At 35.7% G+C, this 236,189-nt stretch overlaps 3 protein-coding genes and 2 long non-coding RNA genes across 9 annotated transcripts; 2 read left to right on the forward strand and 3 right to left on the reverse strand.

Moving 5' to 3' along the window:
- Positions 1-6,509: 6,509 nt before the first annotated feature.
- LOC141391190 (uncharacterized) lies at positions 6,510-7,206 on the reverse strand. Its single transcript, XM_073964102.1, has 2 exons — positions 6,817-7,206; positions 6,510-6,751 (listed from the first exon to the last, which is right to left on the reverse strand). The coding sequence occupies exons 1-2, from the start codon at positions 7,195-7,197 to the stop codon at positions 6,557-6,559; spliced, it is 576 nt and encodes a 191-aa protein (XP_073820203.1). The 5' UTR covers positions 7,198-7,206; the 3' UTR covers positions 6,510-6,556.
- A 6,592-nt stretch (positions 7,207-13,798) lies between these two features.
- On the forward strand, positions 13,799-14,987 carry LOC141391191 (uncharacterized). The gene is made up of 2 exons (XM_073964103.1): positions 13,799-14,274; positions 14,356-14,987. Exons 1-2 carry the CDS (start codon positions 13,900-13,902, stop codon positions 14,674-14,676), a joined length of 696 nt encoding a protein of 231 aa, XP_073820204.1. The 5' UTR covers positions 13,799-13,899; the 3' UTR covers positions 14,677-14,987.
- Positions 14,988-16,493: 1,506 nt separating this feature from the next.
- LOC141389341 (uncharacterized) lies at positions 16,494-86,112 on the forward strand. Its single transcript, XR_012409025.1, has 2 exons — positions 16,494-16,530; positions 85,600-86,112. It is a non-coding gene; the product is annotated as an uncharacterized lncRNA (long non-coding RNA).
- LOC141391192 (uncharacterized) lies at positions 30,850-31,339 on the reverse strand. Its single transcript, XR_012409584.1, has 2 exons — positions 31,147-31,339; positions 30,850-31,085 (listed from the first exon to the last, which is right to left on the reverse strand). It is a non-coding gene; the product is annotated as an uncharacterized lncRNA (long non-coding RNA).
- Positions 79,712-202,168, reverse strand: LOC141389338 (acyl-CoA Delta-9 desaturase). Of its 5 annotated transcripts, none has more exons than XM_073960702.1 (5): positions 202,039-202,168; positions 120,164-120,622; positions 88,484-88,614; positions 80,772-81,163; positions 79,712-80,700 (listed from the first exon to the last, which is right to left on the reverse strand). In XM_073960702.1, exons 2-5 carry the CDS (start codon positions 120,552-120,554, stop codon positions 80,304-80,306), a joined length of 1,311 nt encoding a protein of 436 aa, XP_073816803.1. In that variant the 5' UTR covers positions 120,555-120,622; positions 202,039-202,168; the 3' UTR covers positions 79,712-80,303. The 5 variants fall into 5 exon arrangements, with proteins under 5 accessions (XP_073816803.1, XP_073816805.1, XP_073816806.1 ...); XM_073960704.1 differs by having other exon boundaries at positions 202,084-202,159; XM_073960705.1 differs by lacking the exon at positions 202,039-202,168 and adding an exon at positions 181,317-181,384.
- Positions 202,169-236,189: the final 34,021 nt, after the last annotated feature.

Below are 236,189 nucleotides of genomic sequence, written 5' to 3' on the forward strand. Positions count from 1 at the left end.
TTAGTATTTAGACTTCGTTGGGGGTACTCAAACTTCCCCATTAAATTTGTCGGTATAGGTCCACGCCTTCATATAGCCCCCATGGAAAAGTACCTCCCGATTTTTCGTATTTTGAAGGTTGTGTCTTCAATATTCCACCAAAATGGCTGAAATTTGGTATTTAGTCTTCAATGTGATATAAAACTGTTCGCTAGAAATATGTCTGTACAGGTCCATGCTTTCATATTGCCCCATTTCTGACTAAAATTCGTCGGTATAGGTCCATGTTTCGATATAGCCCCCAAAGAACGGTACCTCCGGATTTTCGTAATACTGAAGATTGTGACGTCAATATCCAAACGATATGGCTGAAATTCGTTATTTCGTCTTCCAAGAGTTATAAAATATTCCAGAAGAGTATTATCAGTATAGGTCCACGTCTTCCTATATCCCCATAGAAGCTTACTTCTTGATTTTCGGTATTTTTTTAGTTTTAGCCACATTCTCTTACCGAAATATAGGAAATTTGGTATTTAGTCTTCTTTGAGCCTAAAAACTTTCCGTCAGAAATTTGTCGGTACAGATAGACGTTTTGAAACAGAATGGTGCCTCACATTGTTTTACCAAAATTGCTGAAATTTAGTATTAAGTCTTCTTCATACACGAAAGGAAACTATTTATTCCATTTTACTTCAATACAACTTGTGGTAGAGGGTATAACAAGTTCGGCCCGGCCGAACTTAACGCCGTTCTTACTTGTTTTTCTATATACTCGATGAGAGCTTTACATGTAGACATTCAAATAACCGGATTTGTCCGCCAGGAACAGATATAGTTCATGTGTATCCGAGTTTTCTACACAATCACATACGAAATTCAATGAAAAAGGATCGGGTAAAAGTGGTAAAGAAGTGAAAACATGGCAATATCGATTTCCTGTCCTAGTGGACCTACCCTACATACAATTTTCCTAGCAACATTTTTGTAGAATATTTTCATGCACGAAATCTCATCGTGTGCTAATTTTTCAGTTCCCGAAAACTTCCATCTGCCTACGTGCTGGGTAGAATACACACTATTGCTCTGTTCCAGAACTAAAAACTTTTTACAATTTTTACCACTTTTACACATTTCGCGTTCCCGTACACAAAATTTATATGAAAATTGTTTACGACTTTTACAACTTTTACGACTTTTACCACTTTATGAAGTACGGGAACAGGTCATATATCTCAAATATTTCCACACCAATGTTCAAAATGTGTATAAATTTCAGAAAAAAGTAGAATGTATAAATATCATAGAATAAGTAGTCAAATTTTTAAGTAGATCGGAACAATATTGCCTTAGTGTGAGCGTTGGATTGGAACAATTTATTTTATTTTGTTTGCAGCATAAACTGCGTTTTTTTTCGAAATCGGCCACAAAAATATATGACAATTGTTGTATTAGTTGTTTAGCATGTAGTCCTTATGATTTGTATTGCTCCTTCATTTTCACATATTTTGAAAGCTTAACGATTTTCTCACGCGGAAGAATTCCGTCCAGAATATACTCGTGCAAAAAAGGAAAACCGACAAAAACGTTCTAACTTTGATATTTTTCAATGTAAGATTCGGCAGAAACAATATTGATATGTTCGAATGTATTCGAACGAATGTCCTTTCTAATGAATATGTAAGGAAAAACTAACACATAGGTCAAAATATAGGAAAAAGTTAACAATTTGTGCAAATTTTATTCATTGTTGTTTTTTTCACTTTTTTTTCTCCCATCGGACGCCTCCCCAGGTGGTGGATAGGGGAACGCCCATCAAATATGACTGGTACCGCAGAAATAAAATATGCGGGGCGAACCAAAAGAAAAAAAAATGGAAAACGGCAGCGTCTGACCAAAGGATTGGCGGCAGCAAACAGCGTCTGAACTTCAGGAGGTGCGACTGAATACGGAGACTCCTCGAAGGAAATAAGATGCCGAATAGAGTTGGCGAGAGATGCATTTTTGAAATACAAGCGAGTTTTTACCAGCCATGACGTCAATCTTGAAACGAAGACTCGATTTGTCAAAGCATATGTGTGGTCAGTCCTACTGTACGCAATGGAGGTGTGGACAGTGAAATCTGCCGATATTAAAAAGTTAGAAGCCTTTGAAATATGGATATATCGGCAAATATTAAAAATTCCTTGGACTGCTCATGTTTCAAATGCCGAAGTATTGAGGAAAATGCATTGCGAAAGAGAACTCATCACAGCCATAAAGAGAAGAAAAACTGTTTATTTGGGACATATTATGAGGAAACAAAAATATAAATTACTAGCAAAATACCCGCTACTTTGTATGCGGAAAAGGAATAATATACAAATAAACAACATTTAATATGGAGAACACTGAGAATTTTGATGTACTAATACCTATTTGAATTGATATTTAATTTCCTTCAAGTACTGCTCGTACAAGTTTTGTTCGAATTTAAAAAAAACGACCTCTATACTTCAACACCGACCTACATTTTAAATTCCAGTCCATGCTTTATTAGAACGGTATGGGTATTTTAAAAATTTAATCCACATTTTCCAACCCAATTTTGGAATTTGTGATATAAAAATGTAGAATACCATTATTCAGAAAATGTTACCCTAACAGTTAATTTTTGAGATATTTTATTTTAGGCCTTTTTTCTCAGGATGTAAAAACATTCAGTACTTTATTTAGAAACCGAATTCGTTTTAACTTAGAAACAATACTACATTATTCAGTACAATTTTTAAAATCCAGGACCTTAGCTCAAACGTTCCAGTTTTAGCTCTACTTGTTCACCCAATGTCAATGGTATTACATGTAGAAACCTTTCATACATTTAAAGGCTGATTTAAATAAATTTTCTGATCCAATCTCAACGGTGATCCTCATAACAAATTTTATTTATCGATTCACCCAATACCAGTGCCTCAATATTTAGTATTATTTAATACTTCTAGTACACTTATTGTACGACCACCTCTACCAATGAACCTGACAAATCAATAATATATCAGAATTTCACTTCTATTCCTTAACCCAATACCAAATTTATTGCAATTTTGTACTTTTCACGCACTAATGATATACTTCCATCTTCATTGCTACACCCAACGTCAAATTTAATAGCATTTAGTATATTTCGTATTTCTCTAATTTTAGAATGGGTATCTATTTCAAAAAATCCGTATCTAAACACCAACACAATCCCTCATACAACAATTCCACCTATGTATATCCCTTCATGCAACACCAAACTGGTAACAAATTTAGTACTTATAGTATGTATAAGTTTCAAAAATTACCTACTTTTATCCAAAACTATATCCCAACGCGATTTTGTATTTTTCGTATACATTAGTACGCATTTCCAAAACTTCCTCTCTATCTCCACTCTAAACGTCAACTGCTATGCTAATACCAAATTTCACAATTTCAGCTCTACGCCTTAGCACAATAACAATTTGGACCAAATTCTGTGCCACTTAGTAGTTTTGGTACACTTATTGTACGTATATCCACAACCACATCCATATCTCAACCCTACATACCAACAGCGGCTATAATACCAAATTTCCGAATTCTACCTCTATTCATAACACCATTAATACTTTTAGTATGAAAGTACGACTTTCAATAACTATCTCCAATAGTAATTGCGAATTTCAGGATTCCACCTCTATCCGTTCTCCCAAATCCAAATTGTACCAAATTTAGTACCATTTAGTACTTTTCGTACACATAAGTACGAATTTCCAAAACTACCTCAATACTATACTGCAACAATAAACATAACTCCACAATTCAGGATTCCAGCTCTATCCGTGCAACCAAATCCAAATTGTACCAAATTTAGTACTTTTCGTACACATAAGTACGAATTTCCAAAACTACCCCATATATCAATCCTACACTTCAATAGTAATTTCAATTCCAAATTTCAGGTTTCCAGCTCTATCTCTTCACCCAAATACAAAGTGTACCAAATTTAGTACCATTTATTACTTTTCGTTCTCATAAATACGAATTTCTAAAACTACCTCAGTCCTATATTCCAACAGTAATCATAACTCCAAACTTCAGGATTCCAGCTCTATCCGTTCTCCCAAGTCCAAATTGTACCAAATTTAGTACCATTTAGTACTTTTCGTACACATAAGTACGAATTTCCAAACCTACCTCAATCCTATACTCCAACAGTAACCGTAACTCGAAATTTCAGGATTCCAGCTGTTTCTGTTCACCCAAATATAAATTGTGCCAAATTTAGTACCATTTATTATTTTCCGTACCCATAAGTACGAGTTTCCAAAACTATCTCAATCCTACACTCCATAAGTAATCTTAATTATAAATTTAAGGATTCCAGCTCTATCTGTTCACCCAAATCCAAAATGTACCAAACTTAGTACCATTTAGTACTTTCCGTACCCATAAATACGAATTTCCGAAACTACCTCAATCCTACACTCCATATGTAATTTTAATTCCAAATTTCAGGATTACAACTCTATCCGACCACCTAAATTTAAATTGTACCAAATTTAGTACCATTTAGTACTTTCCGTACCCATAAGTACGAATTTCCAAGACTAACTCAATCTTACACTCCAAAAGTAATTAAATTCCAAATTGAAGGATTCCAGCACTATCCGTTCATCCAAATCCAATTTGTACCAAATTTAGTACCGTTTACTACTTTTCGTACCCATAAGTAAGAATTTCCAAAACTACCCCCATATCTCAATCGTACACTTCGTTAATCTAAATTCCAAATTTTAGGTTTTCAGCTCTATCCGTTCACCCAAATCCAAAATGTTCCAAATTTAGTACCATTTAGTACTTCTCGTACACATAAGTACGAACTTCCAAAATCATTTCCTTATATCAACTCCACTTCCCAACCTTCATTCCCACACCAAATATGAAGATTGTAGCTATATCTGCTCAAAATATGCAATTGGTACCAAATTTAGTAACTTTTCGTACACTTATAGGTCGAATTTCCAAAAACCCTTTGGTACATATTTCTAACTCTCCATCAGTTACCCTCATTCCAAATATCAGAATTCTAGCTCTTCCCGTTTGCCTAATACAAAGGGTACCATATTTAGTACCTTTTAGTACTTTTCGTACCCTTCTAGGTCGAATTTCCAAAAACCCAGCCTTATCTCACCCCTACACACCGACAGCAACCCACAGTCAAAATTTCAGCTTTCTAGCTTCAGCGGTTTCGTCTGGGCGATGATATGTCAGTCACTCAGTAACTCAGTCACTCAGTCACTCACTCACTCACTAAGCTCTTTTATATATAAAGATTACAAAAAATATAACCCGCATAAAAATTGAAGAAAAACCCATTAGAGGAACAAAAGAGTTAACATGGCTTGATAACATCACGGAATGGACTGGTATTCGAGATGGCACAAATCTATTAAGCATGGCGAGAGACAGAGAGGGATTTGCAGATTTGATAAATAATGTATGAAAACAAATAATGTATATATGATAATTGTAATTAAATTATATTTGTCACTAATATTCGGAAAACGAATGTGCAAATAAAGAAGAAGAAGTGGTATAGGATTTTACTCTCGGAGTCGAACAGGAGTCGGAGCCGGAGTCGTGAAAAAACCTCGTCTGGAGTCGGAGTCGAGCAAAAGTACCTCGACTCCGAAACCCTGGACGATCCGATAGCCTTCTTTCCTCCCTTGATCTTTTTCCAAATTAGTTTTTTGCCCATTCCGATCCCTAAATATTATCCGACCAAATCAATAAGCTTCTTCCTCTCCGGGACCCCGATCAAAAATGCGACCTGTAGCGTGATTACAAGGTGTAGATGGACAGACGGACGGACGGACACACATCGACCAGATCGACTCAGCTCGTCGAGACATTCATTTTGGTATATGTATATACATAAGTATGGGTATACGACCGATGCGTTACAAACTGTTTGGTCAAAACCAACTTATAATACCCTCCCCACATATTGTTGTAGGGTATAAAGACATCGCTAATTGCCTTAATCTTTTGCTCTTGAATATTTTGATTTGAATTTGTATTTTAAATTCTAATCGCCCAGATTATAAAAATCAATTTGTATTGAAAACAATACTTTAAATTCAGGCATATATTTCAAATCAATCATCGATAGAAATCTTCATTGATTGATAATCAATCTTGCCAATTCAAACTTTAAAGAGGTGTAAATTATATACTTAAATAAATTTATTTATTTTTTTGAAGCGCGATTAAATAGAAATGGAAAAAGGTCAACAATGGCTACAGATGGGACACATGAAACTAAATATGATTTTAATGTGGGTTTGTGATTAGCTGGATTATAGAGGATCCTATTTGCAGATAAACTTAAAGGACGGATAGCTAGCTAATAAATCGATTTGTTACCTATAGTGTGATAGCAAGGTTTAGATTCTTTTAAATACATATTTATTTGCGCCCTGTTATATTTTATTAAATTATAGTAACAAAATAAAACTTTTTGGGAATATTTGTTTATTATATTTTGTTTTATTTCGGGAGTCGAACTAATCAATTAAGAAGATAACTCAGCCAAACACTTATCCAATTCAGCATAAGTCTTGGCAGTTTCTTCAACATAGGTATTCTTGCAGGAATCAGTGCAAACGGTTTCGTCGTACTGAATGGTTTGATAACGCAATTGAATGTATTGGGCTCGGCTCTTCGATGTGGTTTGGATGGAATAGGAGTTGGTAATGGCATCATCGGTCTATAATGGAAGAAAATATGATTTAATATGGATAATTGGAAAACTGTTTTTTCAAAGTTACTTACCGCATTGAAATAACATTCGAAAAAGTCAGCTGATGAAACAACCGACGAACACTTGGTATATGCCTGACACACATCATCAGCTAGAGCTTGAACATTACTACGATCTTTGGCTACTTCCAATTCCACACGTTCTTTGGAATTGGCTGTGGCATTCATACACTGTCCATAGGCTTGTTCATATTCTTCGGTTAATTGATTCAATTTTGGCAAATATTCTTGGAAACAAACAATGTTACGTGGGGTATTTCTGGCGACAGCTTGCATTAGATAGTTAGACAATCTCTGCTCAGCCAATGGCAATATGCTAGGCTGGCTGGCTGCTTGGCATCCGGCAACAGCTACAGCGACAATCAATAAACCGAATCCAAATAATTTCGACATTTCAATAGTTTCGTTACTTTGGCGAATATGACAGACGATATTTTCCAACAGACCATTTTATATTTTCGCTAAATTAAATCAACGGTGATGTTATCAATATTTGATATGGAATCATGTTTTTGGCTCCACGGAATGAAGATAAAGCCGCATGTTATCAAGAAAACGGAAAGTAAAAGCTAAATTTAATTTAAAATCCTTAATTATTAATATTCTGCAGAGAAGTTTTTATTGACTTTTGCACACCAATGCAAACGTTTAATAACTCAATTCAAAACAAAACAAATCGCTTGCATTTATAATACAGATTATTCATATTTGAGTCATTCAAAATATTTTAAATTCTTTCAGACATAAACAAAAAAAGTAATCAGCGAATAAAGAAAGTTTCTAAGACATAAAGGTCTCAGCAAAAACTCCAATTACACTATGCAACACTGAAAATGCAAACAACTTCTAGTTTTTTTTTGAAAGTACATATTTAGACTACAAAAACCCTAGTAGGTTTTTGTCCTGTCAGATCCAGTTCGGATTTTATGGCCTCATCTAAACCGGGCTAAATCTACACTTTTTTGTATTTATCAGGCCTTTATCTCAGAAACGAATAGGAATTTGGCCTTGCTGTCTTTAGCAACATTGTAGCCCTATACTAGTAGAATTTATCTTCTGAAAAAACCACATAAGAAAAACTTCATCTAGGGTATCAAAATCTGTAAAATATAGAAAATTGTACATAATTGCTGAAATTCTGGTCAGTATCGGCTAAACTATTGGGAGTTGAACCAAGTAACCTTTGCAAAAATCATCCAAATGAAGTTCTTAACAATTGTTTAGAACATTCTGAAACTCTAAAATTCTTACTTCATGTTGCTTCAGCGGTATTTTGCATCATATCTTTTACAACACGTATTTCAAACACAGTTCACACCAAGAGTTTATTCTCGCACTTCGGATTTCACTACATTATTGAAATTTTTATTAAATCGTCGTTGAAAAATGTACTGAAAACAACGGGATAGAGGCACTTTACAAGAATGACATGTTCTGAAGAGTTGTGTATTACATTCCAGGGAATATTTTTGCAATAGAAAATATTCAGAAAAAATTAACGGTTTTCGAAATACGGTGCGAAATGTATAAAAATTGTGAAATTTTTGCATATATTTTGAAAGTTGAGGCAATAAATGTTGTTTTTCGAGTTCATTATTTCTCCAAATATTTTATTCTTGTCCTTATCTACAAATTTGCTTCAGAGGTCAGAAGAAGAATTCGCATTGATTTCAGAGATATAGCGCCGAATTTCTTTAAATTATTTAACCATGTTTACATGGGACCATAAAATCCGAGCTGGATCTGACACAACAAAACCAACTAGGGTTTCTGGTCGGTTGGATGTGTACTTTCAAAAAATCATCAGTTCGAATTGTTTGCACAAGATCACCTCAAAAAAATATTGCACAGTGTTATCAGTTGAGGTCTGTTAACTTACCCTTAAACTGGAGATGTATGTTGACTTTATTCTTTGACTGTATGTCTGTCTGACTGTGGCAATACATTTGCCAATAGTAAACTTCTGGCTAACTTATATAAAATTAAATGATGGTCTGATACCTTGTATAAAACAGCTGAACTCAGTTGATGTTTTTTTATAGCATAGATGACCTCAGTTGGGCCTCCTATAGACTATTTCTGGACCTCAGTGAAATTCTTCTATAGAATTTTGGACCTCAGGGCAAGGTCTTCTATGGAACAGATGAACTATAACATGGATGACCACAGTTGAGGCCTTCTATAGAACAGATGACCTCAGTTGAGGTCTTCTATAGAATAGATGACCTCAGTTGAGGTCTTCTATAGAATAGATGACCTCAGTTGAGGTCTTCTATAGAATAGATGACCTCAGTTGAGGTCTTCTATAGAATAGATGACCTCAGTTGAGGTCTTCTATAGAATAGATGACCTCAGTTGAGGTCTTCTTTAGAATTGATTACCCCAGTTGAGGTCTTCTATAGAATAGATGACCTCAGTTAGGGTCTTCTATAGAATAGATGACCTCAGTTGAGGTCTTCTATAGAATAGATGACCTCAGTTGAGGTCTTCTGTAGAATAGATGACCTCAATTGAGGTCTTCTATAGAATAGATGACCTCAGTTGAGGTCTTCTATAGAATAGATGACCTCAGTTGAGGTCTTCTGTAGAATAGATGACCTCAGTTGAGGTCTTCTATAGAATAGATGACCTCAGTTGAGGTCTTCTATAGAATAGATGACCTCAGTTGAGGTCTTCTATAGAATAGATGACCTCAGTCAGGGTCTTCTATAGAATAGATGACCTCAGTCAGGGTCTTCTATAGAATAGATGACCTCAGTTGAGGTCTTCTATAGAATAGATGACCTCAGTTGAGGTCTTCTGTAGAATAGATGACCTCAATTGAGGTCTTCTATAGAATAGATGACCTCAGTTGAGGTCTTCTATAGAATAGATGACCTCAGTTGAGGTCTTCTGTAGAATAGATGACCTCAGTTGAGGTCTTCTATAGAGTAGATGACCTCAGTTGAGGTCTTCTATAGAATAGATGACCTCAGTTGAGGTCTTCTATAGAATAGATGACCTCAGTTAGGGTCTTCTATAGAATAGATGACCTCAGTTGAGGTCTTCTATAGAATAGATGACCTCAGTTGAGGTCTTCTATAGAATAGATGACCTCAGTTGAGGTCTTCTGTAGAATAGATGACCTCAATTGAGGTCTTCTATAGAATAGATGACCTCAGTTGAGGTCTTCTGTAGAATAGATGACCTCAGTTGAGGTCTTCTTTAGAATTGATTACCCCAGTTGAGGTCTTCTATAGAATAGATGACCTCAGTTGAGGTCTTCTATAGAATAGATGACCTCAGTTGAGGTCTTCTATAGAATAGATGACCTCAGTTGAGGTCTTCTATAGAATAGATGACCTCAGTTGAGGTCTTCTATAGAATAGATGACCTCAGTTGAGGTCTTCTATAGAATAGATGACCTCAGTTGAGGTCTTCTATAGAATAGATGACCTCAGTTGAGGTCTTCTATAGAATAGATGACCTCAGTTGAGGTCTTCTATAGAATAGATGACTTCAGTTAGGGTCTTCTATAGAATAGATGACCTCAGTTGAGGTCTTCTATAGAATAGATGACCTCAGTTGAGGTCTTCTGTAGAATAGATGACCTCAATTGAGGTCTTCTATAGAATAGATGACCTCAGTTGAGGTCTTCTATAGAATAGATGACCTCAGTTGAGGTCTTCTGTAGAATAGATGACCTCAGTTGAGGTCTTCTATAGAATAGATGACCTCAGTTGAGGTCTTCTATAGAATAGATGACCTCAGTTGAGGTCTTCTATAGAATAGATGACCTCAGTTGAGGTCTTCTGTAGAATAGATGACCTCAGTAGAGGTCTTCTATAGAATAGATTACCTCAGTTGAGGTCTTCTATAGAATAGATGACCTCAACTGAGGTCTTCTATAGAATAGATGACCTCAGTTGAGGTCTTCTGTAGAATAGATGACATCAGTTGAGGTCTTCTATAGAATAGATGACCTCAGCTGAGGTCTTCTACAAAATAGATGATAGAATAGATGACCTCAGTTGAGGTCTTCTACAGAATAGATGATAGAATAGATAACCTTAGTTGATGTCTTCTACAGTATAGATGACCTCAGTTGAGGTCTTCTATAGAATAGATGACCTCAGTTGAGGTCTTCTATAGAATAGATGACCCCAGTTGAGGTCTTCTATAGAATAGATGACCTCAGTTGATGTCTTCTATAGAATAGATGACCTCAGTTGAGGTCTTCTATAGAATAGATGACCTCAGCTGAGGTCTTCTACAAAATATATGATAGAATAGATCACCTCAGTTGAGGTCTTCTACAGAATAGATGATAGAATAGATGACCTTAGTTGATGTCTTCTACAGAATAGATGATAGAATAGATGACCTCAGTTGAGGTCTTCTATAGAATAGATGACCTCAGTTGAGGTCTTCTATAGAATAGATGACCTCTGATGGGGTCTTCTATAGAATAGATGACCTCAGTTGAGGTCTTCTATAGAATAGATGAACTCAGCTGAGGTCTTCTACAAAATAGATGATAGAATAGATGACCTCAGTTGAGGTCTTCTACAGAATAGATGATAGAATAGACGACCTTAGTTGATGTCTTCTACAGAATAGATGATAGAATAGATGACCTCAGTTGAGGTCTTCTATAGAATAGATGACCTCAGTTGAGGTCTTCTATAGAATAGATGACCTCAGTTGAGGTCTTCTATAGAATAGATGACCTCAGTTGAGGTCTTCTATAGAATAGATGACCTCAGTTGAGGTCTTCTATAGAATAGATGACCTCAGTTGAGGTCTTCTATAGAATAGATGACCTCAGTTGAGGTCTTCTATAGAATAGATGACCTCAGTTGAGGTCTTCTATAGAATAGATGACCTCAGTTGAGGTCTTCTATAGAATAGATGACCTCAGTTGAGGTCTTCTATAGAATAGATGACCTCAGTTGAGGTCTTCTATAAAATAGATGACCTCAGTTGAGGTCTTCTATAGAATAGATGACCTCAGTTGAGGTCTTCTATAGAATAGATGACCTCAGTTGAGGTCGTCTATAGAATAGATGACCTCAGTTGAGGCCTTCAATAGAATAGATGACCTCAGTTGAGGTCTTCTGTAGAATAGATGACCTCAGTTGAGGTCTTCTATAGAATAGATGACCTCAGTTGAGGTCTTCTTTAGAATAGATTACACCAGTTGAGGTCTTCTATAGAATAGATGACCTCAGTTGAGGTCTTCTATAGAATAGATGACCTCAGTTGAGGTCTTCTATAGAATAGATGACCTCAGTTGAGGTCTTCTATAGAATAGATGACCTCAGTTGAGGTCTTCTATAGAATAGATGACCTCAGTTGAGGTCTTCTATAGAATAGATGACCTCAGTTGAGGTCTTCTATAGAATAGATGACCTCAGTTGAGGTCTTCTATAGAATAGATTACCTCAGTTGAGGTCTTCTATAGAATAGATGACCTCAGTTGAGATGACCTCAGTTGAGGTCTTCTACAAAATAGATGATAGAATAGATGACCTCAGTTGAGGTCTTCTACAGAATAGATGACCTTAGTTGATGTCTTCTACAGAATAGATGACCTCAGTTGAGGTCTTCTATAGAATAGATGACCTCAGATGGGGTTTTCTATAGAATAGATGACCTCAGTTGAGGTCTTCTATAGAATAGATGACCTCAGTTGAGGTCTTCTATAGAATAGATGACCTCAGTTGAGGTCTTCTATAGAATAGATGACCTCAGCTGAGGTCTTCTACAAAATAGATGATAGAATAGATGACCTCAGTTGAGGTCTTCTACAGAATAGATGACCTTAGTTGATGTCTTCTACAGAATAGATGATAGAATAGATGACCTTAGTTGATGTCTTCTATAGAATAGATGACCTCAGTTGAGGTCTTCTATAGAATAGATGACCTCAGTTGAGGTCTTCTATAGAATAGATGACCTCAGTTGAGGTCTTCTATAGAATAGATGACCTCAGTTGAGGTCTTCTATAGAATAGATGACCTCAGTTGAGGTCTTCTATAGAATAGATGACCTCAGTTGAGGTCTTCTATAGAATAGATGACCTCAGTTGAGGTCTTCTATAGAATTGATGACCTCAGTTGAGGTCTTCTATAGAATAGATGACCTCAGTTGAGGTCTTCTATAGAATAGATGACCTCAGTTGAGGTCTTCTATAGAATAGATGACCTCAGTTGAGGTCTTCTATAGAATAGATGACCTCAGTTGAGGTCTTCTATAGAATAGATGACATCAGTTGTAGTCTAATCCCGAAGAGCAAATTATATAGAACAATACCAATCGTGTTCGTAGAAATCAAACAATATTTCATATGAAATTTGTATTTTCTAAAAGTCTTAATTGGCTCTGCGATAAATATTTATATGTACAGTCGAACTTCTTTATGACGAACTTCTCTGTAATGAATACTTCTCCATAACGAAGTTCCTTTTAAGACACAAATGGGCATTCTCTTCGTGCTTCGTTACAGAGAAGTTCGACTGTACGAGTATGTAGTCTATGCAATCTTAATAATTGAATGCAAAGCACCAATAACCTAGTTAACGATTTTATTTTAAAAAAGGGGCTTTTCATGTCATTCTTTTTCTTAAAAATCACTTTTTACTGCAATGTTTGTAGAAGAGGTGTAAACAAATCAATAAATATTCCAACAACAATACAAACCAACCAATAGTAAGTCCATACAGTTTAGAATATGACAAGGAATTTTTTCGACAAATCTTGTATTGATTGATAATGGAATGGTAATATTTTATATGTATATTTATCGGCTTATGCCATCATAAACATAATTCCATGGAAAAATGATAGCGGATTGCGGTGCTTTGTTGTTGTCCAACACGATTTTGGGTCTTAGACAAAAATTTTGGTGTATTATTTTGCACCAAGCAAAAGTATTATTTGTGAAATCTCTATTGATAAGGAAATGTGCCAATATATTGCTATCTTATTGGAGCGATTGCGATGGTTTGTCAAGAAGAAAGCCATTTTGTATAAAACCAATGTGACTTGATTCAAACAGTTCAGTAGTAGTACGACTATCATTTCAACGAACCACCAACCAACATTCCCAACAACATGTGGATAATAAGTGTTTTACTTTTGGCTCTTGCCTCCAGGGAGGCTTTCTCCTTTAATGTTATACCAATGGTTGAAAGGAATTTGGCCAATACCATTTTGAAATCGAGTCGTTCTATGGAAACTGGTTCTTCGGCACGTAATATGGAGTGTTTTTCGGTTTATTTGCCACTAATCAACGAGGCCACCAATAGATACGAAGCTGCGTATGGCCTATGTTTGGATACTGCCGACACTGCCACCAAGGCTGTTGAAGCTGAAGTAGCTAGCGATCGTGCCACAGTTACCTATGAAGCTGAAGGAATTTGTACCCTATACCAAGAATGTTCCCAAAAGGAATCTTCTCTTGATTTCTTTGAGTGTTTCAATGAATCGGTAAGTTGAGAAGAGGGTAAAATAGATTTTGGAGTTTATTTATTATCATCGACATGTGTTATTTTTTTTCTACCCCACCAGGCTGGTTCCGCCATCAGCTCATCCTATGACATCCAGACATTGTCGAAAACTAAATGGCAATATGTCAATAACAGATATCAGGCCATTGCCTTCGAACAAAAGTCCTGTACTGATACCTGTGCCGATAATTATGTCAAGGAATCAACTGCCCTCTATGCTGCTTTGGATGCCTGTTTGAATGGTGGTAGCTTTACTACACCCTCTACTACTGCTGAACCTGTAGTAACCGAAACTACTGCTCCTTATACAACTACTACTGTTGAAGCAGAGACACCAACAGTTACACCAACTATTCCCACTCCTCCTCCAGCCGAAATCTAAATTTCAGTGTTTAAAACAAACTAAAATGTTATGAAAAATATTGTTAATAATAAAATAAAAAAATTAATTGTACAGTTCCGCAAAATTATACTGAATTCTATGTTATAAAAAATTGATTAATTGCAATTGGCAATAAATAAAATTAAACGGAATCTCAATATCGAACTCCAAAATTTTCCAACCCAATTACATAAGTAACATATTTTAATGACTTAGAAGTGTGACCAATGCACAGTGGATGCGCCCAACAACAAAAATAAAAAATTTCATGTTATCATTTTAAGAATTTAAAGATGCAAATCGTTTCTAAACATTCCAATTTTTTTTTTCGAAACTCAACTTGTTTTTTTTGCCATTTTTTGTGGTTCCTAACATTACTAATTTTAAAGAAATAAGTATTTAAAAATGAAAAAAAAAAAATATATATTATAAGCGAGTTTCTGAAACAAAGGACTACTATTCACGCCCTATCTTAAGTTGAAGCATTTAGTAAATTTTCTAAGCTTCATGTTCCTACTTACGGCAGTTCCTCTAATTTGCAATGGTTGCCAGATATTTTAGTCATAATATTGGTCAAAATGAAAATATTTAACAAGTAAAAAAGTGTCAGTCGGCATTGCCGACCGATATGTACCCTCAGCCAATGTGAAGTGAAATTTTCACCTACGGACAGATCGAATGTATCTTCAAAATTGTGTGGCCCTTTTTGGGCATTTGAACTTGCCGACAAAAATTTGGATTAGGAATTAACTGCACTAAGACACAAATGTTGAACCTTTATCGGGGAGGTACCCTTAGGGAGGAACGATATTTTAGAAGTTAAACTAAATTTTGACAAAATATTTGGAGATCCAAAGTTTGGACCAAGTTGGTTGCCCATTCAAGTGTTATCGTCCTAGCATTTTAGTGACATTTTTCAAATATTGGGGAGAAGTACCGGAAGTTGTGGTCCGGTATTGCCCCATGAAACTAGGTTGGGATAAAATATGACGAAGACCAAATGTTGCACCAAATCGGTAGAACAGTTCGAGAGTTATCGTGCTCTCCGACCGCCACATATGGTGACATAGGGGTTATTTACACCTTTTTGTTTTCCCAAGAAATATGGACTTGCCCCTGAAAAACTTTTACCGTCGTAATAGAGGTAGAGAATGCAAATCGCTTCAACAAAAATCAAAATGATTCGAGAGCAGGTCTTAAAGTGAACTTATCCGAAATTTTGTGTGAGAGGTAATAGAAGGAGTAGACAAATATAGTCCATATTCGAACCTGATCTATATCTGGTAGATAAATTAAGATGTGCGAAGTATGGATTACATCGGTCACTCCCTTCAAGATTTATCGTGCGCACAATTTTTCCGAACATTTTTGAACTTTTGTGGGGGAGGTACCTGATGGAGTGCACCAATATGGCTTATCTTCGAATTTAAACTATGTTTGGACAAAATATTACAAAGGCAAAATTTTGGACCGAATCGGCAGATCCGTTCGAGAGTTATCTTGCGCTCCAACCTCTACATACGGTGTCATAGGGGCCTTTTGCAACTTTCGGGCTATTTTCTCAGGAAGTATGGACTTGCCCCTGATGAAACTTGTACCGTCGTATAGGGGACAGTGAATACAAGATGTTACAGGAAAAACCAAGGCGATTCGAGAGCAGGTCCTAAACTGAACTTTTCCGAAATTTTGTGTGGGAGGTACTGGAAGGAGTTTACCGATTGAGTCCATATTGGAACCTCTTCTAAGTCTGGTAGAAATTTCGTAATGTGCACAGTATGGACCAAATCGGTCACTACCTTCAAGAGTTATCGTACGCACAAATTTTCCGAACATTTTCGAACTTTTGTGGGGGAGGTACCGGAAGGAGTGGACCGATACAATTCATCTTTGAACTTGAACTAAGTTTGGACAAAATATTACGAAAGCCAAATTTTGGTCCGAATCGGCAGATCCGTTCTAGAGTTATCTTGCGCTTCAACCACTACACACGGTGTCATAGGGTTTTTTATAACTTTCAGGCTATTTTTTCAGGAAGTATGGACTTGCCCCTAATGAAACTTACAGCGTCGTAAAGAGGGCAGCGAATACAATTTGCGTAAACAAAAATCAAAGCGATCCGAGACCAGGTCCTAAACTGAACTTTTCCGAAATTTTGTGTGGGAGGTACCCGAAGGTGAGGACCGATTGAGTCCATATTGGAACTTCATCTAAGTTTGGTAGAAATTACACGACGTTCAAAGTATGGACCAAATCGGTTATTTCCTACAAGAGTTATCGTGCGCACAAGTTTTGCGACAATTTTTGAACATTTGTGGGGGAGGTACCTGAAGGAGTGGACCTATATGGCCCATCTTCGAACTTAAATCGAATCTGGACAAGATATTTCGATACCCAAAATTTGAACCGAATCGATTGATCCGTTCGAGAGTTATCGTGCGCACCAGCCAGCCAGACAGACAGACAGACAGACGGACGGACATTGCTAGATTTACTCAAAATTGTCTGAAACGGATATCGTACAAACATACTTGGGGTCTAAAATCATTATTTCGATGAGGCACATTTTTGGTCGTATCAAAGTGTAAATACCCTCTTTAGCCTAAAGGCTGAGGGTATAATAAAGATGCATGGATTTCCTTAAACTGTTTAGACTTTTTGCGGATATTTACGGTTTGGACAGATATGACTAAAATGTTAACTCTAAAGATGTATGGATTTCCTTAAAGTTTCATTACTTTCGAAGTATCTGCAAAAATCGCCACTAGTACTAAGTTGAAGCCAAGGCCTGTAGATTTCAAAACTGTTTAAACTTTTTGCGGATATTTACGGTTTGGACAGATATGACCAAAATGTTAACTCGGTTTTTAGGTGCTGAATTTTTACTTTGTATACCCTCAGCATTTATGCTAACGAGGCTGCCTCTTCGAAATAATGGTTTTAGACCCCAAGTATGTTTGGACGAAATCCGTTTAAGACAATTTAGAGTCGATTTAGCAATGTCCGTCTGTCTGGCTGCCTGGTGCGCACGATAACTCTCGAACGGATGGACCTATTTGAATCAAAATTTGACCTTCGTAATATTTTGTCAAACTTAGTTTACCTTCGGGTACCTCCCCCACAAAGGTTCGAAAATGTTCGGAAAAATTGGTCCATACTTTACACGTCGTGAAATTTGAACCAGACATAGATGAGGTTCCAATATGGAATCGATCGGTCCACTCCTTTGGGTACCTCCCACCAGGGACGTACGCAGGGGGGGGGGCACGGGGGGCTCGGGCCCCCCCCGAAATGGTTTGGTCGAACAAAATTTATTAAGCTACTGTAACCAATTATTAAATTTTTTCTTTGTCATAAACATTTTTTATGTTAGGAAATTTCAAATGAAAACTTATATATCTATCTTATATATATGAAGTTTCTGTACAGAAAATGTACAGTCAAGTTATGTACATATGTTTTTTTTCAAATTTTTTGTTTGTATACTCCTTTTGGGAGAAACTTCCAATGAAATCTGAATTACGTCTTCATGCCACATCATTCCACTATTAAATACGAATTCCGCAATGAATATACTCCATATTTGTTATGTCTTATTCAAGCTATATTGAGGTCTCGAGGCTTTACACTTATCCTGAATCCAAAATAATTCAGTATTGTGGGAATGGAAGTGCAAGAAAAATTTCTATTGGACAAAATGTATGAAGCGTTCTTCGTGGACTATATATTGAAAGCCAATTAGAAATTTGTTTCGCTGTCTTCACCAACATTTGTTTTACTTGTTGCTAAACAAGAGGAGAAAATTATGAAGAAAAATGAATTTGTGTTCGTCAAAAACTGCTAAAATCTGCTATATGTAGCATACTCACTTGCATTTTTCCCTATAATAGCACATATCGCTCATTTGTATTTCAAAAAATCAAGTTTCGAGAAAAACGCGTTTTAAGTTGCGGGATAAAATTTGACTTCCCAACTTAAAAAGGTTAATACACAAAAAATAAAATAACTATTGGGATCATCTTTTGTACAGATCTTGCCAGATATTCGTGCTAAATTTCTGTGCAAGATCAAGCATGATTCGAATTGTTTTAGTGCTTTAAAACCTCAAAAAACCTTTTTGTTGATTTATGCCAAACTCCTAGAAAACAAGCTGCAACTCGTTGATTTTTAGAGATATCAACATAAAAATTTGACACAAGATAAAATAGAAGTCGTAGAAAAAATAGAAATTGCTAACTCAAAAAACGGCTACTCTTTGAGTAAATGAGCGATATGTTTTGACGGACAGCCCGTCCGTCTGTATCTCAGTTGTCTGGCAGGCTGGAGCGCATAATAACTTTCGAACGGATCAACCGACTTGGTCAAAGTTTTGGATCTCGTAAAGAAAAAATGTTGCTAAAATGGTAGTAATCGATTCGATCTGAACTTTGCACATCGCAGTATTTCTGTCAGAAATATATCGAACCCAAAATTGATTATATCGGTCCAGTTCTTCAAATTATTTTTTTTTTTCCAAATGTACAACAAGTTCCAAGAGAATATGTGTGGCCAACATCTTCATGGACGTCCCTCTCAAAATTAAACATAAGTGCAGCTTAAGACTGATCCTTTAGACTTTTTTGACATTTGTAGTCTTGTTTACTGCGATATCAAATTATGAGGGGGAAAGTCCATGCTTTAAAGCTCTAAATACTAAGAAGACCAACTAAAATGGCTTGTGAGCGCAGTAACTATTCATAGATGAGAAAAAAAGAAACAAAAAAAAAAGTCGCCGGAGGAATTTTCAAATAAATCGCGATCAAAGTTCACATTTTTTGATTATTTTAGGTTTTTACGATTTTGCGTGGGAACGACAAGTCCTATCGAAATGGGACTAAAGAAAATGTTAAAGAGGATTTTCACTGCTACAACATTTTCCTTAGTTGCCTTTCGATAGGACTTGCCGCTTCCAGCAAAATCCTGAAAATCTCAAATAAACCTAAAAATGTGAACTTTGACCGCGATTTATTTAAAAATCCCTCCATCTATTTTCCCAGGTATAAGCCGTTTTCAACTAAATTTAGTTAAGGACACCATACATGACATTGTTTTATAAGGAGGCGATACAGTCAGTACATTGTCCCAATTTGAACTTCTATATCTCAAAAATGGTAAAACTTAGGAAAAAGTAGTAAAGGCCAATCTTGTAGAGAATTTTTACAGCTACAAAATTTTTTAGTCCCATTACGATAGGACTTGAAATTTCCAAGCAAAACCGTGAAAACCTAAAAGACACCTAAAGATGTGAACTTTGACCGCGATTTATTAAAAATCCATCCAGCGATTTTTTTCTTGTTTTTGGATTTTTCTCATCTATGAACATTGCAGTTTCAGAAACTGCAAAAACTTCCCAAGTGTAAGCACCTTTCAATTAAAGTTTGTTAAGGCGTTCTTTAACATTATACCAAAAGTAAAGAATGCAGCCGGAACAACAATCATGAAAATTTTCGACTTATATTATTTTGCCACGACTTAGCTAGAGTTTGCCAATTGGTTTCAGAGATATTTGATCGACCAAACCGTACTCTGAGAAGGATTTGGAGTCTATGAATCGTAGTCTGTATCGTCCGTTTTTAAATTTCTAAAGTTTTTAATTAATCACATTTGGCGTTTTTATGGCATTAACGAATAGTTTATTCTTAGGTTATCGACACAATAGCTAGATATAGAAGTCCAATCTGTGTTCGCAGATTCGTGTTATTCTTCTTTTTAAAGGTAATTAATTTATAGAAGTCGTATGGGTATTTCGATATGTAATTAAAAAAATGAGGCATTATATTCGGGTCGAACTATACCCCTATACCCTATAACTCCTGTATAACTCAATTCGTCCTACTCAAGTAGGGATTGGATTAAAACGTGGATATATTTTAACCACTTTCTGCATGGAGGCTCTTTCAGAAAAAGGAATTCCAAAATCCGTATTACAGCTGATATTCTAAAAATAAAAATTAGATTAAGAGCTTTGAAATACTGAAAATCTTGCGATAGCAGAAGTAATGGCAATTCTCTGTACCTTTAAAATTTTGGGATATACCATAACGTTGACCTATATTTTTTAATCATATAGGTCCAAAATACTGAAAACGGGACGCAACTTTTATATGGCGACTATACCAAACGTGGTTTCAATATATTTATTACTCTGTAAAAAGTTAAAATTGTATCCTAAATATTGTGATCTTTCTCTACTGAATTTTTATACTTTGTGTCAATATTTCATATAAAATCGACAGCAAAACCTTAAAAAAGCTGTACGTAACCCTACACACTATTTTCAATTTTCATGGTTTTTGGTCAAGTTGGGCCCCCCCCCGAAATGAAATCCTGCGTACGTCCCTGCCTCCCACACAACATTTCGGAAAATTCAGTTTAGGACCTGCTCTTGAATCGCTTTGATTTTTGTTGTAACAACTTGTATTTGCTGCCCCCATTACGGCATTACAAGTTTTATCAGGGGTAAGTGCATACTTCCTGAGAAAATAGCAGTAAAAACGTTCGATATTATGTTTTTCGTGGTCAAGTCCATGCTTTCAGACCAACTGATATGACTGGTGGGCGCAATATCTATCAAAAGGAATGACTCGCATTCCTTTCCATTCCTTCAAGCACATCCTCCGCAACACTTTTGAGCGTCAAACCAAATATATGTTTTTGTAGGCAAATCTCAAAAAGGACACAAAATCCGCAATACGTCGATTCGATATTTTCAATAGATGGACGTTCCAATTCACAGAGGCTGTCGACAAAGCCGACTGATACATTTTTGCTTGTTGGAATATCTTTAAGTAATTTTATTATCCTTTTTTATATGTATGTTCAGTCGGTAATGCATCCCATTTTTCCACTTTTGGTAGTCATGCTACAGGTTGCAATTTTGGTAGGATCGTCGCGAAATGTTGGTGGTTAATACGACTCCAAGATAGGAAGAAGCATATTAAGTTTGGCGATGGTCCGATAATATTCAAAAGTCGGAATGGGCAAAAAAATTATGTGGACAAAAATTCAAAGTTTTATTCTAATGCGAATATCGTATTCCAATAGGAAAGCCCGTCAATGGATGAGAAAAAATCACCTTTATTATGATGCAAAATGGGTTTGCGCAAGTCCCACTTTCCCTTTTTTTTGAATTGTACTGACGTGTATATCTGCTTTGCTGTAGATATCACTTGTTTAATTTTTGAGTTTTTTATACCCTCCACCATATGGAGGGTATAATTAAATTTGTCATTCCGTTTGTAACACATCGAAATATTCGTCGGAGACCCTATAAAGTATATATATTACTGATCAGCATAAAATTCTATGTCGATTTGACCATGTCCGTCTGTCCGTCCGTCCGTCTGTCTGTCTGTTGAAATCAAGATACAGCTCGCAATTTTAAAGATAGAGAGCCAAAATTTGGTACAGAAGTTTTTATTACTTGCAGGATGGTTGGTATTGAAAATGGGATATATCGGTCTACGTTTTGATATAGCCCCATAGGACGGTACCTCCCGATTTTCGGTATTTTGAAGGTTTTAGCTTCATTATCCTACCAAAATGGCTGAAATTTGGTACGTAGTCTTCTTTAGGGGTATAAAACTTTCCCTTAGAATGTTGTCGGTATCGGTCCACACCTTCATATAGCCCCCATAGAACGGTACCTCCCGATTTTCGGTATTTTTAAGGTTTTAGCTTCATTATCCTACCAAAATGGCTGAAATTTGGTACGTAGTCTTCTTTAGGGATACAAAACTTTCCCATAGAATTTTATCGGTATCGGTCCACACCTTCATATAGCCCCCATAGAACGGTACCTCCCGATTTTCGGTATTTTGAAGGTTTTAGCTTCATTATCACACCGAAATGGCTGAAATTTGGTACTTAGTCTACGTTGGTGGTATAAAACTTTCCCCAGAACTTTGTCGGTATCGGTCCAAACTTCCCTTTTAAATTTGTCGGTATAGGTCCACGCCTTCATATAGCCCCCATGGAAAAGTACCTCCCGATTTTTCGTATTTTGAAGGTTGTGTCTTCAATATTCCACCAAAATGGCTGAAATTTGGTATTTAGTCTTCAATGTGATATAAAACTGTTCGCCAGAAATTTGTCTGTACAGGTCCACGCTTTCATATTGCCCCATTTCTGACTAAAATTCGTCCGTATAGGTCCACGTTTCGATATAGCCCCCATAGAACGGTACCTCCGGATTATCGTAATAATGAAGATTGTGACGTCAATATCCAACCCAAATGGCTGAAATTCGTTATTTCGTCTTCCAAAAGTTATAAAATATTCCACAAGAGTATTATCAGTATAGGTCCACGTCTTCCTATATCCCCATAGAAGCTTACTTCTTGATTTTCGGTATTTTTTTAGTTTTAGCCACATTCTCTTACCGAAACATAGGAAATTTGTATTTTGTCTTCTTTGAGCCTAAAAACTTTCCGTCAGAAATTTGTCGGTATAGATCGACGTTTTGAAATAGCCCCCATAGAATGCCTCACATTGTTTTACCGAAATTGCTGAAATTTAGAAAGAAGACTTACTTCATACACGAAAGGAAACTAATTTTTCCATTTTACTTCAATACAACTTGTGGTGGAGGGTATAACAAGTTCGGCCCGGCCGAACTAAACGCCGTTCTTACTTGTTTTTATAAGAGTTATATGAGTTTTATGAAACCCCAAGAAGAGTGTTTTAATTTTGGAAAAAAAAATTTTGTGAAAAAAAATTAAAAAAAGTCAAAATAAATTTTTTTTTCAAACAACATTTTTAAAAAGTTTTATTTATTTTTTTTTAATTTTTCCCATTTTTTTAATTTTTTGTATTTTTATGGTTTGTTTACACTGTGCAACATTTTCAAAGTAATTTCGTGCAAACAATTTCTAATGCGGTTTTCCTGAAAGTACATATCCTCTAGACAAAACCACTGTTTGGGTTTTGTTTTGTTAGATCGGGTTCGGATTTTATGGCCCTATCTAAATATGGTTAAATATTGACTTTTTAAAGCAAATCAGGGCTATATCTCGGAAACCAATAGGAATTTTTCCATGACCTCTGCAGCGAACTTGTAGATAAGGACAAGAAAAAAATATTTTTGAGGAATAATGAACTCGAATAACTGCATTTATTGCCACAAATTTAATAATATATCTAAAAATGCCATAATTTATATATATTTCGCACCATATCTCCTAAACCGCTAAATTTTTCGTAGTGTTATCTTTAAGAAAAAATATTCGCTGTAAAGTAGTACACAACTCTTAGGAACATTCCTTTGTTGTAAAATGTCTATATCGCTTTATTTCTAGGATATATTTCAACGACAATTTGATAAATATATTAACAATTCATTCAAATCTCGAATATGAGAATAAACAGCCTATGTGAACATTGTTTTGTAGAAAGTACGATATGAAATGCCGCCTTAACAACATGAAATAAGAATTTTACAGATTCAGAATATACTGAAGAATTGCTGAGCTTATTATTTGGACAAATTTTGCGAAAGGTTACTTGGCTCAACTCTCAATAGTTTAGCTTTTACTGACCATAATTCCAGAAATTATGTAAACTTTTCAATTTTTTTTAAAAAATTTTGATGCGCTAGATGCAGTTTTTCCCGTTTATGTACACTTAAGTTTTACTACTTTAGGGCTATAGTATTGCTGAACACCGCAAAGCCAAAATCTTATTAGTTTCTGAAACAAAGCTCGGATCAATGGAAAAAACGTCGTTTTAGACCGGTTTAAATGAGTCCATAAAATCCTAACCGATCTAAAACCCAAATATGGGTTTTGTAGTCTCAATATGTACTTTCAGAAAATGCTCACTAGAAGTTGTTTGTATTTTCGGTGTTGCACAGTGTTATTGGTGTTTGACCTTTTTAAAGTTGTTAGAACATGTGAAAAACTCAAAAAACCCAAATTTTTGACTTTAACCTTGAAATCCTTTGCAAATACCAAACCAAATTTGAATGTTTATCTGTCGAACAAACAAAAAAAATTATGAAAATATCTCTATCCGTTCAAAGGTTACAGAGTTTTGACCAGGAAAAAAATATTCTGAACCACTGACAAAAGTAGGGGTTGACCTAGATTGCTGAATTTTTACACAAGTACTTATGATGGCATAGGAATGAAAAATTTCAACTTTGGTCCATATCGTTTCAGATTTGGACATAGCCCCTGTTTACGCCGGATTTCTCCAATTGGCAACCCTATTTATATTTTTCTTGGTTCCGAAATATTCGCCTTCGGCATCCCTAGTTCTGCTCAGAATTGTACCTGTATGCTCTCATTTGCTCTCTCTCTCTCTCTGAACTTTCTTATTAAACTTACATTGTAATTTTCTTCATAATAAACACTTGTTAACTAAGCATCAACCAATACTGTTGTCCTTGGTAAGCGGTCGTTCCTGTTCAACGAATTCAATAAAGAACCATTATTGTTCTATTCCAAAGTTCTAACACATTGCATTTTTCTTTCCGTTTTTCCATTTCCATATTTCCTTGTGGATGAATCTTGAGGAAAATATTTCCACTATTGAAATATTTTCGAGGCTCACAGCAGAAAACCAACCGCCCTCCATTCTAGTGAGAACACCCACAATTGGCGTTTTCAGCCCCCATATATATCTTTCCCCGATTTTGCTATAAATCGGTCAATTTTTATCGAACAGCCTTTAAATTTACAATGTGAGCAGCTTTACCGATTTTCAAAAAAATAGGTTCAGATTTGGATATAGTCCCCATTTATATATATACGTATTTCACCGATATAGGTATAAATCATGCATTTTATGTCCGAACCGATTGATCAAGTGCCTAGGGCAATATCGCTTTTTTTTGAAAGCTATTCAATTAAAATTGACCGAGTTATAGAAAAATATACATTGGGGCTATATCCAAGTCTAAACCGATATGGACCAACGTTTTTCATTCCTATGCCATCATAAGTACTTGTACAAAAATTCATCAACCCAGGGGCTGGATTCTTGTTCTATGAAAATTTGAAATGAAAAATATTTTCTTTATAATATTTTTCATTTGACAGTTTTCTCCTTTTTAAAAGTTTTCATTTCACATTTTCATAGAAACAGAATTGAGCACCAGGTCAACTACTATTTGAAAGGGAAGCGGCAACACTATCATAAAGTAAGGGGAAAGATATTTGGTCTGTTCCAGTACTGCAAGAATCTAATAATGTTTACTATTTCTTTCGATAACATAAAGGAAAAAATGTTATCGTAGTAAAAAGTAGTAGTTTCTTGCAGGTTCTGGAACAGAGTAATAGTTTTTCATTAATATAAAATTGACTATTCATTAAAATATTTATATATCTCAGAAGGTTGCAGGCAGGGTTTAAAAGCCAGCATCCAAAAACAACTGCTACAAAATATTGATACACACGGCTAAATAAGCAACCGAACGCATATTTATTTTTGTACATTTTTGCTTATTTCGTTTTTTACGCCTAATATGTATTTTTTTCGTTAGGCATAATCGACAACCACGCTACATATTTAGCTGTCGGCTGCCCATTCGTCGCAGCGAATTAGCCAAAGAGGGTGTTTTTTGTCATTAGATTTGCCAACGCAGTAATACAAAAGATGTCATTTAATGTCAAAATGCTCCCATCATATGGTAGAACCTAAAGAATACTAATTATTATTGTTTAAAAATAAAAAAAAATATATATTTTGAACGGCTTTACCGAAAATTCACATGTCCTTTGAACGAAAAGGTGGAATAATTATATCGTGATTTTTAATGCATTACACTGGTAACCCTGATCTCAAAAACAATTGTTTGCTGAAAACATGGCTAAGCCGTTGAAACTTTGTTGCTTATTCTCTTTTCTGATATGTGTTGATCATGTGTGCTGCAAAATATGAGTATGCGTGCCCGATGCTATTTATTAAAGCGACAATATCAACAGCATCGCTAGCAATATTTTTGTGAACTTTGTTGCTACATGTTGCCGTTGTTCATTATTGCTAAACATATTTCGAAGAAATTTTAGCAGGCAAAGCTACAAATATTCGGTGCTTTTGCTAATATGGCGTTAGCATTTTAAACCCTGGTTGCAGGTTGCACATTTCGCTTCGGAAGAGATGTCCAATTAACGGAAACCAAGAGCAAAGTTGGCAATAGTTGACAATCAAAAGATCTACTTTAGGAAATATTAAGATTATATAATTTTTTTTTATCAAAATTATTATTATTATAACTAAAATTTTAAATTTATATTTATAGAATTTATATATTTGTTATCAAATTTAAATTTCTAATTCTTGATAACGGCACTTTGCTCATGTACAGTTGATGTCAGCTTATTATAACTAAAATTTTATATGTATAGCCTATTATCAACAATATTTTCGGAAATAGTTATTTTAATGGTCGTCAAATTTTCATATGATTATCGCTTCCCAGCAAAATTTGACGGAAGGGGTTCTTTGCGATGACGTGATTTCATGTCATCTTTTGCATTGGTTCAAAGGAAGTCGTGAAAGATCCGATCTTTTCATTAGGATTTGAACCAATGCAAAGGAAGTCGTGAAAGATCCGATCTTTTCATCAGCATTTGTACCCATTCCATCGATCCAATAGAGATGATGTTTGTGTTTTTATTTACACACCTGTTTATTTTCAACTTGGTATGTTCCAGTACTGCAAAAATCTACTAATTTTTACTATTTTTTCCGATAACATAAAGGAAAAATTGTTATCGTAGTAAAAATAAGTAGATTCTTGCAGTTTCGGGAACAGACCAAAGTTGTTAGAACTGTCGTCGTGATGTTGTCTTACATTTCCTGCATATCAAACAACTAAAACTTCTAAACAATTGGTATTATATGAAGTCCCAACCATCGAGCTAAAAATAGAATCGGACTGCACACATTGCTATTTTAAAAGTTCCCTTGTCTGTTCTAAATCTGACATAGAATGAAATCAATCAAATCTCGCTTCTTGGAATTTGAAAAAAAAGTCCGAAACGAAAAGGAACAAGAATCTGAAAATAAAGAAGAAACTACTTTTGGAAAGAAACAATTAAAAATAAATTAATTAAGCATAAATGGTATTTTCCATAAAAAGTCTCTCCTCCCCGTTCATTACATTTTGTTCTTAGAGATCCCTAAAGCAAGCCGGGTTGTAGATCCCTACATATTTCCGTCACTAAACAAAAGTGTATAAATTACCAAAATGTTGTTTTAAAATAACAAAATTATAAAATAAAAGTAATTTACGAAATAAAAATACTTAAAGGAGTGCATTTGGAGTCCATGTTGAAATCTGAACTGGTGATGGGAAGATAATAGAAAAAACCTTTTGTAAGATGAAAGAATATCAGTTGCGGAGAACGGAGGAAGTAATCTTTTGCGTTGCAGCGGTGGTGATTACATTGCAATTTTGGATGTAAACTTTTGAAGAACTAAACTGATAAATTAATTGTAGCTATTTCATGAATTCGTTTGAATTAATAAAGAGTTTTGTTTTTCATGAAAACCATATTTCAATACAGCATTTCCATTTTCCAAACAAGACATGAAAATTTGATGCCAAGGGGTTGGTGAAAATTACATGCCAAAGCATTGGTTAAAATGACATGTCAAAGCATGGGTTAAAATGACGTGACAAAGCATTGGTGAAAATGACATGTCAAATCATTGGTGGAAATGACATGCCAAAGCATTGGTGGAAATGACATGTCAACGCATTGGTTAAAATGACATGCTTAGGATCCAGAAAAGAACGTCATCTTTTGGGGTCCACGCTCATATAAAATTCATCGATGAAGATGCTAAAAAGATGACATGCTAGATCACTTGCACCCATGATTGAATGTCATCTTTGGCATCGAACATTTTGCTGGGTTTAGATTGCCTGGGAAATAATTTTCATATTTAAAAAGCTATAGGGTAAGTGCACCTAATGTCGGCATGTACCAGTAGTCGGCACCTTTTGAATTTGAACTCAAATAACTAAAAATTAAGAAAACAAAATAGGAAAATATTCTTAAAACTGCTTCAACAATATTGTCAGCTAACTTTATATAAAATTTCATTGAGCTAGGGCCAATTATTATATCGAAATTTAAGTTTTTGTCAGTGCGGGTTTTTCACCACAACCGAAAATGCATGTTTCTTAAGAAAAAAATTGTGGAGATGTTAACCTTATAAGCTCTGTAATTATTTTAAAATGAAGAAATTTTCCACAACATTTTTGTTATGTAGGTAGAGAACAGTTAAAAGAACACTTTAGAAAAAGAAATTTTTAAAAAATATTTATAATTGTGCAATTTTTGCTGATGCCGACTTTAGGGACAAAAAAATATAAAATTTGCCTGAAGTCGGCATGGGGTTATAAACATTGATTTTTATCGATTACTTTTAGCTATAAATTATAAAAAATACTAAAGAAATACTTTAAAGGCTAATTAATATAAAAATAGTTTCAATTTGAAAGGAACTTTAGCGATTTTAAGCAATATTAGCCATGATTTGAAGTGCGTACGCTGTGGGGCGCCGACAACTGGGTAATAGATGCCTACTATTGGGTACGAACTAATTTATTTAAACAATATGTTAAAATGTCCTTATTTTTTGAATTAAAATCAATAGAAATGTATATAATAAACTAGAAATGTATAAATACCGAATGTTTAAGCTATTGTTCTTTCAAATATTTAAGAAAAAATTTAAACTATGCATTTTTTCTTTATTTAAATATAACATGCCGACTACTGGGTCATATCATGCCGACTATTGGGGAATGGTGCCGACTACTGGTGAAAAAGCAGTATTTCACTAAAATTGTATTTTTTGCATGTTGAACAGAAATAATCAAAAAAATTGTTTATATAATCTAAAACTACACAAAATAACGAATCATAACAACTTAAATTTAATTTGATTGGATATTTAGACTCGGAATGACATACGGCTGAAGATGCGAGAATCCTTAAAGTGCCGACTACTGGTGCACTTACCCTAACTTCATTATGGATGCACATATCGACAAAATTCTGTCAGTTTCGCCTTATCTGATGTATGTATATACTGCAGTACACATGTGAGAAGGAAACGTAAACATATACATATAAAAGTTTTTTACTTAGATGGCCCAGTACAGAGCATTTGTTCCATAGACCGAACTAAGAAAAGATCTCCAATTCTCTCTGTTTAGTGCTTCGCTTTCTGGAATACCGCGCCTTGTCATCTCTTCATCCACTTGTTTGCGCCATCTATTCTTTGGCCTGCCAATTCTGCGTGCACCGCCAAGCGGCCCGAATTTATACGCCTTTTTAGCGGGTTCACCATCGCTCATTCTTATTATATGGCCTAGCCAACGCAATCGCTGCATCTCGATACGTTTATCTATATAAAAGTTAACATCTCAATCTTCGAGTTTTGTCCTCTGCGGCAACACTGCGCGGCGTGAGATTGGTGGTGCGAAGTTATTTGTCTCTTCGGACATTTGCGGCAATCGAACTACAACGTCTATCATTTAGTACACTTGTATCGACAACAATCATCACAATTGATACCAACAGGTTTAACACAGGTTTGCCGCTGGATTAACCAATTTTTGGCGTAAAAGTTTTGTTCGTCACTTCGAACCGTAAATGCCAAATTATACCTAATTCGGTCTGAAAATATAGCTAAAAACGTCAATATACTTGAAATCGGATAGATTCTGAAATGGGGCTAACCACTCCTGGGAGTTGGATAGACTGGTTCAAATAATTCTCTTAAGACAGGAGCTGTTATTATGTTGGGAATTCTTTTTTGAAGGCTAGCTAAGTTCTGCACGGAGAAAACAAAATGCAGAAAACAAATAATATGTTTGGGTGCAACCAAATAATATGTTTGGATCCACATATGTTACGATAGGGACTGTTGCAAACAAATAATATGTTTGGATCCAAACATGTTATTTGTTTGCACCAAAACATATTATTTGTTTGCTGTATTTTTTTATCCGTGTGGTGGACAATACTCCGTGATGCTGTTTCGCTGCAGAATGCCGAATACGTCATGTTACCGATTATCTTCATCCGATCGCCAAATACGCCGTGTTCCCAATCACTTTCATCTACAACAAAATCCACCATAAAAAGACCAATTATTAACTCAAAATACTCAAAGAATAATTAATTGTTTGAGTTTATTAATCCGGGATTTCCACTCAATCACAATTCACTTTACTATTATTAATCTTCACTAGGACTTTGGAACTCAGCAACGGTTGATGGCACATTTGTCTCGGCATTAGGTACTCTTCCAAAACTTAAACGTTGTCTCTCTATGAGATTATCACTCAAACGTCGAATTGTTGATATGAAATTTCCAAATTGATCCGTTGAAATTGATGAACCATCAAACTGGAAATGAATTTGTTTTCTGATGTTATTCTCTTCGATATGACGTGTAACAATACCTTACCATAAAAATACTCCATAGCCGAATGCAAAACTCATTAGAAGGACAATGGAAAATTTAAACAATTGCAAAATAATACCAAAAGCTCCATTCCATATTAACGAAACAAAAATTTGGACAAAAACGCCGAGGACATTACACACAATACAAATTAAAGACATTTTATGCTGGAAATTTAGTTGCTTCAATATGTAAATATTAAGGTTTTCGTATGTTGACAATTAAAAATTAAAAAATTGGTCTGTTCCAGTGCTGCAAGATTCTACTAATTTTTACTATTTTTTCCGATAACATAAAGAAAAAATGTTCTCGTAGTAAAAAATAGTAGCTTCTTGCAGGTTCTGGAACAGAGCAAATGTGCTTTTTTTCATATTTGGTCTGTTCCAGAACCTGCAAGAAGCTACTACTTTTTACTACGATAACTAGTGCTCTGTTCCAGAACCTGCAAGAAGCTACTATTTTCTACTACGATAACATTTTTTCCTTTATGTTATCGAAAAATATAGTAAATATTAGTAGATCCTTGCAATACTCGAACAGACCAATTTTTTCCTTTATGTTATCGACAAAATAGTAAAAATTAGTAGATTTTTGCAGTACTGGAACAGACCAATTAAGTCCATATTTACATTAGGCAATTTTCCTTGCGGCAATTGTCAGTTTGTCGGTGAGAGAGGGTGGTGAGATGCAAAGGGTTACCAGATGCCTCACCTCTCTTTCCATCAAACTGACAATTGCCGCAAGGAAAATTGCCTAAAGGCCCCCATTCATTTACCAGTCTGTGCCTTCAGTCCGATAAACCCTTTCTGTATGTGTGACTGACAAGTGTGTAGCACGAACCATCAGTCAAGTCTAAAAATCTTGAGTTTCTCCTCCAAAAATGAATGAATTCTACGTTATTTGCGTTCCTACACCAACTTTATTTTCTGTTTTCAAAATTGTTTATTGACAATTTGAAAATAAACACAATTCACCCAGACTGATGAGGGTTCATTTTGAAATCAAAACTATTTTGATTTTCATCAGTCTTCTAAAACTCACACATACATTCTCAAATTTTGGAATATTTACACATACTATCACAAATGCTGTCGGGTAGACTGATACGTGAGTGCCCTGTTTAATATAGATATGGACTAAGCAAAGACATAAATGGTCTGTTCCAGAACTGCAAGAATCTACTAATTTGTATATTTTTTTTTCGATAACATAAAGGAAATGGGTGACGTAGGGGATGGAAGATACCAAGCAACGGCCCTGACCGGTTTAAACATGGCAAAGCCCAGGATTTATATTGGTCCCTCTTTCATCCCAAGTGGACACTGACCTCCCCATGGTGTCACCTGGGGAACTGCCTTTAACACCCGTTAAAGGTAGTGAGCTAACATGTGCCGCGCGTTCACCCATAAGAACGTTAAAAACTTGGGTTTGGGCGTCGGGTTAGTAACCCTCCCCTAGAAAAAACAGCCTACTATGAAAAAACGAAAGAAAAGAAAAACAAACCCCTCTAAATTGACGAACCCCGCAAACGTTTTAAGGACCATGATCTGCGAATCTGCACATGGAATGTTCGCACTCTTTATAGAGAATGTGCAGTCTTCGCATTGGCAGACGTACTTGAAAAGTACTGCCATACAGGAAATACGATGAATTGGGAAAGGCGTCACAACAACACCTAAAGGTGACGCACTGTATTATAGTTGCCATGACGTAAAGCATGAGTTTGGTAGCGGATTTGTAGTTAGTCGGAGACTAAAACATCTGGTATCCAGCTTCACCCCATTGCATGAAAGACTTGCTGCAATTCGAATAAAAGCTAAATTCTTCAACATCAGCTTTATTTGCGCTCATGCCCCCACTGAAGAAAATGACGAACAGACCAAAGATATATTTTACGAGCGCTTAGAAGAAACATATGGCCGTTGCCCTGCCCATGACATTAAAATCATTCTAAGCGATTTTAATGCCAAAATTGGAAAGGAAAATATCTTTGGCCCAACAGTCGGGAAATTCAGTCTCCACAGTGAAACATCTGACAATGGTATGAGGCTGATAGACTTTGCAGCTGCAAAAAACATGGTAGTTAGCAGTACCAGATTTAATCATCTCGATATTCATAAGGGCACCTGGCTGTCTCCAGATCAGAAAACAAGAAACCAAATTGATCATGTTGTGATAGATGGAAGACATTCATCGAGCGTGTTGGATGTACGATCGTTCCGAGGCGCAAACATTGATTCGGACCACTATCTTGTTGCAGCAAATGTACGCACCCGCTTAAACGTAGCAAACAAAGTACGAACAGACACAACACGAAAGTTAGACATCGGTAAGCTGCAATCACAACAGATAGCCACAGCATATTCCACTCAACTAGCCCAATTGCTTAATCAAAGCACTCCTCATCCCGATAACATATCAGCGCAATGGCAAAGTATTGCCCACTTAATGCAAACAGCCGAAAAATCCATACTTGGATACCATAGACCTCCACCAAGGAATCCATGGTATGATCAGGAGTGTCGTGCTGCCACCGAAGAGAAAAATGCGGCATATAGGGCTACTTTACAATCCGTAGCAACGCGTAGCGCACGAGAGAGATACAGGGAGAAAAAGGGAGGAGAGGAGAAACCTCTTTTCCTCAGGAAAAAGAGAGAGATGGAAAAGCGGGAGTGTGAAAAAATCGAGATGTACAGGAGCCAGAATGAAGTCCGGAAATTCTACCAAAGAGTCAAGTATCAAACTGTTGGCTTTGGTACAGGCACATCCTCCTATAGAGACCAGCAATGTAATTTGGTAACTGATACAGATAGTGTACTCAGGATATGGAAAGAAAATTTTTCAAATCTGTTGGTATCCAATAGCAGCGAAGACGACGAAGATACCACAGTCCCAATCCCAGAAGATGGTATTGAATGTATACCGCCCAGTCAAGATGAGGTAAAGACAGCAATAAATCGGCTGAAGAATAATAAGGCAGCAGGGGCCGATGGCTTACCAGCCGAGCTGTTCAAAACCGGAGGCGACACGCTGATAAGGTGTATTCATCAGCTAGTTAGCACCATCTGGCAGGAAGAACGAGTACCCGACGATTGGAACCTGAGTATCCTGTGGCCCGTCCACAAGAAAGGAGATAAGACTGTATGCTCTAACTATAGGGGCATAAGTCTACTACCTATTGCGACTAAAGCCTATGGTCAACGAGATAATTGGACCATACCAATGCGGCTTTAGACCTGGCAAGTCCACCATTGACCAGATATTTACCCTGCGGCAAATCCTGGAGAAGACCCAAGAGATGCAGATCGACACCTACCACCTTTTTGTCGATTATAAAGCAGCCTTCGACAGCCCGCTGCGTTCAAAGGTATTCCAAGCCATGTCTAAATTTGGTATCCCCGCAAAGCTCATCCGGCTTTGTAAAATGACTTTAACTGACACGAGGTCCTCGGTTAAAATAGGAAAGAACCTCTCCGAAGAGTTTGGTACCAAAAGAGGTTTCAGACAAGGAGACAGCCTTTCGTGTGACCTCTTCAACATCCTGCTAGAAAAGGTTATACGAGAGAAGTGGCACAATCTACACCAATAGTCACATGTTACTTGCTTATGCTGATGATATAGACATCATAGGCCGATCAGTAAAAGAAGTAACTGATACCTTTATGAAGGTCGAAGGAGAATCTGCTAAAGTGGGTCTGGCGGTAAACGGTGAGAAGACCAAGTTGATGGTGTCGACGCGCAATGCGTCCATTGAGCTCGGACCGACTGTGGAAGTTGGTTCCTATAATATTGAGGTAGTAAAAGACTTCGTCTACCTCGGCACCTCCGTAAACACAACAAACGACATCAGTTGTGAAATAAAAAGAAGAATTGTATTGGCCAACAGATGCTACTTTGGTTTAAGTTAGCAGTTTAAAAACAAAGCCACATCTCGTCAAACAAAAATAACGCTGTACAAAACACTGATACTATCAGTGCTGATGTATGGCTCCGAAGCCTGGGTACTTGCGCAAGCAGACATGGCAGTGCTTTGTGTTTGAGAGAAAAATTCTTCGAAAGATCTACGGACCAATCTGCGTTGACGGTGAATATCGACGTCGCATGAACCACGAGCTGTATCTGCTATACAACGACATCAATATTGTTAAACGTATCGAGATGCAGCGATTGCGTTGGCTAGGCCATATCATAAGAATGAGCGATGATGAACCCGGTAAAAAGGCGTATAAATACGGACCGCTTGGCGGTGCACGCAGAATTGACAGGCCAAGGAATAGATGGCGGAAACAAGTGGATGATGAGATGAAAAGGCGCGGTATTCCAGAGTGGGAAGCAACAAATAGAGAGGAATGGAGATCTCTTCTTAGTTCAGCCTATAGAACAAATGTTCTGTAATGGGCCAGCTAAGTAAGTAAGTAACATAAAGGAAAAATGTTATAGTAGTAAAAAATAGTAGGTTCTTGCAGATTCTGGAACTGAGCAAATGTGCTATCTTTGCAAAGAAAAAGTAAGTCCATATTTACATTAGGCAATTTTCCTTGCGGCAACTGTCAGTTTGATGGAGAGAGAGGTGAGGCAAATGGAACTCTTCGCCTCTCAACCCCCCTCTCATCGACAAACAGACAATTGCCTCAAGGAAAAGTGCCTAATGTAAATATGGACTTAATAAAAAAATTTTCATATACTTTTAGTTCTGTTCCAGAACTGCAAGAATCTACAAATATTTACTATTTTTTCCGATAACATAAAGGAAAAAATGCTATCGTAGTAAAAAATAATAGCTTCTTGCAGGTTATGGAGCAGAGCATTTGTAAATATTTACACTATCAAATTGAACCCCTTGATGAATTGATGAACCCCTTCTGTACGTGTGTGCTTGATAAGTGTGTAGCAAAGCATTCAATCAGCCTGCAACCGAAATCTTCATATTTTCCCCTAAAAATGAATGAACTTAATTTTTTTCTTTTCTTTTGACAACTTTGAAAACAAACCATATTCAAATCAAAACTAGTTTGATTTTGCTCAATCCATAAAATTCCCACACACATTCTCATATTTTGAAAAATGTTGACATCAAAATATGGTAGTGTATGTCTAGTGTACAGCGACACACACTCCCTTTCGCTGGAGCAAATATTTGCCTATGACTATGTGTATGGCTATCTCAAAATATGACCAACTTTACTAGTAAATAACAAGATGCGGGATATATCACCTTCTTGACTTCATTTCGACTCCTCTACATTTCAATTTGTTCACATTCTCCAGGTCTCTGCCTTTCTCAACTTTAACATTTATGTAACCTCTTTCTGTATAAAAAATGGGTTATAGGGTTATACCCTACATTTTTTCTAATCAACGTCCAGCAATATATAAGTTTTCGTTTTGGGAATTCCCTGATTCAAAAAATTTATTAACACAATCAATTAATTAGAGTACATTTCTATGATTCTTTCATTATTTTTTGGGAATTTTTAATATACAACCCTATATACCCAAAAAAGTGAAGATTACGATTATGTCTGTCATTATTCATCGTAACAATAAAATACCACTCTTTTATTTTAGTTTTTATGGTCTTTAAATCAAACTTTGGGATGATAAGAATTATCGCCTTTTAGAATAATAGCAAAATACATATTTCAATCGATGACATTATGTTTATCAGTTTAAACAGTTTATCAGGATGCCAACAAAATCAAAGACAAGCAACATTTGAATGAGTGGACATTCCCGTCATTAGTGTCCGAAACAAAATGTTGAAAACACTAATTTTAATCGGTTTAATTTCGCAGTCAATAGCTCTTGGTCATTCACGGACGGGTTATGATGCCGAAACGAATTTGGCAGATGTTATTTTGAAATCAACGCCATTTGTTGATGGATCCCAAGAATGTTTTGCTACGTATTTGCCAAAAATTAATGAAGTTACTAATAAATATGAAATCGGGTACTCTCAATGTTTGGAAATAGCTGAGAATGCTAGGCAAGCTGTAGAAGATGAAGTGCAGGTCGATCGTAATCAGATTTTAAGTGATACCAACGAAGTTTGTAATTTATATGGATCCTGCAAAGTTAAGGAATTAGCTACTGAATTCTTTGAATGCTATACAAATGTGGTAAGTATGGCAAGTTCATTTGTTTTCTTTTGTTTATTGATATTTTTGTTTCCATTCCATAGTCTTCTGAAGTTCAAACAATAGCCAATGCCATAAAGGAGCTATCCACCAGCAAACTGCAATACTTAAAGCCAAAATATCAAATGATTTTGTATGATCAAAATATGTGTACGGATTCATGTTCGAATGCATATGTTCAGGAATCAACTGGCCTATATGCTGCTTTGCAGCACTGCCTATCTGGTGAAGCACATTCACAGGAGTCGTCAACGACGACAGAAAATACTACTCAACCATTGACAGAGGAAACCACTCTCACAACAGAAATTAATACAACTGTGATTACATATTCTACACCTCAAAGTCCTCCGGTTCCCCCAACGTTACATCCTGCTAGCACAGCACCAGATACAATTACACCATTTGAACCAGAAATAGTAACGCCGGACCCACCTTCGACACCTCCAACGCCCTCAACACCAACTAGTACCGAATCGGATTTTCCAACACCACCAAACGTATGAAAAATATTAAATTATTTAGGGAAATAATTTTTGGAGATATCGAAAGTTTGAAAAATAAATTGCAAAAAAAAAAACTAAGCCTCCATATGTACATTAGGGTTATGATTGTTCTTCTATTTTCCCAAGTAGAAATCAAAGTTCATTCATTTCTGCTAGAGAAAATAAGAACAAGTAAAAACAAGTGAGCAAAGGCTATAGTCGGGACGGGGCCGACCATGTGATACCCTACACCTCTACCCCTGTGCATAAGCTTTTCACTGGTAAACATTTCTTTAAGGGAATATAATCCGACTACCACCAAAAATAATATGCCTCTTCTCTCTGGGACTCCCATAAGCAACCACAATTTTGTGAACATCCGATCAAAATTACGACCTGTCGCTTGATTGCAAAAAATGGAAGAGTTGGATGCATTACCAACTATTGTGGTATCTCCCTAGTTTGACCACCTTCTCCAACCTGCTTTACACCAATGTAAAGGCAATATTTTCTTCTTCCATTGACAGGCTTTGCCGTTGGAATACCCTACTAGAAGCCGATATATTCACAGAGAATAAAACATTGAATTTGTCTCCAAATGAGTTTTTCGCCATTCCGACCCCTAAATATTATCCGTCTATCACCAAAATCAATAGGCTTCTTCTTGTGTGGGGCCCCCATCTACCCCCAAAATTTCGTCACTATCCGATCAAAATTCCAACTTGTAGCGTGATTACAAAAAATGGAAAAATTGGGTATATTATTGAATTTTGCAATATCTCGGCTTGCGCACTTACGCCAACATACTTTGCATCAATATAAACGAGATCTTTTCTTCTTCCATTGACGGATATTCCTTTTGGAATACTCCAACCAGAAGCGGATATATTCGCATAAAAAAAAAACGTTGGATTTTCTCCACATAAGCTTTTCGCTTATTCCGACTCCTGAATATTATCCGACCATCACCAAACTAAATAGGCTTCTTCCTCTGTGGGACCCGCATCGACTCCCAAAAAAATTCGTGACGATCCGATCAAAATTGCGACCTGTAGCGTGATTACAAACAAATTGGAAAATGGGATGCATTACCGACTATTGCGATATCAGCTACGACAACCTACTTTACATCGTTGTAAAGGTGATATTTTCTACTTTCCTTGCCAGGTTTCGCTTTAGATATATCTCTTAAAGAAACAGAGATATTGGTTTTGAAATAAAATGTTGTCTTTTCTCCAAATAAGTGTTTGCCCATTCCGACCCCTGAATATTATCCGTCCATCTACCGGACCGTGCGCACCGATTGAGCCAATCTTCAAACTTAAACTTAGTTTGGCTACATATTACGAAGGCCACATTTTGGACCGAATCGGCTGATCCGTTCGAGGGCTATGGTACGCATAGTCCCATATGTATTTTTGCAGTTTTCGGGCTATTTTCTCTTGAAGCATGGACCTGCCCTTAAAAAACTTGCACCGTCGTAATGGGGGCAGCGAAAACAAGTTGTTAAAACAAAGATAAATGCGATTAGAAAGCAGGCCTTAAACTGCCTGAAGGAGGTGACATATATAGTCCATATCCGAGCATGATCTTTATCTCGTAGAAATATTACGATGTGCAAAGTATGGACCAAATCCGTTACTGCCTTCAGGAGTAATGGTGGGCACAAATTTTCCGAATATTTTCGAACTTTTGTGGGAGAGTTACTTAAAATAATGGACCGACATGGCTAATCTTCGAACTTAAACTAAGTTCAGACAAAATAGGGCGAATCGGCAGATCCGTTCGAGAGTTATTGTGCTCTCGAACCACTACACATTGTACCATGGGGGATTCTTACAACTTTCTAGATTTTTTCTTAGGAAGTATGGACTTGTCCCAAATAAAACTTGTACCTTCGTAATGGGGGCCAGCGAATACAAGTTGCTACAACAAAAATCAAAACGATCCGAAATTTTGTGTTAGAGGTACCCGAAGGAGTGGACTGATAAAGGCCATATTGGAAACTCTTCTTTGTCTGGTAGAAATTTCACGATGTGCGAAGTATGGACCAAAATCGTTACTCCCTTCAAGAGTTATCGTGCGCACAAATTGTCCGAGAAGGTACCGGAAGGAGTAGACCGATATGTACCATCTTCGAACTTAAACTAAGTTTGGACAAAATATTACGAAAGCCAAATTTTGGATCAAATTGGCTCATCCGTTCGATAGTTGTCGTGCGCACCAGCCAGACAGACAGACGGACGGATTTTGAAGCTTTTGGGCCATTATGTCAGGAAGTATTGACTTATTTCAGAAAAAATTGTACCGTTGTAAATGATGCCGATAGAACAACCTACTAAAAAAAGAATCAAGACGATGCGAGAGGAGCTTTTAAACTTCACTTTTTCCCAATTTTGTGTGGGAGGTACCTGAAGGAGAGGACCGATATAGTCCATATTCTAACCTGATACATGACTGGAGGAAATAATACGATGTGCAAAGTCTGTACCAATCAGAAACTCCCTGCGAAAATTGTCTTGCAGATTTGCAATTTTGGTTGGTGCCGTCAGGATTTCATGGAGCTTTTAGGCTAATATCTCAAGAAGTATGGGCTTGAGCAAGAACAAATTGTACCATCATAAAGGGAGCCGCAAGTACAACATACTGAAAACACGATCCGAGATGTGCTCTTAAAATTCACTTTATCCGAATTTTGTGTGGGAGTTACCCGAAGAAGTGGATCGATATAGTCCATATTCGAGTTCGATATATATCTAGAAGGAATAATATGACGTGTAAAGTTTGGACCAAATTAATTGTTATCGCCACACCATTTTAAAGAAACATTTTGAACTTTTGTGGGGGAGGTACCCGAAGGAGGGTACCGATATGGCCCATCTTCAAACTAAAACCAAGTTTGGACAAAATATTACGATAATCAAAATGTGGTTCGAATCGGCTGATCCAATTGAGAGTTATCGTGCGCACCAGCCAGCCAGACAGACAGACGTGGCTAAATCGATTTCAAAGAGTCTGAAACGAATTTCGTCCAAACATACTATGGGTCTAAAACCGTTATTTCGATGAGATACGTTTTTGGTCGTATCAAAGTGTATATACCCTTTCTAGCCTAAAGGCTGAGGGTATAAATATTGCCCAAAAATGTTAAAGTCCTCACCTTCTAAGTGTATATCTTTATCGGTAAAACATTTTTATACCTTCCGTCATAAAAATGGAGGATAACGTTGTCATTCCGTTTGTAATACATCGAAATATTCGTCCGCTGTCTGTTGAAATCAAGATACAGGTCGCAGTATAAAAGAGAGAGTTTTATAATTTAGTATAGAAGTTTTTTATTATTCCTAACAGTACCTCCTGATTTTCGGTATTTTGAACATTATCCAACCGAAATGGTTAAAATTTAGCATAAAGTCTCTGTCGGTTCTCAAATTTAGTGTTATTCGTACTTCTTCTCTACTACTAATAGGGTACAGTAGAGGAGTAGGCTTAGAGGGGAGTCTTAAGGGGTTATCCCTAGTTGTGCAGACCGAAAAAAAACTCATTTTTCATGATTTTTTTTTAAAGAATAATTTTGAGTAGACATTTTTTCTACCTGAAAGAGCACATATTAAAATACTTCTGGAATTTTTGCTCTTGATAAATATTGCATAGTTTTGTGGTAAATTGCTACCTGCGAAACCCTTTTTTGTAAAAGATTTTGCAGTGTCCACGATAGCGCAAAAACGGATGTGCCGACCTTCGTATATTTTTGTGGACGTTTCAAGAACCTAATAATCTTGTCTTTAAGCGAAACCGAATTTAAAAAATCCATTTTTATACCCTCAGCATTTATGCTAACGATGGTATATACACTTTCATACGGGCAAAAAGTGCCTCAGAGAAATAATGGTTTTGGACCCCAATTATGTTTGGACGAAATCCGTTTCAGACAATTTGGAGTTGATTTAGCAATGTCCATCTGTCTGTCTGGCTGCCTGGCCGATTCGGTCCAAAATTTGGCTTTCGTTATATTTTGCCCAAACTTAGTTTAAGTGCGAAGATGGGCTATATCTGTCCACTCCTTCTGGTACCTCCTTCACAAAAGTTCGAATATGTTGGGAGAATTTGTGCACAGATTAGGACCTGCTCTCGAATCGCTTTGATTTTTGTTGTGACAACTTGTATTCACTGCCAGCCATATGACGGTACAAGTTTCATCAGGGGCAAGTTCATACTTCCTGAGAAAATAGCCTGATAGGTACAAAAAGCCCTATGACACCGTGTGCAGTGGTTGGAGCGCAATATTACTCTCGAACGGATCTGCCGATTTGGTCCAAAATTTGGGCTTCGTAATATTTTGCCCAAACATAGTTTATATTTGAAGATAAGCCATATCGGTCCACTCCTTCAGGTACCTCCCCACAAAATTTCAAAAATGTTCGGAAAAATTGTGCGCACAATAACTCTTAAAGGGAGTGACAGATGTAATCCATATTTATCACATCCTAATATATCTGCCAGATATAGATCAGGTTCGAATATGGACTATACTTGTCTACTCCTTCTGGTACCTCTCACACAAAATTTCCGATAAGTTCACTTTAAGATCTGCTCTCGAATCACTTTGATTTTTATTGAAGCGATTTGCATTCGCTACCTACATTACGTCGGTAAAAGTTTTTTCAGGGGCAAGTTCATATTTCTTAGGAAAACAGCCCGAAAGGTGTGAGCAACCTCTATGTAACCATATGTGACGGTCGGAGAGCACTATAACTCTCGAACTGTTCATTTGATTTGGTCCAACATTGGTCTTCGTCCGATTATATTCAAACTTAGTTTCATGGGGCAATACCGGTCCACAACTTCCGGTACTTCTTGCCAATATTTTAAAAATGTCACTAAAATGCTAGGACGATATCAATTGAATAGGGCAACAAATTTGGTCCAAACTTTGGATTTCCTAATATTTTGTCAAAATTTAGTTTAACTTCTAAAATGGGCCATATCGGTCCACCCTAATGGTACCTCCCTCACAAAAGTTCATCATTTATGTCTTAGTGCAAGTTACTCCTTATCCTCATTTTTGTCGGCAAGATTAAATGTCCAAAAAGGGCCACAAAATTCTGAAGAGACCTTAAATGCAATCGATCTGTCCGTAGGTGAATGTTTCACTTCACATATTTCATTAACAACCGATTTCGCCACAGGGGGGAAATCTACTATTGGCAATTCAAGATAGTTTATGATACTTTTTTACTTGTAAAAGAAATTGTGAGCTGTCAACGTCAAAATTTAAATTTTAATGAAAAAATGGACCGCTTTTGTCAAAAAATCCGACAAAAAAAAATTAAAAAAATCTGCCACGCTTAAAGACAAGCTTTTTGTGTATTTAATATGCACACCAAACCATATGAAGATCGGTTCATTCGTTTTCGAGCTATCGTTGGCACCAACTTCAAAAATGCCATTTCGAGAAACACGCGTTTAAGCTGAAAACACATCCAACGTTTGATTAAAGTTTTGTATTGGGCGTTGAGAAAAAAAAAACAACAACAGGGCGACGCCGACACCAAAGTCCAGCGTTGATATGTTTGCCGGCATATATTTCAAATGAATTTGAATTTTTCGGCATCATGCCAAACAGTGTAAAAACGGCCAAAACGACACAAAACACAAAGACATAAATACAACAAGATAAGACATTTTTGTTGCTATCATTCTTCAGTGAATGGCTTTTGAATTTAACATAATGTTATATCACGATATGGTGATATAACATTTTTTTCTTTTATGCATTTTTACGTATTTAACCGAATTTACCGATCCAATTGACATGAAATTATTCTTGAATAGATCCTTGAATTCATAAATTTCGTTTCTGATACCATTACATGAACTGTTCCTCCTTGATTGCGATTTTGAATTAACTGCAACCTGTTAAGGGTAATGTTTCTATACAAAGTTTCGGAAACATTTTTTTGTTGCATGCATTTTGTCTAGTCTTAGTTGTATTTATGTCTTTGCAAAACATTACCCAAACGTTGTATGTGTTTTCAGCTTTAAAGTTTCTATGCTACATACAAATCACAATAAATTGTTCCTTTGCAATGCTCATATCTCAGTCAATTTTGCTCCGATCAACTTGAAATTTTCTGCGGCATACTCTATATTACCTGTATTTAAAAATAAGCCAATCAATTTTTTCGACATGTTAAACTAGAGCTTTTGTCGGTTTAAACTGCTTTATGAGGATGTATTTGACGTACATACATTTATGCATTAGAATTGGCAAATAAAATTGGTGTAAGAATTTGGGGTTGGGTGACGTAGGGGATGAATGATACCAAGCAACGGTCTTGACCGGCTTTAACATGGCAAAGCCCAGGATTTATCTTGGTCCCTCTTTCATCTCAAGTGGACACGGACCTCCCCGTGGTGTAACCTGGGGAACTGCCTTTAACACCCGTTAAAGGTAGTGAGCTAACATGTGCCGCGCGTTCACCCATAAGAACGTTAAAAACTTGGGTTTGGGCGTCGGGTTAGTAACCCTCTCTAGAAAAAACAGCCTACTATGAAAAAAAAAACGAAAGAAAAGAAAAACAAACCCCTCTAAAGTTGACGAACCCCGCAAACGTTTTAAGGACCATGATCTGCGAATCTGCACCTGGAATGTTCGCACTCTTTATAGAGAAGGTGCAGTCTTCGCATTGGCAGACGTACTTGAAAAGTACAAGGCCGATATTACTGCCATACAGGAAATACGATGGATTGGGAAAGGCGTCACAACAACACCTAAAGGTGACGCACTGTATTATAGCTGCCATGACGTAAAGCATGAATTTGGTTGCGGATTCGTAGTTAGTCGGAGACTAAAACATCTGGTATACAGCTTCACCCCAGTGAATGAAAGACTTGCTGCAATTCGAATAAAAGCTAAATTCTTCAACATCAGCTTTATTTGTGCTCATGCTCCCACTGAAGAAAAGGACGAACAGATCAAAGATATATTTTAAGAGCGCTTAGAAGAAACATATGACCGTTGCCCTGCCCATGACATTAAAATCATTCTAGGCGATTTCAATGTCAAAATTGGAAAGGAGAATATCTTTGGCCCAACAGTCGGGAATTCAGTCTCCACAGTGAAACATCTGACAATGGAATGAGACTGATAGACTTTGCAGCTGCAAAAAACATGGTAGTTAGCAGTACCAGATTTAATCATCTCGATATTCATAAGGGCACCTGGCTGTCTCTAGATCAAAGAACAAGTAATCAAATTGATCATGTTGTAATAGATGGAAGACATTCATCCAGCGTGTTGGATGTTCGATCGTTCCGAGGCGCAAACATTGATTCGGACCACTACCTTGTTGCAGCAAAGGTACGTACCCGTCTAAACGTTGCAAATAAAGCACGAACAGACTCAACGCGGAAGTTGGACATCGATAGGCTGCAAACACAACAGATAGCCACAGCATATTCCACTCAACTAGCCCAATTGCTTAACGCGAGCACTCCTTGTCCCGATAACATAACAACACAATGGCAACATATTGCCCACTCCATGCAAACAGCCGCAAAGCCATACTTGGATTCCAGAGACCTCCACAAAGGAATTCATGGTATGACCAGGAGTGTCGTGCTACTACCGAAGAGAAAAATGCGGCATATAGGGCTACTCTACAATCAGTAGCAACGCGTAGCGCACGAGAGAGATATCGGGAGAAAAGGAGAGAAGAGAAACGGCTTTTCCGCAAGAAAAAGAGAGAAATGGAAAACCGGGAGTGTGAAAAAATCGAGATGTACAGGAGACAGAATGAAGTCCGAAAATTCTACCAAAGAGTGAAACATCAAACAGATGGCTTTGGTACAGGCACATCCTCCTGTAGAGACCAGCAAGGTAATCTGGTAACAGATACAGATAGCGTGCTCAGGATATAGAAGGAACATTTCTCCAATCTGCTGGTATCCAATAGTAGCGAAGACGATGATACCACAGATCCAATCCCAGAAGATGGTATAGAATGTATACCGCCCGGCCAAGATGAGGTAAAAACAGCAATCAACCGGCTGAAGAATAATAAAGCAGCAGGAGCCGATGGCTTACCAGCCGAGCTGTTTAAAACCGGAGGCGACGCGCTGATAAGGTGTATGCATCAGCTAGTTAGCACCACCTGGCAGGAAGAACGCGTACCCGACGATTGGAACCTGAGCATCCTATGTCCCGTCCACAAGAAAGGAGATAAGACTGTATGCTCAAACTATAGGGGCATAAGTCTTCTCCCTATTGCCTATAAGATAGTGTCAGGGATATTGTGCGAACGACTAAAGCCAATGGTCAACGAAATAATTGGACCATACCAATGTGGCTTTCGACCTGGCAAGTCAACCATTGACCAGATATTTACCCTGCGGCAAATCCTAGAGAAGACCCAAGAGATGCAGATCGACATATTTCACCTTTTTGTCGATTATAAAGCAGCATTCGACAGTCCCCTCCGATCAAAGGTATTCCACGCAATGTCTGAATTTGGTATCCCCGCAAAGCTCATCAGGCTTTGTAAGATGACTTTAACTGATACTAGGTCCTCAGTTAAAATTGGAAAGAAGCTCTCCGAAGAATTTTGTACCAAAAGAGGTTTCAGACAAGGAGACAGCCTTTCGTGTGGCCTATTCAACATTTTGCTGGAAAAGGTAATACGAGATGCAAATGTCAAAAGAAATGGAACAATTTACACCAATAGCCACATGTTACTTGCCTATGCTGATGACATAGACATCATGGGACGATCAGTAAAGGAAGTAACTGATACCTTTAGGAAGGTCGAAGCAGAATCTGCGAAAGTGGGTCTGGCGGTAAACGGCGAAAAGATCAAATTGATGGTGTCGACGCGCAAAGCGTCCATAGAGCTCGGACCAACTGTGGAAGTTGGTACCTATAATTTTGAGGTAGTTAAAGACTTCATCTACCTCGGCACTGCCATAAACACAACAAACAACATCAGTTGTGAAATAAGAAGAAGAATTGTATTGGCCAACAGATGCTACTATGGTCTAAGTAAGCAATTTAAAAACAAAGCCACATCTCGTCAAACAAAAATAACACTATACAAAACGCTGATACTACCCGTGCTAATGTATGGCTCCGAAGCATGGGTACTTGCGCAAGCAGATAAGGCAGTGCTTGGTGTGTTTGAGAGGAAAATTCTTCGAAAGATCTACGGGACGATTTGCGTTGACGGTGAATATCGACGTCGTATGAACCACGAGCTATATAAGCTATACAAAGACATGAATATAGTTAAACGTATCGAGATGCAACGATTGCGTTGGCTAGGCCATATCATGAGAATGAGCGATGATGAACCCGCTAAAAAGGCGTATGAATACATGCCACATGGCGGTGCACGCAGAATCGGCAGGCCTAAACTTCGATGGAGCAAACAAGTGGATGAAGAAATGGAAAGGCGCGGTATTCCAAAAAGTCAAGCGAAAAACAGAGAGGAATGGAGATCTTTTCTTAGTTCGGTCTATGGAACAAATGTTCTGTAATGGGCCAACTAAGTAAGTAAGTAAGTAAGAATTTGGGGTAGCGCGACGATACAGTCAATGCATTGTCGCAATTTGAACTTCAATATCTCAAAAAAACGGTAAAACCTACGAAAATATCATAAAGGTCAATCTGGTTAAGGCACACCGTGTACATTTTTGATGTGCTTGTTATCCTTGAATGCAGTATTTAATAATTATATACAGCGAATACTTACTTACTTACTTAGCTGGCCCATTACAGAAAATTTGTTCCATAGGCCGAACTAAGACGAGATCTCCATTCCTCTCTATTTGTTGCTTCGCACTCTGGAATACCGCGTCTTTTCATCTCATCATCCACTTGTTTGCGCCATCTATTCCTTGGCCTGCCAATTCTGCGTGCACCGCCAAGCGGTCCGTATTTATATGCCTTTTTAGCGGGTTCATCATCGCTCATTCTTATGACATGGCCTAGCCAACGCAATCGCTGCATCTCGATACGTTTAACAATATTGATGTCGTTGTATAGCAGATACAGATCGTGGTTCATTCGACGTCGATATTCACCGTCAACGCAGATTGGTCCGTAGATCTTTCGAAGAATTTTTCTCTCAAACACACCAAGCACTGCCATGTCTGCTTGCGCAAGTACCCAGGCTTCGGAGCCATACATCAGCACGGGTATTATCAGTGTTTTGTAGAGCGTTATTTTTGTTTGACGAGATGTGGCTTTGTTTTTAAACTGCTTATTTAAACCAAAGTAGCATCTCTTGGCCCATTCTTCTTTTTATTTCACAACTGATGTCGTTTGTTGTGTTCACGGAGGTGCCGAGGTAGACGAAGTCTTTTACTACCTCAATATTATAGGAACCAACTTCCACAGTCGGTCCGAGCTCAGTGGACGCCATCAACTTGGTCTTCTCACCGTTTACTGCCAGACCCACTTTCGCAGATTCTCCTTCGACCTTTATAAAAGTATCAGTTACTTCTTTTACTGATCGTCCCATGATGTCTTTATCATCAGCATAAGCAAGTAACATGTGACTATTGATGTAGATTGTGCCACTTCTTTTGACGTTTGCCTCTCGTATAACCTTTTCCAGCAGGATATTGAAGAGATCACACGAAAGGCTGTCTCCTTGTCTGAAACCTCTTTTGGTACCAAACTGTTCGGAGAGGTTCTTTTATATTTTAACTGAGGATCTCGTGTCAGTTAAAGTCATTTTACAAAGCCGGATGAGCTTTGCGGGGATACCAAATTCAGACATGGCTTGGAATACCTTTGAATCCAGCGGGCTGTCGAAGGCTGCTTTATAATCGACAAAAAGGTGACAGGGTAAATATCTAGTCAATGGTGGACTTGCCAGGTTTAAAGCCGCATTGGTATGGTCCAATTATCTCGATGACCATAGGCTTTAGTCGTTCGCGCGATATCCCTGACACGATCTTGTAGGCAATAGGGAGTAGACTTATGCCCCTATAGTTAGAGCATACAGTCTTATCTCCCTTCTTGTGGACGGGGCACAGGATACTCAGGTTCCAATCGTTGGGTACTCGTTCCTCCTGCCAGATGGTGCTAACTAGCTGATGAATACACCTTATCAGCGTGTCGCCTCCGGTTTTGAACAGCTCGGGTGGTAAGCCATCGGCCCCTGCTGCCTTATTATTCTTCAGCCGATTTATTGCTGTCCTTACCTCATCTTGGCTGGGCGGTATACATTCAATACCATCTACTGGGATTGGGACTGTGGTATCTTCGTCGTCTTCGCTGCTATTGGATACCAACAGATTTGAAAAATGTTCTTTCCATATCCTGATTACACTATATGTATCAGTTACCAAATTACCTTGCAGGTCTCTACAGGAGGATGTGCCTGTACCAAAGCCATCAGTTTGATGCTTGACTCTTTGGTAGAATTTTCGGACTTCATTCTGGCTCCTGTACATCTCGATTTTTTCACACTCCCGCTTTTCCATTTCTCTCTTTTTCCTGCGGAAAAGACGTTTCTCCTCTCTCCTTTTCTCCCTGTATCTCTCTCGTGCGCTACGCGTTGCTACGGATTGTAAAGTAGCCCTATATGGCGCATTTTTTTCTTTGGTGGCAGCACGACACTCCTGATCATACCATGGATTCCTTGGTGGAGGCCTCTGGTATCCAAGTATGGATTTTGCGGCTGTTTGCATGGAGTGGGCAATGCTTTGCCATTGCGCTGATATGTTATCGGGATGAGGAGTGCTTTGATTAAGCAATTGGGCTAGTTGAGTGGAATATGCTGTGGCTATCTGTTGTGATTGTAGTTTACCGATGTCTAACTTTCGTGTTGTGTCTGTTCGTACTTTGTTTGCTACGTTTAAGCGGGGGCGTACCTTTGCTGCAACAAGGTAGTGGTCCGAATCAATGTTTGCGCCTCGGAACGATCGTACATCCAACACGCTCGATGAATGTCTTCCATCTATCACAACATGATCAATTTGGTTTCTTGTTTTCTGATCTGGAGACAGCCAGGTGCCCTTATGAATATCGAGATGATTAAATCTGGTACTGCTAACTACCATGTTTTTTGCAGCTGCAAAGTCTATCAGCCTCATACCATTGTCAGATGTTTCACTGTGGAGACTGAATTTCCCGACTGTTGGGCCAAAGATATTCTCCTTTCCAATTTTGGCATTAAAATCGCCTACAATGATTTTAATGTCATGGGCAGGGCAACTGTCATATGTTTCTTCTAAGCGCTCGTAAAATATATCTTTGGTCTGTTCGTCTTTTTCTTCAGTGGGGGCATGAGCGCAAATAAAGCTGTTGTTGAAGAATTTAGCTTTTATTCGAATTGCAGCAAGTCTTTCATTCACTGGGGTGAAGCTTGATACCAGATGTTTTAGCTTCCGAATAACTACGAATCCGCAACCAAACTCATGCTTTACGTCATGGCAGCTATAATACAGTGCGTCACCTTTAGGTGTTGGTGTGACGCCTTTCCCAATCCATCGTATTTCCTGTGTGGCAGTAATATCAGCCTTGTACTTTTCAAGTACGTCTGCCAATGCGAAGACTGCACCTTCTCTATAAAGAGTGCGAACATTCCAGGTCTGCACCTGGACCAGATCATGGTCCTTAAAACGTTTGCGGGGTTTGTCAACTTTAGAGGGGTTTGTTTTTCTTTTCTTTCGTTTTTTCATAGTAGGCTGTTTTTTCTAGGGGAGGGTTACTAACCCGACGCCCAAACCCAAGTTTTTAACGTTCTTATGGGTGAACGCGCGGCACATGTTAGCTCACTACCTTTAACGGGTGTTAAATGCAGTTCCCCAGGTGACACCACGGGGAGGTCAGTGTCCACTAGGTATGAAAGAGGGACCAAGATAAATCCTGGGCTTTGCCATGTTAAAACCGGTCAGGAACGTTGCTTGGTATCTTCTATTCCCTACGTCACCCATATACAGCGAATACTCTCCTTTTTAATATTACACCGACCCAAGCATCGTGCGAGATTTTTTTTTCTTTTTTTGAAAAATGTTGTCCTTTGAATGGTCGCCAGGATGAGAAAACGAAAACAAAAATGCCAATTTACTCCATTTTTCCTATAGTTTCAGATGTACATACATATATACTCCGGCACATGTGTAATATTGGATGTCGAACGGTGTTTTAGACACCTAAGTACGTAATCGAATGAAATTGCCGTGTTGTGGTGGAAATCAGAAATATTTTCCCACATTTAATAAATATTTTGTTTCGCACGTACATACATATTTACATATGCATGAGTGTAATATTCATTTTTACATACAAAAATTATTCTCGCCTAATATGCTTTTGGGATTCTCAAAACAATAATATATGTATTTGTTGTCTGTCTTTCAACATGGAACACTGTGTCAACATCCGTTCAATTATGACATGTCTTCAGCTTCAGAGTATTAAACAAACAAATATAAATTTGTATGTACACACATATTTACGGATGATATTTCATTAAAATTTATTTAGTTAACGTAATGCTTTTGAGACTAAATTATGCAATCCATTTCAAACATCCGAAATATAGGCAAATACACCTCGTCTTAATAGATATTGTCATTTTAAAGTTGACAATAATAGGTTTGGTATTTGTTGGCTTGTCGCGTATTGAAATAGGCCGTTATCTTAAGTTGTTGTTGTTGTTTTCTAATGCGCTTACTTATTCGAGACTTATTTTGCCTTGAAATGTATACACTCCCAACGAAATGTCAATCAAAACTTAGGTACCATGTCAAAAGAAATCTGTTTGAGATATTTAAACTAAGTGGATGTTGATAGGTTTGACTTCTGAATGTAAACCACAGCAAGAAATACTTTCAGAAAAACATTTTGTAAAAATATACATTTATGTACATACAAGATGCCAAAAATACAAGATCAATTGTTAACAAAAACTCCGAATATTAATAGAAAACTATTGGGTCTTGGTTATAAGATAGCCATGTAAAATTTGGACGAAACTAGGTTGACAAGATTATTTCCAAGACAAGATTACTTTCATGTGTAATCAAGTCACCTGGTCAGGGTGGAATAACTGCGGAGGTCGTAATGGTTATAGTAATATAATACGTGCTTAACCGAGGATATCTTCCCAGATATGTATATGGAAAATATTGGCTATTCAAGATATTCATTTGTCCACCAGCATACGTTCGAAATTGCAAGAACACCTGGCCGTCAAAAAGTTTTTATACCCTTAGTCTTTAGACTACCGAAATTATAACATACACTTTCATACGGCAAAAATGAGCCTGATCGAAATAATGGTTTTAGGTAGACCCCAAGTACGTTTGCACGATATATCGATATAGAAAACTGTCTATCGATATTAAATTAAAAAAAGAATCGATACTATCGATAGTGTCATCGAGTTTTTGCTGTTATACCAAAACATGGAACTATGTCGGCAATGTTTGTAGAAGATGTTTTGTGACTACTGGGAAACTCAAATGTCAAAATACCGAAACGGGGAACTTCAAATTAGTTCGGTTAAAATTTGTAGCTACAATGCTCCAAATACCGAAAATCGGGAGACACCGTTATATAGGGGCAATACCAAAACATGGTTCTATGTTGACAGTTTTTCGTGGAGATATTTTTTATCAATAGGAACCTCAAATGTCAAATTACATGTAGCTCGGTTGAAAATTGTAGCTAAAATCTGCAAAATACCGAAAATCGGGAGGTACCGTTAAATAGGGAGGTTATACAAAAACATGGACATATGTTGACAGTTTTCGGCGGAGATGTTTTGCGGCCACTGGGAACTTAAAGACAAAAATGAAGATTAGGGTTAAAGTTGTACTTGAAGGAATGAACCGACATAGTCCATTATGAAAGTGGATCTTATTTTGGGAGTCATATCTTTTCGATAGATATCGCACCCACTAGTCATTTCAGTGGGTCATCGTATAACATTTGGACCAGTATGCCAGGAAGCATGAACTTGTCCCCGGAAAATATTATATCGCTCTAAATAGGTCCACAGCCAATAGCATCGGTATACATTTCCAAAGGATCTTCGAACAGACCCTAAACTGCACAACAATTTTGAAGTTTTGCGGGGGAGGTACCTTAAGGAGAGGAGCAATATGGACTATTTTAGAAGTTGAACTAAATTCGGATAATATATTAGAAGATTCAAAGTTTGGACCAAATTGGTTACCCTGTTCAAGAAAGTGTATCGTGCAGTGAAATTTTTTAAATTTGGGGGTGAAGTACTGGAATTTGTGGACCGGTATTGTCGATCTTCGAACTGAAACTAATTTTGGACAAAACATGGTGAACGCCAACTTTCGGACCAAATCTGTTGACAAGTTCGAGTGCCATGGTGCGCTCCAGCCACTACACAGGTGCCATAAAAATTTTAACAACTTTCGGGCTATTTTAACAGAAAGTATTTACTAGCCCCTGAAAAAAACTTGTACCATCGTAAAGAGGGTCAGCGAATGCAATTTCCTTCAACAAAAATCAATCAATGGATGCGTGGGACTTCGGTAGACTCCTAATTTTTCAATGTATCTCTAAAGGCCTAACAGCTCAACTCGAAAGAGAATTAATTAAATATCACTATAAATGGCCTTCGCCTTAATAAGGCAAAAATAAAAAATAATTTCAGCATGAGCCAGGCTGGGATTCGAACCTGGGTCTCCGACAACTGAGTGTCAAGGTTGCCGGCGTCTTAGCGTTCTAAGCCACCATCAACTTGTCAAAACTTTAGTAGACAATAATTGATGATCAAAAAATAAAAAATCTTCTGATATAGAAGAGCAATTACTAATGATGTAGGAATAAAACTTACCATAGTATTTGTGAACATTGAAAAATGGGATTACCAAAGCAGGACTATAGGAAAAGTTTGGAGTTTCAATTGAGCCGCTCAGTGCACACTTCGACTAACTCCACTTTTTGAAAAATTTGAGATTTTAGTGTCAAAGCCTTTGATATCGCCATATCTATTTATGATAATAATATCTTTCCTGAATAATAAAGATGAGCACCTTTAAATAACAAGTTTTTATTGACCACTGAATAATATGCAATTTTTTTCAGTGCACACTTCGATTAACTCCACATTCAAATGTAGCTCTGCTCCCAACGTGCACATGCAATACTCATTCGGCTTTTGTTGAAACCATAGATGGCCTTTAGAAAATTATGACGTATATAACATACATTTTTGACGTATATTACATACGTCGAAAACGTCGTAAACCTAGCCATGAAGAATGACGCTAACATAAAGCTAACATGAATTAATTACAAATATTGTTTTATAACCGAACTAGCAACATTAATTTTTATGTGAAACCTTTAATATATGTGTATAAAACTAAGTTTTTCGTTAAAAAAAAATTCAAAACCTAACTTTATTACTTTTTTCAGTGCACACTTCGATTATCTCCACCATTACCACAACATTACTAACGATTGTTTGTTGAGTATTGTTTTTATTTTATTTTATATACCGTTAGATGAAAGCTATACCTGCTATTATGCATACTACTTTATATATTTGAATCCATATTATCAGGGGAATTTTTAAAAACAATATACATTTCATCATTGCTTTTCTCAACTTTTTGTTTTATGGAGTTAGTCGAAGTGTGCTCTGAACGCTTCAATTAACTGACATAATTTCGCATATACATTTATCTAATGAAGTTCGATATATATACCAGTTACCAAGCTTTGCCTTCGTCTGCCACAAAAACAACATCCTAATACACCTGAAGATCGGATTTACCACCCGTGAAACGTAGTGTAATGGTTGGATGCGTGGGACTTCGGTAGACTCTTAATTTTTCTCTAAAGGCCTAACAGCTCAACTCGAAAGAGAATTAATTAAAAAATCAAAGTGATTCGAGAGCAGGTCTTAAACTGAACTTTTCCGAAATTTTGTGTGGGAGGTACCCGAAGGACAAGATCGATTGAGTCCACATTGGATCCTAATCTAAGTCTGGTAGAAATTTCAGGATGGGCAAAGTATGGACTAAATCGGTTACTCCCTTTAATAGTTATCGTACGCACTTTTGTGGGGGAGGTACCCGAAGGAGTGAACCGATATAGCCCATCTTCGAACTTAAACTAAGTTTAGGCAAAATATTACGATATTTAAAATTTGGTTCGAATCGGTTGATCCGTTCGAGAGTTATTGTGCGCACCAGCCAGCCATACAGACAGACAGAAAGACAGAAGGTCGGATATTCCTAAATCGGCTCCAAATTGTCTGAAACGGATTTCGTCCAAACATACTTAGGGCCTAAAACCATTATTTCGATGAGGCACATTTTGCCCGTATGAAAGTGTATATACCCTCGTTAGCATATATGCTGAGGGTATAAAAAACGTATGTATTTAGGGGGGTTCCAGAATTTTGGGCATATGAACGTGCCGACAAAAATATGGGTTTGGATTAATGCACGAAGGTTTTGCGGGGGAAGTACCTAAAGGAATGGATTTTGGGAGTCATTCTTCTCTATAAAAATCGCACCCACCAGTCATTTCAGTTGGTCAACATATAACGAAAAATATATTATGGCTGTAAACAGGGTAACCGGATCCATAGGATCCTCGAACAGACCCTTAAACAAAAATGTTGAACATTTGTGTGGGTGGCGGTGGTCCGAAAGGTCCCACTTTTGAACATAAATTAAGTTAGGACACAATATTTCGAGATCCAAAGTTTGGACCAGGCACTACACTTGCTGCTGGGTTTTTTTTTATCGATTTCAGGTCATTTTCTGAAGAAGTGCCGACTTACCACTCAAAAAACTAGTACAATCTTAATAGGGACCTTGAGTGCAACCTGTTGCAAGAAAAATCTGTACGATTCGAGAGGAGGTCCTAAAATGCATTTTTCCGAAATTTTGTAAGAGAGGTACACGAACGAGTTGACATACATAGTCCAACTTACAACCTGATTTATGTCTCATAAAAATATCACGGTGTGCAAAGAATGGACCAAATCGATTACTGCCTTCGACAGTTATAGTGCACACCACTTTAGCGAAAATCTTGAATGGGGATGTACCCAAAGGAGTAGAGCTGGCAAACCATCGATATTCCCAACATTAGATATTTTCGATATAATGTTTTAAAATATCGATTGCTATCGATATTATCGTTAAGTTGTCATCACCATTAATTTGGAAATGAAAATGGCGGAAATGTCAATGATTTTCTTGAAATTTTGCACAAGTAGTTCTCAGAAATGTGAGGGAGAATAAACAATTGCCTTTATTTTATAAAAAATAAAAAAATACATTTTACTTTACAGAAAAATGTGTACGTGTGACTACGGGCTTACTTTCTCACACACACATAACCGAAAAGTAGCGAAATTTCTATATATTTCAATGAATTTCAGGTTAGGGATTTTTATTCCGATAATATCGATAGGTAAAACTATCTAGCGATATTGATTTTTTAAATAACAATCGATATTATCGATAGTGCCATCGATTTTTTGCCAGCTCTACAAAGGAGTGGACCCATATGGTCCATTATAGAACATGATTTAAGTCTGCACAAAATATTATGACTGCCAAATTTTGGATCGAATTGGTTTATTCGTTGGAGAGTTATCGTGCGTTGCAACCACTACACATAGTGCCTTAGCGGGTTTTTACAGCTTTTGGGCCAATTTTTCAGGAAGTATGGACTTGCCCCTGAAAAAACATGTACCGTCGTGATGGGGGCAGGAAATACAAGTTGTTACAACAAATATCAAAGTGAACTTTTCCGAAATTTTGTGTGGGAGGTACCCGAAGGAGTGACTGAGTCCATATGTGAACCTCACCTATTTCAGGTAGGAATTTCACAATGTCTAAAGTATGGACCAGATCGGTTACTACCTTTAAGACGTATCGTTCGCACAATTTTTCCGAACATTTTCGAACTTTTGTGGGGGAGGTGCCTGAAGGAGTGGACCGTCTCCGAACTTAAATTCAAGAGTTATCGTGCGCACCAGCCAGACAGACAGACGGATGGACATTGCTAAATCGACTCAAATTGTCTAAAACCATTATTTCGATGAGGTACATTTTGCCCGTATGAAAGTGTATATACCCTCGTTAGCATAAATTCTAAGGGTATAATTATCAAAATCGGTCCAGCCATTTCAGACGATTTCTATTTCGAACATCGTCCTAGATTTGAATAATGTTTTATATATATGTAGCTATATATACCTGAACCGATCAGAACCAAATTTTCTGGACGTGGTTCTAAATTGACCATTGTGCGGCTTAAATATAAATTCGGATAAAATCGGATGAAACATATACATATATGAAAGCTATATATATCTGAACCGATTTCTACTAAATTTTGCAGATATATTTGTATGCTTATTATAAGCATTGGAACGAAATCTGAAAGGTCCAGCTGCTTGCAGTGACTTGTTGCCTTAAAACCCTGTCATTGGGCCCATAATAGAATGTTAGAATCGAAGTGGAAAAGGTGTTTCAAGAATTGGTTTGAGCGCATGAACAAGTGTATAAATCATGCTGGAGACGACTTAAGAAAACAATAAAACTCTTTTTGATGGTAAATATTCGCGTTTTCATTGTTAGGCCAGAATCTTTTCTAGTTCCCCTCGAATCATACACGTAATAAAATGGCATGCCGGTACGTCTTAAAACATGGCATATCATAAGTTCCTTAAGACCTTCAACTTACAAAAATTTTAAATTTCTACTTCCTCAATCGAATATGAAACAAAAACTCCATAAATCATTTATAGAAATTCACATTTTATTTATTTACATATGCCCACGCTGCCGCCGGTGTTATTTGCCGAAGAAAACAAGAAAAATAAATAACTTTACCAAAAAAGGAAATCACATGTTGACCAATTTTATTAAATCTCCAAAATAATCGACTTGTACTTAAGACCATCGCATAAATCAATTATTTTCGCGTGTTCAATATTTTGTTAATGCGCATAAATTATTATGTGCGGCAAGTGTGCGCATGGCAATAACCATCCTCTTCTGATTACAGGGCCGCTATTTAATGCTGAGAATTTTTTGTATTTGTATTTTTTTTTGGAACAAAGAAAAGACAAGGATAATGAAAACATAAAATTGTATCTTCTTTTGCAACATGCCTACGTGCATTATTACACATTTTAAGGCAGAACAAAGAACAATAAAGGTTCTTAAACTTTTGCATGGGTGTTCTAAGAAATACTACATTCATCTCAAGGCTTTTTTGGTACCTTATTGAAGGCTGAATTCTTGCTGTAACTTTGTCTAGTTGTTGGCTAACAAATAATTTCTTTCTTTATACCTAGTTGGCATACGTGCCAACTGCACGTAGGCCACTGGATTGACAACATCTTAGCCTAGCTCCGTAGCATAAGACAAATATTTTTGTTGTACTGTACACAAATAATTAGATCTGTTTGGCCACCATGGAAAAATGATCAACACCAGTTCCGCAAGTTTTTCTATTTGACTGGATTCGGCTGGATTGATGCAGATGACATTGATTTTACAACCTTATTCTTCTTTAAGTTTTCATCCACCTATCAATGTAAACCAGTGGCAGATGCTTCAATGAAATAAGTTATTTAACATAAATTGTATTAATGTAGGTCTATTATGTAGGATTTTCGTTTTTACAATTTACAAATTTGAATTAAATATTCAGATGCATTGGACTATGCATGTTTGTAAATTAACTTTCACACAGTGGGAGCTTTCGGTTCAATGCAAAGCTATATGTATAGTGTTTTTTTAATATATTACATTTATGAAGTGGCGAAAAGGAAGATTTCAAAAAGCATGTGTTTCCATATAGTAAAAACCAGGGTTTCGGAGTCGAAGTTTTGGAAATATTGTGAAGCCGATCCGAAAAAATTCTTTAAAACAGTTAAAGGCTCATAATTAAAACACAACCCTTTTAATATATATATATTGATTACAAAATGCATATAGGAAACTTTTTTGGGTCAACTGATTGTTTATAATACAAATTGGAATCATGGTCTCATATTCCTTATATTCTTGGGGAAGATCTTCCAGAAGATTTACTGGTAGGGTTTTGGGTTTTCCCGATTTTTAACATTCCCGGGAAACGGGAATAATAAAATCGTCATTCCCGGGAAATTTAAAAATAAGAGATTGGATCAACACAACAATACTTCTGACGTTTCTGGGGGTTTTTTGAGTTTTTGAGCTAATTTCTTAGGAAGTATGAATTTGCAACTAAAAATTTATACCGTTTTAACTAGGGTCGCACACAATACATGTTGCCAAACATTTAAAAGAGAGAGTAGATAAAAGTTATTTCCAAATGTTTTGTAATTTATTGATTCTGTAAAATCTAATCGAATTCTTATTCTATGATATAGAAGTGACAGGCATAGTTTAGTCATTCATTCAATATTAGTTGCGATAAATGTAAAAAGATATTTCCCGATTTTCCGGGAAATATGATTTTGTTTCCCGGGAAAATCCCGTAACCATAAAACCGAGAATTCCCGGTGCGGGATTTCCCTACCAAAACCCCTATTTACTGGTCATCTCATAGGAGACTCCCTGGTCTTCTCCTCTTATTTTCTAATAGAAATCATTAATGTCTTCTGTGAAAGGACCTGTTGGACTTCTTAGAAAGATCTTGTGGTACTTTACGAGAAATCGTACTAACGACTAAATGGACATTTATAGAAGTGATTTAAGATGATTTTCCTGCATTTTTTAATTACGGGTATTTTTATGGGCTTTTGAAGAACCAAGCGTCTTTAATGAGGAAGTCGTTTCTTTATAACAGAAGAGCATCTGGTCATCTGTATGAAAACCTACTTGACCTTTTCTCTCTAAGCAAGGCCCTACACGGAGGAAAAGAGGCCTGTCTAATATATGTCCCAAACATATTTTGCAACAAACATATACTATATGTTTGCAACAGACCCTAACATAATAAATATTTGGGTCCTGCAAACAAATGCATGTTTGGGTGCAGACAAATATTTTTTGGATGAAATATAAATATAAACCCAAAAGCCACAAAAAACAGACACATTTATAAATGGTGGGGTTGCTTCTTTTATTGAAATGCATAGAAATGCCAAACACAAAAGCAACAACAGAGGCATAGGTACCCAGCAAACCAATCGTACCGACATCGTAACGAAATTTGAAAGAAATTCGGACGCTACGTCCGAGTCGGATCCGAAATCGTAACGATATTTCAACGAAAATTGTATGAAGTGGTTGACATAATTTCGAAACGAAATATCGGATTGAAATCAGATGGATTTCGGTCAGATTTCGGAACGAGATCGGAAGTAAATCGGAATAAAAAACATAACAAAGAAAAATTGATCAATAAAAAACACGTCAGAGAAAAATTTTTTCCTTCGAAATTCATACGACATTATTCCGAAATCGTTCAGAAATCTGTACGAAAATTCGGAAGAAAAAATTCGCTTTCCGAATAAAATTCGCTTTCGGAAAGCGAATTTTTTCTTCTTTGTTATGTTTTTATTGGAAGAATGTAATTCCATACGTTTCTAATGATTTTCACCGTTGTTATTATTTTGTAGTTATAGTAGAATAATGTTAACATTATTTACGAATATGTTGGTCTATGAGCACTAGCTTGAACTATTATATGTTGCATTTATATTAAAAATATTTAAAAATTGTATATGCGAATTTTATAAACAACCACTTTGTTTTTGACAACAAAATAAAATGAGGGTTTGATGGATTTTATGTGTTCAGAATTAGTTCTTTAAGACAGAAGCTACAACTTTTCCTCCGAGAGCAAATTAAAATTCGTAGCGTTTTAGAAGAAATGATACTGGCAAAATGATCCCTTTTAACAACAAGGCCTCAAACTTTTGGGGCCCATGACCGCGAAAAATGAAGTGATGGGGAAAAACGCCGGGACACGTGTCTTCTTATATTTGGTCTTCTATCATGCTGCGGTATCAGAATACCGTTTGTTCGTGATTTTATTATACCCTCCACCATAGGATGGGGGGTATATTATGTTTGTCATTCCGTTTGTAACTACCCGAAATAATCATTGTAGACCCCAAACTATATATGGGGAATTTCAAGTGAAATCCGACAGTTCGAAGAAAAGTAATTTTTGATTTCAATTGTTTTTAGTTCAATTTATGTTCCTAGCCAACAGTAGTGCGATTCAGTAACTTTTTTAAATAACGAACCGACATCGGTAGTTAACAAAAATATTCGGTTGAGTTAACGAATGTGCTATTCTGTAACTTTATGTTTACCGATTGTAAAAATCGTTAACTCATACCGACGAATATCGATGGAATGAAAAATGTCAATTGTTAGATTTTAATATTTATAAATTGAAATCTGTATTTCTTTGCTACTTTAAAACAAAAAGCGCTTAAAGGAGGAACAAATGACTGCTTTTTGACGGAATGTGCCTTAGATAAGAGTCTGCAAGTATCAAGGATATGGTCAATCCCTAAAGCGTCAAGTATGTACATATGTGTGTATTTCTAAGCGACAAATGTCCAATGTATAGTTTTTGGTTGTTTTGTTTCAGGATATATGTACATATGTTATTACATTCCACGGAATATCGCTGCAACGCAAAATACCCAGCAACATGTTTGTGGCCAGAACATTAGTTGAATCGTGAGGGATGGTGCCGCGAAGTTTTCTCTAAAGATGTCAGTAAAGAAGATTTTCTTAAGATGGTTTCAGTATTTTTAAGCAATAAAAGCGAATATTCTAGGATAAAAAGAAAAAATAATCATTCCGGATCATTGGTCAGAGGGTCACTCCTTATTGTGCGTGTGATTTAAAAATAATAAAATAAAAAGGGTGAAATATTATTGGTATTTAAATCGCAGTTTTTTAATTACAAAGTTAAGGTCATATTTTGGGGTATGTCAGGAAATTGGAACAGCGAAAAAAAGAAGAGCTAGTTTCACCACATGAAGATTGAGCTTTGAAATTTTACATGACTTAAGCTCCTTCAGTGATGTTCGTGGATCCACGTTACCGTCATTTGACTTTACACGTTTTGTCCTCAATACGGCAATAATATCAACGGAAGTCTTCTAGAAAGCAGTATGCAATTCTTTGAGTAGGTCCTTTATAACAGTCCCACCCTTGAGTCCTTTTGAAGCTTTAGCTAATGTTTTTCTTCTTTAAGAAAACTGTGTATTCTTTAGGGTAGCCTTCAGAAAAAAATTGTCCTGAATAAGCGGAGTTTACCTTCTATACCGCCATATTAACATCAATCAGCTAAGAAATCTGCTAAATATTGCCATAAGAGACTGTCGTTAAGTCTTAACGACTACATTTTTTTGGTTGTTAACTTAACAACAATTTTCGGTAATTAACGACATATTTTACCGACAAAAATCGATAATATTGGTATACAGAATAGCACTTACCGACAACTATCGTTAACTACCGACATTCGTCGTTAATTCTATCGTTAAGGAGTTACGGAATCGCACTACAGAACATTTTAGTATATTTTAAAATTATTTTTTGACCAACGGTACAGACATATCGCCTATTGAAATTATCGCATTTTTAAAGAACTATGTTCAAATAAATACTCATAACTTCTTTAATATTGGTCCAAATGGGACCATCTTTTTTTTGATTTGTTTTTTTTTATCAGCTATCGAAAGAAATTTTTAAAAGAAAAATATACAGTGGGCTTCAATGCAAATTTTCGGGATTTAATATTTAAAATCAATTTTTAAACATGATTGCACCCTTCGATTTTTTCAAAAAAATTTTATGTTAAACTACGTTCAATTACAAAAATTTTAAGCTATATGTGGTAATGGGATTCGGACGATTACTATTTTTTCTGAAAAAAATTTTGTCAATACAATTTTTCCTTAATACCTTTGTCCAAAATTTGTATTTCCTGTATTTTTGAAGCTAAGAGTACATATTTATCATTATATGTTATATATTTATCATAAAAAATAGAGAAAAAATCCACAGTGAACTTTAATGGAATTTTCGCTGATGCATTTTCAAAATCGAAAAATGACGCAGTTTTTAAGATGTTTGAGATAAATTCATAAATATAAAATCAAAACAAATATTTATAAATGAAACTTTTAATTTTTTTAATAAAATAATAAATTTTGGACAAAGGTATAAAGGAAAAATTGTATTGACAAATTTTAAAAAATTCAGAAAAAAATAGTTATCGTCCGAATCCCATTACCACATAGGGCTTAAAATTTTTGTAATTGAACGTAGTTTAATACAAAAAAATTAAAGAAAATCGAAGGGGTCGAACATCTTTAAAAATTGATTTTAAATATTAGATCGCGAAAATAGCATCCAAGCCCACTGTGCAATTTTTTTTGCTACTTTTTATTTAATAGCTGATAAAACAACAAAACATACAAAAAACGATTTTTTCAATTGGGACCAATATTAAAGAAGTTATGAGTATTTCTTTGCATGTAGTTTTTACAGAATTTGACTTTTTCAAGGCGCGATATCTCTGGAACCGTTAGTCAAAAATATCTGAAAATATACTAAAATGTTTCGTTAATCAGCAGCATCACCACAGCAAAATATAAAGGAAATCAAAAACCTCATCTTGAAAAAGTGTCCGATTTCACTCAGAAATCCCCATATGTACAGTTGCTCCAAGCGAAAGTTGTACACCTAATGAATTTTTTTTAATTGACTTATATCTCCGGCACAAAAAGGGATATAAAGAAAGTATTTACGCGGCCTTTTAGTGCATTTAGTCGACAATTTAGAAACACGATATAATAAAATAATCAATCCTTTTACATTGTTGAAAAATTAAATTAGCTAAAATACTAAGAATTTTAGCACCAAGCGAAAGTCGTGCAGCAATTATAAAGACAACGTATTTGTTAATACAATAAATTCTAGTACATAATCCTGTTTTTTGTTAAATCCTACGATCGATTTAGTGTAACATCTGTGCTTCTTTACAATTGAGAGGGTCAATTCTGGAAACTTGTGTAAGGTTAAATGGGAAAGAAGCGTAAAAATGAAACAAAAATTATTTGTATGAAACAACATGAGAAAATGATTTATTCAACTTTACAAAATCAATTTTTTTAGACTCAGCAGATATCGAAAATTAAAACTGCAAAGCTATTCAATACCTTGATATCTACTAATAAGAAAAATACACATATGAAATATTTAAAATAACTCAAACATTAAAAAAATAATATTTTCTTTTGGATAGTTTAATACACGAAGTGCAAAATGAGTTGATTTTTAGTGTCCAGACACTCTAATCGATTGAGAAAAATATTTGGAAGCTTATTTTTCCAATGTGCAGTCAAATTTTTACAACATAAATACCTTGTCAATTGGTGATAAAAAAAAGGCGTAAAAAAGCTATACATAAATTTATCCAAGAGCGATGTTTAGAATATCAAAACAATAGCGATGAATGCATAAATTTTCTTAAAAGAGTGTAATTTTCATATATCCAACAAGTTCTGTGCGAAACCTGGCATTACATTGCGAAAAATCCCACAAATTGCTTCATGCCTACTACACGAATAATAGAACATAACGCATCAGTGTATTTGTGAGTGTGTGGGGCTTATCTTTCAGATTTGAATCTTTGTTTTATAATTTTTTTGAAGTCATTGGGAATCAAACTGTGAGATTTTACAATTAAAATGAGTTCTCACTACCTGGCGAATAATGTATTGGTCAAGGTAAGCGTTGTTCTTTCTGCCAAAACTCTGACTTCAAGCATAAAAGCTTATTATTTGCGACCACTGGTATTATATAATTGTTGCAATAACATGGGTTGGCTGGACTGTAGTCCAAGCTTGAACAATAAATCGTATATAGTGGTTCTATAAATGGAAAATGTCTCCAGAAGACTTATACTTCCAGACATCCTTATAGGAGAGATTTTCAAAACAAACATCAACATATTTTAAACTTCAGCTGTTCAAAACTGGTCAAAAATATTCTAAATCGATTGCAGAATTTAATTGAAACCAGAAATATGCCGAAGGACGATTTATATTAATAAATATTTTGTCTTCATAATTGCTGTACGACTTTCGCTTGGTGCTAAAATTCTTAGTATTTTAGATATTTTAATTTTATAACAATGTAAACGGGTTGATTATTTTATTATATCGTGTTTCTAAATTGTCGACTAAATGCACTATAAAGCTGCGTAAATACTTTCTTCATATCCCTTTTTGTATCGGAGATATGTATATGGTAATATTCAAAATTGTTTTACAATCGTTGAAGTTGAGGTTCACCATTTAATAAGTCGCGAACTGTTAATATATTTTATAAAATATGAATATATTTATATTAACTGAAGTGTTTTAGCCACGATCTCATAATATGGACCATAACAAATAATTTTCGTGGAAGCTGCGTTGGTGGTAATATAAAAAAATGGATAAAAATGTGTTGAAGTCAGCAAGCTTTTTTGTGTTTTTTCTTGATTTCTGGTCAAACCAGGGAAAATTCAGACCTGAGCTCAAAGAAAGAATTGAAGAATACCCCTTGGGCAACATGATTCTAATGTGTGACTTCTCGATATATACAGTGCATCCCCCTAAAATCGATGCTGACATTTTGAAGTTTTGAAATCGGGGTTTTTTGAATTTTTCTTATAATTGGAGGGCGCAACCAGATAATGACCTAATCTGTTTATTGGATTGTAGAACTCGTGATTCCACGTCGTTTGATGTATATCTCATGAGTGTGCTCCCCACAGCTCCCTAGTAATAGGAGTCCAAAGTCGAATTTTTGGTGCGTAATTTTTCTTTAAAAACCTATTTTTTGGCTTAAAAATGTACAACTGTGACTCAGGTACCCTTGAACACCGCGTGATTTTGGTTTTTTCCGCGCCGGATTCAATGAGCCCTACCGCGATCGAATCCATCCACTAAAACCGCTGATATAGATACACTGAAAATAGGAAAATAAGCAAAATTTTATTTTGACTAATCCGCATACTTAACCGCGATTGCCCTTAAATTTTTTTACATAAATGGAATCCTTTATACACGATTATAATATTTGTCAAAAAGGTGTGTCATGAATTTCAGAGATTCGGGAGTAGTATTCGTATTTAACCAAAAATAGAACCAGGTAGCACATCCGCGGTTCTTGACGAATCTGTATAAAATTTGTCTTATTGACGTATTTTTAACAGGGGGTCACTGAAATCGGATGCGCCTTGTAATCATATGAACATCGCGTTATTTTTACCCACATGAAGCATTTTGGTGTAGTAAGATGCAACTGATGGCACACTTTGGCGGTTAAATGAAACATGGAAAAATGCAAACATATTGACAGAGATGCACTCGCTCTATGCGAAAAGCACATGCGCCTCAACTGATTTTAACTATTTCGCGCGTTATACGGTTTTTAACTTTTATGTTTTTTCTTTGATTGTAATATCTATATCACTCTTTATTTTCTAATTCTATTGCTTATCACACTATGCAAATATACTTTCACGATGATAAACTATTTTCCTTGAAGAGGTTTTAGCAAAATAATTCAGGTTTTGTTAGGAAATTTAGCGAAATAGTAGAATAACTCCAAAAAATGTTCTCAAATTTTTCGTATTAAACCAAAAAATATATTCTTGAAATAATGTTCCAACAATAAACTTTTGTCTTTTGTTGTAGCTGCAATATGCAATTTAAAATCCTAATCAATAAAATTTTGGTATCACATTTTTCTGCACATTGTCTAGATTCTGTACGTATTTTTAATTTATTTTTTAGAGATTTTTATGGACTCTGAGTAAGAATAAATAAAATTTACTCCAATATTCCTTCATTATTTTTTGATTTTCCGCGAAAATGAAAATAAATTTAGCTAATATTTAGGCGTCTACGAATAGATATTAAATGTTGTTACCGATTTATATATACATTTTGGTATTACAACACAAAGGGCATTTTTAAATATTTTTTCTTTATAAGGGAATAAAACCCCCCATAACTTTTGGGCGCAGCATCCAATTTTGTGAACGCGAACATATTTGAAACCACGATTTTTTTCTGAACCCATGTAACAAAAATCGTGAATGTGCTTGTCAAAATTTTTTTAAATTTTTTCTCTATGGAATTGTAAAGGAAATTTGAATTTTACCATATGTCAATTAAAAAAATTTCATTAGGTGTACGACTTTCGCTTGGAGCCACTGTATATTCTTGATCAGCGTGCAATTCTACATCGATATAGCCATGTCCGTCCGTCTGTCCGTCTGTGGAATTCACTCTAGCTTCCGAACGGATTAAAGTAGGTGGATGAAATTTTGGTCAAATCTATTACATGTATGTAGGACTTATTGAAAGCGGACTATGGTATTGAAAGCGGGCTATGTAGTTCCACGTTTTCGTATAGCCCCCATACAAAGTGACGCGTGACGCGTCGTCGTTTTAAGGAAGCTTTAGAATATTTGTCCCATTTGACCACCGAATTGGTTGTAATTTGGCATTTTGTGTTTCCAGTGGCTAAAAATACTTCTACCAAATTTTGTTTATATAGGTCCACGTTTTGATATAGCCTCCATATAAGGCCCCATGTATAGTACGCGTCGTTTTAATATATTTTGAATGTATTAGTCCCATTTGACCACAGAATCGGTTGTAACTTTGCATTTTGTGTTTCAAGAGGCTAAGAAACATATCTACCATAAAATGTTTACATAGGTTCACGTTTTGGTATAGCCCCCATATAACGCCCCATATATAGTACGCGTCATTTTAAGATATTTTGAATGTATTAGTCGCATTTGAGCACCGAATTTGTGGTAATTTGGTATTTTGTGTCTCTAGAGGCTAAAAACATTTCTACTAAAGTTTGTTTATATAGGTCCACGTTTTAGTAGAGCCCCCATATAACGCCCCATATATAGTATGCGTCACTTTAAGATATTTTGAATGGATTAGTCCCATTTGACCACCGAATCGGTTGTAAGTTTGTATTTTGTGTTTCCACAGGCTAAGAAATATTTATACCATAATATGTTTATATAGGTAAAGGTTTTGATATAGACCCCATAGGACCATATCTCCCGATTTTCGGTATTTGAAGGTTTTAGCCTCATTATCCTACTCCTGCAATAAAAGGAAGAGTTTAGTACGTTCATAAACGAAATAAGACTAATTGTTGTTATTCACTTCAATACAGTTCGTGGTGGAGGGTATAAAAAGTTCGGCCTTTCTTACTTGTTTTTTTTTTTTTTTTAAATTTTGTACGTGTCACACATTGATATAAAATAAAATGTTTTGTTTTTCTATGAAGAATTTCATGTAAATATAAATTAAAAAATAACTTACAAAGCTAGGATATTGAAATTTCGGGAAGTGTTGCACTACATAAAGGATATTAACAAATATTTTTGTGAAACAAATTGCAGGATGTTTTCAAAGTATTTTTAGCACTTAATTTTTCAAGGACATTTTTGATGAGTACAAGTTTTTAAAATATTTTTTTGAAAAATGTTGTCCTTTGAAATTTGAATGTCCTTTAAAAGGTCAACAGGATGAGAAAATGAAAAATTTTAAGGGTCATTTTACTCAATTTTTCTTATAGTTTCAGACGTATATAGCCTGGTTCAGGTGTAACGCAATTATTTGGAAATTGTCGCACGGTGTAATACTCCCTTCGAAAGAGCTCATATGATGCGTCATAGTAGTTCTTTCCAAAACATGGATCAATATTTACAATTCTCCGAATTGAGCTTTTGAGCCCCTGGCAACACACAATATTAAATTACAGCAATCTCGTTTCGAAAATTTGACAAAAAACCCTTGAAATATATAAAATTGGGCAATACCAGTATTTTTTCTATCTTCCGGGAACACAAAAATCCAATTAACGACCAATTGGGTAGAAAAATATGTCTAAGATCTTCAAAAAACCTTAAATGGTGATTACGCTGATATGTGGGGCTATACGAAACGTGAACCTATACTGTCTGATTTTTTGTAGGGGATGTTTTGTACCTCTATGTATCCCCTTTAGCGAAGACAAGGTGGCATATTTCAGTTATTCCGTTTGAATAATGGGGCTAAAACTTACCGTTCAATGGGGGCTATATGAAGATGAGAAAACTGTTATGTCCCCAATGAAGACTAAATCCCAAATTTAAATCGTTTCGGTGGGATATTGGAGCCAAAATCTTCAAAATACCGAAAATTTGTAAATGCTATATGAAATTTGGAATCTTGTATTTGGGTGGGAAGACTAAATACCAAATTTCAGCCTTTTCGGTGGGATATTGAGGTAACAATCTTCAAAATACATACCGAAAATGGGGGCTATATGAAGATTAGTGCCTATACCGACAAATTTCAGGTGGAAAGTTTTATACCGCCAACGAAGACTAAATATCAAATTTCAGCTATTTCGGTGCTTTAATGAGACAAAAACCTTCAGAATACCGAAAATCGGGGGTACCGTTCTTTGGGCGCTATACGAAGGCGTGGACCCATACCGACAACTTTCAAGTTTAAAGTTTTATACCCCCAACAAAAATTAAATACCAAATTTAAGTCATTTCGGTGGGATATTGAGGACACAACTTTAAAAATACCAAACATCGGTGTTACCGTTCTATGGACCTATACAGATAAATTTCAGTAAATATTAAAAAAAAAAAATAGCTGATGGCCATTGTAGCCAATTCTATGTCTAATTAACATTGTTTTTACTACAAGTTAATATAATAAATAAAATAAAACATTTTTAGTGGGGAAATTTATTTTCGGAGTCGACTACGGAGTTGAGTCATAAAAAAATTGGACTGGAGTTGAAGTCTGACCTAAAATGGCTCCATTCCAAAGCTCTGGTCAAAACAAAAACATATTTTATAAAAAAACTCGATAATGATTTACTTTTCACCCACTGTGCTCTCCATTGCTGCACATATGAATGCAAGACGGATGCAGTATCATCGTTAAATTTGAATAGCTCGTTTTCCGGTCAATTGTTTCTTGATAACACAAAATAGAAAATACACATTTTTATCATATATATAACGTAGTCGGCTTTAGATACATACTAATTATGTAATATGTAAATAATAGAATGGTCAAACAAAATTATAAATATTTACATATGTAACTGGAATTTCTTCTGACATTGACATCAAATTCAAGTTTAGGTGTTATGTTGTTAATCTAGTCACCAAATAGGTCACAAAAATCGTTATGGTATATTATTAAAACTGCTTGAAATGTTCTCTTTTTCTCGAACAATGTTAGTTTAGTTAATCATCAATACGATTAACTAAACTAAAATTGTTCGAGAAAAAGAGAACATTCCAAGTAAATTTAATAATATTCCGTAACGATTTTTGTGACCTATTTTGTGACTTGATTAACAACAGATCACCTAAACTTGAATTTGATGTCAATGTTTAAATTATAATGTAATATTTCCATATAATTTGAAAATTTTCATTTTAATATTTATTCGAAGTAAAGTGATTCATTTGTTATCAGAAAGTGTATTATTTACTTACTTAGGTGGCCCATAACATAACATTTGTTCCATAAGACGAACTAAGAAAAAATCTCCATTTCTCTCTGTTTGTAGCTTTATTTTTCCAATCTGAGATATAGATTTTTCTGATGTCTCGTTTCACTTGTTCGCTCCAACGAAGCCTTGGCCTTCCAGTACTGTATGAACCGCCTTGTGCGGGCCGTATTTATACGCCTTTTTAGCGGGTTCATTATCGCTCATTCTTATGACATGGACTAGACAACGCAATCGTTGTATCTACATTCGTTCAACAACACTGATATCGTTGTATAGTTCATATAGCTCATTTTTCATACGACGTCGATATTCACCGTCAACGAAGATTGGCTCGTAGATCTTTTGAAGAATTTTTCCCTCGGACACACCAAACACTGCCTTATCTGCTTGCGTAAGTATCCATGGTTCGGAACCATACATTAGAACGGGTAGTATCAGTGCACAGTAGTGGCACTTACAAGGGAAGGTGTGACAAAAATTTTTATCAATGGGTCCTAGTGACCTGAAAATACCCTAACAAAAATATTGCAGTCCTAGGTCTAAGTTTCCGCGTGGTTTCCATATAACGAATCATCCTGCATTGTGGTATTTTACTGTTACCAACATATTGTTCAAACGAATTTGTTGTAATGCAAGAGTTCATATTGCATAGTAAACTTATGAGGGCAAGCGCTTTTTCTTGTTCTGAAATTCACTTTCAATAAAAAACTATATTTTTATATTCACAAAAAAGATACAATTCAGGAACTTTATTATTTCAAGTTAATATATAGACTGTACCAAAAAGACTGAATGTTTCTTAGAAAAAAAAACAAAAAATGGATTTTGTATACGAGACAAGTTTAATGTTTTATTAACGGTACACGGTGCGCCTTAACTAATTTTAAATGGAAGGTGCTTACACCTGGGCAGTTTTTGCAGATTCTGAATCTAGAATGCTCATAGATGAGAAATATCGAGAAACAAAAAAATCGCCGGAGGGATTATCAAATAAATCGCGATTTAAGTTCACATTTTAAGGGTTCTTTAGGTTTTCACGATTTCGCTGTGAAAATTCTCCACAAGATTGACCTTTATGATATTTTCGTAGGCTTTACCGATTTTGAGATATAGAGGTTCAAATTGAGACAATGCACTGACTGTATCGCCTCCTTATAAAACAATGTCATAACTGCAATTTCCCAAATTAAACGTATATATCTGGAAAATGGTACAACCTAGTAAAAAATAAATCCCATCCCATTTTGTAGAGAATTTTCAGAGCTTCAACATTTTCTTTAGTCCCATTTTGATAGGACTTGCGGTTTCCAAGCAAAATCTTGAAGACTTAAGATAAAAACATAAAAATTCAAACTGAACCTCTATATCTCAAAAATGATAAAACCTACGAAAAAAACCTAAATGCCAGTCTTATAGAGAATTTTCACAGCTACAACATTTTCTTTAGACTCATTTCGATACGACTTGCGGTTTTAAAGCAAAATCGTGAAAACCTAAAAAACACATAAAATTGTGAATTTTGATCGTGATTTATTTAAAAATTCTTCCGTCGATTTTTTTCTGATTTTTTTTATTTTTCTTATCTATGAACATTGCTGTTTCAGAATCAGCGAAATCTTCCCATGTGTAAGCGATTTTCATCAAAAATTAGTTAAGGCGCACTGAGCATGATATTGTTTTATAAGGAGGCGATACAGTCACAGCATTGTCTGAATTTGAACTTCTATATCACAAAAACGGTAAAACCTATGAAAATATCATAAAGGTCAATCTTGTGGAGAATTTTCACAGCTACAACATTTTCCTTATGTCCATTTACTCGCGGTTTCCAAGCAAAATCGTGAAAACCTAAAGAACCCCTAAAAATGTGAACTTAAATCGCGATTTATTTGAAAATCCCTGCGGCGATTTTTTTTGTTTCTTGAGATTTCTCATCTATGAGCCTTGTAGTTTCAGAATCTGCAAAAACTTCCCAGGTGTAAGCACCTTCCATTTAAATTTGGTTAAGGCACACCGTGGGTACCAAAGAACTAAAATTCCTTGTGTTCAGACCAATCAGATCGTGGGTGATTGTTACGCCTACGACATTGTATGTTTGTTTTGGCATGTTCGATGTTTTGTTGGTATGATAATTCAACTGCAGCAAAATTACCCAGTGGCAAATTTGGCATGGGACTCAACAGTAAACCTCCCGCAGCTTTTCTGCCGAATTCCTTGTAATAATGTATTTTGGTTCTCAGTGTAAAAATTGTTTAATAGATCTATGATTCTGAGTGGTCCAACATTAGGGTGTCCCAAAAAAACTTTTTTATTAAAGAGAAAACCACCAAGATATTTTCCAACGCGAGTTTTCAGAGATGTTCCATGTTACCATGATAAATGAAATCTCTAATAGGATCAATAAAAATGATTACAAGCGGAAACCAACATTTTAATGAACGTACATACGAACAAGTATCAGTCGGCTTTGCCGACAGAGATATAGCCTTAGCCTATGTGAATTGAAACTTTCATGTACGGACATCGATCGAACCGTCTTTTCTGAATTTTGTCTATTTTGGACCAGTATGCCAGGAAGCATACTTGTCCACGAAAACGTAATATCCCTGTAAACAGGACCACAACGAACAGCATCGGTATACATTTCCAAAGGATCTTCGAACAGACCCTAAACTGCACTTAGACACAAAGGAGAGGACCGATACGGGCCGAGATAAACTAAATTTGGTGAACATATAAGGAAATCCAAAGTTTGGACCAAATTGGTTGCCTCGTTCAAGGATATCGTGCATACAATTTTAGTGACATTTTTTAAATATTGGGGGATGTACCGGAAGGTGTGGGCCGGTGTTGCCCATCTTAGAACTGAAACTAAGTTTGGACAAAATATGACGAAGGCAAAGTATGGACCAAATCGATTGATCAGTTCGAGAGTTATCGTGCTCTCCATCCACTACATATGGTGCCATAGGGGATTTTTACCCCTTTCGGGCTGTATGAAGCTGCGAATGCGAGTTGCTTCAATAAAAATCAAAGATATTCGAGAGCACGCCTTAAAGTGAACTTATCCGAAATTTTGTGTGGGAGGTACATGAAAGAGTATACAAATATAGACCATATTTGAAGCTGATCTATACCTGGTAGATATATTAGAATGTGTATAGTATGGACCAAATAGATCACTCCTTTCAAGAGTTATAGCGCACACAATTTTTCCGAACGTTTTTTAACTTTTGTTGTGTAGGTACCTGAAGCGCTTATCTTCGAACTGAAACTAAGTTTGAACAAAATATTACGAAGGCCAAATTTTGGACCGAATTGGCAGATCCGTTCGAGAGTTATCTTGCGATCCAACCACTATACACGGTGTCATAGGTTTTTTTGCACATGTCAGTCTATTTTCTCAGGAAGTATAGACTTGCTCCTGATTAAACTCGTACCGACGTATGGGGGGCAGTGAATACAAGTTGATTCAACAAAAATCAAAGCGATTCGAGAGCAGGTCCTAAACTAAACTTATCCGAAATTTTGTGTGGGAGGTACCCGAAAGAGTGGGCCCTATTGGAACCTCATCTAAGTCTGGTAGGCATTTCACCATGTGCAAAGTATGGACCAAATCGGTTACTCCTTTCAAGAATTAACTCCCTTCAAGAATTATCGTACGCACAAATTTTCCGAACATTTTCGAACTTTTATGGGGGAGGTACCGGAAGGAGTGGGCCGATGTAACCCATCATCGAACTTAAATTAAGTTTGGACAAAATATTACGAAAACCAAATTTTGGACCAAATCGGTTGATCCGTTAGAGAGTTATCTTGCGCTCCAGCCAGACAGACAGACGGACGGACATGGCTAAATCAACTCCAAATTGTCTGAAACGGATTTCGTCCAAACATTCATGGAGGCACATTTTTCCCGTATGAAAGTGTATATGGTAATAATCAAAAAAGTTTTACAATCGTTGAAGTTGAGGTTCACCATTTAATAAGTCGCGAACTGATAATATATTTTATATAATATGAATATATTTATATTAATTGAAGTGTTTTAGCCACGATCTCCTAGTATGGGCCATAACAAATAATTTTCGTGGAAGCTGCGTTGGTGGTAATATAAAAAAATGGGAAAAATGTGTTGAAGTAAACAAGTTTTTTGTGTTCTTTCTTGATTTCTGGCCAAACCACGCAAAATTCAAACCTGTGTTCAAGGAAAGAACTAAAGAATACCCCTTGTGCAACATGGTTCTAGTGTATACACTGCATCCCCCTAAAATCGATGCTGACATTTTTAAGTTTTGATTTCAGTGTTTTTCGAATTTTTCTTATAATTAGAGGGTGCAACTAGATAATAATCCAAACTAGTTAATAGGATTGTAGAACTCACGATTCCACGTCGTTCGATGTATGTCTCATGAGTGTGCTCCGTACAGCTTCCTAGTAATAGGAGTCCAAAGGCGAAAATTTGGTGCGTAAATTTTCTGAAAAACCCCTATTTTGTGGCTTTAAATTTACAACTGTCGTACAGGTACCCCTGAAACCCGCGTGATTTTAGTTTTTTTACGTGCCGGACCTAATAGGCCTTTCCGCGATCGAATCCATCCACTAAAACGCCGAATATAGATACCTTGAAAGTAGGAAAATCTGCAAAAATATATTTTGACAATTCCGCGAATTGAACCGCGATTTTCTTTGATTATTTTTACATAAATGTAATCCTTTATACGTGATTATAATATTTGCCAAAAAGAAGTGTCACAAATTACAAAGATTCGGGAGTAATATCCCTATTTATCCCAAAATAGAATGTGGTGGCACATCCGCAGTTCTTGTTTTTAATAGGCGGCCATTGAAATCGGATGCACCTTATAATCATATGCACATCGCGTAATTTTTGCCCACTTGAAGGTTTTTTTGAATAGTAAGATGCAACTGATGGCACACTTTGGCCGCTGAACGAAATATGGGAAAATCCATGCATATTGATAGACATGGACTCCCTGTATCCGAAGAGCACATGCACCTTAACTGATTTAAACGGATTGGCGAATTACGCGCTTTTTAACTTTGTTGATTTTCCGCGAAAATAAAAACAAATTTAGAAATATTTTAACATCAGCGGATAGATATAACACTCTGTTAACGATTTATACATATATTTTCTTATTAAAACCCAAAGGGAATTTTTAAATATTTTTTCTTTATAAGCGAACAAAATCCCCTATAACTTTTGGGTGCAGCATCCAATTTTGTGAACGCGAACATATTTGAAACCACAATTTTTTTCTCAACCTAAGTACAATAATCGCAGATGTGCTCGCAAAAAAATTTATTTTTATACCCTCAGCCTTTAGGCTAAGGAGGGTATATACACTTTGATACGATGAAAATGTGCCTCATCGAAATAATGGTTTTAGACCCCAAGTATGTTTGGACGAAATGTGTTTCAGACAATTTGGAGCCAATCTAGCCATGTCCGTCCGTCTGTCTGTCTGTCCTGCTGGCTGGAGCGCACGATAACTCTCGAACGGATGAACCAATTCGGTTCAAATTTTGACTTTAGTAATATTTTGCCCAAACTTAGTTTAAGTTCGAAGATGAGCTACATCAGTCCACTCCTTCCTGTACCTCCCCCACAAAAGTTCGAAGATGAAATGAAGAGATGCTTTTTTTGATTTTTGTCGTTGGACGCATCCACTGTGCAGTGTTTTGTAAAGTGTTACATGTGTTTGACGAGATGTGGCTTTGTTTTTAAACTGCTAAGCCAAAATAGCTGATGTTGTTTGTTGTTTTTAGGCGGTTCCGAGGTAGACGAAGTCTTAAACTACCTCAAAATTATAGGAACCAACGTCGACAATTGGTCCGATGGACGCATTGCGCTTCGACACCATCAAGTTGGACTTATCGCCGTTTAACACCAGACCCATTATAGCAGATTCTACTTAAACTTTCTTAAAGGTATCAGTCCTGTCTATATGATCAGCATAAGCAAGTAACATGTGACTATTGGTGTAAATTGTGTCATTTCTTTTAACATCTGCATTTCGTATAACCTTTTCCAGCAATATGTTGAATAAGTCACACGAAAGGCTGTCTCCCTGTTTGAAACCTCTTTTGGTACTAAACTCATCGGATAGGTTCTTTCCAATTTCAACTGAGGACCGGTTATCAGTTAAAGTCCTGTTACAAATCAGACATGGCTTGGACTACCTTTGAGCGTAGGGGACTGTCGAAAACTGCTTTATATGTAATCGACAAAAAGGTAGTAGGTGTCGATCTGCATCTTTTGGGTCTTCTCCAGTATTTACCGCAGGGTAAATATCTGGTCTGCGGACTAAAGCCGCATTGGTATGGCCTAATTATATCGTTCACCATAGTCTATAGTATTTCGCATAATATCCATAACACTATCTTGTAGGCAATAGGGAGAAGATTTATCACCCTGTTCTTAGAGCATACTGTCTTATCTCCTTTCTTGTGGACGGGCACAGGATGCTCAAGTTCTAATCACCGGGTACGCGTTCTTCCTACCACTAACTAGCGAATACATATACCTTATCAGCGTGTCGTCTCCGGTTTTGTATACCTCGATGGTAGGTAATCGTCTCCTGCTGCCTTATTATTCTTCAGCCGGTTTATTGCTGTTTTTACCTCATCTTGGCCGGACGGTACATATTCAATACCACCTTCTAGAAGATACCGCATCTTCGTCGTCTTCGCTAGTATTGGATACCAACAGTTTGGAAAAATGCTCTTTCCATATCCCGAGCACACTATCTGTATCAGTTACCAAATTACCTAGTGGAGGCCAACACTACAGGAGGATCTGCCTGTACCAAAGCCATCAGTTTGATGTTTCACTCTTTGGTAGAATTTTTGGACTTTATTCTGGCTCCTTTATATACCGATTTTTTCACACTACTGCTCTTCAATTTTTCAATTTTTCCGGCGAAAAAGACGTTTCTCCTCTCTCTTTTTTCCGGATACCTCTCTCGTGCGCTACGCTGTGCTACTAATCACCGGGTACGCGTTCTTCCTACCACTAACTAGCGAATACATATACCTTATCAGCGTGTCGTCTCCGGTTTTGTATACCTCGCTGGTAGGTAATCGTCTCCTGCTGCCTTATTATTCTTCAGCCGGTTTATTGCTGTTTTTACCTCATCTTGGCCGGACGGTACATATTCAATACCACCTTCTAGAAGATACCGCATCTTCGTCGTCTTCGCTAGTATTGGATACCAACAGTTTGGAAAAATGCTCTTTCCATATCCCGAGCACACTATCTGTATCAGTTACCAAATTACCTAGTGGAGGCCAACACTACAGGAGGATCTGCCTGTACCAAAGCCATCAGTTTGATGTTTCACTCTTTGGTAGAATTTTTGGACTTTATTCTGGCTCCTTTATATACCGATTTTTTCACACTACTGCTCTTCAATTTTTCAATTTTTCCGGCGAAAAAGACGTTTGTCCTCTCTCTTTTTTCCGGATACCTCTCTCGTGCGCTACGCTGTGCTACTGATTGTAGAGTAGCCTTGTATGCTGCATTTTTCTCTTCGGTAGCAGAAAGACTACCCTGGTCATACCATGGATTCCTTAGAGGATGTCTCTGGTATCCATGTATGGATTTTGAGGCTGTTTGCATGGCCTGGGTTAGAAATTAAAAAATCCACTTTTATGGACCACAATTTGGGTTTGAAAATCGTCTTTAAAAATGCAGGTATATGGATCACAGTTTGGGCTTGACAATTGTCTTTCAAAATCCACGTTTTTGGATCACAGTTTGGGCTTGAAAATTGCCTCTAAAAAATCAACTTTTATGGATCAAATTTGGGCTTAAGAATTGCCTTTAAAATCCTGGTTTAATTAGCACCATTTGGGCTTGAAAATGAACTTAAAAAATCCAGGTTTATGGACCACAATTTAGGCTTGAAAATTTACTTTAAAAATCCAGGTTTATGGACCACAGTTTGGGCTTGAAGATTGTCTTTAAAAATCCACGTTTATGGACCACAATTTGGGCTTGAAAATAATCTTTAAAAACCAATTTTTTTATGGACCACAATTTGGGCTTGAAAATCATCTTTAAAAATCCACAGTTTGGGCTTGAAAATCGTCCTTAATCAACGTTTTTCGTTCGCAGTGTGGGCATGAAAATTGTCTTTAAATCCATGTTTATATACGACAGTATGTGCTTGAAAATGGACTTTAAAAATCCAGGTTTGTGAACCACCATTTGGGCTTGAAAATTGCCTTTAAAAATCCAACTTTTGGATCACAGTTTGGGCTTGAAATTGTCTCTAAAAATCCACGTTTATGGATCACAATCCGGACTTGAAAATTCTCTTTAAAAATCAATTTTTATGGATCACAGTTTGGGCTTAACAATTGTATTTAAAATAAAGTTTTTGGGCTTAAAAAATCCAGGTTTATGGACCACAATTTGGGCTTGGAAATAGGCTTGAAAATGGACTTTAAAAATCCATGTTTATGGACTACTGTTTGGGCTTGACAATTGTCTTTCAAAATCCACGTTTTTGGATCACAGTTTGGGCTTGAACTTGTCTCTAAAATGAAAATTCACGTTTATACAGCACAGTTTGAGCTTGAAATGGTCTATAAAATCCACGTTTATGAACCACAGTTTGAGCTTGAAAATTGTCTATAAAATCAACTTTTTTTTAAAAATCCAGGTTTATGGACCACAGTTTGGGCTTGAAAATTGTCTGAAAAGATCCACCTTTATGGACCAGATAATGGGCTTGAAAATTGTATTTTAAAATCCACGTTTATGGATCACAGTTTGGGCATGAAAATTGTTTTTAAAAATCCACGTTAATCGACCATAGTTTGTTGTTCAAAATTGGCTTTAAAAATCGACTTTTATGACCCATGTTTTGGACTTGACATTTGTCTTTAAAAATCAACTTCGGTGGAGCACAGTTTTACGATACCCCGCAAACGCCTACTAAATTTCACTGAAAATGTCTGTCTCTTCATAGAAAATGTAATTAAGTTTTTGGCACAGCAATATCCTCACTATGAGTGCTAGTCAAAAAATTCAAGGTTGAATATTGTCCGTATACCAAACTGCGGGCCATAACATGCTTTCGATACATTTGGGGTTGTTTGAAAGAATTCTGCGGAATCTAGCCAAACAAAAGTTTTTAATAAAACAAAATTTTGTTTTTTTTTTTGTCACTTTCACAGTTTTCTTTCTTGATCGATTTTAACAAGGTTACATACATTCGTACATAGGTATCTTCTTCGATACTTCCCATTTCATTATTAATCCTATATTTCGGTGGATGTTTGTGTTGAAGATAATAAATATTAAGTGCTCTGCAGCTACAATATCCCATGTATGAAAAATAATAATAACACGAAATGAAATATAATCTTAAAATATATTTTGTTTTATTATCGGTATTTGGGGCTACTAGCGCCCCCATCACTAAACCTATTACAAATGTGTACAGCTAATTACATAGGCACGTACTTAAATTAGTGCACAACAATACAAATATTAATATATTCATAATATAAGGTAAATAAAATAATGAGAGAAAATTATTTTTGTATTTTAAGCGTTTCACTTTTGTTGTTTTTTTTTTGTTTTCAAAGAAAAAGTGCTCACCACTAAAACTAAAAACGTTTTTTTTATTTTTTTGTCTCATATGTTTATGTTGGTTTGTATTCGTGTGTTTGTGTGTGTATTGCATCATTGTACCCCTGCTTATAAATTAATTAAAGTTTTTTTTTTGTTTTGTTGGTTTGTTGTTTCGTGTTGATGTAAATAATGATCAAAACCCGTATTTCTAAAGAAATTTCAGCAGCCGAGGCTTTGCTATGATGATGAAATTTTGTGTTGTCGTTACGGCCAATATGTTTTAAATAAATGTTAAAATATATATATAAATAAGTGTACATATGTATGTGTGTGTTGGCCCCATAATATGAAAACAATCCACCACGGATATGTTGCTTAAGCTAAAACCGATTTCTTTGATAGATTGTCGTTTTCATCCAGTTTTGTGCTTTCGGTACTTGACGATTCGGCATCATCATCACAATCATATTCGGGATCAGGAACTTCGGGTAAATGTTCATGGTGATGATGATCTTTGTCTTCAGGGGCTGAGGGATGGGTGCCATCACCGTATTTGTCTAAGGTACGTTTAACCAAATCCTTGGAGGGTTCTTTCCTATCCCAGCACCAACCAATCTTGGCAAAGCCATCCAAAATCATTGTGGTCAAATTCAAAGAATATTTGCCCAATTCAGCTGCCTTGTAATCCCAGGGGAAGACATGGTGGTAGTTGTGCCAGCCCTCACCCATGGCAACAAATGAAACCAAAACATTTTCCCGGGGGTTAATGCGTCTGAAAAGAAAGACAAGAAACAACAAATTAATCTCGAGCCATTTTCCTCTGTTCCTCATGTAACAACTTACTTATCATAGGGACGTGTACCCCACAAATGAGCAGCACTATTCACCGACCAGGTAAAGTTCAAGGAATACACATAACGGAATACACACTGCATTATGAAACTAATATACCATTCTTCACCCCACAAGTAAACGGGAATAGCAGTGGGAATAATGAAACAGCAAAGCATTTTCAATGGAATAAAATATTTCTCATGGAAACGTACGACAGGATCAGCCAAAATATCACTCATATCCAATTGACGACCACGTCGCAATACTTCAGGATGTTTGTGCATCATCAGCCAGCCAACGTGGGCAAAGAAAAAGCCACGATTCGAATTGTGTGGATCAGCATCGGTTTCCGAATACTTGTGATGTACTCTGTGATCTCGCACCCAATCGTAAAGACTATTCTGTGGGTTATAAAGAAGAAACGTGAAAAAGTTATTAGAGGATGTATAATATTCGGTCCATACTGTTTGTGTGCTTCACAATGAAAAGAACATAAAACCTTGCAAATATGTCAAATCGAGCTGTGTCGTAAAAAGATGAGTAAAATGTGTGATTGTATGTTGAATGATAAGATTAAAAACGAAATATACATCTGCAAAGCACTCGTAGTTTATAAGCGAAATTATAAAAAATTGAAGAGGTAAATGTACAATTTCCAGAATGAGAATGGTAGTTGATGGTATTGACAATGTTTTTATTAAAAAAAACATTTTCATAATTCGTTTTCTAACTTCCATAAAACTAAATTCTTTGTAAATTACTTTTTCTGGTATTTTTAATACCAATACTATTATTTTATGTTGAGTTTTACTAAAGTTGTGAGTATTTGTGAGTCTCGATATCTATTTTACGATGAAAACATTCCACTGTCCCCATCCGCCACACGGTAAGTTATTCCGCTTATACCACACCTGTAAAATCGTCAAAATTCGGAAAAACTGGAAGGTACGTTTATATAGGAGCTACACCTTAACTTGGACCTACATATATTGAACATTTTTTGCAAGGAGGTATTTTATTCACTAAGAACTCAAAATGCAAAATTATAGCCAAATCGGTTGGAAAAGTTGGTCGAAATCGTGAAAATACCGAAAATCGGGAAGTGCCTCTATATGGGGGCTATACCTAAACGTTCATCTATATTGAACATTTTTCCGAGGAGGTAGTTTGATCACTCAGAACTCAAAATGCAAAATTTCAACCAAATCGGTTCGAAAATTTGTATAAATTCCTAAAAATTCCAAAAATCGGGCGGTACCTTTTCTCTCTCTTTTTGTCTCGTTATAAACCTTCCGAGGCGGTAGCTCGATTAGTAATTTGTCCATATTTACATTTGCCAATTTTCCTTGCGGCAATTGTCAGTTTGTCGGTGAGAGAGGGTGCTGAGAGGCAAAGGGTTACCATATGCCCCTCCTCTCTCTCCTTCAAATTGACAATTGCCGCAAGGAAAATTGCCTATTTTTGGCACTCCTTTCTATACAAGTTGGACCTCTGTACCACCCTGCCTAAATTAGGTCAGACGATGTACCTAAAATATCTTCAATCGGACGGCACATTTATATGGGGGCTATATCAAAGTGTGGACCTGTGTTGACAACTTTTGATGGAGAAGTTTTGTTACCACCTCAAAATTACCAAAACTATTGATAGTTTGGTCAACAAATGTAGATAAATTCCTCAAAACAAATAAAGCCGAAGGTATCGTTATAAACACAATAACAGGAGTAGTGGAGCGACCTATAATTCAATTCCAATAGCAGCGAAGACGACGAAGATACCACAGACCCAATCCCAGAAGGTGGTATTGAATGTATATCGCCCAGAAAAGATTAAGTAAAGACAGCAATAAATCGGCTGAAGAATAATAAAGAACCGAAGGCTTATCAACTGAGCTGTTCAAAACCGGAGGCGACACGCTGATAAGGTGTATTCATCAGCTAGTTAGCACCATCTGGAAGGAAGAACGAGGAGCCGACGATTGAAACCTGAGTATTCTGTGCCCCGTCCACACGAAAGGAGATAAGATAAGATAAGATAAGATAAGATAAGAAAGGAGATAAGGAGATAAGATTATAGGGGCATAAGTCTACTCCCTATTGCCTACAAGGTCGTGTCAAGCATATTGTGCGAACGACTAAAGCCAATGGTCAACGAGATAATTGGACCATACCAATGCGGCTTCAGACCTGGCAAGTCAATCATTGACCAGATATTTACCCTGCGGCAAATCCTGGAGAAGACCCAAGAGATGCAGATGGACACGTACCATATTTTTGTCGATTATAAAGCAGCCTTCGACAGCCAGCTGCGTTCAAAGGTATTCCAAACCATGTCTGAATTTGGTATCCCTGCAAAGCTCATCCGGCTTTGTAAAATGACTTTGACTCTACGAAGAATTTTATACCAAAAGATATTTCAGACAAGGAGACAGCCTTTCGTGTGATCTGTTCAACATCCTGCTGGAAAAGGTTATACGAGAGGCAAACGTCAAAAGAAGTGGCACAATCTACGCCAATAGCCACATGTTACTTGCTTATGCTGATGATATAGACATCATGGGACGATCAATAAAGGAAGTAACTGATACCATTATGAAGGTCGAATGAGAATCTGCTAAAGTGGGTCTGGCGATAAACGGTGAGAAGATGAAGTTGATGGTGTCGACGCGCAATGCGTCCATTGGGCTCGAACCAACTGTGGAAGTTGGTTCCTATAATTTTGAGGTAGAAAAAGACTTCGTCTACCTCGGCACCGCCTTAAACACAGCAAACGACATCAGTTGTGAAATAAAAAGAAGAATTGTTGATGTATGGCTCCGAATCCTGGGTACTTGCGCAAACAGACATGGCAGTGCTTGGTGTGTTTGAGAGAAAAATTCTTCGAAAGATCTACGGACCAATCTGCGTTGACGGTGAATATCGACGTCGCATGAACCACGAGCTGTATCTGCTATACAACGACATCAATGTAGTTAAACGTATCGAGATGCAGCGATTGCGTTGGCTAGGCCATATCATAAGAATGGGCGAATATGAACCCGCTTAAAAGGCGTATAAATACGAACCGCTTGGCGGTGCACGCAGAATTGGCAAACCAAGGAATAGATGTCGCAAACAAGTGGATGAAGAGATGAAAAGGCGCGGTATTCCAGAGTGCGAAGCAACAAATAGAGAGAATTGCAGATTAGGGATAGGTAATGGAAAGCAATAATCGATTTTTCGACTATTCGATTATGGTCTAAATCTTAAAATGCGATTTTTCGGTCTTCCGATTATTTCAGTTGTCTTAAAACTCGACTTTCGACTTTTTCATAACCGCAGAAAATCGATTATAATCGACTATTCGTCGATTTCCGAGTTTTCTTTTGAAACTGTAAAACCGCCAAAAGTGTAAAACCGCCAAGTCAACAATCTATGGTCAAACTCGAAAATCGATCACAAGGTAATCGATTATGCGATTTTTCTTCCAGACAAAAGTCGACTACGATTTTTAGATTTTTGACTGCAAAAAATCGATTGATCGATTAACCGAAAGTTGACTTACTTATCCCTATTGCAGATCTTTTCTTATTTCGGCCTACAGAACAATGTTCTGTAATGGGCCATCTAAGTAAGTAAGTAGCCCTTGTCGGCATAGTATACAGAAATAAAGCCCATTATCCATCATATACAAGGACGTGGCCATAAATGCATATCGACACCATTAAGGGGAACTCGGCGGACACAATTTGAACATTTGCAAGTAAAATGTGTAAAAAACAAGTTAAAAAGTGTCAGTCGGCTTTGCCGACAGATATATACCCTCAGCCAATGTGAAGTGAAACTTTCACCTACGGACAGACCGAATGTATACAAGGTCTCTTCAGAATTTTGTGGCCCTTTTTAAACATTTGAACTTGCCGACAAAAAATGTGGATTAGGAATTAACTGCACTAAGACACAAATGTTGAACCTTTGTGCGGGAGGTACCCTTAGGGAGGACCGATATGGGCCATTTACGAAGTAAAACTAAATTTTGAAAACATTTTTTGGAGATCCAAAGTTTGGACCAAATTGGTTGCCCCATTCAAGTGATATCGCCAAAGCATTTTAGTGGCATTTTTTAAATATTGGGGAGAAGTACCGGAAGTTGTGAACCGGTATTGCCCCATGAAACTAAGTTTGGATATAATATGACGAAGACCAAATGTTGGACCAAATCGGTTGAAAATTTCGAGAGTTATCGTGCACTCCGACAGCCACATATGGTGACATAGGGATTTTTTTACACCTTTCGGGCTGTTTTCCAAAGAAATATGGACTTGCCCCTGAATGCGAATGCAAATCGCTTCAACAAAAATCAAAGTGATTCGAGAGCAGGTCTTAAAGTGAACATCTCCGAAAATTTGTGTGAGATGTACCAGAAGGAGTAGACAAATATAGTGCATATTCGAACCTGATCTATATCTGGTAGATATATTAGGATGTGCAAAGTATGGATTACATCGATCACTCCCTTCAAGAGTTATCGTGCGCACAATTTTTCCGAACATATTTGAACTTTTGTGGAGTAGGTACCTGAAGGAGTGGACCGATATGGCTTTTCTTCGAATTTAAACTATGTTTGGACAAAATATTACGAAGGCCAAATTTTGGAACGAATCTGCAGATCCGTTCGAGATCATAGATCATAGAGGCTCTTTGCAACTTTTAGGCTATTTTCTCAGGAAGTATGGACTTACCCTTGATGAAACTTGTACCGCCGTATGGGGGGCAGTGAATGCAAGTTGTTGCAACAAAAATCAAAGCGATTCGAGAGCAGGTCCTAAACTGAACTTTTCCGAAATTTTGTGTGGGAGGTACCCGAAGGAGTGGACCGATTGAGTCCATATTGGAACCTCATCTCAGTTAGGTAGAAATATCACGATGTGCTAAGTACGGACCAAGTCGGTTATTCCCTTCAAGAGTTATCGTGTGCACAAATTTTCCGAACATTTTCGAACTTTTGTGGGGGAGGTACCGGTAGGAGTGGACCGATATAACCCATCTTCGAACTTGAACTAAGTTTGGACAAAATATTGCGAAAGCCAACTTTTGGACCAAATTGGTTCATCCGTTCGAGAGTTATCGTGCGCACCAGCCAGCCAGACAGACAGACGGACGGACATTGCTCAATCGACTCCAAATTGTCTGAAACACATTTCGTCCAAACATACTTGTCTAAAACCATTATTTCGATGAGGCACATTTTGCCCGTATGACAGTGTATATTCCCTCGTTAGCATAAATGCTGAGGGTATAATTATAGCGTTGTATCCGATACCAAAAGGCACAAGGGAGACTTCTGTCATATCAATGAATACACATTTTAAGCTTTGTTTTCCTGGACATGAACTTTTTATCCAAACAACTTGCAGTCGCCCCAATGCAATTTTTGTTCCAAAATTTCATAAATTTTGAGCAAAAATGACGTCGCATGTAAATCGTTCAGGAGCTATCGAACATTGTCAACGATTATCCACATTATCGCAAAATGTGAAGGTTTTGCTCACTTCGACTGCAATGGCGTGGCACATCATGAATTCTTGCCACAAGGTCGTACGGTCAATAAGGAATACTACCTTGCACGAAGCAATCCGTCAGAAACGCACAGAATTTTGAAAACGGTAATAAAGGATTTTGCACTATGATAACGCACAAGCTCACACATTGATGCTTTTGCGAGAGTTTTTGAACAAAAACAAAACCGTTATCCTGCCTCAACCATCGGATTCACCGGACTTGGCCCCGCTGACTTTTTCCTCTATCCAAAACTGAAGATACCGATGAAAGGAACGCGTTTTGCCACCATTGAGAAGATAAAAGACAAATCGAAACACGAGCTGATGGCTATACCAAAAGCGAATTTCAGAAGTGCTTTGAGGATTGGAAAAAAACGCAGACATAAGTGTTTTATATCTCAGAGGGATTACTTTGAAAGGGACAAAACATCAGATCAGACCTTGTATTGGGAGAGGCAGACATTCACATGTAGATCATCCTCATCATCAATGTCTTTGACTTATCGTGGGTATTTGTGTATTTTTGTGAGAGCAGATTTCACTTAGTATTTCACCCAGTGGATTTATTCCTAGTTCACTGTACTAGTTCCAAATCGTATGAATAATGTCATAAAATCTAACGTGTGATGTTACGTATACGCAGTTTTTCATAAAAATGATAGAACTGCATAGTGATCTAGATAGCATCACATAGTTCAATTTCGAACAGTGCAGTGTGGACGTCATTTCAGCATTTCGGTCTCATCAATTTTGGCGGCGGCCTATACACTATCTCATCCTGATTCTTTGTTACTTTTTAGTTGTTTTATTGCTTATTTTATTTCATTCTAGCTGATTTCAGACATGCTTGAAATTTTGTGAGTGTGTGCGGGGAGGGGGATGGGGAGGTTGGTACCTAAAGGGGTGCACCGATATGACTTATCTTCGAACATAAATTTAGTTTGGAGAAAATGTTGGACCGAATCGGCAGATCCCCTTGAGAGTTATCTTGAGATCCGAACAATGCACACTGTGTCATAAAGGGTTTTTGCACCTTTCAGGCTATATTCTCAGGAAGTATGGACTTGCCCCAGATGAAATTTGTACCGTTGTATGGGGGGCAGTGAATGCAAGTTGTTACAACAAAAATCAAAGCGATTCGAGAGCAGGTCGTAAATTAAACTTTTTCGAAATTTTCTGTGGGAGGTACCCGAAGGAGTGGACCGATTAAGTCCATATTCTAATTTCTAAGAGTGGTAGAAATTTCACCATGTGCAAAGTATGGACCAAGAGTTATCGTGCGCACAAATTTTCCGAACATTTTCGAACTTTTGTGGGAGAGGTAGCGAAACAAGTAGACCGATATTACCCATCTTCAAACTTAAACTAAGTTTGAACAAAATATTAGGAAAGCCAAGTTTTGGACCGCATCGGTTGATCCGTTCGAGAGTTATCGTGCGCTCCAGCCAGAGATACAGACGGACGGACATGGCTAAATCAACCCCAAATTTTCTGAAACGGATTTCGTCCAAACGTACTTGGGGTCTAAAACCATTATGTCGATGAGGCACATTTTGCCCGTATGAAAGTGTATATACCCTCGTTAGCATAAATGCTGAGGGTATAAAAAATTGTGGGTATTTCAGCTGCACATAATTGGCATCTATCAGCAAGTGGCTATATGGCTAATTCTTTTAACGATAAAACGGCCTTGTTTGCTAAAAATGGTAATCTCTGTCCCGTTTACAGAGTTTTGTCATAAAAATATAACTCTGATAGACATTGTTGTCAAATTTATTACCCATTTCGTATTTAAACACTACTTCGCAGAATCATAATCCGCATCATGACGGGTGCTTATTAAAATTTTATGTATGCAGTTATTAAAATTATCGGCATTGCAATAAATGTTAATGTTAGTTTTTATTGCTGCTTTTAGCTGCTGTATTAAGGTAGATGTACAGTATTAAGTCATACTTGAAAGAATATCTGCATTATTACCTTTTTCCAAATTAACTATATCTTACTTTAGCAATTTCTATAAACCACGCCAAGCAACTCAAAATATTTTCAATTTTTGAAAAGGTGTGCTAATAAAAAATTATACATTAGCCCTTAAGGCCTAATGAAACTTCTTCTCGTTTTCAAGAGTACTACAACATATACAGACGTTGTTTTTTTCGATAATAAGTTTAACACTTACCTGACCAGCTGAAGTATAGCATAACATTAAAATAATACGCATTGGCAAATTCGCCTTAAATGAACGATGTGTCCAATAACGATGGGCACCACCGGTAACACCAAAGCCAACAACAGCACCCATAATATAGGCTGTAAAAAAAACAAAAACAAATTAATTTTAATGTTATTCGAAATTCCTATTTTAAAAATAACATTTAAAATAGCATATGTAATCTTTGCTACAATTTTTATAATTATTTAAAATTAAATTTTAACCTTCACCAACAGCTTTCAGAGACTATCAACTAACAAACAAATCTACATATGTATATGTTACGTCAACAAACAAACAGGAATTGTATCAAACAAACATTTTATAAATATTTTTGGATTTGTATTTTATAAATATGTTTGAAATGTTTGCCTTTGATTATCTGTTAATTGGCTTTGTTGGCGTTTGTTTTAATGAAGTTAGTCTGTTATTTAATGAAACATTGTGAATTTATTTGGAAAATAGCAAAACTTAAAAACACGTGGAGAATAATTGTAGAATTTATGAAACACCTCTTTGTGAGAATATTGTTAAGGGGCTATGGCCACTTGTCGATCGGACAAGAATTGGCTGAGATATGAACGTTAGAAAGGAAAAAATCATTGTGAAAGCGGTGCCTACTGTAGCTCGAAAACGGATGATCCGATCTTCATATGTCCTAAAGAAAGTGACTTTTTTAATTTTTAGGGCAAAAAAAAAAACGATCATTTTTTGTTAAAAACGAATTTTTGATTAGGAATATCGATAGTTTGCCAGCTCTAGGTCGTGTTCCGATCAAACAAAGAAGAATATTGCAATTCGACAAGATGATCAGATAATATTTGTGTGAAAACTGCTAAAATTGTCCTTATTCATGGAAGATATCTTCCACCCACAACCTTTCCATTGATGCTAATTATAGCTTTGTTCCTTTACTTTTTTAATGGTAAACGTGGTAAAAGAGAAAAGTGTCAAAATTGCTCAAATGCCAAAAAGAAACATAAAAAATCAATTTTCTTCTTTTATTTCACAGTTTTTAATTTTGTTTTGTCAGCGTTCGACTTTTTCTTCTGTTTTCGTTCATTTTTTTCTTCACTGTGAAATAATCGTCAAACAAATGTCGAAAATGTGTCTGCTAGCCTGTGGTAGAAGAGAAAGGCTTATGTGCTCTCTCTCACTTCTCACTCTCTTAACAATTGCTGCCAGTTTTATCACTTTTTGGGGTTAAGGAACGCTTTGCAGGTTAAAAATGGTAACAAATGTTGATGTACATGGTCAGATAACGGACTTAGAGCTTAGTATGTACATAGATCCCACAGTTGTAATTGTGTGTAGTGTAACCACAATCAAGCTAGAGGTCGCAGCTATAGTTCAATACTGACATAATTTTTTTGCGTGATATAAGAAAAAATTCCAATAATTTTGGATAATGATCGAATAGTGTTTAGCGGGTGAAATTTATCATATATTTTATGGGAAAAATATACATATTTAGTTTTTGGCCCATATTTTAACAATATTTCGACAAATTACGAAAACGAAATTTGAAAAAGTAACTCTTGTTCTCTGCCTTGATGCAAATTATCGCATTGTAGCGGTTAGATATCGGAACTACAGTCTAACATATAAGTGGATTCATTTATTGTTTTGATTTGTTTGTAAAGAACTACATTTACCTTTCACGCTACAAAATGGATCAATTATGATCGAACAGTTTTCAAATCATGATAGATAAATTCCCAGTTTTTTTAGTGGAAGTTTTAATGACACCTTGGTTTAATAGTAATGTAGTACATCGAAATATTGGTCTTATTTCATTGATCGATTCGGTAAAAGTCGCCCATTATTTTTCAGCCCACAAGTAATGCAGAAAGTAGCTTGTTTACATTACTTTGTAATGAGTTATTCATCTCATTTGACTCTCCCATTATTTCACAGCATACAGGTAATGCAGTAAGTAGCTTCTTTACTAGGTAGTGTTAGTATGCATGACACGATGTGTGTGTGTTGTATTTAGTTATTAAGAGTCAGAATGAAGTCCGAAAATTTTACCAGCGAAGATGATGAAGGGGACCTGGTACAGATAGCGTACTGAGGTTCTGGAAGGTTCGTTTATGGGCCATGATGAGGATACCCCAGATCCAATCCGACGGCATTGAGTGTTAACCAACTAGCCAAAGTGAAGTCATGACAGCAATTAATCGACTAAAGAACAATAAGGCAGCAGGAGCTGATGGGATGCTTGCCAAACTGTTCAAGAACGGTGGCGACATACTGATAAGGAGTATGAACCCGTTTATTAGCCAAATTTTGCTGGAGGAATGTATACCCAACAATTGGAACCTCAGGCTGCTATGTCTCGTGTTTAATAAAGGAGACAAGACGGTCAAAACAAAAGACACCCAGTAGACTAGGACCAACTATGGACGTTGAGACTTACAATTTTGATGTTGTTAATGACGTTATTTACCTCGGTATCGCCACTTAGTGGTTCAGAATCGTTTTCAAAAACTCTGTAACTTTTGAATGGATAGAGATATGTGCATAATTTTTCGTTTGCAAGATATCAAAATCCGCTTTCCGAGGCATTAAAAACATTCGAATTCGGTCTAGCAGTTGGAGAGGAATTCAAGGACAAAGGTAACAATTTTGAGTTTTTTTCATATTTGCACAAAAAGATGAGTGTTTTTGAGTTTTTCATAAGTTCTAACCCATGGTAGAAGAAACAAGGCAAAGTAAATACTACAACAAATACAAGTACACAACAACCACATAGAAATTTGTTTTTGTTTGTAATGGTAGTGTCATCGGTAAACGTAAACAAAATAAGGAAATGTCTATAAATTATTGGAATTAAAAAACTAATATTTTTCACATTTGATTGAATATTTTGGAAAACATGAATGAAAACTCGTTAGATTTTCAATTTTAATGTTTCCATATCATTACACTAAAAGCATAATTTCTCGCAAGAAGTAGAATTCTTGCAAATAGGTCGCTGGAAATTCATTGATAAAAGAGAAGCTGTTTCAATCTTTTGTTTTTGAAATAAAAAAACAAATGTTTATTAGGGCTTTACTTTTTTAAACTTATTAAAATACCACACCATTTTAACAAATGATGTACCGCCTTTATAAGCGGTGTTTTAGTGTGGGACACGTCGTTCGGACTTGGAGGAGGTAACATGTCATTGATATGAAGAAGACTTTATAGGAAATAGTTATTTTTTCTGATGAATATATTTTTTCTTCAAAAATATATATCCCTAATATACATCGAACATTGAAATAAATATATAAAATGTCGTATGGAATTTGACCCTAACATTACAACCCAGTTCAGTCAGCTGGGTATTGCTGTTACCTATTATTGTTCTATCGTACCATTTAAAAAAGTCAAACACCAATAAACAAACCATACAAATACAAAAAATAAAAAAATTCAATTTTGTTTTTTCAAAAAATTATTTTTTTTTCCAAAATTAAAAAAACTCCTTGGGTTTTCATAAAATTCATATAACTCTTTTAAAAATTCATATATTAAAAATGTCTATTTGTGTAAAAAATCTATAGTTCATATGGAAAACGGTATGGAAAAAACACACATTTTAACCCATGTAATTACAAAAAAAATGTTAAACGGACGGAACGGGACGGGTACAAAAGTATATATGGGCTGAAAGAGCACACTCTGTGGTATCATCCTGTGAAAACAGAACTTTGTTCCAAGCTGTTCCCTACAAGTTCTAATCCACTAAAGTTTGAATTTCATTAAAATTTAGTACCTGATAAAAAATAAAATAGCTCACTTCGTGTAAACGCTACGGTTATTTATTGAAAAGGTTTTTTATGACACCAATCCTACCCACCTAACAAAAAACAATGAACACATTATCCGAGAAAGAGGTATTTATTTCTAGAGAAATTTGCAAAAATGACGCGTTTTCCTAAATTGCCTTCCAACATTTCCAACATGACCTACTTTTTTGGTTTCTTTACTTTCAATATGTTTACTATCGAATTCCATATAGAAATTAACAATCGGTGACCACAAAATAGTGCGGTTTTTGGCCAGGAAAATCGATTTCTGAACCACTGTGCGCCATAAGTAAAACACACAATATCAGTTTTAAAACAAAAAGAAGAAGACTATTGGCCAACAAATGCTAATTTGGTCTAAGTAAAGAAATTAAAAGGAAAACTGTTTTTCGTCAAACCAAAATTATCCTGATACCACCCGTATTTATATACGGATCCGAAGCATTGGTACTTGCGAAAGCAGATGAGACAGAACTTGGTGTGCTTATTAGAAAAATTCTTCGAAAGATTTATGGACCAATGTGCGTTGACGCTAAATTCCGGCGTTCACTAAGGTGGATAAAGATGCCTCTGCCAGAAAGCAATATGAATTCGAGCCAAAAAACATGTCATCCAAAATTATAAAAGTAAATAGAAACTCGGTGCGTTTGGAAATCTACTCTAAGTTCGGCTTATGAAACATAAGCCGTTTAGAATAAAACCCTAGATGGTGAGTAGGTAAAGCTTAGGCCAAATGCAATACTCAATTTGTATGCTATTGTGCTTATCAGTCTCTTTAGTTGTTGGAGGCAGGTTTTTTGGAGCTTTAATATATCTCAAAAAGTATGGACCGCTACGAAAAAAATGTACTTTCGTAATAGCGACGGCGAGGACAAACTGATATTTTGAGTGCAGTGTAGGAGGTACCCGTTATAGTCCATATTACAAACTTATCTATGCCTCCAATCGCTTTTTCATTTCTAGAAAATGCGGACATTTCTAGAACATACGGACTGACAGGGCTTAATCTACTTCAAATTGACTGAAAATGATTTCGAACAAACATATTTGGGGTCCTAAAGCTTTTTTTTTTATTAGGCACATGTTTGATCGTATCAAAGTGTATGCCAAAGGCATATATGTATAACGAGCTAACTAAGAAATAAATATTAATTCTATATTTATGTTAGAAAAGAAGTACTAAAATTTTTATTACCAGTTATTGGAATTGTTTAATGTTTCTGAGGTATTTAAATACGCTTTTTAGTTTTGTTTTATATTTGAGTTACACTTCTACAAAATAATTTCCGTTCAGATCAATTCAAATTATACCATAGACAACTAATACCCAATTTTAGACATATACTTATACTCAATTCATCAATTTGTCTTTATTTCGTTTCCTATGTCCAAACCGCTGTAACTGGTTTATTTGGAATTTAGAAAAATAACTAAACGAAAACTGAAGGCTGTTGTAATGCGGAAACAAAAAACATAACAATAGTAAAAAAAACTCAACACTTAATACATCGCAGAGAACTGATGTTGAAAACGAATTGAAAATTAAAAATGCTATTAAAAAACAATCAAAATGTCTAATAAATGAAAAAAATTCCATAAATCTTTTTTTTTCAAATATTTCATTAGTTAAATTGAAGACTATTACATGACTTTGAAAAAACAAATTAGTAACTAAAAGCTGCTTGCATTTATTCATTTTACATTGTAAGTTTAGACAAAAAAAGGTTTTCACAGTTCCTTGATAACTTAGACATAAAATAATTGCAATAGATTTATTGTAAGTAGACATTATAAAATCATCAAAAATGTATTCACCTATAGCGCCTACATGTCTCAAAATAGTAATGTCGCATATTTTATGTCTAGACATTTTTACAACAAAACCAAACATACAAGACCCCGTTATAAAAATAAACTTTTCTAGGGCATACCTTAGCTTATTATAAAGTATAATACAAAAGTTTTCAATATCAGAATGCTGACAATAATTTCTCTGCAAAACCCATATTTTGTATTGGGCCTGTCACTATTGTTTTTGTTTTTAATATAAAACAAAGTCCACATTTAAGTAATAAAACTCTTGACTTTTTCCGTCAACTCATCAACAAATTAAAGATGTTTTGAGGTGTGAAGAAAAAATTAAATCAACAAAATTTGTATAAAAAATAAATTAAAAACACCTTGAAACTAAATTAAAAAGTGCCTACATTTTATGCTGTAAAAGCAACATCTAAAAATGTCAATATAAAGTGTTTCCTTTTTTGTTGTTGAGCATGGGAATATAAACATCTATTTTTTTATTTATTTATCTTTTTTTATTTTAATTATTGCAACAATTTTAGGCATTTTATGGTGATTTTGTAACACATATTGAAGACGCACACCCAGCACGTAGTCATAACAAATTAAATGACCGGTAATTAACAAATTTTGTTGGTGGCAAGTTTTTTCCCCCCTTTCAAGCCATTTAGCACATTTGATTAAGCGTGTATGCCAATAGAGCACAGACAACAGACGTTGTCTATTGTCATTCCAAAAAATGAATGAACAATAAATGTTTTGTAGTCTTTTTAACACTTCTTTTAAACTATTTTATAGAGTGCCTTTGAGTTGTTTTTGTTTTGTTGATGACTTTAATAACTTTTTTTGTTGGGAATTTTTTTCTCTCTATGAAGGTGATAAATGAGTTGTAACATTATTTATGTTGACATAATTTATTAACAGTTATTAAATAAAGTAAATGGAAAACAAAATAATGTTAAGAGCACCTCAGCGACTTCAGCCATCTTAAGTTTAACAGTTATTTGTAGAGGTATATTTAGGTTCAAGAAATTTTTGTTTCACAGGAAATAAATCTTGGAATAGGCTTTTGGCCATTATTCGCCGAAATAAGCATATTCGAATACAGTTTTCTTCTGAATTAAATCTAAATAATGGTCTTAATCCGTATAATAAACACTAGTATAAATGCCGTTTATAGTTTATATATTTTAGGAACACAAAAAGAGTTATTCTATTGGATATACCGAATATCTTTAAATTAAATATTCAATTTACACTTATTCCGGATAATTAGCACTAGTGTAAATGTCATTTTATAGTTTATATGTTTTAGAAATTTCGAAACATGTTACTTGACGAGTAAATGAAATATCTAATTAATGGAGAAAATCGCGTACATAGATCTAATATCAATTGACAAAATAGTATTAATCATTCTTCATATATTGGCATTTATATATTTTTTTGTTAGAAAATGTGCTAATTTTTGTTTTTATATTGCATAATATTTTGTCAAGGCTGTTCATAAAATTTGCATAATATTTCCAACATTGGATTATAATTGAAATAAAGGGTGATCCAACAAGATGTACCTTTTTTGACTGATCACGTATGAATCATGTCATGGTTATTTTTGTTTTGTATTGTTTGGCATTTTATCGTGGAAAGACTTACGGTTGAACAATGTTTGCAAATTGTTCAACTTTATTACGAAAATTCGCTTTCTTTGAGGAATGTGTTTCGAGCCAAATTTTTTCAGAGCTGAGGCACATTTCTGATTTAATAGGTATGTAAACAAGGAAAGTATCCGCATTTAGGTTAAGAACTAGCTAAAGAGATTCAAGAGGTGTCACTTCATCCAGAAAAAACAACGGTTCGTGTGGTTAGTCCGCTGGGAGAACCATCAGCCCATATTTCTTCAAAAATGATGTCGGTGACAACGTGAATATTTGATGCTTGAAAATTAAGCTCGTGATCTCGGCTACATTTTTTTCCAACAAGACGACGCTTTTTCCCCAGATGACCTCAATCAATGGATTTATTAAGAGAACACTTCGATGAGCAGACAATTTCAGGGTTTTTGAAGGTCGATTGGCCACCAAAATCGTGTGATATCACACCGTTAAACTTTTTCCTGTGGAGATATGTAAAGTCTGAAGTGTATGCGGTCAATCGAGCTTCAACTCAGGCCTTGGTGGTACAACCTGGAAAAAATTATGAAAGCCAATCTTGTAGAAAATTTTAACAGCTATAAGATTTTCTCTAGTCCTATTCCGATAAGACTTACCGTTTTCAAGCAAATCGTGAAAACCTAACGACAAAACCTAAAAATATGACCTGAACTTCTATATCTCAAAAATGGTAAAACCTACGAAAATAGCATGAAGGACAATCTTGTAGAAAATGTTCACTGCTATAAAATGTTCTTTACTTCCAGTTTGATAGGACTTGCGGTTTCCCAGGAAAATCGTGAAAACCTAAAAAACCCTAAAAATTTGAACTTTGACCGCAAGTTATGTAAAAAGCGCTCCTCCGATTTTTTCTTGTTTTTGGATTTTTCTCATCTATGAACATTGCTGTTTCAGAATCCCCAAAAATTTTCAGGTGTAAGCGATACAGTCTGTGCATTGTCCCAATTTGATCTTCTATATGTCAAAAATGGTAAAATCTACGAAAATATCATAAAATTCAATCTGGTAGAGAATTTTCACAGCTACAATATTTTCTATAATCCCATTTCGATAGGACTTGCGGTTTCCAAGGCTAACACTATGCCTAAACACCTAAAAATATTAACTTTGATTTTTCTCATCATTTGTTTTTATTTTTCTCAGCTATGAACATTGTAGTTTCAGAATCCGCAAAAACTTCCAAGGTCTAAACCCCTTTCATTTAAAGTAGGATGAAGAGCACCGTGAATTTGCATTATACATACGTTTAAATGTTATCGTCTTCTATACTCCTGCATTTACAGACCTCAGTACAAGGCGCCTTTACATACGCCTTAAAAGTGTATTAAGGCCTCTGTGATTGAAAAGACGGCTTACAGGTCGAATATACAGGCGCTTCAACAGTGTATATGTACGCCATAACCGCCTTAACAGTCGTCTATACAGTCGTCTATAAATAGACGCTTTTATTGTCGTCTACACATAGACGTCTTTACATAGATGCCTTAACAGATGAAAAAATCGTGGTATTGCTGAACATCGGTATGGTGTACCTACATATGGTCACACATACGAGTAAGTACATATCTTGTACCACCCAATGAATGCACCACTTCATTAATTTTAGCATTGTAATTTTACACCCATAAATTTTTCATTCTGTTTATAGGCTTACATTAAAAAAAGCGATTTTTTAATCACAATAATTTGCAATAAAATTTTCTCGCATAATTAAAGTAGACAAGTTTTTCGTAAAAAAAAAAACAAAATCAGAAATACCCTCCCCAGTCTTGTTATAAAAAAAACTTATAATACTATATTGACCTTTTTTCTTGACAATGGACAATTTGTCGTCTTTAATATTTATGAGCATTTTGCAGACAGACAGCATTGAAATGTGCAAATTGAACAAAAAATATTGCATTATGGGCATTTTTCGACGTTGGACGTATTAAAAATAGAACCAAGCAAAAAATGCCAACTAAACGAAAAAACCAAAACACTTGAGAATTATTCAAAAACTATGATGATATAGGGGAAAAAAATCAACAATACATTTTGATTATCGGTTAGTCGGTTGGTATTTCCCCCATCCCCATTGTGGTTTATGGTAACGTCGTGCTGGCATCAACTTCTTGATCACTCTCTCGTAAGCACACAGCGCCGTACTTTATCGCAGAAGCTCACCAATAAAAGGTGGAATAAACACAACAGCAAAAAACTGATTACTTGATGAAACATTTATGGCGTATGGGTTTTGGTAGAAGTTGCGGCGGCAGATATCAAGAAGTACGGTCGGTCGGTCGGTCGAGGTTGTGAACAAGTTATTGTCTACGCATTGCGTTTTTGTATCGTTTTCTTTTTTGATCTTATTCAGCAGATTCTTATCTTATTTGTTGTTGTTTTTTTTAGTTTGAAAAACACGTGAATAAATGAATATTCTTGGGTTGTAGACGAATCCCATTTACCCTCTTTAGGTTATCTTGTTTAGTGTTATAAGCAAATAAACAAACAAACATAAATACACCAGTAATAAGGTCACTTGTATGATCTGAGCCTAAAACATTGTTTAAAGATGTTTACATCCGGTATTCGGTGTTCATTTTATATTGCTTTGTTACCAACCCGATAACGTGTCCACAAAGTTCACTACATGAAGTATAGTTCCTTATTGATGAGTATGTTTTGTGTTGCTTTGTAAATCGTTGTCTTTCAATGTCATGTGTCTGTTTGCCGGGCATCTTACCGCATCTTCATACGAGTGACGCAATATCAACAATAAATTTACCCAACAACCTCAATCAGGTTTGTTTAAGTAATTTCCCTTTTTTCACGATTTCAGGAAGTTTTTGATTTTTTGGGTTGGGGGAGGTACAGCAAAGAAAGCTATTTTAGGACAGAAAGTAAAAGTTTTCTTTTTCTGTTAACAAAGCTTTTAAAAAGAGAGGTTTACGATTGTTCAGCAGGTATTTCTTAACGGTCCTCTATAATAATGGAGATTTAAAGACATAATTTAATTAGAAGTCTTCAAAGGTAGTAAAAGTAGTAGGACGACTTAACGACGAATCTTAAAAAACGACTGTTCAGGAGATTTTGTAGACGATTGTTAAATATATAGATCTACGCCAATGGTGTACAAAACAGAGTTTGACGAATACCATTTTTAAAGATTTTCCTTTATTATTTACTGTTTTAAAAACAGAAACCCAATCCAAAATATTCCATTAAATAACAAATAAACGTAAAAAAAATAAAAACATCTATATGTTGTAGAATTAACAAAAATTTAGAGTATATTGCAGCATACATACATTGATGATGATTAAACTAACAATTTATCATGATGTTATGTCAATTTTTGAAAATATGTAACGAATCTTAAAATTTGTAAAAAATGCACCTAAACATTATTATTTTTTCCGATTATTTCCCAATCAGCTTCTAAGCTAATACTATAGACAAATTGTCGCAAAATCGAGGCATAACTTACCATGGATGTCATGGAGGTATGCAAAATGATCTCTTCTATGTTTTTATTGGGGTTCATATGCCTTTGTTATGGTTTTTGTTCTGAATTCGTTATAAATAAATATGAATAAAGTTAACGGTATTTCTAGTTGTTGTACACGCAGAGAAAAAAATATGTTTGATCCAACAATATTCCAAGAGCAAAATATGTATTGTTAACATATTGTTGGATTCCTTATGTAGTATTGTGAATCCAACAATCGTTTTTGTTAAATCCAAAAATAGTTTGTGTCAACTGAACAATATTTCTCTCTTTTCTTCGAAAATTTTTTTCTCTTCTCTCGCTATTCGATGCCGTGTTGAAAAAACAATTTTGGTGAGTTGTGGAGTTTGTATGGCACATGCTGCCTTCATCTTTATTTTTGTGTGTATGTATACCACCAATGAGACTCTTGTTTTTATTTGTTTCTGTTTTGTTTCATTCTTCTTCTTTATTTCATTCTTCTTTCCTTTTCATGTTTGTTATGGTGTTTAATTATTCCTTATGTTGTGGTGGCTGCTTGTGGCTTTTTGTTTGTCTTTGTTGTCAGCTAAAGTAGCAAACCATGTATTGCGTTCATGAATGCTCGTAATATTATACGCGATATTTATATCAAAGTTGTGTGGAAAGTGTATATGAGAAGTATATACACTCAAATCAAAAAAATTAGTATCAGGTTTTCAGGGCTGACAATATGTTTTGTAAAAAATTTAGATTATGATTGTTCCTACAATCGGTATTATTAACGATTTTTACAATATTGCGGAAATTCGAAAGTTGTTTTTGTTTTCTATGTTCGGAACAAAATATGGTATTTTTGGATTTGGATTACAATGTTTGTACAAATCAAACACATTTTTGGAACCAAAATAGATATTTTTGTTCCAACAAAACCGAAAAATATTTGTCCTCTGCGTGTACGTATGTATGTATACATAATTTATTAAGGCGTCTATATAGACGACTGTTAAGGCGTCTGTATAGACGACTGTTAAGGCGTCTGTATAGACGACTGCTAAGACGTCTGTATAGACGACTGTTAAGGCGTCTGTATTGACGATTGTTAAGGTGTATGCATAGACTAATAAATTTATAGACAGAGAAATTGTAATGTGCTTGCTTTTTCTAGGTGTGATCCTTAAGGAAAGTGCCAGCGTTTTCACTCAATTGCACAATGTTTTGGGTTAAATTGCAATATTTTGTTGAATATTTTTATGTGAGGATGTAGCTGCGGCTATGATTACCCCCTATTTTTTACCAGATTAAATAGTTTAAAAATGTATAGTTATTGCTATTTAAAACATTGAGTGCATATAAAACTGCCTGAATTCACACTCAGTGAGAGGATTTCTGTTAAGGCGTCTGTATATATAACTGTTACACCGTCTGTATGGACGACTGTTAAGGCCTTAGGGCGTCTGTATAGACGACTGTTAAGGCCTTAGGGCGTCTGTATAGACGACTGTTAAGGCATCTGTATAGACGACTGTTAAGGCGTCTGTATAGACGACTGTTAAGGCGTCTGTATAGACGACTGTTAAGGCGTCTGTATAGACGACTGTTAAGGCGTCTGTATAGACGACTGTTAAGGCGTCTGTATAGACGACTGTTAAGGCGTCTGTATAGACGACTGTTAAGGCGTCTGTATAGACGACTGTTAAGGCGTCTGTATAGACGACTGTTAAGGCGTCTGTATAGACGACTGTTAAGGCGTCTGTATAGACGACTGTTAAGGCGTCTGTATAGACGACTGTTAAGGCGTCTGTATAGACGACTGTTAAGGCGTCTGTATAGACGACTGTTAAGGCGTCTGTATAGACGACTGTTAAGGCGTCTGTATAGACGACTGTTAAGGCGTCTGTATAGACGACTGTTAAGGCGTCTGTATAGACGACTGTTAAGGCGTCTGTATAGACGACTGTTAAGGCGTCTGTATAGACGACTGTTAAGGCGTCTGTATAGACGACTGTTAAGGCGTCTGTATAGACGACTGTTAAGGCGTCTGTATAGACGACTGTTAAGGCGTCTGTATAGACGACTGTTAAGGCATCTGTATAGATGAATATTCCGGCATTTGTATAATATTTTGGTTCCTTCAAATAAGTTCAAATATAGAACCTGGAGAAGGTTATTTTTTAAATAATATTTAATTATGCCCTTGTTTCCAATATTGAATATTGTGGATACTGTAGGTGTATGCTGTTGCAAAGTGTCCATTGTTCAAATTAACAAATCATGCCATTATGGAGGTCAATCCAATACGAGTAAATATCTCTAATTGATACAAACCAATTTTTCGAATGGCAAAGATTGCCAATAAATCTCTCATATTTGTCAAAAATACGGCATGCATATATGTATACATACATATGTATATACACAATAATGTATGGGTGTGTGTGTTATTTTGGAGGTTTCATTTGATGTGTAACACACTATTAAATAATTAATTAATGGAGTATTGGAACACCTTATGTGACCGTTAGTAATGGCAACAAACATCAAAAAAAGCAAAGCAGAAAATTAGCTAATAATGAAGACAGAAAATAATTTCTCTTTCATGTCGATAACTACAACTGGTGTTTTAAATCAAAATCGATTTTGAAATGTGAACCTTTTTATACGAAGTTTACTATCACATCTTTCATTTCATATAAACACTCACACACATTCACTCATCTTAAGATGACTTGGTATGTGATTTGTGCCATATCATGGACCAAACAAAACAAACCAAAAGACCTCACTCACTCTGCATGCATCATAGCAAACCCAAATAAATTCAAATATTCAGTGTCTTACATAACATGTGGAAAAGTGTGTAAAGAGGAGCTTAAAAGCTGTTTCCAACGTCATTCTTTTTTATTTCGGATAGTCATGCAAATACGAAACTCGAAAACTCATAACCCTTTATCGTCACGCAGCCAGCCAACCAGCCATCCATCTAAATAACCTCTGTACTAAACTAAAACAAAATTTTGTTTGTCGTAAAAAAGGTTGTTGAAACGTTTATTTTTGCTGTTTTTTTTATTTTTTTGGAAATATTTTGTAAGAGTAGTTTTACACCTTTGCAGGGTCTCTTAGGTGCTGATATACTCTCCACACAACAAACACATCATCACGTTATCATCTTTTGTACCACAAACAAAAAAAACGAACTAATGAACAAAAACCCACGAATGAAAAAAAAAAAAAACTAAGAAATCATTGTCACCGCAATAATTACGCTTTTAAGTTTGGTAATTACACAGATGCTTGCTTGAGAAATTCACGCATTACGAGTACTGTACCAATGTTGGTTGCCGCTGATGGCTGTGTGCTGAAGCGAATCCATTTAATCCCTCCTCTACTCACACTACTTTGGCAAATATATATATATATTTTTTTTGGAGTTTTGTGAATCACCTTTAATTGACAATCATAAAAAGTAGCGCACCTTAATTTGCACTGCACTTAAGTTGAAAGCTGTTGTCATTTGTCCCTCAATCTGAGCATGAGCTGTTATGCCATTGGTAGGTGATTTCACGACGTGATGATTTTGTTTTAATTTTTTTTATGAAGTGACCTTCATAGCTCATGCGTTAATTATTTGAATGCATGTATGTTGTTTTTGGGTGAAATTTTTTGACTTCTAATTAGGTTTTATTATGCGATAAGTGCTGTATCTTGATTATTATATTTATGGAGTTATGTTGCAATATTTTAGACATGGATGTACATATCTGGTTTCGAAGGAATTTCTTTTAAAATTGCAACATATGAAATAAGAAACAAAAAATAGGAGCACGTTTATATTAACCCTTATTATCATGATTTATCTTGATTTGATTGAGAGATACTTTCATACAGTTTACTTAAAATTAAATCAAGATTGCTCCATTATCATATTAACAAGACACCTCTACAATCCTTGAGAGTCGTCTACACGTACTCCCTAACAGTGGTTTATACACACTTCTTAACATTCGTCTATACAGACATCTTTACAGTTGTCTATACAGGCGCCTTTAAACACGACTATACCAGACATCTTTACAACGACCCTGGGATTAAGCCTGACTATTTTGAAAAAAAAAAAAAAAAAACAATTAAGAACGGCCGGGCCTTTACCCTCCCTCATTGAAGTAAAATGGAACAATTGGTATGTATCGCTTGTGAAAGTACTAAACACTTCCGCCACGATAACTGAATAATCTCAGCAAAACAAATGTCGGATCCCAGCAAAAAAAGTCCTCCCAAAATCATGGGTTTCGTAATGGATTTTTGGCAGCCGTAACTACTCTCAAATCCCCTTTCTTCCCCATTATTTTTTCAAGGGCACTTATTTTCTAGTTATTTTATGACCACTAGAATAACTAGTTATTCTGTGACCACTAGAAGTTGAAAAGTAAGGTGAAAAAATTCTATTTTTAGAACAGTTGATGTAGAGAATTTGTTTTTTAATTTCATCACACTTCTTACTTTTATTTTATTTCGCTGTCTGCCCGAGTTGAACCCACGAACCCTCTGATTTCTAGCAAAAGACACAACACAATGTGCCAAGCACACGAATATTAAGGGTTGCTTAAGAACTTAAATGTGCAGTGCACATATGCACCACGAACTGTAATTATTTAATTAACAAAAACTCGAGTGCCGACGGTGAGCGTTGAACACACAACCCTAGGATTTATAGTCGGACACACACACACACACACTGTACCACCGTACTCATTACTTAGTGAGAAGTAAAGTAAGTAGGTTTGCTTGTAAATTTTTTAAGAAGTAATTCATTACTTTTCATATTACTTGTAATGCGAAAAGAAGCTTGTTTACATTACTTTGTAATGGGTTACGTAATGACTAACGGATACGAATTTTTGCTTGGATGTCCTACACAAGTGAACAATTTCGAAAGCAAAATCGTTCAGATTTCGTTCCGATTTCTATACGATATTTTGTAGGGGAATTCGTTCAGATATCGTTCCGATTACGGAGAGAATGTGGGAAGTAAATTTCCCTTGGAATATATCAATGTTTTTCTTGCGTTTTCGGTACGAATTCGGAGCGAAATGTCGGAAACAAATTTCCCTTCGCACAACAACTACCTTTTGTATGTATCTAACAGCAAGGGGTTGGTTTAATTTTAGTTTGTTGTCAAAAAACAAAGTGGTTGTTTATAAAATTCGCATATACAAATTTTAAATATTTTAAATATAAATGTAACATATAATAATTCAAGCTAGTGCTGATAGACTCAACATATTCGAACACAAAGTTTACATTGTTCTACTATAACTAAAAAATAATAACAATAGTGAAAATCAATAGAAAAACGATATTCCAATAAAAAAAGAAAAAAAATTAAAAAAGTGTCAGTCGATTTTGCCGAATGAGATAATACCCTGAATTGAAACATTCATCTACGGACAGATCGAATGCATTTACGGTCTCTTCAGAATTTTGTGGCCCTTTGTGGACTAGGAATTAACAGCACTAAGACACAGGTGTTGAACTTTTGTGGGGGAGGTACCCTTAGGGAGGACCGATATGGGCGATTTTAGAAGTAAAACTAAATTTTGACAAAATATTAGGAGATCGAAAGTTTGGACCAAATTGGTCAAGAGATGTCGTCCTACCATTTTAGTGAATTTTTTAACTATTGGGGAGAAGGACCGGAATTTGTGAAACTAAGTTTGTACAAAATATGACGAAGGCCAAATTTTTTCCGGTCGCCAAATACACACAGAGAAGAGATATTGTTGGAGCAACCATATATTTTGTGTCAGGAACCATAATGATACAATATATATTGTTGGAACAACAATATATATTTTCAAATTTTTAAAATACACTATTTTGTTCAAAGAATATGATTGCTCCTACAATATCTCTTTTCTGCGTGTATGGTGACATAGGGGTTTTTTATTCCTTTCGGGCCGTTTTCGCAAGAAATATGGACTTGCGCCTAAAAAACTTTTACCGTCGTAATGGAGGTAGCGAATGCAAGTCGCTTCAACAAAAATCAAAGCGATTCGAGAGGAGGTCTTAAAGTGAACTTATCCGAAATTTTGTGTGGGAGGTACCCGAAGGTGTCGACAAATATAGTCCATATTAGAACCTGATCTATATCTGGTAGATATATTAGGATGTGCAAAGTGTGGACCACATCGGTCACTCCCTTCAAGAGTTATCGTGCGCACAGTTTTTTTTGTGGGGGAGGTACCTGAGGGAGTGGACCGATATGGCTTATCTTCGAACTTAAACTAAGTTTGCACAAAATAATACGAAGGCCACATTTTGGACAGAATCGGCAGATCCGTTCGAGAGTTAACTTGCGCTCCAACCACTACACACGGTGTCATAAGGGTTTATTGTAACTTTCAGGCTATTTTCTCAGGAACTATGGACTTGCCCCTAATGAAACTAATAGTGTCGTATGGGGGCAGTGAATACAAGTTGCTACAACAAAAGCAAAGCGATTAGAGAGCAGGTCCTAAACTGAACTTTTCCGAAATTTTGTGTGGGAGATGCCCGAAGGAGTTCACCGATTGAGTCCATAATGGAACCTTATCTAAGTCTGGTAAAAAATTCACGATGTGCAAAGTATGGACCAAATCGGGTACTCCCTTCAAGAGTTATCGTGCGCACAAATGTTTTGAACATTTTCGAACTTTTGTGGAGGAACTGAAACTAAGTTTGGTCAAAATATTACGAAAGTCAAATTTTGGACCGAATCGGTTGATCCGTTCGAGAGTTATCGTGTGCTCCAGCCAGCCAGACAGACGTACAGATGGACGGACATGGCTAAATCAACTCCAAATTGTCTGAAACGGATTTCGTCCAAAAATACTTGGGGTTTAAAACCATTATTTCGATGAGGCACATTTTGCCCGTATGAGAGTGTATATACCCTCAATAGCATAAGTGCTGATTGTATAAAAAAAAACATAAGAAAGAAAATTTGATCAACAAAAAAGCGTCAGAAAAAATTTTTTCCTTCGATATTCATACGACATTATTCCGAAATCGTTCAGAAATCGTTACGAAGATTCGGAAGGTACTTCCAATTTTCGTACGACATTATTCTGAAGTCGTTCAGAACTCTGTACGAAAATTCGGAAGAAAAAATTCGCATTCTGAATTTCCGAAGGATTTTCTACCGATTTCGTTCCGAAATCTGACCCAAATCGATCCGATTTAGATCCGAAATTTCGCTCCGAAATTATGTCAACCACAACTTTCATACAACTTTCGTTGAGATATCGTTACGATTTCTGATCCGACATCGGACGTTTCCAAATTTCGTTACGATGTCTGTAAGATTGGTTTGCTGGTTATTTTACCAATGATCGATGTTTTCTACCAATTCAACATCCGAAATACCACGTTACAGTCATTCCATTTGGATCAGCGTTAGGCAAGAGAGCACAAACGTGCTCTAAGTGAACGTCTCTCTCCACGCACACAATTTAACTAATTGAAAAAGCATGCACTGACACAATGACACCCCGTAAAGTATGCAATAGAAAACCAGTAAGGAAAGGATCAGAGTCGGGCGGGGCCGACTATATAATACCCTACACCACTGTGAATATGTTAAATATATATGGGAGCTAAATCCAAATCAGAACAGATTTCGATATAATTTTCACATTTATTTGTAGACCAAATTCCGTCACATAGTCCAAATACGTGCATCAAATACCTCAAAGCGGTCGAAAATATATATGGGAGCTATATCCAAATTTGAACCGATTTTTATATAATTTGGCACACTTATTTCGAGACTAAATACCGTCTCACATTCTAAATTTAATTGAAATTGGACATATATAGCGTGTTTCCTGCACCAAATGCCTTAAATCGGGCGAAAATATATATGGGGGCTATATCCAAATCTGAACCGATTTCTATATAATTTGGCATACTTTTTTCTAGACTAAATTCCGTCGCACATTCCAAATTTGATTGAAATCGGACATATATTGCGTGTTTCGTGCACCAAATGCCTTAAATCGGGCGAAGATATATATGCGGGCTATATCCAATTCCGAACCGATTTTTACCAAAATAAATAGCGTTCGTCCTTTGGCCAAAAAAACTATCTTCCTCAATTTTCATGCTAATCGGACAATAAATGCGACCTGTACTTTGTTTACAAAAATACATGGACAGACGGACAGACAGACGGACATGCGTAAATCGACTCAGAAAGTGATTCTATGTATATACCTAAAAGGAACTATCGGTCTATCTCGTTTCCTCTCTCGTTACAAACTAATGCACAAAGACATAATAACCCTTACCACAAGGTGGTGTAGGGTATAAATATGGTGCCTATCGCTGATTTCGATTATGCGTGTACATTGTACAACCTTCAAAATACATACATACGTAAAATCTGAAGGTACTTCCCAGCTGAAAAAAAAACGATTTTGTTGCCGAATTCGGTACGAAAGTTCTATGGACAAAAATATTACTGTTCGCGACGGAGGTAAATTCTTGGAAAGTTCAGAGAAAAATCAGATTTTCTAACAGAATTCAGTCCGAATTCGGAAATAAATTCTGGAAAATTCGGACGAAATTTAGATTTCCTTAAGAAGAGCGGTCTGAATTTGGAATGAAATTCTGAAAAAATTGGAAGAAAAATTTAGATTTTCTGAAAATATTCTTGGGCGCTGACGCCTTTGATATTGACACAACACACAACAAACCCCACTCAGAGACAAATTTCTTTTAATACGCTATTTACGAAAAATTAAAAATGTCAAACGTTCTAATGACTTTTCCTGTTATCATTTGGTGATTAATAGTAGAACAATGTGCACGTTTAACTTGAAGCTATCAACACTAGCTTCAATTATTATATGTTGCATTTATATTTAAAAAAAACTAAAAATTGTATATGCGAATTTCATAAACAATAAATTAGTTTTTCGATAACTACCAAACAAAAGCATCCCTTAGAAAATCGATTAGAAATCGGAACGAAGAATCTTAAGATACTTCAGAAAATGTGCAGAGATTCTTAAAAAAAACTTTTAGAAAATCGTTAAAATTTCTAAGAAAAAAATAGAGAAATCGGCAAATTTCTAAAAAAAATATTAAGAAAATCTCAGAAAAAATCGGAAATCAGAGCAATCGGAAAAAATTGTTAGCTCGGTTCATATTGGAAATAAACCAAACTATGAACTTATACTGATCATTTTCTACGTGAAGATTTTCTAACCATTGAGAATCCGAAATACCACTTTACAGTCACTACAGTAGATTAATCCTTTAAAAGACTTCAAATGGAGTGGTATCCTAGTACTACCAATCTGAGAACCCGCAATACCAAGGATTATGGGGACTATTTGAAAACGCGCATCTATACGCACAATTCTCTGTAGCCACGTTTTATACCCATAAACATAAAAAATTAGTCATTTCGGTAGGATAATGTGGCTGAAACCTTAAAAATAACGAAAATCGGGAGATACCGTTCTATGGGGGCTATATAAAAACGTAGACCGATATAGACTATTTTCAATACTAAACATAGTTGGAGTCACGGAAACTTCTGTACCAAATTATAAGCCTCTATCTTAAATATTGCGAGATGTATCTTGATTTCAACAGACGGACGGACGGACATGGTTGTATCGACTTAGGGTTTTATACTGATCAGATATACATATATGCAAACAAAATGACAATGTTAATTATACCCTTTTTTCCTTCAAGTCGCTCCAGTGTCTGGCAGATGATTTTTTTCTGTACTCAGGTATATAAGGAATTATTTTTTCTCCATCAGTTGTAGTTTATAAGATTGATATGTCGGTAGTGGCTTAGAACACTAAGACGTAGGCTACACCTTGTGTTGGCTGGCGAGTACCTAGTATCGAACCACATGTGCATTATGGTTATGACTTTTTGACATTTTTTCTCAAAAATTATTTCCTGTAGTGAGAATGAATAAACTTCGCCCTATGAATGGCTAAAATAACATTCATTCCAGTTTATTATAAAAAAGATTCCGAACAAATCACTTTGAAAATGAAGTGAAAAAAATGTCTCAAAAAATTATTTTCTGTTGCACGAATGAATGGCTTTTGCTAATAATGACTAAAATAACTTTTATTCCATTTAAATTTTAAAAAAGGTCCCGCACAAACCACATTTAATTTTTATGATATATGAAATAAAGTTATATAATATTAAATGATATATATGTTAAAATAGGATGATAAAATTAGTGAGAACCAAACAATTTTGTGTGCTCCCATACCTTGTTTACAGTGAAATATCTGCTTATAGTGACTTCAAAAAATTATTAAAAGTTCTGAAAAATAAAAACTTTTTGGTGCGGAAGCTTTTTTATTGAATCACTTTAAAATTAAGATTTTATGCAATCTTAGGTAAAAACTCATCAAAATATCATACAGGGATACGAGGTTGTAAAAAAATCATAACCCTAATGTGCATACACGAGTAAGCCAAAACTACTGTACTCACAACTGCCTTTATTTTGCCCTGCAATAATGTTGTTGGGTTTAATAAAACTAAAAGTCTTCAATACTACAATTAAATCGTGACAATATAAACTTCTTAAGCTTGACAAAGTTGCACCACTATATTCCCTTCCCACTTCTCTTGCTCCAAAGTGTTATCAAAATACTTCAATGATGCTAAGTAAATCGCAATGACAAACAGTTTTCGTTTTTCAAAGAATATTAAAATGATAATGTATAGAAAATAATATTTAATTTGCAAATTTAATATCCACTTCCTTAATAACAAACAAAAATTAGACAGCAATAACTTTTTTTGGCAATTAAATTTTTTTTCTTCACCCAAAATTAATTGACGGAATGAATGACGTAGTTGGGTATCGAACAGATAATTTGAGGTATTTGCTTATTGTTTTCATTGAAGTCGATAAGAAAAAGATTACATCACAATTATGAATGAAACCGGTATAATAAGGTTAATAATTTTTGAGTGATAAAATTTATTTTTTAGGCACATCGCGTATCATTTCAAACCAGTCATCTGCAGGCAAATGAAGGACGTCATAAACAATTGTTGAAAGTGAAATATTTGATAATAAATAGTATTATATAGGAACAATGGAATTTTGAGGGGGGAAAATTCCCTATTTGAGAAACATATGGGGATTTCTAAGTCAAATCGGACATTTTTGCAAAAGATGGTTTTTGATTTCCTTTATTATACAGTACACCCCATTGTGGTAAGGGGTATTATGTATTTGTGCATTTGTATGTAACATAAAAAAGGAAACGAAATAGACCCATAGTTCCTTTTGGGGATATACATATAATCACTTTCTGAGTCAAATTATGTATATCCGTCCGTCTGTCTGTCTGTCTGTCCGTCTGTCCATGTATTTTTGTTCGCAACGTACAGGTCGCATTTTTTGTCCGATTCAGCTGAAAATTGGGGACTACACCTTTTTTAGCCATAGGAAGAACGCTATTGCTTTTGGTGAAAATCGGTTCAGATTTGGATATAGCTCTCATATATATTTTCGGCCGACTTGACGTATATGCTGCACCAAACACGCTATGATTTTTATGAAATTTAGAATATGTGACTGAATTCGGTCTGAAAATAAATGTGCCAAATTACATCGAAATTGGTTCAGATTTGGATATAGCTCCCATGTATATTTTCGGCCGATTTGACGTATTTGCGGCACCAAACACGCTAAAAACGTCCGAAATCGGCTCAGATTTGGATATATCGAAATCGGCTCATATTTGGATATATCGAAATCGGCTCAGATTTGGATATAGCTCTTATATATATTTTCGTCCGATTTTTGCTGCACCAAACACCCTTTATATGTTTGCTTTCGATGAAATATGGAATGTGTGACTGAGTGCAGTCTAAAAATAAATGTGCCAAAGTATATCGAAATCGGTTCAGATTTGGATATAGCTCCCATATATGTATATGTTCGGCCGATTTGACGTAAATGCTGCACCAAACACGCTATATACGTCTAATATTGATGAAATTTGGATTGTGTGACTGAACTCGGTCTAGAAATTAGTGTGCCAAATTATATTGAAATCGGGTCAGATTTGGATATAGCTCCCATATATATTTTCGACCGATTTTAAGTATTTGCTGCACCAAACACGCTATATACGTCGGATTTTGATGAAATTTGGAATGTGTGACTGAACTCTGTCTAGAAATAAGTATGCCAAATTATATCAAAACCGGTTTAGATTTAAGTATATTGGTACCCAGTATAAACATACTGATACATTTTGCCATTTCTTTAATATACTTTTTAATACTTTGTTCACTTTTATTATAAAATTGTTAAGAAAGCGCAAAGAAAAAAATTCGAAATTCGTATACGAAAATTTTGCAAATATGCCCTCTTTTTAGTTATTAATTATTTATGCTAATAATTCGATATCATTTCGTTTTCACATAAATTTCATATATTTTGCTTTCTATCAGAACAACAAGACATTAATGTTCCTCGAAATTGATGTTAATGATAAAAATATGAAAAAATAACCGTTGTGGGTTCAAGAGAAGAAAACATAAAAAAACCCGGATACATAATGAATTATTATTCTAAGGGAACTACCGAAGAGAAACTATGCAAAAGAACTACAATGGGATATGAGTAAAGATAAGGTAACGTCAGGCAAATATTGGATATTGGAATATTGGAAGATAAGGTCACGTTATACAAATATTGGATTGAAATTTGTTTTCTCATATTTGCCTTTCGCCTTTGAAGAATACTTGCTGGCAAGTTACATTTATAGAAGGTAGAAGTGTATTTGTATTTTTACTTTTTTTGTAAATTTGGTTTTCAAAATGTAATGGGGTCTACTCATGAAATTTGAAACTTCGATATTTGCTACCATAAAATACTTCTTGTCATCCTAAAAGTGTAATAAAAAGTACCTAAGACAGTTCTGAATTCTTTATATTTACATTTTGATTCAAATTTGTTCTATTTTAGAGGATTATCAAAATGTATTTATGTTTTTCCTGAGAACATTTTAATAACGACCCTATTATTCAATGTTTTCTTTGACATTTAATTTTCAATAACAACAATGCTGTTTTTGTAAATTTGTTAGTTGTTGTAATTCATGCATCTACCTCCTATAAATTTGCCTTGACACTTTTTTGGCATATATTTGCTAAATGTGACCGTACATTAATCTCATTTTAAAAAAATACAAGAGTGGACATTATATTCCAAAGAACGAAATTTTAAAGATCAAAATATTAAACAAATTATGCTGTGATTTCAAAATTATTGATCATATATTACCATATATGCCTTTCCTGCATTTTTTTAAATTATTAATATTTCGTAACCTCTTAGAAAAAACACGACATAATTTCGAAATTCAGTCATAGACTAACCCCCAGTTTTTGTAACTAATTTTTGTTCGTTCGTCTATATTCGTAATAATTTAGCCATCTATAGCTCTGCCCCCAGATGACATACAGACCTAATTTTTCGTAGACGCGTTCCATGTTTAGTAAAGAATTCCTCATATAAAAATCAGCGCTCTACATTTGCGCTAATGCGAGTAAATCGATCTACAATTTTTGACAATTCGTGTGAGAAGAAAAAAATTGTTTACAAAAACTGGGGGTAATTTTATATTGAATTTATAGACGACGCACAGTGCGAAATTTGGGAAGTTTAGTGGAACTTTAAGGGATTTTCAAAGTACATGAAATTAATTAAACTTTTATTGAATTCGTTAGCTAAGTACTCCACTGCAAATGGTCCATACTCAGTTTGCCGATTTACTCCACGAAACGACTTAAAAATTCACTTAAAGTTGCACTTTTGTTTAATATTTTTTTTTTAAGAAATGAATTTTTGTTTCATAAAAAAAATGGAGGTGGCGCGGACAAATGGTAAGTCAGTATGCCATGATTTATTTTTCTTAATATTTTACAAAACAATTATGATATTTTACACTTTAAAAAACGCAGAAAACCCTTATCGTGCAATTTTAGTCGGAAAGAAGTGATTTTTTGAAGTTTTCAAAATTATAATTTTTTATTTTCCGTGGACATTTCAAAAGTGAGTTCCGTACATTCATGTGTTAAGATATGTATATATAATCTGAAAGATTGTATTCTCCTCTGTTCGCAAAGCTATAAAACTGCTGCGGTATCTCGCAGTCTTTGAAGATATTCAAGATTTTCTAAATTTTCTCTAAATTTTTTATAGTTTTGACATCTAAATGTTGGTGATTTACATATAGTGCAACATTTTTAGATGCTGCGGTGCAAATACCAAAATACGTTAAAAATTGTAATGCAGTGCAGACCTGAACTTGATCTGAAAGACATTATTAACAAAATTCATGGTACAGACCTGCTGAATGGACCAATAAACATTATAGACACAAATGAAAACAAAAAATATTGGCATTTTACTCCTTAATAGATGTGTAGGGTTGTGGGGCTTCATCCAGAAGTGGACCTATGTTGACAGCTTTTGTGTGAGGAGGTTTTTGTATTCGCTAACATATTATAATTTACATTTGCATCGAAATCGGCTGCAATTTTTGTCTTTAACCTTTAAAATACCCAATATGAGGAAACCCGGCATGTGGGGGCTATTCCAAAACGCGAACCTATATTGAAAATATTTTGTACATAAGTTTTCTATCCGCTGAAAACTCAATATATCAATTTGCATCAAAATCGATTGAAAAATGAATGTAAAACGTAAAAACGGCAGCCACCTTTACATGAGCGCTACAGGAAACCGCGGGTCTATGTGGCCCAATTTGAGCCCCACACTGTAAACTAATATAATAAACATTTGTGCAAAATTTTAGGAATCTACACCTTTTCCTTTAAAAGTTATTAGTAAACTTCCGCTAAAGTGCTCATATTTTGCACTGTGCGACGGAATGTTTTCACCGAGTATGTTCGAATTGAGTGTGGTAACCAAGAAACTCAATATAAAATGTTAAAAAAAATACAAGTTAATAAATAGTTTGTTCTGGTAAAGACTACATGGGGTTAAGGTAAGGTCACATTAGGCAAATATTTGCTCCAGCGATCGGCAATGTGCGCTTTATGAGAGCAAGTGAGCGTAAATAATACATTGAAATTTATGCTCACATGCTCTCAGTAAGCGCACAGTGCCGGTCGCTGGAGCAAATATTTGCCTAATGTGACCTTACCTTTTGTCTTTGATTGGATATATGTTTTCAGATAAATATATCGAAGAAAATATTGCCATGTTCCCCAGAAATCGTCTTCGAACTTTTTTGAGTTTTCGGGTTTGAGTTGAGCGGAAAAATTGAATAATCTGTATCTTCGTTAGTCTATGGTTCAATGTCTCTGTGGACCATAGCACAATAACAAAAGAATAGTTTAAGAACCTTTAACAATCGGCGGCTATTTTCTAAATATATTTCTACGACTATGTCTGCAATTTATAAGCCATTGAGGAAATGTAAAAATATTCCAAAACAATAATCAAATAAATTAAAATTTAAATATTATAAATTCAAGAAAAAAGCAAACATGCTTGCAAAAAACATATTTGAATTTCACAACAAACTATAATATATTAATGAGAATCAGAAAACAGGTATGAATTTTAAAACAAAACAACATAACTCGCTGGTCACATGGTTTTATATTTACATATGTATTTCATAAGCAAATTTTTTGAGTTTTAGGGAAAACGTTCATTCTAAAGGCCTCGACTCATAAGAAGCATGGCATTCTTGCTGAAGTCATATCTGATAAAAGACTAAAGACCAAGTTCGACCTAATAAAATGATTTCAGAATCACATTTGAATTAGGTCGAACTTGGTCTTTAGTCATTTGCCAGATATGACTTAAGCAAGAATACCATGCTTCTTATGTGTCGAGGCCTTAACATTAATTCAAAAGTTGTTCATGGTATAGTTAACTATACCCAGCAAAAATACTCATTACAATACCCCTTACTAACCCATTATTTTAACAAGGGTATGTCGCGCGAATTTAAAGTTGTTTGTGCGTGAACTTTTTCAATATTTAAATGGAATTAAAGTTATTATAATCAATAATAGGCAAAATGTCACTAATTCGTGCAACAGGAACTAATTGTCGAACTTCTCTACAACGAACTTTCCTATATTCCCTACATATTTTCTCTATAACAAAATTCTATTAAGAATTTTTTCCTATAACAAATAAAGCTTGAAACACACAACTTTTTCCCACACATTTCACCTCTCTATAGCGAATACTTCTCTATAAGGAAGCTTTTTAATGCACTCAAACTGATCAACCGATTTGGTCCAAAATGTGATTCTAGTAATATTTTGTTGAAACTTAAATCAAGTTCGAAAAGATGAACCATATCAGTCAGCCTACTCGTTTGAATACTTCTGCCACAAAAGTTCAAATTCTTTCTTTGCATATCGTAATATTTCGAAAATAGTGTTTATCGGTACACTTCTTCTAGTACCTACCCCAAAAAAGTTCAAAAATTGTCGCTAAAATGGTAGTGGATATCTCTTAAACGAAGCTACCGATTTGGTCCAAATTTGGCATCTCGTAATAGTTCGCCCAATCTTAGTTTACGTTCGAAAATTGCCCATATCGGTCACCTCCTCACAAAAACTCAACATGTCCGTAAATCCTTTTGAAATTATTTAATGATATTTTTTTGTTCGTGGGCAAGTCCATCTTTTCTGATATAATGGTTCAAAATCTCTAAATTATATGGTGACCAACTGAAATGAATCGTGGTGCTGTATCTATTGAGAATCGGGCGGTATCGTTCTATACACAAAGGTTACTAAGGTGGTTTTAACACAAAGGAAACAAATCAATGTCGGATTTTTTTAGGCGGCACCCTTCTAAAGTTTTTAGTATTGTTAGATTTTAAGATTGCCATAGTAATTTGCATGGAGCCAAAGGTGAACTTTCCCGAAATGGCACTACAGTTCTTTGTTGTGGCCAAAACATTAATCCTACAAAAAATTTTGAACATCGGCTCGGATTTTAATATTAGCTATATGTACATATATAGGGCCCATGGAAACTTTGAGGCCCCAGTGGCACGTGTTAACATATTCCGATTGTGCTCAAACTCTAGCAGTCTAAAAACCGAACAAAATTAAACACTTTATGAGGTTGCCGCCTAAAAAATCCGACATCGATTTTTTAAAACCACCCTAATGTATACCGACAATTCTGTGCAGATATATGTTAAAGCTCCAACGGAGACTAAATAATGTGGGTGAGAATGTGGCTAAAACCTTCACAATATTGAAAATAGGGAGGTACTGTTCTATGAGAGGTACATATCAAAGCGTGGAGCTGTGCCAATCATTCTCTGTGGGAATGATTTAATCCCTCAACGAAATTTCAGCTATTTCTGTTGGATACTAATTCCCAAAATCAAGTGGTACCGTCCTATGGGGACTATATAAAAACGTGGGCCTATACCTACAATTCTCTGCAGAAATGTTGTTTACCCACAATCAAGAATAAATACCAAATATCAGCTATTGCAGTTAGATCATGCAGTTAAAGCCTTAAAATTTCCCAAATTCGGAAAGTACAGTTCACTTGGGGGTAAAATCAAAACGCCGACCTTCATTGACATTTTTCTGGTGACAAATTTTGTAGTACCAACGAAGATGACATACCAAATTTCAGCCAAAGGAGCTAAAAGCTTAAAAATACCGAAAATCGGAAGGTATTGTACTATGGGGGCTGCTATATCAAAACGTTGATCTATGTTCACATGGAGAAGTTTTTAACCACAGAGGAGAACGGCGCACAATGGTTCAGAAATTGATTTTATTGGCCAAAATCCCAATCACCGATTATTAATTTTTATATAGGATAGGGTGCCACCGTGGTGCAATGGTATGCACACCCGCCTTGCACGCTGAAGGTCGTGGGTTCGATTCCCCGGCCAAGCAACATCAAATAATTTTCAACAATGGCAAAATACCCCTCAGTAATGTTGGCGACTTTTCCTGAGTATTTCAGCCATGTACAACTTCTCTACAAAAGTGGTGTCTTAGACACGCCGTTCGGACTCGGCGATAAACTGTAGGTCCCATATCATTGAGCTAATATGAATCGGGGTGCACTCATTGATACGAGAGAAGTCTCCCTTGTCCCTTATGGGATGTTGTGGAACAATTATTATAGGATTCGAAACTAAGGAAACCAACAAAAAATTAAGTCAATATATTGGAATTTGTGGCCGTGAAGTGCTCCTAAAGACGACAGTCTTTCCCAATTTCGGAAAATATGTCATTTTTGCAAATATCTGGTCAAAGTAATAGTCATTTTTCGGAAACCATAACAGATTTGTATTCATTGTTAGATAGGTGTTAATAAATTACCAAAGCTTTTACACAAAAAAAAGCTATTTTACTTTTCTTCAGGTACTAAATTCCAACTTTAGTTGACTAGAAGTTTTAGGGAACAGCATGGGACAAGGTTTCGTTTTCGCAAAAAGATGCCTGGTAGTGTCCTCTTTCAGTCAATAGGTATGTATTTTATACCCGTTCCGCTCCATCCATTCCATTTAACACTTTTTATACCCTACACCACACTATGGTAAGGGGTATTTTGTGTTAGTGCATTTGTATGTAACATGTATAAGGAAAAGAGATAGAGATAGACCCATAGTTCCTTCTAGGGATATGCATAGAATCACTTTCTGAGTCGCAACGTACAGGTCGCATTTATTGCCCCATTGGGCTGAAAATTGGGGAAGATTTGGATATAGCTCCCACATATATTTTCCTCCGATTTGAGGTATTTGATGCATCCAATACGCTATATCTGTCCAATTTTGATGAAATTTGGAATATATGACGGAATTAGGTATATAATAAATGTGCCAAATTATATCGAAATTGGCTTTGGATATAGCTACCATACCTATATCTGTCCAATTTTGATGCAATTTGGAACGTATGCCGGAATTTGATATATAAATAAATTTGCCAAATTATATCGAAATCGATTCAGATTTGGATATAGCTCACATATATATTTTCGGCCGATTTGAGGTATTTAATGCATCAAACAGCTATACCTGTCTAATTTTGATGAAATTTGGAATATATGACGGAATTAGGTCTATATATAAGTGTGCCAAATTATATCGAAATCGATTCAGATTTGGATATAGCTCCCATATATATTTTCGACCGATTTTAGGAATTTGGTGCAACAATCTCGCCATGTATGTCCAATTTTGATGAAATTTTAAATGTGTGACCCTAAAAAATTGCGTTATAGTTGGGACACCCTCTATTTTATACCCGTCCAGCTCAGTCAGTTTAATTCTTTTTGTGCATTTGTGTGTAACATGCATAAGGAAAAGAGATATACCCATAGTTCCTTCTAGGCATATGCATGGAATCACTTTCTTTCGCATTTATTGTCCGATTTGGGGAAGATCATTTTTTTAGCCGTCGGAAGAAAGCTATTGCTTTTGGTGAAATTCGGTTCAGATTTGGATATAGCTCCCACATATATTTTCGGCCGATTTGAGGTATTTGATGCACCAAAAACGCTAAATCTGTCCAATTTTGATGTAATTTGGAACATGTGATGGAATAAGGTCCATAGATAAATGTGCCAAATTATGTCGAAATCGGTTTGGATTTGGATATAGCTCCTATATATATTTTCGGCCGATTTGAGGTATTTGAGGCATCAAACACGCTATATCAGTCCAATTTTGATGATGGAATATATGACGGAATTAGGTCTATGGATAAATGTGCCAAATTATATCGAAATCAGTTAAGATTTGGATATAGCTCCCATATATACATATTTTTTTAAATGTGTGACGGAATTTGGACTAGAAATAAGTTCGCCAAAATATTTTGAAAACGGTTCAGGTTTGCATATAGCTCCCATATATGTTTGCCCGATTTCTTGGAGTTGACACACCAAATACAAAATTGGATATACATTCTGATGAAAGTTGGAAAATGCGACTCAATGTGGTCTAGAAAAAATTGGCCAAATTATTTTTAAGGCATGGTGTTGTAGGGAATCATATATTTGCAAACACGTTCGTCGGGGTTGTGTGAGGTTGCCAAAGAAAAACTTCTCATTGAACAAGAAACAAGGTAACTGACGAGATCCTGTAGCGAGGATCGACACTAGTCTTCCCTGCCGTACCCCTTTGTGAACAATGTCAAACTTTCTCCACTAATAAATTAGTTGTTTTAAAATATTAAAACAACAACAATGGGATTAAGCCAGACTATTAAAAAAAACTGATGCAAAATATTTAAAGAAAACTCAAAATTTTAATTTTGACCTTGAATTCCTCTGCAAATACTAGACCGAATTTGATAGTTTCTGATTCACCGGAGAGCTGGTTGTGTTATCTTTCGAACAGAAAGTTACAGAATTTTGACCAGAAAAAAACACGATTCTAAACCACTGTGCAGTGTACAAATAAAAAGACCTCATGAAATAACAGCACAAATCGAAAATTAAAATATGTCCCAAACAGGAAAATATATGGAAAACAACAACAAAAACTACTGGGGACTGTTTTCGTATTTTTGGGGATATTTTTATACCTTCAAAAAACGCAATTTTTTACAACGTCCGATGTACGACTCATATATTTCCCCCGTATAATCTCATATTTAAAAATATTTTACGTATAAGGGGTTTGGAAGGTCAAAACATTCCTCAATAAATTGACATTTATAGTTTGTCAATGAGTTTATACCTTGCCCATATGTATATTTAACAAATATAATTTTTTTAATTCAATATTTCTCTTTTCACTCTGCGAAACCTATTCCCTAACTCAGAAAAGTTTCCTTTATCTCTTTCAATAATTTTAATTACAATAACTTACAACCAAACATTAAAACTTACCATATAAAACAGATAAAAATCTCAGCTTTTCCAGTGGGAATGTCAAATAGGAATAGACGAAGAATAAATGCAACATGGAAATCATAATGATATTTCCCCATTTTAATGGCGCCTTAAATTGAATGCCAAAAACTCGGTCACCCTTGAATTTTTTGGTGTATTCTTCCAAATCGACTTGATGTTTTCTTTCGATATTTTTCACCTCACCATCGACGGCCGAAACTAGTGGCTGGCCATTCTTGGCGGGGAATCCTCCATTGGCAGCAGCTGAACTTTTGCCATTCGTTGTTACACGATGTTTTAATTCGCTCTGTTGTTGTTGTTTTTGTGCAGACATTGAAGTTTCAATGCTGGTGGTACTGCTGCGTTCCGACATTGCTAAATGACCCATGTTTTGTTGTTGGTGATGCTGTTGATGTTGTTGTGGGTAAAGATTTTGTTTGGATTGGCAGTAGATTGCTGTTTTGAAAAATTAACACTAATTTTTTAGAAAATCGAAGTTTTAAATATGTTTTGTTTAACAATTGTTGTTGTTGTTTTTTTGTTTTTGGTACAAAATTTTCAAGTGTTGGTGCTGTACCAAAATTGAAAGTTACAAAATGCAATAGGGTTTTTATGGTGATTGACTAACATTGGTTAAGGTACTCTTATGTTGAACGTTAGATTTGAACTTTTCACTTTCTTCGTTGTTAAAAGTAATTTAGCAGGAAATGCGTCTAATTTATTTTTCTTGTTTTACTTTTCACTTTATCTCTACACTTGAGATTGTAACTTTTTTTCGGGTTGTTATTTTATTTTTAGTAAAAATATTTCATTACTTTTTTTTCTTTTTTAACTTTGGTACATTTGTGTATGTGCGTACATACACGTTGTGTGTAAATTTCTTATATAAAAAACCAAAACGTTTTGGTTTTTTCTTCTTCTTTAACAATTTAAGTTTAACATCCGCTTAGGGCTTATCTAACGACCGTTACACTTAGACGTTTCGTTTACAAATGACCAATGCTGAAGATGTTAAAAATCATTTCTATCGGCCGAGAAAAGCCACAAGATCGATTATAATGCCACTGTCATGCCACAGATACAACGACAAAGGCGACGACGACAACACACAGTTAGTTGTTCAGTTCACAGAAACCGAAACCACAACGAAAGCTTAGCAGCGGCCGACCCTAAGCTATTCTTTTGTGTATGAAGAATTTCAGTTTTAAGCGTTTGCGAGCACCTATGTAAGTGTGTTGGTATGAGTGCCTGCCTGGCTGCGTGCATGTTAGCCCATTCATATGGTAACGCGTTAATGTACGATGAACATGTCACTCATACAATTACAGTTGGTCGGGTTAAGCCACAACTTCATTTTAAGCCAGAGTTGCCATTTTTATTTGTGAAAAATGCAAATGAAAATAAAACACGTCGTATTGTGGTTAATTTGGGGTTTTTACACGACGTACTGGAATCATATTTGTACTTATAATAACATTGATTTTTGGGGTTTTTACACGACGTACTTATGTACTTATAAATACGTCAATTTGTTTGTAATGACGTTATTAGCGGTATTCCGATTTCTCAGTGAACTGGTGGTCATACTAATTCTGTGATTGTTACAAACAAACCTTTGGAAATGCGTTGACTCTGAACTTGAATGTATAATGTATGGCTTATTAGTTTTGTTATGTTGTTATTTCAGACCTAGGGAAATTGTTTATTCCTCATATTGATTTATTAAAATTCATAATTATTAAAAGCTACTAATTAATTTTGAAACAAACTAAGACCTACATTTAAAGACTAAGACCCCGTTAATGGTAGTCAGCTAACATGAGTCGCCCTATTTATTCACCCATAAGAACTATCAATTCACCCTCAGGAAAAATTATGAATCTCAATTATCCGCTAATCGATTATCCGTAAGCCACCATTATACGGGAAAGGAAAACTCAGAAATTTTCTGTTCATTTTATACCGATAAACAGCGAAAATCTTTATGATTCGGGATAATAATTCATTCGACCAAATTTAGTGGACCAAAGCAATGCACAAATGAATTATTTTAAAATAGTTTTAATCTTTTAAACTCCACGTTAAGTTCATAATTGCTTTTATTTGCAAATATTAACAAGGACGCATGTATTTTGATTAAAAATATATGAAAACATTGTTACTCCATTATCCGGGAAAATAGATTATCCGTAATAATTCCGGTCCAGACTATTACGGAAAATCGAGGTTCGACTGTACGTAAAAAGTGCGAATAACTGAAAAGTAGAAATGGTAAGACTTCGTCTTATTGTGTCTTGCGCTGAGATATTGAGGTAAGTCCGATAAGGGAGTTGCATTAAATAATGGGACGACTTACAAAGACGACAACATAGTAAATGATACTATTTTGCAATATATACATACATATATACACGAAAAAATTCATACAAAATGAGATGACATTCCACAACGTATGGTATGGAGAAAAACTACGTTATATGTATATGGAAAGGAGTTATTATCAAACTATCACTCAATTCAACCAGTGCACGATGGGGCCAATAGCAGGTTTTCGAGGCAAAAAGTCAATTTTTAAAGTGAACAATTTGAAAAAAATAATAACGGATTTCGATTGCCAACACTCTGAATCACTAAAAATAAAAAAATAAATCAATCTGGTAACATCACATAGCGACATACTGATCTGGCAATGGTGACATATTTTCTTATGCATCATTTTCTGACATTCATTATAAATAAGTAGTGAAAGCATTTTAGGCGCCAAAAAGAACATTTCAACATTTTTATATTTTTTTAAAATGGAAAGCTCTTCAATGGGTATGTAAAATAAGATAGTGTTAACAAATAATAAAAATGTTATGTGTGGGAAATGTATTTTTGAGTTAAGATGTTATGTCTTTTTTGGAGTATTTTGCTTTGTTATCCATGTGTTCTCTGGAGTATAACTTTTGAGATCTAGGTAGATCTAGGATATTATATATATGTGGTGAAAGGTATTAATGTGTACTATCATTTTGTGAAAAAATTAGCTGCGCCTATCTGCGCCTTTTCATAAAAATCTGATTTCAGATGTCGTAATACTTAAAAATATGGACATTTTTATGTTTTGGTTGACGAATAATCGGAAACCCATTAATGTTACCAATTGGAATTCGGAAAAATTTAATAGACGTATATAATAATAATAATATATAATTTCAAAGATATCGCAAACTTCGGCTTTTGTGGCGGAATCTTAGCCGATTTTTATTAAAAATTGGAACCTTTTTTTATTAACTTATAACAAACCACAGACAAAACCATGAAATTTGAACAAATGTATATAGGGGAGCTATTTCTATATCTGAACCGATTTCAATATAACTTGACAAACTTATTTGTAGTCCGAATTCCGTAACATTTTCCAAATTTTATTGTAATTTGATGGAATTTGCATGCTTGGTCAATCATTTTCCTGAAATCGGGCGAACATATATATGGGAGCTATATCCAATTCTGAACCGATTTCAATATGATTTGCCAAAAATGTTTCTAGACCAAAATCCGTCACACATTTCAAATTTCATCAAGATTGGACATACATAGCGGGATTGGTGCACCAAATACCTAAAATCGGGCGAAAATATATATGGGAGCAATATCAAAATCTGAACCGATTTCAATATAACTTGGAAAACTTATTTGTAGTCCTAATTCCGTGGTATTTTCCAAATCGCATAAAAATTGGGTAGAATTTGCGTGTTTGGTCCATCAATTGCTTGAAATCGGGCGAACATATATACGGCAGCTATATGTATATATGAACCGATATGAACCAAATTTGGCATATTAGTTTCTAAGCCCATTATAAACATCTGTACAAAATTTGGAAGGTCTAGCTTGCCCCAGTGATTTGTTGCCTCGAAAACCTGTCATTGGCCCCATCGTGCAGTGGAGAGTTATTTTTCTCAATACTGTGTATCAAATGTTGAACAAAAGTATTCAAAAACTATTAAGTAAAGGATAAAAAGCAGGCGGGGCCTACGAAATTTTTCTGCCCTCCACCATATTATGGAGGGTATAATTTTGATGTGATGATGCTGCTCATCAGCAAAACTTTATAGTATATTTTCGCACAGTGGGCTTGGATGCAATATTTAAAATCAACTTTTATTAATGATTGTACTCTTCGATTATCTTGAAATTTTTTTAGATTCACTTTGGCAGTTTTGTTGAGATGTGTGTTTTACCTACTATTTGTATGTAAGTCAAGCTTAATCTCATATTTGTTGTTTTCAAATTTAACAAGTAAAAAAGTATCAGTCGGCTTTGCCGACAGAGATATACCCTCAGCCTGTGTATATTGAAACAATTTTTTCCCCAAAATACGTATGTATTTAGGGGGTTTTAAAAACTTTGGGCGTTTGAACCGACAAAAATGTAGATTAGGATAAAAGATCAAACGTTTTGCGGAAGAGATACTAAGAAGAATGGATCGACATTGAACGGATGTGGATCTCCAGCCACAACATATGGTGCCATAGGAAGTTTTTACACTCTTCGGGCTGTTTGCTCAAGAAGTATGGACTTGTCCCTAAAAAACTTTTACCATCGTAGTTGAGGCAACGAATGCAAGTTGTCTCAACAAAAATCAAAGTGATTCGATATCAGGTCTTAAAGTGGACTTATCCGAAATTGTGTGTTGGAGTTACCGGATGGAGTGTACAAATATAGTCCATATTTGAACCTGATCTATATCTGGTAGATATATTAGGATGTGTAAAGTATAGACCAATTCGGCCACTCCCTACAAGAGTTACCGTACGAACAATTTTTCCGATCATTTTTGAACTTTTGTGGGGGAGGTACCTGAAGGAGTGGACCGATATGGCTTATCTTCAAACTTAAACTATGTTTTGACAAAATATTACTAAGTCCAAATTTTGGACCGACCGGCAGATCCGTTCGAGAGTTATCTTGCGCTTCAACTACCTCATACGGTGTCATAGGGGTTTTTTGCAACTTTCAGGCTATTTTCTTAGGAAGTATGGACTTGCCCCTGATGAAACTTGTACCGTCGTATGGTGGGCAGTGAATACAAGTTGCTAAAACAAAAATCAAAGCTATTCGAGAGATGGCCCTAAACTAAACTTTTCCGAGATTTTGTGTGGGTGGTACCCGAAGAAGTGGACCGATTGTGTCCATATTGAAACCTTATCTAAGTCTCGAACACATTTCACGATGGGCAAAGTATGGACCAAATCGGATACTCCCTTCAAGAGTTATCGTGCGCACAAATTTTCCGAACATTTTCGAACTTTTGTGGGGGAGGTACCGGAAATCAAAATTTTTTCTGCTTTTACTGTCGTATATCTTACTTTATCAACTGGTAATTTGTGGTTTCTCTAGGGACATTTATTCACATAACGAGATTAGTTTGTATTCTGAATTCCATAAAGTAATACCTTCTAACGGACGGGTAAATGCAATGTTTATATTTTTTAATGATTCTAAAATAATAATTGATTGAAATAATAATTGATTAAACTAAGAAGACATCATGGTTTTTGCTAACAAAGAGCAGTATGAATTTGGAATGGAAATAGACGATGGTGTCATGGGTCTAGTTCCCTATGGTTTTCACAGTGATTCTGAAAGCTCATGCTGAAGATTCTACATGGTTTGCAAACAAAAACAAAAGATGCATGGGGCAGAAATACTTGGGAAGACAAAAAAGGACACTATTTGGGATTACAATGTAGCTAAGAAACCGCATACATTAACGGAATTAATCATGAAATTTAATTGAAGGAAAAGGTCTTAAAGCAAAAATACAAGGTCGTAAGTACAACGTGTCATGTTTTATATTAAATATTAGCCGAACCGGTCCACGTTGCTGTCCCTTGAAAAAGCTTTATGCTACCTTTTCTTATGTCAGGCCAGGCCGAACTTGTTATACCCTCCACCATGAGTTGTATTGAATTTTACTTCAATTAGTTTCCTTTCGTTTATGAAGTAGACTAAGTAGATATTAAGGCCACACCTTCAATGTACCGGAAATCGGAAGATACCGTTCTATGGGGGCTATATGAAGGCGTGTACCTATACAGACAACATTTTAGGGGAAAGTTGTATACCCCAGTCTAAGACTAAATACCAAATATCAGCCATTTTAATGGGATAATGAAGCTAAAATCTTGAAAATACCGAACATTAGGATGTACCGTTCTATGGGGGCTATACCAAAACGTGGACCGATATACACCATTTTCAATACCAATAATAGAAAATTCTATACCAAATCACGAAGATCTATCTTAAAAATTGGGAGCTGTATCTTAATTTCAAAAGACGGACAGACGGTCATGGTTATACCGACTTAGAATTTTACTCTGATCAAGAATATATATAATTTATAGGGTCTTCGCTGAATATATCGATATGTTACAAACTGTATGACAAATTTAATTATACCCTCCATATTATGGTGGAGTGTATAAAAATCTTCAGAAATGTTGGTGTTTTAACATACGCCAAATAATTGATGACTTGAAGCATGTCGACGGTGTCCACCTTTATATAATGTATCTTATATACCTGATGAAACTATAGCTCTGGATATGTTGCCTTCTAATCTAAACACTTTCTTCCAATAAGACCAAAGCTTCGTTATGCATAAATAACATCTTCTATTTCCATTGATTTGTAGCATATTTAAGAAAGTGGGAGTGGTCGGGTCTTATTGCTAAAATATGTACCCAGGATTGGGGAGACGGAATTGTTCGTAAGTTTTATATATAGCACATTTAAAAAATAGGGCACAGGTATAACCCGCTCCTCCGAAATTCAAAAAAAAAATATATAGCCTACTTCAACCAAGGGACGTCCCTGTGCATAATCTGAAAATTACATGGAATAAGAACTTAGGGTCGGAGATTCAACAACCGTTGCCTCGCAAATTAATTTTCTGACCGATACTTTCATAACTTTTACAAAAAAGGTTTTTTTTGTAAAATAGGGCATGCCCCCGCCCCCTCCGAGATTAAAAAAATATAAAGCCTATTTTCACCTCGGTTGTTCCTTGTATACTCTCTGAAATTTTCAATAAAATCGGTTCAGCCGTTTTTGAGTCTATGCGGAACCTACAAACATACACACATTGTCTTTTATATATAAGATTTCACCCAAAAGTTTTGGTCCACTAAACCCTATCATAATTATCTCATCACCATGTTAAATTGCAAGCTTCTACTTTGTCTTAAATTCAATTCATTCTTAAAATTTCGCGCCGATCGGATTATTACTGCGATCTACAGAATAACTACAAAGTCGGGTAAAAATTATGGGTTTGGTCCATTTCACACCTTTTGATCATAACCAACATCTAATGGGGTCACTTCTGGTCGGTACCCGACCTTTCCACAAAGTTTCGTGACGATCGGTCCAAAATTGCAGCCTGGAGTTTTATTACAAATGTTAATGGATGGACGGACACATATAGCTAGATCGCTTTATCTCGTCACGATATGAAAAAATGGCAAGGGGAGTGGGTCTACGACGAATACTTCGCGATGTTACACGAATATTGGACAAAATAAGCTTATAATACCCTTTCCACGTTGTTTTGTAAAGTATAAATATGTTATTTTAAAAACGTCCGTAAATTGTGGGAAATGGTCGTAAGTCCCTACAAAAATACAAAACTTTACAAGGAAAAGGTCGTAAGTCCAAAGACATCCAATTATCTCCCAAAACGCGACGGAAGTGTATCAAACAAAGTACAGGTGTTGTAGCGGAATAAATAAACGAAGAATACTGCCTTTACCACCATAATAGAATCTTTAATACCGAAAACGCTGGAATGTTTTTTCTTCCTCCTGAAAATTTTATTGAGAGGGACTTACGACCTTTTCCGACGGAGCAGACGTAATGTTTCGCATTGGTATAAAGGAAAAATTGTATTGAAAATTTTTAAAAAAATTAAAAAATAGTAATTATTCGAATCCCACTATCAAATAGGACTTAAACTTTTTGTAATTAATCCTACTTTAATACAAAACAATTTCACGAAAATCGAAGAGTACTATCATTGATAGAAATTTCAAAAATTTGTTCTATTTTTTATTAGATAAAAAAATAAAATTTGAAAAAAGGATTCTTTTCATTTGGACCAATATTAGAGAAGTTATGAGTATTTCTTTGCATATAGATTTTGCAGAAGTCGACTTTTTCAAGGCGCGATATCTCTGGAACCTTTAGTAAAAAATCAGAAAATATACTAAAATGTTTTGCTGATAAGCAGCATCACCACATCAAAATTTAAAGGAAATCAAAAACATCATTTTTGTGTCCGATTTCACTCAGAAATCACCACATATATGTCGAAATAGCCATGTCCGTCAGTGTGTTAAAATCAATATACAGCTCGCAACTTTCAAGTAGTTACAACAAAAATCAAAGCGATTTGAGAATAGGTGCTAAACTAAACTCTTCCGAAATTTTGTGTAGGAGGTACCCGGAAGAGTGGACCGATTGGGTCCGTGTTGAAACCTCGAAGTGCAAAGTATGGGCCAAATCGGTTACTCCCTTCAATAGTTATCGAGCTCATAAATTTTCCGAACATTTTCGAACTTTTGTGGGGGAGATACCGGAAGGAGAGGACCGATATAACCCATTTTCGAACTTTAACTAAGTTTGGACAAAATATTACGAAGGCCAAATTTTGGACCGAATCGGTTGATCCGTTCGGGAGTTATCGTGCGCTCCAGCCAGCCAGACAGACGGACGGACATAGCTAAATCGACTCCAAATTGTCTACAACACATTTCGGTCAAACATGCTTGGGGTCTTAAACCATTATTTCGATGAGGCACATTTTGCCCGTATGAAAGTAAGTGTATGCATAAATGCTGAGGGTATAAATTAATTTTGAATCGACTTTTTTCCATCTGTGCATAGAACGGTACCTTCCGATTTGCGGTATTTTGAAAGTTGTGGCCTCAAAGTTGGTATTTAGTCTTCATTGGGGGTATAAAACTTTCCACCAGAAATCTGTCGGTATAGGTCTTTAAATAGCCCACATAGAACGACACTCACGGATTTTCGATATTCTGGAAGTTTTAGCCAGGGGTACAAAACATTATAACAGGTAGAAAACATTCCCGGCAAAAAATCGTACAGCATACGTCCACGTTTTGCCAAAGGTCCCATGTAAGGGTACCACCCAATTTAAGATTTTAGTCACATGTTCCTACCGATAATTGGAATTTTGTTTTCCCAGAAGATAGAAAACTTATTAGCAAAAAAACTATCCATATACATATGTGTTGGTTTTAGACTAACCCCCACGGACCGGTATTGCCCAATTTTATGTGATTTCATCAGTTAATATGAACAACCAATGAACGGAAACAAACAAAACGATTCCCGTACCAATCACACAAAGCCACAAACTTTTCAGCTTCTCTGAATCGTTTCATTCTCACAACCAAAACAAAAACACAAACTTTTCAATGTAAAAAGATGGAAACCGTACGATTGCTGCAATGTAACTTCGGCTACACTTTGCCGAGTTGTTTCATTCACCACCGAAACGAGAAGTATTTTTGGGAAACGTTTGCCGTGCGTATTGTCAATGACACACTCAGACACACACACACACATGTGATTGCTTAACAACTCTATAAGCTAGCATCAGCATACCACAGTGAATTTTATTAACCACCAAACGTTTTTGATTTATTCACATGAGTTTAGTACTATTCCGTTTTCTATCTGCTCTTGTGGAGTTGAGTACTTTTCGCTTTTCGTTTTGTTCGTACTCACGAATGTAAACAAAACAAAACTAAACAGCGAGCTCTGCCAACGTGGGTTATGTTTCGTTTTGTATTGTTCCTATGGAAAATACGAAACGAAACGATTGGAAATGTTATTTAAAGTATTTTTACGTACGCTGTGAACAACACAAACCAAAACACACGGCCCTCAGTCTCCGGCCAAACGAGGGTGCTAAGAATCCCCGGAGGTAAAAACAACCAAAAACTAAACATTGGAACGTGGAACGTCCGAAGTTTATACGAAGTCGGTAAATTAAACAACACAATCAATGAAATGAATCGACTTAATATTGATATACTAGGTGTGAGTGAAACCTGGTGGACAGAATGCGGCGATTTTCAGTCCCAAAATGTAGTAGTATATCACTCAGGAAACATGGAAGAGAGAGAGAGAGAGGTGTAGGCATTATTGTCAAAAGAAACATTGCAGACTGTGTAATTGGATCTATCCCAATGTCTGAAAGGACTATGATTATAAAAATATCAGCAAAACCCTTGAATTTAAATATAATCCAAGTATATGCCCCTACATGTGATAGAAATAATGACGAGGTTGAACATTTCTATGAAGAAATAAGTCAATTATTAAACATGACGAAATCACATGAAATAACAATAGTTCAAGGCGACTTCAATGCCAAAGTGGGGAATGATGAAGTAAATGGTATAACTGGAAGATATGGACTTGGCGAAAGAAATGAGAGAGGAGACAGGTTAATTCAATTTTGTCAAGAGTTTAAGATGACCATCACCAATACAACATTTCGATTACATCCCAGAAGGCTTTATACATGGAGATCATCATTAGATAGCAGAAGGAATATCATTCGAAATCAAATTGACTACATTTTGATTAACAGCCGATTTAGATCTTGTGTGACCAAATGCTCAACGTACCCAGGAGCTGATGTACCATCCGACCACAATCTGCTGATGCTGAATATACGGTTGAAAATTGCACGAATTAAAAAAGGGAAGAAAAAATATAACAAGATAAATACTGAGATACTCAATAACCCATCAACCAGGAACGAAGTGAAGGTGCAAATGAATAATAAACTCGAAGCTATCGATGCAAACAATGTAGAAAATATATGGAATAATATCAAGGACACGATGTACGAAATAACAAAAAATTATCTTGGAAAATGTACGAGAAGAACACAGCAAGAATGGATGAACGACGAAATTATGGAGCTTCGTGCGGAACGAAGGAAATATAAAAACGTTGACTACTAACGTTACTGGGAAATCAACAAGGAAATCCGTACCGCTACCCGAGCAGCAAAAAATGCACTACTAAATCAAAAATGTAGAGAAATTGAATATCTGCAAAACATTCATGACGATTATAACCTACATAAAAAACTAAAAGAATCCGCAGGAGTGTATAGGAAGGCATCACCAGCAGTACTAACGGATGACAACAACCAGCCCATATTCGAGACATCACACATAAAGGATCAATGGAAAAACTATATTGAACAATTATTCACTGACGACCAACGATCAAGATATGACCAGGACATAAATACTTTTATAACAGGAAATCCAATCACTAAATCCGAAGTGGAATATGCGATTCAATCACTAAAGGACAAGAAATCAACCGGACCTGATGAAATTCCTTCTGAAATCTTAAAACTTATAGATGAAGACAACATATCACTTATTGTACAACTTTTCATGTGTATGATACTGGTCAATATCATAACGATTGGTTGAACTCAACTTTCATTGCGATACCGAAGAAATCGAACGCAAAAAAGTGTTCTGACTACAGGCTTATTAGCCTTATGTGCCACATATTAAAAATGTTTTTGAGAATAATTCACAAAAGAATATACGCCAAATGTGAAAGCGCTATGGGAGAGTCACAGTTCGGCTTCAAGGAAGGTATGGGTACCAGAGAAGCCCTATTATCCCTTCAAGTACTGGTACAGAAATGCCGGGAAGTCCAAAAAGATGTTTATATATGTTTCATCGATTATGCAAAGGCATTTGATACCGTCCAACACGACAAATTAATCGATATACTGAGGGGAATAGAAATACCGGAAAAAGAGATCAGATGCATACGAAATTTATACTGGCACCAAAAGGCAAGAATTGAAGTAAATGGAGATCTGACGGACGAAATTCCCATATCAAAAGGAGTCAGGCAAGGGTGCATATTATCCCCTCTCCTCTTTAATATATACTCCCAAAAAATATTTCAAGAGTCAATGGAAGGAGAACGGATCGGGATAAGAGTTCAGGGTAAAATTATAAATAACATACGTTACGCTGATGATACCACAATTATTGCTAGCAGTATAACTGGACTACAACAGCTCCTAGACAAGCTCACTCTCGTAAGCGAAAAATATGGCATCAAAAAAAATATAAAAAAGACAAAATACATGGTTGTAAGTCGAAAAGATGTAAGTTGTGAAACGCCACTAATTATTAAGAACGAAAATATCGAACGTGTAAAATCTTTTATATATCTTGGCGTTTTAATTAACGATCAATGGAACAAATCAAACGAAATTAAGCGTCGAGTGGAGATGGCCAGAAACGCCTTTTTTAAATACAAAAACACACTTACCAACCACGAAATAAGTCTCGCAACCAAGATTAGATTTGTAAAATGCTATATTTGGTCTATATTACTATATGCTGTAGAAACTTGGACCATCAAAAGTGCAGATCAAAAAAAAAATTGAAGCTTTTGAAATATGGGTCTATCGAAGAATTCTAAAGGTGCCCTATACATCGCACACTTCAAACCAAGAAATTCTAAGACGAATGCATCTCGACAGACAACTCTTCCACACTGTCAAATCAAGAAAAACCGCATACCTTGGACACTTGATGAGGAATGATAAATACAAGTTTATGCAATGTATTATTAAATGTACCATAGAAGGACAACGACCAAGAGGCAGAAGAGAGATATACTGGCTAAGTAACATCCAAGAGTGGACAGGATACAGATGTGAAACAAATCTGCTACATGCTGCTAAAAACCGAGAGCTGTCAATAATTTCATAATATAAAATATTAAAACATATTCAAATGTAATACTATAACATTGTATGGTCGCTTAATATCCGAAAAACGGATCCGCAAATAAAGAAGAAGATCAGTTAATATATTACTCTCCTCCATGGAATTATACCTAGCGTAGAGAAAGAGCTTAGTAGTTATTAATGGTTTATATTTCCTTCAATACAGTGGTGGTAGAGGGTAAAAAAATTTCGGCCGGCCAAACTTTACGTCGTTCTTACTTGTTTCTAAACAAAATTGCGTCACATTTTCCAAATTTCATGAAAATGTCTGTCGAATTTTGTGTATGGTGCGACAAATTTTTCAAATCGGACGAAATCTGAGCTGATCGATCTGAATAGATTTCAATATAATTTGCAAACTTTTATCTAGACCTAAATCCGTCACACATTTCAAATTTCATCGAAATTAACGTGGTTGGTGCACAAAATACCTCAGACCGGGCGAAAATGCTATTTCGGAATTAGGTTTAACGTATTATTTTTTCAGGCATCATTTTGCGAAAACGAAATTTTGTTCCACACTGTTCCCCAAAAGTTCTAGCCCACTAAAGACGGAATTTCACTAAAATTAAGTGAGGAAATATAAAAGAGCCCACTTCGTGTAAATGCTACGGTAATTTATTCGGTTCTAAATGTAACAATCCTACCTATCTAACAAAACAAACAAAAAAAAAACAACGAACATAAAAAATAACATAAAATAGCTATTTCTCGAGAAATGTTCAAAAATGGTGTATTTTCCAAAATTGGGAGACATTTTCGTCCTCCAGTTTCTAAACATTTGTGGGGAAACAATCATAAACAGTCGACCTAATTATTCCACTGATAGACCAAATCAGACAACTGATAAGACAACTAAAATCATTAAAGCAAGAGGTGTATGAAGGAGTGGAACTTAAAATTAAGAACTTTTGGGTGCATATCTCAAAAGTACTGGGTTCCTCTCTCAAAAAGAAAAAATAAATAAATAAAAACAAATAATAACGGCGTTAAGTTCGGTCGGAACGAACTTTTTATACCCGCCACCCTCCCTTCGTTTATGAAAGTGCTAAGCTTTTCCTCTTATTGCAGGATTAGACTTAAACCTGGAAATATATGGGCAATTTGTCTGGTGGTGGCTATGCTTATTTGGGGGCTATACCAAAACGTGAACCTATACTGTGTGATTTTTTGCAAGAGAGGCTTTGTACCATTATAAATGTCTTGTACCTTTAACGAAGACTAAATACCTAATTTCATTAATTCAGTGTGTAAAATGTGCCTAAAGCTTTCAAAACACCGAATATCGGAGGGTACGGTTCTATAGGGGCTACATGAAAACTTCTGCCTATGCGAACAAATTTCTGGTGGAAAGTTTTATGCCCCCAACGAAGACTAAATGACAAATTTCAGCTATTTCGGTGTGTTAATGAGGCTAAAACCTTCAAAACACCGAAAATCGGAGGTTACCTCCTAAGGGGGTTATATGAAGACGTCTGCCTATGCCAACAAATTTCTGGTGGAAAGTTTTATTCACCAACGAAGACTAAATAACAAATTTAAACCATTTCCGTGGGATATTGGAGCCAAAACTTCAAAATACCGACACTTTGGAGGGACAGTTCTGAGGAGGCTATATGAAGACGTGGATCTACACCAACCAATTTCAGGTGGTAAGTTGTATTCCCCCAACGAAGACTAACTACTAAATTTTAGTGAGTTCGGTGGGATATTGAGGACCCAACCTTCAAAATACCGAAAATCGGCAGGTACAGTTCTATGAGAGCTATATGAAGACGTGGACCTTTACTGACAAATTTCAGGTGGAAAGTGGTGAACCCCCAACGAAGACTAAATATCAAATTTCAGCTATTTCGGTGTTATAATGTGGCTAAAACCTTCAAAATACAGAAAATCGGGAGGTACCGTTATATAGGGGCTATATCAAAACGTGGACCGATATGACCCGTTTTCAATAACAAACATTCTAGGAGTAGTAAAAACTCCTGTACCCAATTACAAAGCTCTGTCTTGATTTCAACAGGCGGACGGACTTGGTTATATATATGTATATATTTTTTAACGGGTCTTCGACGAATATTTTATTATACCCTCCATATTATGGTGTAGGGTATACAAATATATATAATGTGTTACTCATGATCACAACGACTACCCGCTATTAATATTTCAACATCACCCGAGAAGTGCTCTTAAAGTGGAGTTAAGCGAAAAGTGCTGAACTTTTGTGGATAAGGTACCTGAAGGAATTGACCGACATAGTCCAACATGGAATTTGAGCTATGTTTGGGAGTCACCCTTTCGATAGTTATCGTGTACCCAGGCATTTAAGCTGGCCACCGCAGGATTTTTTTTAGCGTTACATGGTAAACATTTTGAAATTTTAGAGATAGGTAAGCGAAGATGTTTTTATCCTTCGAACTTGATGTACGTTTGAAGACATTTTACAAAATGCACATTTAGCGAAAATCGTTCCGTGCCCAACTCTAGTTCTCTGACTTAATAACATTTAATTTTTACTAAAAGTTTGGCAACCACGGCATTAAAACTACTTTGTTAACTTTATGCATATGTTTATGTGTGAGACTCCTCGCGCAAGCGATGTCGCATACACACATACCATTAAAAAACTATCGTCGTTGAATTGTAAACACTACTCCACCACATCCATCGGATATTCGTTACTCCAACGAATTATTCATTCACCTGTTCGGGTTGTACTTTCATTATCGTACATTGTGATTGTCGTCGTTTATCGTTTATCTACGCCTTTTTGCCCAAATGAGAAATGCTATGTAACTTCCATTGCAATTTTGTTTTGATGAATTTGATTTTCATTCAAACAATTAATAAATTCACCTACTCGTATTTGTGTTCATAACAAGCGCCTCAAAAACATTGTTTGATTCGAAATATATATTCTACTATTATAACATAAGTGTATAATGTTAAAGTAAAAATAACTTCTAATAGTAAAACAGGTTTTAATAATATTTTAATTTTATTTTGTGTGGATGAAATCCAAATTATATCATCAGTTTAAGGACGTTTATTACTGTGTTTACATCGAACGAGTTTTTGTAAAACTTGTCATTTAAATTGTCAATTCCAGTGCATGTTTTAGGCTCTAATCTAAATCACTTTTTTTTTAAATTTTACATAAAATAAAGGATATACAACAGTTAATTGTGATAATGATAAATTCTTCGTATCCTTATGGTTTCAAATTTATATAAAAAAATAAATATCAAAAACAAAATATTAATATATCCTATGTTCCAGAATCTGCAAGAGTCCAATATTTTTGAAATGTTGACAATTTTTTCCTTTATAAATTTGCCAAAAAGTACAAAACAATAGCCATATTCAATGTCATGATAGAGCAGAAAGAAATATATTTAATTTTTTTAATACTTTTTTGGCTCGAGGTCAGAGAAAAATAAAAACTATTTTTTTTTTTTAATTGAAAAAGGATGATCGAAGTCGGCAGTCTTCATACATATTGGAAATAAACAAAACATTTTAAAAAATATATGCATTTTGTTTTATTAAATACAGACCTACAGCCAAAACAAACTACAAAAATAATAAAGACAATTTTTTTTATTTATTTTATTTTTTTTTATTTGCCTAATGTGACCTTACTTTTAAGCAAACTTTTAATGAACGGAATATTTTTTATTACATTGTTGAACCCATATAATAAACCGGAAGGTTTGGAAAACCACTGCATCAGCATTGATGATCGATAAATTGTACTTATGAGCCAAGCCACAGTCGTTAATTTATTCATTTTATTTGTGACAAATCTGAAATTAAAACATTTCATCTTTCGAAGTATGGAAATATACACAGTTTTTATGATAAATTTGCAATTATTTTTATTATTTATTTAATTTATTTTGCACAATTCATATACAAGCATGGAAACATAGTTAGGTGTTGCTTCAAAGGTATTTAAATGTCCCTTCGATTTTAGGTGCGTGTCCTATGAATAAAGTAATAAGGATTTAGAGGTAATTAGGTTACCTTCAGGGACGAAGGTTTGTAAGTTTCGAACAAGTAAAACAGTGTCAGTCGGCTTTGCCGACAGATAAATACCCTCAGCCAATGTGAAGTGAAACTCTCACCTACGGACAGATCGAATGTACTTAAGGTCTCTTCAGAATTTTGTGGCCCTTTTTGGACATTTGAACTTGCCGACAAAAATGTGGAGGACCGATATGGGCCAATTTGGAAGTTAAACTAAATTTTGACAAAATATTAGGAGATCCAAAGTTTGGACCAAATTGGTTGTCCCATTCAAGTGATATCGTCCTAGTATTTTAGTGACATTTTTTAAGTGCCGGAAGTTGTGGACCGGTATTGCCCCATGAAAATAAGTTTGGAGATAATATGACGAAGACCAAATGTTGGACCAAATCGGTTGAACAGTTCGAGAGTTATCGTGCACTCCGACCGCCACATATAGTGACATAGGGTATTTTTTACACCTTTCGGGTTGTTTTCCCATGAAATATGGACTTGCCCTTGAAAGACTTTTACCGTCGTAATGGAGGTAGCGAATGCAAATCGCTTTAACAAAAATCAGGGTGATTCGAGAGCAGGTCTTAAAGTGAACTTATTCGAAATTTTGTGTGAGAGGCACAAGAAGGAGTAGACAAATATAGTCCATATTCGGAGCTGATCTATATCTGGTAGATATATTAGGATGTGCAAAGTATAGATTACATCGGTCACTCCCTTCAAAAGTTATCGTGCGCACAATTTTTCCGAACATTTTTCAACTTTTGTGGGCGAGGTACCTGAAGGAGTGAACCGATATGGCTTATCTTCGAATTTAAACTATGTTTGATCAAAATATTACGAAGGCCAAATTTTGGACCGAATCGGCAGAAGAGTTATCTTGCGCTCCAACCACTACACATGGTGTCATAGGGGCTCTTTGCAATTTTAAGGCTATTTTTTTCAGGAAGTATGGACTTGCCCCTGATAAAACTTGTACCGTTGTATGGGGGGCAGTGAATACAAGTTGTTGCATTAAAAATCAAAGCGATTCGAGAGCAGGTCCTAAACTGAACTTTTCCGAAATTTTTGTGTGGGAGGTACCCAAAGGCGTGGACCGATTGAGTCCATATTGGAACATCATCTAAGTTTGGTAGAAATATCACGATGTGCAAAGTATGGACCAAGTCGGTTATTCCCTTCAAAATTTATCGTGCGCACAAATTTTCCGAACATTTTCGAACTTTTGTGGGGGAGGTACCGGAAAGAGTGGACCGATATAACCCATCTTCGAACTTAAACTAAGTTTGGACAAAATATTGCGATAGCCAACATTTGAACCAAATCGGTTCATCCGTTCAAGAGATATCGTGCGCACCAGCCAGCCAGCCAGACAGACAGACGGACGGACATTGCTCAATCGACTCCAAATTGTCTGAAACACATTTCCTCCAAACATACTTGGGGTCTAAAACCATTATTTCGATGAGGCACATTTTGCCCGTATGAAAGTGTATATGAAGAAAGGACAAAATTTTTTAGTTTTCCATACAAAAAAAATTAATTTTTTTTTTTTAAGCTACATGAATGATTTTTGGTACATAGATTGGGAAAAAAATCCCATTCTTAAATCTGTTCGAGATACTAATTTTGGTTGTTGCGCGCAAAAGTTATGGCGGTTTCAATTCTGATAAAAAGAAAAAAATCTTTAAAAGACTCTAATCATTATATTGAGAAACTCTCTTAATTAGGGGCTCCCTACATACTATATGGTTACTGAGGTCCCATAACTTTAGTGAAAAAGTTGTAAATTTTCGCGGAAATTAGGAAAGCATTCAAAACAATTGGTAGTTTACCACTTGTTCTAATAAAATTCAACCTGCTTATGCCTCTGAAAAATATATAAAAAAATGTACGTAATCTATACATCGCGAAGATTCAAATGAAACCAAAACTATACAAATCCGTTTAGTGGTTTTCATATTATAGCGAAAACAAAAAAATATATTGAGGAAATTTATAAAATTTTTGTAAGAGAAAATATTTATTAAAATTTATTTTGTGAGTTAGTTGAACAAAATGTAAGAAAAATAGGTCGGAGTTTTTCTTCTATTTTAGTTAAATTCCACGCAATAAATCACATTTTTTATTCTAATCACTTCTCGAAAACACGCTAACATCTAGCAGAAGATATGGATATCTTTCAAATAAATGTTGGGTTCCTTTAAATGGGGTATAATCTTGAAATAAAATTGTATCGGGTAATGTTCATTTTGAAATGCGTGTAAATCGCGAAATCCTCAAAATCACTTGATGCGCATGCGGTTTACCAATACAGCGAATTCTTCTCTTTTAATTTGTACACATTTGCCTTGATTTACTTTGGCCGCTAAGATGTAGAATCGTCTGCAGTTTAGTGTGCAACAAACTGTATAACGCTTATATTTTGCACAAAGTGCATACACTTTTTATGCGCATCCGATTTCACTATCAACCGTGAAAAAATACATCGATCTAAACATATTTCAATAAAATCCATCAAGAACCGTGGATGTAGCATCACACAGTATTTTTTGGATAAATCGGATACAGCTCCCACGCCACTAAATTTTTCAAACCGCTGTTTTCGCACAAACGCGAGTGATGATTCACTTTCTTCATTGAAATGGAAGCGATCCACATAAAACGCGAATTAGTCAGCGATTTTTTGAGAAACATTTTTCCCAAATTTTTCAATTTTTGCAGTAGCCATTTCCGCCGTTCTAGTAGATGGATTTTTATGATCTGTGATTCATATGATCCGGATCGTCGAAAAACTAAAATATCGCGGGGTACCAGCACACTCAAAACGATATTGTAAGTACTGTACCCAAAAAATAGGTTTTTTAGAAAAAATATCGCACTAAATTTTGGCCTTTGGCAGTAGATTACACTGCTGCTGTGTGGGCTACATACTCAATATACATATCAGATTATGCGAAATCGCGAGTTCATTAGTCCTATAATTGGTTTTTCGAAATATCCGAATGCGCGTCCCAGTTACATAAAAAATACAAAAAACACCTGAAATCCGGCTTCAAAATGTCAGCATCCATAAAAGGTGGATGCAGAGGAAATTTTGGAAAGTGATACATTAGAAGTGTAATCTTCATTTTGTATTCGCCAACTTTTACTTTGGACAGATGTCCGTCATTTGAATGGTTTAATCAGAAATCGAATAGCAATGTAAAAAACCTGCTTAGATTCAACGTGTTTTTACCTATGTTTCTTCCTTTACGCGGTCGTAACTACCACGTAAATTAAATTTTTTTGCTAAATTTTTGAGCTTTGTACAAAAACATCTAAATTAATCCAGCAATAGTCATAGTTACTGGCAAACTACAATAGTTCGCGTATTATAATAGTGCAAACCTTGGCTTCATGGAAACTAAAAAATTTTGACTTTTCCTCATATACCCTCGTTAGCATAAATGCTGAGGGTATAATGAAAGGACATTTTTATACCCTACACCACTCTATGTGGGGTAGCCGCATATGCATACCAAATTAACTACTCCCACTATTATGCGTCTCCACAATGCAGAGAATAATCATAATTATTTTGAAAATTTGTCGAAAATAACAAGAAACAAATCATCCACCGTGCTGTGTGTCTGTTTTAGATTCTGGCTTTTATACCAAATGACAGGCGAACTAAACCAAAATAATTAATTTGTAAGTTTTTGCCTTTTTTAGGGGCGAAGGCCATTATTTGTGAGATTTTAATTAATTTAATTAATCGAGCTCTATGACCTAAGGAGATTACATTGACAAATTGATATCTAGCGAAGTCCTACACACACATCAACCACTATGCGACGATCGTTTCGTTAGCTGGTTAGGCTAACATCCTCAGGCATATTAGATGTTGTTGTTGCTAGACAATTTTCGCCATTTGGAGCCCCTATTTATACATCCAAGATTGCAAATTTGCATTTGTGAATTTCAAATTGAAGCTTTTTATTTCCAAAGACGACTCAAAAAAAAAAATGGCAAAAAGGTAAAAACTTAAAAATAAAAATTCAGCTGAGCTGAGGTCGTCACCTACTAACAGACAATGTTGCTGACGTCTTAGCGTTCTAAACCACAATCCACTTAAAAAATCGTTGGTACAATTTGGATTTGGGTGTACTGATAGAGCTGGAATCCTGAAAAATTGAATTAGGAGGACTGTTGGAGTGTAGGATTGAGATAGTTTTGGAAATTCTTACTTGTGGTACATACATTTTATGTAAATAGATGGACCTGGAATTTGGAATTAAGATTATTGTTGGAGTGTAGGATTGAGGAAGTTTTGAAAATTTGTATTTATGGGTACGAAAAGTACTAAAATTTGTCCTTGGTTTATTTTTATACCCTCAGCATTTATGCTAACGAGGGTATATACACTTTCATACGGGCAAAATGTGCCTCATCGAAATAATGGTTTTAGACCCCAAGTATGTTTGGACCAAATGTGTTTCAGACAATTTGGAGTCGATTGAGCAATGTCCGTCCGTCTGTCTGGCTGGAAATGTGTACCAGACTTAGATAAGGTTTCAATATGGACTCAATCGGTCCACTCCTTCGGGTACCTCCCACACAAATTTTCGGAAAAGTTCAGTTTAGGGCCATCTCTCGAATCGCTTTGATTTTTGTTTTAGCGACTTGTATTCACTGCCCTCCATACGACGGTACAAGTTCTATCAGGGGCAAGTCCATACTTCTTGAGAAAATAGCCTCCTGAAAGTTGCAAAAAACCCCTATGACACCGTGTGAGGTGGTTGGAGCGCAAGATAACTCTCGAACGGATCTGCCGATTCGGTCCAAAATTTGGCTTTAGTAATATTTTGTTCAAACATAGTTTAAGTTTGAAGATAAGCCATATCGGACCACTACTTCAGGTACCTCCCCCACAAAAGTTCAAAAATGTTCAGAAAAATTGTTCGTAGGGTAACTCTTGAAGGGAGTGGCCGAATTGGTCTATACTTTACACATCCTAATATATCTACCAGATATAGATCAGGTTGAAATATAGACTATATTTGTCCACTCCATCCGGTACCTCCCACACAAAATTTCGGATAAGTTCACTTTAAGACCTGATATCGAATCACTTTGATTTTTGTTGAAGCAACTTGCATCCGCTGCCTCAATTACGATGGTAAAAGTTTTTTAGGGGCAAGTCCATACTTCTTGAGCAAACAGCCCGAGGAGTGTAAAAACCCCCTATGGCACCATGGCACCCCTATGGCACCATATGAATGGCTGGAGATCCACTTCCATAACGGTCAATGTCTATCCATTCCTTTTAGTATTTCCTTGATCTTTAATCCTAATCAACATTTTTGTCGGTTCAAACGCCCAAAATTTTTAAAACCCACTAAATACATACGTATTTTGAGCTGAGGGTATATCTCTGGCGGCAAAGCCGACTGATACTTTTTTACTTGTTACAAGAATATTTTACCTTCTGAGTACAGGAAGCCCTTAATTAAAATTTCTCAAAAAATGTGACTCGCTGTTGATGTGTAATGGTGTTTTTATACCCTCCACTAGAGGATGGGGGTATATTAAGTTTGTCATTCCGTTTGTAACTACTCGAAATAATCATTGTAGACCCCACAAACTATACATATATATTCTTGATCAGCGCGCAATTCTAAATCGATATAGCCCTGTCCGTCCGTCTGTGGAAATCACTCAAGCGTCCGAACGGATTGACGTAGGTGGATGAAATTTTGGGAAAATCTATTATATGTACGTAGGACTTTTGGTATTGAATGCGGGCTATGTAGGTCCACGATTTCGCATAGCCCCCATACAAAATGACGCGTGGCGCGTCGTCGTTTTAAGGAATTTTTAAGATATTTGTCCCATTTTACCACCGAATTGGTTGTAATTTGGTATTTTGTGTCTCCAGAGGCCAAAAAACATTCCTGCCAAAGTTGGTTTATATAGGTCCACGTTTTGGTATTACCCCCATATAACGCTCCATATAAAGTACACGTCATTTTAATATATTTTGAATGTATTAGTCCCATTTGACAACAGAATCGGTTGTAACTTTGTATTTTGCATTTCCAGAGGCTAAGAAACATTTCTACCATAAAACGTTTTGATATAGCCCCCATAGGACGATATCTCCCGATTTTCGGTATTTTGAAGGTTTTGGCCTCATTATCACACCGAAAGGGCTGAAATTTGGTATTAAGTCTTCGTTGGGGGTATAAAACTTTCCTCCAGAAATTTGTAGCCCCCATAGAACGGTACCTTCCGATTTTCGGTATTTTGAAGTTTGTGGTCACATTAATCCACCGAAATGGCTGAAATTTGTGGTGGAGGGTATACAAAGTTCGGCCCGACCGAACTTAACGCTCTTCTTACTTCTTTTTTTTTTTTTTTTTTTTGAAAAGCGAACTAAAGTTTTACGAACAGTACTTATATAAAAAAATTAATATTAATTAAAATTGGTATTGGTCATGGCACAATTACCCAGGTAGTGGTATCACACCAGCTCACAGTGGATCCACTTGTATGGAGAAAGTGGCCAAAAATATTTAGAATGTAACAATCAAGCCAATGCGCCGGTTATCTTATGATGCAAAAATAGGCTTGGGGAAACAAAACAATTTTCCAATATATCCATAGAAACCTTATTCTAGGGCAGATTTGGTCAGCGGCCCACCATTTATGGCAGCTGATTTTAATACTGAATAATCTTAAACCCATGACCTACTTTGGAAAAATATTCCCGAGGTGGGCACTGGTGGGCATCATGACTAAAACCTTAGGTCAAATTTAAGTATATGATCGAATTGGCATTACAAAATACACTAAGAAAATATGCAGCTAACTGGAATTCCAAAACACACTAAAACACTATTTTTTAATGAAAATGAAGCTATTACCTCCTCCTTCAAAATCCACTATAATATTTTGCTATACGTATTGGTTTCGCGATATTTTGAATATATTTACTTACTTACTTTACTTAGCTGGCCCATTACAGAACATTTGTTCTATAGGCCGAACTAAGAAGAGATCTCCATTCCTCTCTATTTGTTGCTTTGCACTCTGGAATACCGCGCCTTTTCATCTCATCATCCACTTGTTTGCGCCATCTATTCCTTGGCCTGCCAATTCTGCGTGCACCGCCATGTGGCATGTATTCATACGCCTTTTTAGCGGGTTCATCATCGCTCATTCTTTTGATATGGCCTAGCCAACGCAATCGCTGCTTCTCGATACGTTTAACAATATTGATGTCGTTGTATAGCAGATACAGCTCGTGGTTCATGCGACGTCGATATTCACCGTCAACGCAGATTGGTCCGTAGATCTTTCGAAGAATTTTTCTCTCAAACACACCAAGCACTGCCATGTCTGCTTGCGCAAGTACCCAGGCTTCGGAGCCATACATCAGCACGGGTAGTATCAGTGTTTTGTAGAGCGTTATTTTTGTTTGACGAGATGTGGCTTTGTTTTTAAACTGCTTACTTAATCCAAAGTAGCATCTGTTGGCCAATACAATTCTTCTTTTTATTTCACAACTGATGTCGTTTGTTGTGTTGACGGAGGTGCCGAGGTAGACGATGTCTTTTACTACCTCAATATTATAGGAACCAACTTCCACAGTCGGTCCGAGCTCAATGGACGCATTGCGCGTCGACACCATCAACTTGGTCTTCTCACCGTTTACCGCCAGACCCACTTTAGCAGATTCTCCTTCGACCTTCATAAAGGTATCAGTTACTTCTTCTACTGATCGGCCCATGATGTCTATATCATCAGCATAAGCAAGTAACATGTGACTATTGGTGTATATTGTACCACTTCTTTTGACGTTTGCCTCTCGTATAACCTTTTCTAGCAGGATGTTGAAGAGGTCACACGAAAGGCTGTCTCCTTGTCTGAAACCTCTTTTGGTACCAAACTCTTCGGAGAGGTTCTTTCCTATTTTAACTGAGGACCTCGTGTCAGTTAAAGTCATTTTACAAAGCCGGATGAGCTTTGCGGGAATACCAAATTCAGACATGGCTTGGAATACCTTTGAGCGCAGCGGACTGTCGAAGGCTGCTTTATAATCGACAAATAGGTGGTAGGTGTCGATCTGCATCTCTTGGGTCTTCTCCAGGATTTGCCGCAGGGTAAATATCTGGTCAATGGTGGACTTGCCAGGTCTAAAGCCGCATTGGTATGGTCCAATAATCTCGTTGACCATTGGCTTTAGTCGTTCGCACAATATCCCTGACACGATCTTGTAGGCAATAGGGAGTAGACTTATGCCCCTATAGTTAGAGCATACAGTCTTATCTCCCTTCTTGTGGACGGGGCACAGGATACTCAGGTTCCAATCGTCGGGTACTCGTTCTTCCTGCCAGATGGTGCTAACTAGCTGATGAATACACCTTATCAGCGTGTCGCCTCCGGTTTTGAACAGCTCGGCTGGTAAGCCATCGGCTGAAGAATAATAAGGCTTATTATTCTTCAGCCGATTTATTGCTGTCTTTACCTCATCTTGGCTGGGCGGTATACATTCAATACCATCTTCTGGGATTGGGACTGTGGTATCTTCGTCGTCTTCGCTGCTATTGGATACCAACAGATTTGAAAAATGTTCTTTCCATATCCTGAGTACACTATCTGTATCAGTTACCAAATTACCTTGCTGGTCTCTACAGGAGGATGTGCCTGTACCAAAGCCATCAGTTTGATGCTTGACTCTTTGGTAGAATTTTCGGACTTCATTCTGGCTCCTGTACATCTCGATTTTTTCACACTCCCGCCTTTCCATCTCTCTCTTTTTCCTGCGGAAAAGACGTTTCTCCTCTCTCCTTTTCTCCCTGTATCTCTCTCGTGCGCTACGCGTTGCTACGGATTGTAAAGTAGCCTTATATGCCGCATTTTTCTCTTCGGTGGCAGCACGACACTCCTCATCATACCATGGATTCCTTGGTGGAGGTCTCTGGTATCCAAGTATGGATTTTGCGGCTGTTTGCATGGAGTGGGCAATGCTTTGCCATTGCGCTGATATGTTATCGGGATGAGGAGGGCTTTGATTAAGCAATTGGGCTAGTTGAGTGGAATATGCTGTGGCTATCTGTTGTGATTGCAGCTTACCGATGTCTAACTTTCGTGTTGTGTCTGTTCGTACTTTGTTTGCTACGTTTAGGCGGGTGCGTACCTTTGCTGCAACAAGGTAGTGGTCCGAATCAATGTTTGCGCCTCGGAACGATCGTACATCCAACACGCTCGATGAATGTCATCCATCTATCACAACATGATCAATTTGGTTTCTTGTTTTCTGATCTGGAGACAGCCAGGTGCCCTTATGAATATCGAGATGATTAAATCTGGTACTGCTAACTACCATGTTTTTTGCAGCTGCAAAGTCTATCAGCCTCATACCATTGTCAGATGTTTCACTGTGGAGACTGAATTTCCCGACTGTTGGGCCAAAGATATTCTCCTTTCCAATTTTGGCATTAAAATCGCCTAGAATGATTTTAATGTCATGGGCAGGGCAACGGTCATATGTTTCTTCTAAGCGCTCGTAAAATATATCTTTGGTCTGTTCGTCCTTTTCTTCAGTGGGAGCATGAGCGCAAATAAAGCTGATGTTGAAGAATTTAGCTTTTATTCGAATAGCAGCAAGTCTTTCATTCACTGGAGTGAAGCTGGATACAAGATGTTTTAGTCTCCGACTAACTACGAATCCACAACCAAACTCATGCTTTACGTCATGGCAGCTATAATACAGTGCGTCACCTTTAGGTGTTGTTGTGACGCCTTTCCCAATCCATCGTATTTCCTGTATGGCAGTAATATCGGCCTTGTACTTTTCAAGTACGTCTGCCAATGCGAGGACTGCACCTTCTCTATAAAGAGTGCGAACATTCCAGGTGCAGATTCGCAGATCATGGTCCTTAAAACGTTTGCGGGGTTCGTCAACTTTAGAGGGGTTTGTTTTTCTTTTCTTTCGTTTTTTCATAGTAGGCTGTTTTTTCTAGGGGAGGGTTACTAACCCGACGCCCAAACCCAAGTTTTTAACGTTCTTATGGGTGAACGCGCGGCACATGTTAGCTCACTACCTTTAACGGGTGTTAAAGGCAGTTCCCCAGGTGACACCACGGGGAGGTCAGTGTCCACTTGGGATGAAAGAGGGACCAAGATAAATCCTGGGCTTTGCCATGTTAAAACCGGTCAGGACCGTTCCTTGGTATCATCCATCCCCTACGTCACCCTTTGAATATATTTACTTGCACTTAAAATATAGGTTGTACTCACAACAAAAAATATTAGTCAAATGTTCCGATTTTGAAGCTATTCTTAAGAAGATCGCGTTCGAATGAAACAAAAACTAATATATTTTTAAAAAGGTCAATGTCATAGCTGTCGGAGTTGCCAGATGTTGTACCAAAATTTTGACATTCATTTTTTTATTTTTGGCCAATGAGTGGATCCACTGCGCAGCTGTTCGAATATGAAAGTCAAATTCCGTTACAAAAAAATTATTTTTGATGTAATTTCCCGAACAACATAAAGAAAATTTTGACATAACATATTCAAAATTTTACGATACCACTACCTTGGTAATTGTGCCATGGTATTGGTACAACACAATTTTTAGTGTTCACAATTTCCATATTAAATATTGTTTATTTGTTTTTTATATCCTTTCCTCATACCAAGTAGCGGACACTTTGATAGTAGTTAAGGTTTACATAGAAAATTAGCCGCTAAAGTATACGTTGAAATTGACCCACTACAAACCAGAATACGTGAACGCGCACATGTTTATATAGTTTTATGACTAAATATTGAAGACGCCTCTTGACAACGTTATGAAATGTGTCATTTTTAGCATTCATCACCATGTATTTCAAAAGAAGATGCAAAACTAGTTTTAAGGTTCAGCGATCTTAAAATCAAAAAAGAAACCAAAATAAAAAATAAATAAATTGGGGCACGTGTTTTGCAGCATATTTTAGCAGACATTTTATAGACTGCTGCATCTTATGATGGGTAATATCCAAAAAGACAACCAAACCTGTGGAAGTTAAAAAAAAAAACAAATATCATCTTAAAACTATTATTTTGATCTGCCTGTCTCTTCTGTTATTCTCTGATCTGCACCTTTTAGACTCAATGTTCGTTCGTTCATATATCGGAAGATTTTTCTCCATGTTGTTGTTCTTTGCATCTCTTTTTTTTCATCATCATGTTTAAATTCAAAAACTTTACCAAATAACAAAAATTCAATACGACTACAACCATGTGAAAACCCTCCGATGAAGTTCAACGATGATGCTTTCACTTTACGTAACACCCATGCCACCACACACACCATTCATTCATTCAATGTTGTTGTGGCCAAGTGGCTTAAATAAACGAAATTTAACTCAAACCGAAATCTCAAAACAAAAAATCGTTTTACAACAACGAAACCCATTCAAACATTGGCTACTAGTTGTTGTTTGTTCCGTCTGTCCAGCTTCCAGCATACTCGCACATACTGGTTGTCTGTGAAAAGGTTTCAGCAATAAGTGTTTGTGTTTTTTTTATGAACGAAGTGGAATAAAGAGCGTTACATAGGCACATAATTTGGATTTGATATTTCGATTCCTATGATTGTAGATAAATAACTAATCAGATAATAATATACACATACAATTTTCAATTTCTTACTATATGCCAGGGTCTTACTTAGTATTTTACAAAACAAAATTAAGTATTATAAAAATTAACAGTAGCTCAAAATGCGGATTATGCCATCACTCTGTGATCCAGAATTTGTTGATTCAAAACAAAAATTTATGGAATTTCCCACGAATATCAATGAGGCCGATTCTATTTTTAACTTAATGACATTGGACCACTTATGTATAGAATATTAATGGCTGAATAATATGAACGAAGTATAAGTCAATATTACGTAGAGGGGTCACTCCACCGCTAAAAATTGTTGATGTTTTGTACCCTGGTAACAGATTCCAGACAATGTGCAAGGATGATATGCTAAGCATTGTACCAGATTACCACCATGCTAATCAAAAACTAGGTAATTAAGTATCAGTCGGCTTTGCCGACAGAGATATACCCTCAGCCTGTGCGAATTGAAACCCTTCTTTACCAAAAAACTTATGTATTTAGGGGGGCTTTCAGAATTTTGGGCGTATGAACTTGCCGACAAAAATATGAATTTGGATTAAAGTTCAAAAGTTTTGCAGGGGAGCTATCTAAAGGAATGTACCGACACAGTCCATTTTGGGAGTCATTCGTCTCGATAAACATCGTGCGCACCAGTTATATCATTTGGTCACCATATAATTTAGACCTTTGGACCATAATATCAGAAAACATGGACTTGCCCACGAACAACATGTTATCGCCGTAAACAGCGACACTAGGAGTACGTTCGGCAAAAATTTCTAAGAAGAAGTGAACCGATAGGGTCCGCTTTTGAACATAAACTAAGTTTGGACACAAGATTTCGAGATCCAAAGTTTGGACCAAATCGGTTGTTCCGTTTATGAGATATCGCGCATACCATTTTAGAGAATATTTTCGAACTTTTGTGGGGGAGGTACCGGAAGTAGTGGTTCAACAAGAAAAATCAAAACTATTCGAGAGGAGATCCTAAACTGCACTTTTCCGAAATTTTGTGTGGGAGGTACCCGAAGGAGTTAGCATATATAGTCCATATTATAATTTGATCTAAGTCTCGTAGAACTATCACGATGTGCACAGTATGGATCAAATCGATTGCTGCCTTCGAGAGTTATCGTGCGCACCATTTTAGCGAAAAGTTTTGAACAGTTATGGGGGAAGTACCCAAAGGATTGGACCGATATGGCCCATCTTAGAACTTGATTTAAGTTTGAGCGAAATATTACGACTGCCAAATTTTGGATCGAATTGGTTTATCCGTTGAAGTGTTATCGTGCGCTGCATCCACTACACATGGTGCCTCACCGGGTTTTTATAGCTTTCTGGCTATTGTCTCAGGAAGTATGGATCTGCCTCTGAAAAAAACTTGCACCGTTGTACTAGGGGCAGCGAATACCAGTTGTTACAACAAAAATCAAAACTATTCTAGAGGGGGTCTTAGGGGTCGATTTTGCATTACCACTAAACTTGAGTTTCGTTGTCAATTGTCACAACTGAGATGAAATGTTGTATCATTGTTATCAACCCAACTGGGTTGTCGATAAACGTGTTATCGATAAGTGTTTTTTCAAACTTGTGAACTCTAAAATCCAAAAAGCACAATTCGCAAAAAAAAACTTTTTTTAAAATGATAAGTTCAGTAGAATCCATTGGAATTGCCATCTGCACTGTAAGTTGAAACTCATGTTGGAAAGATATGTATAATCAGTAAATTATTTTAGGTTTAAGACGTATTTTCGATTGAAAAGGATGCCGTAGTTTACATTGTGGAAACGTTAAAGGATGACTTCAAAGTAAGTTACAGATCAACCCCCACTTTTAAAAGTGTGCGCTGCGTTGAGATTTTTTGCGAAGGGAAGTTTCCAAAAGTCCCATGACAATGATTACAACAATTGCATGGCTCAATCTACAGTGTCGAACGTATTGAAGGAAGTTGTTCACTTGATAGAGGACAAATTGTGCCAAAATTGGATCGTTTCGAAACTGTCGGTGGAGGAAAAAATACAAAACAAAAATCATTTTTATTCAAAAACTAAATTCAACTCTAATTTCTATCGATAATCGACCCCTTAAACTGCACATTTCCGAAATTTTGTGTGACAGGTACAGGGAGCTTCCGTTTTATGGCGTATATCAAAACGTAGACCTGTGTCGACCATTGTTTTAAACCCCACGAACACTTTATACCAAATGCCACATATGGATAATACTTTAAAAATGTCCAAAATCGGGAGGTCACGTTTTATGGGGTCGACATATTACAACGTGGACCTATACCTACACGTAGAGGATGGAAGATACCAAGGAACGGTCCTGACCGGTTTTAACTTGGCAAAGCCCAGGATTTGTCTTGGTCCCTCTTTCATCTCAAGTGGACACTGACACCTGGGGAACTGCCTTTAACACCCGTTAAAGGTAGTGAGCTAACATGTGCCGCGCGTTCACCATAAGAACGTTAAAAACTTGGGTTTGGTCGTAGGGTTAGTAACCCTCCCCTAGAAAAAACAGCCTACTATGAAAAAAGGAAAGAAAAGAAAAACAAACCCCTCTAAAGTTGACGAACCCCGCAAATGTTTTAAGGACCATGATCTGCGAATCTGCACCTGGAATGTTCGCACTCTTTATATAGAAGGTGCAGTCTTCGCATTGGCAGACGTACTTGAAAAGTACATGGCCGATATTACTGCCATACAGGAAATACGATGGATTGGGAAAGGCGTCACAACAACACCTAAAGGCACCGTATTATAGCTGCCATGACGTAAAGCATGAGTTTGGTTGCGGATTCGTAGTTAGTCGCAGGCTAAAACTTCTGGTATCAAGCTTCACCCCAGTGAATGAAAGACTTGCTGCAATTCGAATAAAAGCCAAATTCTTCAACATCAGCTTTATTTGCGCTCATGCTCCCACTGAAGAAAAGGACGAACAGACCAAAGATATATTTTACGAGCGCTTAGAAGAAACATATGACCGTTGCCCTGCCCATGACATTAAAATCATTCTAATGCCAAAATTGGAAAGGAGAATATCTTTGGCCCAAAATAAACCTTCTTGGAACTTGATATACCTTTGGAAGAAATTTTACGATGTGTAAATTTTCCCCCAAATCGGATACTCAATTAGTAAGGTCACCAGTCTTGCCTCACTTGATTGGTGCTGGCAGGGTTACTTAGAGCTTTTGGGGCATTATCTCAGGAAGTAAGGATTTTCGCCCGACACAAATTGAACCGTCGTGAAAGAAGACGGAATCACAACTTTCTCCAAAAAAATTTCGTGACAATCGGAAAAGTGTTCCTAAGCTGCACTTGTGTCAACAATTTTGAATTTCTGTTTGGGAGATACCCGAAGAAGTTTACCGATATAGTACATATTCGAAACTTGTCTATGTCTGGGAATAACATTACAATGTGGACTAAATAGGATTCTTCCTTCGATACTTATCGTGCGCACCATTTAACAGATATATCCCTAATTTTAGCGACGTTGATAACCGACTCTAAAATGTCTGAAACGGATTTCGGGGCCACATTTTCTTCGTTTGAAAGTGTATATGGGGATTTCTGAGTGAAATATCTGCTGCTCATCAGCAAAACATTTCAGCATTTTTCAGATTTTTTTTTACCAAAGGCTTAAGTCGAATTCTGTAAAAACTATATGCAATCGAAAAAGACGCAGTTTTTAAGGCGTTTGATATAAATTCCTAAATAAAACAACAAAACAAATTTTAAAAAATTTAAATTTGTATTTTTGTTTTTTTTCTTGTATTTTATTTTAATTTTGTTTCACACTGGTATAAAGGAAGCATTTTATTGAACGCTGTGATAAATGCTTCAAAGATATTCCCATCTGAGACATGAACTAATGCAGGTCATTGGGAACACCATACGGAAGATATCCGAGTTATACCTACAACTAGAGCTGGCAAAAAATCGATGGCACTATTGATAATATCGATTATTTTGTAAAAATTCAATATCACCAGATAGTTTTGTCTATCGATATTATCGTAATAACATAAAATTCATTGAATAAATAAATTCATGAAATAAACCGTTTTTTTCGGTTTTGTAAATGTGAGAAAGTAGTCAGTAGTCACACGTACAAATTTTTCGAAAAATGAAATGTATTCTTGTAAATTTTTATTAAATAAAAGCAATTGTTTTTTCTCCTGTATATTTTTGTGAACTTCTTGTGGAAAATGTCAACAAAATCACAGACATTTCCGCTATTTTCATTTCCAAATTAATGGTGATGACAAATTAACGATAATATCGATTGCGATCGGTTTTTGGAAATGAAATATCGCAAATATCTAATATTGGAAATATCGATACTTTGCCAGCTCTACCTAGAACTCGCTTCGATAATGGGTTCCATAAAACTGCGACTCAAAGTGAAACGAAGCAAAGTGCCTACAAGGAACACCGGAAATCTAACAACGCACAGTGAAAATGGGTATTAACATGGATACTTAAATAACACAAAGGACTTAGTGTAATAAAAGAACGTCTTAAATATCAGCTTTTTTGGTAAGGGAGTAATTTTTCAGAGTTCGTTGGATACGGCTTTATTTTTCATATTATCTATGTAGTTGTACTATTTGCATATGTTAATAGGATCAATTTATTTAATTTTTCAATAAAACTTTAATTGTTTACTTTAAAATATACTCCTATATCGGCAAGTCCCGACAAATCCCGCAGTCCCGAAATTGTACAGAAAAATCCCGAAAACCCGGGGTAGGGAATTTGTAAATCCCGAGTCCCGCGATTTTTGAAAACCTGTTCCGTTCGACATTCCTAATACTTTCACATAATAGCAAATGACACCAAATTTAGTACCATTCAGTACCTTTGTACAACACATAAGTATGAATTTTAAAAACCCGTCTCCTTATCGAAACCCTAAACCCCAACCGTGAGTCTCATATTACATTATAAGATTATGGTTCTATCCGTAAACCAAATGTGTATATTACGATTTGCCAAGCAACCTTTTGTACATATGGTAAAAACCAAAATTACTTTAAAATTCCATTTGAAAAAAAAAATTAAAAATTTTTTTGCAAGCACATCTACGATTTTTGGTTTAGAGGTTAAGGAAAAAAATCAGGTTTCAAATCTGTTTGCGTTCATAAAATTGGCCCCAACGGGAGTTATGTCCGTTTTTTAAATTTAAGTGATTTTTATTTCAAATGTATAAGAAAAAAATTAAAAATTAACTTAAAGTTCATATGCATTTTTCATTTCATAAAATATTTTATAATTGATTTAAAATTTTTAAGAAAATTTTGTACTAAATAAGTTGTAGCCATCTCAAAGCCAACTATATTCAAAATTTGCCTTCAAACCTATTTTAAACGAAAAATGCTGCCTAAAGGAAAATAAAAAGTTTTTGTTAAAATTCGCAAATACTTTCTGAAAAAAGATAAGCGCCACAGGCGAAAATATTTAAAAAGAAATAGCGAGATTTTTTACAAAAATATTTTCACAATTTAAGAAGATAAAAAGATTTTGTACAAATATTCAAATACTTTCTGAAAAACGAAAAGCGACGCAGGCGAAAATATTTTTGAAAAAAATCGCGCGATTTTTTGCAATAATATTCTCTCAATTTAAGAAAATAAAAAGTTTTTGTAAAAATATTCAAATAATTTCTGAAAAACGAAAATCGCCGCTGGCGAAAATATTTTTGAAAAAATCGCGCGATTTTTTACAAAAATATTTTCACAAATTTAGAAGATAAAAAATACTCCAACTCAAGCAATCGATAAAAAGTTTTTATAAAATTTTTCAAATATATTCTGAAAAACTAAAAGCGCAGCAGTCTAAAATATTTTTGAAAATAAGTATATAATTAAACAAGTAAGCAAAGGCTATAGTCGGACGGGGCCGACCACGTGATACCCTACACCACAACCTGTAGGAATTAGCTATGTGCAACCGCCTTGCACGCTGAATGTCCGGGTTCGATTCCCATCAAACTGTCTACGGTGGCAAAATACCCCTTAGTAATGTTGGCGATATTTCCTGAGTATTTCAGCCATGAAAAAAGTGGCAACTTAGGACACGCCGTTCGGACTCGGCGATAAAAACTAGGTCACATATCAATAACATAATATGAATCCATTGATATAAGAGAAGCCTCCCTTGTCTTTACTGGGATGTTTGTGGAAAAATATATAAATTATACATTTCTAAATAATATTCGAAAATTGGAAAATTCACAATGATTAGCCCCTCCTGCTACATCTTCAAATTGTCTTTGAATATCAGGTTCCTTTTTGGAATACTAAATAAATATATCGACGCCTCCAAACAATAGTACGCTAAGTCGACTTAGCATGTTTTCAAGTTCTTTAAATTTTTACATTTTACGTCCTTTAACTTAAATTCTGTCAAATTTTGGTAATGATCGGTCAATCCGAACAGAAGTTATAAACAAATGTTTACTTAGCATTGCAAAGAAGGTCAAAGAAAACTGTAAACTTTGAGAGCTTCTCCCGCAAAACTCACTTTTCAGACTTAGCATACTATTATTTGGAGGTGTCGATATATACCATGCAATTTGGTATATTTCATAATTCGGAAAATTGCGAGATTATTGAAGATCTATCGTCCAACAATTTTGCACTTGTACCTCACATATGCTTCGAAAATAGTTCATTGTGGGCATATATTGTGACATCAACAATATATTTTATACCGGTAGAAATAACTAAAAATGAATAGAAATTCAAAAATTTTGCACGCAAACAACTTTATAAATCCCAAAATTATTCATATTCAATTATACAGCAAAGAAGATATATATAATTTTTAAGAATTATTTTATCAGATTTGTAATTTTAGTTGGAGCCGGCAGGGATGAAATAATACGATATGTAAAGTTTCGACCAATCAATCTGCTGAAAAAAATGCAAAACGATTCGAGAGGACTCCTAAATTTCCCTTTTCCGAATTTTGTGTGGGAGGTACCCTAAGGACCGATATAGTCTTATCCGATCTATATCTGGAAGGAATAATAATATATGGAAAGTTTGGAGGCAGTTATCGTTCACACAATTTTTCGAAAACAATTTTAAACTTTTTTGGGGGAGGTGTGGACCGACATAGCCTACATTCGAACTCAAACAAATTTTGGGCAAAATATTACGTTTTATAAAATTTGGTTCTAATCGGTAGATCCGTTCGAGAGTTATTGTGCGCACCACCCGTTAGACATTAAGAGAGACAGATGAACGGACAGCGCTAAATAGACTCCAAATTGTCTCAAACGAATTTCGTCCAAATATACTTGGGGTCTAAAACCAATATTTCGATGAGACACATCTTTGGTCGTATTTTGTTTGTATCCCCTTTACCCTAAATCCTGAGGTATAAAATAGGTGGTGAGGCAACTGAACTGAAAATTTCTTTGTCATGATAGAGACAATTTGTAGCATGGGAGGAAATTGTGGTCCTCTACACAAAACACATTATATATCAGGCAGTAGGTACGTTATCTAGCAGACACATTATTGCAATTTGCATCAGGGGAAAGATCAGTAGTTATTATTCCATATTACCGGTATATGCCTCCAGGAATGAAAATATGGACCACAAATACAATTTTTTCATACAAAAGTAATGGTGTATGTCAACCGCTAAATAATATCAGATCATCATGCAAAATTATAGGCTTTTTCTTTAACCTAAACTCTTACCTCGTGCAAAATTTCGTGACTATTGAGCTATAATTGCGACCTCTAGCGGGTTTATGATTACACTAACAACAAAAAACTGGATATATTAGGCTGTAACTCTGTTATCTGATCACGTACATCAACATAATTGACATCAATTGAAAGGTCAAGGATCGTCTTCCAAATATAACTCACGAGTGGGGAATGTGTCTTTCAGGAACAAAGATATAAGCTGTTTATTAAAAATTTTCACAATTTTCACACAAAAGTTGTGGTCCATTTAACCCTCTAAATATTATCTGATCGCCATCTCAAATTGCAAACTTCTTCTTTGTCGTATACTCTTACATTATTTAAAATTTCGAGGCGATCGGACTATTATTGCGACCTACAGAGCAGCTACAAAATCGGATAAAAATTATGTTTTTGGTCCATTTCACCCGCTAAATATTTCACGATCATCACCAATTAAAATTGCGATCTATTCTGATGTGAAACCGACCTCCATACAAAATTTCGTGACGATCGGTCCATAATTGCGGCCTGGAGTTTGATTACAATTTATAATGGACAGACGGACACACGGACGGACGGACGGACGGACGGACACACATCACAAAATCGCTTTATCTCGCCGAGATATGAAGATTGGTATACCACATTGGGGGTCTCCGACGAGTATTTCGCGGTGTTACATGAATTTTTCCCAAAACAAACTTATAATACCCTTTCCACATAGTGATGTAGGGTATAACAAATCAAATTATTTATAAATGCACTTAAAAGTAGAAAATAATTTGTCATGATGGAATCTCTCAAATAAAACGCTTGCCGTTCAATATTGTCCTAGATACACGACTTCCACCGAACCTCCGAAAAACCACCGCCGAACAACCTCCTCCGAACTTTCCCCTCTCAAGATGCTCAATTCGGTATAAAAATTAAGATAAAATCCTTAAAACACTTGAAATCGGGCGGTACCGCTATATGGGGGCTATATCAAAACCTAGACCTAGGTCCACAATTTTTAATGGGTAAGTTTCTGTACCATTAGAAACCCTAGTTGTAAAAAAAGCCAATACGGGCTTAAAATGACGATAAAATACCTATCGAGTGGTACCGCTGGATGGTAGCTACAGGAAACAATGGACACATATTGGTTTTAGTTTCATATTCATGTATTGTCATCCAAATCTGGAAGTGTACAAAGTTTTAGTTCGATTGATCAACTACAACTGTGTGAAAAATGAGTTACCAGATTTGAAAAGCAAATTAGAAAAAAAAAATGTAAAACAGTATAAAAATGGACCAATTTTGGTTTTGATTTCATATTCATGTATTGTCATCCATATCTGAAAAGTGTGCAAAGTTTTAGTTCGCTTGGTCAATTACAACTGTCTTAAAAATGAGTTACCCGATTTGAAAAGCATGTAAAATTGAACACTGCACAACACTGTAAAAATGGACCAATATTGGTTTTGATTTCATATTCATGTATTGTCATCCAAATCTAAAAAGTTTGCAAAGTTTTAGTTCGATTGGTCAACTGCAACTGTGTGAAAAATGAGTTACCAGATTTGAAAAGCATGTAAAATTGAATACTGTACAACACTGTAAAAATGGACCAATATTGATTTTGATTTCATATTCATGTATTGTCATCCAAATCTGAAAAGTTTGCAAAGTTTTAGTTCGATTGGTCAACTGCAACTGTGTGAAAAATGAGTTACCAGATTTGAAAAGCAAAATACCGGAAATCGGGTGGTACCGTTATATGGGGGCTATAGGAAAAAATGGACCCATATTGATTTTGGTTTCATATTCACGTATTGTCATCTAAATCTGAAAAGTATGCAAAGTTTTACTTCGATTGGTCAGCTGCAACCGTTTTAAAAATCAGTTACCAGATTTAATAAGGGGGTTCAGTTAGACACCGTAAAAACACTGTAAGAATGGACCAATATTGGTTTTGATTTCATATTCATGTATTGTCATCCAAATCTGAAATGTTTGCAAATTTTAAGTTCGATTGGTCAACTGCAACTGTGTGAAAAATTAGTTACCAGATTTGAAAAGCAAATTAGATAAAAAACTGTAAAACAGTGTAAAAATGGACCAATATTGGTTTTGATTTCATATTCGTGTATTGTCATCCAAATCTGAAATGTGTGCAAAGTTTTAGTTCGATTGGTCAACTGCAACCGTGTTAAAAATGAGTTACCAGATTTGAACTAAACACACACCAAAGCAAGTTAAATAAAACCCTGTAATAAAAACCCTGTAATAATAATAATAAAAAAAATCGCCCCATTTTTTACAAAAATATTTTCACAATTTAAGAAGATAAAAAGTTTTTGCAAAAAATATTGAAATACTTTCTGAAAAACGAAAAGAGCCGCAGGCGAAAATATTTTTGTAAAAAAATTGCGCGATTTTTTACAAACATATTTTCACAATTTTAGAAGATAAAGAGTTTTTGTAAAAAATATTGAAATATTTTCAGACAAACGAAAAGCGCCGCAGGCAAAATATTTTTGAAAAAAATCACGCGATTTTCTACAAAAATATTTTCACAATTTAAGAAGATAAAAAGTTTTTGCAAAATATATTCAAATACTGTCTGAAAACCAAAAAGCGCCGTGCCGCAGGCGAAAATATTTTTGAAAAAATCGCGCGATTTTTTACAAAAATATTTTCACAATTTCTAGAAAATAAAAAGTTTTTGTAAAAGTATTCAAAAATATTTTCACAATTTAAGGAGATAAAAAATCGAAAATATTTTTGAAAAAAAAATCGCGCGATTTTTTACAAAAATATGTTCATAATTTAAGAAGATAAAAAGTGTTTGTACAAATATTCAAATACTTTCTGAAAAACGAAAATATTTTTGAAAAAATAGCGCGATTTTCTTAACAAATATTTTTACAATTTAAAATTACTCCTAAATGCTACTTACATAATTTCGGGCATAATTTAGTTTTTAAATAATTTTATGAAATCAGGAGGATTTTGTGGATACTTCGGTATTGGTTGGCACTTAGGCATGTATAATTCCGCTTACATTCTAACTTCTACTCTAAAATCTAAAAAAATGTATAACTATAAATTTCAAAATTAAGCAAAGAAATTATTTATAAATTAAGAAAAAAATCGTTGGGAGTTATGTCCGCGATTTTTTTGGGTGTTATGTCCGCTTTGCTTCACGGACATAACTCCCAACGAATTTTGGGAATTATTTCTAATTTCTAAAATTTGTTTTTATTTTCGCGAAAAATCAAAAAAAATAAAAAAAAATTGGGAGCAAATCTAAATTATACTACCTCAGGGTCCGTATAAACCTGTAAAAATAAATTAAAAATACGTACAGAATCTAGACAAGGCGTAAAAAATATGAAACCAAAATTATAAACATTTGCTTTATAAATTGCATATTATAGCAACAAAAAAAGAGAAAAAACTTATTGTTAAAATATTATTGCAAATATAATTTTTGGTTCGATTAGAAAAATCAGAAAAAATATTTGGGAGTTCTACAACTATTTCGCTAAAATCCCATACAATAATTAATGTATAACTTCATCAAGAAATATGGTTTACCATCGCGAAAGCTTAACTGTGATAATTTATAAGGATAGGAAATTATGAGTAATATTGAAATTACAATCATTGAAAAATATGAAAATTAAAAAGCCTGTTATTCGCGAATTAGTTAAAGACGGTTGATGCGCATCCGATTTTGGATACGGCGAATCAATCTCTTTAAATATGTATGCATGTATCGATGTTTCACTCAGCGGCCATTGTGTGCCGTCAGTTGCATCTCACAATGCCAAAAACCTTAAAGTGGGTAAAAGTCGCGCAGTGTGCATATGATTTTGATGTGCATCCAGTTTCATTAGCGCCCATCAAAAATACGTCAATTAGGTGTATATTGTATATTTCAAGTAGATTCTTCGAGAACAGCGGATGTGCCTCCAAATTCTATTTTGCGCAAAAGACCAATATTACTCGCGTATATCTGTAATTTAAATTAAATATTATAATCGCGAAAAAGGATTCCATTTATGTAATTTTTTATACCTTAGCATTTATGCTAACGAGGGTATATCGGCCTTTTTGTAGAAAATTTACTTATGTTGAAACTGAGGTATGGGGTATTGTAACTCGCGAATTGTTGTAATATAGCATAACTTTTGAACGCATTTAGGTAAAATAAACTGTTTTAGTACGATTCACCGATGGATTTCTTAAAATTATAATTTGAGCGGAAGCTGTCGTCATATTAATGTAAAAAATAGGAAAAAATCGTTGAAGGAAACGAGTTTTTTAAGTTAATTTTCAATTAGTGGCTTTACAATACAATGTAGAGTATAATGTTCAAAGAAGAAGTTAAAGAATACACTTCAGATATGAAGTTTCACTATTTTGCTTTGAAACCGCAAATTCCAAAATGCGATTGAAGAAAATGTTGTAGCTATGAAAATTCTCTACAAGATTAACCTTTACGGTATTTTCGTAGGTTTTACCATTTTTGAGATATTGAAGTTCAAATTGGGACAATGCACTGACTGGGACAATGTCATGAAGGGTGCGCCTTAACTAACTTTTAATGAATATCCGCTTACACAGGGGAAGTTATTATGAATTCTGAAACAGCAATGTTCATAGATGAGAAAAATCCAAAAACTAGAAAAAATCGCTGTAGGGATTTTTAAACAAATCGCGGTCAAAATTCACATTTTTAGGTGTTTTTTAGGTTTTCACGATTTTGCTTTGAAACCGCAAGTCCAATCGAAATGGAGCTAAAGAAAATGTTGCAGCTGTGAAAATTCTCTACAGGATTGACGTTTATGATTTGTTCTCAGGCTGTACCATGTTTGAGATAAAGAAGCTCAGTTTACATTCTTTTCAGGGTTTCGCGATTTTGCTTGAATACGGCAAGTCTTATAGGCATGGGACCTGAGAAAATCTTATAGCTGTGAAAATTCTCTACAAGACTGGCTTATGTAATTTTTCGTAGGTTGTACCATTTTACAGAATTGAATTGAATTTGAATTGTCCCAATTTAAAACCTACGAAAATATCATTAAGGTCAATTTCCATTTTGATAGGACTTGTGGTTTCCAAGATAAATCGCAAGAACCTAAACAACCCCTAAAATTGTCAACTTGAATCGCGATTTATTTAAAAAGCGCTCCGGCGTTTTTATACCTTACACCACCATGTGGTAACGGGTATTATATTTATTTTGGTAAAAATCGGTTCAGATTTGGATATAGCCCCCATATATATCTTCACCCGATTTAAGGCATTTGGTGCACGAAACACGCAATATATGTCCGATTTCAATTAAATTTGGAATGTGCGATGGTATTTAGTCTAGAAATAAGTGTGCCGTATTATATAGAAATCGGTTCAAATTTGGATATAGCCCCCAAATATATTTTCGCCCGATTTAAGGCATTTGGTGCACGAAACACGCAATATATGTCCGATTTCAATTAAATTTGGAATGTGCGATGGTATTTAGTATAGAAATAAGTGTGCCGTATTATATAGAAATCGGTTCAAATTTGGATATAGCTCCCATATATATTCTCGGACGATTATAGGTATTTAATGCACGAAACCCGTTATATAAGACCGATTTCAATAAAAATCATCGTTCATACGTTTAACTATATACATTTCTTTGTATAGCTGATATAGCTCGTGGTTCATACGTCGTCTATATTCACCGTCAACGCAAATCAGCCCGTAGATCTTTCGAAGAATTTCCTCTCAAACACACCAAGCACTGCCTTATCTGCTGGCGCAAGTACCCATGCTTCGGAGCCATACATTAGCACGGGTAGTATCAGCGTTTTGTATAGTGTTATTTTTGTTTGACGAGATGTGGCTTTGTTTTTAAATTGCTTACTTAAACCATAGTAGCATCTGTTGGCCAATACAATTCTTCTTCTTATTTCACAACTGATGTTGTTTGTTGTGTTTATGGCAGTGCCGAGGTAGACGAAGCCTTTAACTACCTCAAAATTGTAGGTACCAACTTTCATAGTTGGTCCGAGCTCTATGGACGCTTTGCGCGTCGACACCATGTAACATGGTTACAGACGAATATTTCGAGGTGTTGCAAATGGAATGACAGGTCTAATATATACTCCATATTATGGTAGAAGGTATACAATCAAAAATTGGTTTATTTTATGTTTTCAACTTTTTTTTTATAAAAATAGTTCAATTACTTCCAAATGAACACATTTTAATAAGAACTTTGGGCTTCAATTCCTTAGCAAATATTGGTACGACTTTTATGTAATTTAAATGTTCAAAAAATTTCAGTTAAAAAGATAAAGATGAAAAAACAATAAAAACATGTCTGAACCACTGTGCACCATTCGGATTGTGATTGTTATCAGGTCTAGTGTACTAAATTATTCAATTAATAACATCGAACTACTTTAACTTAATACAAATAAAAAATATTTATAAATATAAATTAACCATTAGGGAAATTTTTTTAACATTATTATTTAACATTAACAAAGCTATTTTATGCACATACATATGTATGTATACCTACAAATTAATATGTTTAAGTGTTAGTTTTAACTTAATTTTGTTTGAGGATTGCAATTTTTAAAATGAAATGTAAAACGCCAATTTAAAAAAAATATCCAACTCATCGATATTATATTTTGCAATGTTGATATTATGCGATGACAGTCACGTTATCAGCACTGCCACCGAGTTAACACCGCTGATTGCCTTTGTGTGCATTGACTTTGCCAAATGATCGTGAATTCATATGATAAATCTTCTTAAATCAAATAATTGTGGACTTTCTTTTAGTGTTTACTATCTGTGTCAATATCGGACATTGCCCGAAATTTCAACATTACTCTGGGATATGTATGCCGAGTGTATGCTATGCTTGAAACCAGTTGTGATTGGATCATTTTCAGTATGGATAGTTTGAAATTCATAACTTTTTTGCATACGGGAATGAAAAAATACCTTAATAAATATTAAAAACTAATATCTGATTTGGAATAGCGAATATGCAGATGGCAAATGTAAGAATATACATTCTTTGCGGATATGTTCCTATTATTGAAAATATGCGTCACATTAAACACACCCAACTATAAAAGTGTAATTAATTTTAGATATAAATATGAAATATAATTTTTTATAATTGACTATTGATATTAATATCACACATATTCACAGTTGTCTTCTTCGATGATAAACGAACAGAATATAATTCTAAGCCATAATTGCCAATTTTTATAATGGTCTTGGTTTTGAAAGACATTCAAAAATTTTTCGGAAATTCTGTTATTTGTTTTGATAGATGCAGAACGCATATAGTGGAATACACTTCACTCAAGAAGAGCGTATCAGAAATGGGTTACTTCATTTCGAAATACGTCGACCATGCTATATCAACTCAAAATTGTATGAAAGGAATATTTCGAATTTACTTCAGTTAATTTCGTTGTGGTTAAAATGTATTTAAATAAATTTAACCGAAATGTTATAAATTTTGTCAGGTTGTAAAATTGTCAAAATTTGGAAAAACAAAATTTAAAACATATAATTGTATTAAAGTTCTTTGAACCAAAACCCCTTTTTTGGAATACCCAAAACGTCATACAAAAAATTAATAAACATATGCAATATTATTTAACATATTAAAATAATAAAATTATAAAAAGATCAGAAACTTGTTTCTAATGTGTCTACAAAAAACCACTGTTTTTTGGGGGCAAACTGCGGTTTCCATACAATTTGTTGTTGTGTGTTTGTGTACTCGAAGTTTTGTTTAACTCAACAAAGGTGATGTTCTAGTACAAAACACACCATTTTTTTAATTAAGTTTATTATAAAACTGAACTATTGTGGCTAATTAAAACTTAGTTGATCTCATTAATTTTTGTGCATTATGTGGTGCATTTACGTACTCGACCCTCCTCATTAGAGTTAAACTATGGTGGCATCATTTGAATCCATTTGTATAAAGCAATTGTTGATTTTATTTAAACAAAAATGACTAATTAATTAAAGACAATAATAAAAGACTTCGTCCACTTGGCTTTAATGTAATTATACGCAAAATTCATGGGTGCGTGAAATGAAATACTTCGTTGATTTTTAATTTAATCAATGCAATCATAATCTAATATTATACAATTTATACGACACACGTTCATACATAGATATGTTTGTAGGTACATGATTACCGCATGTAAAAATTAAACAAAGGAATGTTAATGACACACATATTATAGTAAAGTTTCGAAAAAAAACTATGGAAATGCTATGCCATATTTTCATCAAAACTATTATTAAATACAATAGCAACAAGTTGCTTCCGTATGTTGATATTTTTATTCTGTTCATAGCATCAAAAAATAGAAAATAAAGCAAGGATTTATTTTCATAATTACACTTACTACAGGTCAAAATTAGATACCACTATAAAAATATAATAATAACGATAATTTTTTAAAAAAGTTCCACCGTGTTGCAATGGTGCGCGCTGAATATTCAACGGTGGCAAATGTTGGCTCAGTAATGTTGGCGAAATTTCCTGAGTATTTCAGCCATGTAAAACTTCTCTACAAGTGATGCCTTAAGACACGCCGTTCAGACTCGGCGATAAACAGTAGATCCCATATCGTTGAGCTAATTTGAATCGGGGTGCGCTCATTGATATGAGCCCGTATGGCATGTTTGTGGAACAATTATTATTACCCAGCAAAATAAGTCCTCCCAAAATCATGGGTTTTGTAAGGGATTTTTGGCAACCGTAACTACTCGCAAACCCCTTTCTTCCCCATTATTTTTACAAGGGCATGTCGCGCTCAGTTTGTAGTTATTTTATGACCACTAGAATAACTAGTTATTCTGTGGCCACTAGAAGTTGAAAAGTAAGTTGAAAAAATTCTATTTTTAGAACAGTTGATGTAGAGGCTTTTTTATTTTATCACACTTTTTACTTATATTTTACTTTATTTTATTTCGCTCGCTGTGCGAGTTGAACACACGAACCCTCTGATTTCTAGCCAAAGACACTACATACTATGCCACGCAAACGAACATTAAGGGTTGCTTAAGAACTTAAATGTGCAGTGCACATGTGCTGTTATTTTTTAATTAAAAAAAAACTCGCGTGCCGACTGTGAGCGTTGGACGGTGCCACCGTCCTCATTACTTAGTGAGGAGCAAAGTAAGTAGGTTTGCCTTGTAATTTTTCTAAGAAGTATCCCATTACTTTTCAGATTACTTGTAATGGGAAATGAAGCGTGTTTACATTACTTTGTAAGGAGTTACGTAATGACTACCGGATCCAATTTTTTGCTGGGTATTACACTGTACAATACCAAAAATAATTGCACGTAAAATCGGGCAGATTATGAAAGAGGACCGAAAAATAGATGGCACGTGTATCGGGATTTTGAATGTTTACGTCGGGAGGTAACCTGAATAGGGAGTCCAATATTTCGCTTTGTGATCTGTTTGTGAAATATTCGGAGTAAGATTCCTCGCAATTCTTGCATTTTAGGTTTATAGTGTCCTTGGCAATATTACTGAGAATGCTCTGCGAAACTTTATTGTGGAATATGTTAACTTTCTAACGTCTCGCTAAAGGTGTCTTTTTGGTCCCTTATTTAATAAAGTTTTTTAAATCTTCTTTAAGAGTGGGTCGCAGAGGATTCATATATTCCACAAAAATATCCACCATAAGAATACACAAAAACTGAAAAATATAAACAAAGGGTAGCAAATGTGAAGAAATAAAAACTCATATTAGGGTTAAAGACGCACTTTTTCCGAATACCCTCCAGATTGTCTAATAAAACATCATTTTAGAAGGAAAGTACCAGAGACGAAAATATTCTAAATCAAATTTTAATATAAGTTACAGAAAACATGAAATCTGTATAATATATTTACTAGTTAAGTGTCAGAATAAATTTTAGTAAAAAAACCCCAAATTTGTTGTTAAATTTTTTGCTTGCAATTATTTTGCACTTTTTTGAGTTGGCCCATGAAAGTAACATGAAACTTTATGCTAGACATATGTTGTCAAAGAATGAAATATTCTACGTAAAATTTCAAAATAAATCTCAGAATAAACTACCCAGCAAAAAAAGTCATTACTAAGTAATGACTTTATTCAGTAAAATTTGGCAGTAGTAACTACTTACAAATATACCGTAAAAGTCATTATTTTTACATTGGGATGTCATAGGAAGGAAGTACTTCCTTAAATATGTTTTTTAAGTACATACTTAACCACATACCGGCAGTCGAAAAGAAGCTAAAACACATAGTTCTATTTTTAGAAAAAATTGAGGTGAAATTATATTCAAATTCAACACTACACATCTTTTTGTTTTTTTTTTTTTCTTTTCAATCGATACCTACTAGTTTTGAACACACGAACTTCTGATTTGAAGCCAAACACACTACACACTAGGCCACTCGCACGAAGAACAAGGGTTGATTTAACTCATCCATGTACATTAACATGTTTTTGTAATTTTGTAAACATAAAACACCCATGCCGACGCTGAGCTTTGAACACACAACTCTAGAATTTGTAGTCGGACACACTAGCTCTGTGCCACCATACTCATTACTTAGTAAGTAAGTAGTAAGTGAAGAAGTTACTAGTTATGTGTAAACTGTTATATATATACTGCCTGATAATGCGGAGTGTAATGAGCACTCATTACCCGGTAATGCAAGAAGTAATGACATGTGCTTACCAAATTTTTGCTGGGTATATATGTAGACTTAACGGATTTTAAGAAAATTGCAGCAATAACTGGGGTATAATAACAAGAATTTGTATGTTGGTTTCCTTTTTTTGATAATTTGAAATGTTTCAGTTTTGAAACATAATCTCCTATAAAACGTCATTTTTTCAGTTGAACGCCAAAGAAAAAATCTGTAACGTAACCACTATCATGAAAAAAATTGCTCCAATTTGGGTATATACACAACATCATTTATTAAGGGTGAATTTCTGAATATATTGGATGAAAAAAATATCCAAAATTAAATTTCACAACCAAGCATCAAAACAAATAAATTTCCAGGTGTATATATGTATGTATACGAGAAAAATGATATATACAAATTTTTTGATTAGTTTATCTACAGCTTTTCTACTCATATTTCATATTCGGATGCCGAAGCATAATATATCATTGTTGTTTAAAATCGCAGCTCAAATGTGTGCAATTTTAAGCACATTACAACAACAAATACGTTGAAAATTACGCACATTTGTGCGGCATCCTGCCTATGGTTATCATTGCGATTTTGAACAAAAATAATTTAGAGTGTAGAAGACCAGAAAAGGAAGACAAAGCAGATTTTGCACGCCTAGCCGAATTTGGTATCTGTCCAAGGGTTGAAATCTTAATTCCCGGTCGAAGGTCAGCTGTTTTCATCAATTTTTAATTTGAAAACAAAATTACTAAAATTGACAAAAAGTCCACCAATACTTTTCGGAGTAATTTCCGATATCAAATGCTGGCATAACTCCTAAAATAGATATGTAAGTTATGTTCTTTTGGGGTTATGTCACGGCACCGTTTTTAATAAATACTTAATTGATGACTGTACAGTAGGGTTATATCTTTTCTGCATTTTTTGAAAAATATTAGGAAATACATTGTCACTTTCCCCTACCGTTAAACTAGTTTCCGCACCGATTGCATACATGTTCTTCATTGCAGTCTTTTTTCTTATACATATGTTTTCAATTATAATATTGAATAAGTTATTTATTATTGAAATTGAATATAACCCAGCAAAAATTTGGTAAGCACGAAGATACCACAGATCCAATCCCAGAAGATGGTATTGAATGTATACCTACCAGCCGAGCTGTTTAAAACCGGACGCGACACGCTGATAAGGTGTATGCATCAGCTAGTTAGCACCATTTGGCAGGAAGAACGAGTACCCGACGATTGGAACCTGAGTATCCTGTGTCCCGTCCACAAGAAGGGAGATAAGACTGTATGCTCTAACTATAGGGGCATAAGTCTACTCCCTATTGCCTACAAGATCGTGTCAGGGATATTGTGCGAACGACTAAAGCCTATGGTCAATGAGATAATTGGACCATACCAATGCGGCTTTAGACCTGGCAAGTTCACCATTGACCGGATATTTACCCTGCGGCAAATCCTGGGGAAGACCCAAGAGATGCAGATCGACACCTACCACCTTTTTGTCGATTATAAAGCAGCCCGCTGCGTTCAAAGGTATTCCGGCTTTGTAAAATCACTTTAACTGACACGAGATCCTCAGATAAAATAGGAAAGAACCTCTCTGAAGAGTTTTGTACCAAAAGAGGTTTCAGACAAGGATACAGCCTTTCGTGAGATCTCTTCAACATACTGCAGGAAAAGGTTATACGAGAGGCAAACGTCAAAAGAAGTGGCGCAATCTACACCAATAGTCACATGTTACATGCTTATGCTGATGATATAGACATCATGGGCAGATCAGTAAAAGAAGTAACTGATACCTTTATGAAGGTCTAAGGAGAATCTGCTAAAGTGGGTCTGGCGGTAAACGGTGAGAAGATCAAGTTGATGGTGTCGACGCGCATTGCGTCCATTGAGCTCGGACCGACTGTGGAAGTTGGTTCCTATAATATTGAGGTAGTAAAACACTTCGTCTACCTCGGCACCTCCGTAAACACAACAAATGACATCAGCTGTGAAATAAAAAGAAGAATTGTGTTGGCCAACAGATGCTACTTTGGTTTAAATAAGCAGTTTAAAAACAAAGCCACATCTCGTCAAACAAAAATAACGCTCTACACAACACTGATACTACCAGTGCTGATGTATGGCTCCGAAGCCTGGGTACTTGCGCAAGCAGATAAGGCAGTGCTTGGTGTGTTTGAGAGGAAATTTCTTCGAAAGATCTACGGGCCGATTTGCGTTGACGGTGAATATCGACGTCGTATGAACCACGAGCTATATTTGCTATACAACGACATCAATATATTTAAACGTATCGAGATGCAGCGATTTCGGTGGACGCAGAATTGTCAGGCCAAAGAATAGATGGCGCAAAAAAGTGGATGAAGAGATGACAAGGCGCGGTATCCCAGAAAGCGAAGCACTAAACAGAGAGAATTGGAGATCTTTCCTTAGTTCGGTCTATGGAACAAACGTTCTGTAATGGGCCAGCTAAGTAAGTAACCCGGCCGGCGGTGAGCGTTTAACACACTACCCTCTGATTTGTAGTCGGACAAACACGCTCTGTTCCACCGTACTCATTACTTAGTAAGGAGTAACATAAGTATTTATTTTTGTTTACATTACTTTGTAATGGGTTACATAATGACAAACGGATCCGAATTTTTTCTGGGTGAAGACCTCAAATGTCAGCCGGTTCGATCGAAAATTGTAGCTAAAATCATCAAAATACCAAAAATGTATTGAAAATGTATTGTGTTGACGATTTTTGGTGAAGAAATTTTTTGGTCATTATTTGGAACTTCAATGTTCAAGTGATTCGGTCAAAAAATGTAGCTAAAAGCCTCAAAATACTTTAAATAGAGAGGTGCCGTTTTATGGGGACCTATCCTGGCATTTTTTATTTGAGAAGTTTTTTGTACATTGAGAACCTCAAATGCCAAATTTCAGCTATTTCGGTCAAAAATGTAGCTAAAAGCCTCAAAATACTTTAAAGCACGAGGTACCGTTGCATGTGGCCTATACCAAAACGTGGACCTATCTCCACCATTTTTTGAGCAGAAGTTTTTTGACTCCAAGTGCCAAATTGAAGATCTTCTTCTAGATCTTCGTAGAATTATATCCTGATCAAGAATATATATAATTTATTTTATCGCAAATGATTAGTTCGACGTGTTACAAACAGACAAACAAACTTAATATACCCTCCATACAATGGTGGAGGGTATTCAAATATGCGAAAATCAGACATATGTATGTAATTCACGAAATTTGAAATTAACGGTTCTTTTTTGTCAGACCATACTATTTTTGTCAATACATACTATTCTCCAACTAACTTCAAACATTTTGGAAAGGTTCCCCTAAAAAATATTAGGCTGTGTATTTTTTTAATTCAAGGAAAAATGGCCGACCTACAGTCTTTAGGCTAACGTGGTTATGCCCACTTGAATAGATGAAAATTGTGCCTCATCGATTAAATCGTTTTAGACCCCAAGTATGTATGTTTACACAAAAGCCATTTCAGATAAACTTTGCACCTCGTAATATTTGGCCAAATATTTAGTTTTTTTGGGGGTTACAAAGCTTTTCCCCAGAAATTGGTAGTATAGGTCCACGTTTTAATATATCCCCCATAGCACGGCATCGGCGGATTTTTTTGGTATTTTATAGGTTTTAACCACATTATCTTAAGGAAATGGCTGAAATGGCTGGCTTTGGGGCTACAAAACTTTCCTCCAGAAATTTGTTATAGAGGTTTACGTTTTGATATAGCCCCCATAGCACGGTACCTCTCGATTTACGGTACTTTGAAATTTCAGCCACTTCAGTTAGATAATGTGGCTAAACATTATCTAACCGAAGTGGCTGAAATTTGGAACTTAACCTTCTTGGACTTTCCCCAGAAATTGGTCAGTATAGGTCCACGTTTTAATAATATTCGGTATTTTGTAGGTTTTAACCACTTTATCTAACCAAAATGGCTGAAATTTGGCACATAGTCTTCGCTGGGGTTAAAATTTTTAAGAATTTTTTTAGTATATGTCCATGTTTTGATATAGTTTCCATATACCGTAGAATAACTTGTTAAAATAATTGGTTATTAGGGTGTTTTGTAAGTAGTACTATAAGAACCCAATATTTGGTAATGACTAATTGTTTTTCTGGATAGATCTTCCTTTGGCCTACAAATATTCCCAGATATTTGTTAGTATTGGTCCACGTTTTGGCATAGCCCCTATATATCCGCATTTTCGGCCTGAACTTGATGTAATTGAAAAAGACTTCTTCTGTGGTAAATATCGTTTTGTTCTCCAGCCAACACAATGACAACAAGATTTTTTTGTTCAATTTATAAAAAAAACAAGTAGATACCTTGAATCTTCAATTTAGACAAAAAGAAGTAAAAATGACACATTTAATGAAGCCTTTTTTGGTTTTCAAACCCAAAACCGTCAAGGTAAACAAAATGTTTATTTAATTAAGCGGCTGACAACTACTACAGCATTGAAAATTAACAGCAATAAAAACAAAATTAATTCTAAGACGTCGGTTAAATGTGTAGCTTCTTTATATTATTAAAATATGTTCGTGGATTTTATAATTAGATTGTAGTACATACATACATATGGGTGTCTATACATACATCTGTGTATTTGTGTTATGGTATGATACGACCCAGTGCCCTTAGTTGCGCAGCCATTTGGATGGTGGTAAAATACACAATTCAAGGTCATTTCAAGAGCATTACTACCAAATTGCAACACCTCAAAAATTAGCAATATAATTTGGCGTAATTACATACATACATACACTCTTGAAGTGTATAATAGTTTTCATTGTATTCAACAACATGGAAATCAGTATAATATTGAGCCCAAAACTATCCATTGGGGAGCAATAAATATGCTACAAAATAAAATAAATAAAAAAAACTGCTGGAACACAAACATTTTGCCACACAACTAAGAATATCTGTCGGATGATGCTTTTATATGAGGTATTTAGAACAAGTAAAAAAGTACCATCAACTTAGCCGACAGAGACTAGAGATGAATCTAAATGTGCTAAAAGCAGATTAAATACCATTTTCGCAGGTGACAAAGAAGTTTTCGAAGTTTTCAACATACATTTTTAAGCGTTTGTGAGGAAGGTATCATAAACAGTGAGCTTATTTTTTTCACTGACAGACCTAATCAACACAGAATAAAATTATAGCATTGAAACGAATACTACTTAAAACTTTAGTGCGAGAGATGTTGGAAGAAGTTAAAAACTTGGGTTGGGAATCGTCCACTAGAAAAAGCAGCCTACTATGAAAAAACGAAAGAAAAGAAAAACAAACCCCTCTAAAGTTGACGAACCCGCAAACGTTTTAAGGACCATGATCTGCGAATCTGCACCTGGAAAGTTCGCACTCTTTATAGAGATGGTGCAGGTTACGCATTGGCAGATGTACTTGAAAAGTACAAGGCCAACATTACTGCCACACAGGAAATACAATGGATTGGGAAAGGCGTCACAACAACACCTAAAGGTGACGCACTGTGTTATGGCTGTCATAACCCAAAGCATGAGTTTGTTTGCGGATTTGTAGTTGGTCGGAGGTTAAAACATCTGGTCTCCAGCTTCACCGCAGTAAATGAAAGACTCGCAGCATTTCGATTAAAAGTAAAATTCTTCAACATCAGCTTTATTTGCGCTCATGCTCCCACTGAAGACAAGGACGAACAGAACAAAGATATATATTTACGAGCGCTTAGAAGAAACTTATGACCGTTGCCCTGCCCACGACATTAAAATTATACTAGGCGATGTCAATGCCAAAATTGGAAAGGAGAATATCTTTGGCCCAACAGTCGGGAAATTCAGTCTCCACAGTGAAACATCTGACAATGGTATGAGGCTGATAGACTTTGCAGCTGAAAAAAACATGGTACTTAGCAGTACCAGATTTAAGCATCTCGATATTCATAAGGGCACCTGGCTGTCTCCATATCAAAGAAGAAGCAATCAAATTGATCATGTTGTGATAGATGGAAGACATTCATCGAGCGTGTTGGATATACATCGTTCCGAGGAGCAATTATAGATTCGGACCACTACCTTGTTGTAGCAAAGGTACGTACCCGTCTAAACGTTGCATATAAAGCATGAACAGATACAACGCGGAAGTTGGACATCGGTAAGCTGCAATCACTACAGATAGCCACAGCATATTCCAATTGCTTAATGAAAGCACTCCTCGTGCCCATAACATATCAGCACAGTGGCAAAATATTGCCCACTCCATGCAAACAGCCGCAAAATCCATACTTGGGTACCAGAGACCTCCACCAAGGAATCCATGGTAGGACCAGGAGTGTCGTGCTGCTACCGAAGAGAAAAGTGCGGCATATAGGGCTACTCTACAATCAGTAGCAACGCGTAGCGCACGACAGAGATATCGGGAGAAAAGGACAGAGGAGAAACGTCTTTTCCGCAGGAAAAAGAGAGAAATGGAAAGACGGGAAAGTGAAAAAATCGAGATTACAGGAGCCAGAATGAAGTCCGAACGTTCGACCACAGAGTGAAACATCAAACTGATGGCTTTGGTACAGACACATCCTCCTGTAGAGACCAGCAAGGTAATTTGGTAACTGATACATACATATAGTGTGCTCAGGATATGGAAAGAACATTTCTCCAAACTGTAGGTATCCGATAGTAGCGAAGACGGCGAAGATACCACAGATCCAATCACAGAAGATGTTATTGAATGTATACCGCCCAGCCAAGATGAGGTAAAGACAGCAATAAGTCGGCTGAAGAATAATAAAGCAGCAGGAGCTGATGGCCTACCAGCCGAGCTGTTTAAGACCGGAGGCGACACGCTGATAAGGTGTATGCATCAGCTAGTTAGCTCGATCTGGCAGGAAGAACGCGTACCCGATTATTGTAAACTGAGCATCCTGTGTCCCGTCCATAAGAAAGGAGATAAGACTGTATGCTCTAACTATAGAGACATAAGTCTACTCCCTATTGCCTACAAGATCGTGTCAGGGATATTGTGCGAAAGACTAGAGCCTATGGTCAACGAGATAATTGGACCATACCAATGCGGCTTTAGACCTGGCAAGACCACCATTGAACAGATATTTACTCTGCGGCAAATCCCGGAGAAGACCCAAGAGATACAGATCGACACCTGCCAACTTTTTTGTCGATTATAAAGCAGCCTTCGACAGCCCGCTGCGTTCAAAGGTATTCCAAGCCATGTCTGAATTTGGTATCCCCGCAAAGCTCATTCGGCTTTGTAAAATAACTCTAACTGACACGAGATCCTCAGTTAAAATAGGAAAGAACCTCTCCGAAGAGTTTTGTACCAAAAGAGGTTTCAGACAAGGAGACAGCCTTTCGTGTGATCTCTTCAACATCCCGCTGGAAAAGGTTATACGAGAGGCAAACGTCAAAAGAAGTGGCACAATCTACACCAGTAGTCACATGTTACTTGCTTATGCTGAAGATATAGACATCATGGGACGATCAGTAAAAGAAGTAACCGATACCTTTATGAAGGTCGAAGGATAATCTGCTAAAGTGGGTCTGGCGGTAAACGGCGAGAAGACAAGTTGATGGTGTCGACGCGCAATACGTCCATTGAGCTCAGACCAACTGTGGAAGTTGGTCCCTATAATTTTGAGGTAGTAAAAGACCTCGGCACCTCCATTAACACAACAAACGACATCAGTTGTGAAATAAAAAGAAGAATTGTATAGCCCAACAGATGCTACTTTGGTTTAAGTAAGCAGTTTAAAAACAAAGCCACATCTCGTCAAACAAAAATATCGCTGTACAAAACACTGATACTACCCGTGCTGATGTGTGGCTCCAAAGCCTGGATACTTGCGCAAGCAGACATGGCAGTGCTTGGTGTGTTTGAGAGAAAAAGTCTTCGATGGCGTATAAATACGAACCGCTTGGCGGTGCACGCAGAATTGGCAGGCCAAGGAATAGATGGCGGAAACATGTTGATGAGGAGATGAAAAGGCGCGGTATTCCAGAGTGCGAAGCAACAAATAGAGAGAATTGGAGATCTTTTCTTAGTTCGGCCTATGGAACAAATGTTCTGTAATGGGCCAGATAAGTAAGTAAGTTCATGCAGTAACAATTTTGAGTTGGTGGAAGAAGTGCACAAGGATGCCTCTATCTCACGGTACGTTTATGAAAAAAAATTCAAACTTTCCAATGAAGATGTCAAATGACTCCTGGCAAAACGTAGTCCTCGTACGTTCCTGTGGCACAGTATGAAGTGTGTTTACCTAATATGTAATGCAAAATAATAAGGGGGTGTGGTGAAATGAAAATTCTGTAAAATTTTCAAATTAATTAAAAAACAAGTAAGAAAAGTCTATAGTCGGACGGAGCCGACCATGGGATACACTATACCACTATCCCTGGACAATCGCTCTCCACGGAACTTCTTTTCAATGATTGTGAAAATTTAATTATGAAATATCAGAGATGTAATGTATAATACTTATGACCAAAACCAAGCATGACAAAGACATTTTTGTAGCAGGAAATGAAAATTTAGTTCACACAAACTAAAATATAATGAAACCCACTTATGTAGTACTACTACTTCCGTTGTTTAACCGCTACGTTATTGATATTTTTACCAATTTCACATAAAAGTTTCAGTCCATTTAACCCGCTAAGTATTATCTGATCTTCACGTTGGTTTGTACGCTTCTTCTTCATCATAAACTCAAACTTTGTTTAAAATTTTGCGGGTTATTATTTTGACCTACAGAGACGCTACAAAATTGGTTACAATTTTGTTTTTGGTCCATTTCATTCCCTGAACATTTCAGGATCATCAGCAAAAACTAATCATTTCTATTCTGGCCCGAACCCAACCTCCTTAAAAAATTCGTTACAATCGGTCCATAATTGCGGCCTTGAGCTTGTTTACAATTTTTAATGGACGGGCACACATCGCTAAATCGCTTTACTTCGTCGAGATATGAATTTTGGCACACCAAATAAGGGGTCTAGGACGAATATTTCGTGGTGTTACATAAACTTTTGGAGAGACAATATGTAGCATGGGATACAAATGCGGTTCTCTACACAGAACCCATTATATATTAGGCAGTAGGCCCGTTATCTAGCAAACACTTTATTGCAATTTACATCAGAGGAAAGGTCAGTAGTTTTTTCCCATATGTAGGCCACTTTGCGAAATATATATGTCCTCAAGGAATTACAATATCGACCAAAATAATTTTTTTTATATTTTTCATACAAAAGTAATGGTCCATTTCAGCCGCTAAAGAATATCAGATCATCATTCAAAATTGTAGGCATCTTTTTCGACCTATACTCTTACCCGGTTCAAAATTTCGTGACTATTGATGTAGAATTGCGAATTCTAGCGAGTTTATTATTACACTACAAACAAATAACGGAATATATTAGGCTGTAACTCTGTTATCTGATCATGCACACCAACATAATTGCCATCAATTGAAAGGTCAAGCGTTCCACTTTCAAGTATATCTCACTTGTCCGCAATGTCACTTCCAGGAATTAAGATATAAGCTGTATATTAAAAATTTTCACAATTCTCACACAAAAGTTTTGGTCCATTTAACCCTCTAAATATTATCCGATCGCCATCTCAAATTGCAAGCTTCTCCTTTGTGATATACTCTTACCTTATTTAAAATTACGCGTTGATCGGACTATTATTGAGACCTACAGAGCCGCTAAAAAATTGGATAAATATTATGTTTTTGGTCCATTTCAGCCGCTAAATATTTCACGATCATCACCAATAAGAATATGGATCTATTCTGATCTGAACCCGACCTCCATACAAAATTTCGTGACGATACGGTCCATAATTACGGCCTGGAGCGTGTTTACAATTTATAATGGACAGACGAACGGACGGACAGACACACATCTCAAAATCGCTTTATCTCGTCGAGATATGAAGATTGGTATACCACATTGGGAGTCTCCGACGAATATTTCACGGTGTTACATGAATTTTTACGAAAACAAACTTATAATACCCTTTTCCACATTGTGGTATAGGGTATAAAAAACACAAACTTAAAAATTTCTTCAAAAATTAAAAAAAAAAACATATCCCTTGAGTTTTCATAAAACTCATATACATAACTGATATAAAAACTCATACCCAGCAAAAAGTTTGCCTCCAAAGAGGCAGTTAAATGATATGTACAGGTGATCTGGAAGTGCATCAAATTATGCATTTTCACTCATGATTTTTACAAGAGCGTGACTACGGAAAGAGGCACTCCATTGCACTGCATTTTAACTGACCCTTTGTCAATGCATTTTAACTGACCCTCTGGCACTGCATTTTAACTGACCCTTTGGCATTGCATTTTAACTAACCCCTTGGGGTAGAATAGGAGGCAGTCCAAAGCACGTGTTTTGATGCATTCTGCGGAAATTGTCCAAGCCATTACAAAATATGCCAGAACAAATAAAATGCATTATTCGTGTAAAACAAAAATATTAAGAACTTTATTACATTAACACAAATTATGAAAATTCTCCATTGAATTCAATCGCAAACATGCGTGTTTCCTCCGCTCTCCATTTGTTCCAAGCTGAACTGTTTCTCCCCATCACCAGTTAAGATTTCGACATGTACTCCAACAGCACTCCATTCGGAAATTTTATTCTCTTGAGTTACCGGAAAAATGTTCACAAATGAAATATTATTTAGTTTGTATTAACAAATGTTTGAAAATGTTAACACGCTTATCTCTTATTGGAAAATGTATGCCGCTGCCTGTAGAGATGTACAAACTGATTTATGTACATGTAGGGATCTCTAACAACTGCTAATAATATGTAGCGAACGGAGTGCCTTTTTCACGACTCCGTTTGGACTGCATCCGGATGCTGTTAAATTGTGAGAAATTGGAGTGCCTTTTTCACGACTCCGCTGAACTGCATCCGGATGTTGTTAAAATGTGACAAGTGGATGTGATTCTTTGGATTGCATCCAAATGCGGTAAAAATGTGAGGACTGGAGTGCCTTTTTCACGACTCCGTTTGAACTGCATCAAAACATGCCGTGACAGAACTAGTCCACATTGCACTACTTCCAATTTATTTTGCTGGGTATATTTAAAAATGTCGATTTGTGTAAAAAAGCTGTAATTAACCCTTTCGACCCCAACGTTGCTTATAAGGAACTTCGATTTTTAGCATGGTTTAACTTGAAACTGATGGGATTTTCTTATCAAATCTCGCATTGGTTTCGTTAATTGAAGTTCTGAGAATAAGAAACAACAGCCAAAATATTGGTTATGTGACGATCGACCTATTTATTGTGCATTATTCACTATGAAGTCTAGCAAATCGCGCGCTCTAAAAAAATAGTGCGTAAAGTAAAGTTAAAAAAAATATTTTTAAATAATAATTTTAAAAAACAAATACGCATTGTTATTACTAACAGGTATAGTTATAAAACAAAAATAGCATTTTCAAAAAATGTGTCATTGTTTCTTTACAATATTTTTTTCTTTTTTGAAGTTGCTTATAAGCAACTTTGGTCCACAGTGATAGTGAAAACCATTGAAATCGAAAATATGAACAAACCACCTAAACGGCTCTGGAAACAAATATACAAGCCATTCTGGCGTTCGACTGAAACAAGTCTTCTGAAGAAGAGTGCGAAGATGAAGAAGAAGAGTTTATGTAGAATGGTTTGAACGAAATTTTGGAAAGAGGTGAAGAAATAGAGATCAATTTGCTAGAAGATAGCACCATTGAACTACGTGTTGTAAAGTATCCAGAGAGAGTCGAGCGTCATGTTCCAGTTCCAAGCGCCGTGAAGTTATTTACGACCTGCCAAATTCGTCATTGGGTGGTATGGGAGAAAAAGGTCGACGTCGTTTTAGCAAGACAGGAACACCTGTGTCAAAGTGGGGTGTTCATCTATGTTCAAATAAAAGTAAAAATTTTTTCTTGCCTATCATACTAAGGTATTATCGATATAATATATAATATTGTATCAAAAATGATTCTTAAAGAATAAATAACAAGCAATTTGAATGTTCTTATAAATTTGTTTTAATTTACTAATGCCATGAAATACTACCTCAACGGCCCGAAGTTGCTTATAAGCAACTTCCAATATCTGGTTCCCCAATAACTCCCGAAGTTTCAAATCTTCAAAAATCCTTAATTTGGAGCTAACAAACTTTGCTATCACAAAAAACTAATTTTTAGACATTCGGTTCTGGAGCGGGGCCGAAAGGGTTAACATGGGAAACGGTATGGAAAGAACACACATTTTTACACATGTAATTTCATAAACTTAAAAAAAATTTAAACAGACTGAACGGGACAGGTACAATATAGACTGAAAGAAGACACTCTCGGGCGTCATTTACGTTGAATACGAAACCTTGTTCCATATTGTTCCCGAAATGTTCTATTCCTGGCCTCTAAGTGTAATAATTATGTACCTACTCCATGTTTTGTCAATGTATTTTACAGCCATAGGCTGTATGTAGGTATATAAATTTGTTGACTTTGTCCAGTTGGTAATAAAAGATGAGTCATCGTTAGAAGCTTCCACATCGTAGTTATTCTTTCCGCATTTTTTATGAACATAGTCCCATAGCAATACTAGGCGCAGTGGTAGAGGAAGGCCATTTAACGGGTTTCGTTCAAATTTTAAGCTCCAGTCTAAATGTTTTCGAAAACATATGTATTTTTCTTATTTCATTAACATTGTCAATTTTTCATGAACGCCACTGATTTATTTTAAAATAAGAATTAAAATATTGTTTTGAATTCCAATAAACCTAAACTACAAGGTGGCGCAAAAGTAAACTTCCGATGTTTTTTGGCTGTAATTTAAAAAAAATGAAAAACTTTGATTCTTCTTGTGGATTATTTCTATTTGATATTTTAATTTTTTTTAAGTTCATGTTGAGAATATGCTGTCAGATGAATGGCCGCCGCCACAGTTTATTGTCATTTGAGCCCCTTTTTATGGCATTTTCCATCACTTTGGCCCACACTTCCGGCGATAGGTCCTCACATTCTTGACGGATATTGTCTTTAAGAGCTGAAAGAGTCTGAGGCTTGTTGACATAAACCCGCGACTTCAAAAAGCCCCACAAAAAGAAATCTGGACGAATCTGCGACGAAATTCACGTTGTGCCAAAGTCACCGACCGATTATTGGTCAAATAAATAGTCACCAATATTCCGCGTTCTGTAACATTGTTTATTAACGTGTATTTCGCATGTGTTTACTACACAAATCTCAAAACATAACTGACATTAGGGGCCAATCGCAAAATTTATAGCATTTTCTGATAGGAGGATTACTTTTATGTCACCTTGTATGTTCAGATTCCCCAATGTTATGTGATGTTTTTGCAAACAAAGATCTCCCCATATTTGACAAACATTTTTTTATTTGTTTTTTGCTTTTGGACTGAATTTGTATACAAATAACATTCATATATGTCGACAAATATGTATTGAAAGTTAATTCATAATTGTGATATTTAATGGAAAATGCCATTAGTGCAGTAACAATAAGATCTCATCAGCAATATTCAAACACTCACACACAAATATGTATGTTGGTATGTTTATCTAACCAGAGGGAGACACTTGAATGGACAAATGATGTTGATCAGCATCAGCACCAGTCAGGTTTTTTGTTTATTTCTGGTGCAAAACTCTGTGAGTATTTCAAAGTCAAACCTAGTCAAAAATGTTTGTGCATTCATAACAACATTGTTTGAGATCCAAACAAGTTATCCGGCCACCTTAGTAGAGCCATAGCAGCCGCCAACACATTAAACCTTTTTGAATGGGACCTCAAATACCGAGCTACAAATACTCTGCTGTGTAGCTCCAAACTAAATAGTTCAAGTTTTTTTTGTGTCTTATGTTTGGAGCTGAAAAAAGCCCCAGCTTTAAAAATAAACAAGCCGTTAGTCAGTCAGACAGTTAGTCACTAATAATATTTTATGATTATTTAAAACACATTGTGCCACTTGGCGGCTGACAGGTTCGTTAAAAAAGCAAGCCCTTCAAAATAAAAAAAAAAACAACAACAACGACTAATTTGAAAACTCTACTAAAACTACTAAATAGTTACCGCCGATCAGCCCGTTTGCTTTTAGTTTTGCTTTTTTATTTACACAGCACAAACGTTATTGCTTCACTAAATATTGTTATTGCAGCAGCTGTAGACGCTGCTGCTGCATGACACAGACATTTTACAGCGGATGCAGTCAAATTCAAATAATGCATTAGGGCCAGAGTTTCCCAATTCGAATGGAGTTAAATCAGCCATTTAGGCATAACATTTAAATGTGAATGGATGCACGCATGTTTGTGAGAAAGGCTTTAAGTTCGACCGGAACTTTATATACCCTTCACCACAAACTGTATTGAATTAAGTAAAACAATTAGTTTGCTTTCGTTTATGAAAGTACTCAGCTATTCTTCATGATAAGGAGCAGAATATCTTATCTGACGAAAATAACTTTATATTGACAATTGTCTTGCACTTCAGAAGGAAAATGTAGCAGAACCCTCTAAAAAAGCTCACATGGGGCGTCATTGTTGTTCTTTCCAAAATATGGACCAATATTTACAATTTTCCGAATTCCAAAAATCAAAACCTTTTTTTGTGAGTAAGTTCTCTATCTTCTGGGAACACAAAATTAAAGTTCGGTAGAAATATGTATCTAAAACTGACTAACTGATTTTTTGCAAGGAATGTGGAGATACCAAATTTCAGTCATTTCGATTCAATAATGTGGCTAAAACATTCAGAATACCGAAAATCGGGAGTACCGTTCTATGAAACAAAAAAAAAAAAACATTGTTCCACAACATCCCATACGGGACAAGGGAGACTTCTCTCATATCAATGAGTGCACCCCGATTCATATTTAGCTCAATGACATGGGACCTACTGTTTATCGCCGAGTCCGAACGGCGTGTCTTAAGACACCACTTGTGGAGAAGTTTTTCAAGGCTGAAATACTCAGGAAATGTCGCCAACATTACTCAGGGGTATTTTGCCACCGTTGAAAAATGTTTGATATTGCCTGGCGGGGGAATCGAACCACCGACCTTCTGCGTGCAAGGCGGGCGTGCATACCATTGCACCACGGTGGCACCCGTACTATGAAGCTGTATCAAAACATCGACCTGTAATAAGAAATTTCTGTTGCAAAGTTTTGTAACTCCAACGAATACTAAATACCAAATTTCAGTCATTTATGTAGAATAGTGTGCACGGTGCTCTTGAACCAACTTGAAATGAAGGGAGCTTACATCTGGAAAGTTTTTGCGGATTCTGAAACTACAATATTCATAGATGAAAAAATCAAAAAACCAAAAAAATCAGCGGAACGCTTTTTAAATAAATCGAAGACAAAGTTCACATTTTTAGAGTTTTTTTGGTTTTTACAATTGTGCTCGGAAACCATGAGACCTATCGAAATGGGGTTAGCAGTGAAAATTCTCAACAAGATTGGCCTTTATGGTATTATCGTAGGTTTTACTGGTTTTGAGATATAAAAGTTCAAATTGGGACAATGCACTGCCTGTATCGCCTCCTTATAAAACAATGTCATGTTCGGCGCGCCTTAACGAACTCTAAATAAAAACCGCTTACACCTCGGAAGTTTTTGCGGATTCTAAAACAGCAATGTTCATTGATGATTTATAAGGAGACGATACAGTCAGTGAATTGTCCCAATCTGATCTCCTGTATCTCAAAAATGGTAAAACCTAAAGGGCAATCTTGTAGAGAATTTTCGGGTCAGCTTTTTTCGGTCAGTTTTTGCAGTTCTACAGGGTTTTGGGGTCAGCTGCTCAATTCGGCACTGGACCTTCGGGTTTACAGTTCTACAGGGCCTTCGGGTCAGATATTCCACTCTGCACTGAACCTTCAGGTTTTTCAGTTCTACAGGGCTTTCGAGTCAGATGTTCAATTCGGTACTGTACCTTTGGTCTTACAGTTCTTCAGGTCCTTCGGGTCAGCCATTCCCCTCGGCACTGGACCTTTGTGTTTTTCAGTTCTACAGGGCTTTCGTGTCAGCAGATCAATTCGGCACCTTGGGGACAGCTGTTCCACACGGCACTGGACCTTCGGGTTTATAGTTCAACATGGCCTTCGGGTTTGCTGTTCAGTTCGTCACTGGACCTTCGGGTTCATAGTTCTACAGGACCTTCAGTAGTGTGATTCTCTAACTCATTTTTTTTAGTTAACGACAAATGTCGGTAAAATTAAAATGCTTATAATTTTGGTAATTAACGATGTTCTTCAGTAAGTTGGCGACGAATAAAAAGCAGTCGTAAAGTTCTACCGATAGCAAGAGTGTTGTCAACTTTTATTTGATCTTTTCATTCCAAATTTTGCGTTTTAAAATTACCGATTTTTGTCGGTAACTCAAGAAATGAGTTAGAGAATCACACTACTGGTCAGCTGTTCCACTCGGCATTGAACCTTCGGGTTTGCAGTTCTATAGGGCCTTCGGGTCAGCTGTTTCACTGTTTGGGTAATAGTAGTACATTGTAGAAGCTAGACCGTAGCCCTAGACAAACACCAGAGCGACGAATCGATCGTGTCAACACCCGTACCCATCGTATTCCAGGACATCGATACCCGAGGGTTAAACACCTTCCTTCCCCGAGTATCAACAGCCGAACGCCGTATCTATAGTGTTCCCGAACATCAACAGCCGAACGCAAAATAAATCGGATCGACGAGCATCATCAGCCGAACACCGAATCCATCCTATTCCCGAACATCAACACCTGGACACCAAATCCATGAGCCCCCGAGCATCAGTAGCCGAACGCCGAATCCACTATGTTCCCGAACCTTATCACCCGGACTCCTAATCCACCTGGTTTCCGATTATCTACAAACCGTCATCCCGATTACCTGTGAACCGTCGTCTTCATAGCAGATACCCGATCATCTACAACCCGTCATCCCGATTACCTACAAACCGTCATCAATATACCAGGTTTTCGAATATCTACGAACCACCAGCGAAACCACCGTGTCCTGATATCCAACAAACCCTTCAGCAACCACCGATTCAGACGAGCCATCCGAACACTTATCACGAAACACCCCAACTGGCAAGCTCCAGTTAACCTAACCACCTTCACGCCAACGATCGATCCATAATCCATACCCATTGAACATATTCTTATTGTATAGCCCCAACAAAGACAAATACCAAATATTAGCCATTTCGATGCGATATTGAGCCCACAACCTTCAAAATACCGAAAATCGGGTGGTATCCTTCTATGGGGACTCTATGAAAACGTGTACCTATACTCAAAATTCTTTTCAGGAATGTTCTATACCTCCATCAAAGAATAAATATCAAATATCATTTATTTTGGTTTGATAATGGTGCTACAACTTTCAAAATACCGAAGATCGGGAGGGACAGTTCTATGGGGGCTATACCGATAAATTTCAGGTGGAAAGTTTTATACCCCGACGAAGACAAAATACCAAATATCAGCACTTTCGGTGCGATATTTAGTCCACAATCTTCAAAGTAACGAAAATCGAGAGGTACCCTTCTATGGGGACCATATGATATCTTGGACCTATACTCACAATTCCCTTCTGGAATGTTTTATACCCCCATCGAAGACTTACAGCCTGCTTCTGTATGTCGAAACGAAAATGTGTGCGAATGAAAAACTACCAAACTCGTGTGTGTGTTTTCAAATTTGTTTTTGTTTTGAAGCAAAAGCAAAGGTAATAGTATTTCGAAAGCTAAAGTGTGGGTGTAATTCATTCGCACACATTTTCGACATACAGAAACAGGCCCTTAGAATAAAATGTTAGCCATTTCGGTTTGTTAATGATGCTGAAAGTTTCAACATACAGAAAATCGAGAGTTACCGTTCTATGGGGGATATTCGAAGACGTTGACCTACACCTACAAATTTCAAGTTGAACGTTTTATACCCCCGTTTTATATTGCCGTCTAGGGAGTTCAGAACATTTTTCTCACATACATATGTAGGAAATAGCTGCGGATATTAGAATGCCAAGGTAATTGGTGATCGGAGTTATGCTACCATCGATCATGACATTCAGGTCAGTGTTCACTTCCGCGGACCACGTGGTGAATAGGATGGCCGAAGATTTGGTGGGGTATATTTGCATATTCTTTGCGAGGTAAAAGGGTGCAAGATCAGTCAAATAGGAGTTCAACCTTTTATAAATGACTTCAGGGAAGGCAATTGACTACATGATCGTACAATCACCCGCACATGTTATGATCTCAATGCCGTCGGGGGTGGATGTAAAACAGTTCCGGAGATACAACCCTAACTTGTTTCACTTTATGAGGCTTTATCTTCTTGTTCGCGAATTCCAAGTACGACTTTCAAAATTGGTCGGAGAGTAGCCTGCTCAATGTCCTCAAACAGCGTGGAGTGTTTTACAGTATAAAAGGCGTCTGATATGTCGAGCGCCACTAACACTCTCCTATTCCGCGGCTTGTTCTGGACTGGGCAAATATGTGTAGAGATGGCGTGCAACGCTGTGCTGCTTACCGGACCCATACTGATGGTCTGCAACTAAAAAACTATTTCTGATGCTGGGGAGGATTAAAGCCTCAAGAGTCTTCGCTACGAGCAACAAAAGCGAAACCAGTCTGTACGATTCACCTTTGCTGGCATCCTGGAATAGCTTCGGTGAGTTTGAACTCCCATCAGGTTTCATCAGTGCCCAACGCTTTGGATGGCATTCGCAATATCATCCATTGTAAATTGTGATGGTTCCTCCTCGACAGGAAGAAATTTAATGCGACGTTGTACTCTTCTATTCACCTTGACAGGTCAAGACTTGTACCACTCAGTTAGACCAAAAATAAGCCTTCTTTGTGGGAATCTCTGCATAAGGAGGCAAACCTTTAGGCCTTTAACAATTTGCAATGATTTAACACCAATGTTTTTTTTTCAACTTCTCACTCAAAATGCAATTTTCAGTACATTGTAACATAGGCATAGCCTGCAGTTGTTACGGTGTTGTGTACAATTACTCTACCTCAATTGTTCCGATGGCGAGATGTAATTTAAAATTCTGTTAATGCGATTCATTTTAGTTTTCGCCAAATCATTTGATTGTTCATTAGAGAATGACTATTGAATTTTGACATTACAAATGAACATTTTTTTCCTTTGAGGGGGAATGTGTGAATTGCATTCAAATGTTATAGAATTTAAATTTTTACATCATAATCGAACTTTTATTTATTAGAGAACTGATGAGAATTTGCTACGAGATGGAAAAATTCAGCGTAAGCATTTGTTAGCGATTACACACAATTCACTGTTCCAAGCCAGAGTTCGCATTCATTTAATGAATTGTATGTAGACACGGTGCTCTTGAATCAACTTTAAATGAAAGGAGCTTACATTTGGGCAGTTTTTGCGGATTCTGAAACTACAATTTTCATAGATAAGTTTAAAGTTAGTTAATGCGCACCGTACATGAAATTGTTACAGTGTTTTATGTAACTTGCTTTGGCGTCCGTTTAGTTCAAATCTGGCAACTCAATTTTGACACAGTTGCAGTTGACCAATCGGACTAAAACTTTGCACACTTTTCAGATTTGGATGACAATACATAAATATGATGAAATTTCTCAAATAAAACGCTTGCATTTAAATTATAAATGGTGGCAAAATTAAACGGCAAGCGTTTATTGAGGCTAAGCGACAAATTATTTCAGTTCAGGAGCACCGTGTACACCATCATCCATTATTATTATTATTATTATTATTATTATTATTATTATTATTATTATTATTATTTTTTTTCAGTATTTTCAAAGTTTTAGCCACATTATCCCATAAATGACTGAAATTTACCTCTTAGTCTTCGCTGGGTGTATACAACTTTTCACCAGAATTTTTCGGTATAGGTAAAACAGAGTGGTACCTCCCGATTTTCGGTAGGTTTTGGACTAAACTTTTCGATACAAGTTACTTAAGTACACAATTGGTTTTGGAACAGAGCAATTGTCATTGCCATCAACTTTAAGTTTCATTTTGGAAATTGTTCATTTATCTCTTCATCATACCCTCATCATTTATGCTAACGAGGGTTTATACACTTTCATACGGGGAAAATGTACCTTATCGAAATAATGGTTTTAGATCCCAAGTATGTTTGGACGAAATCCCTTTCAAACAATTTGAAGTTGATTTAGCCATGTCCGTCCGCCTGTCTGGCTGGTTGGAGCGTACGATAACTCTACAACGGATCAAATGATTCGGTCCAAAATTTGGCTTTCGCAATATTTTGTTCAAACTTAGCTTAATTTCGTTCCACTCCTTCCGGTACCTCCCCCACAAAAGTTCGAAAATGTTCGGAAAATTTGTGAGCATGATAACTCTTGAAGTCCATACTTGGTCCATACTTTGCACATCGTGTAATTTCGACCAAACTTAAATAAAGTTCCAGTATGGACTCAATCTGCCCATTCCTTCGGGGACCTCCCACACAACATTTCCGAATAGTTCAGTTTAGGAGTTGCTCTCTAATCGCTTTGATTTTTGCTGTAGCAACTTGTATTCACTGCCTCCCATACGACGGTACAAGTTTCATCAGGTGAAAGTCCATACTTCCTGAGAAAGTAGCCTGAAAGTTGCCAAAAGCTCCTGTGACACTGCGTGTAGTGGTTGGAGCGCAAGATAACTCTCGAAAGGATTTGCCGATTCGGTCCAAAATTTGGTCTTCGTAATATTTTGTTCAATTTTAAGTTAGAAGATAAGCTATATCGGTCCAATACTTCAGGTACCTCCCCCACAAAGTTTTTTTCAGAGGCAAGCCCATACTTCTTTTGAAAACAGCCCGAAAGGGGTAAAAAAAAAAGCACGATAACACCCGAACCGATCAACCAATTTTGTCCAAACTTTGGATCTCCTAATATTTTGTCCAAATTTAGTATAACTTCTAAAATGGCCCATATAGGTCCTCTTCTTAGGGTACCTCTGCCACAAAAGTTCAACGTTTGTGCCTAAGTGCAGTTAAGGCTCTGTTAAAAGATAGTTTGTAAATGTATACCGAAGGTGTTTGTTGTGGTCCTGTTTAGAACAATATTATGTTATCCGTGCATACTGGTCAAAAATGTATACGATGACCCAATGAAACGACTAGGGGGCGCGATATCTATCCGAAGGATATGACTCCCTAAATAAGATCCACTTCCATAATGAACTATGTCGGTCCATTCATTCAAGCACCTCCTCCGCAGCACTTTTTAAATTTAATCCTAATAAAGGGCCACAAAATTCTGAAAGACCCCAGACATAGGCTGAGGGTATATCTCTGTCGGCAAAGCCGGCTGATACTTTTTTACTTGTTATACCCTCAGCATTTATGCTAGCGAGGGTATATACACTTTCATACGGGCAAAATGTGCCTCATAGAAATAATGGTTGTTGACCCCAAGTATGTTTGGACGAAATGTGTTTCAGACAATTTGGAGTTGATTTAGCCATGTCCGTCTGTCTGTCTGGCTGGATCGCACGATAACGGATTAACTGATTCGGTCCAAAATTTAAATTTCGTAATATTTTGTGCAAACTCAGTTTAAGTTCGAAGATGGGTCATACCGGTCTACTCCTTCCGGTACCTCCCCCACAGAAGTTCGGAAAATTTGTGCGCACGATAACTCTCGAAGGAAGTAACCGATTTGGTCCATACTTTGCACATTGTGAAATTTCTACGTAGATGAGGTTCCAATATGGACTCAATCGGTCCACTCCTTCGGGTACCTCCCATACAAAATTTCGGAAGAGTTCAGTTTAGGACCTGCTCTTGAATCGCTTTGATTTTTGTTGTAGCAACTTGTATTCACCGCCACCCATATGACAGTACAAGTTTCATAAGGGACAAGTCCATACTTCTAGAAAAAATAGCCTGAAAGATACAAAAAACCCTATGACACCGTGTGTAGTGATTGAACGGATCTGCCGATTCGGTTCAAAATGTGGCCTTCGTAATATTTTATGTGAACTTAGTTTAAGTTCGAAGACAAGCTATATCGGTCCACTTCTTCAGGTAACTCTCCCACAAAAGTTGAAAAATGTTCGGAAAAATTGTGCGCACGAAAACTCTTGATGGGAGTGACCGATTTGGTCCATACTTTACACATCCTAATATATCTACCAGATATAGATCAGGTTCGAATATGGAATATTGCCACTCCTTCGGGAACCTCCCACACAAAATTTGGATGAATTCACTTTAAGACCTGCTCTCGAATCATTCTGATTTTTGTTGAAGCATACTGCGTTCGTCCACACTTGGATATTGTATAATTTCTTCGAATATTAGATGAAATTCGAAGGTGGTGCTTATAGGTCCACTCCTTCCGGTACCTCCCCCACAAAAGTTCGAAAATATTCGCTAAAATGGTCCCCGCGATTTCTCATAGGATATTGGATCACTAAATATTGTCGAAACTTAGTTTATGTTCAAATCCAATCCTTGTGGTACCACCCACACAAATGTTCAACATTTTTGTGTGGTTAAGGGTCTGTTCGAGGATCCTTTGGACATTTTTACCGAAGGGTTTTCTAGTGGCCCTGTTTACAGCGATATTACGTTTTTCGTAGGCTAGTGTAATAAAAAGCCCTATCTATCGATATCTCCGCAATTTTTTGAGCTTTAATTCTATCCATTCTTTTGTCCGTTCATACGTCCAAAATATTTTGGAAAAAAATATTTCAATCCACACAGGCTGAGGGTATATCTCTGTCGGCAAAGCCGACTGATACTTTTTTACTTGTTATACCCTACGATTTATGCATGTCCGTCCGTCCGTCCGTTCGCAACGTACAGGTCGCATTTGTTGTCCGATTTGGGTGAAAATTGGGCCAGATCATTTTTTAGCCGTCGGAAGAACGCTATTGCTTTTGGTGAAAATCGGTTCAGATGTGGATATAGCTCCCATATATATTTTCGTCCGATTTGAGGTATTTGATGCACCAAACACGCTATATCTGTCCAATTTTGATGAAATTTGGAATTTGTGACGGAATTAGATCTATAAATAAATATACCAAATTATATCGAAATCGGCAAGGCAAGGCAAAATTTCAAAAAATAAAAAACAGGCTGAGCCCGACTGGGATTTGAACCCACGTCCTTGAAAACATATCAAAAAATGTTGTCACGGCGTGTTAGCGTTCAAAGCCAAAACTCATAACTTCAAAGGCAGCGCAAAAAAGAGTTTGTCGTGAAGAAAATACATTTCAGCGGCCAAATATCCGCGTAAATGTATAAAACACATTTGCATTTGAAAAACGAAAAGTTCTAGGGCAGAGAAGCCACTACATAGTCGATACGTCGCAAGATCTGCTTTACCACCAGTGAAACCAGGTAACCTAATTTGGTGACTATGTTGGTTGGAGTCCTTGGCTTTCCTTTTTCACTTGCAAATAATTTCCGATCATCAAGCTTAACTCTAAACGAGAAAATTAATAAAAAATATAAATTATGTTATTCTCCCATTTTCTTTGGTAAAAAATATAAATTATATTATTCTCCCATTATTTATTTCACCAACTGCATGATCCCATAAATAAAACAAACTTATACAATGTTTGAAATAAACATTTTTCACACTTAACCCGCATTTGCATTTTGTCTCAATTGTCGGGAAAAAAGGTGATGAATTAGATAGTTTTTAAATGTTATTTGTTTTGAGCAAATATTAGTAATTTTAATTTTCTAAAAATATAAATACAATACGTTGACAATTAAGATGTGTTTTACTCAATCACTTAACATCATTTTGAAAATTGTTAAACTATTAACAAATATTTTATTTGCTTAACACTAAACGGAATAATCCAGCCATAAAGGCGTGCGTTGTGTTACGAGTATTTGTTTAGAATATTTCCATTTGTTGATAAATGCGGTTAAATGTAGAAAAGTGGGAATTACTCATTACAGAGAAAAACTTTAAAACAAGTTATTGTTTTTAAATAATCGCTAGCTGCTATGTTTGATCTTTTTTCTCCATAATTATGAATCGTAGATGGATGCAAAGTGGTTTGGATGGACTGTTTAACCGCAATTTTGCTTAACTTTCCATATCGTTGTTTACGCTTTTTGCCCTCTTACTAAATGTGTTAACAACCGTTTGTTTGCATTGTTGTTTTTCGTTTTCATTCACTTTTATTTTTATTGGTTTGTTTTTTGTTGTAGTTTTTCGTCACAAATTTCTTGTCATCTTCATCGCTGCTGATCCCAATAATGTTGGTAAATATTTACACAATATTTTAGTTAGACAAATATTACAAATCAGCGCAGTGATAATTTATGTCAATTATTCGATGACTGACAACAACAATCGATTCATTTGATGAAGATGTAATGTCAACAAATATTAAGATGATTTTATTGAAAAAAAGTAGAAAAATTTACAGAATGGAGTCATTGGACTCGATGGATCATGGAACAACTCCGGTTTGATACCACTAGACCTAATGGCCAGCACCCACGTTCCAAAATGTAAAGATATCACCAAAAATCCACCACTTGGACTTTGGGACGCGGCACCATTGTTTACTACGTATTCGTATTGCAAGTATTTCTTAGGTGATCAGTAGACATCGGATTTTGCATATTTGCATATTTTTTATTAATAAAGATACGAAAATTCTGATTGGACCAAAATTCGTTTTGAAGAAAACTGAATGCAATGACAGGCTCATATTTTTTATTTTTTTGCATATTTGCATATTTTGCATATGCACAAAATATGCAAAAAATATGCAAAATATGCATAAAATATGCAAAATATGCAAAAAATATGCAAAATATGCAAGTAATTTTTTTGACAAAAATCATCAAATTAAATTTGGAAAGTCATTAAAAAGTGTTCTAAATTAAGTCTATTGTCGTTAAACGTCGATTTCTTAGCAGATTATTATGTTAATAATTATTGTTCCGCCACAGCAATAAATCTGGACTAAAAGACTTAGAAAATTTCTTATACCCCAGCCTTCTTATTACAACATAAGTTGCTTTCTGATACAAATTTGTTCAAAAACTCAATCAGAAATATCAAAATGAACGTTTCCAAATATGTTGATTGTTTCTGCTCGGCCAAATTGTCTGACAGAATAACAAATGAGCTAGATATTAAGACTAAGACAATATTGAATATTACATAAAATCTTTCATATTTTACTAAAAACATATAACATATAAAAACATATACAGGGCAATCATGAATATTTTCCGATTTTTCCGCACGGAAAATAATTTTAGAAAGTGAAACTCTTTTAAAATCAATATTTGTTAAAAGTTGAAAGCTACTAGATTCGCTTCATGATGGCATATTCTAGTCGAATCGACAAAAATATTCCCTCTTTTGGGCATAAATATGGAAAAAAATTGTGAAATTTGTGAAAGGAAACAAATTATGCACGGAATTTTTTTTTTCATGATTGCACTGATAACTATATTTTAATACCCTAAGGGTATTATGTCTTAGTGAATGAGTTTGCAACATGCAAAAGGAAACGAAATAGACCCACAGTTCCTTTTTATGATCTGCCTAGATTCGCACTTATCCATCTGGCCAGGTCTTTTTGAAAACAGAGTACAGGTCACATTTATAGACCAATTCGCATAAAAATTGGAGATTTTTTTGGCCCTAGGGCGATCCCTGTTAATTTTGGTAAGAATCGATTCAGATTTTTATAATGCACCCATATATACAGTATAATCTCGATAATCCCTATACCACAGGTTTCGGCGGTGTATCAAATTGTCCGGATTAACGAATAGTAAAGAAAATAAATTATTTTCTATGATTAAATAACTCGTGGTAGTTATATAATACTCTACGTGCTCTAAGTGTTAAAAATAGTGAGATTTTTCTATACGACAATCCGGACATTTTTATTGACATTGCCCGTATTTGTTCCTTTCCTTACTTTTTACCATGCAACAAGACTCAATTTTCCCAAATTACAGAAAACGCCAATCAGATTGTGAAAGTAGAGCTAAAAATATGACGTTTTTAAGGTATACATCAGGACGTAAGCAAAACACGGGGCAAGTGTGAAATTTTATTTTTTTTTTAGAAAATTAAGATTCCTTGAAATCTTTGCCTTTTAGGTGTATAGTGCCTTTGGCAACTTTAATGACAATATTGCGGCGAATATTTTTCTTAATATATTTATTTATATCCTAGACAACAAGACTAATGTGTTATAAAAGATGTTATATCCTTGTACTCGATAATTTTTTCTAAATGTTGCTGAAACAATTTTTACAGCAACTCCTCCATTAAACAACTGTCCAAATTCGAAGCATTTGTAATAATTAGTTCAAATTATCGAGTACACGGTCAGGTATAAGTTAATTAATTGTATATTTTCTTTTCGACTGTGTTATCAAAGTTGTTTTCCTGTAGCAGGAATGAAAGAACTATATTTTTTTAGCATTCCAAATGCTTTTCTAGCAGAAATATGTGAGTGGTTTTGCCATGTTAAAGATAATTCCAAGAGTTTGATTTATTTTACCACTACCACGCTATTGTGTGGTTTTTCTGAGTGATGTCATTTTGCACTAATCATTTGGTGTTCTTCGCATCAATTTGAACTACATTCCACTTTAAATAAAACTTGTTGTTTTTAAAAATTTGAAAACAACAAAACCCGAGATTAAGCTCAAATTATTTAACAACAATAAAATAATACACGTCTCAACAAAACTGCCAAAAGTGAATCTAAAAATAATGCAATACTTTTCGTCGAGGAGTGAACATTTCCCAATTCAGCATTAAGCGGTTGTATGCTTACAATATACATATAAAATTATATATTTTTAGTGCATTAAACTAAAACCATGTCATCAATATTAAAGAGGCAGTTAGAGCATTTTTCCAAAGAAGCTTTTTGACCACAAATATAGGACTATAAAATATATTCAAATCTAATATGTGGATATTCAAAATGTATACTTCTAATTATAGTTATATTCCAGAACCTGGAATCGTAAATGGTACTTTAGTACTTTTTCCCATTTTGCGCTAAAAAACGATCCCTTTTTCCAAAAACTAGAAAAAATTGCGCTTTTATCTAAAGAAAAATAGCGATGACTAACTCTAGCTCCTTTGTTTTTTTGCTAGACAATTTTGGCCGATTAGAAACAATCCCCATATTTGGGCATGTTGATTTTGACATTTCTGATTGAGTTTTTGAAATTTTTCCATTATCTATCTACATTTGTATAGGAAGCAAATTATGTTGTAATAGGAATGCTGCGTTATTTGACATTTTCTCACCTTGTGAAAACTGATTTAAGACTTGTTAGTCTAGATTTATTGCTGTGGCGGAATATCTGGAGAGTCTCAATAACATAATAATCTGCAAAAAACTATGTTAAACGTCAAAAAACTTAATTTAGAATGCTTTTTTGATGATTTTCTAAATTTAATTGACAATATTTGTCAAAAAAACACTTGCATATTTAGCATATTTTTTGCATATTTTGCACATTTTTTGCATATATTTTGCATATTTTTTGCATATATTTTGCATATTTTTTGCATATTTTTTGCATATTTTTGATATGACCCCAAATATCGAAATATTGACCCTCAAAACGCCTAGATCCAAAATTTGAGTCCAATCGGATAAGAAATAAAAAACATGCTAAAATCCGATGTCTAGTGATCAGTACTTTTTACCTTTTTAAACCTGCAGCCCTAGAGAAAGGTCGGCGAAAGTCATACCCTACTTAAAAGAGATTTTCAAGGCTTGTCTTCTATTGTTGTATACACCATTTCGGTAGTGGAAAGTGACAGTAACGTTTATCGCCAAAACGGGTAAACCAAGTAAAGACTAAACAGGTAAAAAGTCTAAGGTCCAATCAGCCTATCTTCCATTCAAATAAAGACCATAGATAGTTTATTGGACCTTGATAGATATAGCGTATGTCCAACTCTGATTAGCAGAGTCCAACAAGCTTATACCAAAGGAAAGTCTATGGAGACAGCTTTACATGTCGTAGTGGGGTAACATCGAGAAGAACCTGGAAAGATAGAACTTCACATTGGATGCCTTTTTCGATATTGAATAAACGTTTAACAACGTAAAGCTCGAATCAATACACATTGCCTTGGAAGACTTAAATGTCTTGACTGGGAGGATCGAGGGAATGCTTGAAAGCTGAATCAGTAATTCGTGGTTAGAAGAGAATTCCATTTTGAAATCGTTTACTAGGGACACACCCAAAAGAGGAGCATTAAACGAGATACTGATGAAGTATTTCGAAGAATTGGCTATGCTGTTGACGTAGTCGTCCCTACAAGCGGTTCATGAAAGGCGCAATGTGTTGACTATCCAGACGGGCCAAACTCAAAAGACTTGGTGTAAATCCGACAAAAAACTGAGCTCGTACTTTTCATAAAATAAGACAAATTTCTGGTTTCCCCTTCCAGTCTTTCCACGGAAGCAAATTTCGCTGCGTAACCCCTGCCCACCAATTTCGATGAAAAACGAAGTTCGCTCTATTGTTATAAGACTGTGGTCTATCCCGTCTTGACATATGGGGGTCCTGTATGGTGTCATGCGCTATGTATCAGGTCAAACCAGGCACAGCTGGATAGTTTACAAGGTGCAACAAAGCACTCTGCGCTATACGCAATGCTAGATATGGAAACTTTGCATATTTTACTTGAAAATTTCGCAGCCAGAAACGTTTCTTCTGGATATCAGTGATTTCCTCTCACCTATAACCCAAATCAACAGAGCAGCTAGGAACTTGATTCCGTCTAAGGATGACTGGACCCATGAAAGACCCCATCTTCAAAGCTTGCCCATCTATACCAATGCCGTTTTTTGGTATTGTTGAAGTTACGAAGTATTTCGGCAATTCACACACACACATGACCCGTACGCAACGAAAGTGCACACAAAAGGGCACGACAACAGCGCTGCACGCCATCTCCACACATATTTGTCGAGGACTCAACCAGGAGCGGCCGTGTGATAGAACAGTGATGGTGGCGCTTGACTTATCAAAAGCCTTTGATACTGTCAAGCACTCCACGCTGTTCGAGGACATCGAGCAGACAACCCTCCGGCCAAGTCTGAAACGTTGTGTGGTCGCCAGTCGTATGAGGAATTCAGGAACAAGAAATCCAAGCCCCGTAGAGTGAAACAGGGAGTTCCCCAAGGAGGGGTGATGTATCCGGAACTGTTTAACCTCTACCTTCCCTGTATTCCGCCCCCTCAAGACGTCATTGAGATCGTAACGTATGCGGATGATTGTACGATCTTGGCGTCAGGTACCTTCCCTGATGACATCTGTGAGAGACTGAACTCCTATTTAACCGATCTTACCATCTTTTTCCACGCAAGGAATATGCAGATATCCGCCACTAAATCGACGTCCACCAAGAGAGTTGAATATCAGGGTCGATGGTAACAGAATTCCGACCACAAACTGCCCCAAAATTCTAGGGGTCACATTCGACACCACTTTCACGTCGTCCGCGCATGCCACAGCTATCCTCAAGTCCCTAGCCGGCAGCACTTTGGGCGCAGATAAAGAAACCTTGTTGACCACGTATAAAGCGATAGGTCGGTCTGTGGTAAGCTATGCGGCTCCAGTTTGGTCCCCGAATTTATGTGACACGCAGTGGGATAAGATCAAATTTGTCCTCAAATCTACAGTGGACCATCTACATGAGGAGGCAAAGATTCTTCCACTACGACAACATAATGAGATGCTATAGTTGCAGTACTTGCTCGGGTGTTACCGTGAGAGCCATTCCAATCACCATCTGCTGGCCACCGATACACCCAGGCATATCAAGAAGGACGACAGGCATATCAGGCAGGTTTGAACAGCATTCACACGGACACAGTTGCTAAGACCATAAGCAATTATTGTGTGAATGCAGTCATCGGAGTACATCCCCCATCTATCGCAGCTGAAGAGCGCCATCTGCCATGACAAACCAGAGTAGTTTTGGTCCAATTACGCTCGGGATATTGCAGTCGCCTAAATTCCTATTGGGCGGGAATCGATCGCACCGTGCAAGACATCTGCCCAGTATGCGGCATGGGCCCGCACGATACTAACCACCTATTCAACTGCCCGCCAAGCCTATTCATTTGACTCCAGTGGATCTGTGGTTACATCCCATCGAAGCAGCCAACTTCCTGGAACTGGAGATAGACCCAGAGCCAGATTGAATAGGAGAACGAACATACAAACATAATAATAAAACACTGTTACAACAACAACAAAAGAGAGTATATGTTTTGATTTATTTTTGTTTTGCAGCATGCGTGTATACAACCTTACTAACACGTTGTCAATATTCAGAATTTTGTGTGCCCTCTTCTTGGTCGGCAGGGATCTATACAGATGGATACAAAATGGAAGAGGGCACTCGCGTGGTACATTTTTGCGATGAGCTCGATGTCAGGCTTCCAAGTAACAGAGAACGGTCACAACAACAATTTCGCAGCCGATTAACTCATTGAAAAGTAATGTAAACAAGCTACCTTCTGCATTACTTTGACATTATATCCTAGGCAATGACCAAAGGAGTGCAGTGCTGGGCACTCGCGTGTTATATTTTTGCGATGAGCTCGATGTCAGGCTTCCAAGTAACAGAGAACGGTCACAACAACAATTTCGAAGCCGATTAACTCATTGAAAAGTAATGTAAACAAGCTACCTTCTGCATTACTTTGCCATTATATCCTAGGCAATGATCAAAGGAGTGCAGTGCTGGCCGTGCAACCTGATAGGTCCACATTATACACGGCAAACGAAGATGGTCGTACTAGGATAAGATGAGATTGTCACAGATCATCAGACAACATCATTGTGGCACACGATCTTATAATTGAAGCGTCCCGGCAAACTGTCATTATCCTTGGTTCGGATCACCTTCCTATCATCGTTTCCGTTAACAGACCATCCGAATTCATAATCGCTGTTCATTTCTGAACTGTTGCAAATCTTAATACTAAGGATTCAGAGAATTTTCCATTTTTTATTCCCTCAAATCATGGGGTAGCTGAGAAAATTTTCCTTACGTTACCTGCTGGTCGAATACCTGAAAGTATACCAAGTGTCCTAGCAGAGGCGACATGACTAGCAAATGAGCGTTGTCGTACGAACCCTCAAGACCCATGAGTTAGGGAACTTACTCTACACCTGTTTCAGATGTAATTTGAAACATTTTAGTTGTAATTCGAGAATTGCATTAGTAATTCGTAACATTTCATTTGTAATTCAAAATATTCAATTTTTAACTCGAATTATTCTATTTGTCATTCGAATTATTTCATTTGTAATTCGAATTATTCCATTTGGAATAAGAGGAAAGAGCATTCCGGAAAACCCTAGAAACCACCTGTATCTCAGAAAGTAAAAAATGGCGTAGGGAACACTTAAGCATGACACCGACGATATATCAAACATTATTAGTAAGCCAACTTCTGATTCATATATATTAAATTGCGTTAAACTAAGTTTGGAAAAAATGTTTGAAAAAGTATGAGAGTTATCTTGCTATCTAACCATTTTAGTATGTGCCGGCAGGGGTTTTTATAGCTTTTATGCCATTATCTCATGAAGTATGGATTTACTTTCGTGTGGGAGGTATCCGAAGGAGTGGACCCAAATAGTCCATATTTCAACCTGCGAGAGTTGTCTTGCGAATTTGCCATTTTAGTTGGTGCCGTCATAGTTTCTTAGATCTTTTAGGCAATTATCTCGGAAAGTATGTATCAAAACGATCTGAGAGGAACTCTTAAACTTAACTTTATCCGAATTTTGCTTGGGAGTTACCCGAACGAGTGGGCCAATATAGTCTATATTCGAACCCTATCTATATCTAGAAGGAATAATTCGATATGCAAAGTTTGGACCAAATCGATTGCTCCTTCCGAAAATTATTCTTCACACCATTTTATAGAAAATTTTTGTACTTTTTTGTAGGATACATCCGAAGGAGTGGACCGATATGGCGCATCTTCGAATTTATACTATGTGTGGGCAAAATATTACGAAGTGAAAAACATGGCTCCAATCGATTTATCCGCTCGAAAGTTATCGTGCGCACCAGCTAGTCATACAGACGGACGGACATGGTTGAGGGTATAATGAGCTATAACACTATCAAATAAATAGGTAAGTTTTGCGCAACATTTTTTTTTTTTTGTTTCAATAGATTATTATGAATAATTATATCAATAATACGAAATGCGTTGGGAGTCGAGTTTTTTTCATTACTCCGACTCCAGCAAAATTAGTTAGTCCTTGAATCCGACTCCATGGTCCTGATCAGTACAGACTTTTTTAGGGCCCCTCCGAAACATGGACCTACTTTGAAAAGTTTCTGCGAAAAAGTGTTCTTCCCCCCGGAAAACGAAGTTGCAAAATCAATTAGAAAATGTGGCCAATCAAGACCCTCGAAAGTTTGGCCTGAGAACCCAAAACACTTTTGCGGCTTAGATCTACCGACCGAATACAATCTTGGACTTTCTCAACCTAAGGCCATGATCAGAAATTTGTTTCACAGTGTTTCCATGTAAGCGTTTTAACAACCCCTAGCTGAGATATACTCAGGGTAGTTTCATACCAAGAAAAGTACTATGTATATAATCCCGTTATTTGGTATTTCAATGAGACACATTTTATTCCGTTTAGCCAAATAGCTGATGCTTTAAAAATAGTACAAAATCAGTTCAAGCTGGTAGATAACTATAACAAATGAACGGCAGAAGAAGATGCTGATCCAAATAAACGACGCAATGGTGTAGGTCAATAATGCATAGTGCATTTTAATCCAGGCCTAAGACAATATCTCGCGATTTATTCAAAATTGTGTATATAAACTATTATTGAAAAAACACAAACTTAAGGAATTATGAATTTATTAAAAAAAGTTAAAATTCAGAAATCATTATATAAGTCGCAAATATAAGCGGACAAAACTAAAGCACCCCTAATTTGAGGTACAACAAAAAGTATTTGTGTTACTCGGTCGCGAGGCTATAAATAGTACGAAAACTATTTGAATGAAGGAAGTATTTAGCGATTCACATTAAAATAATATTAAGGGGAATATAAATATGGATAAGTTAAGAGTCAAGCTTGGCTCAGCTATGGGATTTCTTCAGAATTTTCGAAATAAATTCCAATTCGACACAGCCCAACGTTTACAATACAATGCATTAATAATAGAAAACCATATGGACATGAAAATCATTTATGCGCATAAACATTTTTCATAAAAAAAGTTTTCAATGCTATACAAGAGAGGTGTAATGGTTACGAAGCCACCTGCACACAGTTGATAACATGAAATTTTTCAAGGGTGGTTAAATCTTCAACATAATGTTCCTTAGGCCTAGTTACACGAGCCATCAATGTCATACGTATATTAGGGTTATGACTTTTTTACAACCTCATATCCCTGTATCATAGCGTGACGAGTTTTGCCATAAGATTACATAAAATCATAATTATAAGGTGATTCGGTGAAAAAACCTCACGCACGAAATGATTTTAAAATTTGAATTTATCAAAATTGTGGACAGTTTTTTGAAGTCACTGTAAGCAGATATACAATTGAAAATAAACTTTAGAGTCACATGAGATAATTAAACTGACATAAAATTTATTTCTCACTAATTTTCTTCAATTCTGAGAATCGTAAAAATGTCTTAAACGCTTTTATTTAAAGATATAATTTTTTAACAAAAAACAAAAGATTTAAAATTTTTTCAAAGTGGTTTGTGCATGACCTTTTTCAATATATAATGAATGAAATAAACATTATTATAGTTATTAGTAGGCTTATATTTATTCATTCGTGCAACAAAAAATAATTTTTGAAAAAAATTTTTTTTTTCATTTCATGCATTTTTTCAAAAAATTATATTTTTTTTATATTTCAATGGAATAAACGATAGCGTAGTGATTATTAGGCAAAAGTTCATTCAACCCTGCTACTGGAAATCATTTTTGAGAAAAAATGTCAAAAAGTCATAACCCTAATGTATATGTATATATTTATGTCATATTTGGCATTTTTTTAGCGACATTGACTGTTTGCGCTTACCTTTCCACTTTGTCTGAGCGAGTAGATATGAAAAGTTCTTTTTTCTGGGTACATACCACATTGATGGTTTTTCTGAGCTAAGTCTTACCTAAAATTGTTGTTATCCTACCTAAATTCAACATGCCCCAAGGTGAATATAGCATCACTTTTATTTCTAATATTAAAGTAGCCATCCTTTGTTCCTTCTGGAATATTGGTGTGCAATAATAGTATTTTATAATATATTGCCAGTAAAATTAACTTTGACCTTATGAATTAAAAGGAAAGTTCTGTTTAAAATTCGATTACGGTGTATTTCTCATAAACAAGATAGTGTAGAAAAATTATATTAATATTTTTAATAATGATTTGTATATCTAGACACGAAATACATACAAGCAGCAAACGTCGTATGTTTAAATATTTTAAGTTTCACAATTGTACACACTATAAAAAATCACGTACATTCTCAACACTTTTCTGCCATAAATCAAAAGGCCACCAAAAGTACTAAAAGTTTGTAATTTAAATATTTTTAATTTAAATATTTTTGAAGATAACACTGTACAGAATTTTCCAGACCATCAATAAAATTAGACATTGCAGTTTTTTCCTTTTGAAATGATTTAAAGTTTTCACAAACTTTTAAAAATCTGTTTAATTCAATCGCATATTGCATTTTGTAACTTTTGTCACCAAATATTCACCCACTTTTTTCAACTTTAAAAATAGCAAAATTTAAGTTATGAAATTTACTTTCTGTAAAATATTTTTTTGTAATGTTTAGTTTTTCGCGGTTTGAATGATACTAAAATTGCACGAGTTAAAGACCTCTGTATTTAATATGTGGCAATAATTTAATGCTTATTTTGCAAAAGTATACCAAGAAATTCAAATATAAATATTACATTACAGTTCATTCGTGGTAAGTGAGATGGCGTGAAAAAAACTCAAATGTGTACTTAATAAGAACAAATAACATTCACTAGAGCCAATGTGTATGGAGCCATAGGACATTTTTGGTATTTAAAATAGTAATCGATACAAAGATTGCATAACATTTATAGAATATGTTATCTTGCAAAAATTTTGTTTAAAAGCAAAGTGTAATAAAGCAAGTAAGAAAGTGTCAGTCAGCTGTGCTGACGGAGATATACCCTCAGCCTCTGACCAAAAGAAGTATGCGGCGCGGGACTATGCCAAATCATTGGCATATACCAAAAAAGGGTCTATGGAAACATCCTTTCTTTCAGAAAGAAAGGAATTTTGAAAAAGTTTGAGAGTTATCTTGCACAGCAACCATTTTAATATGTGCCGGGAGGCACATTATCTCCGGAAGTATGGACTTACTCTGGAAAAAATTGTACCGCTGTAAAAGTGACCGTGAAAACAACAAAAATTTTTCTTGAGTCCTCCAACTGCACTTATCCCCAATTTTGAGTGGGATGTACCCGAAGAACGGAACTGATACAGTCCATATTACGATTTGATACATGACTGCATGAAATAATACGATGTACAAAGTTTGGACCAATCAGAAACTCCCTGCGACAGATACCTTGCGAAGTTCCCATTTTAGTGGCGCCGTCAGGGTTTCTTGCAGCTTTTTGATAAATATCTCTGGAAGTATGGACTTGCCCCTGCAAAAATTATATCGTCGCACAGTTCTTCAGAATCGTTTTTTGCTCGTCAAAACTCTGTAATTTTTGAACCGATAAAGATATTTTCAAAATTCTTTTTTCGAAAGATAACAATTTCAGTTTTCCGACACATCAAAAACCACAAAATTCGGTCTAGCGTTTGCGGAGGAATTAAAAAAATAAAAAATTTGATTTTCTTTTTATATTTTACATCAAAATATGAGTGTTTTTGTCCTAATAACTTAAAAAAGGTCAAACCCCAATAAAAAAACCATTAAAATACAAAAAAATATTTTTTTTTAATTTATTTTTTTCCAAAATTAAAAAAATAGTCCTTGGGTTTTCATAAAACTCTTACCCCTGTTTATGTATGCATGAAACACACCCAAACTTTAGCTTTGGAAATATTATTTCCTTTGCTTTTGCTTCAAAACAAAAAAAAAAACACTCAAATTTGGTAGTTTTTGTTAGGCATTCATTTTCTTATCGACATAAATAAACATAAGGGCCGGTTTATAAAAACTCATACATTAGAAAAAGTGTCCATTTGTGTGAAAAAGCTATAATTTATATGGGAAACTGGTTGGAAAAAACACACAGTTTTAATTCCAAAAAATTTAAAAAAGTTTTAAACGTACGGAACGGGACTGTTACAAAAGTGGGGGGGGGGGCCCGAAATGATTTTAGTTCCAATAGGATATTAGCTTATGTTACACATTTTTTAATTTTTGAGTAAAATTTTAAACTGTTTTAAATTGTTCAAGAAATATGTAAAGTAGTTGGAAGCATTACAGAGAATTATTTAGTTGCATTGGTATACTTATTGTCCAACATATTTGAAAATATAAAAATAATGAAAAAGTCAGGCTTTTTGAGCAATTTTATGCATAGTTCTTGTTAAGTGTTAAAGTGTTGTTTAAGCATTTAATCGGAATTTTAGGCTGGCTGTAAGTGTTACTGAGGTCAGAACAATACGTTTATTTTTATTTGTTGAATGTTTGTAACATATTAGGTCCAACACTTTGGCTTATAAACAACATCCAGAAAAAACATTTTTGCGATATTTTGTTTTTGAAATTTTTTATAAGAGCTATTCAACAATAAATTGTAAAACCGTTGCTTTATCTTTGTGGTTTTAAATGTTTGTATATTTCCTCTAACACGTTTGTTTTTGAATGTTAATAAAATCAAGATTATTGAGCTTGAGGTCAATGTTTATATTTTACTAGCTGAACCCGGTGCGCTTCACTACCCCGAATAAGGTAAAATATATTTTGACAAATTTATTTGTAGGCCAATTTTCGTCACTCATTGCTACTTTCATTAAAATCGGGTATATAAAGCTAGGGTCACACTAGGCAAATATTTGTTCCAGGGAGTGTGTATTTACTGAGAGTAATTGAGCATACATTTCAATGCATTATTTACGCTCATTTGCTCTCAGTAAGCGCACACTGCCGGTCGCTAGAGCAAATATTTGCCTAGTGTGACCCTAGCATAAAGCGTGTTTGGTGCATCAAATACATGAAATCGGACGAAAATATATATGGGAGCTATATCCAAATCTGAACCGATTTCAATATAATTTGAAAAGTTTATTTTTAGACCCAATTCACATAACGTGTTTAATGCATAAAATACATGAAATCGGCCAAAAATATATATAGGCGCTATATCTAAATCTGAACCGATTTCAATATGATTTGGAAAATTTATTTCTAGACCAAATTCCTGCACACATCCATTTGGAGACATTTGGAGACATTATCTGTTACCATTTGCATAAAAAATCTAAATTTGTTGAAGGTACCTCCGATTCTGATGCTATGTCTCCGGATCAACGCGGAATTTCAGAAATTTGTATAGCCTAGGTTACCTTCAGGCCATGTAGGGATATACTCTGAAAATTTCAGGAAGGTCGGTTCAGCGGTTTTTGAGTCCATTAACTTCAAACAAATAAACAAACAAACGTACAAACATTTTTCTACTTTATATATATATATTGATTTATTACATATTATTTTCAATATTACAATGAATTTCATCTTTAGAGATTTTTCTGTCGATTACTCTTTGAATAGAACCAGAAGAAAACGTCATAGAAACCCACAGCAATTGTATTTTGGGAAGTACTTTCAATGGATGCACATATCTAGAAATGTTAATTTTTCCTCCTTCGGTAAAGGACCTTGTGACGACAAACGAAATCTAAAAACTGATCGGAAACAGGTTTTTCTTCGCCAAAATCTCAACAAGTTTCACTCGACTTTGCGGACAGGAATATACCCTGAACCTGTGTGAATTGAAACTTGCATCTATAGACAGATCGAATAGCGGCTACACAGCCAAAATCCTTAAACCCAAAAACTATGCGTTAGGAGATTTGTAGAACTTGCAAACAAAATATGGATTTGTATCATTGAGCACACGTGTTGCGGAGGATATATGGAGGTATTGACCGGACCGACATAGTTCATTTTGGGAATAGATCTTATTTTGGGAGTCATTCCTTTTAAAAGATATAGCTCCCACCAGTCATTTCAGTTCGCCACAGTATAGTTTTTTTACCTTTTGACTCTTATGTCAGGAAATATGGAATTGTCCACGAAAAACGTAATACCGCTCTAAACACAAGGAATACCTTTAGTAAAAATTTCTAAAGATCCTCAAATAGACCTTAAACTGCACTTAAACAACTATTTTGAAGGTTTGTGAGGGAGGTACCCCAGTATGGCCCATTTTCGAGCAAAACCTATGTTTGAAAAAAAATATTACTAAATCCAAAGTTTGGACCAAATCTATTGCTCCGTTCAAGAAAACTCGCGCATACCACTTTAGCTAAAATTCTTAAAATTTGGGGGGAAAATACCGGAGAAGTAGATCAAAAAGCACTATCTTCGAATTTTGAATGTATGTATGTATAAGACTCGCTGAAATATCGCGATAAACAAAGTTTGGACCAAAGCAAAATCCGGTTCGAAAGTTGTCGTGCGCACTAGCCACTATACACGATTGCCTTAGGTGTTCTTTACAGCTTTCGGGCCATTTTCTCTGGAAGTATAGACTTGCCTCTGAAAAACTTGTACGGTAGTAATAGGAGCTTCGAGAACACATGTTGCAAAAAAGCAAAGCGTTTCCAGAGAGTTTTTTATTTATTAATTTATTTATTTCATATTTTTACTTATAACTAAATTATTAGCATAAAGGAAGTGAAGCCATGACCATTGAGGTCTTAAGATTACACAGCTTATCCAGAGAGGTCTTAAACTGTACTTCGCTGAAAACTTTTGAAATACTCTGCTGAAGTTTGCCGAAAGAGTAGATCGATATGGCCCATCTTCGAATTTGATCAAAATATCACGAAGGCCAAATTTTGGACCGAATCGGTCGATCTGTTTGAGAATTATCGTGCTCTTCAGGCGTACACCCAGTTGAACGGGCATAGCTAGGTCGATTCAAAGTTTTCTGAAACAGATTTCTTCCAAACACACTTTCGCCCTAAAGCCATTATTTCGATGAGGCACATTTTGGCTAAAGGCTGAGAGTATAAAAAATGTAGATTGGCAAAAATTGTGTTTATGGATTTTTGCTAAAAGAATGTATATATGTATAGATCTTGGATTGGGCGACATAATTTAATTATACCCTCAGCCTTTAGGCTAAAGAGGGTATTTACACTTTGATACGACGAAAAATGTGCCTCATCGAAATAATGGTTTTAGACCCCAAGTATGTTTGTACGATATCCGTTTCAGACAATTTTGAGTAGATCTAGCAATGTCCGTCCGTCTGTCTGTCTGTCTGTCTGTCCGTCTGTCTGTCTGTCTGGCTGGCTGGTGCGCACAATAACTCTCGAACGGATCAATCGATTCGGTTCAAATGTTGGGTATCGAAATATTTTGTCCAGATTCGATTTAAGTTCGAAGATGGGCCATATTGGTCCACTCCTTCAGGTACCTCCCCCACAAATGTTCAAAAATTGTCGCAAAACTTGTGCGCACGATAACTCTTGCAGGGAATAACCGATTTGGTCCATACTTAACACATCGTGTAATTTCTACAAAACTTAGATGAGGTTCCAATATGGACTTAATCGGTCCACTCCTTCGGGTACCTCCCACACAAAATTTCGGAAAAGTTCAGTTTAGGACCTGGTCTCGAATCGCTTTGATTTTTGTTTACGCTAGATGTATTCGCTGTCCTCTATACGACGCTGTAAGTTTCATTAGGGTCAAGTCCATACTTCCTGAGAAAATAGCCTGAAAGTTACAAAAAACCCTATGAGACCGTGTGTAGTGGTTGGAGCGTAAGATAACTCTCGAACGGATCTGCCGATTCAGTCCAAAATTTGGCTTTCGTAATATTTTGTCCAAACTTAGTTCAAGATAAAAGATGGATTATATCGGTCCACTCCTTCCGGTACCTCCCCCACAAAAATTCGAAAATGTTCGGAAAATTTGTGAGTACGATAACTCTTGAAGGGAGTAACCGATTTGGTCCATACTTTGCACATTATGAAATTTCTACCAGACTTAGATGAGGTTCCAATATGGACTCAATCGGTAAACTCCTTCGAGTACCTCCCACACAAAATTTCGGAAAAGTTCAGTTTAGGACCTGCTCTCGAATCGCCTTGGTTTTTGTTGTAACATCTTGTATTCACTGTCCCCTATACGAAGGTACAAGTTTCCTCAGAGGCAAGTCCATACTCCCTGAGAAAATAGCCTGAAAGGTACAAAAAAACCCTATGACACCGTGTGTAGTGGTTGGAGGGCAAGATAACTATCGACCGAATCTGCCGATTCAGTCCAAAATGTGACCTTCTTAATATTTGGTGCAAACTTAGTTTAAGTTTGAAAATAAGCCCTACCGGTCCACTCCTTCAGGTACCTCCCCCACAAAAGTTCAAAAATGTTCGGAAAAATTTTTCGCACTATAACTCTTGATGGGAGTGACCGATTTGGCCATACTTTACACATTCCCATAATATCTACCAGATATAGATCAGGTTCGAATATGGACTATATTCGTCCAATCCATCCCGTACCTCCCACACAAAATTTTGGATAAGTTCACTTTAATACCTGCTATTGAATCACTTTGATTTTTGTTGAAGCAACTTACATTCGCTGCCTTAATTACGATGGTAAAAGTTGTTTCAGGGGCAAGTCCATACTTCTTGAGAAAACAGCCCGAAGGGTGTAAAAACACCCTATGGCACCCCCCATGGTCTATGTCGGTCCATTCCTTAAGTACCTTTTCCGCAAAATTTTTGAACTTTAATCCTAATCAACATTTTTGTCGGTTCATACGACCAAAATTTTTAACCCCCTCAATACGTAAGATTTTTGTGAAAAAAGTGTTTCAATTTGCACTGGCTGAGGGTATATCTCTGTCGGCAAAGCCGACTGATACTTTTTTACTTGTTTTAAAAGAAGTTAAGACTGAATTCCAGAGTTTCCCTTGTTCCTGATAAATTTATGAGAATATTGAGAATTTCTGTAAGTGAAGTCCCACGATTGTACGCCAAAATTAGTCTATTGACAGATGCACGATTTGGCGACAGAATTTGTCATTTACATAACCGCGATTAGGTGCTAGAATTTCTTCATGGATAGACTAACTATTGCTCAGCATTAGTTCTCGGCCTTCAGAAATTCTTTGTGATTAGTATACATCGGATTTTAGCATATTTTTGAAAATTATAATGTTAAGATATTTGAAAATTAAATGTTATTATATTTCTAGGGTTTTCCGTTGTATTCGCTTTCTTTTGGTCTTACCGAAGTGATATCACTGAATTTCATAACATTCAGTGTAGTTGTGAATTATTTGATAAATGATACGCCCAAAAATATATGGGATTAATAATATAGTCATTGTTTTGATCATATATTAACTGTGCCATATTGTCAAAAAAAGTTATAAAAACAAGATAAAATTTGCCAAGAAGTCTTACGCCATTTGAATTAAAAAATAGAAATGAAAATTATGTCATCAGTAGAAAAAGTCTAAAATAAGGTTTACATCTTTGCTAAATAAGACATTTTCGCTAACATGAACTTTCAAAATTTTGGTCAGGTGGACCCCCCCCCCCCCCCCCCCGAAATGAAATCCTGGCTACGTCCCTGCATTCAACCTATATCATAAGTCATCGGCGATAGGAGCCAACGCCGGGATCGTACAATCACCCGCATACATTACGAATTATATACCGTCTGGAGGTTGTGGAATTTCAGAGAGATGGAGTTAAACAGTTTCGAAGATATGACACCGGTCTTATGAACATCCTGTTTCACTCTAGGGGTTTTTTGACTTCTTATTTCTGAATTCTAAAAACGACTGCCGTCCACACTTATAGTTGATTATCCAACGTTTCAAACATGACTGGAAGGAAGTCTTCTCTATATCCTCGAACAGCTTGGCATGGTTGACGGTATAGAAGGCCTTTAATAGGTCAAGAGCCACCGGTCGCACTTCCTGCTCTGGTTCAGTTCTCGACGGAACTATACACCTGTACTATACGCCTCTGCTGACATCCTTGCCCTTCTGTAGCGGGACAACCTTGCCGTCTTACCAAGCTTCCAGTACAATGCAGGTGGCAAACGAGAGATTGAGGACACTGGTTTAATACTTAACCCCAGGTTCATCCAGTTGCTTAGCATTACCACCCTGGAACTCACGGCTCATCCAGCTAATTCATCATTACCATGCATGGTGCTTCATTAGATCCTTCCTCACAGAAAGGGTGATCTATTAGACCCTTCCTCATAAAAAGATGATTCAATCCTCATAGAAAGGGTGCTTCATTAGACCCTTCATCATAGAAAGGGTGCTTCATCAGACCGTGTCTCATAGAAAGGGTGCTTCATCAGACCGTGTCTCATAGAAAGGTCGCTTTATTAGACCTCACAGAAAAGGTGCTCTATTTTATCCTTCCTCACATAAAGGGTGCTCTATTTTATCCTTCCTCACATAAAGGGTGCTTCATTAGATCCTTCAACATAGAAAGGGTGCTTCATTGGACCATTCCTCAGAGAAAGTGTGCTTTATTAGACACTTCCTCATAGAAAGGGCGCTTCATTAGGCCTTTCCTCATAGAAAAGACTCTTCATTAGACCGGTTCATTAGCCGCTTCCTTATAGAAAGGGTGCTTCATTAGATCCGTTTTCGCAGAAAGGTTGGTTCATTAGCCGCTTCCTCAGGAATAGGGTGCTTCATTAGCCGCTTCCTCATAGATAGGGTGCTTCATTAGATCCGTTCTCGCAGAAAGGGTGCTCATTAGACCTGCTGTCGCTGAAAGGGTGCCTCATTACGCCTGTTGTCGCAGAAAGGGTGCTTCTTTAGGTCCGTTCTGGCAGAAGGGTTGCTTTGGGGAGACTACGGGGTTGTCTTGTATTTTGATGATGATGACTCACTCGGACATAGTCCTAGTCGTTGTTTCTCTCAAGGACGAGTCCAGAGCAACACCTGCGATGCACCCACTCCCTACATCTCTTGCATTGCATGCGGATGTACAAACCGAGCATATCCAAATAGTTCCTGGGGTTTCCTCCGTCCTGGTTCGGATCAAACGAATCCGGAGCAGGCATTCCGGATTATGCTACAATTAATACAGAAAAAGTGTACAAACATATACATACAGAAGCGACAGTCGCTGGCCGGAACGCCTTGTCGATCCGGTGTCAATAAACCGTGAGACCATCAGTCATTTTAATTAGTATAGTGCCTACCGCGTTTTTAGAGCTTTTAGGACATTATCTCAGAACGGACTTTCCACCGAAAAAATGTTCAGTCGTAAAGGGAACCGCGATTCGGAAAATGCCCTTAAACTGCACTTTAGTGACAAATGTTGAAATTTTGTTTGGGAGCTAGGTAATCAATGGAGTTGACTGACATATATAGTCCATATTCGAACCTAATTTATGTGCAAAATTTCGACCAAATCATGTACCCACTTTTGTGGCAGTGCGAACACAATATTACGCCGTGTAAAGGTAGAACCAAATCTGTTGAATTGATCGAGAGTTAGATTGAAAGACGGACTGGTAGGGCTAAATCGACTCCAAATTGTCTGTAACGGATTTCCTAAAACACATTTGGGTATTTGACCATTAATTCGATAAGGCACATTTTTGATCTATCAAAGTGTTTTCGATTATACGTTAGTCCGCTATTGTGCATATGCTCACCTTGAACACTAAATGCCTGTGTTCACAGGCACCAAAACTAATGGCTTCTTTCTTTAAACTTTTACAAGGCAAAGTCCTGTTTTCACTAATTTCATTGAAATTTGACATATCCATGTGTCAGCACTTGTCAAAAATAACGCAGGAACTCGCCACTAGTCTAGCGTTACGCTAAAGACCATCAGACATATGAACAAATTAATAAATAATTATACATTTAATAATACTACATACATATGTAAAAACAATGTATAACATTGACGTACCTCTGTCGTATCAGAGTCCGTGCCGTGCGTTAACCTAAAGGAAAACACTGAATTTGCATTGATATAATTCTCTATCCCGGTGATTACACATGCAAGTAATTTGCAGACAGTTGTGTATACATATTGTATTATGAAAGAGCCGGGAGCAAGCTCGGTATACCATTACAGTTTCTATTTAACATGTTTCCCCAGTTTATAAAATAAGCTAGTTGCTGCAATGATTATTTTACATTCACATATTGTAATTAAAACAACACGTAATAGTTTTAAGTTATTATTTTTTATGCAATTGTGAACTTCTTAATATTTTTCGAAAAGACTAAATAAAAAAATTGAATTGAAAAAAAATTGTAGTCGAAACATGCTTTTTTCGAACTGACACTTGCATGTGTAAACGTTCAGAATAAAATTGAAGTTACTTTCAAAGCACTTATGTACATTGATTACTGACAAGGAAATTTTGTAGGCAGTGAGGTTGATAGTTGGTGTGGCAGTGAATATGTGTGAGTTTATTGGTATTTTTCGAACTGTCACTTGCATGTGTAAACGGTGGGTATGACAACCTATGAATTGGCAAATACGGCGCCCTTGAGGTTCTATCGACCTCTACAAAAAGTAGAACGGAAATGAATAACAAATTAATAATTCTTCAATCTAAATTTCAGAGGAAATAAAAATCAGTTTTAACCTTAAACTACACTTGCGCTTACTACAATGTCAAACTATATAATTGCTCCACAACTATATAATTAATGTAATGATATGAGTGCGTCACGATTCGCATTGGCTCAATGATATGGGACTTACTGTTTATCGCCGAGTCCGAACGGTGTGGTGTCTTAACCACTTGTGGAGAAGTTTTGCCTGGCTGAAATACTCAGGAAATGTCAACATTACTCTGAGGGATATTTTCCACCGTTGAAAATTTAATGTTGCCTGGCCAGGGAATCGATCCCAGGCATTCAGTGTGCAAGACGTGTGTGCATACCATTGTATCACGATGGTACAATGTCAAACTACTCCATCCCCATTATTGCAAATGTGAAGATTAGGGTAAAGACTTTTCTTTTTTTAAGATTAGAAGAAATCGCTTAACATGATTTTAAATTTTTTATTTTGTATTTTTGGCCAATTTTTTTAAGTCACTGTACATAGATATATAATAGAACATAACACATATCGTCTGCTATCCACGAAAAGGTCGTAAGTTCATTTTTTGGGAAATCGCGTTTTTGTTACAGACTGATAGTACAAATCAAAACACGTCGTATGATACAAAGAAAATGGTATAATGTCGCATTTTTCTATTGGTTTTGCCCTTGTCGGAAAAGGTCGTAAGTCCACAGGAAAATGTATATTTAAAACAAAAAAAAAAATACAGCTAATGTAGCTCAGATATAATATTTAACGTCATCCATGGTTGGGCTACAATGCAAAGAACTAGCCTACACCTTTGGATGATAATCGGATGATATTTGGCGGAGCCAGTGGACCAAACTTTTGAACAAAAATCTGATCATTTCTATATTGCAACGAAAATTTACATTTGAAATCTATTTTCCTCTAGAAGCGAACTGATTATGAAAAATGGACTTCAAGCCTTTTTTTTCATTGATACTAATTGGGATGATGTATGAGTTTAAATACCTCAGATATTGAAAAATTTGCAATTTGTCTAAATGGGGTTCCAAAGAACAACTTTACAAAGTTTATGTTAATGATTTCTAAACAAAACAGAAGATTAAACCACTGTGTACTTTGTGCTCGATATTTAGTTGGAAACCTATGACCAAGCGGTCATAATGGCTCCAAAATCGCACGTCAGCAGCTTATATTATCGATCAAAGCTACAAATTCACAATTTAGTTTTTTACAACTTAAAAAATCAAAAAGTCTATTGTTTTCTGTGGGATGATGAGGAAAGTGGTTTGAGTGCAGAAGAGTTTACAAGCATATGGACTTTTTTATTGAGGAAAAAGTTCTGCCTGACAATAAAAATCCTACAAATATAATATTTTACAGTGATGGTTGTACATACCAAAATCGCAACTGTACAATGAGCAACGCAGTGTTTAATGCATCAATTAAAAATATTATTAATGAACCAAAAAATTCTAGAAATCGGCCACACCCAAATGGCGGCTGATAGTGCCCACTCCTCAATAGAACGCGCCTTGAAAAATAAAGATATTGATATCCCATCCCAATATATTGGTAGTTGCAAAGCAGCCCGCCGTAACCCGAGCCGTACGAAGTTATGTATTTGGATTATACATTTTTTAAAATTTTTAAACAGGTTTATTTTTTAAACCTGTTCAACCTAGTCGTGGAAAATGCGATGCTAAAGTAACGTATGTGCGTGGGGATAAATTTTTTTAACTCAACTTTTCGGACCAGTGCACTGTGGTTCCGCCCGTGGACAAAAATCGAAAATTTTATGGCGACAAATTTGATTGCGATTGAAAGATATATTCTCTAAACACATTAAATTTTTAATATCCAATATTATTTTTGCCAATTTACAGCGGTAATATGTCAAGTTAAGTCGAAGAAGTTGAGACTTGTATGCGGTGCCTTAAAAACGAAAAATAGATCCGCAAAGCATTCGTAGTTTATAAGTGAAATTTAAAAAAAAATTAAGATATAAATGTACATTTTCCAAAATGAAACTAATAGTTGATGACCTTGACTATATTTTTACAAAAAAAAACATATTGAAAATTCGTTTTTTAACTTCCTTAAAAATAAATTCTTTGTAAGTGACTTTTTGTGCTATTTTTAATATCATTACTATAAATTTATTTTGAATTTTACTAATGTTGGCCCCGTAAGGGCAAGTCCATATTTATTTTAAAATACAGGGGAAAGTCTCTAGTTTACGATAAAATGAGATCCAGCTGCCCCCAGCTGCCACCCTGTAAGTTTTCCCCTTATACCACGTCTGTAAAATCGCCAAAATTCCGAAAATCGTGATCTACGTTTATATGGGAGCTATACCTAAACGTGGACCTATATTGAACATTTGTTGCACGGAGGTATGGTGTTCCCTCCGAAGTCAAAATTCAAAATTACAGCCAACTCGGTTAGAAAATTTGGCTTAAATCGTCAAAATACCGAATATCGGGAGGTACGGTTATATGGGAGCTATACCTAAACGTGGACCTACATTCATTAAAATTGTTTCTCTGTCTTTTGGGCTCTTTATAAAACTATGTTTAAAATTTCGAGGCGGTAATTCGATTATAACTATTTTTGGCACTCCTTTCCATACAAGTGGGACCACTGTGCAGTGGAAGGCTTTACCTCAACAAGTGAAAAAGTATCAGTCGGCTTTGCCGACAGCCTGTGTAAATAGAAACACAAAAAAACTTATGCATTTACTTACTTACTTACTTAGCTGGCCCATTACAGAACATTTGTTCTATAGGCCGAACTAAGAAGAGATCTCCATTCCTCTCTATGTGTTGCTTTGCACACTGGAATATCGCGCCTTGTCATCTCATCATCCACTTGTTTGCGCCATCTATTCCTTGGCCTGCCAATTCTGCGTGCACCGCCATGTGGCATGTATTCATACGCCTTTTTAGCGGGTTCATCATCGCGGGTTCATCATCGCTTATGCATTTAGGGGGTTTCAAAATTTTGGGCGTATGAACCGACAAAAATTTTGATTAGGATTAAAGTTCAAAAGTTTTGCGGAGGAGGTACTTAAAGGAATGGACCGACATCGACCATGGGAGTTCCATAGGGGTTTTTGCAACCTTCGAGCTGTTTTCTCAAGAAGTATGGACTTGCCCCTCAAAAAACTTTTACCATCCTAATTGAGGCAGCGAATGTAAGTTGCTTCAACAAAAATTAAAGTGATTCGATAGCAGGTCTTAAAGTGAACTTATCCGAAATTTTGTGTGGGAGGTACCGGATGGAGTGGACAAATATAGTCCATTTTCGAACCCGATCTATATCTGGTAGATATATTAGGATGTGTAAAGTATGGACCAAATCGGCCACTTCCTTCAAGAGCTATCGTGCGCACAATTTTTCCGAACATTTTTGAACTTTTGTGGGGGAGGTACCTGAAGGAGTAGACCGCTATGGCTTATCTTCGAACTTAAGCTAAGTTTGGACACAATATTACGAAGACCAAATTTTGGACGGAATCAGCATATGCGTTCGAGAATTATCTTGCTCTCCAACCACTACACATGGTGTCATAGGGTTTTTTCAACTTTCAGGCTATTTTCTCAGGAAGTATGGACTTGCCCCTGATAAAACTTGTACCTTCGTGTGGGGGACAGTGAATACAAGTGTTACAACAAAAACCACGGCGATTCGAGAGCAGGTCCTAAACTGAACTCGGTTACTCCCTTCAAGAGTTATTGTACGCACAAATTTTCCGAACATTTTCGAATTTTTGTGGGAGAGGTACCGGAAGGAGTGGACCGATATAATCCATCTTCGAACTTGAACTAAGTTTGGACCAAATATTACGAAAGCCAAATTTTGTACCGAATCAGTTGATCCGTTCGAGAATTATCGTGCGCTCCAGCGAGCCAGCCAGACAGACAAACAGACGGACGGACGGACATGGCTAAATCAACTCCAAATTATCTGAAACACATTTTGTCCAAACATACTTGGGGTCTAAAACCATTATTTCGATGAGGCACATTTTGCCCGTATGAAAGTGTATATCACCAATATTTTTGAAATTTTAACATAGCTGAAGCCAAGGTTCACTCTTTTAGAACACGAGACTTGTGATTGTATATTATACAAATTAAATATTTTTGGATAAAATGAAATGTTTTTGGACGTGGCAAAAAATATTGGCCTAAAAAGATAATTTGCATGGAAGCTGTGGCTATATTTACGTTAAAAAATGAGTAAAAATGGGTTGAAGCCAACATGTCTTTTTTGTTTTCTCTCGATTTGTGAGTAAACCACACTTCTCACGATTTTCCTGTCAAAGTAAAAGTAGAAGCAAACTAAATAAGGATCACCTCACTAATGTATTACTTTTCAAAATTTGAACTGCTTCTACCATTAAATGATGCTGACATTTTGAAGCCAGATTTACAGTGTTTTTTTGAAATTTTCTTCTAATTTCATTCCGCAAACAGGTTTTTCAAAAAGTCATATAGAGGATTGTAGTACTTGCGATTCTGAGTTATTTGATACGTATATTGTGAATGTAGTCTGCACAGCTTCATAGAAATCTGCATCCAAATGCGGAAATTTTGTGCGAACATTATTCTAACAAGTGAGCAAAGGCTATAGTCGGAACGGGGCCGACCATGTGATACCCTACACCACTACTCCTGTGCATAAGCTTTTCAGTGGTAAACATTTCTTTTAGGAAATATAGGTTGTATTAGCTACTATACATCGTTGTAAAGGTGATATTTTCTACTTTCATTAGCTGGTTATGCTTTTGGTATCGATGGGGAGATATTCACTTTGAAATAAAACGCCTTTTTCTCCAAATAAGTTTTTTGCTTATTCCGACTCCTGAATATTATCCGACCATCACCAAACTTAATAGGCTTCTTACTCTGCGGGTCTCCATCAACAACATCAATCAAAAATTCGTTACCATCCGATGAAAATTGCGACCTGTAGCGTGATTACAAAAAAAATCGGAAAATGGGATACATTACCGACTATTGCGATATCTCTGTTGTTTGACCACCTACGACAGCCTACTGTACATCGTTGTAAAGGTGATATTTTCTACTTTCCTTGCCAGGTTATGCTTTTGATATACCTCCTAAAGAAACAGAGCTATTGGCTTTGAAATAAAACGTTGACCTTTTCTCCAAATAAGTTATTGCCTATTTCGACCCCTGAATATTATCCGACCATCATCAAAATCAATAGACTTCTTCCTCGGTGGGACCCCCATTAACTCCCAAAATTTCGTGACGATCCGACCGAAATTGCGACCTGTAGCGCGATTTTGAAAATAATTGAAAAATGGGATGTATTACCGACTATTGCTATATCTCCGTTATTTGGTCACATACGCCAACCCGCTTTGAATCACTGTAAAGGTGGGATATTCTTATTACATAGTCAGGCTTTGCTTTTGGAAGATCTCCAATCAAAGCTGTGATATTCGACATTATAACTCAAATAGCAAAAATAAAAAGATGGGTTGTATTAGCGACTACTGCGATTTCTTCTTTGTTTGACCACCTACGACAACCTACTATACATCCTTGTAAATCCTTCTACTTTCATTAGCAGGTTTTGCTTTTGATATATCCATTATAGATGCGGAGATATTCGCTTTGAAATAAAACGTTGACATTTTCCCCAAATTAGTTTTTTGCCCATTCCGACCCCTGAATATTATCCGACCGGGACCCTCATCAACACCCAAAATTTGGTGACGATCCGATCAAAATTGCGACCTGTAGCTTGATTACAAGGTTTAGATGGACAGACGGACAGACGGACACACGTAGCCAGATCGACTCAGCTCGTCGAGACATTCATTTTGGTATATATAAGTATGGGTCTACGACCATTATTTCGATGCGTTACAAACTTTTTGGCCAAAACCAACTTATAATACCCTCCCCACATAGTGGTGTAGGGTATAAAAATCATATTTTTCTGGTCTAATATTTGCAATTGTCTCTAGAATACCTCGTACTCCATTGCACATTTAAGTTTTTTTATGTTCCGGATCCAATAAATCATTCCTCGTGAAAATCCATCCACTAAAACGCGAGTTACGAGAAATTCCAAAGTAGAACAAGTAAGAAAAGCGTTAAGTTCGGTCGGGCCGAACTTTTTATACCCTCCACCACAAATTTCAGCCATTTCTGTGGATTAATGTGGCCACAACCTTCAAGATACCGAAATTCGGAAGGTACCGTTCTATGGGGGCTATATGATGGCGTGGACCTATACCTACAAATTTCAAGGGGGAAAGTTTTATACGCCTAAAGAAGACTAAATACCAAATTTCAGCCATCTCGGTGTGATAATGAGGCAAAAACGTTTAAAATATCGAAAATCGGGAGATATTGTATTATGGGGGCTAGATCAACACGTGGACCTATATAAACATTTTATGGTAGAAATGTTTCTTAGCCTCTGGAAACACAAAATACAAACTTACAACCGATCTTTGGTCAAATGGGTCTAATACATTCAAAATATATTAAAATGACGCGCACTTTATAAGGGGCCTTGTATGGGGGCTATACCAAACCGTGGACCTATACAACCCAACTTTGGTAGGAATATTTTTTGGCCTCTGGAGACACAAAGTACCAAACTACAACCAATTCGGTGGTAAAATGGGCCAAATATCTTAAAAATTCCTTAAAAAGACGACGCGTCACGCGTCATTTTGTATGGGGGCTATACGAAAGCGTGGACCTACATAGCCCGCTTTCAATACCAAAAGTCCTACGTAAATATAACATATTTTCCCAAAATTTCATCAACTTACGTCAATCCGTTCGGACGCTAGAGTGATTTCCACAGACGGACAGACGGACAGACGGACGGACATGGCTATATCGATGTAGAATTGCACGCTGATCAAGAATATATATACTTTGTGGGGTCTACAATGATTATTTCGAGTAGTTACAAACGTAGTGACAAACTTAATATACCCCCATCCTATGGTGGAGGGTATAAAAATCGCGTATTTTATCGCGTTTTCTGCGGATCGTTTCCACTGCAATGAAAAAACTAGTGCAGCATCTTCGTTTTAGCTGAAACAGAGATTTGAAAACTTCACTGATAAGGAAGCTACATTCATTTTATCCCAAAAAATAGTGTGTGATGCTACATCCACGGTTCTTTATTGATCGCCTTGAAATAGATATATATATCGATGTAGATTTTCATGGTGGACACTGAAATCGGATGCGGACAAAAATTGTATGCACTTTGCGCAAATTAGCGATATTTTATAGGTTTTTTAATGCTAAGATGCAGCCGATGCTACATATTAGGGTCAAAATTATATTTCGAAAAATATATACAGCTTAGTAGATATGGTCTTGCTGTACATGAAAATCACATGCGGACAAAATTATTTTGATAATTACGCGATTTGCACGTATTTTAAAATTCGTATAAATTAAAATGGGTTATTTGACGTGTATTTCCATTTCAGAAGCTTTGATATATATCCCCATCAACTCAATTACCTTCCCTAATGGGAAAGCTTTAATATGAATCTCAATAAAGCAAAATTCGTCTATTTATTGGCAGATTTAAGCAAAATGAAGGAAGTATTCCTATAGATTTTTACAATACTTTCTACTACATAATGCACGTGAAAAAATATTTTTTCAAACAAAAAATTATTTTTTTGACCAAAATATATGCTTATTTTGGCTGTAACATCGAAACTATAACACCAATCTGTATGATTGTAGTCTCATTTGATTCGCAGTGAAGTTTTGATCCACAACAATTTTTTATGTAATTTTATGACCCCTAAATGGGCCTTAATTTTGAAAAAAGTTGACTTACATTCAATAATTTATCAATTTTATGTACATTCCGCGATTTCTTTGTAACATTTTGCAGGTATTGTGCACTCTACTGAAGTCACTTCGAGAGAAATTTTTTGTAACAATTGTGCTTATTAAAATAATTAGCGTTTTTATAATATTTTCTTTCTTAAAAAGCGAAATAAAACCGCCATAACTTTTGTCCGCTACAACCAAAAATTGGCTCGCGACCAGATTCGTACTGGGAATTTTTTTCTTAACCTACATATCAAAAATCGTTGATGTAGCGCGAAAAAAAAATTATCCTTTTTTCTGAAATGGAATATGAAATAATTCACAATATTCGTGATATACCCTCGTTAGCATAAATGCTGAGGGTATAAAAAGCCTTGGTCTGCTTTGTTTGTTTGGTGGTGTGTGGTGGTTGTTAGTCAATAAAAAAAAAACAAAACAAAAACTCGCCAAAATTGTTTTTTTAATCTGTCAGAAAAACCAATATTTTTTGTTTTGCTTTATGAAATGAAGAACTTTGGTTCTTGGCAAGACTTTATTAACACTATTCCTGAAACACAGTAATTTCTTTCTGTGTACCGGAAAGGCAAAAGGCTGCCAATAAATCCACTGTTTTTAGTGTTCCGTGGTATAAGGTGGTATAAGCCATGACGTGACGGTGCACAGTGGGAAAAAAAATACCTATCTAGCGTGCAGAAAATCAAAAAATGGACTTGAAAGAAACTATGAAACGTTAGTACAGTATTGAACTAGAGTGTTGACTGTACTTAACGGCATATATAATAATTATAAATATTTTATATTTTTGTTTTGATGTACCGTAATGTCATTTAATTAAATGAAATTGTTTTATAACCTATAAGTTATTTTAATGTAGATATTTCCGGCTAAATAAATGTAAAACCCTTTTTTTGTAATTTCTTCGATTAAAATAGGGGTTTAGCATGGAAATCTCAAGAAGTATAGACTTGCCTCTGATAAAACTTGTACCGCCATATGGGGGGCAGTGAATACAAGTTGCTACCGCAAAAATCAAAGCGATTCGAAAGCAGGTCCTAACCTGCACTTTTCCGAAATTTTGTGTGGGAGGTACCCGAAGGAGTGGACCGATTGAGTCCATATTAGAACCTCATCTCAGTCTGGTAGAAGTTTCACGATGTGCAAAGTATGGACCAAATCGGGTACTTCCTTCAAGAGTTATCGTGCGCACAAATTTTCCGAACATTTTCGGACTTTTGTGGGGAGGTACCGGAAGGAGTGGACCGATATAACATATCTTCGAACTTAAACTAAGTTTGGGTAAAATATTACGAAAGCCAATTTTGAACATTATCGGTTGATCCGTTCGAGAGTTATCGTGCGCTCCAACCAGACAGACGGACGGACTTTGCTAAATCGACTCCAAATTGTCTGAAACACATTTCGTCCAAACATACTGGGGGTCTAAAACCATTATTTCGACGATGCCCGTGTGGAAGTGTTTGTACCACCGTTATCATAAATGCTGAGGGTATAAATATCAATCTAAGGCAATTCTTATCATAATTATGGATAAAGATACAACCAAGGCACATTTATATAAGGGAGAAGTGGCAATCAGCTGTATTTTTACTTTTTTTGTAAATTTTGTTTTTAAAATGTAATAGGGTCTCCTCAGAAATTTGAAACTTCGAAATTTGCTACCATAAAATACTTCTTTTCATCGTAAACGTGTAATATAAAGGACCAACGACAATTCTGTATGCTTTATATTTGCAGTTTGATTCAAATTTGTTCTATTTTAGAGGATTTTCAAAATTTATTTATATTTTTCCTGAGAACATTTTTAGAACCACACCATTATTCAATATTTTCTTAACATTGAATTTTCAATAACAACAATGTTGTTTTTGTAAATTTTTTAATTGTTGTAATAAATGCATAAACCTTATATAAATATACCTTGGATACAATAAACCATCGACACTCTAGATCTGCATTTTTCCCACAGTGCGCGGTGGGCATTGAAATCTCAATATCATGTCACGCAGAAATCTACAATGCAATTCACAAGGAAGCTAAACGTTTTAAGGAAGCTGCTCGGGTAAAGGAGCACTTGGTATACACGCTTCATCTGGAGATGTAGAAGCTTCACTTTGACTACAAACCCCTTGAAAATCAGATCATGTTCTCAAGAATGATTCTATGGAAGTAAGAAATTTATTATGAGGTTTTAAAAAAGTCATTGTCCACCACATCTGTATATAGAAAATGAAGGATAAGCTAATAGCCATATATGTATGTATGTATATTTGAGTTTCCAAGCCTTTAGGCACTCTAATAAAAGTAACAAAATTGCAAAAAAAAGTTCTGCCAATGTATACATACATACGTATTAAGCCAATTGAAAATCAAAACAAGTCAAAATGTCAAAATAAATCAAATTAGTCGTTGTAGTGTTAATATGTACATTAGGGATATAACTTTTTGCACTTTTTTGCAAATATCAAAAATACCACCACATAGCCGTGTAGAGCATGAAAAACTATTATGAAATAAGGTGTAATTTTTTCTCTATCGCGAAAAAAGTTTCCGCACCAAATGCATTGAAGTTCAGTAATGCATTTTTTAATTTTAGCTGTTATGACAACATATTTGCTTTTAACTAAATTTTTTATTTTTTTGTAATCTAATTTAAAATCATTACCAAAGCGTTCTGGACCAATTTGTTCTCAAATCGCGCCATTTCGGAGCATTTTAGGAATTTTTAACACTATTGCAATTTTTGGCTTTTCTTTATAAACTCGTGAATTTTATGTTTATATTTATTGTACCTATCGGACAAGAGAATATGGTGTCATTTGCAACAAATTCGCGAAAGTTACAGACAGTTTTTAATGACTTTGCCTGTGAGAATTGTATTTTTTCTATGAATATTTATTCAAACAAAGCAAATTTAAAATTATAAGTAGAAAAAATATCAAAAGGGTTTTAGTAATTACAGTCGGCGCGGAAACTTTTTTCACCGAATCGATTTTAGAAACGCGTTTTCATTATTAGAACAAAATTCCCCACGTGGTACTGGTGTTGTATTTTTGTAAAACACATATACGATTCTCACAGGCAAAGTCAACAAAAACAGCTTGTAACTTTCGCGATTTGGTTGCAAATGACCCCATATTCTTTTGTCCGGTAGGTACAAAAAATATAAACATAAAATTCACGAGTTTATAAAGAAAAAGCAAAAACTGCAATAGTGTCAAAAATTCATAAAATGCTCCGAAATGGCGCGATTTGAGAACAAATTGGTCCAGAACGCTTTGATAATGATTTTAAATTAGATTACAAAAAAATAAAAATTTTAATTAAAAGCAAATATGTTGTCATAACAGCTAAAATTAAAAAATGCATTACTGAACTTCAATGCATTTGGTGCGGAAACTTTTTTCGCGATAGAGAAAAATTGACGCCGTATTTCATAATAGTTTTCCATGCTCTACACGGCTATGTGGTGGTATTTTTTTGGTTATAGCCCTAATGTACATATATGTTTATTGTTTTGTTTCATTAATATTACAACAGTCTATTGTTTGTTTTAGATTTATTTTTTGGTGTGTGCATATAAATATTTATTTCCTCTTACCAATCAATCGCACTATAATTTTGTGAATTATTGAATGAATGATAATATTTGTCAGGAAATTACGTACGAGTAGACGAAATCCCCTGGATTTCAAATGTCAATATCATGACGAGGATTTACTTGATGTACATATTCGTAATTGAATTGATATTTGAAATCCAGTGGATTCCGTAAATCTAAACGTACCATAATACTTATCTTTCATCGCAAGTGAAGATAGATCTCCTAGCAATGCATTGATGAACACGGTGAGTACGCGCATTTTCGAGTACTCAACCTACGCATGCCATCGCCGTGTTTATTTTAACATCCGACCAAAAACCCAGTTTTATGTCGTCACTCATTGTTAATTTCTACATGGAATTCGATAGTAAACATATTGAAACTAAGGAAACCAAAAAAAAGTAGGTCAAAATATTGGAAGGTGTGGGCGTGGTAGGTAGGACTGTTGTCTTTAAGAGACGTTTTAAATTAAATTACCGTAGTGTTTACATAAAGTGAGCAATTTTATTTTTCCTCATGTACTAAATTTTAGTGAAATATCAAATTTAGTGGACTAGAACTTTTAGGGAAAAGATTGGAACAAAGTTCCGTTTTCACAGAATGATGCCAGAGAGTGTTTCCTTTCAGCCCATACACAGAAAAAAACCACCCCAGAAATTTTGATTAAAAGCTTTATATCCATATTTTTGTCGAATGGCGATAAAATATTACGAATATAATGGGAAAATGTTTATCAAACATAAAAATGTTACTAGAATGCGATCAATAAACGATTTCAAACAAATAATTTATTGAAATTTCTTTATGGTTATTAATAATTTTTTTAGTTAAAATGGTTTTCAACGTTTGTCGCATGTTCTCGCTCTCAAGAGCGAGAGAAACAACTTTTTTAGGGAATAAAGAGAGCGCTACAACAATGTGCTGTTTTTTTTCTTGAGATGTGAGTGTCTTTGCTATGTGTATTTCAAAGCATCCCTGTCGGACTTTTATTAACCAGTTGATAAAATGATTGATAATAGATCGATAATTTTTAAACTGACTAAAAACTGGATGAAAAGTTATCTAGAGATGAACCACTTGGAACAGAAAAAATTTTCGGCAATTGTCCATGTCTAGATAACTTTTCGACCAATATAAAGTTAGTCGAAAAGTTATCTAGAGATTAACCACTCTGAAAACAGAAACATGTACCTTTTGCAAAGTTATTTGTGTTTGTCGAAAAAATAAGGCACAACTGTATAAATAATTCGCACTTGCTTTTTCTTAATATTCTTCGTATAAATGCACCATCCAGTCATAGAACACAGTGTTGATGGACTGAACATATTCGTACATATTACTCATATTATTCTGGAATTAAAAAGGAACACAAAGGAAATATACAAATTTGCCTCTTCTTCCTCTCTAACAAAAAAGAGAGAGAGACAAAGAGAGGGAGAGAGAGAATATGAAAAGTCAAAAATAAAAAACACACAGAAACAAAAATTGTTTGTTTTTTCACATTATGTTTTAAACTGACTACAAATAGGCAAAAAAAGGTTAGTTTATTATCAGTCGAAAAATTATCTGGCGTTGGACAATACTGACTACTCAGGCGCTCATCGCCTTGTAAAATTAGTCAGTTGGCATAAGGGAAAATAATCGATAAAATGCCACTTATGTTTAAAAAAAGCTAGCTTTATGTGAGCTTTAAATCGGCCACAGTCCCTACAGGGATGGTGATGGAATTTTTTCGGCATGGAGGGATGGTGCGTTTGTGTGGCATTTGGCTTGCTTATTTATTTGTGCTCGGGTGAAGGCTTGTATGTATGTATACTTATTGTATACAATAAGTTTGTTACTGTTTTTTGTTGAAGAGGGAAAGAAAAAAACGGCGCGAGTTCTCATGTTTTTTTTCTGTTTGGTGGTTAAGGAAGGCAGATAACATTTTTTAACCATCAGTTTGGTTTATTTTGGCAGTTTCTTTAAAGCAGTCGTTGTATGTGGATCGGTAGTGCGGAAATAAATCTGTGTTTGTGTGTTTCCTTAAAATAAAGGTGCTTTTCAAGCAAATTAAATGGCCAATGCATTTTATAATTGAATTCACGATTATGAAAAAGGATAATACGAATATTTTATTGGACAAAGAAACAACCACATGTGATATTGGTAATAACATTAAAACATTTTATATATTTGAAATATGTATGGATGTACTATTTCTCACATTACATATACCCATTTTCCGCTGATGATTTTCAATGTGGCAGAAGAATGTGTTTTATTTCACAACGAGAAGCGTTCAACGATGTTCCCTGTATTCTATATTTAAAAGTGATTAAATTAAAGTGTGGCACTAAATAATAGGTGTGTTTGTTTACTCAACAGTCTGTACAAATTTGTAAAAGTAACTTCTTGTAATCGGCTAAGGTCTTTTGCATTGTATTGTAGAGTAAACGAACAACATCCAGTAACAATTTGTACAAATTTTGAGTAAACGAACACACATAATTATTTACTTCTGTTATTAATTATTCCATTCCGTTTTTCTTTCTTTCATCTGTTATTTTTTTATGTACCTATGCGTCTGTTGTTGCTTTTGTACTTGGCATTTCAATTAAATAAATAACCACCACCATTTATAAATGTGTGTATGAATTTTTTTTGTGTAATTGTAAATATGAATATTTTTTATCGATTGGAAAAAAATGCATTCAACAAATTTTTTTAATCAAGAAAATATTTTGTTTTTATCAAGCAAAATATGGAATATTTTGATAAATATTTTTGTCAATATGTGAAATATTTTATCAGTTTAAAAAAAAAATCGACAATTATTTTAATCAATCTTACAATTTTATTTTATCAACCTGTATTTTTACTTTGTGATCAAATAATTTTATCGAATTTTGTCAATATGACAATTTTTTTTATCGCAGGAAAATCGATAAATTTTTTATTTAATATTTGTTTTTTTTTTTATCAAATGGCTACAATTTTTTTTCTGTGTATATGTTATAAACCAAAAATGTTTTACAATCGATGAATCTGAGTTTCACACATTCAGAATTCGCGAACTCTTAACATATTCTATATGTTATGACTGAAATTCTTTAAAATGAAGTCGACCATCAAAATTAATTTTCGTGGAAGCTGTGTTAGCATCAATGTAGAAAAATGGGTTGAAGCCAGCAAGTCTGTTTATGTTCCCTTCCGATTTCTGGCTTAATCTTACATTTTATAGACCTATGCCCAAAGAAAGACTCAAAGAATACTCCATGATACTAGTGTATCATTTTTCGATGTATCCACTGCATCCACCTAAAATTGATGCTGACATTTTGAAGCCGGAATTTCGGTGTTTTTTGATTTTCTTATTAATCCGGACACGCAACGAGATAATATTCAAAATTCATAATAGGATTATAGAACTCTTGATTTTACGTCATTTTTCTATATCTCACGAGTGTGCTCCGTACAGCATCCTAGTAATTGGAGTCTAAAGGCCAAAATTTGATTTGATTTTATTTTTTTAAAACCCCTATCTTTTGGGTGTAAAATTTCATTCAGTTTCCTTTGAACACCGAGTTTCACAGGTGGTTAGGCCCAGGGACGTACGCAGGGGGGGGGGGGGGGCACGGGGGGCCGTCCTTCGTGGACTACATATTGAAAGCCAATTAGAAATTTGTTTAGACAAATTTGCTGCTAAACAGTATGAGGAAATAATGAAGACAAATGAATTTATGTGCGTCACTTGATTTTTACTTATCATCACCGAAGTATAATTGTAACCTCAGACTTTAGATTACGAGATTATATACTAGGCCGGGGCGATTTGAAAACCTTAATGGGCCCTTCGCGTTTCTGATTCCTGGGGTTGAACTGAGCAAAAAAGTCTACTGGACCATATGTCTGCGATGAAAATCCCGAAACAAAACAGCAATCGACCATGGGGTCTTCGAACACGAGCCAAATCCAACTAAAGTTGTTCATTGAAGAAGCACTTCGAAACAAATGGTCGCCTGTTTTCTGCGGCTTAATTGATCACATGGCGACTATATGGCTTGAAAAACGTACGACGATAAATTCTGAGTGGTACACCACAATTTGCTTGATGTCTGATGTCTGCGGAAACGAAGAAGAAATCGAATCATTGTGGACCATGGCAATGTGAGATCTTACATATCGATTCAAACCAAAGCATTTTTGACTGGAATTGATGGGTCATCCGCCGTACAGCCCTGACTTGGAACCCAATGTATTCATTTGATTCCCGCACATAAAGAAAAATTGTGTGGTCAACGATTTTCGTCGCCAGAAGATGCTGTTGAAGCGTTCAAAAACCATGTTTTGGAGATGTCTCATCCGGAGTGGAAAAAAAATCATGATGGAAAATACTTTATAACACAACAAAACTATTTTTGTTGATAAATACTTGCGTTTTCATTATTAGGCCAGAAACTTTTATAGAAGCCCTCCTAATTACATTATAGATGAAGATCCCGGAGCAAATGAAGCGAATTTTAAAGAATTATCTCCTCCATTATTAAATGTTGAAGCTGATTTTTTCGAAATCTTTATTCCATTGTCTCAGATAGCGATGACGATATTGCACTTGCGTTATTGTAACTGATCTTGCTTTTTCCTTCTCACTGATGGCTTGATATGTCAGTGAAAAGAACGAAGCAAAATCTGGAAGACATCGATGCTAGCATGTGATCAGGAAATTTTACCTAAAACATTGGAATTGTTTTAAAAAATTTTTGATGGTGATTTGGTGCAAGTTATTACTCAATTCTCCAATAACTATGCCCCAAATATAATAAAACTACATTTGTCTTTTGCATACGTATATGCCGAGTGTACTACATGTAGTACGGCCTTAAAAACCAAGTTAGAAAATATTTTTCTTTATTTTTTCTTCAGTTTTGTAATATTATCAGTCAGAATAACACTATTTTCAAAAATCACGAAAATTGCTTCATTAGTTTGCCCGTCGGCATATCCGGGTTAAAAGAAACTAGTGTTTTTGTTAAAATCGAAATTTTGATTTTAACTGTTCAAAATTTTTAAAAATTGATTTTTTTAATTCCTTTTCGATAATGTACAAGATTATAAGGTTCGTAATGATCCCACAAAAATATATGCTGATCGGTTTATTCTTTTTCAAACTACAGTGGGTACCGCAAACTGCTTTAGTAAAAACAGTGCTTTATAAGCGGGCATTTGAATGTAAGATTTTTCAAAAAAAAAAAAGAAATAGAAGGTAACTTAAGGTTTAATAGATAGATAGACTTAACCCCTTAAAATAGCTTTTCGTAACGCTACACAACATTTGAATTTTTCATCATTTTTGGTCAAGTTGTGCCCCCCCCCCCCGAAATGAAATCCTGCGTACGTCCCTGGTTAGGCCGATCTTCATTGTGAACATTGAAAAATGGGATTACCAGGCAGGACTATAGGAAAAGTTTAGAGTTTCAATTAACTGACATAATTTCGCATATACAATTTATCTACTGAATTGCGCATATATACTAGTTACCAAGCTTTGCCTTCGTCTGCCACAAAAACAACATCCTAATATGCCTGAAGATTGGCCTAACCACCGGTGAAACGTAGCATAATGGTTGGATGCGTGGGACTTCGGTAGACTCCTAATTTTTCAATGTATCTCTTAGGTCTAAACAGCTCAACTCGAAAGAGAATTAATTAAATAATTTTTTTCTCTTTTGTTGTTGCTATAATATGCAATTTATAAAGTCAATGTTTATAATTTTGGATTCATATTTTTTACGCGTTGTCTAGATTCTGTACGTAATTTTAATTTATTTTTTTAGAAGTTTATACGGACTCTGAGGTAGTATAATTTAGATTTGCTCCCAGATTTTTTTTTATTTATTTATTTTTTATTTTCCGCCATTTTCTCAATACAACGAATAAGACATTTTAAAATATTTTTTTTATTTATAAAAGAATAAAAACCGCTAAAACTTTTGCGCGCACCGGCCAATTTAGTGAACGCGAGCAGATTTGAAACCAGATTTTTTTCTTCAAATGGAATTGTAAAGGAAATTTTGTTTTTCCCATATACACAATGGAATTGACATTTAAAATACAGTGGATTTTGTAAATCTAAACGTACCATAATACTTATCTTTCATCACAAGTGAAGACAAATGTCCTATAGTGCATTGATGGACACGATGAGTATGCGCATTTTCGAGTACGTACAATAGGGTTATGACTTTTTGACATTTTTTCTCAAAAATGATTTCCTGTAGTGAGAATGAATGAATGTTTGCCTACTAATGCCTAAAATAACATTCATTTCATATTATTATGAAAAAAGGTTCCGCACAAACCACTTTGATTTTTTTTTTTTTTTTTTTTTGAAAAATACTGTGAAGCACCAAAAAAATTTTCTCAAAAAATTATTTCCTGTTGCACGGAAATCACATAGATATTGAAAAAGGTTAAGAAAAGTATTATAAAAATATTTTGATTTCTTGTAACCATATTTTATTTATCTTTTATATTTTATGCGAATTGTCGTAGTTTGGTGTGTGAAAAATAATAAGGACACTTCATGACATCTTTGAATAAGGACCAAACTTCAATGAAATGAATGCAGGTTTTTACTAAATAATGGTAATGTTGTTTTCATTAAATCAAGCTCGAGGTCATTTGTTATTAATAATTTTTATTTATTTTCGATATTTCGCAATTTCTTGAATTGCATCTTCAGGAATTATGATCTACAACAAAGGTAACAAATATAAAAAACATGAATATCATAGTAGTTTAATCATAGACTAATGAAGGTGTAGACGAAGAATTGTTCTCAGCATGTTACTTAGTATGCTCTGTAATACTTAGATGGCGTTAGTGGTAATTTTTTTTAACATTGAGCTACTACACGACATATTTGAGTGAAAACCATAGCATATCGAGAACATATTGAGTGGAAGGGCAACATCTATAAAAAATAAACACATTAAAATTCTCTATCTATAGATTATTTTGTCTATGGAGCTACTACACGACATATTTGAGTGACAACTTCAGGATATCGAGAGCATATTGAATGGAAGGGCGCCATCTACAACAAACAAGCACACTACAATTTTCTCTGTCTATACGATTAATTAGTCTATGAGTTTAATAAGCTATAACAAGAAAAAACATACTAACAGTTCGCAATAATCACGTAAAAATAAAAAACACAAGCATTTACTTAAAGCTAGGGTAGCATCACTACCATCGTCTTCTAATGTAAATATTGCACTGACTATTTATTTGAATATTGCAATCTCCTTATGTTCTTAGCCATAGATGGGCTTTCTTGCACGCCAGCGTTGCTATGTTTTGTTTCTCTTTTTCGTTGTTACAACATAAATAAACATTTACGGGTAATTTTGCACATTTGTTTTTAATATAACAGTTTTTTGGACTTGTTAAGATACCGTCTGTGTTTAAAAAATATTAAAAAAGCAAACAAATTTTAACAAAAACCCCATTATAATTTTCCCTTAAATTCTATTTAAGAGACATTTTGCCCATCTATGTTCTTAGCTTTGCTAATTAAACCTCTGTAACAAAGAGCACTGTTGTCGACGTCGCTTTTGAAGTTCATACGCCTTGTTGTTGGTACATTGAGAATATGTAACATCTCCATCGTGTATCGTTTTTTGTAGTGAGATTCGTTTCCTACTACTGTCGCTCTCTCAAAATTGGGTTGGTGGTTATGTTGTGCACAGTGGGTCACTAGTGCGGTTTTGGGTTTTTCGTGATGATGTCGTAATTTTAGATCTGACTTGTGTGCTGAGATTCTCGTTTTTAGTTTATTTTTTGTTGTACCAATGTATTGTTGTTGACATGTTTCTTTGTCATTACCTCCACATGGTATTTGGTATACAACATTAGATTTTTCCATGTTGTCTATTCTTGTTTTGGTTTTTGTGAATAGATTGCTCAGTGTATTGTAACATTTGTGTGCTATAGTATACTTGTTATTGTCATAAATATTAGAATTGGCAACTCTTTCAGATATGTTTGGTACATATACTATGGATTTGTATATTTTTTTGGTTTTTTCCTCTATATTTTGTTCATTTGGTGTTCTTTGTGTATATTCTTTTATAAGATTGTTTATTAAATTTCTTGGGAAACTATTTTTATGTAGAATATTCTTGATTTTGAGTATGTTTTCTTGGTGGAATTCTTCATCGCTTATTGTGAGTACTCTAAATATAAGATTTTTGGCAGTGTTTATAATTATTCTTTTCGGATGTTTCGATAAGAAATTAATGATCCTGCCAGACGCTGTAGGTTTCATGTACCAATTCATTTTAAGTTCTTTGTTGTTCCTTATAACCATTGTATCCAAATAAGGAAGTCTGTTGTCGTTTTCCACTTCGATAGTAAATTTAATGTTCTTATGATAACTGTTAAATGATTGCAGTGTTTCTTCAATTGCACTTTCCTTTATAACTACAAATAGATCGTCTACATATTTGGATAAAAAAGCCGGTTTGGTTGTCAATTTGTTTATACAGGTAACGATGTCAGCTATAACTGGAGAAGCTGGAGATCCCATTGGTAGGCCACGTTTTTATACCCTCCACCATAGGATGGGGGTATATTAAGTTTGTCACTACGTTTGTAACTACTCGAAATAATCATTGTAGACCCCACAAAGTATATATATTCTTGATCAGCGTGCAATTCTACATCGATATAGCCATGTCCGTCCGTATGTCCGTCTGTGGAAATCACTCTAGCGTCCGAACGGATTGACGTAGGTTGATGAAATTTTGGGAAAATATGTTATATTTACGTAGGACTTTTGGTATTGAAAGCGGGCTATGTACGTCCACGCTTTCGTATAGCCCCCATACAAAATGACGCGTGACGCGTCGTCGTTTTAAGGAATTTTTAAGATATTAGGCCCATTTTGCCACCGAATTGGTTGTAATTTGGTACTTTGTGTCTCCAGAGGCCAAGAAATATTCCTACCAATGTTGGGTTATATAGGTCCACGTTTTGGTATAGCCCCCATATAAGGCCCCATATAAAGTACGCGTCATTTTAATATATTTTGAATGTATTAGACCCATTTGACCACAGAATTGGTTGTAATTTGGTATTTTGTGTCTTCAGAGGTCAGAAAACATTCCTGCCAAAGTTGGGTTATATAGGTCCACGTTTTGGTATAGTCCCCACATAAGACCCCTTATAAAGTACGCGTCATTTTAATATAGACCTATTTGACCAAAGAATCGGTTGTAACTTTGTATTTTGTGTTTCCAGGGGCTAAGAAACATTTCTACCATAAAATGTTTATATTGGTCCACGTGTTGATATAGCCCCCATAATACAATATCTCCCGATTTTCGATATTTTGAACTTTTTAGCCTCATTATCACACCGAGATGGCTGAAATTTGGTATTTAGTCTTCTTTAGGCGTATAAAACTTTCCCCCAGAAATTTGTAGGTATAGGTCCACGCCATCATATAGCTCCCATAGAACGGTACCTTCCGAATTTCGGTATTTTGAAGGTTGTGGTCACATTAATCCACCGAAATGGCTGAAATTTGTGGTGGAGGGTATAAAAAGTTCGGCCCGACCGAACTTAACGCTTTTCTTACTTGTTGTTTGTAGATTTTGTTCTCATACTTAAAATAGCGATTGTCTTTAATGCAGAAACTTAGAATACGTACAAATAAGTTCTTATGTATATTTGTGTATTCTTTCAGTTCTTCCCATTGGCTTTCAATTATATCAATTGCAAGGTCTAGTGGAGTGCTAGGAAAAAGCGATACAACGTCAAAAGATACTAGTTTTTCGTCATGTTTAATTGTCAAGTTTTTCAGCTTATTCCTAAATTGCACAGAGTCCTTAATGTTATATTTCGAATTTTTCGTTAAGTTTTTCAATCTGTTGACTATATATTTGCACATTTCCCTGGATGGTGAGTCAATGGAGGAGCATATTGGCCTTAATGGGTACCCTTCTTTATGAATTTTTGGTAGACCGTAGATTCTAGGAGCATTTGCAACGTCAGTTTTTAAGCTTTTCCTCTCAATAGCTGTGATATAACCATTTTTAAATAGTTCCTCGACTAATTCATTGTTTTTCTTTTGTAACGTGGTAGTGGGATCCTTGTTCATCCTCTGGTATGTCATAATGTCGCCGACCAAGTTCATCATTCTCTCCTTATATTCATTATTGTCCATCGCTACCGTTACATTTCCTTTGTCGGAATTCAAAATTATTATGTCTTTATTCGATTTCATGAATGTTTTCGTTTGCGCCACTGTGCGTATTATAAATGCATCTTTGCTAGTCTTCTTTAATTTGTTGATGTGATTTTCGACCATTGTTGTAAAGTTGGTTCTCGCGTCTTCTTGTTTTTCTCTATCTTCATTTGGGTGTATTATTTCTTCTCCGTCGGTAATGTATTTAAAGAGCGGAAAGTTGTCTTTGGTTGTCGGCAAGGCAAATTTAGGTCCTAGAGAGAGTAGCCATTTGATATTATCAGGAATGTTTTTGTTGGTTTTGTTGACAAATTAATTATCATTTATTTGAATGCTAAGTTCTCGCCTTTGTTTCTCCATAAGTTTTTCAAATTTTTGTATGTGGATTTGTTTTTGTTTATGCTTTAGAGTTTCCAAAGCTGTGTTTTCTGCTCTCCTCAGGGTACAAAGTTCATCTTCTGTTAGACTTTTTTCTAGGTTGTTGTTGGTTAGTTCGCACTTTTTTGCATTTTCTTTTAACAAGTTGTTTATGTTCTATTATAATGTTTAGTATTTTTTGTTGAAAGTTTTCTATATGTGTTGTTAGTTTGTTGTATACCAATTCTTTTGTTTCCTTGTTCCCTTCAATTAATTTATGAACATTTTTGATGGAATTCTTAATAAATTCTGGAATAATTCCAAAATTGCGACAGCGGATTAAAAATGTTATGGTCGACCGCAGTTTTGTCCTTTTTGCTTCCAAATTTTTGTATTTGTTGATGTTATATTTTGTAAATTTGTTCTTCTTTTTCAGATTATTGTAGATCATGTTGTGTTAATTTCGGCGTGCTTTCCGTATGTAATAATTGTTAAATATTGAATTTTCTTCGACCTTTTTGTTATACAATGTTGTTTTCATTAAATCAAGCTCGAGGTCATTTGTTATTAATAATTTTTATTTATTTTCGATATTTCGCAATTTCTTGAATTGCGTCTTCAGGAATTATGATCTACAACAAAGGTAACAAATATAAAAAACATGAATATCACAGTAGTTTAATAAGCTATAACAAGAAAAAACATACTAACAGTTCGCAATAATCACGTAAAAATAAAAAACACAAGCATTTACTTAAAGCTAGGGTAGCATCACTACCATCGTCTTCTAATGTAAATATTGCACTGACTATTTATTTGAATATTGCGATCTCCTTATGTTCTTAGCTTTGCTAATTAAACCTCTGTAACAAAGAGCACTGTTGTCGACGTCGCTTTTGAAGTTCATACGCCTTGTTGTTGGTACATTGAGAATATGTAACATCTCCATCGTGTATCGTTTTTTGTAGTGAGATTCGTTTCCTACTACTGTCGCTCTCTCAAAATTGATCATAATTCCTGAAGATGCAATTCAAGAAATTGCGAAATATCGAAAATAAATAAAAATTATTAATAACAAATGACCTCGAGCTTGATTTAATGAAAACAACATTGTATAACAAAAAGGTCGAAGAAAATTCAATATTTAACAATTACTAAATAATGGTAGATAAAGTGTTTAAGTGTCATTAATACTTTGTAGACGATCCTTTGCTTTCTAAAACGGAAGCGCATCGTCTGGGCATCGAGACGACCAAATTTTGACACTTCTCTACTGGTATCGCGTCCTACGCAACCAGTATAAGTTGCCAAAGGTCGCCATAATTTGATGGACACTTTCCCCTGCTTGATTTTTCAACTTCATTCCACAACATTTTTCAATCGGTTTCAAATCAAGGTATTGTATGGGCCATTCTAACAACTTAACTTAATTATCCTAGAACACCTTTTTTAATTTTGCCGTCATTTTTGGGTCATTAACCTGGCTGAAGACTCTTTTGAGAGGCACACCCCCTTCAGCATACGGAAGAATTATATTTTTCAAAATTTCAATGTAATCTGGTGATTTCAAAAACAGTTTGAATACTGTATAGAGACTCCACAGCATAGTAAGAAAATGAGCCCCACACCATGCTGGGGCCATATTTAGCCACCTTCAGAGTATATTTTGGGTTATATTATTGATTTTTTAGGTCTTCAATCCTGATAAACTTCTCTATCTAAACAAAAATATATATTTGGTTTTATCAGACCAAAGAATGGTACGCAATTTTTCTTAGACCAAAGCGATGTGATTTCTAGCAAACTGTATTATTTGCTGAATATTTTAATACCCTACACCACTACGTGGGAAGTGTATAATTTTTCGATTAAAATGATACTTTTCTGACACTGTGAGCTCTAATGTGGCCACCACCGAGGGTTTTAGGAGTTGTTGATGTGTCAAAATTAATATTTAAGTAGTTTTTTATTTGTAAAGATGTGGTAAAAGTATCTTTTTTAATCATCGAATAACGCATTTTTTATTACAGGTGAAATTTTTGGATTTTTG

This window comes from Musca autumnalis, unplaced genomic scaffold (genome assembly GCF_047663935.1).
Source record: "Musca autumnalis isolate F117 unplaced genomic scaffold, ASM4766393v1 scaffold_1, whole genome shotgun sequence".
Taxonomy (NCBI): domain Eukaryota; kingdom Metazoa; phylum Arthropoda; class Insecta; order Diptera; family Muscidae; genus Musca; species Musca autumnalis.

Excerpts from the sequence above, each read along its gene's own strand:
- LOC141391191 (XM_073964103.1), top strand. The coding sequence starts at position 13,900 with ATGTGGATAATAAGTGTTTTACTTTTGGCTCTTGCCTCCAGGGAGGCT. Across the intron at positions 14,275-14,355 it reads TTGAGTGTTTCAATGAATCG|GCTGGTTCCGCCATCAGCTC; the intron begins GTAAGTTGAGAA and ends CTACCCCACCAG.
- LOC141391190 (XM_073964102.1), bottom strand. The coding sequence starts at position 7,197 with ATGTCGAAATTATTTGGATTCGGTTTATTGATTGTCGCTGTAGCTGTT. Across the intron at positions 6,752-6,816 it reads TCGAATGTTATTTCAATGCG|ACCGATGATGCCATTACCAA; the intron begins GTAAGTAACTTT and ends CTTCCATTATAG.
- LOC141389338 (XM_073960702.1), bottom strand. The coding sequence starts at position 120,554 with ATGGGTCATTTAGCAATGTCGGAACGCAGCAGTACCACCAGCATTGAA. Across the intron at positions 88,615-120,163 it reads ATTTTTATCTGTTTTATATG|CCTATATTATGGGTGCTGTT; the intron begins GTAAGTTTTAAT and ends TTTTTTTTACAG. Across the intron at positions 80,701-80,771 it reads GGTACACGTCCCTATGATAA|ACGCATTAACCCCCGGGAAA; the intron begins GTAAGTTGTTAC and ends CTTTCTTTTCAG.